Below are 220,000 nucleotides of genomic sequence, written 5' to 3' on the forward strand. Positions count from 1 at the left end.
TTAAAATAAAACTTGGATTTCTGAAGTAAATATGAACTTGTAATTTTGAAAAATAATAGCTAAATTGTAATTTTGTGATTATTTTTAAATCCATATCAGAAACAGACTTCTGTATTTTGTCATTCAATCACATTTAAAACTGTTCTTTACCTCTACATCTCGATTGAGCTTCTCCAAGATCTTCTCTTTCTGTTCCTCTGTCACATAAACCTTCTGCATGTTATTTCTGAAATCCATGTCTTTAAAAGTGGGCAGCTCTTTTACCTGCATTAGAAAAAATAAATAAGTAAAAATTATAATAATAATAAAAATAATAATAATAAATAAATAAATAAACAAACACACACACACACACACACACACACACTTGAAAAATGACATTTTACCTTCTCTTTGTCACTGGCTTCACGATCTACCAGAGAACCCTGGAGAAGAAAAAAAAAAACAGAACACAAAATGACACTTTTAAAGACAGTCCTGATTGCCCAGGATTGAACCATATGGGGCTTTTTGAAAATAATGAGTGCAATATCACCCCCTTGTGGCACATAACCAAAATAGCATTAAATAAATAAAAATTTGCATACTTGCTAACAGATAGAAGTATTATTTTTATAATTGCTAGTAGTACTATTAATATATTACGATATACAGTAAAGTTAAAACTTTTTTTTTTACAACAACATTAAATTAAACATTTTATTCAACAAAGATGCATTCAAAAGTGATTGTAAAGACTTTAATGCTATTTTTTTAATTCAACAAATGCTGTTCCTTTGACATTTATAAACATGATAAAGTACCCTTCTATATACCTGTATATGCGTTCCTAACATGCAAGAGTGCGCGTATAGGGCATAGAATGTATTTCACAGCAATTTTTGTTTGTTTTTTTTGCTCAATAAAATCAAAGTAATGTCTGTATTTCCACTTGAAGAAGCAACCACTCTCGACAGCAGCTATTTCAGCTCCAGCTATTTAATAGCGAATGATTATTAACTGACGCTGCAGTGGAAAACGTGATTTAAAAGAAGCATTTTTTCTTCTAAATATTATATTTGTAATGCAAGTAACGCAATGACATTGACTTTGGTAACTGTAATCAAATTACACAAATGTAAAATGTATAGGTGGGCATAGATTTTTTTTATCTAGATTAATCTCACTGTAATCTTGGAATTAATCTAGATTAATCTAGATTAAAATGGCTCATTTGAATTCTGCCGAAGGCATTCAGAATGTGTGTGCTACCCAAATAATGACTAAAAGTAAGTCTTTGAGAATGGGTTTCTCAAGCCAGGTGGCGCATTAGACCAGGGTCTCATCTCCTGTTTCCAAAATGCATCACAAACTGCTTGAGAAACTGTTCTACTATGAAAATTGGTGATGAAAATAAATGATGTTCAATAAGACACGCGGGTGTCAGTAAAGGACCACGCACGCACACGCACACACAACGAAATGCAGAAGTTTTTATTCTAATAAATTTTAGTCTAATACCCCGGTTTGTCACGGGGGCATGAATGAAATTTTTATGAGTGAAGGTGAAACTGCCGAACTGCAGTTGAAGTCACCCAAAATTACATGAAAGCACTTCACCTAAACACCTTAATTATACTACTGTCTATTAAGGCAAATAACTACATTACAGATGTCCATGTAAGCGTAGTCAGTAGCGTCTTCGAAGTAAGTGAAAGATCCAGAAGGGCATCCTGCTGATTTGATTCAGAAGGGCACTTTTTGTCAGACGCTCACCAGTTTGACTTTCATTCACCGCCATTCATTTTAAAAAGCACCCGGTCCATTTTATTTGTATGTTTTACTTGAATGCATAAACTCTACATGTGTCCGATAGTTAGATGTATAGCTAACATTAATCAGATTCTCTAGTGAACTGCATGCTTGTTAGCATGTCACGTTTGATCTGGTAATTTCACAGTAGGAATACACACAGGTTCGAAGACTCGTTCTCACCACCTACAGTGCAATTCGGCCAGGTATACATCCGCGCTAAAATATCAAGGTGAAAGTCATCATACTGTAGCTTGCGTAGAATAGACCCAACTCCCAACCCAACTTTGAGAATAGATAAACGGCTATATATATATATTTATATATATTTTTTTTTTAATCGCCCGATAAGAGTCTCACGTTAATTCAGCATTATAACGTCCCACCACTAGTAAAATGTAATTCATAACATTACAGAGTTGCTCAAAATGTAATTAGAATACAGTAACACATTACTGTGGAATGCGTTACACCCAACTCTGTCAGAGATTAAGCTGAAGAACATGAATGAATGAATAATTAAACGAATGAATGAATGAACTAGGCTGAAATTTCATCAATAATTTTCAACCTCAATAACAGCTATATCTGAGCTACTTTCCATGATCTACTAACAATCATTTCAACCTAAATCTCTTAACCGCATGTGAAACTTTATATAGCTGCTGTTCGCTTATTGCTTGAGAAGTTAATGATGTGTGCAAAGACATCCTAAGGAATCTCTTATTTCTGCAGTCAGGAATTGTTCTTTGTTTGTTTTTACCTTCAGATCGTATTTTCTGTGAACGAGGAGTCTGTGGCTGAACATGTTCCTCATGACGATCAGGTACGTGTCTTCGCTCTCCACGGTAATGCGGTACATGCCCAGAAACTGAGGGAGGAGCGTGCTGCCATGACACTTCACTATATGCTGAGGAGAACACAAGACACAACTAATTATATACAAAGACTATAGAATACACAAGACATGTCACCCGCATCTTTTTGAATGGGGAAAAGTGTAACTATCAAAATGGAGAATAAAGCCCCGCCTACTAGTACAGGAGCCAATCATCAATTACTATATGGGGAAAAATTCCGACTTCTAGTACTGGAGCCAATCATCGATCACTATAGATTGACAATACTCTGGGGTAGGGGCTTGGACCAGATGTGATTTTGTGTGATTTGGAAATTTTATAATAATAATAAAAAAATATAAATAATAATAATAATAATAAATTTGATTTTTAATGCGCTTTTCTCAAGCTCAAAGCGCCTACAAGTCAAAAAACAATATAACAATAAATAGGAATATATAACAATAAGTAAGATAACAAGAATTTAGATATGAAACTAAAGAGGCAGTTGTTGTTCAATTTTATTGGTGAGTAGTAATATGAAATTTAATCGTAAGCTTGGCAAGCAATTTTGGAGAATTTGGTGTTTCCCCATTCAAACAGAATGCCCGAGCATACTGCCCGAGAGGTGTTTCAAAGATAGTTGCCAAGTGAAATTACTTACCTTAAAGGGACTTTGTTATATACAGTATACGCAACAGGTCATATGCTAACGCTAGTGGTACACCATTTAGAAACAACAAATTAAACTATGGGTGATTGTAGACACATTTGGTGTCCAAAGTACGGTGACTAAGAGAGCTCAAATGCATGGCAAGTTAAGAAACTAAAAACAAATTGAGAGAACTTAAATCTCCAATGGGGAGCCCAAAGAAGTGACGAACCTGACTGCTTTGTGTTATTTGGGATGTGATTTTTTTTGGTTTATTATAACTATGACCAAACGTTTACTTGTTGTTCATATATATATATATATATATATATATATATATATATATATATATATATATATATATATATATATATATATATATATATATATATATATATATATATATATATATATATATATATATATATATACACACCACACACACAACCCTCACTCCTGCTTGGTATAAATACTCGAAAATGATTTAGTTGAAAATATCCATTAAAAACTTTAAAGTAATCAAAAAGTAATCAGATGTAATCAGTTACTTTACTTTTATAAAGTAACTGAAAAGGTTTACAACTTATTACATTTTAAATAATTTTCCATTACATTCAAATTATTATTTACATTAAAATATTTGTTTACAGAAGATGCAATAAATGCGCCATTTAAAATATTATTTACAGGATATACAAGTATTATTTTATTTAGAAGAGTTACTGCTTAATTTCTACTTGTAATATGAAAAACACTGAAAATAATAAATTTTGTATCCAAAAGTGCAAGTTAATTATTTTCACTTTTTTTATAAGACAAAGGTGACTTGGTTTTAGGCAATGTGTGTTTTAATTTCGGTTGTTCAACTATGATGCTCAATAAATAATCACAGATAGTAGATGTGTATCCTTCAATTATTTTAAAATCAAGTAATGCAGCCTTCATTCAAAAATCTCTCACTTGTAATGTGTGAGCATACTGTATTTACTGTACAAACCGCTTTAGTGAAGTATGAAGCCGAAAAAAAAAAATAATAATAAAAAAAAAAAAAATAATATATATATATATAATATAATATAATTATATTTATATTATTTATAATATATTTATATATATTCATTAATCATAATCGAGTTAAAATGTTCAATTAATCGAGATTTAGATTTTAGGCCAAATCGCCCAGCCCTAGACAAGTATATGTTTATTAAATTTAATTTTTTCAATAAAATACTGGATTTCTTTTAGAGAATAGCCTTTTATTTCCTGAACCTTTTGAAATGCAAAATGCATCTCTAATTATAGTATCACCCATATGGTATCCGGGCAGCAAAACAAGCCCAGAGGGTTAATAAATGACAATGTTGTTTTTCCATGTCCGCATCAGCGCACACCTGCACCAGTTAAACATGAGCGCACTGTGTTTGAATATGAGGGAAGAATCACGCAGGAAGTATTTTGTTGTTGTTATAGATATCAAGAAAAGTGTTAGACGGACCCTCAGGGCAGCACAAATGCAGAAGCACAGCATCGATTAAAATCTGCTCATTCAGCTGCAATGGAAACTGACCCCAAAAAAAAAATGCTCACCCATACTATTGTCACAGCATTTGTGCCACTCTGACTTGTTTACAGTGAAAACACTCACCAAAGAGTTTGACTGTCACTTATTTTTTGCCAGTTTGTTCATTTGTTTTTCTGTTATACATGTTGTTTATCGTTTCCCAGAACTGGGTTGCAGCTGGAAGGGCATCCGCTGCGTAAAAACATATGCTGGAGTAGTAGGTGGTTCATTCCGCTGTGGCAACCTCTGATAAATCAGACACTAACCGAAGGAAATTGAATTAATGAATCAATGTTGTTTATCCTCTATTGTCAGGAGTTGTGTACTTTTTATATGTAGATACATTAATTTAAGTTGTCAAACGAGTTACTTATGTGGAGTAAGGAGACTTTAAGTGTTTAAGTGGGGCTTAAGTCTTTATTTACGTTTATAAAAATGTTGAAAAAAAAAAAACTAAAATGGCACTTTTGTATACGCTGAATATTATTGACTTGTGTTTCATAAATAAAGTAGACCTTTTTTTTAAAGTTTGGGGTTGGTATGTTTTTAAAGCCAAGATTTGCACAAATTTAATCAAAAAAAAAAATAAATTTTAATTAAATAAAAAATCAATCAATCAATCTGATCATTTTCCTTCGGCTTAGTCCCTTTATTCATCAGGGGTTGCCACAGCAAAACGAACCGCCAACTTATCCAGCATATGTTTTACACAGCGGATGCTCTCCAGGTGCAACCCAGTACTGGGAAACTTCCATACACACTCATACACTACAGCCAATTTAGTTTATTCAATTCACCTATGATTAATGTGAATGGAGTGTATGTGTGTGAATTCACCTATAGCGCCTGTCTTTGGACTGTCTATCTAGTCTAGTCTTCATCCGTCTGTCTGTCTATCTATCCGTCTGCTATCTATCTGATTAGAATTTAAAACAAATTTTTATATATTTATTTTTAATTTTTATTTAATTCATTGCTGGGTTTCAAAACTGATTTTTCAACATCATTACCCGAGTGTCACATGATCTTTCAGAAGTCACTTAAATAGTTATGCTTATTTGCTGCAAATAAATATGTTTGTGAAACCTTTTTACAGGATTAATTTAACAATTAAAACAATTTAAGCATTAATTTAAAATTGAAATCCTTTAAAAATATTTAAATGTCACTATAGATCAATTAATTATTCCCTAACTGAAAATATTTAATCCTTTACTAAATATGACAAATTCTATTTTACCCTAAACTATTGAATGGATGTGTTACTGTTATTATTTTATTAATTGCATTTTATATTTACATTATTTTCCCCCCAATTTGTATTCTTTTGTATTTACTCCATTTTAACAGTTACCATTTTTCGTAATCGCAAGAAACCTATTAAAGTAAGTAATTTATTACAATACTTTTTCAAAAAAGTAAATGTTTAGCAATCATACTAATGATAAAATACTAAAACTGGTTTAATATTTACAGACACTAGTCCACATCTTAATTTAAATAGGTGTAAAGCACAATTATTTATTTATTCAACTTAAATAAAAAAAAATTTGTTTTATTTATAGAACATTTATTTTTATATTGATTTTGTTTTTTATACCTGGATTTTCCATTCACATTGCAAAATTCATATGGACCTAAAGCATCACTGTTATAGTGACGATCAAATGACCAGTAAAATATAACTCTTATTAGGGGTGGGCGATATGACCTAAAATTAATATCACGGTATTTTTCATCTTTTGAACGGTGACGGTATAATATCATGGTATTACTTTCAATAGCAAAATAATATACATCTCAAGGAAGAACGGACAAAAGAAAGTCTCACTTCTATCACTCTTTAAAAGTTTTGGTTTGGGTCATTGTAAATGCTCAGTCTCGTTATGAGCTGATCTTCATTTCTCTGTGTTGGTGGAATAAAGCAGGCGAGTCAGCCGCACCAATTTATGAGCAGACAGAGCAGGATTCTCGCGATGACCACCAGCGCAATTCCGCTGTTTGTTATGAGCCGTAGTTTCAGTGTAAACTTAGTAAAGGTGAGTTTCTTTGGCGATGATGTGTACAGTGTTAGATTTTATATTTAGCGGACATTTGCGCTGAACACGCGGTAAATGCAACGCATCGAGATTCGGGCACCTTCTCAGAAAATACTCGATTGATCTCAGCTGGCGGATAAACATTTACCTCATGTCATGATCGCTGTCATCTGCGCCATTATTATTATTCTAACTTTAGGTGAGGTTTGCAAACCTGTGCACTTTTCACTCTTCAGCCGTTTGCATTTCCTGCAGTAACAGAAGCTCCCTGTTATCTGAACGCGGGAAGCGTTGAGTGATTGACAGCTAATATGAACCAATACAGCAGCAGGGTAGAGCGATTCAGCAAGTTTTTAGATAGCTTACCCAAAAATGAAAATTCACTTACTATTTAGTCACCTTCAAGTGGTTATAAACCTCTAAAGAAGATATTTTGAAGAAAGCTGAAAACCTGTAACCATATTTACGCTTCCTTGAGTGGTTATAAACCTTTGAGTTTCTTTCTTCTGTTGAACACAAAAGAAGACATTTTGAAGAATGCAGAAAACCGGTAACCATTGACTTCCATAGTAGAAAAAAAACTAATCCTATGAAAGTCAATCGTTACCGGTTTCCCAGCATTCTTCAAAATATCTTCTTTTGTGTTCAACAGAAGAAAGTCAAACAGGTTTGAAACAAGTAAAGGGTTAGTAAACGACTGATTATTCAGATTTGGGTGAACTATCCCTTTAAATAAGCATCAACAAAGCTCATTGTGGAACAAGAGAAGAGGAATTTACCTATTTTAAGGAAGTGCGGTGGAACATGAAAATGATGGAGCATGAAAATGTGTACAAAGGAAATAAACAACAGGGCGTGCAGGATCCCAGCTGGGTAATAAAACATTGAAAATAGCTGGAGCCTGAATTCTTTAGTCTGATCATATCGCCAACAAAGGCGCACTTGTGTAATGTGTGAACTATAATGATTCGCAGTTCAATTCTAGTTGAAGTAGTTTGGCATACGACGTGCCAGTACTGTTTTGCAACCCAGCTTTTTAGTTACTGAAGCTAAAGTTTAATAAAGAGGTCAGTGGCTCCTCACGGATTTGTTGACATGCTAGTTTCTGGTGGAGAAGTTATGCATTAATATGAACGGATGGACAGCAGTACATACTGACTAGAACACTTAAATGGATAGTGCGCCAAAAAAAAGGACTTCACACTCAAGTGAAGGAGGTTTTATACTTTCATGAATTTCTTTTAGTTATTTCAGTTGCTTTATTTTTTGGTATTTATATTCAGGAAATCACTGAAGGCAGCGATATCATGTTACCATATAAGGATATAATGTGGCAGTAAGATCATAACTGTACTGTGCATTGACACTGTGGCCATATTCATCTATGCAAACACACGAAAACAACATTAACATTATAGCAGACACTGTAAAAAGCCCATTCCCAGCCACTAGACTTTTCTGACAGGGTTTTCCAGTGTCATCGAGTGACAGTATGCTGTGGTACTACTTTACAGGAGTTATTATTGGGGATTACAGACTACAGTTTTTATTCTAGCATTTTTTTTTTCAAAGCATGACGGTAAAACACAAACACAGTTATGAACGTATAAAAACATGTGCTTTTTTTGTTGTAAAAATTTGTGATAATGACAAAAAAAAAAATACTAATTTGTGCATCTCCTGACTTCCGTGTGCAGCCATGCTGCTGTTGTAGCTGGTGTATTCTAGGAAATTGTCGTTCCCCTTGGTTTCTAGTGTGGTCCTGAAAAATCTCCAAATCTTCCGAGGGCTATCTAGCCCTTCCCCTTAGCCCTATGCCTTCAAGCTTAAGAGAATTGGGACACCCCTACCCCTACATGTGAACTTCCGGGTAAGGGGAAGGGCTAAGGGGTAGAATTGGGATTGGGCCTAAAAACCCGTTTCCACTAAGAGGTACAGTACGATACGGTACGGGTCACGTTTCCACTGCCAAAAGAATACCCTTTTGGTGGGCGTGGTGTACAACAGAAAGTTTCAGACGATGTCATTTTTACTCAAGGAGATGTCAAAGTAAAGCTGTACGGGTCGTTCAGATATCTTACGAGAAGCACTTCTCACGAAACAGATGCTTTCTACACCTAAATACTTGTGAATAAGTGTTCATTATTAACCTTTCTATTACCAGGATTTGATTATAACTGCAGATCAATGACCTGAACAATGAAATAGCCTACTGTAACGTCTGCGATTATATAAATTAATAAATAAATGCAACATATATGAACACACATTGACCCTTACAGTCTCCGATATGTTACCAATTACAGATAAAGTTCACACAGCATACATTTAGTCCTTATTTGGGTTAAAAAAAACAACATGAAATATAGCCTACAGTCAATGCAAACCTCTCATCTGTGTCTTTAATCTACAGCACCACATGTAACCTCTTGTTAGAGTAATTCCGTTCATATTAGTCCAAAAGGCGATGATAATAGTTAAACATGACAGTTTGTTCATGTTTTATATTGCAGAAGCATCATTTGCGGCTGTTTTTTCTGGCTTCTCCTTTGTTTTTCCTGTGCTTTACTCTTGAGTTTGTCTCTTTCTGAAAGGATCGGATATCAGAGCAGTTCAATAATCATACGCAGGTTATTAATATGAACTCAAAGCATTCGTTATTTCAAATAACGACGCACAGCAAGCTCTTTCGAGAAAGTGAAACCGCTTGCACTTTTAGACTAGCTTGTAAAACAGCAACAGGACACGGCAGATTTTGTTTTGGGCTTTATGGCTGTTCATCAAGACAACGACAAGGTTTGTTTGAGCTCGGGTCGACCATGGCTTGTTATTATATGTTTATATTATCACGGTGTAATGTCTCGGCCATGTTTTTAAAAATGGCGGTTCCTTTGTTTTCATTCTCCTGCTTCTGCGAGTGATGTATCTCTGTAAACCAATAGCATGCAGTTGTGCATCTAGCTCCGCCATTATGGTACCCTTTGCAAAGGGTGATCAAAAAGTGGTACATTTCGCTTTTAGGTACCCTTTGACAGTGGAAACGGCCATAAAAGTGTACGAAACCGAACCATACCACTTAGTGGAAACGGCCATAAAAGTGTACGAAACCGAACCATACCACTTAGTGGAAACGGCCATAAAAGTGTACGGAACGGAACCGTACCACTCAGTGGAAACGGCCATAAAAGTGTACGAAACCGAACCGTACCACTCAGTGGAAACGGGCCATAAGTGTCTTCCAGGCCTTGAATCTGTATTTGCGAAATTCAAGTACATTAAAAAAACCTGCCTTTAAATGCTCATGAATGTTTAATGAGCACAAGACAGTAGACTATTTTTGTCAAAATACTGGAATTCGGTACTAATCGATACTGAAATTTTAAAAACAGCCATTAAAAACATTGGAGCGCTGGTGAGCACGTTCTTAAACAGCGCTGATTTTCCATTGTGTCTCAACAGAAATGACTGAAGGTCATAAGTTCACCAAACTCAGCAGAGTAAACACAGATACAGGGACACTGGAGTGTTTTAAAGCCATGAAGATCAGCTGGTTTGTCTATAAGCTAACATACGAGCAATCCGCTGATGAATTGCAGCTTTAAAACGCTCCAGTGTCCTTGTATCTATGGTTAGAGAGATGAGTTCTGTAAACTGATGACCTTCATGGCCAATCACAGTCATTTCTGTTGAGCTTGTGAACACAATGGCAAACCAGCGCTGTTTAAGAACGTGCTCAACAGAGCTCAAATGTTAGCGGAAAATGGACGTTTTTAAAATTTCAGTATTGATTGGTACCCTATTCTAGTATCATGACAACCCTACATTCAGCTATAACACTTTCTGGATACAGCAGATAGTTATTGTCAGTGTATGTTGGAATAATTATTCATTAGGAACAACACCAGACTCGGTTTGGACTCTCCCTTTAAGAATGAATGAGAATGAGCAGTGTGAATGAGCAGTGTGTAGCGAGTTACCTGGTGATACTCGGACAGAATGTTATGCATATCGGCTACTTCTTCACTGGAGATCTGCTTGACGATCAGCGTGCGGTCATAGGACGTGAAGAGAAGACCTTCCCCCTGTCCGTCGCCTTTCATGGGAGCACTGCGGGCCAAAGACGCCTGATGGAACACATATAGCTGATTTATTTTACTGTATGCAAGAACAAAAGAAACTATTACATAGAAACTATAACTAGTATACATTCTCATGCATATTTAGATTAAGTTCGAATATAAGCTGGTTAACCAATGGAAGCATTAGATATGGTGGCATCACAAAACGTTTTGCATTTTAAAGGGAACCTATCATGCAAAAATCACTTTTATAAGCGGTTTAGGCACAGTTGTGTGGCATCAGTGTGTGGCTATAGCCGGCTTCTAACAGAAAAAAAATTAATTAAATCTGTTTTTTATAATCAGACTTGATAAAAACAGTCTGCAGAAACACTTTGATTGACATTCTCCCTCTGTACTTGTCATCCGAGGGGGAAAGCCCAACCCATTAGTGACGATCTCTCCCTCATTAGTATAAACAGCCCTGAGTGGGAAGCAGCCGTCCACCATTAGAGTTTTTGTGCCTTACCTGCTGAAGATAATGTTACGACTTAGAGGCATAATAAACATAGAGCTTTATGTGGCACATATGAACACTATAATCTATATTGATCTTATTTTTTAATGCGAAAGTGCTTCTCATTTTCAGAATTTCCGATTCAGCTCCCTATGGGAGAAATGACTAGGAATAATAAACCGCAGAAAATGATCAAACTACTTGCTCTACAAACAAGTGTTTGCATGATTATACAGACAAAGCAGAATCATTTAATAAGAATTTATCAGTTTGCAACATCAAGCAGCAGAACGAGCTGTTTTGAACGTCTAAAAATGCATGGAAGTGAATGAGACCGGAAGTCTCGAGCCAAAAAGACCTAAATGGCTGCACCAGCTCGTACGTGAAGAATAAGGTGAACAGACTGACATTTTATGAGCCACTTCTTTTGACATTTTCAGTTGACTGCCACTATGCTGATGCATAGGCATTTATAGCTCCACCCTCTTTTCAAAAGAGCACAATCTCATTTGAATTTAAAGCGACAGTCACCAAAATGGCACAATTTGGATCAAAGCCTAAAAGCGTCAGTTCCAAAGAGTTATAAAACATTATTTGTGGGGTATTTAGAGCTGAAACTTCACATTCTCGGGACATCAGAGACTTATTTTATATCTTGTAAAAAGGGGCATAATAGGTCCCCTTTAAATAATAAAACAATTCACCTGGTAGTCAAGATCTTCAATTCCAAATCGCTCCCTGAGGTTTCTGAAGACTTGCGGACAATACTCCTTGAACTTAAAATGGCTTGGAAGATTCTCCCTGTAAGGCACAGAGGGGTTGTTTAAAATGTCATACAATTTCCTTTAGGATCTTGCATGTCACACACTGCATTTCATATCATCTAAAGGCAAAATGCTGCTTTAATGTGGTTGCCAATTACTACGTTTCTCACTGTCATACAATAATTTATCTAAACAAATTTAAGCATATTCAGGGTTTCTACAGGTTTCATCAAGTCAAATTTAAGACTTTTTTTAAGACCATTATGAATGAAATTTAAGACTTAAACAAGGCTAAACGCTAAAGATTTTTTTATAATAGCCAAGTTAAAACCTTTAAAAAGGCATTTAAAAACAAATGTTATTGTTAGGATGATGATTAAATCATATTAATAATTAAATAGAGTTAATAAATAAACTTTTAAAAAAACTTTTATTGAAACATTGTTTGATTGGATTGGATTGGATGTGTGTTGGCCCAATTGGGAATAGATTTACATGGACATAGGAACATTAAGAGCTGTTTAAAATGATTTAAGACCTACAACACAATATTACAGTGGATTTAAGACTTTTTAAGGTCTACAATTTGGTTTTTGAAATTTAATACGTGTTAAGACCCTGCAGATACCCTGTACTTATAAGATCACTTCTGTGGAACATGTGTGGAAAAAATTGAGCTTTTGATATACTTGTTGAAGAGGTGGTTGTTCACTTTAATTTTGGTGTTGGCTTTGAAGTCGTCAGGGAGCAGCATGACAGGCACTGGAACTTGATTTAAATCATTTATCTGCAAAAACAGAGAGGGGACAAAAAAAGCAAGTTTTTAATGTAGAAAATGACCTTTGTACCAGCAGGTTTCCCATATCTTAACACTGAATGACTTGATGGTTCATGACCTTTTCTGACACACTTCATTTGGCGAAGATATCCCAGTCTTCTCATTATGCAATGGCAAATGCTCCATATAACAAACTGCTACCTAAAGGCAATTTATTCCCTCAGGATCTCTAAAAGGCATGAATCTGTGCCGTATTTGGTTCTGAACTGTAGTAATCTAAATCGACTGCATGAATTACATGTGTTTTTTACTAAATTGGTACATTTGGATTTTAAAAAATGTGTATAGAAAAGAAAAATGTACTATTTAACATGTTGGTCAAAGTCGAAAAGAGGTTTTCAAGCATTAAGAACATATGTATGTTATTTACACAGCAAACATTAAAATTACACTGTTTCCAAGCAAAAAATGCTGACTATAATTCGAAATGATTTACAGAAAACATCAACAAAAAATGTCTGGGAATGAATTTCTGTTAAGAATAATAATTTATTTTTATAATACATTTTAATACACAAGGGTCAGTATGGTTTTAAAATGCATTTTTGAGATACATCTATACAACCATTGACATACATAAATGTGTCGTTTTAATGAATGATGGCGAAACATTATTTTATCCATATATTAATGTCATTTAAAACATTCAAGGTGACACTGTACTTGAATTTAAAATACTTTTTATTTTTATTGACTGGGCCGGTAAACAATATTATATTGAATCGCAATAAAATTTGTCAATAACAACGATCAGCTCTGGACTTTTTTTACTCTATATTGATCTACGAGCCAATAACACAGCAGAAATGTGCAGCAATGGGAATCTAAAAGTGTGTTGATATTAGAGATGCATCGAATTTTCAGCCACCAACAATTATCGGCCACCGAAAATAGGTTATACTATTTAATGGATCCTCTAATTTTTGTGGCTTCAGTCATTGTTGAGGTACTCTTTTAAATCTGGAAGCATTAACAACTGATATTGAAGTATACATTGTTATTGTTCAATATGGAAAAGAATTAATCAAGATAGCATTTTTGCCATAATCGCCGAGCCCTACTTTCTATATTTTTTTTTAATCACTATACTCATTTTTAGCAGATGTGGACAATAAAATGGCATGTTACTTATGTTTTGTACCATCAATTAATCAAAAAACACTTAAAAAATTTTAATCATGACATTACTATTACATTGTTAGCATGTGGCATAGATATTTACTTTATATTCGCCTTTGCTACTGTATTGGAAGGAATGTGCCAATAGAGCTGCCATTTTAGTACAGGGTAAAAAATTAACGTGGGACCAAGACGCAGTGGAGGACTGTCCATCCGGAGCCATAGATATACACATACATCTATGAACGGGAGTTTTCCCGGTGGTCAGTATGCAAAATTTTTTTTTTTTTCATTTACAAAAATAATAATTTTGCATCACTTTTCTACATAGATGGATAAGTGACGGCACGGGCATTGCCGACTAAGAGCACGTGTTTGTGTGGATTGAAATGTATTATCCTCTCTCCCTGTTAAATTTTATCTAATCCGTGTCCTGAAACACACCCCCTCTCCTGCTTTCACTTCTAATTGTAATGGAGGGAGCGATTCGTTTGTGAATGAATCTCCATTATGATCTATTCATTTGAACCATCGATATCCCAGTGTCCCAATGTCCATATTCACCTTTCTGATCTAAGTAGTATATAACATTTGTAATATTCAATATTTTAGGGTGGACAGTATGCACATTAAGGCGCAGGCACTGTTATGTTATCAGGCACCCTTAAATTACTTCACTTAGCCGACAATAATACAAGTTTCTGGCACCGCAGAGTCTAGTTATCATATTTAATTTACATTGTTTGCTGATTTTATTCAACAAAACTAGCATAAGCCTAGTATTTAGAGCGAGTTGGTGCTACTTCGCCTTATGGTCAGTGCAGTAAGTGCATAATCATCAATAACATGATTTGTTTAGCACAAAAGTTCACAATATACAAAAACGTAGAAAAACTAAATCTTACCAATGAAATGTTTTGCCTTTATGCTTTGTTTTCTTAGTTTGCTCGTTACTACACCCGTACACAGCGCAAAAGTCTAGCATCTTCAGATTGGCTTTAGTCTTGACTGGTGCAGTTGAATGACATTTTGTCGAGAGCCCTGTACAAATATGGCGGCGATATTGACGCTCGCTCAGGGTCCGTATGTAATATCTAGTGTGTATATCTATGAACATGTGGTTCCAATCACTTAGAAATGAATGGCATATCATATGCACTAAAACATTTATTTACACATGTATAGCCTATATATACACACATGACTATTATAGATATACATTGATTGTATATAATAATAAAAAACTGTACATATATTTGTCAAAAGAGTATATTGTTATTTTTATACCTTCATTATCTGGGTCTTTATCTGTTTTCCTGTCACTGTCATTTTATTGCACTGTGGTAACTTCTGTCACGAAAACAAATTCCTAGTGTGTCAACATACCTCAATAATACCATGTACGTCAGTAAAGCTCTTTCTGAGTCTGATATACACATACATACATGAAGCTCGTTGAAACCGTAATATAGGCTAATTAGCATCAGATTAAACAATACTAACATCAACATGATTCAACAGATTCAGTCTGATTCGTTCACGAATCGGTGAGAACGTTGGAGCGAACCAAATCTTTTTCGAAGATCCGATTCAAAACAATGATTCGTTCACAAATCGGACATCGCTAGCAACAGTTGCAAATCCGCCGCATGCAAAGAAACAATGTCCGGTTTGCGCGTGACCTCATGTGCCAATTCCCAATTCAATAACACAACGCACAATTCTTGTGATTTATTAATATTACCACACATCTTGCTTTTACGGTTCTCTAAAGCCACATATGCGTGCTTGCAGCTAACAGTTAGCTCAAAAATGGCAGTTGTGTTGATGTAGGAAGTTCTGTGAATCGTATGCCAGCTTACCGAATGATTTACGCCCCACATGAACACGCTGAGCATCGGGTCGCTCGCCCGGAACACCTTCACCTTTTGCTGCATGAAATGTCTCTTTTTGGTCTTGGTTTTGGGTGCGAGCATGACCATCGGGCTGGAGGCGCTGCCGGTGTTACCGAGAGACGCCATCATCACGGGTCACTCCCCTGTAGCGCAGCGGTCTGTTTTCCTCGCGGATCCGCCTCCCTCTGTTCCTGCTCCGGGTCCTCTAACTGACAATCAAAGGTCGAGAGAAAACACGAGCCACGAGGGCCTGTTTTCCGCTGTGCTCGCACTCACAGGCCCAGATGAAGCGATTCTTCATGGAAGTGAACAACACTGGGTCGCTGAAGTGTGTGGCAGTGATCCAGACGCTCCTCCCACAACTTTAGAGGAACAGATCATCATATATTGTGACAGCACGAATATGTGTCAGGCTGTCTCACCTGAATGTACGTCATGTGCTTTCTGAACGTACAGGTGAGACCAGACGATCAAAAAAAAAAGAAGAAGCATATATACATAACTTAAAGGGATAGTTCACCCAAAAGAACAAGATTGAAGCTTAAATGCGTAACTTAAAGGGACAGTTCACCCAAAAGAACAAGATTGAAGCTTAAATGCGTAACTTAAAGGGATAGTTCACCCAAAAGAACAAGAATGAAGCTTAAATGCATAACTTAAAGGGATAGTTCACCCAAAAGAACAAAAATGAAGCTTAAATGCGTAACTTAAAGGGATAGTTCACCCAAAAGAACAAGAATGAAGCTTAAATGCGTAATTTAAAGGGATAGTTCACCCAAAAGAACAAGATTGAAGCTTAAATGCGTAACTTAAAGGGACAGTTCACCCAAAAGAACAAGAATGAAGCTTAAATGCGTAACTTAAAGGGACAGTTCACCCAAAAGAACAAGAATGAAGCTTAAATGCGTAACTTAAAGGGACAGTTCACCCAAAAGAACAAGAATGAAGCTTAAATGCGTAACTTAAAGGGATAGTTCACCCAAAAGAACAAGAATGAAGCTTAAATGCATAACTTAAAGGGATAGTTCACCCAAAAGAACAAAAATGAAGCTTAAATGCGTAACTTAAAGGGATAGTTCACCCAAAAGAACAAAAATGAAGCTTAAATACGTAACTTAAAGGGACAGTTCACCCAAAAGAACAAGAATGAAGCTTAAATGCGTAATTTAAAGGGACAGTTCACCCAAAAGAACAAGAATGAAGCTTAAATGCATAACTTAAAGGGATAGTTCACCCAAAAGAACAAAAATGAAGCTTAAATGCGTATTTTAAAGGGATAGTTCACCCAAAAGAACAAGAATGAAGCTTAAATGCGTAATTTAAAGGGATAGTTCACCCAAAAGAACAAGATTGAAGCTTAAATGCGTAACTTAAAGGGACAGTTCACCCAAAAGAACAAGGATGAAGCTTAAATGCGTAACTTAAAGGGACAGTTCACCCAAAAGAACAAGAATGAAGCTTAAATGCGTAACTTAAAGGGACAGTTCACCCAAAAGAACTAGAATGAAGCTTAAAGGCGTAACTTAAAGGGATAGTTTACCCAAAAGAACAAAAATGAAGCTTAAGCACGTAACTTAAAGGGGTAGTTTACCCAAAAGAACAAGAATGAAGCTTAAATACGTAACTTAAAGGGATAGTTTACCCTAAAGAACAAGAATGAAGCTTAAGCACATAAGTTAAAGGAGTAGTTTACCCATAAGAACAAGAATGAAGCTTAAATACGTAACTTAAAGGGATAGTTTACCCTAAAGAACAAGAATGAAGCTTAAATTTATATCTTAAAGGGATAGTTCACCCTAAAGAACAAGAATGAAGCTTAAATTTATATCTTAAAGGGATAGTTCACCCAAAAGAACAAGAATGTAGCTTAAATTCATATCTTAAAGGGTCGGTTCACCCAAAAGAACAAGAATGATGCTTATATACATAACTTAAAGAGATAGTTCACCCAAAAGAACAAGAATGAAGCTTAAATTTATATCATAAAGGGATAGTGCACCCAAAAGAACAAGAATGAAGCTTAAATTCATATTTTAAAGGGATAGTTCACCCAAAGGAACAAAAAGGATGCTTATATACATCACTTAAAGGGATAGTTCACCCAAAAATGACAATTCGGCCATTATTAGATAGGGATGTAAACAATCTCTATTGGTTTTTTGTTAAATCAGTGTTGAGTTTAAGGGGGAAAGGCATTTAAAACTACTTTAATTAGTTAATAAAATGTTTTTAACAAAATATTTTTCATATTTAGATATAATTAGATCATTAGAATTTTGTGCAGTAGACAGATATGTTTGTATTACTTATTTGTTATTATTTTAACACATTTATTTGTCTTGATAGTCTAGGCTATTTGTTTCATTTGTGACAATGTTTTTAGAGTAAAAAGAATTTAACATCTTGTTCATCTCATGCACAAACATGCAGACAACACACACACATACACATGCACACCCACACACACTTGAACTAATTTAGGTTCCCATTTACACTGATGTGTTTTAGTTTTAAAACAGTGAAAAACATAATCATAAAACTGATATTCTGCAAAGAGGTATTTCATATTTCAACATGCATTTCTTATCATAATGTGTAGGCTATAGATAGGCCCACACAGAATCTGTGTGCGCAGATTTCCACAGATTTCCGCAGACTTTTACCCCATCATCGATTCTGTTTATTTACTTGTGTAAATGTGTGTAAAAATTTTGATTTTTTCAGTTTATAAATGAATTACAGTAATATTATTGACTAATATCAAAATATTCATATGATTTATTTACAATACAGTTTGTAAAGTAATATTTTCTGTCTTTTAGTAGATATATTATATGAGAGACTTGCTTAGTTTACCAAATAAAGTGGATCTAATTGGATTTGCATTGTAAACATTAAACAAAAGTTAAAAAGGTATTACTTTTTATTTCATATATTAAGGTTTTAGTTATGATAGTCCCAAAATCATTCAGCATAAATCCACAGATTTTTAACACAATTCTGTGCAGAAATAGCAAAAAAATGTCTACAGATTCCGTCTGGACTTAGCTGTAGACCAATATTAAGCACATATCACGAAAACCACACATTAAGCCTAACGTTTCATATTTTTCAATGAAAAAAAAATGGAGGCAGTTATGTTAACTATTAGACTCCATTTTGTAATAAATATGTAGGCTATACAGTGAAGATGACAGTAATATAAAAATGTAGATGATGCCTTAACATTTTTTCTGTTTCCATCCACCTATATTTATGCACATTTTGAAATATCACATACAAAATGTTTTTAAAATTAGTTTTTCCTACTATGCAAGTCAATGGTTACAGGTTTTTAACATTTTTCAAAATATCTTATTTTTTGTTCAACAAGATATATTTTTGTTTTTGTTCAACTCATAAATGCATGGAACCTCTAGAGGGTGTTTAACATTAATCTTATCCTATATTCAGGATTATTTCAGAACATTTTGTGCACCATTCACTGTTTGACTGGTTATATCACTCTGCAGTCTCTGGAAGTAAGCTAATAAAATAAATATTATCCTTTAAAACACATTTTTGAAATCATATTGATTTATTTTACTAGTTTAAAGGTGTAGTTCACCCAAAAATAAAAATGTACTCGCTTTTTACTCTCAGTATTCACTCAAATGGTTCTAAACCTTTATAAGATTCTATCTTTTGTTGAACACTAAAGAAGAAAATGAAGAAAGCTTAAAAGTACCATTAACTATTGTAACCATTGATTTTCCATAGTATTTCTTTAAAATATCTTCTCTTGTGTAGGTTTGAAACAAGTGAAAGGTGGGTAAATGATGACACAATTTCAGATTTGGGTGAACTATGCCTCCTAATTTAAACAATATTCAAATTATAAGATTTTCAGGAATGGCAAATTCTTTCAAATAGATGAGTAAATTCCCAAAATTGATTTTCAGTGCATGTGTAGAACACAACTCTCTCCTAGAATTGAATGGTTACAATTGTGGTAACCAACTGGCAGGCCATTGCATGTTTGTGTGCTATTTTTGAAAATTGTAGTATTATTGTAAAATTACATATAACTTCATTCTGTCATGCAGTTTAAACTAAAGCACAGGCAGAAGATGCCTCCTGTTTTGTGCACGCTTGTTGTGTTGTGTTGTCATGACCACTTATTATGTGTATGTGGGCTTGTTTAGGCTTGGCTCATAAATCAATCAAGTTATTAAGGTAGTACTATTTTCTTTATAAAGTATTTTGATTTATTACGATTTAAAGGCACAAAATGTAGAATTTTTTTCATTAAAATATGCAAAAAACATTATATAGTGGTATATATAACCATTATAGTACTACAAACTATAAATCAGACGTTGTCAAACTTTTCAGATCGCGACACCTAAAATAACAACACCAGTGACTCGCGACCCCCTCTATGCTCGGAGGTCGTTATAAGTATACAAATATTTATTTGTATACTTATAGGTGCACACACACCCATAGGAACTATATAAACAAGTTTATCCAACACAAAAAAAGTGCAACAGTCTATTTTTATAATCATTATTTCTTTGTTTAATTTAATATTAATCTCACTTAATGAGAATGGTGAGCACAATGTTTAGCACAAGACTATTCTTGGTTTAATTTTGGAGACTTTGAGCCACTTGGAGATTTTCCTCCTTGTTTAGTCGGGGCCTTGATTTTTAAAGTATGTCAGTGTCATAAAGGTGTCAAAGTTTAACATTGTACCGTAAAATCAATCTGCTGCAACTAACGCTACTGCTGTGATGTTAATCTAGAACAATAACCCCAGGGGTCGCAATTCAATGGAAAAAAAATTGAAAGGCTGATGACTTTTTACTTGCATGCTTTTTTTATGTAACTATTAAATATTAAGTATATAATAACTATATTAAAAGTTAAAAACTATTGTTATATTCTGCAGGTTATGGATAAAATATTAATTTAATAAAATAGATGAGATTTTTGGAAATCTCCAAGCGACTCCCCCTCGTTGTCTCGTGACCCCCACTTTGAGAACCACTGCTATAAATAGTAGCCCTAATAATTATAATTATTGTGACCTAACCAATTGTTATTTAATGTAAAGTTTACCCAATATTGTACTCCAGATAAGACAATATCTCAATGTCTTTTTTTTTGTAAAACTACATGTAAATAGGCTATGAACATTTACTTCAACATGTTCATTTTAACCAGCTTGACATTAAAGCTTTACTTATGTACATAATTTTTTATACAAAACTTAATACACAAATGAGGAAAATCTATTAAGAAGGACAATTTGTTTCGAATATTAACAAAATTGTCATATTTGTTACACCACCAGCATAGCATGTAACTGTACAAAGTACAGTTGTGTAAAACCGATAATAATTAAATGACCTATGAATATTTACAAAAATAGGAAAAAATGAGCACTTACGGACATTGCCATTTCTGATTAAACTTGACATTTTGTTTGTTTTATTGTTAAGCTACAAAAAGCTAGCTGAAATTAAATGTTTCAAGTAAATGTTGTAAATGAATGAGCTTTTTAGTTTTTTAAGTAAATAAATACTGTCACTTGACAGATAGCACAAGCCATCCACAACTTTACTAGTGTTTACAGCATTAAACTCCATTGTGTTATAACACGAATTTGCTGTTTTTATTGTAATAAATTTATTATAAGATGATAATGCATTAGGTAATTCGATTAAAATCTTTTTTTTTCTATTTATTTTGAAATATTGTGAAATAAATAAGGAAAAACCCATGGCAACTTTAATGCAATACAGATAGCTATATATTTACCTTCGGCCCACAACCCTCAGTCAAGTTTCAGTCAACCCTTCATAAGAAAATGTTTGGGCACCTCTGCTTAAGACTATATTCACAGAAAAACCGAAAGCCATGTACACAGTGCAGTACCGTAAATGTACAGTAGTTTGCGGGTCAAATCCATAGATTGTAAATAAAAGATCAAATCCACAAGTGGCTATGTGCGACTGCACAACAATGATAGTAATTAAAAAAACGTTTGGGCGGCCAATAATAACAATAATAATAATAATAATAATAATAATAATAATAATAATAATAATAATAATAATAATAATAATAATAATGTTGTATACCACCAGGAGCTACTCAATGAATATATTCATATATTCTCAATGAAAGAATTGTTCAAAAGAATCGATTCGCGGAACTTAATATAAAAGTTTCGAATAACGAATAAAAGTTTCTTTTAACGAATTTGCCACGACCGAAGGAGGAGCTTATGCAGTATTTTGAGATAACACTTTATTAATATACACTTGGAGATGGACTCTTTTGATTCCGGCCACTAACCAATGATCCAAAACCGGTATATCAACGCGCTAAAGGTGAAACGACCGTTAGAATAGCATAGCAATGCCTTGTATCTGCTAGCTTAGCATCGTCAATGAGACTTTTGAACAGGTAACACACGCACACACACACGATTTCATAGAAGCGGTTAATATCAAAGATCAAGTTATAAATACTCTATGGGCTATGCCTTATTAACACTTAAAAAGTCTTGGATTTGTAGTGTCTTTGATGCCACTGTCACACCACAAATCAAAGACAAACTACTAAATGTAAGTATTAATGTATTATTAATTTAAATTACGATATCAAATGTAAGCTGTAAATGTTATACTGCACATATTTGCTTATTTACCTAAAAGATAGGCCTACAAGCTCACAAGAATGTTCCTCACATTAAAGAATGAATATATTCTCAAACTAGGGCATGATGAAAGCACAGACATATGCTATATTCTGCTATATGGTGTTACCTTGGAAACAAGCATATGGATTATTGTGGGACTATACATGTGCATGAATCCTGGCACAAAACCCCCAGCACTCTAAATATTTAATCATATGAGAATTAGACTGTTTAAACAGAACTATATGCAGCTGATAATATAGCAAGATGTGATCAAGCATAAAGTTATTCTTAGTAAGCAAAATCTCAGGGCCCACAGAAATGCACAGTCACCATAGCTCAGTGTGCACAAGGCAATATTTGTAGGAGGACATTTGTATGACCATATGGTTGCCTTTTTGCAGCCAACACCAGCATCTGCTCTTTCTGGTTGCCTTTGCTAATTCATTGCTTCCTTTTTTTGTAAATATGTCATTTGTGCATGTGCAATTTTAGCTTTAAAAGAGATTCTGCAATGAGACGGTCTTTATATTAACATATGCATTTATTTTTCTTTGTATCTGTTTATTTTTTTGTCTCATAGTTCTTGCACACATACTTTTTGCGATGGGCTCCTTTTTAAGGAGCCACAAATACTGGCACATATATTGATACAACAAAATCAGTGTGAGGGACATTGATCAGACATTATTTTTTGCACTTTTTTTTCCTCAATGCATTGTGGGAATGAGAAAACAAAGATCTGAACAAAATACCCAGAAAACAATCTGAAATATTGAAAATGAAGCGATATAGTAACACTTTCCAATACTGAAGGATCAGCATAACAACATAAATAACGAAACAACCATGACATGAAATAAAAATAATAATAATCATATAAAAACACATGTACAGCAGTAAACGCTCTCTAAAGGGGGTTTACATTGTGTGTGTTTTAATCCCTTTGTTATGGTGCCACCAACCACGGTGCTCTCATTCTCTTAGCAAATAAAATAAGCTCTGTTTTGACAATGAAAAACTGCTGACAATATAAAAATACATGGCATTGTAGTTCATTAAATAAATCGACAATTTATATATATTTTTATATATATAAAATAGCATATTGAAATATATAAAAATATGCCTAACCACTTCTCAAAAAAGGTAACAGCCATCAGCATTCAAGAATATTCCACCTCATGACACAACCAACCACAAAAAACTCACTTATGTACAAACAATCCACGATGCGTGTTTGCAGTCAGAGTGTCGTATGAACGAAAAAGAAAAATGGAGTATTTCCCAGACGTGCACATTTATGATAGCATTTGGATTACATGACAATGTGAACGATTCAAAAGGATATGCAAGTCCTCGATGGGAAGTATTTGAGGAAATGTATTAATAATACTCCAGAATAAATTAGATGAAGAAGGTAAATGTATAGTTTAGTCAGTGTATCACTGGAGAAGGGGAGAGGGGACGGTTCAAAAACAAAATCACCCCATCTGCTTAAACTGTATAACAGCACATTGAGAAACAAACATAGGCACGGATTACTATCACACACACATACACACACACACTTTGGTTTTGGTGGTTTATGAGGATTTTCCATAGGCGTGATATATTTTATATGGTAAAAACGCTTATTATATCGCCGTATTACACGACTGTCTGAAATACTTGATTCTGATTGGTCTGTTTCGAAATTCCAAAGTTACGTATGTTACTCCGAGATTTCATCCACTGAAATTGATGACAGTCTCATCTTGGTGCTACAATAAATGCTTGTCTGTCTCCACAGCTATTTGGCGCCATCTTGTGATTCAATAATACATAGGTTAGTGTATGCTCCAATCACCGGTTTTCATTTGTCAGCTTTGCCTTTAATTTAATAATTAATAAACTATTATCACTCGAAACCATTTTTTATGACAAATTTTTGCATTTTGTGGCAAGTATCCATATAATAATCAGGATAAAGTACATCCAAGTGGTTGTTTTCAGAAAATAAAGCCCTTCAGTCTCATAATTCAGCCCTCTTCAGTAGGCGCCATCTTGTGGCTGAATAATATGTAGATTAGTGTATTCTCCGTTCAGCCATTTTAATTTCTGTCAGCTTTGCTTGTAATTAAAGAATTAATAAGCTATTATAGCTCTGAACAATGTACGGTGTCTAATTTTTATGTTTTGTGGCAGGTAGCCATGTAATAACTGGGATAAAATACATCCAGACGGTTGTTTTCACAGAATGAAACCCTTCAGTCTCATAAAACAGCCTTCCATTGTTTGGCGCCATCTTGTGGCTGAATAATATGTAGATCAGTGTATTCTCCATTCAGCCGTTTTCATTTCTGTCAGCTTTGCTTTTAATTAAAGAATTAATAAACTATTATACCTCAAAACAATGTTTAGTGCCTAATTTTTTACATTTTGTGGCAAGTATCCATATAATAAGTGGGATAAAGTACATCTAGGCGGTTGTTTTCACAGAATAAAGTGAAAAGACCTTCAGTCTCAAAAAACAGCCCTCCACATTTGGCGCCATCTTATGGCTGAGTAATATGTAGATTGGTGTATTCTCCATTCAGCCATTTATGTTTCTGTCAGCTTTGCCTTTAATTAAGGAATTAATAAACTATTATAGTTCAGAACAATGTTTTGTGTCTAATTTTTACATTTTTGGGCAGGTAGCCAAGCGGGATGAAATACATCCAGCTGGTTGTTTTCAGTTTATCAAGCTTTATTCTGCATTTAAAAACTACCTGGATGTACTTTATTTTTTATTTACCCTACCCCATACCCTAAACCCAATCCTCACTGTAAATTAGGTATGAAGTTTAACATTATTGAATTACAAGGACACAAGGCATGTCCTCATAAACCACCTCAACATTGTAATACCTAGGTCATACCCATACAAATCTTTGTCCCCATTAACCACCAAAACCAGTACTTGCACTGTAGGACCAGAAATGAAATATCTCTGTAACAACCGACTTAAGCTCATGTGGTGTAGTGGTCATTATTTCTGTATTCTGACGCTGTCTTATTCATAATGTTCGAGTTTATGGCAGTGAACGTGGTCTGGACGTTCGGAGTGAGGGCCCGTTCCCATGTTGAAGTGGTTTATCCCTGGTGTGTCCTGGTCAGGCAGTGTCTTGCACCAAGCTGAAGTCATCCCCTCTCCCCGTTGTACCCCTCCTCTTCCTCTTCCTCCAGGCTCAGAGCTGCGGGACCCTCGCTCCCCTCACTCTCCGTCACATGGTAAAATGCCATCCTCCCCAGCACGTGATGGCACGGTGTTGCCCAGTTCATCCACACACCAGCAGTGGCCGCGCTGCATGCCCTTTGAGGACCGACACTGCAAGACAACAAGAGATTGTTCTCAAATTGGTACGTCATTCTAACTTCTGTTTTACACACTGTTAAAGGTAATACAATAGGACAAAATGACTTTTAATGATGACGTTTTTATTTCTGTCATCTTTAATGAAAGAACTAATAAACTATTATAGCTCAGAACAATGTTTTGTGTCTAATTATTATGTTTTGTAGCAGGTAGGCATATAATAAGTGGGATAAAATACATCCAGCTGGTTGTTTTCAGTTTAACTAGCTTTATTCAGTGATAAAAACGACCTGGATGTACATTATTTTTACTTACCCAACCCCTAAACCCAATCCTCAATGTAAACCAGTAGCAAATTAAGTATGATTTTTAACATTTTTGAATTACGAGGACACAAGGCATGTCCTCATAAACCACCGCAACATTGTAATACCTAGGTCATACCCATACAAATCCTACAATAAGACAAAATCACTTATAATGATGATCAAAATGGTTTTAGAAGTACAGTAAGAGAATTAAGAACAGGAGAATAACTAACAATGGTTAAAATGAATGTAAAATGCACACTAAATAGTTAATTTCATGAGAAATGGCAAAGAAACACTGAATTTTAAGTGAAATTGTGAAGTAGAAAAGCTACTACATTGTATGCATCTTTTAAAATCAACATGCAATTATTAATTCAGCCAAACAATACCTGCTTTTTCCTGTAGAAGCCACGAGTGTCACAGTTTGGGATGTAGATGTCACGATCAGACTGGAAAATGGTGAGTTCGAGACCCCGCAAGACACTGTTGAGCAGCTTACGACATGGAGCCTGGTGAGGAAATGCAAAGAAAATGCCATCCATCATACATATAACACCATGTGATATTTCAAGGAGACACTTGAACATTCAGTTCTATTTTGTCGTTGATTTTTTGTTTGGTGTTTCACTTTAATTATACATATATTCATTTATTTAATATATTTATTCATATATTCTTTTATTTAAAGCAACTGAGGATAAAAGAAGCACTTCAAATCACTAGGGAGAAGCAAATATATACAGTGCTCAGCATAATTGAGTACACCCTATTTTGAAAATGAATATTTATATCCATTTCTCAGTGAATATAGGCCATTTTTAGTGCATTTAAACAAAACAGATTTATTAAACTGATATATTTATTAAAATAATATTTTAGTCACCAAACATATTTACAAATTGAAAGATAATACAATTTAACTCATGCAAAATATTGCAAAAACTTTAACCTAAATTTTTCTTTCTTTTTTTTTACTTCTCTTGATTTTTCTTCTTTTTTTGTTTTAAATTTGTATTCAATATTTTTCTATAACATATAAATTTGGGTGTACTAGTTTTTGGACTGTTATTGTAAGTTATTTTGTTAGATAAGCTCCAGATTTGGCTTCAGTACTGACTAAACTCTCTCTCTCTCTCTCTCTCTCTCTCTCTCTCTCTCTCTCTCTCTCTCTCTCTCTCTCTCTATATATATATATATATATATATATATATATATATATATATATATATATATATATATATATATATATATATATATATATATATATATATATATATATATATTTGCACAATATAATATTGTACAGCTTCCTATTAAATATATGAATTTAGAAGATAGATTTGTGAGGGGTGAACTCATATACTGTATGCTGAGCAGTGTAGATGCCATGATAAGTCTGTTAACTAGTTTAGCAGTTATTATTTTAATACATACATACATACATACATACTCTGACTTGGCTTTAATATACATCAAGCTAATTGAATACAGCAAATTAAGGCTTTGATTAAATTATGAAATGTTTCTGTAGAATGATTTGATCATTATTCATTTATAAACCTTTAGCTTTAAGTATTTATCATGCTGTATTGAAATGAAAAATTCTGTAAGGAATCCAAGAGAAACTCACCTTTTCCATTTCATTACTGTGTGAAGGATGTGGCCCTGCGGGAAAAAAGCAGACATTAAAACTAAATAATGACTCTGCATTTTTTTAGAAAAAGAAAAAAGGCACTACAGAGTGTTATTTGACTGAAATAATGTGTTTGGCTTTACTTAAAAGAGTACATGCTGCTTCATTTTGTATTTATTTTAAAACGATAGTTCCTCAAATCATTCTCTTTAGTTATCAAATGATGCTGTCTTTGAGTTGTAGTGACCTAAATCAAACAGTAGATGGAGACACCTGATACATGAAAGGACACTGTCAGAATGTGGGTGAATCTAATAGTCACTCAAGATCACACACACACACACACACACACACACAACTCTTGCATCTCCTCTTGTTTCTCCTCTGAATTGTTCTGACTCCCATATGCATGACAAGCCAGCACTCATCCACATAGTGTCACATACTGTCACATTCCTGCACATACTCTCTCACACACACCTGCACTCAGACACACACACACACACACACACACACACACACACACACACACACACACACACCCCTGGCATATTCACATTACATATACCCCCCCACCACCATTATTGCAAGTAATCTTCATCATGCGTATTTACGACGTGCGAAAGCCTCAAATCACAGAAATGCCTTTACACCCTGCAGGAATTTACAGCCATCACATGCAAAACCATCAGCTATTCCCGGCACTTTATGCACATGTCCTTGCTTCGGTTACAGTTTTGTCATCCTCTGATATGGACACTGCAGCAGCACAAGCGGCTTGCCAGCATATATATCCGTCGAACCTGAAATGCATCCTCCAGCTATTTCGCCGTGGCACTTAAAGCAGATTAGCCCTCACCGCATGCGGAAGGAAGGGACCGCAAAGGCATCTGCTGGCTGGAACTCTTACCTGTGGGGCGGGGCCTCTCGGTGGGACTCGTTCTGCTGTGTTTGGCGCAGAAGCCTCTGCCCTGCAGCAGAGCCTGAAGGGGGCTGTGTTCCCGCGGAGGGGGTATGCAGCGGAGCCCCCTGGCACAGCTTAGGGTGTACACCCCGCAGGGCTCCCCCAACGCCAGCACGGTGGTGCTGGCCGCCCCGGCCGGGTCCCTGGAGGCCCGACCTGCACCCGAAAAGTGCCCATCTTTGCACGTCGGGCAGTTTTTGTGGGGGCCCAAGCGACCCGCCAGACACCAGGATCCACAGTGGACGACCAGCAACAGGACAACGGCCGTCAAGTTGGAAAGGAAAGACATCTTGCGTCCAGGTCTCAGGTTCTCCATGCTCAGTCCTGTCGTACGTGGCTGATGCTATTTCTGGAAGTCTCTTTCCCCTCTCTCTGTTTCTGCGCTGGCTTTTTTCAGCTTTGCTTGGTGAGTCCCCCTGCAGTGCCAGAGGATACAAAACCGAGAACGAGTGAGAAACGGCAAAGCAGCGGCTTTTAAAGATCTGAAAGGCGGTGATAGAGAGCGAGAGGGAGAGAGCACAGTTATGACACCTTCAGGGGCTGGGACTGAGAGACAGAGAGAGAGAGAGAAATAGAGAGAGAGAGAGAGAGAGAATGTGTAAGGGGGGTGGAAAGAAAGAGAGAGAGAGGAAGAGAGAGAGATTATTTTTCCTTTTAGAAATCATCAAGCTCTGCTCCAGCTTTCCCTCACCCATTATTGTATCTGGAAACATTCCTTCGCCCAGGATACTTACTCTGGCTATGATGGTTACTTTTTTTCATGCATCTTCTGTGAAAATGTTAGAGCATTCTAGTAATCTTTGCCATGGTAACAATGAAGAGCGAGGGACTCCATTTCACTGGTGATTACACGCAGACTACGGTAATTTGCTTGTGGGGAGTCGCTCTATTAACCCTGTTGCTTCTAAGAACACTGGCCACTTTGTTGAAGTCAAGCTTTCCAATGTGGCGTTGTGGTGTTTGTAACTTTTTGAGATCTTGCAGATGCTGAAAAGCCACTTACTGAAGTTGTGATGAATTTCAAAGTTACGACGAGTCATTAATTCTCTGATTTGGTGTCATTCTGAGTGTAGTGGATTAGAGAAAAAGTTTAAGGGATAGTTCACCCAGAAGTGGTAATTCTGTCATTATCAAAGCAGATTTCTGTTGAAAACGAAAGAAGATATTTTGAAGAATGTTGGAAACCTGTAATCATTGACTCGTTGTAAAAAATGCTGGGCTCCACACAATTCCTTCATGTTGTCCCAACACAAATCAGTTACGTTAACTTAATAATTTGTACAAATTTAAGTGGACTGAACATTAAACAATTAAGTTGTCCCCCAAAAAGTGTAAGAATTGTGTTGGTTCAGCTTATAGTAAATAAGTAGTTTGAACAAACAGCAAAGGTAATTTTTTTTAGGGCATCCATAGTCGGAAAAACAAATATTATGAAAGTCAATGGTTACAGGTTTCCAGCTGTCTTCAGTATATCTTTCTTTGTGTTCAACAGTCAAAACAAGTCTAGGGTGAGTAAATGTGTGAACTATCCCTTAAATATTTAAGGCGAAGTCTTGATTTTTGAGATGTGGGTGTTTTATGCACAAGCATCCAGGCAGGTAAACACAAGCTTTAGGTGGATTAAATGATTGAGAGAAGACTAAAAAGGAATGTATTTTATTGTTTATTAAACATCATGAGTTCAAAAAGTTTGTAAAAATGAAACACAGGAATGGATCAAGTAATCACAATCTGTTAGGTGTGAGGACCCATGTCTGTGTTTCTGTCTCAAAATTATTAGTTGCCAAAAGCAGACAACTAATGGAGCTGACATACTTATCTCTGCCAGAAAAAAAAGAAATTATGAATCTGTTAATTTACCTACCCTTGGGCCATCCAAGTTGTAGTTGATCACAACAACAGAACATTAAAGACGTTTTTAGCTGATACTGTGGTTCTTGGTGATTCATAAAATGTCAACAGCTAATGAATTGCGGCTCCTGACTAGTGTTGTCACTACTACCCGTTTCAAGGTAAACCATGGTGAATTACTCAACTGAAGCTCGACACACAAAAATAAATTGCAAATCAAATATAATAATATTAGTCAAAAAAATGCCAATTAGATATTTTCATTAAATCACACAACTCCTTTTTGCATTTATAAATCAGCTTTATGCAGTTTTGTGAAACACAAGGTAAACGTGGATCTCTGTGAGGCAGCTTTCTAAGTGCAGGTTTAGCAAACATTACCTTCATTAAGAAAATCAAACGTTCCTATTACAACACATACACACACAAAGAATCTATATAAATTAAATAATACAAACATTAGCAAACAAATCCAAGCAATGGTGGCTCAATGTTTAGCACTGTCGCCTCACAGCAAGAAAGTCGCTGATTCGAGTCCCGGTTGGGTCAGTTGGCGTTTCTGTGTGGAGTTTGCATGTTCTCCCCATGTTTGCTTGGGTGCTCTGGTTCCCCCCCAGTGTCCAAACACATGCGCTATAGGTGAACTGAATAAACTAAATTGACCCTAGTGTATGAGTGTGTGTGAATAAGTGTATGGGTGTTTCCCAGTAATGGGTTGTGGCTGGAAGGGCATCCACTGTGTAAAAAATATGCTGGAATAGTTTGTGGTTCATTCCGCTGTGGCAACTCCTGATAAATAAGGGACTAAGCTGAAGGAAAATGAATTAATGAATTATTTTTGGAGTTTTTATCTTTAATTTTTATAGTACAATGGAGATTATAGACAGGAATGTGAGGAACTAACAACAAAGAATAGGAAAAGATCGGCAAAGGACCTCGAGCCAGGATTCAAATTGGGGTCACCGTGATGACCATATTGCAATGTGTTTGCACACTAACCACTAGGCTATTGGTGTCATTTTTTTTATTACAATTTTAGATCATTTTAATATCGATAACCGTGATCAATTTAGTCATCATGATGTGAAATTTTCATACCTTCTCTACACTGTAAAATGTCTTTTAATTAACAGTTTCTGTGTTTTGTGATTCAAGTGTCCATTTATTTACTTTTGTGAATTGGATTATGGGACCTTAATCTTTGCTCTGTTGACTTTTGATGTTGAAAATTCAACTCCAAGGTTTTAACAAGTGACTTTAATTGACATTTTAGTAGTTTGAAATAATATAAAGTATAAGAAATAGTATAGAGAGAAATTAGTCTGTAAAATAACACAGAATGTACTGGCAGTTTTCACAACATTTTATACAGTAATAAAACAGCAACCCAGACAATATATCACTTTAAACTAATAAAAATGTTAATAAAAGTTGTTGTAAGAAAGATCAACGTTCCATAATGCAATTCAAAAAGCATAAATAAAAGGGGAAAAACAAAAACATAAATCACAAAATACAGAAAACTTCTAAATTACAAAACAATTCTACAGTGTATTCTGCTCCAAACATTGAGGATTTATAAAGCAACATGACTGATATGTGCAAGAAACAGAAAATTATTTTTCAAACTTACACATGAGCTCATACTTTTTATTTACAACTTTTCTAATACAGAACACAGCGTTCAGAATAAGCACAAGAACCTTCTGAAAAAAATGCATCTTTACAGCCCTTTACAGTCATCGATTGATCTTTTATTAACTGAAATAAACACTACCTAACAAAAGTCTTGTTGCCTATCCAAATTTTAGGAACAGCAAATAATAACTTGACTTCTAGTTGATCATTTGGTCTCAGAAGTGGCTTATATGAAAGGCAAAGGCCTCTAGATTACGCTTATTTTATCCAAATAAAATATGATCATGCCTTGATTTTTTAATGATTTATTTAGGACAGTAAGGTCTGACTTTGCTTAGACAAAAGTCTTGTCACTTTACAGAAATAATGTCCAGTATAGAATATAAAGTCATGGTGTAGTGGAAAAAGAGCTAATATTGTTGGAGCTTGGACGACTGCATCCATACATCTCTGCAATGACTCAAATAACTTATTAATAAAGTCATCTGGAATGGCAAAGAAAGCATTCCTGCAGGACTCCCAGAGTTCATCAAGAATCATTAGATTCATCTTCAATGCCTCCTCCTTCATCTTACCCTAGGCATTCTCAATAATGTTCATATCTGGTGACTGGGCTGGCCAATCTTTTAGCACTTTGATCTTGTTTGCTTTCAGCAACTTTGAAGTGGAGGCAAAAGTATGAGAAGGAGCGCTATCCTGCTGAAGAATTTGCCCTCTCCTGTGATTTGTAATGTAAAGGGCAGCACAAATGTCTTGACATCTCAAGCTGTTGATGTTGCCATCCACTCTGCAGATCTCTTGCACACCCCAGTACTGAATGTAACCCCAAACCATGATGTTTCCTTCACCAAACTTGACTAAATCTGTGAGTATCTTTTTTCTATGCTGGTTCCAATAGGTCTCCTGCAGTATTTGTGATGATATGGATGAAGTTTAACATGATTCATGGGAAAAATCTACCTTCTGACACTTTTCCAAATGACCAACTAGAAGTCAAGTTATTATTTGCTGCTCTTACAACTGGGATCGACGACAAGACTTTTGTCAGGTAGTGTACACATTTACAAAAAATTGAATTTACAGAAATATACTATTGACAGAAAATACAGCATTTCTATATTATGCTAGCTTTAAATGAACGGCACATGAACTCAAAAAGGTAGCTGCATTGACTAGATTGAACGCACACCTGCATTGCATTGAGAATGTTGCGTTATGATAAAGCGGTTCAACCAAAGGAGATTCTGCCACTTAATAGTTTATTTTGGAGAATGGACCGTCTGGATAATTGGGGCAGTGTTTTGGCTGGAATGTACACAAGACGTTAAATGCCAGCAGCTTAATAACGCAATCCATCAGCCCAGTCAAGCAGATAAATCTGATCTCTTTGGAAGACTTCATAAAGTTCGAGTTGTACTTTGGCCCAGATACCATTAATCGAGGGTTTATGACTTGTCTTTTATGTGCTTTTTGTAGAAGACGATAAAAATTCCATATAGTGGCCAAAAAAAGGGCTTATGCCATCAGTGTCTGAAGGGGTCTCTCTCATGGGCAAAAGTCTGCTTTCAGGACACACCCAGCCGGAGGGGTCCCATAAGGACAGAGCTGTGTTTATTTGTTGTTGTCATGAAGCGGGATGGAAGTTAAGATGTCAAAGACGGGCTGGTATCTGGAGTGCAGAAGGCAAACAGGATTTAGATGCTTATCGTACTGTATTGACATGTGCGGTCATAGCTCTCTATAAAACAAACATGCCTCTGTTTGTGCCGTGGAATATTTCTCTTTATTGGTTATGAATAGCATTGGACGATACACCCATGATGGAAATTACAGGGGAGTTTGACCCCCAAATGAATACTTGAATCCCCCTGAAAGATGTCAAAAGTAGATGTGGGGTTTGTCTGATCTATCTAATAGTTTACATGTATCTGAAAGAATAAAAATAATACGTTTATATAATGGTTCATACTTATTTATCAGGGGTGTCCACAGCAGAATGAACCACCAACTATTCCAGTATATGTTCTATCTATCTAATCTGGTTTTCATCTATCTTATCTATCTATCTATCTATCTATCTATCTATCTATCTATCTATCCATCTATCCATCCATCCATCCATCCATCCATCCATCCATCCATCCATCCATCCATCCATCCATCCATCTATCCATCTATCCATCTATCTATCTATCTATCTATCTATCTATCTATCTATCTATCTATCTATCTATCTGTCTGTCTGTCTGTCTGTCAGTCCGTCTGTCTAACTGTCTGTCTGTCTGTCTGTCTGTCTATCTAGTCTGTTTTTCATCTGTCCATCCATCCTTCCGTCCATCCGTCCACCCGTCTGTCTGTTCGTCTATCTATCTATCTATCTATCTATCTATCTATCTATCTATCTATCTATCTATCTATCTATCTATCTATCTATCTATCTATCTATCTATCTATCTATCTATCTATCTATCTATCTATCTATCTATCTATCTATCTATCTATCTATCTAAAAACCAGAGCACCTGGAGAATACCCACGCCAACATGGGGAAAGCATGCAAACCTCACACAGAAATGCCAGCTGGGACTCGAACCAGCGACCTTCTTGCTGTGAGACGACAGTGCTAGCCACTGAGCCACCATGTCACCCTGGCAACACTTTGCATCAATATATTCAAGTTACGACAACATCTGACAAAATGAAGTTCAGACAACAAACTTTATTATGTTAGCCAAATGACCTTCTCCTCTTTAATGAGAGGGATTTTTACATAGCATAAACTCCATTTGTTAAGTTGAGTGCTCAAAAAATTAAGTTGTTTCAACTATTTTTTTTAAATTAAAATTTAAAAAAAATCCAGTGCTATGTACTTAATTACATGCAAGTTTTCAGGTTTAGATCCTCAAATAAATTAAGCTGAAATTGTTAAATTTTTTGTTTGTTTTCAGATTTACTGTTCATTTAGTTGCTTGTAAGAAATGCATTTACCACAACAACATTTTTGTTTACCAGTATTTTTTGTTTTTCTTTTAAACTACAGATTTTTATCGTTTTACAAAACAAAAACATGTACAGTCCCATTTAAACAGTGTGAGAAAAAACCCAAAAAACATCCGTGTGTAGACTTAAAAATACAAAACAACTCCATAAGTGTGGAAAAATTGAGTTATCAACCCAATTTCTTTGGGTTGCTACAAGTTAAATAATGTTTTAAACTAATTGACACATGAATTTACTTTTAAATTAGCCACATTTTTAAGTTGATGTAATTATCAATATTTTCCTGTTTTGAAACATTAATAAAATTATTCTGACAAGAAGCAATTTTGAATTTTTCAGTTACAACATTGTATTAAACTATATAGTGGTAGCAGAGTGTAGATAGATACAACAATTACATGTGTTACATTAAAAACAAACTGTATTAATCACCAGCTATTTTATATATTTAAATCAAATTTATAAATAAAGAGACACAAAGCACTAATCTGAGTCTAAATGAATTTCAATATTTCACTTCTAAAGACCACTGAAAGCCATCCATCTTGGAATAAGTGCTCAGTAATACAAAGTTTTCTGCACGACAACCATTATTCTGAAACATCTAAACAAAGTGACTGACCAATCGTGACCAAGTATCCTGGAGAGCCGAGCTGTGTGATGAAGTGACATAAATACTAGCATTATGAACGAACGCGTTGACACCACTATTTCCATTTTCCATTGACTCTGAGGATGTGTTTCCAGTCCACTAAACCGGGTCTGGCATTCATCACCTCACATAGGCTGAAAAGTGGGTTACAGAACATTTGGCACAATCTAAAGCCCCCTTATAATCATGACTCAGGACGACTGCAGGAGTTAAATGCACTGTACTGTACGCATATATGGAGAGTAATACCTGCAAGACAGGATGATGCATGCATCTTATTTTTGGTATAAGCCGCACTGACAAGATGCTGACAAATGGAAGCAGCGAGGTTTAGAAAGGATCACGGGTGTTGGAAGCAAATCGGACTCGCAGACAGAGATGAAGAGGAAAACCGTGTAATCTGGTGAATTTGGAAACAGAGAGACCCCATCGGTTTGGCACGCGTCTTGGAACATTTTCCAGCCAAAACATGTGGAAACAGAACAGGGCCGTGCTGTGGCGTGGATATGGAATGTCAGACAGCAGGTGATTTTTGTATTCATTGCCAAAGTTAATCAACTCTAATAAGAAAACATCAGCCAGTCGACATCTAAAAGCCAGGACCGCTCCAAACTTTTTCTGGGTTACAAAAGCTGAATAATTGAGGTGGGCTTCTATCTATCTATCTATCTATCTATCTATCTATCTATCTATCTATCTATCTATCTATCTATCTATCTATCTATCTATCTGTCTGTCTGTCTGTCTGTCTGTCTGTCTGTCTGTCTGTCTGTCTGTCTGTCTGTCTGTCTGTCTGTCTGTCTGTCTGTCTGTCTGTCTGTCTGTCTGTCTGTCTGTCTGTCTGGCTAGCTATCTATCTAGCTGTCTAGCTATCTATCTAGCTGTTGGTCGGTCTGTCTGTCTGTCTCTTTCTGTCCGCCCGTCAGCCCGTCTATCCATCCATCCATCCATCCATCCATCCATCCATCCATCCATCCATCCATCCATCCATCTATCTATCTATCTATCTATCTATCTATCTATCTATCTATCTATCTATCTATCTATCTATCTATCTATCTATCTATCTATCTATCTATCTATCTATCCATCTATCTATCTCTGTCTGGCTGGCTGGCTGGCTGGCTGGCTAGCTATCTATCTAGCTGTCTAGCTATCTATCTAGCTGTTGGTCGGTCTGTCTTTCTGTCTCTTTCTGTCCGCCCGTCAGCCCGTCTATTCATTCATCCATCCATCCATCCATCCATCCATCCATCCATCCATCCATCCATCCATCCATCCATCTATCTATCTATCTATCTATCTATCTATCTATCTATCTATCTATCTATCTATCTATCTATCTATCTATCTATCTATCTATCTATCTATCTTGTCTGGTTTCCATTTGTCCATCCATCCATCCTTTATTGAATCTATCATCTAAACGTTTTAAGGCGGTTTCAGGTACCAAAACAAGACAATACAGAAGACACATTGAGTATATTTCAGTTTAATAGATTACACTCTAAAAAAATCTTACCAAGCAGTTTTACAGTTGTTCTCAGTGGCTTTGGTGCATTTCTCACAACACTATTTAAATTTTCACAACAGCTTATGCATTTCTCAACACAATAAGTACAAACTGCAAAACCTAGTTGATAACGTCCAAAAGTGTGTCACTTGCTCAAAATGGACATCTCGTTCCTCAAAAGCAAGTATTGATGTCAATGAAAGTGTCAGTGTCATCAAGATGAAAAGTCCTGACACCATTGTTTATAAACAAGATAGTCAAATGGCTTCGTCATGTTTTTATTAAGTTTACTCTGTAATTTTTTCCAATGTAAAAAAAGTCAGATTTTGGTGACACGACCCGAAAATGCTCAAGACAGCACTATATACTGTTTGCATAGCCGTTTGAAATCTACAGTAAAGTTAGACACCACTGCATTTAGTGAGGTATCTGAGTACAAGACACTGAATATGTACAGTATGTTTCACATTTTTACTGCATATGCTCTCTCCAATTGTAATTTATTCACAGCATTGTGCAAAAGAATACAGTTTTTCTCCGTTGCAGTGGTGCAATTCTCAGAACACTTTTTACATTTACACAACAGTTAATGCATTTCTTAAAACAATTAGTACAAACTGCAAAACCCTGTTAGATAACCTGGAAAAGTGTGTCACTTGCTCAAAATGGATAGCTCATTCCTCTAAAGCAAGTATTGATGTCAATGAAAGTGTCAATGTCATCAAGATGAAAAGTCCTGACACCATTGTTTATGAAAAAGATAATCAAATGGCTTTGTCCTGTTTTCATTAGGACAGTTTACTCTGTAAATTTTTTCCAATGCAAAAAAGTCAGATTTTGGTGGTAAATGCTCAAGACAGCGCTTTATACTGTTTGCACAGCCATTTGAAAACTACAGTAAAGTTAGACATCACTGCATTTAAAGAGGTGTCTCAGTACAAGACACTGAATATGTATGTTTCACAGTTTTACTGCTCTCTCCAATTGTAATTTATTCATAGCATTGTGCAAAAGAATAAATACACCCTTATTCACAACAAACATAAACCTCCTTTTTGTAGAGCTGTGCACAACTGTAAACAATATTGCAGTACATATTAGAACTGAACCTACAACATACATAGTTCTGTAAATCATTAAGGAAATTGTTCAATTTAGAAGACATTTTCAGGAAAAAAAGATTACATTTTTTTAATAAAATTAGCTTGACAGATTTTGACTTGTTCAACATTTTCTATGTAATGACTCAAGTAATGAAATGAGGACTCTTAGTTTTATATGGAAAGACTATTTAGCATTTACAAGTTTAGTTCATTTTGACTGACATGACATAAGCAAATGATAAATTTATAAAACAGCAGAGAGTTGTATGAAAGCAATTGATGCCTGTCCAAAAGCATTTGCAATTTGTTGGAAGGAATGAGAAACTGCTACTATGATGTGCAAATGTATATGATTGTGCAAATGTAAATAGCGTTGAGAGAAATGCACTAAAGCGACTGAGAAAGTACTTTAAGTACTTTAATATTTTAATAGGTACGTTAATTCACCTTTTTATCTTCATGTACGTTGTTTGAAACACATAAAGTGATACTTTTTTCTCCCCGAAATGTGTCTATAGGTCTTTGAACTCGTGTGTGTGATGTAAAATTGAGAAAAACCTCCCGTGGCTACTTCTTATGCGCATTTCTTGAAGTCCAACTTAAAAAACACTGCTGATCGCTGCGAAGTTTCTCATTGGTTGAGCGCCTGTCAATCAAACTCTGCGACGCCGTTCATTGGTGCGCTCAATTCATTCCTCAACTGACGCCATCCAGGAAGAGCCGCTCAGTTGTGCGAAGTTTGTCAGGTAGCTTAGCTAATGGAGTCGATAGCTAGAAGTAAACACAAGTGGCCTTAGAATGTTTTACCGTCTTATCCACTGATGTACATAAGGTACGTACATGGCGGCAACATATTTAGATACGTTACAATATAGCGACTGCAGATGTTTAGCTGTTCTGTGCTGTTTGTGTTTTGTTTCGAGGAGGCCTCAATGAAGCTAATAATTTGTTAGCCATGCAAGGTGATTAGCAGTGATTGAAACTAACCTGCTGTTATGCGCTTCTGCATCTGATACCCGATATTATGTAGTTTCTGTATTAAGCATGTTGCAACATTTTCCTTAAGCATGCAAAACGTTACAACTGATAATTTAATAGTATGCGGATCTAGAGAAGTTTTGTCATAGTTTATAGTTGACAGCACCATTTATGTGGCTAGTATAATATTTACATACTTTGTATCATGTAGTTTTCCTGTCATTTTTTGCCTCTGTATCCAACCTGTGTATGAGAAACAGTTATATCTGATTTGTTGGTGTATACTGTGTAAGAGATATGACAATTATGACAATCAATAATTTCTCCCTTCACATCCTGGATGACTGAATGACAGGTGACACGTTACTGTGTATCGAGCTCTTACATCACAATGAGACCCTTTAAGAATCAAAATAAAGTGCTTACTTTAACAAGACTTTCAAATGAACTTGAACTCTAACCTCTTCTTAGTCGTGGGAGTCTAATAGTCCACTCAGTACATTAACATTGGCTTTTAATTACATGCAAATGTAAAATAACAGGTTTGATGATGGAAATGTTTTTTTTTTTCTTCTATTTTTTTTTTTTTTTTACAAATATAAACAATAGCTGTACTGTTTTAAAGAGCAATTACAATGTATGAAAGGGAAATAAAGATGAAGGGGGTACTCATTATTGTACACTATGTATTTAAAAACCATTGAATGTCTCAAATCCTTCACTTTAAAAACATTATAACTCCTGGATGTTTCAAATCCTCAAGCTTTTAATTTGTTGCAATTCTGCTGAATTGCTGTAAAAGCATATCCAGAAAATTGTGGGAATTGATGTTAATTTCTTAAACCAGGGGCTCATTGGTTTATTAAATGAATATTAGCTGTGTTCACACTTGTCGTTTGGTTCTTAAGGCTCATTTTGACAAAAATAAAAAAGTTAGTTTAGTTCTGGTATGCTTAAGAATGACTTTTAAAAGTGGGCTTTTTAATGCCATATGTTTTTTGACAAAACCTATTAAACTTAAAAAAAAAAAAAACAATACTGTGTGCTGGATGAAATGTGTCCATTTTATGTATATACACTGTACATGCAATGCTGTATATATCAGTTATGCTTTAAATCAGCCGAGAACTCCTGAAAAGCTTGCAAATGTGTAAAGCGCTTGTGAATTCTGGCTTAAAACTTTGTTTCTGGCAGGGAGATGCATTTCCAGTCACTGAATCTAAATGTAATGGACCACTATCCACATATTTTTTTTGCGCATTTCGGAAATGTGCATATAAAATGGTTGATGGAAACTTTAAAAATGTATGCGTGAAACTTAGTTGGATGAACTATTTTTTCGAAAAGAAAAATGCTGATAAATTACAATGGAGACACTTTTAGTGAACAAATTCCAGTATGCCCATTAAAAAAGTCATGTGATGATAACAAACCAGCAGGCTGAGCACGCTGTAAAACATCTGAAATGTTGTTTTGGTCATTCTAAAACACGTTAACCATTTCAGTATTAGTGTTATTATATTATTAATTGCCTCCTGAACTGTCAAGAGTGTCTGGCTTTGTGTCTCATGCCATGAAACACCACCACGCGTTCACTGCTTGTCAGCATTGTCTTCTGAGGCGCAAGCCATTTATTAATTAAGAAAAAGATTCATGCAGCTTCTTCTACTTAAATAAATAACTTTTTTTGCTTTTGCTATTTGGCGTCAGTTAGTCAGGAAGAGACAATTTTGTTCTCTTTGATTCATTGGATGGAAACTCTGCTTTATTTGCACGTCTTTTATGCGATATTCCAGTTTTGCTAATAAATTTAATTTGCATATTTGTATGGAAAATAATGTAGTTGCAACTGTCCAGCATCGTCATTCTGTCCTTTTTATAGTTGCATGTCCTGTTTTTTGTTTGTTTAGTTTAGTTTTTTGGTCTATGTTGTGCTCATATTATAGTTAAACCACACCAGACATTCACACATTCATCTTCAAGAAATACCATCTTTTCCATTTGCCTGAACACATCAAGGTTCAGATGACAGTGTTCACATTTTACTCAAACAAACCACACTTGATTGCACTAGAGTTCATTTTAATCAAACCAGATCTTCCACATGTGAACACATCCTAAACTTTACAGGCACAGACAGTGGTTTAGTTTAATCTGAAAGTAATTTTTTCAGTAAATAACGCTGCCCCATGTTTTATATGTTAGTTTTGGATTCAATTCAATAAAAAAAGCTCCCAGGGGTTTGTTAACCCCATTTATGAAATCTTGCTAAAAAAATTGATTTGTGTGTGCTTTTTTATTTTCACATAATTTCCTATTATATTTTTCTTCTAATCTTCTAAAGAAAGTCTTATTTCTTTTAGTTTGCTTGAAATAAACAAATTATAATAGAAAATATTCCAAGGACAATATTATCAGCTCCCTAAAGAAATTAATATTTTCTTTTCATTGCCTACAGAACAAACCACTCTTGTCCAGTGACTTGAATATTAACCTAACTTGCCTAGTTAAGCCTTTAAATAGCACTGGAATCAATACCAGCATCTTGCAAAATAATTAGTTAATTATTATGTACATTCAACTTTCAAGATTCAACAATTCAAAGTGTTTATTGTCATATGCACAGTAAGGAACAGGTTCCTTTCATAATGAAATTCTTACTTTGCTGTCCACACTGAATGCCAAAAAAAGTATATTGTATATAAAAAATATTATTTATTTAACAAAAATAGGCAAGCGAAAAAGTTAACCGAAGTATAAACTATGAAATAAATAATATATGTAGAAGGTTTTTATACACATAATGTGTAAATGTTAAAAACTGTTACACAAAATCCGTCAAGAATGAATCAATAATGTGCAAAACATTTCTACTACACAAAACAATTTGAGTTATTAAAATTGAGTTATTAAAACCGTTATTTAAAAAAAATGTGTTGAAATGTAAATAATAATAATAATTATAAAATATGTCTCTAGCACTTTTATCTCTATTAAATAGCTGTTGAATATAACAAAAGAAATAAAATGTATTAATAGTTTTTTTTCTCTGACTGTATCTCAGCTTCTCAATTTGAAACCCTAAAAACCAACAGCATCTGTTTTCTGCTCCACAGTCCTCTGAGATGGATGACGTCAATTTACACTACAGATTCCTGAACTGGCGGCGCAGGATCAGAGAAATCAGGGAAGTTCGTGCCGTACGATATCAAGAGCGATACAAGCGAATGTTGAAGAACGGAGACACGCTAAGGTAGGCTTTGCCCAGCGACTGACCCTTACTCTGTTCTTTTTCCATTGTGTTTGGAAATTAGCTTCTGGCTTGGAATTCATGTGTTGACCCCCCTCGTTTGTATGGAAAAATTCTGGACTGCTTTTCATTTATCCTTATTTATTTGTACATTTTTGAATTGCACAACCGCCCCAGCTCCATCAAATATCAGTGGACTAGGCTAGTGCAAAGAAATGCGAGTGTGCGTGTATTTGAACTAAGAAACGTAATCAGCCTCGACTCAGTTGACCTCGCTGATTGAAGCAATTATAATTTCAGAGAAAGTCCGCGGCTACTTGTTTTTATTTGGTTCTGAAAAAAGATGAAAAGCAAATTCGATCCATTGGAAAAATAAATAGGCCTTGCACATGTGATGTTGTAAGTCCTTTTTTTAAAAGATGGAAGTATCTAGCATTTTCATAATTAATCCAATATAACATTGTTTGTCCAGTTTGAGGAGCAAACCCTGTTCAGTGATTTAAAGAAATGGTTATAAATGGTTGGTTATATATGGCTATATAGGAATATTTAAAGATAAGTCAGTGCATGAAATTATTTATTTATTTATTTATTAAATGTTTTGGATGACTGCATTTATTCAATGTATATGAACTTAAAACAACACTATTTAAAATATATATTATATTATGGATATTTATACACATACAATATACAGTCAAGATCAAAATGATTCATTCATAAATTATGACTTAGTTACTTATATTTAACCTACAAGTTTATTTTTTTTTTTACCTGAAATGACACAGTCTTCTCCCAAAAGATAATCAGATGGTGTACACTACCTGACAAAAATCTTGTCATTGATCCTTGTTGTAAGAGCAGCAACTAATAACTTCTAGTTGATAATTTGGTAAAGTGGCAGAAGGTAGATTTTTTTAGATAAATCATCTGTTGAACTGCATCCCAATCATCACAAATACTGCAGAAGACCTATTGGAACCTGCATGGACCCAATATTCTCATAGAAATCAGTCAGGTTTGGTGAAGGAAAAGTCATGGTTTGGGGTTACATTCAGTATGGGGGCGTGTGAGAGATCTGCAGAGTGGATGGCAACATCAACAGCCTGAGGTATCAAGACATTTGTGCTGCCCATTACATTACAAACCACAGGAGAGGGCAAACTCTGCAGCAGGATAGCGCTCCTCTTCATACATCAGCCTCCACTTCAAAGTTCCTGAAAGCATAGAAGGTCAAGGTGCTAAAGGGTTGTCCAGACTAGTCACCAGACATGAACATTATTGAGCATGTCTGGGGTAAGATGAAGGAGGAGGCATTAAAGATGAATCCAAAGAATCTTGAAGAACTCTGGGAGTCCTGCGAGAACGCTTTCTTTGCCATTCCAGATGACTTTATTAATAAGTTAATTTAATCATTGCAGAGATGTGTGGGTGCAGTCTTCCAAGCTCATAGGAGTCATACACAATATTAACTCTTTTTCCACTGCAGCATGACTTTATATTCTGTACTGTACATTATTTCTGTTAAGTGTCATGACTTTTGTCTAAGCAAAGTCAGACCTTACTGTCCTAATTAAATAATTAAAAATAAAGGCATGATCATATTTTATTTTGGTAAATAAAGCATAATCTAGAGGCCTTTGTTTTTCATATAAACCACTTCTGATACCAAATGATCAACTAGAAGTCAAGTTGTTATTTGCTGTTCCTAAAACGTGGATAGGCGACTTTTGTCAGGTAGTGTACAAGAGCACTATTTTATTTATAACTGAACAAAATATTTATGTAAATGTATATGTGTGTGTGTGTGTGCGCGTGCGTGCGTGCGTGTGTGTGTGTGTGCATCAACTGAAGTTTACAAAAGGGATTTTTATGTCCATTGAAACATATTAAGTTCAATTTGATGTGTGTAATATTTTAAGTAACTTAAAAGTAAATGTCAATATACGGCAATAATAATCTTCCATCATCATTCAGTGTAACACATACTGTATATTTATATCAATATGAAACCACATCATTTGGATTCCACTGTAAATAATTGAAAACTTCTTGCTGGTCTTTTTTATTTTGGGGCTGCACTATGCTCAATAATAGTATTTTAATATGTCATCAAGTGATTTAAATATTTGATTTATTGAAATATTAAATATTTGAAATATTGTCCTAAATATGCTTGAAGAATATTTTTGGTTATATTGTTACACCGAATGACAAAGGGTTTCATTGAAAGCTCTGTGACAACGTGATCTCTCAAAAATAGTTTTGGTTTGAATCCTTTGGAAAATTAGCTCCAATTTGGTCTTCTAAATGGCTCTAAACGAAGCTCTCACTTAAATCAGTGTGAAGCATGTAGAAACACAACTGAGGCTGATTTCAGCAGCTCGTCCACACATCACTGGACATTTAAATCATGTGCCTATAGCAACAGTGCTCTGGTTATTAGAGATTAAGCTTTTTATTACTTCCCTTCTATAGTTACCAAGGGAACTCTGATGAAGTTGGCTGCTACGTGGCTCCACGCCCCTTATCAAAGGGAAACTGTTACTTTGAGGTAAGCAGCACACCTATTTTGTCAGGTTGCTAAAAACATTCAAATCATTTCAACACCCATTCTAATGCCATTAAGAAACCTCAGTGCTAATAACTTCATGTTACTTTAATGCTTATGGATTATTAAGGTGTTTTTATTTCAATTGTTAACTACTTAAAAGGATAGTTCACCCCAAAATGGAAATGTACTCACTATTTACTCTCCCTCAAGTGCTTCTAAACCTTATGATTTCTTTAGATTTGTGTTGTACACTGAAGAAGATATTTTGAAGAAAGCTGAAAACCTGTAACTATTGATTTCCATGGTATTTGTTTTTCCTACTATGGATGTCAATGGTTACAGGTTTTAACTTTCTTCAAAATATCTTCTTTGAAAGAAAGAAAGAAAAGACTCAGGTTTTTGGGTGAACTATCCCTTTAATGTGATGTTTAAGTTCAGTATAGTTTTGTTGATTGCTTATTTGCTGCTTCCAAAGTGTTTTGTGCTTGTGTTTTTGATTTACTAAATGTTTGTTTTGCATCTTGTCTTCAATCAAATGCTATTTTCACAGCATTTTTTATTTTTTTACTTTTGTTTTTTATTCGTTTTAACATAACGGAACAAACAGATCACCAGAGGCATCACATACAACTATTACATTCTTCTTATACAGTCGTTTTTATAGTACAGGTTACTCTCCCATTAGCCCCCAACCCGCCCGTAAAAGGTACTGTATTATAAGCATAAACACCAACATAGTTTCCTTCAAGTCCATATGATTCAGTCTTTTACTTTCACAGCATTTTAAGCAATTTTTTTTGTTAATAGAGCGTTCAAATTTTAGTGATAAATATTTCAAAGGGTTCTTAAATCTTTTTGACTGTATTTTTGTTACTCTCTGTCATTATTCAGACAGAGATTAATAAATGATTCTTCAGTTATTAGCATAGGACAGTTTCATGATCTTATTTGGAAGTATTTGTGAAGTCTTAAAATGTCTACAATTTCAAAAACAAAATTTTAGGCCTTAAAAAGTCTTAAATTCACAAAAAATTTTGTCTCGTAAGTCAATTTTCAATTTTGTCTTGTAAGTTAATTTTCTTATATCTATAATATCTGTAAGTCCTAAATAATTGTAAACAGGTCTTAATTTTCTCATATCTATGTAAAGCTACCCAATCGGGCCAACGTTCATCCAATCACCAACAATCCATCTCAACAGAACATTAAACACAACTCTATTTATAACTTTATTTATGAATTATAACTCTACTATCGTCCTTACAGTAATATTTGTTTAAGTTATGTTGAAAAATGTGTATGGATACAACTAGGGTTTGCTTGTTTTGACAATTTATTTGAAATATGTGCCCTTGAAATAACTAAATATAATATAAAATACAAAAAAAGTCCTGTATAAGTCTGAAATTTCATTCATAATGGTCTTAAAAAGGTCTTAAGTTTTAACTTTGTGAAGCCTGCAGAGACCCTGGAAGTGGAAGTTTGTCACCAACAAATTTCAGATGCTGCTAGTAATGTTTCCTGTGTCTCTTCATGTCAGAATAGACAACGACCTTTGAGTTGGTACGCTCAAATAGCATCGCTACCTCACTAGCAACTTTGGCATAAAATAGAGTTTTGGAAAGGAAGCTCCCAGGTGATTTAGTACCGGAAAACTTGCAGGGATTGGGCTATAAATTAGTCTTTGGGAGAGGGCAAGCGTTCTTTAATTTATGGAGCTCCGCAGAAGCTGCCTGGATGTGTATCTGAGGCAGGAGACAGCTCTGATGGGTTTTCTGCTGCTGGCAGATTGAGCTGGTGTGATGAACTTCCTCTCTAGGGGACTGGAGCAGGAAAGTAACACCCTGTACGCTATCCTGATGATTCCTAGCACAGCTAGTGTTTGTTTTTGTTCTGAAAATGTATCAGGGGACCCCAGAAGGTTTATAGATTTTATGGAGATGTGTTCCCACTGCAGAATCATCCCAATTGATCTAACATTATAAATTCTATCCAAATAGAGATATTGGGCTCTATTTTAACAATCTAGATGCAAGGTCTAAGGCGCAGGGTGCAAAAGCATTAAGGGCATGTCCGAATCCACTTTTGCTATTTTAAGGATGGATAAATGTGCTCTGCGCCAATCAGACCCTCATCTCACATTCCCTTTAAGAGTCCATTGCGTCATGCCATGGCGCATTTACTATTTACATGGCAGACTTTGTAAGTGGAAAAACTGAACACTTCACTAGCGAGAAAACAGTTAAACAGACCATCTACAGCGCAAGGATAAAGAATGAGCCTCCTCCAATCTCCCTTTACTTTCACTTTCTCTTTCTCTCTTTCGTGGAGTAAGGAAACGATGTTGTACACTCCACTGAAGGCATCCATTAGCCTACATAATTAATTTAGTTTAAGCGCAAAGATTTGTTTTAAAACTATTTCTAAATTCAGTTTTAATTTTCAGCAAACGAATAAATGAACAATAATAATGAAGAGTGGTCAAAAAACTGTTATATCAAAGCATTCGTCCTATTCTTATGCCCCATATAGTCCAAAACCTGACAGGTGGACAAATCTAAGCTTGTTTTTAATGAAACAAACATAAAAATGCATAAAATAAATAATACTGCTAATCAAATAATATTATACAAAAGCAAATTGCCATGAATAAACTAAAAAAGCCCCCAGAGATGGAGGCAGTGGTTTTTATATTTATGTAGAAAGTAATAATTTTTAAAATATTTTATTCCTTTAATTATTTTTCATTTGTAAAGATATTCCCGTATTGTACATCCTGTGTGTTTTAAGCAATGTGTAAGTGAGGCTCATAACTAACGCGCTTTGTGCTGGACTTTAGACCTGCTTTCCGCTGGTCTATTGCACAGTCTATTTTAGTTCCTCAAAATAGCAGCGCGCCAACAATGCGCCTTAACACACCTCTTTTCTAGACCAGAACACCCATGAGTCCACAAAGTGGTGCAAATGGATTTGCTATTTACACAACGTTGTGGAAAACAGAAAAATTAAGGTTGCATTGGTCTGAAAAAAGCAATATGTCATGGAAACACGTCTTGCGTTTTATTGCGCCGGGTGTATGACAGGGCCTACTAAGTTATCTAGTGAAATTGTATTCTTATCACAATTTATATTGCAAAATAAAAAAATATCACAGTGCTAGATTTTTACAATATTGTGCAGCCCTATTTGATAATACAGTAAAGGGTAATGTACAGCAGTACTCGCATTTTATTACGATGTGAAATAACAGATTTATGCTTCAATAAGTCATTTGTTTTTATGATGGCTAATTTTTCAACAGCCATTACTCCTGTCTTCATAGCCATATGATCTTTTAGAAATGTTTCGGCTCTCAAACATTTCTTAATATTTGTGGAAACTGCATTATATTGCAAGCAGCATTTATTATAATTATTGTTTTAATGTTACATTATGCTTATTTTCAGTTTTTTATTTAAATCTAATAAATACATTCACTCTGGTATTTTTGTTTTCTTTCAACATCTTAATAAGCTACAAACCTATTTAAGAGAAACTAATTACTTAATTGAATTATTAATTCAAATATTTGATCTTTGGCAACGCAGTGGCGCAGTAGGTAGTGCTGTCGCCTCACAGCAAGAAGGTCGCTGGTTCTAGCCTCGACTGGGTCAGTTGGTATTTCTGTGTGGAGTTTGCATGTTCTCCCTGCGTTTGCGTGGGTTTCTTCCAGGTGCTCCGGTTTCCCCCACAGTCCAAAGACATGCGGTGTAGATGAATTGGGTAGGCTAAATTGTCCTTAGTGTATGAGTGTGAGTGAGTGTGTTGATGTTTCCTGGAGATGGGTTGCAGCTGAAACGGCATCCGCTGTGTAAGACAAATGCTGGATAAGTTGGCGGTTCATTCCGCTGTGGCGAGCCCAGATTAATAAAGAGACTAAGCCGACAAGAAAATGAATGAATGAATGAATGAATATTTGATCTTTGCCTCAGATTCATTATCATAGAAAATCAGAAATCAAAGTCAACCCTACGAACACCTAACTGATTAGAAAAATAAAGTATTTTTGCAAATCCCCCTCTCCTTTTCCCTTGACTATTCTGTAAAATAAGAGTTATTGTCTGGTTCTGTCTGTCTTTGAAAGAATTACTGGAATGGTAACATTTAATCTAATTAAATAAACATTTGTAGCCTGTACAAAAAGAGATTTCTCAAACCAAGCTAAATCGCAATCTTATTGACCAATAGCATCACTGCATGCGAGAGCGTGTGCCCTGGGAAATTCTGCAGCCTGTGGGAATGAATGTGACATCTACAGCAATGAGCTATGAGCAATCAATAAAAACCTCGCTCTTGCTTTATACGCTCTGCATCACCTGATGGTGACGCAGAATCTTTCAGATTGGCAAAGTCTGGGAACTTTGTTTTCTTCTTCTCTGTAAAGGTCAACTGCCAGTTGGGATATGCGTCAGAGTCGTCCTCATGTTTCCTCATTACACGTTCACAGGGGTTTCATTTCAGGCCCTGTGGGTTGGGAAGCCAATGCTTCATCACAATTGGACTGTGTTGCTGCACCTCCACTGCCTGTTTCAACATTAAAGTGCCATACAGTGATTAACCCCTGCTCTGTTTTCTCAGGGTGCTCACGTGTGTGTGCGCAAATCAATTTTGTCCTTAGTCAAGTGGAAATATCTCTATTAGTGTAATTGATTATTTTGCCTGGAGCACCAGCGTGGAATTTTGAAGCCGCAGGGTTCATGGCACGGTTCTTTGTTGAAATTGCGGTGAAATAATTGAGTGCCCTTAAATTAATCATTGTGCATTGAGTTCACAGCAGGGAGGGCTTGGAACCGGCAGCAAGCATTCGTGTATATAGGATTTACAGGGGCTTTTTAAAGATCGAAAATCAAATCCTCGAAAGAGATGACAACAAAGTCAAGGGAATTCGGACTTAAAGCTATGTGAAACAGTGGGGTTCCATTCAAAGCATGTGTGTGCTTTTGGATGAGGGTGCTGAGTTAAGTTTAGTTTGTGGAGCAATAATTGGATAAATTTGTCTATGCTTGCTTAGGGCAGGCCAAGATTGCCTATTGTGGATGTCTCTACAAAAGTCTGAAAAGTTTGCTACGTGTATAAAGCCTTCTTTAAATCTATAGAATATTTTAGAAATAATAAGAGTACAAACACATTTGTTCACCTTATATTTGTATTTAGGCATACAAGAAAAGTGAAATAAATATAAACAATTAAATAAACATAAAACTCTCAGACCTTATTAATATCTGTTTAATATCTTATTAATACGAGAACATAGAAAAAGAAGAGAAATGCATTGGTATTTGATTGTTTACATGGACATCTTGGTCATGTTGCTTCTGAGAAATATTTCCTCTGTTCTCAGAACTTTTATACCCTCCATGCTTCTTTTCTTTGCTCCATATTGGGTAAGAAGGCTTTTTTGTATGAAGCTCTGTCTAATTGTAATATTTTTCTCTCTAAATTGAAATGATTGATGATATCTTTGGATTATTTTAAGTAAATCCCCAAACAATAGAGGGCGTATTTATGATTTGTAATTCTTTTAAGTGTTCTTAATGTGTAGTTTGTTCTGTAATGTCTTGCTGCTCATTTTGGCCAGAACACTCCTGTGAAAGAGATTGTTCATCTTGGAGTCTTTTTCTGGATAAATGAAGCTTAAAAAATAATAAAAAAAACACTTATTATTATTATTATTATTATAGACTGAAATAACAATCAGCAAAGATAAACAATTGGCAAACATGTGATGTTTCAGGGACAGTTTGGCTTAAACTTTTATGGTGCCCCATCTTCTGTCAAAAAGTACTGACTTCAGTTCCAATCTTTACTGAAATGTTAGTAAAAAAATATGAGAGCAGCATTTCCTGCTTGCTTTCAAAAATGTCTGTGATCCACCATGATCGTTGCGTCAATAGCTATGTTTCCATCCAAAAATGCGAATCAACTTTATGTACAAAACTGGATTATTGCATAAAAGACGTGCCAATAAAGCTGCATTTCCATCCAATGAGTCAAAATTGTAAAACAAAATCATCACTTCCTGATTAACTGGCACTGAAAATCAACAGTAAAAATGGAGTTTGCTGCGATAAGAGAAGCTGCGTGAATCTGAGGCGCAAGTCATTTATTAAATGAAGAAAACAAGGCAATCCTGACACGTAGTGAACGTGCGATGGCATTTGAAGACGTAAGACGCGGAGCACAGACGCTATTGATTCTGGGGGTCATTAATAATATAATAACACTAATAATGAAATGGTTAAGGCATTTTTAGATTGACCAAAAGAACATTTCAGATGTGTTACAAAGGGTTCAACCTACTGGTTTGTCCATTTACACACATTTTTATCATCACATGATCTCTTACAACAAAATCACATGTCATTTTTTATGCGCATACTGGAGTTTGTTCGGTAAAAGTGTTTCCATCGTAGTTTATGCTCATCTCATCGAATAAAAAGTTTATCCTACTCAGTTATGCACATATGTTTTTTTATGCGCATTTTCAAAATCTATGCGCATCTTGGCGTTTCCATCCGATTTTTATTTTTTATGTGCATATCCAATATGCCATGAAAAATAGGTGGATGAAAACGTAGCTACTGATCGCTTGCATGGCAGTGTTTCAACGCTGCATCTATCAGTGGAACTGTCAGATAAATCAAAGATCAGCTCCTTGACACATGCTTTCAAAGCTATTGTAATAACCAGTCCCGCTTTATAAGGTTTAAGGTTGGGTTAAGGAAAGGGATATGTCAACAGTGTGATTTTTAAATGTACAGTATTTTACAGAAGTTAGTAAGATGCAATTACAAGCTTACAAGCAGATCATTAATAGTAATAGTAGTTATGGCCACTTAATGTAAAGTGGGACTTATTAACCAACTACACTATGACACTGCTATTGCTGACGACATTGTAACTAATATTGAAATATCAAAAATGTCTTTAAAAATTAAATTACTGTTATTGAAAAACAATTCTGTCGAGATATAAATTGATATTCATCTCTGTTTGCTCCTTCCAGTGGTGTGACTACAGCCTTTGAGTCACATGGCTCTAGATTAATCTGTTTTTTTTTGGATGATGAGCAAATCTTCTTCCATGTTAAAGTGTCAATGAAACTAATGATTTGATCTGTCTGAGATCTTGATTTACGAACACAAGCACAATAAGCTTATTGGAGTGCTTCCCAAATTCTGTGGCTGTATGTCGGAAATTTACTAGCATTGAGGTGGCTGCCATACATAGGGTGTGGATGTTGTTCTGATATGCTTTGCATATAAAGCGGGAGAAAAGTAGTAGCTTAGACGTTAAAATTCTTAATAGCAGGTTACCTGACATTTCCATCCTGTGACTCAGCCGAACGCTCTTTGTTAACTGTTGATTTCTACAGCGTCTGTTATTTTGGAATCAGCACCGATTGTGACGCACATTACCGTTGGCATTTGCTTGGAACTCTCTGAAAGCCATCTTTTGCCCTTTAGTCATTTCAAAACAAACTGTCATAAAAATGGCTCAGCTTGTGCTGCTCTTATACTAATGCCCATGTGTTTTGTTTTGGGGTTTTTTTCCTAATGGTTTTTATGGTGCTTCAAGGTGACCATAATGGATACCGGAGTGAGAGGGACGATTGCTGTTGGTCTGGTTCCTCAGTATTACAAACTTGACTATCAGCCCGGCTGGCTTCCACAATCAATTGCTTATCACGCTGATGATGGGAAGTAAGTTCACATAGAGAAGTATTTTTATGTCTCTTAAAGAGGTAGTTCACTTAAATGAAACGACTATTATCATATATTTATCCTCCACTTGTTCCAAACATCTTTCAGAGATGGGAAGTAATGAAGTACAAATACTTTGTTACTGTACTTAAGTAATTTTTTCTGGTATCAGTACTTTACTCCACTATTTATTTTTCGGGTAATTGGCGTAAACATGTTTATACCAGGTAATAACATGCATTTTGGTCAATCTGGTCACAGGTAAACAAGCAGACCTCCTTGTTTTTCACGATTCTGTGATCGCTGAATCCAACACAAAATCAACAAAGAGTCGCAAAATTTTGTGATCCTACAAAATTCTAAATTAAACACAAAATAATCGCAAAAATTTTTTTAATAATCTCATAAAAATCCAATTCAAAACCATATAATCAAAATATATTTATTTCTGTTTGCAATTAAATGTTTTACATGACTTATAGATGTTGCATAAGCAGGGCAGGTGATGTATTTGAGTGTCTTTTGAAAAATGACGTCTCACCTGCGCCCTCACAATCATTACATTACATTACATGGGGGGCAGGTGTTTTGCAGCCTGTGCAATAAGCAGACGCTGGTGAAGCGCGAGTGATTCACATGTGAAGTCAATGCAAAGATGCGATTTGACATCCTGTGGCGCAAATTGGGCATTTTGTGTGTTTGATGCGTTTCAGACTGCAAAAAATTGTGAGCAAACATCTAACAAACGGAGCAATAAAACAGCGAGAAAAGCAATTAAAGACTTTATGAATATGTAATGCATTGAGATTTATTTTCTTTTGTTTCCAACGAGTTCATATTTCCTAGTACAGAATTTATACTGTTTTATAGTTTTAACATGTATATTATATACACTGTAGTCTTATGTAAATATATTAGATAGAATGTTGTTAGATTAATATTTTAGAACATCAAAAGTGTTCATAAGGGGTGATTTATGAATTAAAATATAATAAAAGGATCAGGAATTTATCATGTGAAAAAAGCTATTCAAAAATGTATTAACGGCATTAAAAACTATCCGTTAAATAAAATATGCATGATACTCTGAAAACAAATAAACAAAACAAAAAACATTGAAATCATGTGAGCTGTATTTCTGTTTGAAGAAAATGAAGCAGCTTTAGCATAATTAATAAACAATAACAATGGTCCTAATGTATTTCCTGTTTTACATGTTTAATTCCTATAGCTTCCAAGAATCCAAAAAGGTCCACATATTGATAAATAATGTTATGATTGCTGTTTTAACGTGAAGATATGATTGAATTGCCTCTTGTTATAGTTATGAAATATTATGATAACAAGCAAGAAATGTTCCAGGGCCAATGACATGACCACATTAAAATGGTCTATAGATGTATACATGATGTGTGCTGTAGTTGCCACCGTGAAACTAAAACAGTCTGTGGTAGTGAATACTTTTTACTTAAGTACATATTTTAGGCCGTACTTCTTTACTTTTACTTACAAAAGTGTTATCAGTACTTACATTTTTTACTAGTGTCGTTTTAAACATGAGTATCTGTACTTCTCAGTGTTGGGCAGAAGCGTCGCTACAAGTATTGACGCTACTAGCTTAACTACATATTTCAGTAGTGTGGCGGTAGCATCGCTATTTTCTAAATCAAATAGCTTTTCAGTAGTGAAGCTATTTTATTAGTCAATTAGCGCAGTAGCGTCCACACAAGCTACATTTACAGATCGCGGATCTATAAATGACGGCACCGACATTCACGGAGCTGTGAGGCCGGTGTCTAGCCGATGAAAGTAAATTCATATGATGATGAGAATAACGCTTTCTTCTTTTTCCTGTTTTACGGTGTTCGACAACAAAGTTTTTGGTGCGTTACTGCCACCTCTGGTTGGCGAAGTCGCCAACTGAAACTTGCTTGATGGAAAGATGACTGAGGAAGAGAAGTTATTTCTAAAATTTCGGATGCTGTGCTCAAAAAATATTTTAGTATATATGTATACTTATTCCAGTATATATATATACTTATTCCAAAATATTTCCCTTTACTATAAATTACTATTGTATTTTTAAATGTGTAACACCTGGTTTTATTGTTTTTTGTTTTAGCTGTTATATACTATTATTAGTTTCTGTTTAGTACAGCATATTATTTACAGTAAATAATTTAACTGAATTATTATGCCTCCTATGTTTCATTGACAGTTTTATTGATCACGAAGATATGATTGACTTGGATTTAAGTTGCTTCAATTTAAAAATGAAAATTGTAAAAATAGCTTAGATGTAGCTGACCTACTTTTGCCATGTAGCTTTTAGCTTAGCTTGCTATATTTTCCAACTTTTAGTGTAGTTAAGCTACATTTAAGTAGAGTAGCTAATAGCTTAGCTCACTACATTTTTTCAAGTAGCTTGCCCAACACTGCTACTTCTACTTTAGAAAAAGATGTGTACTTTTCCCATCTCTGAAAGTAATATACACTGAAGAATGCTGAATATTCAGTTCAGTAATCTTTTTTGGTCTTACTATGGATGCCAATAGCCGAGTTTGTCAAGAATTCTTTAGAATATCATCATTTTTGTTCAATAGAAGAAAGAAATTCATAAAAGTTTTGAATCACTTGAGTGTAAATGGTGAGAATTATATTGTTCGGTGAACTGTCCCTATACATGGCCTAAACAACAACTCTTAAATGTTTACTATTTTAGTTAATCAGGGTTCTCGGGCTTTTTGAAAGTACTTTCATTTTAGACATGAATTAAGGCCTGGAAAGTACTTGAAAACAAACAGGGGTCATTGAAAGTGCTTGAATTTAAAGTTATTTCAACAGTTGTACTATGCTGCTTTCAAAAACGGAATGAAAAAACGAAGAAATTCTTAATTTAAAAATCTTACATTTAAATCTTATACATGAACTATGACGAACAATGCATTTTATCAATATTTCAGAAACCGCATTTGAATATTACCAGTATTGAATTCAACTAATTGTATTAAAGTTATTTCAACATGACATGTCTACATTTGTGAAAATTCAAAACATCATCGTTATTACGACATTTTAAAGTAAATATTAAGTGTAAGTAAAATGTTAAGTACAGAAAGGACTTTAATGGTGCTATACACTCACCGGCCACTTTATTAGGTACACCTGTCCAACTGCTCGTTAATGCAAATTTTTAATCAGCCAATCACATGGCTGCAACTCAATGCATTTAGGCATGTTGACATGGTCAAGACGATTTGCCGCAGCTGAAACCGAGCATCAGAATGGGGAAGAAAGTTGATTTAAGGACTTTGAACGTGGCATGATTGTTGGTCCCAGATGGGCTGGTCTGAGTATTTCAGAAACTGCAGATATACTAGGATTTTCACGCACAACCATCTCTAGGGTTTACAGAGAATGGTCAGAAAAAGAGAAAAATCCAGTGAGCGGCATCATTTCAGACTGGTTTCTTGAACATGATAATGAGTTCCCTGTAGTCAAATGTTCTCCACAGTCACCAGATTTCAGTCCAATAGAGCACCTTTGCGATGTGGTGGAACGGGAGATTAGCATCATGGATGTGCAGCCGACAAATCTGCAGCAACTGAGTGATGCTATCATGTCAATATGGACCAAAATCTCTGAGGAATATTTCCAGTACCTTGTTGAATCTATGCCGTGAAAGGGGACCCAACCCAGTACTATTAAGTTGTACCTAATAAAGTAGCCGGTGATTGTACATGTTTGGGAGTTTGAATTAAGGTGCTCGATATAAAATAATTAATGATTTAAAAAGTCTTTGAAAGTCATTGAATTTGGTGTCCATGAACGAGTTGGAATCCTAAATAATAGAAAATTGCTTTTTTTAGAGAAACCAAAAATAAGGGTTTTGTTTTCTTGGCTACCTTGTGAAAATGTTGATATCAGGAATAAGGGTCCCTTCTTCCTTTCAAGAACTTTTCCAGGTATTAGTCACAGATGGCTGTAATCTCTCCTTTTCACAGGCTGTACAATGGCAACCCTGTCGGTCAGCAGTTCGGCCCTAAATGTAACCGTGGTGACCGAATCGGCTGCGGTATCTATGCAGACAGTTTTGATGCTGGACTCGTCACTGTGTTTTTTACAAAGAATGGAAAGGAGGTGAGTCTCAACATCTTTGGCACATCACCATTTTTTGTAAATACCATCACATATTCTTACGCAGAGTCTACACTGGATGTGACTCGAGCAATTCAGATTGTTCACTTGATGCGTTTATTTAAGTGCATTTATTCTGTGTTTCAGTACAGCATAAATGCAATGAGGCAGGGGTGACCTGCATATTTTAGCTCCAACATGCCTTAACACACTTGCATGGATGTTTCTAGAAAGCCTAGTAAGAGCTTGATTATCTAGGTGTTTCTGATTGAGACTGGAACTAAACTTTGCAGGACACTGGCCCTCCAGGACCGAGTTTGGCCACCCCTGAAATAAGGCATCAATTTACTGTCAAAGATAATACAGATGGGATCAAATCAGGAAATGAAGTGGCAGCAGCCTTTGCGATGAATCTATTGCATCATAGTATATATCGCAGACCAAAGTTATTTATTTCTTTTTTACTGCAGAGACAAATGCTCTACTAATGTCATTTAAAGGTCATTGAATCCTCATAACTAAAGAGTTTTTAAGAATATAATAACTAACTCAAAATCATGAGTCATAATCATAACCGTTTTCAAGGTATAAACTCAAGGTTTTAAAACTGTCAAAATTTTCTGCAATATCGTTCCTAAGGTATGTGTACGATTTTTTTATTGACGTTTTTTAGGACCGCTGTATCTTCAGTAGAAAAGATATCTAAAGATGCCGTTTTAAATTGTAAAAAAATCTGTTTTTGAAACAAATGAAGACAGCAGAACTCAAATTCATTTAGTCTGACATCTTTACTCTTCCAAAATATTTTAAATGTTTCTCAAAATATAATTTATTGTGTTCAAAAGGGAAAAAAGTTTTAGTTTTTTACCCAGACATTTAAAAATAGAATACATTTTAGAGCAGTTCATAATACCTTGACACAGTGAAACCGTGATATTTTTATCCAAGGTTATCATATCATCAGAATCTTATACCGGCCCATGCCAAGTGGTGATATATAAAACCGATTATCAAACAATCGTACATTCTGATGGAATGATCTTTTTAGAATCCAAGGTTTTTAATATAATTTTCTGTGTGGTATCTCAACATTTAGAAATATATGGTACAGAGCAAGCAGACAGCACTGCCAAATACAAAAAAGCAGTTATTCTCTATACATGAGTTTATTCCTAATGCGAACTAATGTTTGAAAGTTTTAGGTCTATAAGATATTTGTTTTTGTAAGAAGTTTGTGCTTTTTATTTTTCTTCAGCTGAATTAATTAAATTGATCAGTGGTGACAGTTAAAGATCCCATGAAATTAAAATAAAGTTTTTAAATGATGGTATCAGTATTATTCGTTTTTAGGATATCTATAAGCTAATGTGCCCCAAAACAGTCACAAGATTCGCATTTAGAAGGTATAAAACCGAGTAATAACTGCCAGACTGCTCTTACCATCAAACATATTTTGTTGGAATGTAGAAGTTTAAATTCCACTAGACAAAATTTTTCTAAGGAGAATACTTTGATTACATGGACATTTTTAAAAAGGTATCACCAGGAAGAGTTTTACTTTTTTTTTTTAATCAAAAATAGAACTGAAAAATCATATTAAACTTTTTTTGTGAATTTTATCTATTTATGTTTTATATATTTGTCTAAGTAACTTTTTTAGTATAATACGAATTTGTTTTTATCATGTAGTATTTTAATGTATATCCATTTGGCCACGAAATAGCCATAAATTGCTGATGTGGCAATAAATATGTAATAAATAAATAAAGATATAAAACCGATATCAACATGTAAAGCTTGCAGTTCAGGGCTATTCAATTAGTTTGTCATGGGGGCCAGTTCATGAAAAGTAGCTCAAATATGAGAGATATGACTTGCAATATAAGTGATGACACAACAGCAATATAAGAGCCCATATGCTGTATTTTTGCTCCTTAAGACACCCACGTTGGCTTTTTCTACATTAAAACATTAATATGGTGTATTTTTAAACTACATAACATCACTGCATTGTTTAATGTGGCCTTTTTTACAAACATATTCAAATGTTGTATTTTTCAAGCACAACAAAATCAATGTATTGCTCAAGTTGGCTTCTACATTCAGACATATTCATATGTTATGTTTTAAACTGCGTTACAATTAGGGATGCAACGATTATAGACTTGCGTTGAATGATTATTGTCTAAAGAATAATCATAATAATTCATGATTATTATGCATTTATTAAATTCAGAACACCACTAGTTTAGAAAATCACAAGAAAACTGCTTGTATTAAAGTGCTGTTTATTGCAGCACGGTAACCAAATACAGCACAAAATATTAATAAAAAACAAGCAATAGTCCATTTCTCTCTTTAGACTTAAAAATAAATGAAAAAGTTTTAGATTTAAACATGAGTGATAATTTTACAATGAAAATAAATGACAGAACAATAAATAAAAAAAATATCTAATAATAAAAAAATAGTATTTGGCTAATGTTAATTTAGGCTATATATTAGCTAGGAATTTAAATGGCCTGTTGTTATAAATTTAAATGGCCTGCTGCATTCATACATGCATAATCATTTTAATAATTTGTAATAATTCGTCTAACGTATCTTTTGTTTACATTGCACTGAAAGCCACACACAACTCTCACCACTACAGCGTGAGAGAATTTCTATTGTGTGCGCCTGGAGAGTGTGAGTGTGTCGGTCCGCTTGCGAGCCGTGTGCGCACCGCTCCAATATATGAATGTCTCCATTGGAAATAACTTGCGTGCAGAAAAGATGCAACATGAGAATATAGTTTATCCAATGTGTGTACGTATAAGCTTGGAACTTTAAACTAGCACACAGTTGCAGCAGTTTTGTTCCATGCAACAGAAACGCGGTGTTGAGAGGCCTTTACGATTAAAGTTTGTTACCAAGTTTGTAAAGTTTGTTACATTCGTCCAAATGGATCAATGGTTTTATTCATGTCACCTCACACTAGTTTCTCATCACATCATAACCAATCAAATACTCTCTAGTATCTGACATGTCCCGCCCCCTTCAAGATGTTTTTCATTTGTTTTCCATTTGATGCACTTGAGCTCAAGCACTCTCAGTGGCAGAGCTGTGATAAAACGCTATTGGCTGTTTTTTTTTTTTTTTTAAAAGGGGAGAAGCTTCATCATGTCCCACCCTGTCTTTCTGTTTCATTATAGATTACGTCAAACATTAAATAAAAATGCATATTTCAAAGCACTTTACAGGACCTTTAAGACTTTTACATGTGTCAGTTTAAAATACATACAGTCAATCAATCCATTTATAACATCAAACTGAGTAAATGTACTAACAATGTTAAAACTATTGAAGTAATTGCTGTGTTTTAACTTTGACGACGCTTTGTTACAATAATTGCATGCTATAGATTTAAGCGTTCTTTAACCGATCACGCAACATCTGCATCAGACTATGATTTCTATGCTCCTTTGATATGTAATGGTTTTGTTTATTGCTCTATTACCGTGCTTACAAGAATCTGTAGCTGTGAAGTCTTTGAACACACACACAATAGTCTAGTCTTCAAATTGAGGGTTGTTTTCTGATGACTGGTTTTCCTGCAGGCCAGATAGTAGGGTCAGAAGTGATGCAGACACCATTTCAAAGAGCAGTCTTTATTTTCAGTTATAATGTGCTGTAAAATAGTGGTTAGCTTTATGGAATGCTTTAACAGAGCTCTCTTTATGTGTGTGTGTGTGTGTGTGTGTGTGTGTGTGTGTGTGTGTGTGTGTGTGTGTGTGAATGGAAGGTGGGGTCAGTGGTTGTGCCGGTGGCTCCAGATGGGCTTTTCCCTGCCATTGGCATGCACTCCCTCGGCGAGGAGGTACGGTTGGACCTGCAGGCAGAATGGGGTTCAGAGGAGGAGGACAGTGTCATGATGGTGGACAGTCATGAGGATGAATGGGCACGCCTGTATGACGTCAGAGTCAGCGGCACGGTGAGTCGGGGGGGCAAGCTTCAAAGACCAGATCAAATGTGAAGCCAATGCGTTTCATAATCATTTTTCACTCTGCTGTTTCTTGGAAAATCTGACGAGTTGAATGCAGAAGGGTGATGGGCTGTAACGTAAGCCATATTTAATAATGGGTTAATGGGAAGTCTTTTGTTATTAGGAATGACAGGGTGTCCACGGATCCTTAAAATGTCTTAAATGCCATAGCATCAAACAAGGCCTTAATTATCTTAAAGGGGTGGTCCCCTACGGTATTAGATTTGAAACTTTAGTTGATGTGTAATGTAGCTGTGTGAACATAAACAACATCTCTAAATGTTAGACGCTCAAAGTTCAATGCAAAGGGAGATACTGGCTTTTACAGAGTTAGCTTAGCAAAGCCTACATCAAATGAACTTTGGGGACTACAAAAATACATCCGGGCTCATGAGATCACAAACGCTTCAGGTTACGTGCATTTACCATGTGTTTTTCCACAGAGCTTGTTCTGTTTCTATATTTGGGCTTCCAAAGGACACGAAACAAACAGTTTAAATTTAATTATGTTATAAGAATTATGAAAAATATATAGCTAGCATTTGACAAAGGACAGCTTCCGGAATCTCTCTCAGTTCAGTGCTGGATTCGGCTAAAGCTGTAGCAGAAGCTGAGGATTGTGAGCCACAACCTGTAAGTATTTTTATTTGTTAAAATTGATCTATTACATGCACAGTTTCTAGCGTTAACGGTATGTTGTAGTGAGCACGTAAACAAGGATGTAAACAACGGGAAATGTTGTTTGGCACCGCTAACAATTCAGCCTTTAGATCGTTAACAGCTACTCTGAATGACGGTGTTTACACAGCGCGAATCATAGCACATTATGTTAGCTGACCTATTAGAACCCCTTTGTTTTCATGTTAGCTGAGTTGCTGTATATAATCAAAGTAAATTATATGAAAAAATAGATTGATTTTTTTTTTTACAAGTGAAGCATGAGCACACGTTGCTTTGCATCTTATAAACACAACCAAGCCTTTAAAATACACTCTGGACCACCTCTTTAAATTAGCATTTCAAAAGTCTTAAAATACAATCGAACCAACCCCTTAAAGAAAATTTTGTTTCCGTTTTGAAATCTGCCTAAATCTCTTCGTTTATCATCACGCAGAACAACATAGGTGGAAGCAAAGTCCATTTATAGTCTTTAAAATACATTATTGTGTTTATGTAATTAACATTCATTGGGATTTCGCTTACGAGTTTGTGGTGGGGATTTTGCTCCATAGTAGCTTATAACAGCTGCGTCAACCCATACATTAACAAATGAATAACTAGACATGCCCCGATTGACCAGCCAAGGTCAGAATCTGATGATTTTTTTTTTCCATGGTGAGCTTGATCGGTGTTCTGTGTCCATTTTGGTCGCATATGCACCCGAAATTTAATCTATGCGACCTCAAAATATATTTGGGAGCATTTGTGCGAGTGCATAAAACTTGCTGCAGTAAACAAAGCCAGCAATGCCTGCCCCGCCTTCAAGCTCCTCTTATTGGCCCTGAACGCAAATGGGTTAGTTAATATCAGCTGTCAATCACTCAGTTCTGATCACTCCAGTTGCCGTGCGACTGACACCGCGTTCACCATCGCTAAAAAGCATGTATTCACTTAGATGAAACTAATATTGCAGCTCATGAAAAGACCGTTATTGCTATTAAGATGACGTATGCAAATAATAAGTTATATGTCAATATCATCTGTGCAATATCACACACCACCCATGAGAACAGCACAATTATTATTGTTAATTCAGTTAATCTCATTCACGTCAAGCAGTGCGTGCAAGACCGGTGAGCACATGCAGTTTTTTGTTTATTTGTTAGTTGTGATTAGAGTGTTAATATATAATAGAATCTGTTAGTATAAAACGGTGCTCATAATTTTTGCTGGGTGTGACTAAATTTTGTCTGGTGCGCCTTTTTAAAGTTAGGAGCACTGGTGCTACCAAGAATAATGGTTAATTTCGAGCTCTGGTGCAGTTTTGTCATAGCGACGCCCGCAGATACTCATAGCTGCAAATTAGTGTCATAGACTGATTTCATGTGGCTGCCATTTTAAAAGCGAAATCGAGGCTGCGGTGGGAAGAAACTCGGAAGTATTGCCTAAGTCACACAGGAAAATTGTGTACCTGGCTCTATATCTTATCAGCGAAGAGAAAGTGACAAATTAGTCATTTCTCCACCGAGTGACCCGAAGGTCCGTTCTGAATGAATAGTGAAAATAAAAAGGGATATTAGACCTCATTTTCAGCTAAGTTAAGGGAAATGGCACTAGTTAGCTAACATTTTCTTTCCCAACACATTTTAGATGCCATTTATCAAACTCAAGTTAATCAACTGACTCTTTCTCTATATTAGACTTAGGCACTGATTTAAAAGTATTCTTATTTTATAATTTATAATATTATTATTAATAATAATGTTTTGAGTTTTTTTCCACACTTTATAGACCATTTTGAGGTATGTAAATAATAACAATGGTCCTAATGTATTTTCTGTATGACATTTTGAATTTCCATAGCTTCCAAGAATCCATAAAGCTCCACATATTGATAAATAGTGTTATGGCAGCCTTTTTAACTTTAAGATATGATTAAATTCCCTCTTGCTCTTCTGAAATATTTTGGCATCAAGCAGGAAATGTTCATGAGCCAGCGACATCGCCACATTGAAAGGGTCTATATGTATGTTGCATGCCTTTTTTTGTTGCAAATTCTTTACTGTAAAATTTGTCTTATTTTATTCTTCGTTGTGTTAAAAAGACTTAAATATAGCTGGAAAGAGTGGTGCTTGCTCGAGAAAGAATCACAGTAGCTGTTGCCATATTAGGGGTTAAGGATTGTAACAGACCTGGAATTTTAGATATAAACTATTGGGGTGTAGCTAACTAATCTTGTAACATTCTATATATTTGGATATACCGGATCATGAAACATGAGTCAAATCTAGAGACTTTGGTACTTTTCTGTGAAAAACTCGACATTTACAGTTATTGTGGCGAATACCATATACAGCGTTCCTATTAATTGTCCCAAAATAGCTTATATCTTGCTGCCAATTACACAGTATTGCACGCAACCACATATTTACATGGCAATGCATTCAACCAGAACACCATGACCTGTTTTCCTAGTATGAGAGAAACATCGTTTTTATCATAGAATTCTGATTACCACCCACATTTGTTTTTACTTGTAAACCATTTCCTGGTATTTTTGGTCAGATTCTCATAATAAGTTTAAAGGGGGGTATGATCTTTATGAAGTGTCTCAAGTCTGCCTCTATCTGGTTCAATATAAAGTAAAATAGTAGTATTCTTGCGATTATTGTATTAATAAAAAAGTAATAATAAATATTATTATTAGCCCTCCTGTGAAATTTCAATTCTGTATTTCCCAAGTGCTGTTTAACAGAGCAGGGAAATTTACACAGTATTTTAAATTATATTTGTGTAATATATATATATATATACATACATTAAATTTTTAAGTGTAGAACCGTCCATACTCTACCTGCTGATATTGCCCACAGTACGTTGCACGCTGGATGTGAATTCGGTAAGAACTACAAACGCGAGTGAAAAGTGTAAATAAAGTACAAACATGATGGATGCACGAGACCAACCATCAAGTATAGAGGCTTCGGTAAAGATATTTGTATGACTTAATATCTAGCCAAATGGAAAAGATTTAAATTGCGTCGTCTGTGTTGTACTCTGTTTGTTAACAGAGTTGTTGAATATTAAAATAAGGTGAATTAAATAAAAAATAAGGAACATCCTGGATTTGTTTCTTCACTCTCACTTCTTTTTTTATGTGTTATAGAGCTATTGGATCGGGTTTCGGTATTGGTAGATACTCAAAATCAAATGGCTCGGATTTGTGGGCAAAAAAAACTGTTCGGGACATCCCTAGTCATCATGGCAAATATAAAATAAATGAGTTGACTAAAATTTTAAAACTAATACGTTTAAATATTATTCTGGTAGTTTTTAAAAAAAATAAAATTTAAAAGGAATAATCATTTGTCTTCAACTGCATATTAATCTTTTCATACATATATATTGGGGGTGTCAAAATTGATTGTTTCTTCGATGCACTGCGACGTAGACGTGGACAATTCGGTATCAGTTTATTAATAGATCATCATTGGTTATTATGTACTGACGTCATTTATTTCATATGCGCTGTCGTGGTAGAATACTATTTGAATAAGGTGAGGGCGAGTAATTAAAACACTCCAGCTACTTAAAATGCAGACATGTGCACAATTTACCGACACATGGGTTTGCTGGACAGTCTTTCACTGACACTGAATTACAGCAGTTATTCTAATTTGCTGATTTGGTTATCAAGACACATTTCTTCATAATATTGCTGTTAACAAATATTTGGGATTCTCAATATTTTTATGCAAACTGTGATTAATATGAAGTTCAACAGAACAGCATTTATTTGAAATACAAATTATTACAAAAAATAGGGTCTGTGTTCTCAGCACAGCATAAAGTGTTACTTTGATACTCTTCCTGCTTGAAATATTTTTGAATCATCATAATACACAGGTTAGCACCAACAAATTATGACTTATGATATTATGAGACTCTAAAAACCACACATTACATTACTTCCTATCAGCCATTGAGCAAGTTGACATCAACTTCAATCAAAGAAATAACAAAACACCTGGAGGAACGCAGTGATAAAGGAGTCTGCCGAGGCTGAGCGTGTGTGCCGTTGTGACTGAGTGGAGGGAATTGCTTGCTGGAGGCAACATTTTTTCGCCCATAATTCCTCAAAGTAGTGTTTAGATAAAGTTGAAAGGAACAAGCGCTCTTGTGTTTGGCTCGGTTGTGGTGCAGAGACCTCCCAATAGAATGAGACTCCGGTACAAAAAGTGCAGGGTGCAGATGTTCTTCTGGGAAAAGAATGTGCGGCCATAATGCTCACCTTCCCATCTGATATCATGGACCTTCTTTGGCCTATTAATGCTATTCTGAGGTCATGAAGGCATACGGCATAAAGTGCTGTACTGTCGTTATGCTTCACTGGGCTGATGGCACGAAGCGGGCAGCACAGGCTATAACTGGCACTAGGCCAGCTTGTAAAAACTCAATAAGAGGACTTACTGGCTGCCAGAAAATCTTTTTGCCTTCGAAAATGTGGTTCGAAGGTTTTCTCAGCTGCGTGCCTTCTCTGTGAGTCCTGTTGGTTTGGCGAGAGGGTGTCCCAAGACTTACAGACTCTGCTGATAAGGGCATGTTTTGACATGAACCCAAAAGGTTGGGCAGATGGATCCAAGTGCAGATGCCCTGTGGTTGATTTTTCCATGTTAGTCACCATTGAGTACGTTTCTTTCAGAGTTGGGGATCTTGCGACTTTATGGATTTTGTGGAAGTCACTCATAGGGCTGGGTTATAAAATTGATATCGATATTTATTGACCACACACTATTGTCAATAGCGATTTAAAAAAAATAATAAAATAAAAAATTCAGTGTCAAGTTTCGATGTGAAGGCTATAGTTTTATTAAAATGTAGCTGCTGAGCGTGCGCTTTAAAAGGAATGCCAGTAAGCTTAGGGTGTAAGTTTGTCACACATTTCCCAGCCTAGTTGAAAAACATCCGAACTTTTCCGAATGCAGCGAGCGCGTCGTGATTCATGCAAGTAAAACTAACTTATATGCTTCACGCTTTGTATGGAATATACACATTTCAGTAATAACGGCAGACTAATTATCTCAGACAAACACAGGACACCCAAACACTGCAGTGCTTTTTACTGTTCTCCATAAACTTGCATCCCAGCTGAAGCAATGATTTGTCCGTTTGTCATCCTCTGAGAAAAGTTACGAATCCGATTAGTTACGAGTTACAAGAAACGCCATAGAAAATTGTGAAAGAAATCACATGCTCATGCTTGTCACTTCAGGTCAAAATAACAAAACATGTTAAAAATGAGTGCCGTAGCTAGCATCAGTGAGGAGATTGTAAATAAAAAGGATGCAAGGATGTCGCCTTTTTGTTTTGTTTTTTCTTGTGCATCCCAGCCACTAGGATCTGAAAGATTTTTTTAGCATAGGGGGTAACATAGTCATCCCACTTCACGATTTGTAATAACTGTATAATTACTGAAACCTTACAGATGTTGATCTACCTTTACATTGCACACACTTAGTAACATTTTATTTATCAAGTTTAAGAGTCTCTTTATCAGTTCTGTTTATTTTGTTATAAAGAGATCAGATATTTTGTTTAAATATTTTGGTTTTTGACTATTAAAACTATTTGCTTTAGTAATGTTGGTAAATTAAAATAAAGTGGTTAAATAACAAAAAATCCTAATACTTCTAAATGTATTGTTAAAAAATATTCAATAATTAACAATATGGAATGATATGAAACACGATATCGTGATTTATTATTATTATTTTTTTGCAGTATTGCCCAGCCCTAAGCACTCATCATGTTCAGTAATTAAATAATAATTTGATGGGTTTAATTGCTAAGGCTATGTTTACAACATGAAATGGCAGCTAAAATTGGCAAATGTTTCACATTTACATGACAATGTTTTCAAGAAGTTTTCCACGTTTGCTCTTTTGTGAAAATGCCAAAAATAATATTACGTATGTCATGCCAGTATTTGGTATTGTCACCTTGTTTGTCAACAGTACTTGTAAGTAATTGATGACCTCATGTCATTGCTCGGCACTGGTGTGACTGTAGAATTTGCAGTGTGTGTAAAGGCCCGTTCACACAGGATACTTTTTTGCTTGATCTTTTCATCGTGACTGAAAGGGCTTCAATGCAATCATGCACACCAACGCGAAAAATGAGAGTCACAAAAGCGTGATTTTTAAAGAAACACCTCATGCTCATTTTTTGTTTTGATGCAAATTCACCACCAATTAGATTGGCACTTTTTTTTCACGTGACTGGAATTGCTGAAGTTACAATAAACATCTCTTGAAGGCATGTCGAGATGATCCTTGTTTCACTTTCATTCATTGAAGAAGACGATACACCGAGGCAAGATAAACATGGAGCTGCTTTTTCATTGGGGTCTGAACACAGAGCTGTGTGATAAACACAACAGCAACTACAATCACGTCAGTAGGAGTGGAGAGTAGCTAATAGGATGTGATGGTGTCACTTTTCTTTCATGACTTGCAAGTTCATTATTATCATCTAATGTCAGGGGGTAATGTTGCGCATTCACTTTGCTCAACGACAATAAAAATTGCCTGGGTTTGAATGCGGAAAAATGTCTCTTAAAACGCTGATGATAAACATAAGCAAAAAGCGTCCCGGTGTGTACGAATTGAAGATGCATCTCCACTGTTGTAATATGAAATAAATTCACACTTTGCTGATGAAGCCTTAATAGCCACTTTAGAAACGCTAGCCTTTTAATCTACACGCCTCGGAACACGTATAATGTACTCCCATGACATCATCAGTTTTAAAGACTCTCATTTTTGGGAGTTTACGCAGACATGACAATTTCTGCTTAGGGGTGGGAGGATTAGTCCTAAAGTATGGATTTTTCAATACTGCCAGTGCATCAAAAGTATTGATCCTTAAATAGAAGTATCCATACTTATAATTTTTTTTCTCATTGAGTGATCACTGATTTTAGAATATATTATAATAGTTATAATGATAGAGCCACATATAGGCTCAAAAGTGTTAGTCAACTGTCATTTTCATTAATAAAACATTAAAGGGGAGAATTTTTGTATATATATATATATATATATATATATATATATATATATATATATATATATATATATATATATATATATATATATATATATATATATATATATATATATATATATACAAACCCTTTCATATATATATACATACCCTTTCTGTATGTATGTATATATATATATATATATATATATATATATAAACATACAAACCCTTTCATATATATATATATACATACCCTTTCAGTATATATATATATATATATATATATATATATATATATATATATATATATATATATATATATATATATATATATATATATATATATATCAAACAAACAAGCTTTCTGCAATGTGTTATTTTTTTGTATATGTGGTGTTATATAGCCATTTTTGTTTAATTAACAATGTTCTGCAATTTTAATAAATTTAAAAAGGAATTATGTTTATTGAAATACTTGGTATTGGATCGGAAAGAATTGGTATCGCGCATCCGTACTGCTGCAATTTCAAAAACGTCAACTTTGAAGCCTGTTATCAGATTTAAGTTCCAAAAACACTGCTTTCGTGTAAACAAACAGACAAAATGCATACGTTTTTCGTTTTTGCCTGAAAACTACCTCATTTATACGGCCCCCTATGGTTCATCAGGCAGCTTTTGAAGATGCTTATCTCCTAGTGTTCACAGGCATGATCTTATGTAAACCAAGTCTTAAAGTGTTCTTTTGCAATCTCTCCCAAGAGAGCATTTTGTGGCCTGTCTCCGGCAGATCCAGCATACTGTCTGCGGCTTTCACAACTCTAGCAGTCACTCTTGGTTCATCTGCAATAGTTTCTAGTAGGAAAAAAGATTTACATTTTGTGGTAAAATGAATTAGAAACCCCTATCTTCCAGAAACGAGTGAACTAGAAACATCTAGTTGCTTTTGGAAAAACAACTGTATTACAGTATCAATATAGATATCAACATCATTATCTTACAGAAATCTTTGTCTGTTTATCAAACAAGGCCAGAGGAGGTTTACGCAACTTTTATATGATGTCACTCAGTAACAATGCAATGAATTTATTAGATGGATGAACCTTAAATGGGGTAAAGGAATAATCCTCCACCCCCCCAACAATGAAATCTCTGAGATCATTTAATTACTTTAGAATACAAAAGAAGACATGAACGTATTTGCTTATTTAAACCTGGCATGCCATCTTGGGATTGACGTCATTGGCACCACACCCTATTGGTCCTTGCGTGCCTCAAGTAACTGTCCTGACGGGTTAACTTGAATGTTCAAAACTGGAAATAAGATATATCGACATTTTAGGTCATCTTTTATAGAAAGATACTCATACAGGTTTGGATTAACACCAATGTGAGGAACCGAGTTTTTATTTATGAGCTCTTGCAGAAGTGGCCATAGATCTGATTACAATGGCATTGATTTGACAAGCAAGGTAGTTCTACTTCTGTACATGTGTTTACGTTCATTGCAATCAGAGAGCCACTCCTGTTTAGATAAGAAAGTATCATATTGTGTAGCTAACCATCATTGAACTAACACAATCTTAAACACTCCCAGATTGATTTGCAGTTGTTCTTTATAGTCTACATACTCATCTTGCATGAAGTAACAAAGAAATATTGTCATTTATGTAGTTGCATGATTCTCCGTTTTAATCAGTTGAATGACATGAGTGTTTATTAAGCTCGTTCCCAAGAAAATGTTTGAATTTTTCCATTTAAATAAAAATAAAAATAGCTAAAACTTGAGTAAAAGAGAAAATCTACTAATTATAAATGCATTCAAATGACTTAAATACAACTACAATATTTGCTCACTGATGCTAAATTAATTCAATTCAAAATAAGTTTTTTTGTATAGTGCAGTTTTACAGTAATTATTGTTTCAAAGCAGCTTTACAAAAAGTGTACATTATTGTATTACAATCAAATTAAATTAAAGTTACAGTTATTATACTCAGACATCATTAACCTTAATTTTATAGCATATAGGTGATGTCTATGTGTACATGTTTAATGAAGTGTATTTGTGTATTAAGTATATGTGTTGTCCTCGAAGTAATAGATGATTGGCATCATCTCTTTACAGGTCTTGAATCCCATAATTGCCGCTGCACAATCTCTTGGCCTCGGTATGGGGTATGCCCAGATGAAAATAGAGAATAAAGAAAAGAATTGGTGTATCTGCTGTTCATAATGCATGGAAGTAGTTTATTTAGTTTGAAAAAGTATCAAGTTGGCTAAAATAATGTTTAAGATCCCTGCAGTCAACAATGTAACCACTTCAAAGAGTGAAACTAGCCAGTAAAAAGCTTTAAAATCCCTGTCTGTGATTGGTAATAGCATGACATTAGCATAAATTAACATGTTAGCATGTTTCTAGCATGAATTAGCATGGTGTTAGCATGATTCTAGCTTGAATTAGCATGTTGTTAGCATAAATTTAGCATGAATTAGCATATTGTTAGCATGATTCTAGCATGAATTGGCATGTTGTTAGCATGATGCATCATACCATTATGTGGTGCATTGTGTGTATGCTTTATTAAAAAGATAGGTCTTTAATCTAGATTTCTTTAACTGAAAGAGTGTGTCAGAGCGTCGAACATTATCAGGAAGGCTATTCCAGAGTTTTGAAGCCATAAATGAAAAGGCTTGATCTTCTTTAGTTGACTTTGCTATTCTGGGTGCTACCAGAAGCCCTGAGTTTTAAGATCTTAAAGTGCGTGTTGGATTGTAGCGAGACAATACATAAATAGGAGCTAGTTTATTTGAAGCAATATTTTATAATCAATACGGAACTTAACAGGCAGCCAGTGTAAGGAGGAAAAAATTGGGTTGATGTGGTCTTTTTTTTTATCTAGTAAGGACCCTGGCAGCTGCATTTTGCACTAACTGAAGTTTATTAATAGAGGATGCAGGGCAACCAGCGAACAGAGCATTACAGTTATCCAGCCTAGAAGTCATAAAAGCATGAACTAGCTTTTCTGCATCTGAGATAGATAGCATGCTTTGTAGCTTATCGATATTTTTCAGATGAAAGAAGACATTAAAGTTTAGGAAAATTTTTGCTTCTGTTTAAAAAAAAAAGATGCATTAAATTGTCAGATATGACATTCTATAGCTTTAATAAGATGTATAATTTGAGGGAATGCTGTTTTTCTAACTTTTTGTTAAGCTGTTTTCAACATTGGTAAAAATAAGGAATTCTCAGCTTAGCATTGATCAAGTGAGCAGATAAAGTGGTTATTTTTAATCATAATAAGCTTACAATACTACTGTTTTTATCTTGTTTCAAAAAAGATTACGGCTCTACAGCTGAGAATGTTGCTTTTTTAGTGGAAGATCCCTTTCACAGATGAATTTGCTGACTCTTTCGCTTCTCTTTCCAGTTAGCCTGTGTGTAAAGCCACTAATTAGCCCATTCCCATCTCATTTAAGTGGTCTTTCTGGGTTATTCTGGAAATTCTGTGTTAAATTTAGCCATACTCTTACTGGATCTGGCAACAGCACAATGCAGTCACATCATCAGCAAGAGATAATTACAATCAAATGATATGGAGAATGGTGGATTAGTGTGATTTACTCAGACCCATAAATCTTTAGATTAGCCCTGATATATACAAAGCCAACATCTACAGCATGCATTCTCGCCCGGAGCAAAAGGAAGAAATAAATTGTCACACATAGGTCACCTGTCTATGTATGTATGTGTGTGTTTGTGTTATGAGGCGTTTGGCTGGCGCCGATGTGTACGTGCGGTTCTATGCGAATGCATGACAGAGATCAGTTTAGCTGTTACTACAGCAGAGCTGCCGCTCGACGACTAATCTCCCTACGGCTCTGCGACTGCCAGACAGCAACCAGGACTACTGCTCGCTTTACCCAGCATGCACACATACACATCCACACCAATGCTTGCATGCACATTCTCACATCCAGCCTCATGCAGGCACTCAGACTGACTCACACACGCACATGCTTATGAGCTGGTTGGAAGTGATAACGTCTGAGAATGCTGGCTTCACAGCGGAAATTTATGGCCTCAGCCTCTTTGGCCTCCTTTGTCTTTGAGAAACTTTTTTTTTTTTAAAAAACACTTGAGCTCAGAGTGTTTGTGGTTTCATCAGGCCTGGCAATGTTGCTGAGTGTCTGAAACTGACAGGGTGACTCAAATGGTTCAACCCATTACTGTACAGTCCCTCGTCCCCCGTCGGAGAAATGATTTAGACTTTACTGTTGTACACATGACAGTCCTCAAGCCTCCTGGCGCTGTATTTGTGACTGCGGCATGGTTAATTCTGGTTTGGCTTTTGGAGCCGCACTTGCACAATTAAGTCTGGACGGGAATTCATTATTCATTATCATTATGGCCTCTTTTACTGTATTACTGTAACAGTAACCGCTGTCAGACGTGTTTCATAGTTGCATCTTGAATAAGCTACCAGGGACATCTGTTCCTGCTCTGCTCTTCTTTTTTTTTCGAGTAACATCCCTACAGCGCAGTTGGATGCAGTTTCATTTCCATTTGGACTGGAGTTCATCTGATCAGCCATTTGTGTCCGTATCAATGCACCAGCTTTTTGGTCAGCCCGAGTTCAACTGTTTCCCACAACTGAATGGTTTGGTTTGAAACTCATTGTGTGAGAGCAATGGAACATCACTTTACCCTTCAAAAGGAACTTAAGACTGTGAGAAAAAAGGAAACGATGACTTATCTGTGACAGGGAGAGGCACTTAACCTGGATTAACATGTCATTTCCATTGGGTTTGCATCCTTTTTTGATAAAAAAACAAGATGTGGTTGTCAATTGAAATTAAAGGAAGAGGTCTGATGCAGTTTTTAGCTGTCATTGCTCTCAATTTATTGCTCATTTAACCCCTTCAATGTAGGTTTTAAATATTCCCTCTGACCTACCTGTATTTTTAATGGGACGGTTTATTTTGAAATCATCGCCATGGTCACATTAAAAAATGACATTGTGTCAAGTTTAATAGTATGGTTTGCATCAATAACCAGAAATGAGCTCTAAACTGCTGCGCATGTATTTGTAAACATTTGACAACATTACAAACTCTGTGGATAGATAAGTATTGTGAACAACTGAAATGAAAACATGTAGAGAAACACTTTCGCATGTCGAGATGTACATGATATGGGTGTGTGCTGGCGCTCACCGGCTGCTTCACGTGCACACGTGTCAAGCAACTGAAGGAAGCAGAACTTGAAGGTAAACAAACAACAGCTTAGCATAAGCATTTTATCTATAATTATTTACACAGTTGGCATTAGGAAGAAACAGAAGCGTCATCTGACTAACATATAGCAGCTAAATGTGTCTGGAAAAAAATATTCAAAGGCTTTTATTTTCATAAACGGCGCGGAAGTAAATGTGTCTGAATGTTCTGATTGGCTGGAGTAGACGTCTCACGTCAGCGCGTTCTAAGCGTAAACGCGCTCTTTCCGGCAATTTTCTTTCTGTGTTCACACAAAGCAGAACTCTGGAAAATTACCGGTAATGTTACAACTTCTTTTTCCGGAAAATTGCCAGAATGAAATTACCGGTATTTTCAAAAAGGGCTTGTTCACACATACTGACCTTTCTGGAAAATTGTAATTTTCTGGAAAGGTCTATATGTGTGAAAAGGGCTATAATCATATTACTTCCATATACATATTTGACCATCTTCATCATAAGAAATATCACATCCACCGACAAAAACATCACCTTCACTATAAAAAAGAAAAGATATTTTCCCCTTTCTGTAAATATTGACACATGTCCCAATTATTTTATGAAATGTCTGATATTCTAGTCTTGAAATATGTGTCAGAATGTGTATAAGGCATCCTTTGACAACAGCTTTATAATTATCATATTATTTGATCTATGGTGGGTATGGGTACCGCCATGTTAGTGGAGAGTGGAGAGATTAGAGCTGCTGGATTTACAACATATTAATTCATCAACTTCTCCCAAAATAAATAGTAAAATTGTAATTGGCTGTTTAACTGGGGGAAGAATAGAGTAAATGTAGATTGTAGGGTTGTAACCGTATATGTATTTGTCCTAAACAGTCACAGTTTGGGGTTATGGTTGGGTTCGTGCTCTCCCACAAGGAAACAGTCAGTCCGGTTGTTCAGCCACTGTTATATGAAAAAGACTGTGCCTTTGCGTCTGAAAATGTGAGATGCAGAGATCAGAAATGATTCTGCCATGTCGTAGTTGTCATGCCAACTTGTTACACAGAATCTCGCAACGCTTGCCCCACCTCCAAATTCTTCTGATTGGTCCACTGCTGTGGAACTGACAGTAATGAACACCACTGTGTAAAAGTGAAACTGTTTCATCTTAACATACCGTCTAAAAAACACAGTGCTAATGTGTGAGGAGCACATTTGTTACTTTTTGCTGTTGTACCAAACCGACCCCTATCATACCGTGACCCCAAAATTGAGGTATGTACCAAACTGTGACTTATGTGTACTGTTACACCCCTAATAGATAATGCAATTGCTAATATGTATACAACCAATGAGCAATGTAGTTTTTACAGTGTAATCTAAGTTCATTCTGTGTTTAAATCACAATAAGAGGCAAGTAAACACCTTAATTGCAATATTATTCCTCTGACCCATGTAAGCATGTGCTTGGACATGCATAAACACTGTGCATTTAAATACATACTTCTTTGACATTATTTAGATGCTTTTTTCACTCCATTCGAATCATTAAACTCTGTCAGTACAACTCATAGTGCAGCTTCTGTTCCATATCTTTATCCAGAGATGGTGCACAGAAGCAGATGCAGCAAAGTCAAACCCAGTTACAGCAGCATTGCAGTGTTCTGTGCTGAATAACCTTCAAATACATCCCTAGAAATGCAATTTGCATTTGATGCTGGTAGTTTTAAATGATGACCTATTACGCGAAAAGTACAGCAATTTTTCTTTAGGGGTATGCAAATAATTAGAATAGTTGAAAATGCATGTAAATATGAGTGAAGCAGTTTGTGTGTCATGTAAACATCTTAGTGCAATTAAGTTATTACTATGATTATTGCAATTACATATACACACAGTCACCAATGACCCTGTTTGGAACTGTTTTTATAATCTGGTTAACAGTGAATAAAATCCTCTGGAGAATAGTTTTTGTTAATTTATTTATTTTTTCTGTTTTCAGAGAACCATTGCCATAATTGTCAGAAAGGTCAAGTATGTATCGGTTTATTTTTAACTCCTGCGTCATTTCATCATGAACTAATCAAAAAGGAAACTGAAAGAATTCTAGTGGTCGATCTTCTATAATGCGACAGCCACTTTTTTTGTGGGGGGGTGGGGTTAGGGTGTTGAAATGTGCAGAGCCATCTACGTATGTAACAATCTTTTAGCACATAATGTCTAACAGCATCAGTCACAGTCCTTTTGGCAGGAGTGAATGATTATGGTTGGGCAACATCTTCCCTGCAGCATTAACTGGTAGTGATCATTGAATCTATTAAATGGTGATGAAAGAAGCCATAGACCAAGCCACCATTAAGATCAGAAAATAATAATAATAATAAATCCACGTGGGCTCAGTGTTGATTACAAGCCAACGATTTCAGTGGATACATATTTCTCCATTACATATTGTCAAGTATTTACATATCATTGTTTTGAAATAGAGGTCAAGAAAACATTTTAATTTACAACAAAGTCTCTTTTTTTTTTAAACAGAGATACATGAATGATTAAAAAAACATATTTTATTGCATACACTAAAATTAAATCTTTTCTTTTTTGCTTTGAAACATTAATATTGTTATGTTTTCCATCATGTCTATACATTTTAATTTAAACCCGTGACTTTGGTGCACCTAAAACACCCACTGTTATGGTTGGCTAATGCCTAGTCATTGGAAATAAGTATGAATGGTGAAAGTAATCCAGACAAACCATAAAGGCTTTATAAATCTTTATCCAGCTGTTTATTCTAGCCCAGGTAGCTTATACTGCACCCATAGCCATAAATATTACATGACGTTCCATTACTTATGGCTTGGCTGACAGGTATGTGTTTTAATTGCTCGTTCTTCTTGGAAATGCCTACAGTATATAATGTATTTTGAGTGATTCACTAATAATCCAGGGTGAAATGTCAAACAAATTTATAAGCTTACATTGATGTGATCAGGTAATTTGTTAAATAAAAGCCACAATTTCTGTTATAGATATCCATATTCCATTATAATTACTCATTTTGTTCCAAAACAGTTTTACTTAAGTTTTTCTGCAGACGTTAAAACAATATTTGATGGACATCCATACAACATTATGCTTTCATTATATGGGCAAAAAATAACTTGTAACAAATATATACAACCCAGGCTCATTCTGATTACGTACCCCTATATATATTTCTGGAAAGCACCAAATATGTCCTAGGAGGTATGTTTTTTTGCAGTTTTTGTTTTCGCAAATCCACCATAAGCTGCTGTGTATGTTTTTTGAGATCTCAAATTTCTCTCATGAGTGCCATTCGCACCTGTTGTTCTCACGTAAATCCACCAGAGACTGACTGGACTGACTGACTGACTGACCCACACTCCTTTTTCTCTCAACACAACCAATAGTTTTTTAAAAAGCACCAATTTACCAGAGCCCACCCACTTCCCTTAACCCAACCGACAGTGTTTTCAAAAGCAATTCAGAAAAAGAAAGCCCTCGTGGCAGCCTGATTTTTATCACATTTTCAGATTTTACCACATTCTCACCCTGCTATGTAATTGTTTATTATACCCGCATACTACTGGAACCGTTCTTCGCCGGACTTGAATCCCTGTTATCACGGTCAGCTCCGCTCTGCATCTCAAATTCTCCGATGTACGCGGCGAGCCACAGGACAAACTAGTAACAGCGAAAAAATGTCCAAAATACTTCCCCGTTGCGTTTGTTTTGAAGACGAAATGCAGCCATAATTATGTATACCTCTGGCTACATAATTCGTGCTCTCCAGAAATGTATATAGGGGTATATTTTCAATATGAGCCTATCTTGAATATATAGTAGACAAAGATATACTGCACAGTATATCGTTTCAGTATCGATTTTGCAGTGTGCAAATATGCAGTAGAGAATCTGTATGAGTTCAGAACACAAACAAAGTTATACCCTACTGCAGTGAACAAATGTATATTTTAAGACATGCGACTTTAAAATTCTAAGCTAATATAAGCATAATTTAAACCATTTGTTCATAATTATCAAATTATCAAATTGCTTTAACACAGATTAATTGCATTTTTTTATTACAGTGACTACACATTTTACATGTGATTACACTACAGTTATTTTACATTTATATATTTTTTTGCTTCTGATTTAGTTTTGCTTTATTATAAACAAAAATGATCACAATGTGAAATTAATTCTTTTCTAATAGTCATTTAAATCATCTTATGAAATGACATTGATACCGCAATATACAGTTGAAGTCATAATAGTTTTAATAACTCACTTCTGATAACTGATACTAGTATTCAGCTTAAAATGATGTTTAAAGGCTTCATTAGGTTAATTAGGCAGGTTAGGGTTATTAGGCAAATCATTGTATAATAGTGGTTTGTTCTGTAAACAATCAAAAAAAGTATTGCTTCATAATAATATTGACCTTAAAATGTTTTTTGAACCTATTTTTATTCTAGCCAAAATAAAACAAATAAGACTTTCTCCAGAAGAAAAAAAAATATCAGAAATACTGTGTTAAACTCCTTACTCTCTCAAAGACTACTTGGGAAATATTTGAAGAAAATAAATCCACAGGAGGGCGGATAATTATTACTTTAACTGTATATCGCAAAAAAAACTAAATATTGTAATGTCATTTCTTTATAATATCATACAACACTAGTAACAAACTGTATTCTTATATCTTCAATAGCAAGCTTTTTTCTACTTCTTCGTAATCTAGGCTCCTTTAGAAACTCTTGTTGGTGTCCACAGCCAGGAGCAGCGCAATTATCTTAATCTTTTTAGCTTGTCTCGGCGTCTTAAAAACGTGTTAGTGAGACGCGTCGAAATGTTCAAAGACATCCATCAAGGGTGTATTAGCATAGAAAAACAATTAAAAACAGTCCAGACTGACGTGTTTTCTTGCTGCTAGATGTAGTAGAGTGGACGTGACATGATTAACTTGAGAACAAGTCGCCCAGACAGATGAATGTACGTGTTGTACGTGATCGTCTTTTAAGAGTATCTTTACAGTACATGCTTGAACAGTGGCTGATCTGATATTTTAGCTTCTGGGCACCAGTGATCGGTTCATGGAGATGATATGAAAGTAGACTGTGTGTGGCCAAAAATTTGTGGTCAAACAAGGTTTTTCCTTATATTATAGTGATGTGTAAAGCATGGCTCGCACAGAACTCACTATCTAGCCAAGCTACTTGCACGTTGTTGTTTTTTAAAGCAGATTTCATTAAAATATGGATAAACTCAATTGTTGGGTTACAGTTTGAGACAGGGCTAGACTTAACCAATAAGTGAGATAAGTAGCCGCTTAGGGCTCTGGGGAATTAGGGGGCTCTGACCAATGCCAAGAAATCTACACTACCTTGAAAAAAAGTCTTGTTGTCGATCCCAGTTGTAAGAGCAACAAATAATAACTTGTCTTCTAGTTGATCATTTAAAAAAGTGGCAGAAAGCCATTTGAGTACAGTGAACTCATTAGCCCCTTTCACACAGTGATACCTGAATACATCCAGAAAATTTCAGAAACTACTTTATCGGTAAATTCATTAAATAGCTGTTCACACAGGCACGGACGTTCTGAAATTTTTATAGAAAAGACCATTCACACATCTATTCTAAAATACTGGTAAATTCTGACATTAACCAGAAATGACCTGTAAACGGCAGCACTTGTATTCGTAAACATGGAAGGGGTCTGCCTTTACTTGATGGTTTTACTTTTATTTAAAGCTTTAGCCTTCATGCAGCTGCTTTGTGAGACATCCAAAGACAGAAATGCGAACCGCAGCTAAATGTTTACACACTTGACTACATTACAAATGATGTGGATGGATAAGTATTGTGAACAACTTGTATGAAAGCACATGGAGGAACACTTTCACATGTCGAGATGTACATAATATGTGTGTGTGCCAGCGCTCACCGGCTCCTTAACGTGCACACACGTCAAGCAATTGAATTTTTTACACAGTTGGTGTTAGGAAGGAACATAGAAATGTTATCTGAATAACATCTAGAAGCTAAATGTGTCTGGAAAAACATCCAAAGGCTTTTATTTTCATAAACCGTGCGGACGTGAATGCGTCTGAGTGTTCTGATTGGCTAAAGTAGACATCTCACGTCAGCACGTTCTAAGCGTGAACGCGCTCTTTCCAGGGGCTATTGTCATGTTCAAGAAACCAGTTTGGGATGATTCACAATTTATGACATGGTGCATTATTCTGCTGGAAGTAGCCATCAGAAGATGGGTACACTGTGGTCTTAAAGAGATGGACATGCTCAGCAACAATACTCAGGTAGGCTGTGGTGTTGACACGATGCTCAATTGGTACTAATGGGCCCAAAGTGTGCCAAGAAAATATCTCCAACACCATTACACTACCACCACCAGCCTGAACCGTTGTTACGAGACAGGATAGATCCATGCTTTCTTGTTGTTGATGCCAAATTCTGACTGTCGCAGCAGAAATCGAGACTCATCAGACCAGGCAATGTTTTTCCAATCTTCTGTTTTTCCAATTTTGGTGAGCATGTGTGAATTGTAGCCTCAGTTTCCTGTTATTAGATTAGATTAGATTAGATTCAATTTATTGTCATCACACATGTACAAGTACAAGGCAACGAAATGCAGGGGCAACGAAATGCAGGACAGGAGTGGCACCCGGTGTGGTCTCAAGGTTGGATGTGTTGTGTTGTGTATTCAGAGATGCTCTTCTACATACCTTGGTTGTAACAAGTGGTTATTTGAGTTACTTTCTATCAGCTCGAACTGGTCTGGCCATTCTCCTCTGGCATCAACAAGGCATTTGTGCCCACAGAACTGCCGCTCACTGGATATTTTCTCTTTATCTGACAATTCTCTGTAAACCCTAGAGATGGTTGAGCGTGATAATCCCAGTAGATCAGCAGTTATATGAAATACATAGACTGGCCCATAATATTTTACTTATCTATATAAATATTGTGTCGAACTGTTGTATAAACACAATATCACACTCGTAGCAGTGCGATATGGCTGTATATCAGCACTGGTGGGACACTTACGCATGCCTCGCACTGCTACTCGTGTGATATTGCTCTCATATATATATATATATATATAATTTATTTTTGATCCTTAAGTTCATTTTTTTTTTGTTATATATATTTTTTTTGCCTTTATCTCGAAATAAACCAATTTCACTTTTTTGATTGAACAATATTATGATTATTTTATTTATTTATATATATATATATATATGTATATGTATATATATATATATATATATATGTATTGTATTTTATATATGTATATATATATATAATGTATTGTATTTTATATATTATAAATATTATTCAAACCCATATAAAAATGTACTTCAAGTATCTCATTACCTCTTTACTCAGGTAAAAAAAGGGATGGGGATATACTTGCCACATCTTGTCCAAGAATAAGAATTTTACTGGGATGACATGATGTAAACATATAAACATACAAAAGTACTTTTCTGTCATAGATCATTTGAAATAATTTTGTTTTGCTTTTTAAGACCGTCTTGGAAAGTGACAGGAATTCCCAGCGCTCCGCAGAACGTAGTCTGCATGTTGAGGCTTTTATTATAATGTTGTGTCAATTAGACAAGCAGCTGAATGGCAAGTTTGACTTAACACATTCTGAAGAACTAGTTGAATTAAGGTTAAATTACATTTCGACAGCCCGTAACTGCTATCCGACAGCCAACTTTTAACAACATTATTTGAGGCTGTCAAATCATAGACTGTTTTAAAGGGCTGAAGACGTGTGATGAACGAGACAAACATCTCAGCTACTTCACTTGTGGGCGTCTCCGTTTTTGTGTCCAACGCTAATAGGAAGTTTTGCCCGCAATATTGGACGTGTTGCCGGGGCAGCGGGTCAACAAAACAAGCTGCCGCCTCCACGTAGATCTGGGGATGGTGACGTTCGAGAGCATGTTGGATCTGTCAGCGCTGTCATCCGTGCATGCTGGGAGCTGTTAAAAGCCTTAGGAGTGGTATAAAAGTAGACAGCCTTCCCATTACTCAGCATCAAGGAGGCAGGAAGGTGTGACTAGGTGCAATTTTGCCTCCATCCTCAAATGAGCAGGCAACTGTCCTGGCATGAAAGAGGTTTATGTTGAACCACTTTGCATTGCACACACCATTTTTGGGGAGGAAAGGCTCAATTAAGGCTCCTAGAGTTACATAGTTGAGTTTTATTGTTATTGAATTCATTCAGCCCATCTTCAGGTCTGGCGTCTGCACGTTTAGCTTAGCTTAGCATAATTCATTGTATTGGATTAGACCGTTAGCATCTCAAAGAATTCACAAAAGTTTAGTTTGTAGCCATATTGGTCTAGAATATAGAAACTTTTCCTTTTCTGTCTGCCTTAACGCATGATGTAATAGCCAAACTTTAAATAGGACAGTTATCAAAGCTTTTTTATACTAATGGTCTAATCAGATGCTAATGGTCCAATCTAATTCAATGAATTGTGCTAAATTAAACTAAAAGTCTTCTCATTTGACCCTGAGATGAGTTGAATGGATTCAAAATGGATAAAACTCTAGGAGAGTTGTAAAATTAGCTTTTAACCCCCCAAAATGAAGTGTTCCTTTAATAGCAATGAATGAATGAATATCAGACCCTTGGTGGGTACAGCCTCAGGAAATAAAAAGAGAAGGTCTTCTGTTTAAGAAATGGACATTTTTGCATATTGAATACTGATCAGTTTAGTTGGATTGATCAAAGCGATGGCTGATTGTTTGCAGGGTCAAGCATCTTTCTTTCTGTAGTTGTTTTGATGTCAGTGGGGGATATTCTTGGACAACTGACAGCAATCTGTACATGTCCATTTAGCTGCATTTGATTTTGCACGCACAGTTTTGACATTTTTTGAAGAAGAAGTGTGGTCATGATCAGCATGTGGTTGCATGAGGCCCCCTGCCAGTCTCCGTCTGACCTGCAGTCATGTACCGTTAAACTGTAAACAAGGATACCAGAGGTTATTGTGGATGGCATTGGAGAAATTTTTCCATTGCACTAATAAATGATTCTGCCCTTGCACATGGAAATTTCTGAGTAATTAATGGCAACCAGTAGAAATCTGAAAGTAATCACGATGATGTGTCGTGAATTTAGAAGCTTTGCTCACAAAGCCATGGAGCCGGAAGCGGTGTTAGAGCAGTAGCATTTTTTTAGGCGTTATAGATATGTGCTGTCAAGAGAAGCACAACGTTAGTTTTTAAAGTGTTCATTCACTCAGAAATGGAAATCATGTTATTAATTAATCACCATCATGTTCTTCCAAACCGAGTAACGAGTAACCCGTCGTGGGCTGCAGGGTGATATGGCTATAATATATAAAAATATGTAAATATAAAAATAGTGCAAGCATTGTGATCACAATGAAAATGTCTAAAATGGAAAAATTGCTCTTTAAGTTGAACAATTTTATCTTCAGTCCACTTACATTTGTTAAGTTTTACATTTGTGTTGGGACAACATGAATAAATTTACATTGTAGAAGATTTTGACCTTTTGAATTGAATGCTTGAGAGATCACTAGTTTTAGAGTCCATGGAAAACAGTAGTTTCTCCTTAAATCCTAATTAAATCTCTTAATCTGCATCTAAACAGACTTTCAAACTGAGGAAATCTTTTTTATTTGTTTTTCCTAATATCAGATTTCTGCTACTGTTGAATGAAATGTTTGACAGAAACTTGACCTCTTGCCATTTCAAAATGGTTCCATTGGTGAATTCTTCTTTTCATTTGTAAGGCTGGGTGGGGCTGTCAATATCACCCACATGTCTGTAACTGAAAGACCAAGCCCAACCCTTGCTACTCCATGAACTTACTGTAGACAGGTCAACCTTCACTGATGATCATATAACATGTCTCCTTAAACACCAGATGGAAAAAGTCAATCAAAAGATGTGTCATCATTTTTCTGTATTCGGGTTTGCCCATACTTGATCTGATTTCATGTCAATTGTTATTGTAAATATACTTCTCCTTACTGCCTAGAGCTCGAAGCCATCATTCAGTGTTTTTCCTGATAAATTCATACATTTGCTGTTCAAAAGTTGTACATTTATTTGATTGCAAATACTAATTAATTTTTATTCCTGTGATGGAAAAGCTGAATTTTTAGCATCATTTTTTCAGTTTTCAGTGTCAAATGATACTTCAAAAATCATGATTATAAGCACGATTTTCTGTTAAAAGCCCTGCTCATGCTGCGATTTCAGTCATGATTTGGTCATCTGAGGCAATTTTGGCAAATCCTAAAAGATTTCTTAAATCCTATGCTGAAATGTGTGGTTTTTGATCGTTGGTTTGATGTTTTCTGACAGCCGCTTAGAGGTTGTTGTAATCAAATTTTCCAAAGATTTCAGACTCTTTCCTGCTGTGTGACTTGATCTTTCAAGTCTTGATCTTGTCAAACCAAGAACCAATAGAAGCTCCAAGACTGATCATGCAATCAGAGCAACAATTTCAAACCAATACAAAAATTCCATTATTAATTTAATTAATTAAAGATTATTAAATTTATTATCGAGGCATGCTTTGTCAAAATTAGCATGGAAGTCATGTTCATGACATGTCTGACAAGCTACAAGCATTAAGGATTGTAAAAATCCCGCACCCAACTGTGAGCTTATCTTTAAAAACATGTAATATGATCAATGTTGATAATATTTTTGCATCTTAAGGATTTTTTTTTAGGATTCTTTATTGACAATCATAGACAGCCTGGGAGGTTGCTGAAAGTGCTATCTTGTTATTTGTTTTTATTTCAAGCTGTTTGCATATTGGCAAATCACAAAAAAAGATCTGTACATGACAAATCTTACATGCAGCCTCTTTAGTGTCATTGCTAAATCATTTTTGTTAAAAAGCCTTTTCAAAGGTATTTAAACTTACATATAAACATGAAACTTGATAGCTTGGCATAAATTCTTATCTTCCTCTGCTTGAAAAGCTGAATTTTAGCCAGGTGTGTTTGCGGCGCAACAGATCCAATATCCCAAACCTTCTCACTGCCAGGAAGACTGGTTTGTAGATATGTCTGATTTATGACGGTTACCCTCTAGGTGCTGTTACACTAAGTTTGATGGGGTGGTCTAGGACTACACAAGATTGGAAAAATCTAACATTGCAATATTTTGTTAGTCTGTGAGATATATGATATCAATACAATTTCACCAGATGACTTGGAATATCTCTTTTTGAAAAGAATTTATAATTTTAGAGTTATTTGGTATGATTCTGTAGGAATGTGCATCTGCATAAAATGTAATAAACAAATTACATAGAGTAGATAGATAGATACAGCAGTGTTTCCTTTAGGATTTTTTCCAACTGTGTTAGCAGGCCTTTTACACAGATCTACCAACTACCTATGGCGTTATTTTAATAATAAATGTCGTAAGTGCAGTATTACAAGTCGAGATGGCGTTTATGTAAATTCGAATCTCTTTGCTTGCATCACAATTTAATCTGTTCATGCACAAAACTTCTCGCGCATTCTCAAATATCTACTGCTCAAGCGCAGATTTTCTTGTGCGCTCTCTAATAAACGCTGCTGAAGTGGGATTTAGTGCGTTTATGTAATGAGTATGTCTCCAACATGTATTAGATTTGCTAGAATTATTTATGAGCGTCTCCAATAGACCTACAGAACGGCATTAATGCGTCCTAAAGTGAAATGGCTGTAAACTCCAACAAGATAAAGTCATTGTATGCAGAACCATAGATATTCATCTATAAATAAAGTATAATTATGGAAACCGTGTTCATCTCAACTGAAAGCTACGTGGTGTTTGCTGGCTTCACGTATCAGTCAGTCAGTCAGTCAGTCAGCATGTCACCTTAAAAGGTTAAACAAATAATACACAGCACTACTACGATTACAGCAAAGTTTGCTCTGTTATAATTCACTACCCTTTTAATACATTTTGGTGCAATTATAATCCGCTATTAAAAAAACAACAACAATGACTGAATGTTTTGAATGAGAAGCTGTAATGTAGCCATGGCAGGATGAATTTTGGTTTTATAAACTAATTTTGAGAGGAGCACATGAGATGATTGATTGATCGCGTCTGGTCTCTCATCTGTAATCATCAATAAACCCATCAGATTAATCCAAGCCTACAATAAAAAGCCCATTTTCACCTTACGTCCCCTTCATTTCAGACCATCTTCATTTCGGAAGAATCCACTCGTCCATCTCCTCATTTTCCTCCTTTACCAGGGGGAGCTCTTGAGACCTACGCGATCTTGTACCTCCTTTATGCTAAATGACTAGGCGGGAGCCCTGGGCTCAGTTATCTTCGAGCTTAGGGTTCTCTTTCAGGGCAACATGCCAAACCTGCAATAAGGCCCAATCCCAATTCTACCCCTTAGCCCTTCCCCTTACCTCTACCCCTTGTTTTGCACGTGCACGCCAAGGGGTAAGGGTTTCCCAATTCTCTTTAGCTTGAAGGCGTAGGGCCCTTCAAACGAAGATTTTTAATGACCACACTTGAAACCAAGGGGCAAGAAAATGTACCAGAATACACCAGCCACAACGGCAGTTAGTTACACCCAGAAGTAAGGAGATCCACAAATTTGTTTTTTTTTTTTGTCATTATTATGAATTTTTATGACAAACAAATACGTTTTAATATATTCATAACCGCGTTCATGTTTTACAGTCATGCTTTTTGAAAATCTTTGAAAATCTATAATCCCTAATAATTCTGTTCAGCAGTCGCACAACATTCTGACACTTGATGACACTCAAATACCCTGTCAGTAATGTCTAGTAACTGAAAATGAGCCGTTTACAGTGTCTGCCATAATGTTATTGTTGTTTTCATGTGTTTACATAGATGAATATGGCCACTGTGTAAATACACACTACAGTTACGATCTTATTGCCACATTAGATCGTTATGATAACATAATATATGCCTTCAGTGATTTCCTGAAGATAAATACCAAAAATAGCACACCTGTAATAACTACAGCAGTCGCCATCGTCTGATCTCACATGAAGCATGAGATCGCGATGACATATGATGATGTGTGCAGGTGCTGTAGTGCTGTCCCAATTCTTAGTGGTCAATTTTGAAGCCCTTCCCCTTAACCCTTGGTTGTAAGGGCCAAGGGGAAGGGGTAGGGGTACAAAAATAGAATTGTGAACTCTTTAAACAGTGTTGTACCATTGTCTAACAGTATTTTGGTATTATAATTTAATAATGATTATTAAAATAATTCAATAAAATTAATTTTTACTAAAGTTACTAACTATTTCTTATGCTTAAATGCTTTAAAAATCCTCATACAGTCACAGCCCTTATAAACACATGCAAACAATACATTATTATACAGTCTCAACATTGCATATCTTGCAATGTGACTATTGTGAATGATCGCATTGCGGTATTGATACTGAAACGATATATTGTGAAGCCCTAGTGTGGCCCATACTTGAGTTCGAGAACTTTCAGCATGTCACAGGCTTTCTACAAAGTATGAAATTTTATTGGAGTAAAGTATGGAAAAAATGTTGCAGAGTATAGACATCTATTCATGTTTCCAGACTCTTGTTCCAAGTTTACTAAAAAAATTATAACAAATGTCTAAATAATAACAAATGTATAAATAATAACAAATGTATAAATAATAACAAATGTCTAAATAATAACAAATGTCTTAATTTTATATGTTGTTTGGAGGAGCAGGCTAACAGCTCTGCCAAACAATTGCATTGGATCTCAGTCTAGTCTTTAAATCATGGTAGTTATGTTTAGCTTATAGTCTAGAAAGCAGATGAACTTTCACAGAGGGCTATCTGCAGGAATAAAATGGATGAGCTAGAGCTACAATTATTATTAGGCAACTTAATTACATGCATAGAGATTCTGACTCCATATGGTTACATACTAGTACTTGATAGCAGTTGAATTTAAATCCATTCATTGACATTTAATAATGATCTGAATAATCTGTAGAGAAGTCTGGAAATTGTAATCTGGAAATGCAAGGAATTATCAAATGGAAATCATGTAGAAACTTTGTCATCAGAAACAAACTAAATGCATTAATACTCAATCTGAATTATTCATATGTCATGAGCTGCAAATTACTTCAGTGTTTTTTGTATGATGTTCATTTCACTCAAGACCACCCTTTGAAACAGTGAATAGTGTTCACATTAGTGTTCATCTGATCATTTTTCTGAATGAGTTCTGATCAAGTCTATGATGTTTTTGCCGCAGCTTCTGGAATATGTTGGGAAAGGGAAGAGCCTGATGGACGTGGGTCTTGCTCAGGCCCGGCAGCCCCTCACCACCAGAAGTCACTATTTTGAAGTAGAGATTGTGGATCCCGGAGAGAAGTGCTATATCGCCCTGGGTCTGGCAAGAAGAGTAAGTCATCTGCTGTATTGTTGCTTATTTAAACCACCAATATGCTTCAAACTAAATCGAAAAAGTACTGATATTGGGTTATTTTGAACAAAATCTGGCCAAAACTAAGAACTTTTTGAGTGTTTCGGCAGTTTGAAACAGCTCACCAAAGCAAACTTTTTGGGGAGTTTGTTTTGGTCTTAAACATTTTTGAGCTGCTATTGGTCAGTGATGATTACGCAATGGGGTATATTAATTATTATGGGGACTATTAATTTTCAGTCTGTCAGCCAGCCCAAGTGCCCCTGGTGAACTGTCTTGCCTACAAAATCGCCATGTTTAGGATCTGATTTTTAAAAAAAATTAATAATCTTCACTCCCCGATTGATATACGATATAAAGTGGGTCTCAGACCGGACAAGAAGCACCGCAAATTACATTTTTCCCCACCACATTTATTTTATCCTGGTATTTTCATTGGAGATTCAGCACTATCCTGCTGCTATTTATGATGATGCTAGCGTTAACACGATCTTTCATCCCGTTTTACACTTGAACATCTAAATGAACGCTTAAGTCTATTTATCTGATTGTATTTTAATTACATTACAACATTGACGCTGTATAAGGCAAGGCAAGTTTATGTATATAGCACGTTTCCTACACAGTGGCAATTCAAAGTGCTTTTTTGCCCTCATATAAATAACAGAAAAGATCCTTTAGAAAGGCCTTTAGAAGTTTCTTGTAATAATTGCATTGGCTTAAATCAATGAAAGTACAATCAGTATTTAGTAAACATACTGTAAGTTAAAATGTCGCCAATGTTAACGGGGAAACCTAAAGGGGAGATGAGCTTTAAAATGTATGAATAAAGTCTTAAAAAGGTCTTGAAAATGTATTAAATTTTTCTCTCTAATTTGTGTATATACCCTGGTATGGATAAAAACAAATGGATAAAAATGAGTGTACAGTAAGCTCTGAATATAAACCAAGATATTGCTAATGCGTCTCTACAACACTGTGACCTCATAACAGGCATGGTTTGACATTATAACATGCCCTGAGGTGCTGTGTGTGCAAATAGAAGCAGCAGTTTGAGAAGTGTCATACTCGGATGAAAAGTTCACTCATCTGTCATCATGTACTCATATACAAGTTGAGCCAAATCACTTTAGTTTCTTCTGTCAAATGGTGACCAGTGACTTTCAAGGTCCAAAACTGCACTGTAAAAGGTTTGCAGAAAATGAGTCATGCGCTATCAGTCTTTTTTAAGCCCTGTAGAATCACTGTATGAGCAACAGCCCAGAATTTGAAGTCATTATTGGCTAAAAATCCTTCCCTCTGGCATAGTTCTCAATCATGTTTAGTTTGAAATGTGAGTCATTGAACTACTTTTTAAGGTGTTGTTATAGTGCTGTTTGTCATTTTTGGACTCTATTCGCTTTCATTGTATGAATAAATTTTTTTAAAAACATATATTCATTCATTTTACTTCGACTCAGTCCCGTATTTATCAGGGGTCACCACAGCGGACTGAACCACCAACTATTCCAGCAAATGTTTTACACAGCAGATGACCTTCCAGCCGTAACCCAATACTGGAAAACACCCATACACTAATTAACACACATACTAAGACCAATTTATCTTAGCCAATTCACCTATAGTGCATGTCTTTGGACTGTGGGGGAAACCAGAGCACCCGGAGGGAACCCACTTGAACACAGTGGAGAACATGTAAACTCCACATAGAAATGCCAACTGGTCTAACTGGGACTCGAACCAGCAACCTTTTTGCTTGACAGTGCTAACCACTGAGCCACTGTGCCACCCTCATTTTGGAATACTAATGTACATTTTAACTTGGAAAGAGAAAAGTAAACAACAATCCAAAATGATTGTAACAATTATTGACCGCCTCGCATATATTTACATATTTTAAAGTAAAAAAGCAATTAAATAAACAAAACAAAATAAAAATAAAACACAAAAAACTTGTACTGACCAGAACAATTGTTTACTCCCCAAACTTAAAACCTGGTCAAATGACGTCACACAGCAGTGAGGAATGTAAAATTGAACTATCATCCGGTATGCAGAGTATACATTTCTATATTTAGGAGAGAAGCCTAAATTTTATAAAAGTTTTTCTAAACTTTTCATTTTCATATGTTTGTTTGAATCTGTATCTCTTATGCTCTTTAGCCCCGATTTTTATTTTTTTTTTTTACTCGCTGACAGGTTTTGAGAAATTGCAGAAAAATGCCTGAAATCACAGGCAAATCTTTGCTCATTCACGTGAGTGACAATCACACAGTGTGAATTATCAAAGACGCAATCTAAAAGAATTGACGAGTCGCTGACACCCATGAGATATTTGGAATGCTAAATATCTGGACCTGTTGGTGATCCAAAATCATGCCCTGTGAAATGTGTTCTGATTGAAAATACTGTTGGCAACTACCTACAGCCAATGAGAGAGCAAAATCAACTAGTATGGGTATCTGCAGGCCAGTGGGAGATTGAAGAAGTTAAAAAGACTTCTTTTCGGTCCATTTGGACCCAAGAAATGGAGGAAAAACTAGTGGAAATTTGGCAGGAGCACCCGTGTCTGGTTGACGTGTCATCTGAGCAATGCCACCACCGGGTCAAAAAAGAAAAAAGTTTGAGAGAAATTGCTAATTCACTTCAAAGTCAGGTGAGCAAAATAAGTAAATTTTTATTCAGTTCAATTCATGTTTATTTCTCTAGCGCTTTTCACAATATAGATTGTGTCAAAGCAGCTTAACATAGTTCTAGTGAAGTCCAGATTTCAGAGTTTAAATCCACCAAAGCGCAGCTCCACAAGTCCCTATCCGAGCAAGCCAGTGGCAACAGTGGAGAGAGAAAAAAAAAACCTTCACCAATTGATGAAGTGAAGGGAAAAAAAAACCTTAAGAAAGACTAGGCTCTGTTGGGCATGACCATTATTCTTCTGGCCAAACTTCCTGTGTGGAGCTGCAGTTTAGGCGCCGGAGGCTGGAGAAGATAGAGAAGCTGCAGGTGTAAGTAGGGCACCGGCTGGCCCACAGGATCAATGCGGGGACTCTTTTGTCTCATGCACTCCACTCCTTCATGACGACCACAGCATCAGCTCGGGATACCGCCAGTTCCAGGATTGAGACAAAATTGCCATGGATTCTTTGTATTGTAAAGTCATGCAGTGTGAAACCCCCTTTCACCGATCCATCTTTTAAAACACAACACCTACAAAATGCTACCCCAGATAGTCATGCAGTGTGAAAACATTTGTGACGTGACTACTTTGAAAATCAAGCAGTCTGAACTTGGCATTATTCATACTTAAAATTTCAATTAAAGGGATAGTTGACCCCCAAAAAAATTGTATTTCTTCATCATTTCCTCACACTTAAACTGTTCTAAAGTTTGATGAATTTCTTTCTTCTGTTTAACAGAAAAAAAGATATTCTGAAGCTTGTTGGGGAAAAAGCAGCAGAAGACACCCAAAACTATCAATCACTTACTGTTTTTTTCCCCCGAAAATTCTCCAGTATTTCTTCTTTTGAGTTCAACGGAAGAAAGAAACTCAAATAGGTTTGGAACAAGTGAAGGATGAGTAAATAATTACAGAATTTTCTTTTTCGGCTAACTATCCCTTAAAAAAAATGTTTTTTCTATAGTTAACGATAATAACCTTGCTCATTGAGGGTGAGTGAACAACTGGAGATCTTGGGAACAGGAACGTGACCACCGTGTTCTTCCCTCTTCCTGTTCTTCTGTACGAGGTCATAAGGAAAGCGGAGGGTAATTACTCTCACGTTGGGAACTACAGACAGCAAACAAAGAGTTGAGTCGTGCAAGGCCATCGGTTGCTCAGAGAAACAGAGAGCAATCTATTGTTGTTTTTTTACTCATTTAGACTCTTTCTGGAACTTTGCATCTGTGTTTCCTTACATATCAAATATCAGGTAAAGCATAGCAGACTAATTACTGTTTACTCTTATTGGACGTGTACCCTGTACTTTGCATCCTGTGTCTGGAGAGATGTTCTTTTCACAAACAATGAGGTTGTTAATTGTTACAACATCAAATGCGCGTGTTAGCATTAGAGGAAAAACAATAGAATGACAACAAGCCTGAGTAATGGAAGGATCTCGGCTGAACATCAGATGGACTGAATTACAAGCGAGTCTGTTCTCCGATAGTTTCAGCTATCAGAGATCAGTGAACTCCGTGAACACCACTTGGTCTGACTAAACGAGCTTGTATGCATGCATCCGGAATATACAGAGTTGCTAGGATGCAAGACAAAGATTTTGTGGGTTGTAACGAGGGGCGGAAGTGCAAACCGGAGCCTCTGTGACCATGTCTGCGCGAATAGTTTCGACCCTGATCACCTCCTGACCTTCCCGTTCTCACACCAACCCTTTCCTTTCAATTGAGGCTTTGGTTCCTGGTCACGCTTTCCATGGAGCCTTCGAGGGAGTGTGTTCCTGAAACCCTAGTGTCCTCATTTATTTTGGAAACATTCATGGTTTAAAGTGGAGATCAGCTTTTGAAGTGTTTAGGCAAGAAGCACAACAGTTCATCTGTCACCAGTCTATCTGACCTCTTTCGGCACTCCATTGTGCTGTTTGCTTGGGTGTTTCATCAGCTTATTTGCCAAGTTTTAGGCAGATTAGCTTCTAGGCTTTTATCAGTGCTGGTACAGACAAAAAAAAGCCCTTTATTTTACTCTTTTTAAATCCTGTTTTATATATTAGTTAATGTAAATAACGGATCTGCAGTACAGAGTCATTCGCAATCTAATGAGTTGATCAATAAGTAACGAGGTGGAGTCATCAAAATGACATTTGCAAATTTCGTTTAATGAGTTATTGGTAAATATCCACATACTTTCATAGGGCTGTACAATAAATGGGAATCACGATTTAGCATAAGCTGTGATTTGATATGAAGTTGAAGTCAGAATTATTAACCCCCCCTTTGAATTTTTTTTCCTTTTTTAAATATTTCCCAAATGATGTTTAACAGAGCAAGGACATTTTCACAGTATGTCTGATAATATTTTTTCTTCTGGAGAAAGTCTTATTTGTTTTATTTCGGCAAGAATAAAAGAAGTTTTGAATTTTTTTATTAACCATTTTAAGGTCAATATTATTAGCCCCTTTAAGCTATTTTTCCTTCGTCTGTCCACAGAACAAACCATCGTTATACAATAACTTGCCTAATTACCCTAATCTGCCTAATTAACCTTATTAACCTAGTTAAGCCTTTAAATATCACTTTAAGCTGTATAGAAGTGTCTTGAAAATATCTAGTCAAATATTATTTACTGTCATTATGGTAAAGATAAAATAAATCAGTTATTAGAAATGAGTTATTAAAACTATTATGTTTAGAAATGTGTTGAAAAAAATCTCTTCGCTAAAAAGAAATTGGGGGAAAAATAAACAAGGGCAAATAATTCAGGGGGGCTAATAAGTTTGACTTCAACTGTATAGGTGATTTTATATATAAATGTTTTAAGACATTTGTGCTGCCCATTACATTACAAACCACAAGAGAGGGCAAAATCTTCAGCAGGATAGCGCTCCTCATACTTCAGCCTCCACTTCAAAATTCCTGAAAGCAAAGAAGGTCAAAATGCTCGAGGATTGGCCAGCCCAGTCACCAGAACATGAACATTATTGAGCATGTCTGGGGCAAGATGAAGGAAGAGGCATTGAAGATGAATCCAAAGAATCTTGATAAACTCTTGAAGTCCTGCAAGAACACAGTCCTCCAAGCTCATGGGAGTCGTACACAATAATAATTCTATTTCCACTGCACTATGACTTTATATTCTATACTGTACATTATTTCTGTCAAGTGACAAGACTTTTGTCTAAGCAAAGTCAGACCTTACTGTCCTAATTAAATAATTAAAAATCAAGGCATGATCATATTTTATTTTGGTAAATAAAGCATAATCTAGAGGCCTTTGCCTTTCATATAAGGCGCTTCTGATACCAAATGATCATCTAGAAGTCAAGTTATTGTTTGTTGTTCCTAAAACTTGGATAGGCGACCAGACTTTTGTCAGTTAGCGTATAATTGGTTTTTAATGGTGTAAGGCACTTTGGTCAACCTTGGTTGTAGTAAGGTGCTATATAAATAAAGGTTGATTAATTGATTGATTGATACACACTTCAAAGAGTTTACATTCTAAAAGTGCTCATAGTTTATTGTTGGACGATGACAGGAGCTTGCACAAATGCCATTCCCAACGCCCGTATTGTGGTTGTTGGAGGCAGGTACCCTCTTGGGCTAATCTCTGCTCTATATGTCAGATGTGTAGATGTGCATCTGCCTCCACCGGCAGCCTCTCCGCTACTTGTTGTCTTTGCCACAGTGTGGAAATGCAGGCAGCTCGAGTATCGCACATAAAAGCCCCTGGGTGGATCTGATAGGGCTCTGCCACGGACACATACGCTACTGTTTGTGTTTCTTGGAAGCTCCACGCGTCTCTCTAATGGCTTTTGCAGTCTCCTCAGGGGGCCAAAAACGCTATATGCATGAACAGCTTTTCTTCTCAAATAGTATATAATTTCGTTTGCTGAATTCAGAAAAAAATGTTATGTGGGTCGCGCTGGGTGATTGATAGCTTGTGTGCTTTGCGAGGCATGCTGAAGTGTCTGCTTGTGTGTTTACGCACGCTACATGATATGGAACGCAGATGTAATCGTACGAATGCACGGAATGCGCTATCATTTATCACCGTGTCAGGGCGCAGATGTAAACTCACTCGAAATTAAGTAATGTTTGCAAACAGTTTACTTCTGTCATGTGTCTTTCCAGAGAGCGCCGCTCCATTGTCTCTACATGTTTCGAGCTGTTTGTCGGATTGGCCTTGGGTGTTCTCATCATTATCATGGGATTCATCATAACTGCTTTCTCGGGTTGCACAACTTCATCATCCAGCGCTGGAGCTGAAATCCGAAACAAACAATGTTAAAGAGATAGTTGATGATTTACTCATGGTTTACTAACCATTAAGGGGTTTCAAAGCTTTCGAAATTTCTTTTTTTTCGTTGAACACAGAAGAAGATATTTTAAGAAATGTTGAAATCAGTTGACATCCATAGCAGGAAAAAGTAAGTGTCTAGTACAGATACAGTTTAGGGTCGCAGTTTTGGTATAGTTCGGTATATACACTCACTGGTCACTTTATTAGGTACACCTGTCCAACTGCTTGTTAATGCAAATTTCTAAGCCAATCACATGGCAGCAACTCAATGCATTTAGGCATGTAGACATGTTCAAGGCAAACTGCTGCAGTTTAAACCATCAGAATAGGGAAGAAAGGTGATTTAAGTGGCTTTGAACGTAGCATTGTTGTTGGTGCTAGACAGGCTGGTCTGGATATTTCAGAAACTGCTGATCTGTGATTTTCACGCACAACCATATCTAGAGTCCGAAAAAGAGAAAATGTCCAGTGAGCAGCAGTTCTGTGAGCGTAAATGCCTTGTTGATGCCAGAAGTCAGAGGAGAATGGCCAGACTGGTTGAAGCTGATAGAGCAAGGTAACAGTAACTCTAATAATCACTCGTTACAACAGAGGTATGCAGAAGAGCATCTCTGAACAGACAACACATCCAACCTTGAGGCGGATGGGCTACAGCAGCAGAAGACAACACAGGGTGCCACTCCTGTCTGCTAAGAACAGGAAACTGAGGCTACAATTGGCACAGGCTCACCAAAATTAGACAATAGAAGATTGAAAAAACAGTGCCGGTCTGATGAGTCTCTATTTCTGCTCCGACGTTCGGATGGTAGGGTCAGAATATGGCATCAGCAACATGAAAGCATGGATCCATCCCACCTTGTATCAGCGGTTCAGGCTGGTGGTGGTGGTGGTGTAATGGTGTGGGGGATATTGTCTTGGCACACTTTGGGTCCATTAGTACCAGTTGAGTATTGTGTTAACGTCACAGCCTACCTGAGTATTGTTGCTGACCATGTGAATCCCTTTATGAGCACAGTGTAACCATTTTTTGATGGCTACTTCCAGCAGGATAATGCGCCAATATGGACCAAAATCTTTGAGGAATATTTCCAGTTCCTTGTTGAATCTATGCCACGAAGGATTAAGGCAGTTCTGAAAAAAAAGGGGGTCCAACCCAGTACTAGTAAGCTGTATCTAATAAAGTGGCCGGTGAGTGTACTGTAGGTTCGATTAAAAAATCAAAAGTCTAAAAGTCTAATAAAATACAATATGGCAAATATACTACTGAATAAACAGTGTTTTAAGGCTTTTCAGATATCGAAAACTAGTTTTTAGTTACATAAACTAAATAATATAATCAAATATAACACTGCATACTGTATGTAATCTTCACTGTATACATTAAACAAAAGTTTACCATTATTAAGCTATAGAGCTATCCAATATGGCTTCATTATAAGCTTTTGTTTGAATTATTATGAAAAACACTGAGAGCAGGAATAAGATGTTTAATTTAACACTTTTACTTGCGAGGAGTTTCAGCACATGGATTTCATACATTCTAACATGCACCGAGCCACTTTAGAGAGTAAAAATGTAATATGAACATGCAAAATACACTTTTTTATATAACAACAAAACCAAAAATGTCCATATAGATATTGAACCATGGAGGTCATACTGAACAGTTCAATATTATATTGAGCAATGTACACTATTTTTTGGAGAAAAAAAAAACAACAGAACAAGTTTTTCAGCAGAAACAAGAAACTCAAAACAGTTTTGAAACAAGTAGAGCGAAAGTAAATGATCACTGGGTTTCACTTTAAATATGTCATTTTTCTTAGAGTAAGCTTTTGTGGTTCTGGTTTGAATCTGGCTGCTTTAGGGTAGGGTTTTGTGGTTTGAGGTTTGTGAGTAAATCAGTTTTAAGCCACCCGCTCCATGTTTGCAGCTTTTCCTTATTGGATAAACAGATTACAAGATCTCGACTTGAACCATAACACAACCCTCTATCAGCATTAACCAAAACAGCTCCCTGTGTAATCCGCTAGACGAGATTACAGAGACTGCAACTGGTGCTAAAGCATGCCTCTCTTCCAACATGTTTGACTGACTCCCTTTTTGTTTTCGTGAAAACGGAAATGCCAAAATTAAGTGGTTACAGGTGTGTCATTTTTATAAAAGAAATTTAATTCTTTTATTTAGTAACACACTTTTAAAACAACGGTTATTGTTTTAAACGCAACAAAAGCCAACAACAAAAAAAGACTTCTCCCTCTTATTTACTTGCTCTCATTTCTGTAAGAAATAGCAGTATTTTAAGGCCTAATCCCAATTCTATTTTTGTACCCCTTCCCCTTGCCATTCCCTTTGGGCCTTACGACTGAGGGTTAAGGAGAAGCGCTTCAGAATTTACCCCTAAGAATTGGGACACCACTACAACACCTGCACATGTCATCATATGTCATCGCGATCTCATGCTTCATGTGAGATCACATGATAGCGACTGCTGTAGTTATTCCAGTTGTGCTATTTTTTGGTATTTATGTATTATGTATGAATGTATTATGTTATCATAACGATCTAATGTGGCAATAAGATCGTAACTGTACTGTGTATTTACACAGTGGCCATGTTCATCTATGTAAACGCAAAAACAGCATTATCATTATAGCAGACACTGTAAACAGCTTATTCTCAGCCACTACACATTACTGACAGGGAATTCAAGTGTCATCAAGTGTCAAAATGTTGTGGGACTGCTGTACAGGAGTTATTATAAGGGATTATAGATCGCGAAATTTAGCAGGGTTTTTTGCTTTTTTTAAAAGCATGATGGTAAAACATGAACACGGTTACGAATATATTAAAACATGTGTTTGTTGTCATAAAAATTCGTAATAATGACAAAAAAATACTAATTTGTGGATCTCCTTACTTCCGTGTTCAGCAATGCTGCCGCTGTGGCTGGTGTATTTTGGGAAATTTTCTTACCCCTTGGTTTCGAGTGTGGAGTGTCCTGAAAAATCTTCTTTTGAAGCGATATCTACCCCTTCCCCTTAGCCGTGCCTTCAAGCTAAACAGGCTAGCGCAGAAATCCAATTGAAAATACTGGGGTAAACTAAACTCTAATTTTTTAAAGACATGGCAGGGGGAAATGGAATTTAATGCAGTGCTTCTTGTCCGATCTGAGACCCACTTCATATCATATATCTAAGAGGCAGTTAAGATTACTGGTTTTAAAAGAAATCAGATCTTAAACGTGATTTTGTAATGGCAAGACAGTTCACCGGAAGCCCTTGGGCTGCCTGGCTGAAAATTAAAAGTCTGTGTGCATATAGCCCATCAGCTTCCAGAAATGATCAGATGTGCTCCAGCATTAGGCACATTCAAATCAAGACAACTGTTAAACTGTGGATTTACTGAATGAACACTGTGCTGCATCCCATAGATCACACTGTCATGTCTTTCTTTACTTTTTCTTTACCTGTTTTAACACATTTTAATCTATTTTGATCTGTTTTTAATAATTTGTATAATTTAATAGTATTTTATTCTTGTTTATGTAAAGCACTTTGATTAGCCATTGTGTATGAAATGTGCTATATGGATAAACTTGCCTTGCCTTACCCAAGCATGCACCAAACCTTAATTTTGGTCCCCACAGTGTGCATTAGTAGTATGTGTGCATTAAGGTTTAAGTCCCCACTGGGATATAAAAACAAGCCCACAAACACATGTTAGAGATGTAACATGCATTGTATTGTATATACTACTCTGTGACCTGTGATAAAGCTTTCAACCTCTGTAGCACAAATCCTGTGTGCATTAATGTACAGTCCTGTCATAGAGCATTAATAATGCTATTTGGAGGGAATTAGATATGCAAGCTTTCAGCGAATTATTACATTTTTTGATGTAAATAGGCTTTAATGGGCTCTTCTGATGACATCCGAGAAATACAAAAATATCTTTGCAGGCTAATTAACTCAGAGTCAGATGGTATCAAAATATTGGCCGCTCTTCATGTTTGCGCTGGCATGCTGTATCTGTATATAATAAAACATAACCTTTGCAGCTATGTAACAGCAACACTTAGACCTAAAACAATGAGCTGTGATGCTGTAATAGTTTTTTGGCTGCGGGACTCAATCTTCACATTAATACCAACGTGTTGTGAGATTGTTGGAAGGGAAAGCAAGTTGGTGTTTGCAGTAAATCCATCACTTTCACTTGTGCATATATAATTATTAAAATATGTATCTTATTTTTCCTTTTTTTTTGTTTAGGATTACCCAAAGAACAGGCATCCGGGCTGGAGTCGAGGTTCTGTCGCATACCATGCAGGTGAGAGATGTTGATAGATTTAGTACAGCCATTATTACAGTAAATATGTTTACATGCTACAGTAGTTTTGGAGTAGTCAAGCTAGTGCTCATATGGGTCATATACAAAACATCATGCCAAATCAAACAGATGGTTTAAGCAAATTAAATTTATAAACTAGATATTTTTATGAATATTATAAATGCGTTTGGGTATATTATTTTGACATACACATTAGACTATCAATTAATTTATCTATTTCTTTATTATATTATATTATATATTTTTATATTATATTATTTTATGTATTATATTAAGTTAAATTATCTAATTTTATATTATATTATATTATATTATATTATATTATATTATATTATATTATATTATATTATATTATCTATTATTATATTATATTATATTAAATTATCTATTTTTATATTATATTATATTATATATTTTTATATTATATATTTTTATATTATATTATATTATATATTTTTATATTATATTATATTATATTAAATTATATTAAATTATCTATTTTTATATTATATTATATTATATTATCTATTTTTATATTATATTATATTATATTATCTATTTTTATATTATATTATATTAAATTATCTATTATTATATTATATTATATTAAATTATATATTTTTATATTATATTATATTATATATTTTTATATTATATATTTTTATATTATATTATATTATATTAAATTATATTAAATTATCTATTTTTATATTATATTATATTATCTATTTTTATATTATATTATATTATCTATTTTTATATTATATTATCTATTTTTATATTATATTATATTATATTATATTATATTATATTATATTATATTATATTATATTATATTATATTAAATTATATTATATTATGTGCAACAATTCTGTCTGGTTCCCAAATCTGATTGGCTGATAGCCATGCGATATTATGCAATAACAGCACTAATACAGTCTCTGTATTACTTCGCCCACATAGAGAGACAAGCAGAAGACTGAACAACTCGCTACAGTTTGACAAATATTGCAGCTGTTGGACAACATAATGTACTTTTGAGGCTTTTAGATGAGTATGTTGTTGTTTCGAATGCAACTATGCAGTTTATTTATAATGCTGCGTTCACACCAGATGTTGATGAAGCGCCAAGTGTGAATGATTTACATGTTAAGTTAATACAAAGACTTGAATAGACATCCTGCGGTGCGAATGTAGCGGCGCGATTGACGCGCTTAAAGTGCTTATTGGGCGTTTCACATGAGTTGAAAAATGGATTGGACAGCAAAAATGGACAGCGCCGCATGATTATGATGTAGCGTCTGTTGTTGGTGTCCCAAAGGGAAATCCTCTTGCCGACGCCTCACAACAGTTCAAACTGGGCTTGACTCATTCGGAAGCACCGCTGAAAGCTTCCATTATCCAGGTATAGTTTCTGGAGGAGTTGATGAACTCACAGAGCTGGGTGCACATCTGAATAGATCTAGTCTAGGGCTCCAAATGACGCTGGTTATCAGCCTTCCTAAAGCACATAAACACAGCTATTCTCTCAATAAAATCCATGTTAGCCATTTAGCAACAAAGCTAGAGTCAGCGGGCAGACAGAAGCTCTGCCCATGACACGATTCTGCATCTATTGTCAAGTTATTTGACGTGCGAATGAAGTCAACTCAGATTCTTAGGAATAGGGTGATTCATTTGCATGTTTCGCATCTGGTGTAACCACAGCATAAGAACAGTGCCTATTTTAAATATTTATAAATTCAGAACGTCTGCGGCCATTAGCATGCAGAGCAAAGAAATTAATGGTTGACCTGCACAAGATGGCACCAGAGTCCGCATAAGCCCTTATGGGAGAAAAATCTTTTTTTTGTATTTCAAACTAGAGCTGATCAAATAATTATAAAACAGGTAAGTGCTGAACTTTGTAGTGCTGTGTTTACCATAGTAATCTGCTAGTGTTTGCTTTGCTTTGGCCTTTTTCAGGGTTAATTATTGTGATCTCTCAATGGACCCTTCTCACAAGCCTGTTATGACACGTTTATCGGTCATCATTATCTTAAATCCTTGAAAGTTTTTAATAATTTTAATTTTTTATAAAACGTATGAAAGTTTTTATGTATTTATGTATGTATTATGTCATCTTTGCTTTAAATTACAAAAAACGAATTACCGCTTGCGCGAGGGGTTTCTAATGCAGCGTCTATGGGACAGGACAGCAAATTTTTCTTTTATTATTTGAGCAAATAAGCTCACTGAATACCGACCTAACAGGTTTTAATAATAATAAAATTATTTGTTGTATTCTCCCATTCACTGCGCTCTAAGCTTTTCCAACTATGATGACTTCCACTACTTAGAAATGAGGAAATGTGAAAAAAGTCTATTGCAACAGAGAAATACTGGGAAATCTCTGTAGACTGATGACATTTCATGATTGTCATCACTTTAAACATTATGCAAGAGAATCATTTAAAAACTAGCTCCAAAGTGACGTTTGTGAAGTAGCAACGGTTCTGCTGGCTATTATATTATATTATATTATATTGTATTATATTATATTATATTGTATTGTATTGTATTGTATTGTATTATATTATATTATATGGACATAGACATTAACATAATGTTAATTAAATTATTTATTTTGTATATTTTGTGTTATTATATTATAGTATAATATTGTATATTAAATTTCTGTATTACATTTATATGTTATATTATAATGTATTGAAATACACATTGGAATATTAATTAAATTAAATAAATTTAAATTATCTAAAATTGTTATATTATGTTACATTATATTATATTTTGTTATATTATATGACATTACGTTACATTGCATTACATTACATGGACAAACACATTTACATTATCAATTAAATTATATTTTTCTTGTATATTTTATGTGGTTATCGATATGATGTCTTATTAAAATAATACTACATATAAATGTAGTATTATTTGTATTAATGTTTCTCATTCAGACATATTTGTCAGTGAATATTATTTTTAGTTGGTTTTCCACACACATATTGAATGCTGAATTGCTGAAAATGTTTCCCCTGCGTTGGTTATATTTATAGACAACAACAAAAAAGTCCACACATCCAGATCCTGTTTACATAAAGTTTGTTTTGTTTTCTGTGTTTTTGTCATCTGGATGTATTCCCATCACAGTTCATGCATGGATTATCCAGAATTCCTGCAGGTGGTGATAATTGTTTTTTTTTTTAGCTTTATTATTTGGGTCCTCTGTTCAAGCCTATAGATCTATGGGCACCATCTCTAGAGTGTGTGGAGGTCCTGGATGGTGATAAGAGGATTGTAGAGATGAGATGAGTGTGTTGATTACAAGCAAATCCTCTTGAAAAAATGGCAGGAGGATAAATAGCCCTATCTCACTCCACAGGTCCCATCTTTCAAAGCAGCTCAAAGGAAGTTGATATCGGATAAGATTGCAGCTCAGTGTAAAGATGGCAATCTGTATACTCAACCCCTTCATGCCTTCATGACACTCCACATAACAGATTAGTCACTGAGTATCATCCCGAATGAAACAATGTGCTTCTTTGGTGACTCAGATCCTGTTGTTTAACGGTGAGGGATTTTGCCTGCAAGCCAAGATAAACAGTGACTGTTCAGATTTTTTTTTGTATGCATATATTCATATATTAGAGTTGCGGATTTAATGCATTCAATTTACTTAAGTAGCTATAAAAAAATTATGAGATCAAAGTTTTAATGCAGTCAACATTCCTGCCGTCTAGTGGATCCCAAAGTTGGAGTTGGGACCCACCGGGAGTCACGAGACAATGAGGGTAATAAACAATATATATCAATTTTTTTAAATAAAAGATTCAACTCAGAGTTGTTTAAATGATTCGTCGTTCATCCTGATCTTTTGCCTGTTCGAATCGACATGAAACAATACCAAATATAAAGTGCCGGATCAGGTAAAACGTGAACGCACCTTTCCCTTAAACACTACCAGAGTGTGGGTGTGTGTGGGACTGATCATAACTGAAGATGAGTGAATATTAATAAGTGAACATTCTGTAGATTAATGCAATAATCTACCCTGCAACTGGGTATTCATCTGCCGTTTGGTAAAGGAAGGATCAGAAATTACTATTGATGTGTGGGACTTTGTCAGAGTTTGACAGAAACTTCATCCGCACACAGTTCATGGATCAGTTTCTTGCTCCATTTCACAAGTTAAGTAAGTGTGATTAAAATGGTTGCCTCTTTGTTTTCTCTAGCTTCCAAATTACGTATTTAATTGTGTTTTGTTACTTGTAATCGATCTAAACGACTTGTATAGCATCCTGTTAACTCTCTATGTCCACATATCGCATCTAAAGCCACGTTGAAAATGCGACGCGTGCTGCTTTGTTTACGGATTTAAATGCGTTTGAGAGCTCTCAATCCTCTGCCGTTTGTCGTGGTGGACATTTCTCTCTGTCTTGTGCTGAACGCAGTCGACCAATCGCAACAGAATTGGTTATCGAGCCAATCAGCGCAGATTAGCATCGCGTTAAGGAGAGGTTTGGGAACAAAAGAATCGCTGAACAAATCATATGGGAGTCGTTGGTATAATTTGGTAAAAATAAATGCATTTTATAAGATAATGAAAGTGTTTTTTGACCTAGCATGCATATCAGCCTGTTATGCATAATAGGGTCTCTTTAAGCTATTAGAATTGCCATATTTTATGCATAACCTACAGAAAAAATAGCAGTAAATACTTACATGTAAAAGAACTATTGATTGCAACCCCTGGGGTGATTGTTATATTAAAGACATAGTCAGATGCAGCAGATTGATTGTTTTGGCACCAGGTTAAACTTTCTGACACCTTTACGGCACTCACATACATTAAAAATAAAGGCCATGACTGAATATGGAGGAAGGTCTCAAAGTGACGTTCTCCAAAATTAAACGAAGAATAGACCACAGATACAGGGACTCTGGAGCATTTCAAAGCTGCGATCCATCAGTGGATCATCGCTCGTATATCAGCTTATTTACAAACCAGCTGATCAATATGAGTTTGAAACGCTCCAGTATCTGTGGTTATACTCAGTAAACAGCAGTGAGTTCAGTGAACTGATAACCTTCACAGCCAATCACATTTCTGCTGTGCAAGTGAACACAATAGCAAATCAGCAGTGTTAAAGAAAGTGCCCAGATGTTAGCGGGAAAAGGACGTTTTTAGAATTTGGTACCAAATTCCAGTATCTTGACAACCCTACCCAATACCGTGCAGATATTACCTGAAATACAGTCAGCTCTGGCATATTTTTCAGCCTTTTAGAAGGCTTATTTATCAATAATTCTAAATGTGCCTCACACAGGTGAGTGGGCTTGACAAACCATCTGTAGACACACTCTTTCTCTCTCTCCCCCTCCTAACTTTAGCACAAAATTCTCTGAACACAAACAGTTCCTTTGTATAGTTGGCACTTTTTCGTCTGTATTGCCTCTTCATGTTGAATCGCTGAACTCCTCCACATTTGTAAGTTGCTTTGGACAAAAGCATCGGCTAAATGACTAAATGTAAATGTATTGCAGACAGCTGTGTAATAAAATATTATAATATTAATTAATATTAAGGATCACATATACTTTTTAAAAGGTAATACATTTTTAAATGAATCTTCTGACCAACACAATATGGCAAAAACTGTTGTTTCCTTCGAAAAGTTAATATCTATTCACATCTACAAGTGACGGAAGTTTGTTTATTTCCCTGTGAATTTGCTCAGTTCTTGTGTTGTTGTTGACTGAAGAATTCTTATCATCGCTTACATCAGGGCAATGCAGTTTGTCTTTGGCACCTTGAGGAGTGTCGGGCTCTCTTGTCAGCTGCATTTATGGGGCATGTCTTTTCTGCGCCTCATTGCGGCACCCGCTGATGGAGGTCTGGCAGTGCCACAGAAGCGGGTCAGATTAGGGGGGCATGACTCATTGTCCTGCCCTGATCTATAAGAGGCCCACATCTATGACTCATAATCCTGTTAGTCATCACGTAGAGACACGTTACGGGCACTGATATGTCGCTCTGGGGGTCAGCGCATCATTGCCAAGGACAGCAAGGGGCTATTTGTATCTCGTTTTGATGGAGATATTGGAAATCGCTGTAATAAATGAGATTTAGGGTTATATTTTTAGGTTTGGAGTTAGTTTTTGGCAAAAAGCAAACCCAAAGTACTGTATAAGCACTACACAAGCACTTCCTTAAGTGCTTCAGGCCAAGCAGGATTTCTGCATTCATAAAAGTTGTTGAGTGAAAGTAATATTTTTGGTTTTTAAAAAAAAAGTTAGAAAGTTTTGTGTTAAATTATTTTAGGGATACATAATGTATGAAAAGAATATTCATATGAATGAATCTCACTTACTGAATCTTTAAAAATATGTTCAGAGTGAAGTTATTCAGCTATGAGCACATGACAAAAATTGAAGAGATGAAACTAAGCAAAAAAGAAAGTCAAGGAAGACAAAGAAGCTGGCTGTCATTTAGTCTGTTTTATTAAATACAGGGTTCCCACCAGGGACGTGCGGTCAGGGGAAGGCATCCTAACCTCTCATAATGAGATGTATGATGAAATCCATATTTGTCAACTGATCTGTGCCATTAATGCAATTTCTGTATAATTTAAATAATTTCAATCATTTTTATGATCAAAATCACTGTATTGGGCTGCTTGGTGGCGCAGTGGGTAGCACAATCGCCTCACAGCAAAAAGGTCGCTGGTTTGAGCCCCGGCTGGGTCAGTTGGCATTTCTTTTTTTTTTTTTTTTTTTTTTTTTTTTTTTTTAAAGATTTATTTATTAGATTTTTTTTGACAGTTAACAAAGTAAAAAGAGACAATAACAGTACAAACAGAAAAAAAATATATATAACAGTACAACATTGATTAAAAAAAAATAATAATAAACCACACTATAACCCTCATATTGTGCGACACACAGTATATGACATGCATAAACACTATATGATGTGCATAAATCAATTTTCAAATTGAGCATTTAAACAGGTCTGTACCAGACGTTGAGGTTGACAGCATGGTGTATTGAGTAAAATAAACAATAATAATAAAATAAACAAATAGAAAAAATAGAAAAGAAATTTTAAAATAAACAAAAAAAAACAAGGAAAAAAAAAAAAAAAAGCGAGAGAAAAGGGAAAGTGTATTAAACTAAATAGGCTGGAGGGTGGCACATTCTTAAAACTTGTGGTTCTATGTCAAGAAAAAGTTGTATGTTTGTGCTATATCAACAGCACTAATACTCAACTGGAAACACAGATCAAAACAAAAATGCAAGAATGGCAACCCTTCACTCCACAGTAATTGCCTCAAGTCTCAGAGATTTAACATGTTCCAAAAAAGGCAACCAAATATTAGAAAATTTGACCACTGAACCTCGAAGACTATGTTTAATTTTTTCTAATTTGTGCACAAGAATAACGGTGCCTCTTGCCTTATTTGAAAATGAAGAATGAAAAAGCTGGCCCACCCATCCTTTACGAAGTTTAAGATGGTCCGCTGGTATTAAGTGCGTTTCTTGCAAAAAGGCGATTTTAGTGTTTAAAGATTTCAGGTGGTCAAACACTTTGCTGCGTTTTACTGGCGAATTTAACCCTTTCACATTCCAGCTAATGAGTCTCAGTGTACCACTTGGCACTGTTCTTACATTACTTGACATAAAATCATTTTAGAGATCATGAATCTGTACATATTTGCTCTACACTTCAATTGTGCCCCCGGTAGCACACAAAAATAAGATGATGAATAAAAAATCAAAACAAACAAAAACAAAAGAAAAAAGAAGAGAAAAAGAAAAGAAAAAGGAAGAGAAATAACAACATTAAACAAATCAACATTTAAACCAGTTGCCGTAACGAACATAAACAGCAACAAACATTCTCTGATACAATGATCAGCAAACTTCACAACTTCCTTATATTTAACTCGCAGCTTCCACAGCATAATGAAATACAAATAGAACTTTCAGACATCTCAAAAGCTATAGTCAAATAAACAGAGATGAGGGCTAGAAAAAAAAACAAAGAAAAAGAAAGCCCCAAACTTATTTCTATAGATAATCATTATTATATTGCAAATAACAAGTATTATGTACTTTTATAAATTATCCCAGAATTCACAGTTCAAAAACAAACAAAAAATGGGGTCAAAATTATTTACAATAATGTCAACATCACCTTTTTAGAGACAGCCTACTAGGCATATGTAGGTATATGTATGTAAACGAGAAGGGTGTCAGTTTAATTGCTTACAAGTTCGTACTTAAGTCCTGTACGAATTTCACAGCCGACGAGGCGGACTGGATCCATGACTTTTCCCCGTTAGGCAGAGTGATGCGCAGTCTCGCTGGGTACAGGAGCGCTGGTTTGTACCCCCGCTTGTATAGCTCGGCCATCGGACCTCTGTATTCAGCACGCTGTTTCAAAACGTCAGGGCTGTAATCATCAAAAAGGCGTATCGGGTGGCTTTTGTAGTTCAAGGTTCCCCGTTTACGAGCTTCGCGGATAACCAGGTCTTTAACTTGGAACCGGTGAAAGCGTAAGATTACTGGCCGTGGTTTTCCTCCTGGAGCTGGTTTCGGAGCAAGGCTTCGATGTGCTCTATCAAGTTCGGGGGGTGAAGCAAGGACATCCGTGCCAAAAACATCCGCAAGTAGTTTGGAAAAAAACTCGGTTGGACGGGGACCCTCGATTGATTCCGGTAAGCCAATGATCCGTACGTTTTGGCGCCTGCTGCGGCCTTCCAGGTCAGATACTTTAAGTTTGAGCTGCTCGTTATCCTTCTGTAAATCGGAACAAGTTTTTTCCAGCTGCTGCAGCCGCTGGTCAACGAGCGTGGCATTTGTTTCCAGAGAGCCAATGCGTTGCCCGTGATCGGCAACAGTGGAATTAATGCTGTCCAACGTTGAAGCGAGGGACTCAAAGGAGGACTTAAAATCGCTTGACAGGCCCTCTCTGTGTTCCTCCAGGAGCGCGCTAATGTCGGCCATAGTTATGCTGGATGCTGACGAAAGTTCCTTGTCTTTTTCTGATTGCTTTCCTTTAGCCTTTGACATGGTAACGCGATCAAATTGACTGCAGTAAGTTATGAAAACTGTCGTTAGCCCAATAACTGAAAAAAAACGATGTCTATTAAGATAATTATAAGTAAAACTGTGGGAGCAAGCGGAGCACGCGACTACCCTGCACGCCTCATAACCGGAAGTCCAGTTGGCATTTCTGTGTGGAGTTTGCATGTTCTTCCCGCGTTCGCGTAGGTTTCCTCCGGGGCTCCGGTCTCCCCCACAAGTCCAAACACATGTGGTATAGGTGAAATTAATAAAGGCATTAAGCCGAAAAGAAAATGAATGAATGAATGAATGAAAATCAATGTATTTAGCGTATTTCCTGTTCAATTACAGCGATGTGAGGCAGCACCCAGCTGTGCCTCATGTCAGATTGTGCAATTTCTTGCAAACTGGCTTGAGCACGCGCCTTTTGTTTTTATTATATGTCCTCACTTTACATATGACAGGTATTGTATTTCACGAATGTCTATCACTTATTTAGTGTTAGGATCTGACATAACATAACTCGATCATTTCAGAGTAATTCAAGTCATTTCAAAGTATTTCAAGTCCTTTCAAGACTTCGTTTACAAGTAAAGGTAAGATCAGTCTGCGAATTCTGTGTGTGTGCGCATGAGAGAGAGAGAGAGAGAGAGCATTCGCCGTGGTGCTATTTCGCTTGTTATAGCTGTCTGTAGCATCCACCTTGTTGTTTTTTGGGAGGCATACTGAACTGCTATACATTTTACATTCTTCCTTGGCCCAGTAGGCCTATGTAGCTGCTATATGTGTAGAAAGAATACTGATATGAAACACAATCGGTAGTTGGCAAATATATTGGGTGCATATATTTGTAAGTCAGTGCCTCACCAGCCACAAACCTAACTGCAAGTCACTGGCGCCCACGCTTCTTGAAAAGTACTTAAAAGTTCTTGAATTTCAGACATATGTATTCAAGGCCTGGTAAGTTCTTAAAAACAAACACTTGAAAGTTCTTGAATTCAATTTGTTCATGGTTTTGTCAAAAACAAAAACTGAGAAATTATTAAATGAAAAATCTTAAATGGAAATCTTGCACAATAACACTGATGAATAAAGCACATTTTATCAGTATTTCAGAAACCACATTTAAATTTCACCAGTATATAATTAAACTTTTTTTTTCAAAGTTATCTACTATTACTATTATTGATGTTTTAATGTAAATATTATGTGTAAGTGAAATGTTAACTAAAGTAAGGACTTTCTTAGCGATACATAAAATTAAAGATGCTTTCGAAAGTCCTTGAATCTGCTGTTCATGAAAGCCTGGGAAAACCTGTAAATATTTGCAAACTATTTGGATTATCAGACTTATTTGTATAAGCAAATCCCACTGTGGTATGTGTTAAGAGCTGTGAAGATGCATGTAAACGCAGCTTTAGTTTGCAGATTGTACGTGTGCAGCACTAGTTCCAGTTTCCCTCTGTGTCTTGACAATGCAGTCTACTGCTACTCGATTTAGAAAATAATCCTCCCATGCAGCCGCAGAAATTACATTCTCTTTCAGTCCGTTTGGTGTTGGTGTTTGTTTGTTCACAAGCAGCTTTTTGATCCAGAACAGGACCAGATGCAGCTGATGCAGGACGACAGCACAGTCCGTTTTCACTGCCCTGCAAAGATTTTTTAAGGCTCACCCTACAGTGTATTTGTCTTCCAAAAATAGTTATTCAATGATCTGCTTAAAATATCTATTCCTAATTCAGTCTATACACTAGTCAACATTTGAAGTAGATCAGAATCTTTCAAAGTTGTGCTATAACTAAGGAACAACATCCCCTTTTTATCTTAGAGGTGTTTTGAAAACCTTTTTGATCCACTGCAGATGTTGACTGTGTATGGCAGACAAATAATCATTTTTTTCTATCATCACGTAGCTCTAATTTATTAGGAAACTGATCATCTGCCATATACAACCCTCATCCCTGTTTGAATCCATCCGCTGACCATGCCAAGTGGGTCGAGATGTTTGGCAACCTTTGCTCACCCCAAGCCTCTATTTTCAGCCTTGTGTGATTAATGTTTGGTAATGCAGTGGTTTAGATTACTCCAAAATGTTGACGACACAAATAGTTTCTTCCTTGTTTGCGGAAGTGAGTCTCCGTTCCCGGGTCTTTTCCAGAGAACAGCTCTTGACATTCGAGGAAAGCTCTCTCTGCACTCCGGTGTACCGTTTCCTCTCGGCTCGGATGCCAGAAAGCGCTCCAGCAGGATTGGGGAAAGCGTTCGCCCGAACCCCTCTTCTATTTTTAGCCGGTGTTTGCAGAGTGTGGCGTTGGGACGGAGGCCCACACGGGAATCATAATGAGACAGTGTCTTCATCTCCCTCCGCATGTTCAGATAGGGATTGTTTAAACAGTTGGGAACGGGTCCCATGACAACTCCACAAATATTTACCAGCCACACACTGCAGTAGGGTTTTTTGTCTGCAGGCTACCTTTCCGTGTTTTTCTTTCGCTTGCTCTTGAAAGTTGTTGTCTCTTATCTTCTTATGTAAGGAGAACTTGGACTTGGGAGAAAGAAACGTACAGAGGCATGAAAGCACATCTCCTTTCATCCTGTCAGTTGCTGGATGAAGAGTATAAGACTTTTTTGGATCATTAAGAGCGAATGTGTGAGGAATGCAGCATTTGGGTTCACCTCAGGTCTCGATGGTGCTCTGATGCTTCGTTTGGCCTTATTATTCCACAAAATGTGTTTATAACCTTCATCTTTGACTATTCAATGGTCAGGAAAATTATACTTCAATAAATATTTTAAAATATGAGATCAGACATTGTGTGAAGGGCTTGTTTTACAAACAGTGATGCTGTCCAACAGCGACACCAGCAGATAACGTTGCAGGGTAGTGGAAACTCTTCATTTAGCAGAGCACCTCCATCTGTGAGCATCATGATGATTTCATGAGTTAATGGTACAAAAGGTAGAATGCAAGATAAAACTTTTTACAAAAATGCTTTTGGCTCCCAGTTGGTTCCAAATTTTTATAAGTTTTTTTTTCTGCTGAAATTAAAGAATATATTTTGAAGAAAGCTGTAAACCATTGACTTGCGTAAAAGGAAAAACAAATACTATGGAAGTCAGGAGTTTCTGCCTTTCTTCCGAATTTCTCCTTTTGTGTTCAGCAGAAGAAAGTAAGTCAAATTGTTTGGAACAAGGGGGAGTAAATAATGGCAGAATTTTTAGTTTTGGGAGAACTAAATAAAAGTATTTCTTAAGTCATTTTAAAAGTTAGATTCCAGACATTGAATGTGAGGGAAGTCATATAATATTTTGTGTTTTTGGTTTGTCATTTAAAATTTTACTTCCCATTTATCAAAAAAAAAAACAATTACGTTTTCATGTTTTCCTATTGTTATAGATCGTTTGTTTTTGTTCTGTGCCATTATATCCTTTTGCGTTTGTCATCCGACCATTAAATATATTAACTTTATGATTTTGCACATCAAGCAGCATAAGTTGTTTTGTTTTTCTGAAAATGAATGGAATTGAATAAGATGAGAATTTTTGACACCTTTTAATTTACAATGGCCATGCCTGTGATGTAAATCATCTTTTGTAAGCTGTTTGGACAGAACTGTGTGTAGGTATTGTGTGTTCACAATTTTTTAAACTTCCTAACGTTAAAATAGGATCCAAATCCCTCCCATTTTGAGGCCCACCTCAAAGTGACGTAGGAGTGCAGTTTCCCCACCCACTGAATTGATTGATTATTGACAATTGATTGATGCATATTAACAACTACATAGTGTTCAGAGCAGAAAATTTCATTATTCTGAAAGGTCGAATAAATAATCTAACAGGTGTTTTGAGCTGAAACTTTACAGACACATTCTGGAGACACAAAAGATTTATCCTAAATCTTGAAAAAGGGGTTTAATAGGTGCCCTTGAAGCAAAAAATAAATAAAATAAGGTGGATAGTTACTGTGTCCATGTTCATTGCCTTTTTTTTAAATATCACAAACCCAGTTTTTTCTTAAATACTAAAGAATTCAAAGCTTTAATTTTGACAGCTAAACTAAATATCATTTGTTTTTTGTTCCATATTTGTTGTACACCTGATTGGAATAATCATGTCGGCTGTTTAAAGATCACACAAGATGAATGCCTCCCACTGGCAATTTAAAGGGGTTGTGATTACTATAATTATCATTGTTGATTTTTTTTCTTGCGTCATAGTTTTGTGGAAGCTGTGATAGAAAACCATTCAAATGCATCTAGTTTTTTTTTTTTTTTAAATGGACACATTAAAATATTGTTTAAATGTTAAAAAAATAAATTATATCAGTATCAGTTATATTAGGTCATGGAAATTAATCTTTTTAATCAAGAAAAATCAGGGAATTTAACATTTTGCATAGAGTGGAAAGTGGAAACTCTAAATTTAATCAATGTTGAAAATAACCTGATTTTTCTTTAAAATTCTTTTGTAATTACTATAAAATGCTTCACTGTCAATTGATCACTCAATGTATTCTTGCAGAAAGTATTCACTTGTGAAAGTGGTTCTTTTCTGATGTCAGTTTGAAGGCTTCACCCACAATATTTTTAGCCATGCCCCATTGTACCGTTAGTTTACTATTAGGGAATGATGCGCAAAAATAAAGCCCAATATTCCATTTCAGTTGATTCATTCACACAGTCTTTCATACTGCCAGTACACACAGTCTTTAAATTGCCAATACCCAATGACTTTGAGTCGTCAAGAACCACAATTTCAACTAAAAATAATCTTTAACGATCGACTGAAGTCGGCTACATCTACATTCATTAAATTAAGTTTTTCCTCCATTTTTGAGCAAAATATTCTTTTAATATATGTTTAGAGTTGATTTGCATATCAATATTCATATAAACTCTTAGTTTACTAATGATAACCTTCTTATCTGTTCTATAGATGATGGGAAGATCTTCAATGGAAGCGGAGTAGGAGATCAGTTCGGCCCTCGCTGTTTCGAAGGGGACATTATGGGCTGTGGAATCATGTTTCCTCGGGACTATGCACTTGACTATGAAGGTGAGAATGCATATAAAGTTGAAGTCAGAATTATTAGCCCCCCTGTATAATTTTTCCCCCAATTACTTTTTAAGGGAAAAAAGTTTTTTTTTTTTTACATATTTCTAATCATAATAGTTTTAATAACTCATTTCTAATAACTGATTTCTTTTGACTGACTAGGTTAACTAGGCAAGTCATTATATAACAGTTGTTTGTTCAATAGACAATCAAAAAAAAATATTGCTTGAGGGGGCTAATAATATTGACCCTAAAATGATTTTAAAGAAAATTAAAAACTACTTTTATTCTAGCCAAATTAAAACAAATAGGAATTTTTCCAGAAGAAAAATTATTATAATTAATACTGTGAAGAATTCCTTTCTCTGTTAAACATCATTTGGGAAATATTTAAAAAAGAAAAAAGAGGAGGGCTAATAATCTTGACTTCAACTGTATATGAGATGAGATTTCCCATTTTGCACATCAGCCAGTGCATGCTTGGAAAACAAATACACACTTGGATCAGCTTAGCCTTCTTGTCAGGACTGTAATCCAGGTTTTTAAGATTTTAGATTGGTCAATTGGTTTCTCTGTCAGATGAAATAGACGACTGGGATGCTGCTGATGTACGACCAAAGCAAGGCAGAGTCGAAAACCTGCTGTATTTGAATGATGAAGATGAGGAAGAGGGAGAAGATCCAGAACAAGAACACGAGGGCCGGAAGGTTATGGTGAGGTTTTTTATTTTAGCATCACATGATCCAGCAGAAATCATTTCACTGTTAATTTGGTATTCAGTTAAGGACATGATTGAGTTTTTCAGGATTGTTTGATGAATAGAAAATTTATTTGAAAGAACGAACGAACGAAAGAAAATAGCATTAATTAAAATGTATAATTGTTAGAAAACTATTGAAAAGTACCATTAAAATGCATTCTTTTTTGTTTTAAAAAAAGGACACATTAAAATAATATTTATATACTACAAAATAAAAAAGCAAGAAAAAAGTCACCATTGATAATTATGGGAATCATAATTACTGATTATAATAGAACAGCAAATCAGATTATTACATTTGTGAAGAAGCATATGATGCTAAAGACTGTAGCAATGATGCTGAAAATTCAGCAATACATTTCAATTTAAACTACGTTCAATAAGAACTTCTTTGTACAGGTTTTACTGTATATTTGATCAAATAAATGCAGGCTTGATGACCTGTGTTGGCATTTGCTGTAAAATATTAAACAAATCTTCCCAATTACAAACTTTGATTAGTAGTCTATATCACGCAGTACCTAGAAAGACTTGTGGGTAGGGCCAGACAGAATCTTCTAGCAATTTTTTGCTATTTCTGCCCAGAGTTTTGTACAAAATCTGCAGATTTATCCAGGATGATTTTGAGAGTATTGTAACTAAAAATTTATTACTTTTATTCGTCGCTCTTTATTCACCTTATTCTCTGTGTACGAATGGGCGCAGTCATTTGAATCATTTTGGCTCGAGATTTCTGGTCTTATTCACTTCCATTAATTTTTAGACATTAAAAACAGCTCGTTTTGCTGCTTGGTGTTACAAACTGATATTTTTTTATTATATTAGTCTACTTTGTCTGTATAGACCAATAACCAACCTACGTCACACATGCAACAAAAAAAAAAGACAGGCTGCAATAGGAAACATGTCGTGTTGTGCGCTAGGATGCCAAATTCAAAAAAAAAAAATGGAAAACTTCTCTTTTACCGTACACCACACTGCTTTAATGCCAACTGCAGACGTCTTTGGCTAAAAGCGAGCTGAATGAAGTAACGACCTAATTAGAAATGCTGGACTTTGCAGTTCTCATGTTATATCAGGTAAGTTCACGCTATGCTGAATCATTCACATTACTCGTTTTTGGTTACAGCAATGATTTCAGCAAAAACAGTTGGTTAATTAATCTGCGGACACTGAATGCTCAGAATGAATCGTGAAAGTGTAAGTTATTAAGGTAAACTTGGTTTTATATTCACACATTCATTCAAACTTGTGACACACTCCCTAACGTTATATTGTTTACCACGGCACTTTGAATATTCGGTCTGAAATGACCTGTAAGTGTGACTTGAAAACAACATTAACACGGTTTATTTGACTGTGAACAATGTTGTACTTTAATAGCCATTAGCTGCTTATATGATTTCGCGTTTTAGAGTTTGCAAATAATACTTTTATGAAATTATATTATTAAGGGGAAAGTCAGAATGTGCGAATATAAAACCAACTTTACCTTTATGTGTAAGTTCACATACCCTGCCGTACAGGTGTAGTTCACTATCAGAATGCAGTCGTTTTGCTTGTTGTTGATTAATTACCCAGGCCTTGTACAGTTCCGTCTTCTTTTCTTGTCTTTGGGCAGACAGAACCTTGGTTTTTAGCACTACATAGTGTTGAATCTGGTTTCATCGAACATTATTTCTTGCACATGACCACACAGAAAAACATTGTTGGCATCCCAAGACTTGTAGGCCTTTAACTTCTCTCTTGTAAAACCACTTGGAACTTCAATGAGATAGTATATTTGGGGCTGGATGCTTGGTCATTTCGTCTTATCCAATATTCATTGGGAGGGTGCTATCGCAAATGGACCTGTCAGACGAACACCGCTCACTTTAACGTTAATTTTGCCAAATCACTGTGCTTATCACAGGGGCGACAAGCTGTTATAATACGCTGAAAGCATTATGTAAATAATATATATAATATGTAATCACTATATCTTATTTCTAAGACAACAACAAACTCTGTACCGCATCGGATGTCATTCCCTCGCTGTAAATGCTAGCGCTCCCGGTTTCTTTCTGCCACCTCCCTACGCGCACATCCTGAATGTTTACAAACATGGTAATTGGTCTATTGTCATGCAAACACTTGTTTGTAGAGTAAGTAGTTTGATCGTTTTCTGCGGTTTATTATTCCTAGTCATTTCTCCCATAGGCAGCTGAATCAGAAGTTCTAAAACAATCGGAAAAACTAGCGCACTTCCGCATTAAAGAATAAGGTCAATATTAGGTGGCCTTAACAAATATGTACTAACAATGTTTTTGCATTGTACTTGTGCTTGATTAAATGCCTGCATCTAATTACATCTGTAATTACACTGTTGATCCATGCCAGAGGTTCTCAACTTCGGTGGCCTTGAGGGCCAAATATCAACCACATGAGAAACAGGGCCCACTTATACACTAGAGTCACCAAGCCAGTATGTGCTTCCATTTTGGGTTACGGTTCTACAGTACTTGCCATTTCGATTTATTTTGAGCAGACAGAAGTGTTTTGTCACATTCATCTACAGAGCCAAAGAGCTTCTTGTGGTGCAAAAATACTAATTAAACCCAGTAATTAAAAATAAAACTTTATAATCAGGAAAATAATTAGGAAGTTATGGTTCAAAAATTCATCTCAGCCCTCTCTTAAAACAATGGAAAAACAATAATGTAATAAATTTAAGATTCAGTAAGCTTCAAAACTGAAATCTCTTTCATTGAAAATGCAATAAGTGTCCATACATGCAGCTGGAAAATAGTGGAACCACTGGTGAGCGCTGCTGTGTCAAGTTTTCCTACAGAAAAATGCATTCTTTGTGAATTTATTCGTTGTGAGGGCACGTAAACCAAACCATGACCATGGTACAGTGACTGTTTAGGACGGATACATGAATCGTTATAGCCCTAGAGCTTCAATATATACTGCACTATATGCAACAACATGAGAGCTGATCAGTCTGCGCAGCTGCCGGCCACAGCTTAAAGAGCAACAGGCCCAATGCGGCCCACAGGCTGCTTGTTGAGAACCTTGGCCTTACACCTTAACCCACCCAATCTACTTATACCACCAGACCTGTCACAAACTCTAACTCATATCCCACCTTAAAAGCACAAGAAGTGTTCTACAATACATTATGAAGACAGTAAGTACATTGTAGGGTTGGGTGATGTTGACCAATTTGGCATTGTACAATGTCTAATGTGAAACATCGCGATGGACGATGGCATCGTTGTCATAGGCTGAAGTAAATTAATTATTTATGAATAATTAATTAATTCATAATGAATTAATTATTTTTTTTGTAGCCTACCGTTTCAACTACCTGACCCGCATGGTCTTTGTTTCACCCAAAAACAAATCATAAATAGATAGAGATAAGTTACACACACATTACCACCTGTCAATCTTTTTTTCCAAGGGACTCTGGCATCTGTGTCATAATCGCATCGACAAACTTGGTCAGTAAAAAGGTGCCCAACCAACAGTATCTGAGGTTTTCGTTAAAATTACTAAGTACAAGTGTGAAAATGAAAGATTGAAGCAGTGTATTGATGCTGTGACACGTTACTTGATGCTTTCAAAAGACAGAAGAGTCGATTAAGATTAATTAAATAACACATTTATCAACTATAGTGAGACGCCATCCATCGTTGATGACCTGTCCGACATGCACTGCATGCTCTCTGGAGCTCAGACGAGTGCATGACAGCGTGTGTGTCTGTGTGTGGTCACGTGATGTGCGTTTTCAGCGGACAGGGGGCTGTTCAGAAATGCTAGGTAAAACACAGTGTGGATGTTTTAAAACTGAGACCAATTAGTGTAAACGGGGCCTAAGTGTGTGTTTTTCGCAAGCGGGTTTGCGACGGGGGCGGGGCGGAGGATCGGTGATGGACGATGGTATCGTATATCGGCCCAATCCTAGTATATTGTATTTATTTTTTGATGCAGGTACATAGTAATTATAATAACAATAATTACTAACATTTATATAGCTCTTTTCTGGACACTCAAAGGGCTTTACACATTGGGGGGAATCTTCTCAACCACTACCAGTAGATAACGCGATGGCAGCCATATTGCGCCAGACTGCACACCACACACCAGCTGATTAGTGGAGAGGAGTGATGAAGCCAATTATCAAATGGGGATGGTTAGGAGGCCATGATAGACAGAGACCAGTGAGCAAATTTGGTCAGGATGCCAGGGTTAAACCCCTACTCTTTTTCGAAGGACATACTGGGATTTTTAACAACCACAGAGAGTCAGGACCTCGGTTTAATGTCTCGTCCGAAAGACGGTGCTCACTGAGCAATATAGAGTCCCCTTCATTATACTGGGGCGTTAGGACCCGCACAGACCGCAGGTTGAGCGCTCCCTGCTGGCCTCACTAACATCACTTTTGGCAGAAACTTAGCTTTCCCATGTGGTCTCCCATCTAAGTACTGACCGGGCGCAGCCCTGCTTAGCTTCAGTGGGCGACTATGTGAGAGTAGCAGAGAGCTAGCTGCCGGATTAAGGCCACTTGATATAAAGTGGGACCATATATCTACTAAAAGACAGAAAATATTACTTTATAAACTGTATTTATACATAAACCATAATTAAATTAGTCAATCATTCAATAATATTACTGAAATTAATATAAAAAACATATATTTACATACATTCACGTAAGTAAATAAACAGATTGGCCTCACGATGGCCTCAAAAAATTGTCTAAATCTGCAGAATTCTGCGTGAGAAGATTGCGTGTGGGCCTACTAATGTGAAATAAAAACACATGGAATACACCCTCTGTGATCAAAAAGCAGATGTTTGCAAACTATTTTCTTGTGCTCATCATGTATTCACATTTTTGGGATTTGAGTGAATGCCCCGGCCCTGTAGCTGTGGAAATGCTGACTCACACTCTCTCTCTTTCTCTCTCTCTCTCTCTCTCGCTCTCTGTATTCTCCAGCTGTTAAAAATGCCAACTCACTGTCGCCCCTCTGTGCCCATCTAGGTGTTCTTCACCCGAAACGGCAAGATCATCGGCAGGAGGGAGGTGGTGGTTCCTGTCGGAGGCTTCTACCCCTCCATCGGGATGCTCAGCAGTGGAGAAAAGGTGAAGGTGGACCTGCATCCACTTAGCGGATAACAAAGCAACAATTGCACATCTCCAATCCCGCTGTGAGCCACAAACGCTCGAAAAAAGACCATGAAGATTATGCTGAGATTTCTCTTTCCTTTCTTTCCTTCTTACATCTGAAAGCACTTCCAAATGCAAGCTTAACACGTCTAACACGTTCACTCCAGTGCATGATTCACGGTTGAACATATCGACAGCGTTCGCCTCAGCTTCAAACGGTTTACTGTGAAAACCACATGCAGGGAAAATGTTCCATAATGGGCATCACAATATATTGAGCTGTTGAATAATACTGTACGAAGAAAACGTTATGTTTATTAAAAATGCATAGAAAATATTGAATTATATATATATTTTTAACGTACATGTACATATGTAAATTTGATATATTGGCTGCTATACGAACGTTTATTTAGCAGAACTCAATCATGATTATAATTAGACGGCTGGGGAAAGTTCTAGATATGGTATGAGGGTATTAATGAGTATTATCAATATCATTATATTAATGTTTAAAACTGTTTTTCGTAAGCATTTCCTCACAAATGATGTGAAAGTGGGGAAAGCATGTTCTGGTTTTTCAGTAACACTTTACAATAAGGTTTCATTGGTTAATGATAGAGAATGCCTTAACTAATTATGAGAAATACACTTGTTACGGTATTTATTGATCTTTAAGTTAACAACGAAAGAATACTGTAGCAAATTTATTCATTTAATGTTCCTTAAAAATAATGTTAAGTCCATTATAATAATTTTAATCCTTTATAGTGGAATCGTTAGCTGTGTTTATATCTAAAGATTGGAAAATCATGTCAAACATTTGGTAATAAAGCACAGATTTCATCCAATGACTCAAAGAGAACAAAATCATCACTTCCTGAGAAACCAGCTCCATATATCAAAAAGAAAAATGCTATTTTCTCTAGTAGGAGAAGCCAATGATGGCCTTTTTTAAAAATATATAATAAATTACTTGTGCCTCAGACGATGAAATGCAATGAATGGTAGATAACATGGTGCATTCACACCAGACTTGGATGAAGCTTTAAGTGTGAGTGATTTACAGTTGAAGTCAGAATTATTAGCCCTCCTGAATTATTAGCCCCACTGTATATTTTTTACCTCAATTTCTGTTTAATGGAAAGAAGATTTCTAAACATAATACTTTTAATAATGAGGACTAAGAGGGCTAATAATATTGACCTTAAAATTTATTTTTCTTTTAAAATAAAAACAGCTTTTATTCTAGCCAAAATAATACAAATCAGACTTTCTCCAGAGGAAAAAATATTTTAGGAAATACTGTGGAAAATTCCTTGCTCGGTTAAACATCATTTGGGAAATACTTGAAAATGAAAAAAAAAAAATCACTAAAGGACTTCAACTGTACATGTTAAGTCTATGCAAAGACCTGAGACATCCTGGGATGTAGTTTACGTGACTGAGGCGGTACATATTCGAGCAAATGATTTGAGCATTTTTGACATTTGATGTAAACTGCTCTAATTTTAAAATCTGAATTTTGGTGCCATGTTAACCAATCAGAAGCTTGCTGTAGTAGTGGCTGTTATCCAGGCACTCTGAAGGATTTGATGGACCCCGAATCGGTCCATGCCATTTTTCAGTCATCCATAGCACATAAAGCACAACTACCTTCTCAACAAAATCCATGTCAGCCATTTTGCAACAAAACTTGTGTGATCTTACATTTGTTGTGATGCGAAATTCACACGCAAATAAAGCGATGATCAAGGGTCTAATTCTATGCGGATAGCACAGTTTAATTGTGTAAGGCGCATCCGGTGTGAATGCCACATAACAGATCTGCATGATGGAATTTATTCGGTGAATGTGTTTCCATCATAGTTTACATGCACTTTTTCTTTTCAGATAAAAAGTTTGTCTTATTCAGTTTTGTGCATGTTTTTACATGTGCGCTTTAGAAATTTATGTGCATCTTTTCATTTCCATTAAGCATTTTATTAGCAATTTTTCAAAATGCATAAAAATAGGTCAATGGAAACAGCTAATGAAATAGTCATTGGAAAGTGTGACTTTTATAGCTTAAAAATTATATTGTAATCAATGTCAATGAAGTTAGCTAGATATATGGTTTCTTATCTGATAAATGGTTGGTAATGTATAAGGTTAAGTTTAATTTAGGTTATTTTTTATTGTAAGCTTAAGTTAATGTATAAGTCAAGTTGTCCCATTTTTGGCGTCCACATCATAATGAATTTACAAAAGGGGTTTTTACAAATGGGTCAAACTCCTTGTGGTTATTAATTATTATTTTGGGGCTGCACTTTTTCAAAAATATGCCTGACAAGATTCGATTTTTTGTATATATATAATCTGAATGACATTGTAAATGTACGATTTTGTTCACAAAAAAGTAATTTAATTTAATAAAATAAAATGATAGACATAAAACTACATCCAATATTTGAGAAAGAACTTTAACTGAGCTTATTAAATGCTTTATAAGCATTTTTATTTATTATGATCACCAGTCAAGTCAACTTATTTGAACAAATGAAACCTTACTGCAAAGTGTTCTGAATGAGAATGTCATATCCTGTCAAGTGCCATTTTTTTGTTATTATTTCTGTCTGAAAATCAGTGGTTGAGGGCAATATGCTCGGCAGTAATTAGCATGAAGTAATTGCGAAGTGCAACATCATATGAGGTGAGTTTGATCGTCTCTGGTTGGATATATCAAATGGTCATCAAGTAAATGAAATTTCCACTCCACATCAGAGAGAGAAAGACAAACTTGAAAAGCACACACTGATCATATGACTTCATGTGGGTCTATCAATGCGCATCCTTTTAGTTCTTCTGGTAGAAATGTCATATTTTACTTCAGGTCATGGGTGTTTTATCAGATATTTCAGTGCAGATGCCACATTGGAGTCTGTTTCTTCAGGCATCGTCCACTGTAGTGTAAACTCATGCATTTCACAAACGCCACAAGCACTTTAGCCAAGCCTGAACTTAAGCTGATATCGTGGGACGATCAAGCTGCCATAAATGCAGGCCTCTAGACTTCATTTTGCACACCATATGCTGTTCTGTTACATATCAAACCAAACCAAACGTTTCATATTACAAACTTGGCCAAATGTGATGTCTCTTTCAGTATGGTATCTCCTCCAGCATGTCTATAATCCAAGTTAAACTGTTTTATATCTCATTTAGGGGTAACACTTTACAATAAGGTTCATTAGTTGATGCATTTACTAACATGAACTAATCATGAACAACACTTGTACAGCATTCATTAATCATAACTGGACATTTACTAATGCATTATTAACATCCAAGTCCATGCATAGTTAACATTAGTTAATGCACCGTGAGTTAACATGATCTAACAATGAACAACTGTATTTTCATTAACTAACATTACCTAACATGAACAAATACTGTGGTAAATGTATTGTTTGTTGTTTGCTCATCTTAGTAAATGCATTAATTAACATTAACTAATGAACCTTATAGTAAAGTGTGACCCATTTAAGTTGTCAGGAAGCTGGTTATGTTCAGAATGGCAGACTAGCTTGTATGCTGCATACTCTTTGTTGTGGAAACTCAGTCAAAATTGTAAGATTAAAATCTCATATTTACTTGAAATAAAGACAAATTTTCCAGATTGTATACAGTTGAAGAAAATTGTTAGCCATTCTCTAAAAGTTCAATTCTTCTTTAGTTATTCCACAACTGCTTTTCATTTTTTTCAACACCTTTTTAATAGTTTACTAAACTGATTTCTAATAACTGATTTATTTTGTCCTTGAGATAAAGTACATACTATTTTACAAGACACTAGATTTAGCTAATAGTGCAATTAATAGTGTTATGCCTCATTCACAATAGCCGCAACTTTGTAGCTGCCTGTCGCTCTGGTAAGTCTACAGCACAGAAAATACAACTGGCCTCTGCAGGAGCTGAGAGAGGATCATGTGAGCTCTACTAGTGCTGCTATTGGCTGTCGCTCAAGAAAGTCGCTCTTCATTTGCATATAGTTGAAGGATTCTCAACTTAGTCGCGTAGCTCAACACACCCACCTGATCGCCAACGGTCACTATCGCTCGCGTAGATGGAGGTTGCTGGTGTTGTGCCAAGAAATGCACCCCCTCATAGACTTTCATTAGCATTCTCAGTCTACATTTAAAAAAATAAAAGGCCATAATTGATTAAAATGTAAACATTATTATTATTTTGTTGGCTAAAGCAAGGACAAGTAGTGAAATGCATTTTAAACAGCACTAGGTTTACAAATAAATGTGAAATAATAATGTTGACTGTAGTGTAGGCTAAAATTAGGCTTTTTGGTGGGTTTTAAACAGACATTTGGGCTACATGGAACACATAAAATTGTTGTTGCTGTTTTAAACTAAACCACACATTAAACAATTTACTTAATCTCATCGTTATTTTATTTAAAGTCAACCTATTTATTTATTTATTTATTGATATATCTTCTGTAAGGGAAAAGTTCCATTCATGAAACTTACCTCAGTCACATTCATTAGTGTCATAACTTCATTTAATAGATGCACATTTTAGAGGGGGTACATTTACGGCAGGGGTGCGTCTCCTGGCACAACACCGAAAGTCGCTCATTCCATTAAAACGAATGGTCGCTTGTCACTTTGTCGCTCGAGTTGCTCATAGTGTGAATGAGGCTTTAATTGGGTTAACCAGGTTAGATTAATTAGGTCAGATTAATTCGATTACATTAGATTAATTAGGCAAGTCATTGGACAACAGTGGTTTGTTTTGCAGCCAATCAGGGGAACAAAGTTACAAAGTGGGCCAATAATATTGACTTCAGCAGTTTCCACCTTTTAAAAAATGTTTTGTTTTTTTTCCAGCCAAACTTAAAGAAATAATACATTATCCAGATGACAAATGTAATAGAAAACAAATTATTTCGTTCTCTATTAAACATCACTTGAGAAATATTTGATTAAGAATACAAAGTTCACAGGAGGGTGAATCATTTTGTCTTCAACTGTAAAATATTGCCTTTATAAAAAATTGAAGTGGCAATTCTGAGAAGAGGAAAATCAAAGGTGTGTGATATTAATTCAAAATACTCATATAACAGATATTAATTCTTACATAAAGCTTTTTTTTTTAATCCAAGGGTATCAATCTTCCATAGTAAGTCCTGCTTTATTGCTAAATTTAAAGACTACGTTTATTATTGTCTTCTAGCCCCACCACATCATCTTTAATATAGTGAGTGGGATTCCTTTGCTGCTTTTCTAACATAAAATTGGAGTCAAATGTGTTAAGTGGTATTAAAAACTGGTATTTAAAAAAAAAAGCATGATCGTATAAGACGATTCAGCGGTCATTGGCCACAAATGGAATCATGATATATAATGCAACGTGCACTTTTTGGTATTTTCATGTGTACTCTGCAGCTCAGTATGTGATATACCAGCCTGATCTCATAAGGAAACGTAACTATTTTACGTTTTGTCAGTTTAGTGGCTAATTCCTATGAATTCGCATGTGATCAGTTGTACGATAGCTCCAAACCCCACTTCTAAACCCAACCGTCACTGGGGAATAAGTGAGTCAGTCATGTGTATTTATAAAGAGCATTTATTGTGAATGGCCATAATCATGAGGAGGGGGGGTCTCTGCACACCACCACCAGTGTGCAGCATCCACTTAGATGATGCGATGGCAGCCAAAGGGCAACGGTGCCAGTGTGCTCACCTCACACCAGCTATAGATGGAGTGGAGAGACAGAGATAGAGCCAATTTGGCGGATGGAGATGATTGGGAGGCTATGATCGCAAAGGGCTGATGGAGGAAATTTGGCCAGGGTTACACCCCTACTCTTTACGGGAAGTGCCATGGGATTTTTAATGACCATAGAGAGTCAGGACCTCGGTTTAACATCTCATTCGAAAAATGGCGCTCACTGACAGCATAGTGTCCCGTTCACTTTACTGGGGCATTAGGACTCACATAGACCGCAAATTGAGCGCCCCTTGGCCTCATTAACACCACTTCCAACAGCAACCTAGTATTCCCATGTGGTCTCCCATCTAGGTACTGACCAAGCTGAGCTCTGCTTGGCTTCAGTAAGTAACCGGTCTTGGGCTGCAGGATAATATGGCTGAGGCATAAGTAATCATATTAAATTGTACAAATAAGATCGAATGGTTTCATACGAATTGCTGTGAAATATCATTGGATGTACTGCAGAACTATAAAAGTAGTGTGCCATTCTGAACATACAGTATTTGACCCAAGATTTTCAAAGGATGTGCTTCATTAAATAATGTTCTTTGATTTAATATTTTAAAAATCCCCAGTGGTTTTAAACACCCTGCATGCTTATCACAAATTATTTTCTGCTGACGTTTTAAAGTAAAAACACGTTAAATAAGAATCACAATAAATGATTGTCACTTGAAGGAGAGGAGAATGGACGTCGCCGTCTACTAAAGCTCTTCCATTTGGGGTTGGAAATGAATTTTCCAGATCAGATCATTTAACATAAAGAATTGCTTGTGTTCCAGACATAAATTGACAGCGCAGGGAAGCCAAAACCAAATACCTCTATCAGTTAAGCTTATGCAAAAAGCCAAGCGGTTTATCCTCTCCAAGATCATCTGAATTCCTCTGCTGGAATGTTGGTCGCTTGGCGCATAAATGGGGCGATGATCGTTTTTGGGTTCACACAGTCTTACGAAATGGAGACTCGCGTTGAAGATGTTGCTCTAATTGTAGCATGCACTCTTTTGCTAATGTGTAAATAATAAACAAACGGTTATTTCCACACAAACTACTGTCAAATTCTTTGCTTATGCACAACATTGCCCTATTTAATCCTATTGGCGTTGGGTTTTAGTATGGGCAAATATGGGTTTTGAAACATCAAATGATTCTTGTTGTAATCGTGCTTGACAAGATTTTTGTATACAAGCTGTTGTTACTCTGAATAACATCTTATAGGATCAATAGGATCTGCGAGGTCTTAAAGTGTCTTATAATGTCTTAAATATCAAAACAAAATTTTAGGCCTTAAAAAGTCTTAAATTCACTGAAAGGGTTGTAGGTTTAAATCAGTTTAAACAGGTCTTAATTTCCCTATATCCAGGTAAAACTACCATATCGAGCCAACACCCAATCACCAATAATCCATCTCAAAACTTTTTATATATATATATATATATATATATATATATATATATATATATATATATATATATATATATATATATATATATATTTAAGTTTTTTATTGCAAAGAGAGACAATTCACAACAGCTCTTAGACATTTTTACTGCAAATTCTGTTCCCTAAACAGGGAAAGAAAACTAAAGCAACACATCCCTTTACATGATCTTCCGTTAATACAAAAACTATTTACAGAAGTATCTGTTCCATTAGAAATAAATCCTTAATATTTACCCCTGTATGAGTCTAAAATTTCATCCATAATTGTCTTAAAGGGTCTTTAAAGGGTACTAAATTTGACTTGAAGAAACCTGCAGAAACCCTGATTTTTTATGTTTTATAAATGTAGTAATTTACTAACAGTGCCTCAGACTCCTAATTTGTTAATGGTAACCAATATTAATGGTTATTAAGAGAAGTTAATACACTAAAATGATTTTTGGTACTTCTTTAAACTACTTATTTAAATTGTAACACAATCCTTGAGACTTTATTGGGACAGCTTAATCTTTTTATGTTCAATTTACTTAAATATGTTAAGACAACTTTTGTGTTGGGACAACATGAGTTAAGTGTGGTACCCCGTGTAGGTTTTGAGATTAGAGTTGTAAAATAACATCATGCTGAATGTGTTCTTTAAGTACAAATAAACAGTCAATATGTTAATAATAGGCAGGCAATATAAGCCACTAATGAGAATTGGAACAAACTTATTTTTATTTTTTTTTTGTCCCAGTAAAAGTTGTTTTAATTATTCAAGATAATTGTTGTCTTTGACATGCTTATGTTGTTTTGCAACTTTTGAGTAACTTTGACTGATTAGTTTTACAGTCCCTCAAGGATTTTGTGAATCCAACTGTTTTTGAGACTTAAAGGAGATTTTTTTGTGTATTTTCACAGCAATAAGACAATTGAAGACAACACAATTTTATAAAAACAGTCACAAAGTCAGTCATTTTAATCCACAGATGGATAGATCAATAGTTGGATGGATGGATAGACAGATAGATAGACATATGGATGGATGGATGGATGGACGGACGGATAGATAGCTAGAACGTTAGATAGATAGATAGACAGACAGATAGATTGATGTATAGAACATTAGACCGACAAATAGATAGATAGATAGATAGATAGATAGATAGATAGATAGATAGATAGATAGATCCTGGAGACTGATTTTAATAGTAAATTCAATTAAATAGTGACCACACAATCTCATAAATGTCACACTTCTCTTTGAAATGAAGTGGTTTACACTGTGATATCCTGTGGGTAAAATCTAGAAAATTGCTTATCTAGAAAATGGTTAATGTAGGATCATGCTAGTAAAACAAAGCTCTCTTGCTCAAGATTTTGTAGAAGTAAATTTATTTGAAACAAAAGTTTTCCCAAGGTATTTGGTCCCATAATAAAAAAAGACATTTAAAAATGCAGTTAAATAATACAATTGGAAAATTCTAAAACATTCATTGGTTGCCAATTCAATGTGGTACAGCTGGGGGAGTGTTTTAACATTTAAAGTACATTGAAGTGCATTATAATAGTGTCAATCGAACAAAACATGGGTGTTTGAACTTAACAATAAAATTGGCCTCATGATATTTTCTTTTTTAATCATTCCGAAATGCAAATGTTCAGAAAACGAACAGCAGCAGAATAAGATATCCTATTCTATTAATATATAAAATATAGAAAACAAAAAAAAACACCAAAAGGAAATACAATTTCATAAAACTAGACATGAAGAAATCGAGAGCTCTAGCATATCATCTAGACTAGAGAAACCTTCCGAATAACCGGACAACTACTTGTTTTTTTTTTTTTTCAGTTCAGTAACATTTATAGGCACATGTAAAAGCCGAAAACATTAAGAATTGCACAAAAATGACAGACCCACAATGGAGAGACTACATGAAAGTATGCTGGTGCTTCTGAGAAAATTAAAGTCCATCTAATCTATGACTCAGACCACATCATCCTCATCCTCATCATCATAATGACGGTTCCTCTTAATCAAGTCCTCCACAGTGACATCAGCGGCGTCTTCCTCAGCTTCTTCTCCATCCCAGAATCCAACATCTTGCGAAGCCTGGTTCTCTTCGGGATCCAATCCAGACTCGCTCCCAGGTGACAACGGTGGGCTGTTATCCGGCGTGCTGCATTTCAGAGAGGAAAGTTCCTCTTTCTGCGCATCAACTTTCTCCTCCTCCTCCATCTGTTCCTCCTTGGTCTTATCGTGGTCCTCCTCCTCAGACAGGTTGTGCTCAGTCATGTCTTCAGAAGAAATGGTGGTGTCAGTGGTGGAAGAAACGGGTGACATTTCCTCCTCGGAGTCTGGTTTCTCATTTGACTGAGATCTTTGGCATCTCTTGTTGGGTTGAGCGACAGGTGCGGAGTTGAAGATGCAAAATGGTTTGCTTCTCTCCTTAAGGGAGACGCTCCTGCGAAGCTTTGGAAGATCAGATTCCAGGTCCAAATTGCTTGATACAGTGTCGCCCTCTGGAGGCCATTTGGGGCGAATGGGTTTGATTCCACTGCCATCAGTAACTGTGTGGGTTGCGCTCTCATCCCCTTCAGACTGCGGAGGCCAGGAGATCTTGAGTCGTCCTGTTTCCAATGGTTTCTCCACTCTCTCTGACGTGGCCTGGGTCCTGGTCTCTAAAGTGGCCGCAAGCACGTTAACCTTAACCATTGGAGACTCCTCTACTGTTGGGCTTGTTTCTTGAGGCGAAAGCTTTACTTGGTCATCAGCTCCTTCGGGGCGTCCTTCCCAAAGCTCCTTGTGGGGTCGGTGGCCGAAACCCTCGTCGTAGTTGCCCTTGGCTTTAAACAGCTGGCAGTAGTGTGGCTTGCAGTAGACGTTGTTGTGCAAAGAGGCGTAGTTCACCAGACTGTCCAAAAGAGGGAGGCAAAATAAAGAAAGAGAGATAAGAAACAAACCAAGATGAGCATTTTGAAGTATTCACACTTGACTTGTCGTGAATGGCACCCATTGTACTGACCAAAATATTATTATTTTGCCAAAAAATAATGCAGAGAAGATGAAAACATTTTGAAAAGGTATTTTAACCATGTGATGCAAGTATGCTGTGTTTTTGTGCGCCAAACCCCCAAAACTTAGCACTTTTCATCATCCCCATTGGGCTTTTGAATGTTTGTGTCTGTGGTTATAACTAATTTTTTGTTAAATCCTGAAATACATCTGTAATACCTTTTTTGAATTAAGATTCAACCTGTATTATTGGGACTAAAAGCTTTCAGAGACATTTAAAATCACCACTTCATACAGTTAAACTAGTTCATTCACTAGATTATACAGACTGGGTTATAATTGCTCTCAAACTCAAAAGGTATGGTGAAAATCTTAATGAATTAAGACTGACGAGTTTGTAGACAATTCAGAGGGTCTAATAATTCTGACTACAACTGTTTACCTCCGGCCCACCAGCCTCAATCAAGTTTAGTTATTTGGCCCTTCATAAGAAAAAGTTTGGGCACCCTTCGTCTATAGTGAAAAATAAAATACAAAAAATAATAATTCGCTGTAATATTTCATTTACAAACCATTAAGATTGTTTGTAATGCAGTTTTATGTAGTTAGTGTACTGATGCAAAGGTTTTAATTGGCGACGTTCACGGTGAGTGTTTGGGTTTAAAACTCAAGCTCCGACCGTCAAGTCTGTTTGACTCTCGCACTATTAGTTAAAATACTGGTAAACATCGTCTGTAACCAAAGTCAACCCGTGAATAAAGTAAATATATCGATTATTTTAATGCAGGTCTTGCCATTATGGTACATCTGACGCGACACCATCGGGGCGCGCGAACACGATAAAAATCGGCGGGAATACAGTAACGGTAAGGTGAAGCACTTTGCTAGCTGGGTAATTCCGCCTTTACTTGCATAAGTTACATTACAAACCGTCAGGAGCAGCTTCAGCGGACCACGACTGGACATGGAAACTTCAGATGATAAACAGCTCAGATCGCCATATCCGTAAGTAATCACATAAACACAACACGTCCGTAAAGATAAGTTACTGTGTAGGCATAGCACGAATCAGTTAACTCAGGGAAGTTCTCGACAGAATGGCGGTTTTGGGTCCTAAAATGTTTTGCAGTTAACTTTACAACATCCTTTTTTCATGTCTGCTTTCAACCATATTTGAGTTTCCTCCCTCCACTACAAAAAATTCATTAATAGTAAACTAAAACAGCGAATGAACACAACGTTACTTTTCTAAATTAAATCTCAAGTAAAAATGTATATTGTTTTTACATTGAAATTGCTTTGAAATAAAATATTGCCATTTTAATGGACACTTTTGACTAAGCTCGTTGATGGGAGACAATTTTGGTTATAAATAACATTAATTATAATGAAATATTGAGGCTTTAATAATAAAATAATGCACATTTTTGGCATGTGCTTAAAGGACAAACATACATAATGTATGTGTAAAATTTGAAGTATTAGTGTTATTTCAGAAGATTGTGTTTTTATGTTAAATGTATATTGATAAACAAAAATATTTTACCAGTAAAATTAGACAACAAAAAAAATTTGCAATAGTGACATAATTTAATTGAATTTATATTTTAATAAATCTCTAAAAGATTTAAAGTGCGTTTTTTTCATGACCTAGTAAGATTAGAAACCATTTGAAATATATATTAAAAAGAATGTAAAGACTAATATGAATTAATGCAACATGACAGGTGAAGAGACAAAATTGTTAAAACTGTTGTTAATCATAAACCAACAAATGGGACACCCTCATTAGCCTTGTCTACTTCTGCCAGTCCAGCTGGATGGTGGCCATGCTTTAATCTCTTGCCCTCACCTGAGTTTAGTGTTGCAGTAGGCACAGCGGAAGCAGGTGTTGTGGTAAATCTGCTGATTCGCTACAAGTTTCTCTAGTGGGTACACAGTCTTAAGGCACGTCACGCAGGTTTCACGGACAGGCAAAGGGAACATCTACGAATATAAATAAACAAAACAACAACACATAGATAAATACAATATTTTGTGACCAGCAATGATTACTCTTCTCACTGACACTTCACCAATTACAAATTGTGGGGTTCCCACGGGAATTTCTGGAATATTATGAAATGTTAATAAAGGTCTTTTCTAGTCATTGAAAGTCATGGAATATCAGTCATTTATTGTTTACAATATTGATTTGTCACTTAAAATTTGATAGATAGATAGATAGATAGATAGATAGATAGATAGATAGATAGATAGATAGATAGATAGATAGATAGATAGATAGATAGATAGAGTTCTTTTTTTCCCTGTATACTGTGCTGTTTATTATGGATAGTTAGGCAACTTTTAAGCTCCATTTTATTCTTTTCATGCGCATAAACTGGCAATCACCTAAGTTAAATGCAGTAGATAGTTAAAAGGTAGAACATGCCAGGATAATATACATTTTAAGAGCTCTTGTCTTCAAAATGATCACTTCAGAGATTTATTTTCAAAATATGAAGTAAATTACCCATTTTTGTTCTCATATTGGCTTATTAAAGTCATGAAAAATCATGTTCAAGCCAAAACCATTTTAACATGAAGCAATAAAAAGGCCTTTTTTTTGTAAATTAGTTTGCATTTTGGTCACAGCAAGTCAGGAAAAGTCAGAGAATTTTAGGTATTTGGCTTAAAGTGGAAACCCTGATTTAAAATAAACCTATTAAAAAGAATACTCAAAAGAATACTCACCTTAACCAATTTAGGCTGGTTTTGTTCAGGACTTAAAACAGAACCTGGAAATGGAAAACAGACTTTTGGTGTTTTTGCAAAATAACCTCTAGAGGGCGCTGCCATACAAACTCACTAACAGACAGTTCAGTCATAAAATGAAGCAAAACCATTTCTCACTGTGTATTACAGTGCTTAGAATATAGCTGATCCTAGTTTAACCTTAACACCAATCTAATTTTGAGTAGCTGTTTTTTTTCTTCTTTTATTTCAATATTAATCTATTCACAAACTGTATACCAGGAAGTTGCAATGCTAGTTAAAGGCTTAATAACAAGTCTTGAATTGTAAATAGGCAAGGCAAGTTTATTTATATAGAACATTTCACCGTGGCAATTCAAAGTGCTTTACATAAACAGGAATAAAAGAGACAAGTGTATAAGATAATAAAAACAAATAATAACAGTTATTAAAATAAATAAAAACAGATTAAAATGTTAAAACGGGTTATAAAAAAAAATGAAAAAAGCAGAAACTCACCATTCCTGTCTGGAGCAGGACTTTTCATGTTGGATTCAGGACACTGCAGATATAAAGAGAACAGTGAAACATTGACTTAAAGAAATCTGTTGAACCTGTGTTAAACATGAAACTGCATTTGCAAGACTTTTGATTTCATAATTTGAAACTGGATATATAAGAATTGCATTTTATCCTTGGGAATTGATTGCTTCATGAAGAGTGGGCGGAAAAATTAGAGTAAGGTTGAAAGTAAAAGAGTTGTTTGATGAAAAATTATGTAGAAATGGTTTATGGACTCAATAGGAGCAAATGTCATGTCTTTTAGTTATTTATTTTTGTTTTAATACCATATCAACAGCAATGGCTATATTCATGGCAACATATATAATTTACAAACATAACTGTTTCTTAATCATTCATTGTAAAATAAAAAAAATATACAAACTACACTGTAAAACCCAACAGTCAACTTTTCAAATGAAGAGTGTAGTTAACTCAATTGACTGAAAAGTTAATTTTACTTATTTGAAAAGGGTTTTGAACTCAGTGTTGAAGGTAGCGAGTTAAATACCTCATTACTTAGAGTAAGCTCACAGTACATATCGATTAGTTTAACTCAAATGGTTTGTAGCAATAGGTTTCCTCAAACGGTTTGAGTTGGGTTTTACAGTTGAGTTGGGTTTTACCTTAACTTATTGGGTTTTACAGTACTCAGTTGGTTTGAGTGGTTTTCATTTATTGGGTTTTACTGTGCTCAAATTGCTTCGTTTACTCAAATGGATTAAGTTTACAGTACTCATTAGGATTAGTTTTTGAACTGAAATGATTTGTTGCAATCGGTTTCCTCAAATGGTTTGAGTTATCTTAATTTTGTTTCACAGTGTACTAAAAACTACTTCCACAAAAAGTCATACAAGTTGTTTTATTTTGATAGTCTAAAATCCCTCAGAAGACACAGTTTTAAATAATTCCCTTCAAATATTTCCTGTAGAAAAATGTTCTCCAATATCATTTTAAAAACATGTATGTATATTCTATTAAAATGTTTTATCATCAAATCCTCTCACATAAGTCACGAATAGGTTTCAGTAAATATGCCTGTGTAAAAACTAGGGCTGCATAATATATCATTTTAGCATAGATATTGCAATGTATGCAACGGTCACGTCGCTGGACATGCAATGTGGAGTCAGGATTCTAGTTGACCAGGTCCAACAGTTCCAAACACACTAGTCATTTCAGTTTAACCGCAATAAAATAAAAATTTATTAATTGCGTGTGTGTGTTTTAGGCCTGTGTAAACTTTTAAAACGAGTTTAAAGCATTAAGGCCTTGTAGACAAATATTAATTGTATTTTATACAATGAACAGCTTTATTATACATTTGATTTTTTTATTCCTGTGATGCACTTCTCTTTATTAATTATATATATTTTTGCCAATAGTGCCATTCATGTCATCTTGTGAAATATTGCAATGTACATTTTTTCGAATATCGTGCAGCATTAGTAAAAATCACGTCTTTGAAAAGCAAATTGGGTCAAGATATCACGTTGTCGACAGCACTGATGGTTCTTACCACATCGGCAGACACTGGTGGCACATTTTCCTTTTGTTTCCCATTGTGAGCTCGAGCTTCATTGTCTGCTGATTCACTCTATCAGGAACACAAAAAGGAGAAAAGGTTATCAGTGAGTGATCTCCCTTAAAGGAACAGTTCCCTTAGAAATCAACATTTGTCATAATTTACTCATCCTGAAGTCATTCCTTACCTCCCATTCTATGGCATGAAGACTATGGAAACAGTGCTTTTGATATTTTTCCATGTAATTACAATAAGAACTTAAAGCTTTAGGCCTTTGAAACTTAAAAAAAAAAAAAAAAAAAACTTGCAAAAGTGTAATTAAAATATTATAAAAATTGTAAAAGGCAATAAGTGATAGCTGTAAATGCAAAACGGGAAATAATTCTGAATTCTATGATGATCCACAAAAAAATAATATTTAAATGCCTGAGCTGCTAAATAAATCAATACGTGACATTTTAAATCAGTAATCCATTATATTATATAGCTTGTATTTGTAGACACACTCAAAATATTTTTACTGCTTGTTCAAACTGCTCATTTAAAATGAGCTGAATCAACTTAATTACTTCATCGTTTTATGTTCAATCCACTTCAATTTGTAAAAAGTTAATCAATTTGTGTCGGGACAACATGAAGGAATTGTCTGGAACCCAGCATTTTTTACAGTGTATGCCAGCTATTGTTACACTGAATAACATCTTGTATAAATGTAGTGTAGTCATCTACTAATGGTGCCTTAGACTTCTAATTTGTTGCATATTAATAGTTAAGAGAAATACACTGATTTGTTGATTGTTTGTTTTTACAGTCCATCAGGCTTATGACCCGTCTGTTAAAATGTAATATTTATGGTGAAATGCATTGTGTGCCCACTGTCATTTTAATCAATCTCATGATTGGTCAGGGCATTTGTAGCAAAGGTGGCAAATATGGTCATAATTTATGCAAGAATTGCTAAAATCTGATGCTAGTTTGTAGCTTCAAGGATACAAGCTATTTGTTTTGGTTATTAAACATCATCTTTTGTGTAGTTCTATTGTGTAGTTTGGTTAGCCGGCTTAGGTTTTATTGTGAATTTGTATTTATATTCATGTATACTTTAAAATTTGAATATAAATATATAAAAGCTATTCAAATCCTGCTTTTTTAGCTTCGACTCTTAACAAGTCAAGCCTATTCGATCTAGAAAAAAAAAGTTGGAAAAAAAAATTCATGCTTTTATTACCTCTAGGTTGGACTACTGTAACTCACGATATTTTGGGATTAGTCAGACAACTTCATCCTATTTACAGTTCAAAATTCTGCTGCAAGGCTTTTAACCGGTACCACTAGTTAAAACCACTGGTTGCCTGTGCACTATCGTGTCCCTTTTAAAATTCTTCTCTTGGTTTTTAAAAATCACTAAATGGCTTGGCTCCTTCTCATCTGTTGACTGAACATCGGCCTATTATGCATCCCTAAGTCGAGGCTGAAATGCAGGGGTGACCGTGCTTTCGCAGTAGCTGGTCCAAGATTGTGGAATGCTCTACCCCTCTGTATTAGATCAATATCATCTCTGTCTGTTTTTACATCTAGGTTGAAAACTTACATCTTTGATTTGGCATTTTATCAGTGCGAATTGTTTGTTTTAGCTATAATTTTATATCCGTCTCTTTGTGATTTGTATTGTTCAGCACATTTGGTTGTGTTTAATAGTGCTATATAAATTAAATTGATATTGACATTCTTTAAAATGTTAACCTCCTAGGGCTTGAGTGTCCACATAAGTGGACAGCACATTTTAGCTCTTAAGTGGCTATTTAAAATACTTTGTATGTCTGTAACAAAATATAAAACGTTCAGTGACATTCTGCAACTGTTTTGCAGCATATGAAAAGTCCCAAACCCTTTTTTTTAACAGTTCAAAATGACAAAATTTTTAATTTTCTGATATTAAAAGCAAGTTCAAATGAATTTCTGTTATATATGCATTAAAAAAATAATAATTCAGGAAAAGGCGATTTATGTAAATTCGAACCATGAGTCCACATATATGGACATTGTTTTTCTCTAAAAGTACTTCATATCAAAAGATGATACTTAGATTTTTATTCTAATTAGGTTCCAATCAGCTTAAATAACAAAGAGAAATAAAAAAACATGTAAACAAACACCTTCGGCCTTGAGAGGATAACCAGCACACCAAAAATGACATTTGCTGTTTGTTTAAACTACTTATTTAAAACACAATTCTTGAAGGTTTTTTAGGCTAATTTAATTGTTTTAGGTTTAATAAATGTGTAAAAACTAATGAGTTAATTCCTTTAACTTGTTGTGTCATCTATTGTGTGGATCCCAGCATTTTTTTTGTGAACATTGTTTTCTGTGAGGGCCTTTTTTTTGTAAAAGTACCAATATCATAAAAAATCTTAACGATTCTTTTGACAAACCTTCATATTGAAACAAGTCTCAAATAGTGTCCAGTAAGCAGATATATTGCTTCTGATGAAATCATAAAAGGCGTGACCGTAAATGCAGGAGGGTTTTGTGAAGTGGAAGTGGTGCGGTGTCACTTACAGTGGGGGAGGATGGGAAATCAAGCTTAGTCACAGCTGCCTGGTACATGGCCATCCTGTCCCTGAGAGGGGTCGAATCCAGCATTTTCACCCCACACTCCAGACTTTCTGTGAATTACGGAAGGAAAGTCAAATCAGTCAATGTGGTCTCGTATAATGAATAGTGATATGAATACAATGAAAGAGTACACGCGCCACAGAAAATAAGAGCCACAAGGTCAAATAGGAAAAGAGAAACAGATTTCCACAGATCTGTCATCAGCATTTTTTCCAGTAAGCAGATTTGTACAGTGTTGCGAAAAGGATTCAGGAAGTTGAAGAGGTAAATACTTAACTAATATATATATATATATATATATATATATATAGTGTGTTTGTTTTCGGGGTTGTGTTTGTTAGGGACTGGTGTGTTTATGTTTAATGTTGCATTTGATTCTCTACCTTTAGTTCCTGGCTCCATATTGTCAGATCCACCGTCTCCTGTCGTCCCAGGCTCTCTGGACACCTAAAGAAAAAATAACATGTCTAAATAAAAAGGCTAAAGACCTTAAAAGTTCATAAAGTCAATGCTCAATGTGATCAGTTTCAGATTATTCGATAAGAAACATGCCATTTTTCCCCATACATTCACCATAACAAAATGATTTGATTCGATTCTCTCGCTGTTCTCTCCATAAAGTTTTTACATCGTTATTTAAATCACTTATTCATAGCAAACAGACAAACTATATATACACACACACTTGAATGTTTATCAGGGTTTCTGCAGGTTTCACAAAGTAAAACTTTTTATTTTTTCAAGACATTATGAATGAAATTTTAGACTGAATATCCCAGTTCCAGTTCCCAGGTTCATATGCCCCATCAAAAATTATTATGATTCAATACATTGAATAATACAATAATATGAAAGTAATAATAAAAAAATATATAGGTCAGGTCAGTATCCTCAGCAGTAAATAAATGGAGAACGTTTAAACAAATGTTACTGTAAGGAAAGTAATTAAAACATCATGGTACAGAGAGATAAAAAAGCTATTTTTCAATAAAAAGTTATTGAGATTGGGATTGTTGGTGATTGTATGAGTGTTAATGGCCAGATTGGGCAGCTATACATGAACAAAGGAAAATAAAGACCTGTTAAAAAAAAGATTTAAGACCTGCAACACATTATATTTCAGTAGATTTGAGACTTAAGGCCTATAATTTAGCTTTTGACATTTAAGACATTTTAAGACCCTGTGGATACCCTGGTTTATAAATAAATATCAAATGTTATTAGCAAAATAGTTCATGTAAATTTCCAAACACAATGCAACATGGTTTTGAGGTGTTCCAAGTAGCTGCTAAGGCATTGCTAGACTGTTACCACTGTGTTGCTATGCAGTTGCTTTAGTTAAGTTTTCTAAATGGATTTTAGTATGTTGATAATATGGATGCCACAACTTGCTAGGGTCACCTACATGGCAGCTAGGGTGTTGCTTAAGTTGGACTCTCTATTCTCAGAGGCTGCGAGTACATTGCTAAACAGTGTTTGACTATCGCTATATGCTTCCATCACCCTTTATTATTGTGCATTTACAATTTACATGAGAATTGGGTGATGGAAATGCCAAATAAAAAAAAATAAAAAAACATTTTTCATGGTACCTTGATAGTTTTGGACTTGTGTGGGTATACGGAAACACATTTGGTGAATTAACTCTGATGTTTCCAACATTTCTCCAACACAACTAGTCAGCTGCCTTCATTATGCTTGCCTTGTTTACTGTTGGTTACTAGGCAGGGGCGGATTTAGTGATTTGGGGGCCCTAATCAATTCCAGCCATGGGGCCCAAGTCCTGAAATTCACCATTTCTACTTTTATTTATATTGCCATTTTATATAAATCACTCAATCACCTTTTCGGCATTTTTAATGCAATCTCTAGATTTTAAATAAGTTGTTTCCTTAAATTATTTACTAAAAATAATAATAAATAATAAATAATCAACTAAAAATAAATATATTTTTTACAAATTTGACTGCTGGACTGTTCCATGATGGATATTTCATTTTATATTATTATTATTATTTTTATTATTATTATTATTGCATAACATTACATTATAATTATATTATTAATATATTTGTGTATACTAAATATTTATATTAAAATTGTATTTGTTTAACTCTCACTATACAAAATATGGTAGAAAATAATGTTATATATATAATTTATAGGTGTAATTTATATTTTAAGATCTTTATTGGGCCACCCCAATTTAAAAAATGTAATAGAATTGAAGTTAAATATGTTACTATTAGTGGAAAATATATACTAAAGCATTACTATTTGTAGAGTAAAATGCACTTCTCAAACAAATAAATACATAAAAGAAAAATACTGCACGTTTTAATTAGATCAAAATATGTTCGATAATTTTATAAGTTTGCTAAAAATGTAGCTTTTATTAAAGTCTTAATAACGTGTTAAGTTGTTATTAAGTGTTATTAAAGTACATTTCGTGATTTCAAACCTGACATGAGTTTAAATATGAACATTTATTTTCACCACTCAAATGCAGCCCAAAAAAGTAAAGTAAATTAGATAGGGCCCTGTTGCTATGATCTGCCTGTTTTTAAAAACATCTCAGCATCACGCATTTTCATATCCTTTTACAGTGCAGGATAAGTTGCACTTACACTCCGAGTAAGGGGTTTGTTCAAATCCCCTACCCCAAGTATGAGCTGAAGTAATAACGATACTTACTTTAGCAAACAGCACTAATTACTAAAGGTGACATGAGACATTTAAAGCCATGACAGCAGCGTTTAAACGTGTCTCCTGCTCTGGATGACCAGCTCCTCCACTGGCATCAATAATCCTCTAATGAGCTCTAAGAGAGCCGTGGACAGACACCAGCGTCTGGTTTTACTGCCACAACACACACACACACGCTCTCATGCAATTCTACACCAACAGACTGAGACACATGGAGACCAGAGCAGTCCAGTGGACAAAACCACTGTAAACCAATTCTAAATGGGATAGTTCACCACAATTTTATTTTTTTTAATCAGTTTTTTTTTAACTCAAAAGGAGATATTTTGAAGAATGTTGCGAACTGTTTTGCATTGACACATATTGCATGCTATAGAATTGACTTCCAGGCTACCAGTTTCCAACATTCTTCAAAATGTCTTCTTTTGGGTTTAACAGAAGAAACAAACTGAATGAAGTAATGACAGTATTTGCATTTTTTTTTTTGGTGAAGCTTCTCTTCAAACCAACAGTTCAGTGCCATTTCAACTATTAGAAATGGTTTAGGATAAAATAATTATTGCAATTTAGTTTTGTTAATTGCAGTAGCAATAATGCCTTCCCTTTTGCTTCAGATAATGACAAAGGTTTCCATAAAAGCATCGTAAGCATTTACTTTTCCAAAAGTGCCCAGCACACATTGTCCTACAACACAAGCACAAACACATCCTCCAAAAAAGTCTGCTGTATCCATTGTTCTCAGGAAAGCAGCACGGCAGGAACTAAAACTGGCATCATCATCCCACCGAGTTTCCACATGTAACAACATCAGTATGGATCGGAAAGCCGCATGTCTTACCTATTTTAAAATCAGTCAGGCAACGGTGAGCGTTGTGTGCAGTGATTCCTGGAGATTTAGCGAGCCCAGACTGTCTGCCTAAAGCCCGGCAGTGCAGATTATAGACGCTGAGCATGCCAGTGTTTTGCTGGCAGCAGCGGGAGAGATGGAGAGGGGGAGGGCGGAGAGGCTGGGGTGGGGTAGGCAGCTGGTTGAACCTCTCCAAATCCAACAAGGGGGCTGAAACCGGCCCACCCCCCAATCATGGATTAGCCATCAGCGGGGCTGTTTTGGGGAGGGGGGGAAACCAGTCAGCCAGGCATCAGTACAGCATCTCCAGGCTGGTGTGCTGGCTGACACCCGGGGAGCGGGAAATAAACATAGTACAAAAGGCAAAGGCAGCGCAGCTATAGGGGGGTTCGACTCAGACAAAAGACCCTCTATTAATCCAAAAAGCACAAAAGAGGGGAACATCTGAGCCACGAGCTGGCTAAAAAAAAAATGAGTGTCCTTATGTTATCACAGAATCAAATCTGTGACAAAAGATGAAATATATCCATTACGCTATATGATACACAGTGGAGTCAAAATGATGAGCACTCCTTTAAATTTAAAAGTCTGTTTCCAAATATTTCCCAAATGCTGTTTAACCAAGAGATTCACATTTTAAACATCTTTTTGTAGGTCATTAAAAAAAATCATTTCTTTTGTCTGCCATGCAGTGGTGATGAAATATTTGAGTGGTTATTTTGCAAGGTACTACACTGTAAGAAATATCAAGCAGTTGTCCATATGTTGTGATTCATGCTTTATTTTTTTCTGGTTTATTTATGTTTTTGAATTGCATTTTGGGACCTTAATTTTTTTTTCAATAACTTTTAATCTTGAAAAAGTGACTTTTATTAACATTAATAGTTTAAAGTGATCTATTGTCTGGGTTGGTGTTGTAAATTACAGTAATATACTGCCAGTACATTTTATATTATTTTACAGATTAATTTCTCTCTATACTATTTCTTATACATTATATTATTTCAAACTACTAAATAATATTTCACTTTGTTAAACTGTAGAGTTGAATTTACAACATTAAAAGTCGACAGAGCAGGGATCAGGCTCCCATAATGCCATTCACAACCATAAATAAACAAAAAAAAGACATGCAATCACAGAATACAGAAACTGTTAAGAGATATTTTTTAAGTATAGTGTTTAGTATGCAATTTAAAGGCTTAACTAGGTTAATTAGGTTAACTAGGCAGTTTGGATAATTAGGAAAGTCATTGGACAACAGTGATTTGTTCTGCAGCCGATCAAAAAAAATTATAATAATTTAAGGGGTGGGGGGTGGGGGTAAAATTGACCTTAAATTATTATGATTTATTTTAAATTAAATGTTTTCATCCAACCAAGACTTTCTTTCTCCAGACAAAAAAAAAAGGAAATTCAGTGAAAAATGTTTTTGCTCTGTTAAACAGCACTTAGGAAAGATTTGTAAATAATTAGTCTCACAAGAGGGCTAATTGTTTTGTCATTAACTATACTTATTTTGACTTCTACTAAAAGTACATGAAATACTAAGGGATTATGTGAAGTTTGATTATATTTTAAACAATTGAATGCTTCTTATTAACAAATGGATAAACCAATTAGTGTGAATGAACGTACACTACCTGACAAAAGTCTTGTCTATCCAAGTTTTAGGAATACCAAATAACTTGACTTCTAGTTGATCATTTGGTATCAGAAGCGGCTTATATGAAAGGCAAAGGCCTCTAGATTATGCTTATTTTACCAAAGTAAAAGATGATCATGCCTTTATTTTTAATTATTTAACTAGAACAGCAAGATCTGACTTTACTTAACCAAAAGTCTTGTCACTTAACAGAAATAATGTACAGTACAGAATATAAAGTCATGGTGCAGTGGAAAAATAGCTAATATTGTGTATGACTCCTATGAGCTTGGAGGACTGCATCCATACATCTCTGCAATGACTAACTTATTAATGAAGTCATCTGGAATGGCAAAGAAAGCGTTCTTGCTGGACCCCCCAGAGTTCATCAAGATTAATTTTCAATGCTTCCTCCATCTTACCTCAGACATGCTCAATAATGTTCATGTCTGATGACTAGGCTGCCCAATTCTGGAGCACCTTGACCTTCTTTGCTTTTAGAAACTTTCATGTAGAGGCTGAAGTATGAGCAGCACTATCCTACTGAGGAATTTGCCCTCTCCTGTGGTTTGAAATATAATGGGCAGCACAAATGTCTTGATACCTCAGGCTGTTAATGTTGGCATCCACTCTGCAGATCTCTCACACGCCCCCATAATGAATGTAACCCCAAACCATGGTTTCTCCACCAAACTTGACTGATTTCTGTGAGAATTTTGGGTCCATGCTGGTTCCAATAGGTCTTCTGCAGTATTTGATTATTGGGATGGAGTTCAACAGATGATTTATCTGAAAAATCTACCTTCTGCCACTTTTCCAAATGATCAACTAGAAGTCAAGTGATTATTTGTTGCTCTTACAACTGAGATCGACAACAAGACTTTGGTTAGGTAGTGTATAAAGTTTTAAATTTAAATGTGTATTGCATAAAACAAAGTACTAGCCAATCTTCCCCTGATGACAAAACATTTACGAAAGTCTTTCTTACAAAACATATCCACCCTACACATCATCTACATCTAGTCATATCTAGTACTTCTCTATATTAACTGCCTTTTCCAGCACTCCATTTCTCAGTACAGAGCAAAGTCAAGTCAATATCCAGAGACATTCATAAAGCAAATCTCTGAAGCAGATTTTAAAAACAGACATGCTGTAGGAGGTGGATGATGAATTCAGTTAATTTCAGCCAGTGTTTCTCCCTCATGACCATCCCTCAGGTTAAAGGAGAGACGTTTGGCTTTGATGAGAGCTGAGAGTTTGACCCTTCAGCGATCATGTGGATGTTTATCTCATGACATCAACAGCAAAGACTTTCAACCAGAGCGACCTCATTCCTGTCCGCTGATGGAAATGCCTTTTGAGAGGTGAGGAGTATAGAAATAACCCCCCAAAAAAACCAACATGATTGAGATATTAGTAGGACCACATGGAATCTGCGCCCACAGAAATTCATCAGTTTTTAGTCCATAATCGAGTGTCTTTAATTTATTACTGACAAATAAAATTATTAGCCATGTGAAATTTCTCCCCTCCCCAAAGTCTTTTAGTAGATGTATAAAAAAAACTTGCTTTGTTTACCAAACAAGTGGATGTAATTGGATTTATTGCAAATAATGAAGTTAAAGTTATTCGGTAACACTTTATAATAACTACACACTATGAATCATTTGTTATGCATTAGCAAATAGTGAATTCATCATTTGTAGTATTAATTATTGTAGTATAGTATACAAGTATTAACTCCACATTAACAAATGTTAGTAAGAAGTTTATAACTGCAGATACAAATGCTCTCTAGACTTATAAGCACCTAATGTGTTTAATAATTGTACTTTCATACTTTGTTAATTATTATTTTTTTCATTACTAAATTAAGTATTGTATAATTTACAAACCAGTTATTTGAGAGTATTATGGGGTTTTTAAAAGATGATTAATAAACTATTTAAATTAACATTTGTATATTTTATTATCCAGGCATATTGTTATTTATTTTTCAGTTGATACAGAGCCTTTAAATTGCCATTTATTAGGGATTTATAAAGCATAAATTGTCCTCACTTTAGTTTAGGTCATAAAACTGGATGAAGTTGAATTAATAAAGCATTTGTTAACATTTAAATTAACTAATAATGAATAATGCAATATATAAATGTTCATAAAGTCATTCTGAATGATCCTAAATAAAAAAAATAAAAAATAAAAACTACTTTTGAATACAAAGTGTTTGTAAATAATGCAACACTTAGTTACTGATAAATTTTTCATGACTAAATTAAGTATGCATGCATTATTAATCAGTAATAAAGCTATAAACTGCTTACTAGCCTCTATAAATAGTGTTAATCCTTAACCGATAACAATTTCAATATTTGCTAATGCTTAATAGATGATTAATAGTGTGAGGTAGGGTTGTCGTGATACCATTAATTCATGTCACAATACTATACCAGCTGAAGTATCGTGATACCAAGTAGTAAAAATGTCAGAAATGCAATATTTTATTTGTTATAATAGGTCTACTTGAATTGAATTAATAATTCCCCTATTGTTGAAAAAAGTATTTGCACCAACAAAAAAATACATAAAAATAAAGATTTTAAATTTTACCAAACGAAATTCATTACAAAAGAGCATTTTTCCAACAAACTTAGGCAGTATGAAGTGGTCAAAAATTGTTTCAAATATTTCCATTTATGTTTTGATCTAATGTTTTTTTCTTTCAGTCTTATATGGTAAGTATCCAAAGTCATCCAAAGTGTTGTAGCTATTAAATCAGATTGACAGAAGCAGAAATGAATGAATTCATATTCAAACTGAAGCTTCAGAAAATATGCAATAGGCCCCCATAAAAGGCGTGAATTCTACACAGTTTTGCAATCTTAGAAGGCTCCATAGACTATTCAAATAAAATGGTCTATTGTTGCACAAACGTGTGAGCATTTAGTGACTTTTCCACATGCAACATTATGTATTGTAGACAGGCCATTAATAACAATACTACCGTTTACAAACTACAGTGGCAGCGCCAGTATTTTGGAGCCATAGTATCATGATACTACCATAGTACCGGTAAACCATGTAACCCTAGTGTGTAGTTATTATAGAGTGTTATTGGTTATTCTTTTTTTATATCCAGTCTTAAGTTAAGTTTTCTTCTATATTATTATCAAAGTCATTCCACATAAATCTGCAGTGTTTTACTAAATTCTGTGCAGGAATAGCAAAAAATAAATAAATGTTAGTAGATTGTGTCTAGCCCCCGTTATTAGCTATATTTTGTTTCACATCTGATCCAGATTGTTGAGTCATTGAGCTGAACTCAAGAACTAAATCAATGTTTTGTTCTTTTGAGTCGCTTAAAATGATTCAAATCACTCATTCAGTCTCAACTCACTAAAGCTGGATGTTTAATGTTTTGGGTTAGGGATGTGAAAAACCTCCCAAGTATAAGCAATTGTTATGTTTGCCTTTGAAAAATAAAACTACATATGTGGGTCAACCTATCGTCAAATGCATGCTGAGATGTTTTGAAGCGCTGGTGTTGTGGTGGTGACTGTACAATGAGGAAAAGGAGGAATTCGCTTTCAGTCTTTCCCTTTTTTCCCCTCCCACACTCCTTCAAAACAGAGCAGTCTTTTCCAGAAAAATGCTGGGTACGATTCTCACTGCAGTCAAACAAGAGACACCATTGTGTACAGTGAAGTCCCAGTTTATTCTCAACACATAACCTTTGAGTGTTCCTAAAAAATTTGATTAAAGAATAAACAAAATGTCAGATGAAGATGAGGCGTGACTAAAAGACACCACGGGAATGTGAACCACAAAGACTCGCAGAGAACAGTAGATCAGAGATTCTAATCAGTGATTTACAATGGAGCTCTTTTCAAAGGAAGCTTTAGAAGAAACGCGAGAAGGTCTTATCAGTGCAGACTCACAACAACAATGCAAAGGTGTAGATGTGTGACCGTGTTCTGATGGGTGTTGGTAGGATGTTGCTTACAGTACATCTTCAAGTAAAATGAAGCCATCATAGATTTTTCTTTTCTATGATGCTGTAGTAACTGAAATGGAAATGTTGGCTGATACCAAGAACCACTAATGTTAGATTTTGTTCTAATTATTATTATTATTATTATTATTATTATTATTATTATTATTACTCATATAGGCCAATAGAGTTTTTTTTCTGAGCCAGATAACAAAATCTAAATCTTTTCCAACTTTCTTGCAGTGAGAAACTTTTACACTAGTAACTCTGTTTTCATTCTAGCAAAACATTCCTTCACTTCATATTGTGAAGACCCAATCAAAACCCTCACGGACAACAGAATCTGAACTGAAGTACTCTCAGAAAAATGATTTTTGCTGCTTGTTCAAACGACTTGTTTAAAATGAGCTGAATCAACACAATTCTTGAGTTTTTAGGGGACAATTTAATTGTTTTATGTTCAATCCACTTAAATTTGTAAAAACAATTAAATAAAGGTAACTAAGTTAAGTTGAGGAACACACCCACCCATTGCATAGTCGTCACTGGCCATTAGCAGCTCAAAGGTGTTTAGGAACAAAACAAACTCCCCCAAAGGTCCCTTTGGTAAGCAGTTTTGAACTGCCAAAATGAACACAAGGAACTGTTGTGGCCGGATTTGGTTTGAAATTGTCATTTCAGTGATTTTTTTTGTTCCAACTTCATTTGAAGTTTATCTTGGAGGCTTAATGCTGTTAAACCACTGGTTAATTAGAACAGTGGTCCCCAACCTTTTAAAATCACTGCGGACCAGTCAACGCTCGACAATTTTACCGCAGACCGGGGGTTGGTTTGTAGGTTGCTAGGCGACTATTAACCTTTTTTCAGAGGATGACATGCCAACAAAACATTGCTGGCAACCTGATACAAGTATTATTTATGAAGAAAATTACAAAGCATTGCAGTGTTTGGGTGTTCCGTGTTTGTCTGAGATAATTAGTCTACCGAATTGTGTAAATTCCACACAAGCTGAAGCTGATCGGTCAATTCTTGTCACATGACTTGTGGTGCGCTCCTGGCATTCATTCAACTGTGAGTGTCTAGAAGGCGCAAGCGTGTCAAGCTGCTAGCACACGGAAGCCGTGCACCTCCATTGGAAATAACGAACGTCCGCAAACTCTAGAAAAGACGTGATATGCAAACCTGTTTGTCGGAGTTGTCATTTGCAATCTCAAGCAGTTGATCTTTTTGAACAGACATGGTGGATTCACCCGTTTTGTTGACAAATGGGTTGCGGATCCATTCCTTGGCAGTTCATGGGTCCTTTACTGGGCCTTTTCCCCTTAGCAAAGAAACTTTCCAAAGACGTCGGTTTCTTACATTGCTGCTAGGCAGTTAAATTTGGGTGCTCAGACAATATGGTAATCTTTCAGAATAAATATTTCTCAAAATAAAAGATCATTCAGACTCTAATAATAAATAAAACAGAAATAATTAAGGATTTCTTGTGCAGCCTGGTATTAATTGATCCACAGATTGGTAACAGTCCGCGGCCTGGTGGTTGAGGACCACTGAATTTGAAAGCCTATAACTAATTTAGTCAACAGTGAGAAATATGTTTTTTAGTCACTTAGAGTGAATCGCTAAAGACACTATTAGTCACCTTTTTAATAGTTATAGTGCCACCTATGGGCAGATTACACTGAAATTAAGCAAGCTTTTCTGCAATCACATGGCGCATATGCATGGAATCAATCTAGGGCCATATATACTTGCAAAATAAAAGGGTTTTGCAAACAAAAAATAAAGTATGTAGCAAAAATAAAGAAATGCAAATCTCCAAAAATCACGAAGCGAAAATTAATGAGAAAAAAAAAAAAAAAAAAATCCATTAAAGAGACATCACATGGAGACACAGGATCACATAGGAGGCCTTACAGCCCAGTATGTCCGGGATTGCCATAAACACCCAAGTTCCCTTGACTAAGCTCCCTTGTCAAATCAGGGCCACAAAGTCAAATGTTAAGTGCAGAAACGTGAAGTGCAAAGTGAAAACAGCGTTGCAAACTTACAGTAGACTAAAAAGCTAATCAAATTGAGCATTGCAATTGACTGGACGGGTTTTGTAAAGGCAATGCTAAAAAATGTTTTGGAAATATATATGGTTTTGTTTTTAAATGCAAACATTTTAGTTTTTTTTTTTTTTGGCTGATTTTTATTTGCAGTTCTTCAATTTCTCAAATAAATTTTTGCTTTGCAATTTTTGGAAATTTGCATTTATTTATTTTTTTTGCTCAATACTTTTTTCGTTTGCAAAACTTTCTTTTATTTTGTAAAGTAGATATGGCCCTAGATTGACTCCATACATATGCATGTCAAATTTCTTAAACATCATTCACATCATTTATGAATTACAGTCTTTTTTTTTTTTTTTATAATATATATCTGGCAACGCCCATTTTGTAAATGACCCAATTGTAGTCGTCCAAATGCAAAAGATCAACTTTTTCTTGATAGTTATTGATCTAGGCAGTCAAGAGTTTAGGAGTTGTGTGCAATTTCGTGTTCTGGACCACCTTCAGGCAGATCGTTCAGTGCTAGACTTGATCCCCTAAAGCAGCATTTTACAGCTGATATCAGTATGGTTGCAGATAGTAACAAGACACAACTTGCAGTCAGGTAAACATGCAAGGCATTTAGAAAAGTACAAGTTACATGCCAGAGTTAACACGGAGTTAAAACGATCAAACAACGTTAAAAGTGAAGCTACAATTTGAAAGCACAACTAATACGACATTTTATACAAAGCAAACCAATGATAGCTGACCTGCAGAGTGTTTAGCGGATCAATGAATCCTCAGAAACAAGAGAGAGGAGATGGACTGAAACGCACTGGAGTCTTCATGATCAGATCATGTGACTCACAGCATGACCAGTCTCTCTTGAATGTTTTGAATACAAGCAGATATCCAGCAAGCAGAAAAGACAACCCAGAATCCAAAAAGTCCACTCGGAGCATTTATGCATGTAAAATAAGCTTCAGAAATAGGCCATCCAGACAATCCATTATGGTTCAAACATTTGGGAATTGCCCAAAAAAGATAAAAAAATAAAATACAGTAAAATGTAGGGATGCACCAATATTATTTTTTGATATTTCGTTATTGGTACTTGCTGATACCAATAACTGTACTTTTTTGGGGATTTGACAGTTTTCCAGGAATGACAAGATGACAAAATAATTTTAGGACTTAATTCCCAAGTAAAATGTTATTACAATATTAAAATAACTGCTTTTATTTTCTAATGAGTGAGATTAAGCAAAATATAAAAGGATGTGGATGGTAACTACTTTATATACGTTTTCTGAACAAAGACACTTTGATGAATGCACTGGGAGCCATTGACTTCCATAGTATTTTTTTCCTAAAACTGACATCAATATCATCAACAATTGACATCAATTTAATTTCTGTTCAACAGAAATTGAATTATTTTAGAGGAGTACATTTTGCCTGAATTATCCCTTTATAGCAGGAGGTCTGCGGGATCTTAAAATGTCTTAAATTTCAGAAACAAAATTTCAGGCCTTCAAAAAAAATTATCTAAAATTTACTGAACTCTTATGTTGGATGACTTAATTTTCCTATATTCTGGTAAATCTGGAAAACAGTTTATGGGGTGCAAAGCAATGCGTGCTCATCCTTCATTTGTAGAAAACCACATTATTTTTTCATATATCTTACTTTGATTATAGCTACTCAGCTAACATGAAAACAACAGTCATATTTCCTAGTTCCTCTGAAAGGCCCGCCCTCATGAGGCTCTGATTGGTCAGTTAACATGAGTTGTAATTCACAGATCAGTTCCACATCACCAGGAAGCATCTCTGTTATAACATTAAAGTGCCTCTGGCCATGCCCCTTCACTGTGAGGGGTGTATGTGCGTAACCTAAAGGGTTTATGACATCATTAACCTGGATGTGTTTTTTTGTAGTCCCCAAAGTTCTTTTGATGCAGGCTTTGCTATGCTAACTCTATAAAAGCCAATGTCTCTCTTTGCATGGAGCGTCTTGCATTCAGAGATGTTGTTCATGTTCACACAGCTTCATTACACATCAACTAAAGTTTAAAGTAAGATATCGAAGTGGACCACCCCTTTAACAAAAGTTAATTTAATAACTGGATTCACTAAAAGATTTCTTCCATACAGAATTTGCTTACAGTAGCCTGGTGAGGCCAAAAACAGGTCTATTTTTTGAAAAGAGAAAAAAAAGAAAAAAGGTATATTAAAAAAAAATGTACACAACTAGAGTTGTATGTGGCTAAGAGAGAACTCAATTTGATTTGATTTTTTTTAATGGGGCAAGTAAAATTCTTTTCCACTGGCCCAAGCCATTTAACCCTGTTTAAGTCTTAAGTTTCATTTATAATTGTCTTTAAACGTTCTTAAATTTGACTTGTTGAAGCCTGCAGAAACCCTGTACAGTCATACCAGAGTGATGTTTAACACACTAAACCAAAATTCTTGCACTTACATTACTATGAAAGGGCTCTCCTTTCTCGAACATCATCTTCAGGCTGTTGAGGGGAACGGTGGGCTTTTCGATGACGGTCTCCGCATCTCGTTGCGTCCGCTTCTCCATTGGCTGATCACTGTTGCTCAAACTCTGCAGATCGGTGCCGTCGATAAGCTGTACGTCAGTGGTCTCCAATGGGATTTTAACACCAGACTGTTGATGATGGTTCTCCTGCTGTCCGGTGTGCGCTTTGGGTTCTAGAGATGTAGGTGTTTCGGCTGTATGTTCCCAGAGCTGCTTTAGGACACTCAGATTGCCGTTGCGCAGGCCTGGAGTCGATTTCTCTGGAGACTGCAAAAAAGATATTAAAAAAAACTTAAAAAGTGCCACTTCTGAGATTTCACAACTTCAACTCGAATTTAGAGACTAGATGATGTAAACTTTGGCCTGTGACTGCATTGATCTATTGCTATAACGAAGATAAAAGGTTAGCATTTTGTAAACAACATACAATTTTAAAGATTTACAAATCCTCTGAGAGGTCTTTGTAGATTTTTCTTTGATTTTAAAAATGATCATTGAGAAGCATTTTAAAAACAAACACCAAGCATACAGATTAGGGTTTTAAATATGACAGATTTACCTAATAATAGAGTAAAAGTCTAATTAAAAATGTGTTACTGATTCATAAATCGAGGCTTTTATGGCAATTTTATTGTAGAGAACCATTTTAAAACAAAAAAACAACATGCATGTTTTAGTGTAAAATGACAGATTCACATTAAAATGGAGTAAAAGCCTAATAAAGGATGTTAGTGACTGGCTAATATTACGATTTCATCATAGAAGTGTTTTAAAACAACACAGATTTAGAGTTTTAAATATGACAGATTTACAGTAAGATAGAGTAAAAGCCTAATTAAAGATGTTATTGACTGGTAAATATTACGATTTTATCATAGAAATATTTTAAATAGACACAAATTTAGAGTTTTAAATACAACACACTGACTGATAAATACCCTGAGGCCTTCATTTCAATTTTAGAATAGAGAACCATTAGGAAAAGCAAGCATTTTAAAACAATGTAAAAAATGTTTTAAATACAATAGATTTACATTAAAATAGAGTAAAATTTTAATTAAAATTGTCACTGACTAATAAACCCTCTGAGGACTTTATGACCATTTTAATCAAGGAAAACCAACAAAGGAAGCAAGCAATTTAAACAAATACAGATTTAGATTTACCTGAAAATAGAGGATTTATCAGTCAGTAACACATTTTTAATGATACTTTGAGGAAATTTATGACAATTTTATCATAGAGAACCATTAAAAAAACATTTTAACAGCGGGTTTAGTGTAAAATATGACAGATTTATGATAAAAGCCCAATTAAAATGTCACTGACTGATCAACCTGTGAGGACTTTGACAGTTTTAAATAAAAGACCAACAGAAAAGTATAAAAAAAATAAAAAAAAAGCAAGCATTTTAAGGCAAAAATCAAGATTTGAAGTTTTTTTTTTTTTATTAAATGACAGATTTACCATAAAATAGAGTAAAAGTCTAATTAAAGATGTTATTGACTGGTAAAACTTTCGATTTTATCATAAAAGTAAGTATTTTAAAGCAACAGCGATTTAGAGTTTTCAAAACAACAGATTTACTTTAAAATGGAGTTAAAGTGCAATTAAAAATACATGACAACTACAATCAAACCAAACAAAAGCAGTTATAAGAATTAAAAGTCTAACAAAATATCTTTAAGTGATTAGTAGCGATTAGATAAAGCAAATCAGTGTTAGTTTGTTAGAAAAGTTTGATTACAAAAGCTTCAGAAACCTGGTAAAAATGGAAGGAGTGGCTCCCTCAGAGTGTGCTGCTGGAAATGAGGAAAAAAATGCAGCACCAGATGCTAGTCTTTAGAAAGTATCTGCATGAGGGAACTAGACCAGCCCCCCTACAACAGGACAGACACACCAGGAAGAACAGAAAAAGGGGAAGCGCTGACAGGAAATGGGGGGAAAGAAGGAAAGTTGCTGAAATACAATGAGATTACATGCTTGAATACATGTACACTGTAAAAAAAAAAATCCTGGTTGCCTTAAATTTAAGCTGAATCAAATTAACCTTATGAGTCCATTGAATTTATACGATGTTAAACTGACTTAAAACAGCTTGTGTAACTTATAAAACTAAGTTAATCACATTTTAACTTAATTTGATAAGTTACAATGACCTAAAAACACAGGCTATGCTGTCAGGACTAATTGATCATGTACATTTTCACTCAACCTGTAGACTGTAAAAATAATATTTCTAAAGTATTTTAATTATAAACCAAGACAAATATAGATTATAAAATTTGTTACGTTTGTCTAATTGTTGATTAAATAATAAAAAAAAAGATAAAAATCTGCAATAAAAGGGATAGTTCACTTAAAAATTAGTTTAAGGTTTGTTTTGTTATTTTTGATCTGTTGAATACAACAAAATTTTGAAGAATGTGACATCCACAGTAGAAAACCATAATACTGTAGATGTCAATGGTTACTGGTTTCCGGCATTCAAAATATTTTATTTTGTGTTCAACAACAGAAAAAACAAACTAGTGGAGGATGAGTAAAATGGCTGAATTTTATGGGAGATTTTGGAAAATTTGATATGAACTATCCCTTTAGGATTTTTTTTTTTAAATAATAAAGACTGTTAAAATGTATTTAACAAATTATTTTTCTAATTATTTATTAAATATAATCAGAAGAATGTGTTGACATTGTCTAATTGCTAATTTAAAAAAAATTATATAATTTATAAAATAAGTTTTTAATTTAGCTACAGGGGTGTCATGGTGGCGCAGTGGTTAGCGCGGTCACCTCACAGCAAGAAGGTCGCTGGTTTGAGTCCCAGCTGGGGACTTCATGTACATGTTCTTCCCCTGTTAGTGTGGGTTTCCTCCAAGTGCTCCGGTTTCTCCCACATCCCAAAGACATGCGCTACAGGTAAACTGAATAAACTAAATTGGCCGTAGTGTACGTGTGTGAATGCGAGAGTGTATGGATGTTTCCCAGTACTGGGTTGCAGCTGGAAGGGCATCCGCTGTGTAAAACATATACTGGATAAGTAGTGCGGTTCATTCTGCTGTGGCGACCCCTGATGAATAAATGGACTAAGTCGAAGGAATACGAACGAACAATAGTTTGAAGAATGACATCCACATTAGAAATACTGTGGGTGTTAATGGTTATGGGTTTCCAGCATTCATTAAAAGATCTTCTTTTGTGTTCAACAACAGAAAAACAACTAGTGTTGGATGAGTAAATTGCAAAATTGTATGGGTGATTATGAAAAAATTTCTTTGAGATGTTTTTTTTTAATTAGAGACAAAATAATAATTCAACTTTAAATAAAATTATTTTTCTAATTATTTACAAAATATAATCAGATTAACGTATTGACATTTTATGCTCATCTAATTGCTAATAAAAGACAAAATTTTTTTTTTATAAAATAAATATTTATAATTTAGCTACATTTTTGTTTGTCCGATTGTTAATTAACTTAAACTTCAACTAAATATAAATAAATTGTATAGTCTATTTGTGTCCAAGTTGTCTAACTGTTGAACATAAATCTAAAATCATTGCAAAAATACTCGGAATTCTGAACAGATTATTACACTGTAAAACCTAAAAAAGTTAACGTAACTCAAACCATTTGAGGAAACCGATTGCAACAAACCCATTTAAGTTCTAAAACTAATCCTAATGAGTTCTGTGAACTTAATCTACTTGAGTAAACAAAGTAATTTGAGCACAGTAAAAACCCAATAAATGGAGAACTCAAACCAACTGAGTACTGTAAAACCCAGTAAGTTAAGACAACTTAAACCATTTAAGGAAACCATTTGAGTTAAACTAAACTATGAGTACTGTGAATTTACTCCATTTAAGTTGAAGTAATGAGGTATTTAACTCGTTACCTTCAACACGGAGTTCAAAACTCTTTTCAAATGAGTAGAATTAACTTTCAGTATATTTTGAGTTAACTACACTCATTTCATTTAAAATAAGTTGACTGTTGGGTTCTACACTGTACTTTTTAAACAAGGTAACACAAACTAATTCCCAGTCATTAGTATTCAGAAATTAACCCCTCAATTACATAACTATTTCTGTTTTTAAAAACACACTATAAAAATGCTGGGTTCCACACAATCGGTTTGTGTTGGTAAAACAAACTTATTTATTTTTTTCGAATTTAAGTGTATTAAACTTAAAACAGTCAAGATGTTGCAAAACAAACCCCAGAATTGTGCCGTTTCAGCTAATTTTAGTTTGAAAAAAAAAAAAAAAAAAACAGCAAATTGAGTGTACAGTGTGACTACAAGTAGTAGTAATAAGAAACTACAATAATATTAATAAACAAATGTAAAATATAAGTAAAATATTATTTCAAACATTTTCCTTCAACTTAGTCCCTTATACAGTTGAAGTCAGAATTATTAGCCCCCCTTTGAATTTTTTTTCCTTTGTTAAACATCATTTGAGAATTATTTTATAGAGCAAGGGAACTCACAGTATGTCTGCATTTTTTCTTTTTCTGGAGAAATTCTTATTTGTTTTATTTTGGCTAGAATAAAAGGAGTATTTAGCTTAAGAAACATTTTAAAGGTCAAAATTATCAGCCCCTTTAAGCTATATATTCTTCGATGGGCAAGTTATTGTATAATGATGGTTTGTTCTGTAGACTAATTACCCTAACCTGCCTAGTTAACCTAATTAACCTAGTAAAGCCTTTAAATGTCACTTTAAGCTGTATAGAAGCGGTCTTGAAAAATATCTAGTCAAATATTATTTACTGTCATCATGGCAAAGATAAAATAAATCAGTTATTAAAACTATTATGTTCAGAAATGTGATGGGGAAAAAAAAAAAAAAAAAAAAAAAAAACTTCTCCAACTGTATATCAGGGGTCGCCACAGTGGAATAAACCACCAACTATTCCGTCATTTGGTATTACACATCGGGTGCCCTTCCAACCGCAACCCAGTACTGGGAAACACTGAGCAAAATACTGTAGAAACGAGCTAAATAATTTAAAAAATTGCATGACAATTAGATTAGAACGTTTAGATCCTTTTTAGATGAACAATTAGATCACCTCTCATGCATAACCACCGACTATAATACAAAGCCAAATCAGATTGGTGTGTGAATATAAATTTACTTCACCTTTTGTTAATAATATATAAAGTACAACCTCACTTTAATGCATATTTAAACTACTAAGCACTCTTCAGGATTTAATAAAGTACAGAAAGTGACTGCTCCCCCCCCCCCCCCTTCTTCTAGGAGTCATTTCTGTGCTGTGCTCACATCCAAAAGCAACTAAAGCATGCTAATCTGACCTCATACTTTCTACTCTTGAATGCAAGCTACAACAGCTCAAATACTTCTGGCTGATGTTAAAATGCCTCCTGGGGCCGACAACTCAAATTCCAAGCATAAAAGTTATGAGGCCTGCCACAAACACTCTGAACTCACTGCCAAAACACAATGCAAAGCCATGACAAAACCTTTCATTTAATACATATACGCGGAGCAAAACTTGAATGAATAAGCTACATAATGAGAAGCAGCTGCAGTCTAGCATAGTTGCATACATACATGTACATCCACATCGTGCACACCGTCATTCCTGTTTACTCCTTTATCCTACCAAACTCAACTGGACCAGTTATGTAAAGCACATGGGAATTACCTGCAGATTAAGACGTCTAAATAGGGATTAAGATGACTGGACAGTGAATGCACGTGCGTTTGAAGAGCAGTAGAATATAGATAGACAGATAAATAGTGGTGTAATGGATCGCAAGGTTTATGGTTCGGATCACATTATGGTTTTTAGTCACGAACTGGACCATTTTTCAGATTAGCCAAAAAGGGGAGGAGACTAATGTAGTTTGCTTTCCATTTACTACAAAAACCAGCACTGCAAAAAAATTGCTTTTAACAAACAAAACTTAGAAGCTGTAATTTTATTAAGAATAAAAAGGAAGAAATAATCAGCTGAATAAAAATAGATTGTAAAATATTCAATACTGTGAAAAATTCACCGTTAATACTACTGTTGCTGATAACACTAAACGTACAAATCTGACATTATAATTTGTACAACCCATGTTTATTTTTAGGCTCATTTTCAATAAATGATTCAGTTATTCACTCATAAAACTTTACATTTCATTGCTAGATGATCATTTCTGAAGAGTTATTCAGTAGCATATTTTTTATGGCTGGTTGGTCGCCACCTATTGGTTAAACAAGGTAATTGCTGCCTACAACTTTCATTTTGAGCGTCAAGTTAAATGCATATGATGTTGATATTAATCTTCACCATAAACATCAGTGGTTTTACCTAAACTATAAACTGTTATCCTAGAACGTCGGTGTTATTTGACCGTTTGTAAACTAGAGACTGAATCTCTTTCTTGATTTTTGCATTTATCAAACACAGATCTGAATGCAGCGATTCAAATGATTAATTAAAATATGCAAATCACCATCATTTATAATTTGTTGCGTGGGTGTTGATTTTTTAAAAATGATTAATCGTGCAGCTTACACTGAATGCATGAATGCAGACACTGTAAAACCCCAAAGGTTAAGGTAACTCAAATGGTTTGTTGCAATTGATTCTCTCAAATGGTTTAAGTTCAAAAACCAATCCTAATGAGTAGTGTGCTAAAAATTGCTTTGTCTACTTAAATGGATTAAGTTCACAGAAAAACCCAATAAATGAAGAAAACTCAAACTAAATGAGTACTGTAAAACCCAAAAAGTTAAGACAACTCAAACCGTTTGAGAAAACCAATTGCTACAAACCATTTGAGTTAAAAAAACAATCTATTTGGAGTATTGTGAACTTAAGCTGCGGTCATACTGGACTTTTCTCCCAATAGACTTCCTTTCATACACACGCATTTACTTGAACTGGACATACCCACTGCACATGAACATTTGTAATTATGTTTATCTATCTGCACACTTCTGCTATTAATAGTATCCTGTACATATATTCATTTATTGTAAATCTGTTCATAGCTAATACAACCTGTATATAATGTTGATAGTACATCCATCTGTAAATATCACTATAGTTTCTCTATAACTGCACTTTATAACTTATACCTGTATCCTGCACTTGCTGCTATTGCACTGCTGGTTAGACCTAAACTGCATTTCGTTGCCTTGTACATGTACATGTGTAATGACAATAAAGTTGAATCTAATCTAAAAAAAAATGCGTCAGACCAGAAACGCAAGCTTGTGCGACAAGTTTCGCTGCATTGCAAAGTTCAAGCTTGGTGAACTCTGACCTGTGAAATCACATCACGTGCCTGTTTAAGACCAATCAAAGATCAAAACATGACCTCTTGGACCAAATATTAAAATATGGACCAATCGCTCACTTAGTAAAAGGTTAAACCATCTTGTTTAATCCCGCCCCTTTTCACAGCGCCATACGACAGAATTTTGCATGCTCAAACACTAGTGTGACCACAGAATTAACTTTTAGTAAATTGAGTTAACTACACTCATCATTTCATTTGATAAATTGGGTTGGGTCTTACAGTGAAGTAGTGACAGAAAACACCTTTAATAACCTAAAAAACTCACCACACGCCGAATAACCTACCACAACTCTTCATCATTATATTTTACAGGAAAGCCTAAATGCTTTCATGCATGCGATTTGACGCAAGAGGCAATCTCTCTGCAACGTTGCAAATTTAGTAAAGTTAAAAAAAAATTAAAAAATAAAAAAATCCGTTAATCCGCAGGTCAGGTGTGTTTCCAAAACGGTTGTGATCCGTACGAATCATGGACCAACCGTGATCCATTACACCCCTGATTGATTGGTAGGTAGATAGATAAATACACTGTAAAAAATGCTGGGCTCCATACAATTCCTTCATGTTGTCCCAACACAAATTGATAAAGTTAACTGGTGGATTGTACATAAAACAATTAAGTTGTACCGAAGAAACTTAAGAAATGCGTTTTTTTCCAACTCATTTTAAATAAGTAGTTGGAACAAAGCAGGAAAAGTTATTTATTTGAGTGCAGGTATGAATAAAGAGGGTCAAAACTCACTTTTTTCTTGTCCAAACTTGTTTCTTCTGCTGCCTTCTGGTACCTGAGAAGAAATGAAGTGGAAAATCTGTTCACTCAACTGCTTCCTAGTCCTTAAACTCATGAGGAGTAACTAAAACTGACAAATAATAATAATAATAATTCATTAATCATTTACTTCATTTTTTTTTCCTGAGCTACTGTAACAGCAGTTAATATACCATCCAATATCATTTGGACTTTTGTTGAAACTTTAAAAGACTAATTAATTGTGAAAAGAGAGAGTTGTGAGTTTAATCACAGCTTCTCTGGCTATTGTATGGTAAAAACAGATAAAGCATAAAAGGTTTTTATAAATAACACTTTTATATAATATATAGGTTTATTACAATAAAATAACATTCACAACAATAAATAATACAAGACAAAATTCCATTCACATTTATAAATGATTCCCTCAAATTCTGTAAATATATATATATAAAAAAATTTCATAACATTAAAAATATGGCATTGCTAAAGTATGCTTTTAAATTTTTTCCAAAAAAAATAAAAGGTTGTATAAATATAATGGTGTATATGATCACTTACTCCTTAACATAAGTGTTCCTTATTATGTATAAATCTATCCATTACAATAAATGGGAATAGGACACTGTGCTTCCATTATGTGTGAAACTTGTAAATTAGATTTGATACAGACACCTGAATGGGATGTCTGTGTGTCTCTCTCTCAGTGTGTGTGTGTGTGTGTGTGTGTGTGTGTGTGTGTGTGTGTGTGTGTGTGTGTGTGTGTGTGTGTGTCTGTCTGCCTGCATGTGTGTCTATGTGCGTGTCTGTCTGTCTTTTCATCTATCAGAGAAGCTAGTGGTGTATTTTAGCACTATAACTCAACTCTGGCCAATCAGCAGATGGTGTTTGTTTTTGTTTGCCTAATACTAGTCTGATCCCAGTTTAAATCCTGCATCTTTCATCTGCCTAAAATCTTAAATATCCCTTTCAACCTTTAGTGGCCTCTAGTGGTCAAACGGAGCAGCGCAGACAACCAAACTGGACTGTCTTGATTTTGCATCCTGTTTTATTTGATGACACGTCAGAAAGTGAGCCTGAAGGTGTTTTGGAAAATCTGTTAATCTCTTGGAGGGACTTTTAGAAATTCCCAAATGCTGAAAGCAGGAAGTTCGGTCTGATTTTCATAGGAAATCTATTATCTACAGCACAATTACTGCTGCCTCTGAATGCAGGTAAGTTGGAAAGAAAAACAAGGTGATAAACACAGGGAAATATCACAAACACAACCGTTTAAAATGACTACCTAACACATGTGATTTATATTTGACCACACCTATTACAGGTCAGTGATCAGATCGCAGTCTATTTAATCCTTCACTCTGGTTTCTTTGATGCTCGCTAATTCGGCAGGCAGATCAGCGCTGTCTGGGATGTTGGAGTCATTGATGTACTGTATGTGTGGAGAGGAAGCCAGAGGCAAAATGCTGGAAAAGACATCAGAAAATCTGACAGGAGATGCACTGGAAAAACTCCAGATGCTCTCTGAAATTCCTCCGCACAGGAAACACAGCGACTGCAAGCCAACCGATGTGCCTATAATGAGTTGGCCAGCAGAAATTCAGCTGTAAATCAAACGTATAGAGTCCAACGTCTGAGAGCGGACTAAAAACGAGGAATGCAATATGGAGCTTAAGTAAAAAGCTAAAGATTTGTCTATCAAATGACTACTGATGACATTTCTTCCAAAATTTTAAATAATCCTCATTATATTGCCAATTAAATTCAAATAAGGTGGGTTTTCAACATGCTCCATTCAAATTGTTGCATGAATTATAACAACAAAAAATACAAGAGAGAGAATTGAGTTTATTGCCATATCAGCTTCTCTGGCTAAATATCAAGTTTACCACATTTTATAAATAACACTTATCTATAATTATATATAAATTTAAAATTTTTTTAATAAAAAAAAAAAAACAGAAAAAGTTATCAACAGTAATAAAAAAAAGATACAAAAATAATAATAATGCTAAAATAGAAGATGAAAATTTAAAATAGTTTGAGGTTTACTTTTGTTAAAAATAATATATATATATATATTTTTTTTTTTAAAGTACAATTTTAGAAGGATTCACATTTAAAAATTCTCTAAAAACTCTGCGTATCCGGTACGGAGTCCGTGACATCATTTACTTCCGCATTTTTTACATTTTAAAAGGTCCGTACTGGCCCAATACCCCATAAGTGGTTCTGTTCCATCATCAGTTGGAATAGAATAACTTTTGCATAAATTATTATAGAGACATTTTTCTTTTTTTCCTTATTACGGACACGTGCAGGAACCAACAAAATTATTTACAGCCACCTAGACCACACAGAACCTAAAAAGGTCTTTCAATTTTGAGTTTAATAAAAATCCACCTCTGCATGTGGAATTGGGAAGCTTTTGAATTTGGGTCTGCAAAATCCAGGCAGAAATCAATGGAAAATCAATTCTCAATGATTTTAAGAGGTTAAAGTCTCTCCATATAAAAATTGTTGTCCGATAACATTTAAAATAAGGCATTCCACAATAAAAGGTTTAACGGTTTAGTTGTTGCAATAGACATTTTGGAGTGTCGTGTGTCCTATAGAGCATCCACTATAAACAATCTCATCATGTCTTGAGTTAAAAAAAAAATACTATTTTTTTTTTTTTTTTTTTTTTTCCCTTCCTATTTCAGGCTGGATTTCAAAGAGTTTATTTTTTTGGAGCACTGATCCCATTCTGCTTGCCATTTACTAAGAATGTAGCCATTTATTAGTGGCTTTAAATTTGAAGGTGGGCTTTTGCACTCCTTTATCTTTTCTGTTAGGGCTGTTTTAGCAGCTATGTCAGCTTGTTTTATTTCCAAACAGTCCAACCTGTCCTGGGATCCAGCAGAAAACTATATTATAAAATTTTCTCTGTAGTGGGATGCTCCTGTTTAAAAGAATTCAATGTTTGTAGACAAGATTGAGTCAGCATGCACATTCAGCATTTTGAATGTGTTCTAGAGCTAAAAATAGAGCCTTTGCTTCAGCTGTAAAAATTGAGCTTTGATCTGAAATACGAATGCCATAGCGTAAATCACTCGTTACTACTGCTGCTGAAACATGACTGTCCTTTTTTTGATCCATCTGTGTATATACTGTAGGTTTATGAGTAGGATACAAATTCCTTATGTCAGCAACTTCTTGTTGATATGTAGAAATGTATCAGTCTTCTTATGCTTGCTCAGATCCAGATTTACATGCAACTTATTTAACCTCCATGGTGGGAGCGGGCAAATTAGAGTCTAGTGGATGGCATCAAGATTTAGGTTTATGTGATCTGATCCGTACACCAAATAGTCAATATAACTGGGTCTTGCCTCAAACAAATCCAGATATTAAGGTTGAAAGATTGGTTTAAAAGCTGGGTTGTGTTGATTTGTCTTTATTTTCAATGCATACTGGAGAGACTATTTTACGCAACTAATACGAAGAGTTGGTTTATTAGCTTCAGTGTATAAGCCAGGGGTCACCAAACTTGTTCCTCGAGGGCCAGTGTCCTGTAGATTTTAGCTCCAACCCCAATCAAACACACCTGAACAAGCTGATCAAATTTTTACTAGGTATTCTTGAAACTCCCAAGCAGGTGTGTTGAGGTAAGTTGGAGCTAAACCCTGGAGGGACACCGGCCCTCCAGGACTGAGATTGGTGACCCCTGGTATAAGCTTTGAGAAGGTTAAGAACCAGCGACCTTCTTGCTATGAGGCGATTGTGCTACCCACTGCGCTTTCACCACTGCGTCTTCAGTGGAGTGAGTTTCCACCGTTTCCTTATCCACGAAAGTAAAAGAGTAAAGTAAAGGGTATAAGTAAAATAAAGAGAAAGTAAAGAGGCCGAATGGAGGAGGCTCATTCCTTATTCTTTCGCTGCAGATGGTCTGTTTAACTGTTTTCTCGCTAGTTAATCATTCAGTTTTTCCACTTACAAAGTCCACCATGTAAATAGCAAATGTGCCATGGCGTGATGCAACTGACTCTTAAAGGGAATGGGAGATGAGACTCTGATTGGTTTAATGCACGTTATGCTCAAAACACACCCAGAACTTATTAAGAGAATAAAGCACAACCCTTTAAAAAGCCAAACAGTGCAGTGCAACAGTGCCTGGCCATATATTTAAGGAATTTGACATCATTATCAGTTAAACAGAAGAATGAAAACATGGGGTAAACCTAATAATGTTAAAACCTCTCCTCCAACATCGTAAACCAATTTAGAACGAAACAGCAGCTTTAAAACAGAGGCACCTTGTAAAAAAATACAAGGCACTATAATGGGTGCTGAAGTAAAACCAAACAAGACAGGTTAAAGGACAAGTGAGATCACTCTTAGATATGCAAATCTTGGTATTTGCTTACTTGGAAAAGCGCTCGGCAATGGCCGTGTTTTTGCCTCGCACACTGACTATAGAGAGCTCCTTTGCCGTCACTCGCAATGACTGGGAGGCCCATTGACCACGCCGAAATGAACTCACTGCCATCTCACTTTCCTCACGTCTTCAGAGGGATATCTGTTAGGACAGAGGAGTTTCAAATATTCAAATAGGAAGGCAAAGCTCTTTTAGTCCATTTGTTTATTGTAGAACTAAATTCAAGCTTCATCTAAGACTCTCAGCACAAACAGAGACTCACTGTATGTGTGGATTTTGTACAGTGCCACTTTAAAAATGACTTCAAGTAGCTATTACCACAACGCTTATAAAAGACAATCATTTTATTTATACAGTTGAAGGCAAAATTATCAGCCCTCCAGTGCAAATGTTGAATTATTTTTCCTGATATTTTCCAACAATGTTCAATGGAGAGATTTTTTAAACATTTGTTTTAAAAACTAATTCCTAATAGCTCATTTCTTATGCATTTGCCATGATGGCAGTACATAATATTTTAAAGAGACTAGAATTCAGGCTAAAGTGACATTTAAAGGCTTAAACTAAATTAAGCTAAACTAAAAGGCAAGTTGTTTATTAAGCAATCATTTGATAACAGTGAATTGTTCTGTAGCCAATTGAAAACAAATTCAATTTAATTCATTAAAGGGGGGTAATATTGACCTAAAAAGCCTAATATTAACCTAAGTAACATTTTTATTTTTTATTAAAACAAAAAGAAAGAAGACTTCCTCTAGAAAAAAAATAGGAAACACTGCAAAACATTCTTGCTTATTTGGGAAATATTTGAAACAGAACATTTCATAAGAGCATTAATTATTTTGCCTTCAACTGTGTCATTGAGCTGTAACTTTTACCCATGTAACTTTTTCAGTCTTTATTGTAGAAAAAAAGGGTATTTTGGTTATAAAAATAGTCTTTACACTATGAACAAATGGTCCTTTAAGACTAATACATATTTAATACTCTTGCCTGTTGAATTGGTTTGAATGTTGTTGATGGGATGTTTCCTGTGAGTTTGGTAAGGTCTTTAACAGGCATGACGATATGTGAGATAAGGGAATTGCTCCACAATTTCCTGTTATATCAGACATAAGTCACAGCTTGTCTGGATGATCAGGTGAGCCACAGGTGTTGTGCACTGACAGCATATGATGACTCAAGAGTAACGCAATTTTAAATAAAACAAAAAGTCATTTCAGTCACTTCCTGATGTTCTGCAGGTAACAGTGAAAACTGGGGGATTTCACGACAGATGTAATCTGTACAATATAAGGATCTTGGATGATTTTGGTTAATGCACTGTGTACACTCTTGAAAATAAAGGTGACAGCAAGAACCAAAAAGGTTTTTTTTTTTAGGGGTAAAAAGTTTTTTAAGTTGCAAAGTTATATTTAAGATAGATAGTACGTACATTATAAGACTTAAAATGATAGATTTTTCTTTTATGGCTAAATTCATTAGAATATCAAGTAAAGATCATTCTCCATGAAGACATTTTGTAAATTTGCCATCTTTGCATCTTTTTTTAATGTTAATACACTGTGAAAAAATCCTGGTTGTCTTAAATTTAAGCTGAATCAAATTAACCTTATATCATGTTAAACTGACATAAAACTTGCGTGACTTATAAAATTACATTAGAACATGATTAACTTAGTTTAATAAGTTTCAATGAACTAAAAACATATTCTGTCAGGACTAATTGATCGTATCATTATTTACAGTGTAATATGCATTGCTAAAAACTTAGTTTGGACAACATTAAAGTCAGTATTTTGGATTTATAGTTGCAGCTTTGACAAATATTCATTTAGTTATTTATTAGGTAATTTACTCAGCTTTAAGATGATGGATAAAGCTGTTAAAAACAAAATAATATATATATATATATATATATATATATATATATATATATATATATATATATATTTTTTTTTTTTTTTTTTTTTTTTTTTTTTTATTTTTTTTTTTTTTTAAAGGCCCGCAAGACTGGTTTTGTACATTTTTATTAGTAATATGCATTGTTACAAACTTAATTTGGACAACTTTAAAAGTCAGTATTTGGAATTATAGCTGCATCTCTGACAATTTTTTTTTTATTAACTAATTTATTCAGCTTTAGATGACCGATAAATCTCAGCGTTTTGTTTTGGTTAATAAACTGCCCCTTATGATCCTGGGCCACATATATTACTGTTCTGTTAAGGTTTTAGTAATTTAAGTGTTTCAAAATCACCAGCGTCTTACTATAAATGTATATCTCTAGACATATCTTATGTCTTCAGGAGGGCTTTATTTTGCATCATGCATTCAAGACTCACAGCTGAAACCTGCTGATACAGCAACTGACTCATTACTTCAGATTACTCATGCTTTACAGTTACATAAATCTAGAAACAGACTCACAACGGCAAAACTAGCCTAGCAAGACATGATCCCCAAAAAATAAACAAATAAATAAATAAATAAATAAATTACATTTTCAAAAATATCAAAAATCAAAGACCTTAAAAATAAAGTAAAATAAATAAATATTTACTTTACTAAGCTTTACTACTTTGGGAGATTTTTTTTTTTTTTCACATTTACTCCAAAGTATTGAGACATTAGGATGTGACTCAGAGGATGATACACTCTCTCTCTCATTCTGAGACATAAATCAGCACTTCCTAAAAGCCAACAAATTAAAACTGAGGGCTTTCCAACATTACTGATCCACTCAAAGATTATACTCATGGACTCAGCATATGCTACATGCAAGTGTTTAAATGACAGGAGAACATTGAAATGAATTAAGTGAAGCAGAAACATCACAGTCGGGTCATATCAACACTTCAACAAGCTTAGACAAGCCTCCCAGGCTTTATTCCCAGCAATTTGATTTATCCTTTCAATGTGTGTTTATTAGCATCATCAGAAAGGTTCCCACATAACCTTTTAACACTTCAACAATCATTGCTGTAGTCTTTTAAAAACATATATAAAAATTCACAAAAAGCAACTTATAGCTAGTCAAAATACTTAAACTGACGCCTTTTCACAAAACACAATAACCTAATAAAGCAGATTTTATATATATATATATATATATATATATATATATATATATATATATATATATATATATATATCTTAACTGTATATGTTTATATGTTATATGATCGCTAATCATCATTTTTAGCTTTATGCTACATATAACAACTTTCTCAAAATGTATACCACTCTAAAATAATCCACAGTATTACATCTTTAGATGCAACACAAACTCAAAAAAATGGACTTGAAACAACACAATTCTTAAGGTTTTTTTGAGGACAACTTAATTGTTTTATGTTCAATCCACTTCTGTTTGTTAAAAAATTGTTAAGTTAACTTAATTAATTTGTGTGATTGTGTAGAACCCAACATTTTTTCATCATTGCATGGTTAAATTTAGCTGTATCCCATTGCATTTGTTAAAAAAAAGAAAGCAAACTCCTTCAACAAACAAAAATACTAACTCTTTTTAAACTTGTAAAGACGCATATGGCTGGTAAATCCATTAAAAAGCAAGTAAGAAGTGAGGAGCAGCTCAAATCAAACAAAACCTTGTAGCATGCCCTCAAACCTGACAAGCTTGTGTTCATGCTAACAATATAAACCCATACAAGATACAAAACCCAAATTCCAACATACCTACTCTTAAGTTTGCAGTCAATCAAGCCTCCTCTTGCAGTCTTTCAAGTGGATGTTCTTGTGTGCTTCTCTGTCCTGTTAATGCTCTGAACACTCCGCTCACTCTCAAATTGTTTGTGAGTGAGGAAATATAGTGACAGCTCTCAGCCAATGGGAGGAGAGCTGCTTTGCACCTAGCAGGTGTGGCTCCTCCCACTCCCTCAGCAGTTCATCATTAGAACAGACACACTAAAAATGAGTCAACAAGGCCAGGATACTCAGTCTGGGAATCCCACATGATTCCTGGAAGTGAGCAGAAGTCTCCTCCTTCATGTCTGGCTCATATTTCAGCACAAAAATGAAAGAGAAAAAAGAAATTAAGTATATAAACGCAATTATATATTAGGTAAACAATATAAACAGCGGGTTGCTTTTTTTGTTGTTGACATTTTTACTTGAGATTCTCATTAAGTTCTCACGTCTCAACAAAAATATAGCAAAAGCTGTGGGATCCAGTGGTGTGTCTCTCAGAGGAGGGTCTTCAGGAGTTATCAGGCTCTGGATCAGTTTCACTAATCCCAGTCACATGAAACCCAGCTTGAGAATGTAAAAGACATTCCACAGTGTTAGACTTTCAGTACATATTATCTGGATATTTGTTTTAGATACTATTTGACATCCTGTTGTGGTGTTTGGATCAAATTAAATTACATTTATCCAGTTAAATTAGATTTCTGCGTACATAGAAGGCATATTAAATGCATGTAAAGTGTCGGCTTTAATGTTTTGAACTTTTTTAACTTAGAAAAATTGAATGAAACTAAAAAAGTTGACAAAATGTTTTAATATGAAACGAAAATGGGGAAAATTATATCGTCATTCAGTGTAAATTTATGTAAAAATGAAACATTAATCTGTGTTTTTTAAATGTTTAAGGGAAAGGTTACAATATTATTTTTAATTTTTGGCATATATACATACGCCCACCGGCCACTTTATTAGGTACACGTTACTAGCACCGGTTCCCCCCCTTTTGCTTTCAGAACTGCCTCAATCCGTGGTGTCATAGATTCAACAAGGCACGGGAAGTATTCCCTAGAGATTTTGGTCCATATTGACATGATTGCATCACGCAGGCGCTGCAGATTTGTCGGCTGCACATCCATGATGCGAATCTCCCATTCCACCGCATCCAAAAGGTGCTTTATCGGATTGAATTCTGGTGACTGTGGAGGCCATTTGAGTACAGTGAACTCATTGTCATGTTCAAGAAACCAGTCTGAGATGATTCACACTTTATGACATGGCGCGTTATCCATCTGGAAGTAGCCATCAGAAGATGAGTACACTGTGGTCATAAAGGGATGAACATCGTCAGCAACAATACTCAGGTAGGCTGTGGTGTTGACACGATGCTCAATTGGTACTAATGGGCCCTAAGTGTGCTAAGAAAATGTCCCCTACACCATTACACCACCACCACCACCAACCTGAATCATTGATACAAGGCAGGATGGATCCATGCTTTCATAATGTTGATGCCAAATTCTGACCCTACTATCCGAATGTTGCAGCAGAAATGGAGACTCATCAGACCGGCACTGTTTTTCCCATCTTCTATTGTCCAATTTTGGTAAGCCTGTGCGAATTGTAGTCTCACTTTCCTGTTCTTAACTGACAGGAGTGACACCCGGTGTGGTCTTCTGCTACTGTAGCCCATCCGCCTCAAGGTTGGACGTGTTGTGTGTTCAGAGATGCTCCTCTTTATACCCCGATTAACGAGTGGTAATTTGAGTTACTGTTGTCTTTCTATCAGCTCAAATCTGTCTGGCCATTCTCCTCTGATCTCTGGCATCAACAAGACATTTGCGCCCACAGAACTGCCGCTCACTGGATATTTTCTCTTTTTCAGACCATTCTCTGTAAATCTAGAGATGGTTGTGCGTGAAAATCCCAGTAGATCAGCAGTTTCTGAAATACTCAGACCAGCCCGTCTGGCACGAACAACCATGCCATGTTCAAATTCAGTTAAATCACCTTTCTTCTCCATTCTGATGCTCGGTTTGAACTGCAGCAGATCGTCTTGATCATGTCTACATGCCTAAAGGCATCGAGTTGCTGCCATGTGATTGGCTGATTAGAAATTACATTAATGAGCAGTTGGTACATAATAAAGTAGCCAGTGAGTGTATTTACATATACATATTGAAAGTCAAAGTTTTTATTGGCTCTAAATGTCAAATCCTAATTATAAAGTGCTTTCATATAATTAATTACTGCACACAGTGATGACCTGAAATAGAAGCAATAATACACACTCTCCGTCTTTTAAGGAAGCAGGATATTAAATCTTTTTCTACTAATGATAGATCAGGTTCATTCATTCATTTTCTTTTCAGCTTAGTCTATTTATTAATCAGGGGTCACCGCAGCGGAATGGACCGCTAGCTTATACAGCATATGTTTAATGCAGCGGATGCCCTTCCAGCTGCAACCCATCACTGGGAAACACCCATACAATCTCATTCACACACATACACTACGGGCAATTTAGCTTACCCAATTCACCTGTACCGCATGTCTTTGTACTTGTGGGGGAAACCAGAGCACCTGGAGGAGACATACATGACACAGGGAGAACATGCAAACTCCACACAGAAATGCCAACTCTGACCCAGCTGAGGCTCGAACCAGTGACCTTATTGCTGTGAGGCGATTGTGCTACCCACTGCGCCTACAATATATTATATATTTTTACATTTTTATTTTATTTTATAAGCAATGTAAAAAATGTATGCCATAAGCATTCACCAAATAAATATTACTAAGAAAGAGATGTCTACAGTCCACAGCTAATTTCTCCACAATCTCTGTCTAAGCAGTTTATAAAGATCACTTCCCTCAGGCCACATTCACTGCACTACAGTGCTTTCGTCATCACACTCCCATTCATGACTCTTATAGAAGATGAATCACAAATCAAGGGGAAATTTATGTTCAGCGTGTCAAATCATGAATTGAGTAGTGTAGGATAAGACAGGGGCCGTTTGAAAGAGAATTCTCGAAAGCGAAAGTAAGAAGTAAAAGATGTAGAAGTAGAAAAGTAGATGATAGTAGCGCCCCATGGCCAGAAGGGGGCGGTCATCGGCAGAAGTTATTTTGTATCTATCATATTACATGCGGATGAAGTGTGGATGAGGCATCGAACGCTTCTCTCCGAGGTAAACAAGATTAGCTTTTTCGTACTTTTTAAAATGGGATTCGATTCACTTGTTTAGAGTACCGGCATTTGGCATCTTTGTTCAGGTGAAAACATGCTTCATTTTAAACTTTTAGTTTCTAGCCCATATTTTTAACCCAAAAATAACGTGAGCGCGCGCAATCTTGCTATCATTTACTGTACCAACAATATCTTTAACGCTATGCTGTTGTTTAGTTTAAAAACGAAAGTGGGTCAGCACCGCAGTGAACGCGCGCATTGCATTTACATTGTTGTGCATCACTCGATGAAACGACCATGTCTTTGTTCTCTTGTACTTCCCGCTTCTTCTTCATTTAATGGCGTAAGTGTTTTATATGTTTCTTATCGGTTCGTGCTAGCAAATAAGACATATTGTGTGATATTAATGATGATGAAACAAAAACTAAGTACGAATATAGTAACAATGTGCGCAATAGCCGTTTATTGACTGTAAACAAAGATGACTCATGATAGTAGTGGGGCTTCAAACTGGAAAGTCCCTTACAGATAATACAAAGTGAGATGCGCAATTCACAAACTAGCTACAATAGAGGAATTGAAGCACCAGTCGAATATTAACCTAATAAATATGAGCTGTTTGCACTTAACTAGCCTATTTTAAATTCAAAACACAACGCATGTGCTGTTAATAACAACTCGTTAATGGGAGGGACTCATTTGAACTCATCACACTTTCTTCAGCTCAGCTCCACCCATGATGCCTCAGAAACCACAGGCTATTCCACAACTATTGTATTGAATTATTAGTTTTATTATACATATTGGTTTGTGAATGTGTTATTGCAATGCCTCAAATTGTAAACTATTATCTGCTGTATAGATTAGTTGACGTTTTTTCAGTAATGTTTAATGTTTTATATGGGGAAAAAGTGGTACATAAACCTGTCTTCAAATAATTGTGTCATGCTAAAGGGGAAAGAACAATTAACTTTAGGGGCAATACTTACCTCATGGGATTGATTTCCATGGGCATTTTTACCTCCAAAAGGGCAGTTTTTATTATTATTTCTTGTTAATAAATGAGATAATTGGTAAAGTCTAGATCGGATATGGTTGCGGCCGGAAGTGCGAGATGCACATCAATATAGCAGCATTTTTTGACACATTATAACAATTATTAATATTTTAACAGTACTGTGAAGTTGGGTTTAGGGTTGGGGTGGGGGTAGGCGTAAAAAAATTTTATTATTTGCTCAAAATACTATTCAGTGTATTTGCTTATTGTTACATGTTTATTGGGTAATTTAATAGATAGAATAAATAATACTCGGTACAACTACTGATTTTACATTACTGTGATGGTTGGGTTTAGGGTTGGGGTGGGGGTAGACGTTAATAAAATTCAATAAATGGGAAATTTAATAAATAATACAAACAATTCTTGTTAACTTCCGGTTTCAACCATATCCTTTACTTACCCTCAGGGCATTCAAGATGTTGGTCTTTTTTTTTTTTTTATTCAGTTGAATATTAGCTGAAACCTGGTCCTTTATTTTTTAAAGAATGTAACTCAATGCCTTTTTGAGTACAAAAAAAATTGGATACTCTTGGCTCATGATGATATATTGATGTCCTATTAGATGAAATCATTAGTATGTGTACCTTTGTTAATCTATATAAAAATAATCTAAACTAACAGTGTCAGCTCATAAGGGGTTTTGCACCCATTTCTTACATATATCAAATGTTTTACTTTATAAAAACTCCCATGTATCACTAAAAGCCATAGATATTAATTTTGTTTTGTTTATATGTCTTTTGTTTTGCTTATTTAGATGTTCAAAGTGCTGGTAGCCATTGACTTGCATTTTATGAATGACCAAAGATCAATTTTCAGCAATATGTTATGTTCTACTGATGAAAACAGTTATCTTGGTTGTCATTTTAAAGAAATAGATCACCCAAAAAGGATAATTCTATTATTAGTTTCTCACCCTCATGTCATTCATTCTTGTTTAGAGTACAAATTAAGATATTTATTATGAAATTTGAGAGCTTCCTGATTCTCTGTAGACAGCAACAGTTCTGACTCTTTCAAAGTCATCTTCTTCAAAAACGTCTTCAAATCAGACCATATGCCTTTAGTGGTTTAATAGGAATATTATAAAGCTACGAGAAGAAACTGTTGAATAAATGCATTGTTTTGGTTTTATATGCAAACAAAAGTATTCTTGTAGCTTTATAATAATCACAGTGAACCACTAAAGACACATTAACTCTTTTAAAGATTTTATTGTAAGTTTCTGGAAAGATTCAAGATCATTGCTGTTTATTCAGGATGAGGGAGCTCTCTGCTTTCATCTAAAGTATCTTAATTTGTGTTCTGAAGACGAGCGAAGGTCTCAGGGGAGGGTGACAACATGAAGGTGAGTAATTAATAACATATTTGTCATTTTTGGTTGAACTAACCCTTTAAAATGTTTAATGCTTGATTGCAAACACTGTAATACTGAAGCAGCTTCATTTTTGTTCTTGTTTAAAATGATTTTTAATTTTGTTACAGCCTTAATGTTCTGATTTAAAATCAGTATCAAATCAATCACACAAAAGGCAATGGATGGAGCAGTAGACGGCACCAGGCTCATTCAGAGACACAAGCTAGAGCTATTAGAAGCTCTGACTGAAGATCCTGACTTTCTTCTTCAGCATTGTCATGCTCGTGGCATACTATCAAACAACGAGTACAACAACATCAAAGACATTAACACACGATCAAAGCAGGTACGGGACATCTTGGATTATGTCATTCTCAAAGAAAACAAGCATGCTCTGACTTTCCTGAAGTTGCTGAAAACATCAGAAATCCAAGAGACATTTCCGAAACTAAATTTCCTTCAAAATCTGCCAAACAACAAACGCAAAACGACAAAAAACACAGGTATGATCCTAAATTGTCAGTTATGTTCTATAAAAATATATATACTTGCTCATTTGTGTAATGTAGAAGCTTTAGATTTCTTTAGAAATTAATATCTGAATCCACAGTTATTCATATTTGACTTTTTCTTGCTCATAATTCGCATTATTGTAACATAATTTATTTTTCATTCTTAATGCTCATTTTCTGATGTGTATTTTTTTTTTACTGTATTAAAGGAATAGTTTACCCAAAAATGAAAATGTATTCGTTATTTACTCACCCTGAAGTGGTTTTAAAGTTTGTTTTCTCTGTTGAACACTAGAAGATGTTTTGAAGAAAGCTGAAAACTTGTAACCATTGACTTCAATAGTAAAATAAAAATAAACACTATGGAAGTCAATGAATACAGGTTTGCCGCTTTTTTAAAAAAATCTTTTGTTTTCAATGACAGACGACAGAAACTCAAACAGGTTTGGAATAAGGGGGAGTAAATGATCACAGAATTTTCAGTTTTGGGTGAATTATCCCTTAAGGCTTGCTCACAATTAGAACAATAGCTATAGAAGTATTTCAAACTGATGCAAGATGTTTTGTTTATTATAAGCACATTGCAGTTTCGTCGTCTCACGATTATATTGTTAAAGAGGGATGGATTTTTATTCTGGCAAAATATAAATTTGAATGAACATTCCACCATCTTGCGGGATCACTTTTAACTTAGCTTAGCATAATAAATTGAATCGGATTAGACCATTAGCATTTCATTCAAAATAAAAAGTTTTGATCACTTTCCTATTTAAAGCTCTTCTGTGGTTATATTGTGAAATAAAACCAATGGAAAATGAAAAATCGCTATTATCTAGGTCAGTATTGTTTCTTTTTTTTAATAAATATTTTTTCGGGGTTTTCACCTGTAATGGATAGGACAGTAGAGAGTATTGACAGGAAAGCGTGGGGAGCAGAGAGAGGAGAAGGATCAGCATACAATCTCGAAGTGGGAATCAAACTCGGGACGCCGTGACCACCGGAGTGCATGAGTTGACGCACTAACCACTACATCATTGCCATCGACCCATATTGTTTCTTGACTGTTCACCAGAATGAGAGTATAGTAACTAGCATTTTTTTTTCCCGTTGATCTTACTACACGATGTAACTACAGAAGACATGAGCTTTGAATAGGACAATTATCGAAACAATTAAAATAAAATTTTTTTTGAATGAAATGCTAATGGTCTAATACGATCAATTCATTATGCTAAGCTAAGCTACAAGTAACCCTGCCAGAACAGGAAATTGGCTGAAGGGATTCAAAAATGGTTCTAGTCAACTGTTTAACTCTAGGAGGCTTGCGAAACGAGCCTTTTTAAAAAAAGGTGGAGTGTTTCTTTAAAGTCCATCTCCAACCATATTATTCCTATGGTTGCAATATTTAAACCATATTCATATCATGCAATATTTATCCAACCATATCATTTATATTATGTTATATTTATAACTATTTATTATTTGTTAATATATTTGTATATTTTATATCCTTTAAAACTACAAGGCTGTTGAATGCTTGATTCTGATAAGCTGATGAACATTCTAGGGCTATTTTCAGATAAACACACAGCTTATGTAGTTCCATATCACTATGCTGAATAATTTCAACTATTTCACACCCTACAGCAGTCAAAAAAACATCAAAACAAAATAGAAGGATTTGTATGAGATGCACAAACAAACTAGTCCTGCACACGGGAGCAGTTTAAGTACAAAAACCAGACAAATGTCTTAAAATACAACTTCCGAACAATGTCTTAATGTGCTATGTGACTCCAATCCATTGAATTATGCAAAAGTTATGCACACCACCTCAAGTGTGCCTTATTTACTGATAGTTCAATGGCCAATCCTCAGTTATTCCACACATATGTTGTATTTTGGTTGTGAACAGGACTTTACAGTAACAAACACTGTTTTTTTTCTGAATTTATTGTGGAACAATTTTAGTTATTTATTGGATAAAGCGTGATCTATGTGTAATTTAACAATTCTGTTGATTTATCAGAGACGACAGCAAAGCGGAGATCGCACATGGAAAACGATGCACTGAAGGAGCAGCGCTGTGTAATCAGTAAGTCGCATGCAAAACACCTGCTTTGCATCTTGTGTAATGCTTTGGTGACTGAATGAATTTCTGCATTACATCACCTCATAGATTCCAGGATGGTGAGGGAGAGTGAGATGATGAAGGTGGCCGGCTGCATTGGGAACAACTGGAGACAGGTTGGCATAATGGCACTCGATATGAACACAACGACTCTTGAGCAGATAGAGGAGGACAACAAACTACACAAAGAGCGGGTTTTCGCCATGCTGCGGAGATGGAGCATGCGCGAGAGGGAAAAAGCCACACCGGCTCGTCTCTATTTTCTTCTAACACAAGAAGAAGAGAACGGCATCAACTCAGAAAATCTCAACTTCCTGATGGAAAACAACTGACTTGATTTATGTAGCACTTTGAAAAACAAACCACTAGAGGGAGACATAACTGCTAGTCAGTTATTTTTGTGTGTGTTTTGTTTTGTTAGTCCGCTTCAGGCTTGAATTGATTGGGAAACGTCCAAGCGCACTAAGCTATTATGCGGGTATTTGACTTCTTGTTTTTTTCTAAAATCCGACCCCATTGTTTGTAGATTTGTGAAAATATGCTTAGATATTTAGCTTTTTTTTTCTTTTTAAAAGGAGCAGGACTGAGTAAACAGTGGGAAGTTTTATTTCAATATATTTTTTATGGCATTATTACATGTTAAGCTTATTTCCATGCAAAACATAGCACTTCAGTGTATACGTGCAGCTTTAAATATAATAATCCTAATAATTTCAGGTTATACCGTAGCATTCCATCATGATACATTCTTTAAAAAAATAATAATGCATTTGCTTTAAGTAAATGAATGTGAAAGCTTTTATCTTAAGTCTTAAAAACTTGAACCGATTCCATGAACAGATAAGGACGACTGGTGTTTATGACAGAAGTTTTAGGTCCCAATAGAGACCGCTATCTGGCAACATAACGACAACCTTCGCTCTCTCGGCAAGTATCACGTTGTTTCACCCTGATGCATTTTCACCCTGGGTTTTCACCCTTGTTCACCCTTGTTCACCCTTGTTTTGCATGCCAAGCAGGTGATAGGATGGGAGGCGGAGCTTTGTACTATTCCACTGCGAGTTCTTAAACAGCATCTAGTCTTGTCTGACTTCATGGAATCTTTTACTGTTGGAAGCATAATTTTTTTTATTATTTAATTGATTGCAATTTAATGCGAGAGCAGAGATTTCAAATGTATGGTCATGATTATATTAATTGGACTCTTTTGTTAAATTCTCCTTGTACTTTATTTGTTTTTGTACTTTATTTTTGTCATTAATCATGCTTCTGGTGATGGTTTTTTCTTTTTTTGTACGAAACTAAAGAGAATTAAATGATTGTCATTGAGATGTGAAAGGTTATGAGGTTGTTTTTTTATTGTTTTATAGCTTATTTGATTGTATACTTTAGATGTTTGTCTGATTTACAGTATCTTGTTTATTGTTTTATAGGCTTGAGGTATAAAATGTGGCTTCTGGAGAGTGGAGTTTTGATGCTAAAGAATTTGAAGTCTCTTCGGATGTTTTAAAAATATGTTTGTTACCTCTTTAATTTCATTTGTTTGGGGTTTACTTTGATTTTTATTGTATAGGTTTTGGTTTAAATGCTAGCCAATGCTACTCATAACCAAAAAACATGCAACTTCTCTTGCAAACACAGAAAAAGCTAACTAGTACATGGAAAAACATCACTGTGAGGCTGATATCAAACTGGAAAACTTTCAGTGCTGTTTGGTTTTTTTAATATCAAACAGCATTACAGTCACATACCACATGCTCACAAGTGCCTTTTTCCATAGGAAAACTCCTTTTAAACAGATCCATAGACTTTATTTGAACCCTGTGACATTCCATTCCCATCTTGTGAGCGAGTGTGTGGGATGATTGTGCAATCTGACAAACATACGTGGAAGGATATATCTTTCTTTCATCAGCAAACGCAGTCTAATGTGAACTTAGAACAACACTGCAGAGTTTAGAAGATGTTGAACGTTGTACCTCTGTTTTGCAGCATGCATTACCTTAATGAATGTGTGTGTGTGTCATTATATAACATGTAAAAATGTTATATTGATCTTTCTTATTGGTTGCTTGTATGCAAGCCAGTGTTAGCTCAGTAAATATGCTCGCCTTATCAACCAAGATGCAGGATAAAACCAAACCATCAAATGGCTTTGCTAAAGGTAATACTGGAGATTTTGTCAATATGCTTCATTGTGTTAATCTTGTAAACATTTAAAGGTATAGTTCACCCCTAAAAAATGAACATTTACTCATATACAAGTGGTTGTAAACTCTTTTACTGTGAAATGATGAAGAATCCTGGAAATCAGCTTTTATTGTCATCCACAGTAAGAACATTGGCTGTTATTTTGCAACTCTTACTCAGAATATACGTATTTTATTTGTTTGTGTGTGTACGTTTAACAGAAGAATAGAAACTCATAGGTTTAAAACAAGTGGAGGATGAGCAAATGATGGCGGAATTGTCATATTTGGGTGAGCTGTCCCTTTAATTGCATGTAACATAGCCTTAATCATATCACCTGGGTATTTAGAAAGCAGTGTATTTTGAAGTTAACGATTGATTTTTATGTTGACACACCCATATCATTCTAATCCAATTATAGGATGTCACTTAAATGACGATTCGGGCGTGGGCATCCACGTATATGAAGGCTGGACCCTGCATTAAAGCCCTGAGGGTCCCGAGGCATTCTTTACGTATAGTTGAGGTTCATGTGCTGAGTATAGAAACGACGTTAAACATCACAATGAGTTCATCTGGAGGTAAGAAGCTAGTACTTCTGTGAGTGCACGCGTGATTTAGGCTATTTGTATAATGAAGCTAATGTTTGTTTGTTTTTGCTGAATTGTTCATTTAAAGTGTGGTGACGTAATAACTTACTCTAGCCGTACGCGTGGACAGGTTTTATCATGCAAGAAGTAGGATTTTTTTATGCATGAAACTGCTGTTCTCGAGTATCCTTCAGTGTATGGGTGATGTATGGAACTTTTGCATACGTTGCAGGAATTTTTTTAGAGAGTAAACTCCGTAACAGACCATACTTGTATAGCAAAACATGCCAAACAAGAGAAAAAACGTAGTGTTCATATTTTATTCAGCTTTCTGATTAATAACAAAGTCAAAAATTGCATTTAACCGCTAAATCTGTCTGTTTTTGACTTTTCTGACAGCCATTTTGCTCTTTGGTGTCATGTTACTGTAAAGAAAAAGAATTGGAGCGAAGCGACGTTTTTCTTAATAAACTATCGCGATTGTTGCTGTGGAATTTATGACGCCAATTATAAAACCTTTTTTTGCGTTCTGATTGGATGTGGAATTAGTTCTGAGTTATGCGCGGAGTTGCTTGGCAACCTTAAACTAGTTAAATAGTTCATCAAATGTGGGGCATCAGATAGCCTAAATCAGCAGAGATGTTTCACCGTCAATTGCTTTTAAACATAATGTCTAATTACATAAAGCATATAATATATAATGCAACTACATGTATAGCCTACAAATTGTTCATGTCTTAATGCTATTAAACAGAAATAAATTTTATAGATATATTTAATACACACACATACTTTTACAACTGGTCTACATGATTGATTGATCCGCTGATATAGGGGCGGGATCATCAACCTGGTTGATATTGAACAGCTGGTTAGTTCTGGTAGACCTTAATCACACTAGTTAGATCAGCAAAAGACCAGCTGCAATGATCTTTGGAGATAAAATAAGACCTTACATTTAGTTTGGATTTTGTTATTATTTATGAAGAAAACTGCCTTTAAAATACATTTAAGCAAATTATTTTTATAACTAATTTTGTTGTTAAGCATTTTGTCACTTTTAATTGCTCATAATAAAAATCAAATCTGTAAAGCAGAGCTCTTTTTTTAAAAAAAAAAAAGCCTTTTAGATTCAAAAGACTTTATCACATGCATATTGCATTAAATATTATTTATATAAAATATTCTTCATTACTTTATCAATACTGCATCATAAATCAACTAATTTGCATAGTTTTATCCAATATTATTTGGTGTGTTGATAGTTTATGGCTATTATGTAACACATGCTATTACTTGTACGTTAATTTATTTCAACATAACTTTTGATGCTGTTTTCTTGAAGTACTTCATCCAAGACTTGTTTTATGCTAAATATTCCTTACATCTCAGAGTATATGAATGGCCATGTCCACCTGGAAGAATCAGATGTGGAAGATTCCGATGGGAAGCTGTTTCTTACAGAGGCTTTCAACATAATCATGGAAGAAATTCTTAACAAAGGAACTGATTTAAAGGAGAAGGTCACGTCTTTTAGGAATTTACCATCTCGTTTAACAACTCTTTGCACTTTCTATCTTATCTAGTATCTGCTAATAGTCTTAACAACCGTGTGTCTATGCATCAACAGGTATGTGAGTGGAAAGATCCAGATCAGCTGAGATCTCTCCTGGACCTCGAACTCCGGGATCATGGAGAATCTCATGAGAAGCTGCTGCAGAGGGTTCGAGATGTGGCCAAATACAGCGTAAAAACTTGTAGGTGGCTTATTGGTCGTCTTCCTGTATTGATTGTTTTAAAGGGGTCATGAACTGAGAAATCTAAATTCCCTTGATCTTTTGAGATATAAAAGGTCATTGTGCTATAAAAGCTTCCTGTAAGTTTCAGAATTTAAAATGTTTGTGTTCGTCTAAAAACAACCTTTATTGAATCGCATCAGTCATAATGACAGGTTTTTGAATGAGCCGTTTATTCTGTAATGGTATTGATTAAACTCTGCCTTCACAGAAGAATCTCAGTGCCTGTTTCTACATCACTGACTCTTTTTAACTCTGGCCACTTATTAACATTGCAGTAGGTAAATAACTAGGGTCTATGCAGAAACCAAACAATAAAGATGCTTTAAAGTCAACAAGACACTGTGTTGCCTTCTAATCTCAACAAGAGAGGATGAACATTTTAATTTAAGGAAATTTCAGACCATGTCAGTAAGAACTTGTCCTTTTGTTCACTTAATCTTACTTGAGTATCGATTACAAATAACCAGTGTTGGCCACGTTCCTTTTTAAAAGAGTAATTCGTTATAGTTACTAGTTGACAGTAGTTGTGAAACAAGCATCACTACTTTATATACACTTATTTATTTAACAACAGGCTTGACATGCCAATTTGCACATAACAGCTGCGCATATAACACTGTATATAGTAATATATCTGTACATACACTTGTCAATATGTATATATTTTTTAATTCATTTATTATCAGGTTTTTTTTTGTCTTTTTCTCTGGCATTGTTGCACTGAAGAAGCTCTGTCTTGAAAACAAATTTCTCGTATGTGTGAACATTAGGGATGCTCCAAACAGGATTTTTGCAGCCGATATCGAGTGCCGATTCTTTGTCATGGTGGTCTGCCGATGGCGAGAACCGATTCTGATCTCGCCTTACCCAAGAGAATAAATTAAGGATGCTGCAAATAATAGTTATATACAGTTGAAGTCAAAATTATTAGCCCCCCCCCCTTTGAATTTTTTTCTTTTTTAAATCTTTCCCAAACGATGTTTAACGGAGCAAAGAAATTTTCACAGTATGTCTGAATTTTTTTTTCTTTAAGTCTTTGTTTTATTTTGGCAAGAATAAAAGCAGTTTTTAATTAAAAAAAATAAAATAAGGTGAATTTATAGCCCCTTTAAGCGTTTTTTTTTTTCATTATACAATAACTTGACTAACCTACCTAGTTAAACTAATTAACCTAGTAAACCCTTTAAATGTCACTTTTACCTGTATAGAAGTGTCTTTAAAATATCTAGTCATATTATTTACTGTCATCATGACAAAGATAAAATAAGTTGGGGGGAATAAACGGGGGCTAATAATTCTGACTTCTACTGTATATAACATTTAGTGTGGACATGTAATTGCCAGAAGCAGCTTTACAGAAAATAATATAACAGTAAAAAATTGTAACCATATAAAAACAGATATAATAAATAAAATAATAATAAATAAATAATAATAATAAAAATTGGTAATAAAAATGACAATTTGAAAACACTGCAACAGATGAAAGAACTATTCGTCTCAATCAAGAAAACGTTTGGAGTGCATATTTGATGCATAAGAAGTTGAAATGCACACCAATGAATCCATTATTTTTGTACTAAAAAGAAATAGGCATATAAACTGCTGTTTATATTAAGTTGTATTAATAACTGTTAATGAAAGTTTTATTTATCTAATAATTTCAGCCAGCTTTTAGTGAACTTGCAATATTGTCAAAAACGCAGAACTTTCAGTTGTTATATGTAAAAAGGCCTCAATACTTGCAAGACCATTTAAATACAATGGTTGCACTTGCAACAAAGAGCATCACTCATGCGAGTCATGATAATAGACTGTATAAACCGGTTTCACCACATCTGTATATATTTTAGCCGTTGTGATGCAGGCACATCGATCCCTCATGCCCCATGCATCATTTACCTCCTCACGTGTTGTTAGCGAGCGGACATGCGTCTTCCTCTGCTTGTAAAAGCATAAACAAACCCCTGTGATCAGTTCATGAGATCGGCCAGATTGTCAAGTACCGATTAAGTCATTAAATGTGATTATCGGCTGATACTAATTATCGGCCAATTGATCAGAGTATCCCTAGTGAACATACCTGGCAATAAAGCTCTTTCTGATTCTAGTTTATTCTCACAAATAGTAACTGAGTTAGTAACTGTGGTACATCATTATAAAAATTACTAATTACTTAAAAAAAAAAAAAAACATAACTGAGGAAACCGTAACTCGTTTGATTACTTGTTACTGAATAAAGCATCACAGTTAGTGGCGCCGTTTATTTATAGCACCGTTATTCCCATCACTGCAAATAAGGCGCAATTTTGACACACTGTAGAAACACACTGTAGATATACAACTGTCCTTTTCAAACTTTGGAAAATGTTTGTCAAACATGGCAGTGGCTGTTTTATTTTTGAGTCAATAATCGGTCACATTCGCTGAAAGTCAAGCCATCTTTGTTTCTGTAGCATGTATACAATGTAGATTGTGTGAAAGCTTAACATAGAGGACGTGAAGAGAATACAAAACCATAATGATATTTCAGATTGTGGAAACATTCCAACAAATCCAAGATTGTGTGAACCTCAGAACGAGAAACAGACAGACTTTTCAGATGCGGGGGTCAAACCAGGACAGATAGTAGCCTAATTCTACTTGTTATGAGGTTTCTAATGTAAAACTATGTATATCCGTTATAAGCAGACCTCAGAGAATGGTACAACATAAACAAAAAAAAAAAAGCAGTTCATGAACCCTTTAAGTGTTTCAACCTGAATTTAATTACATTTAGCCTCGTTCATAAATCTGTGGCTACACCTTAGTTTAAAGGTTTTCCTGTCGGCAGGTCATCCTCGGTTCTTCAATCAGCTGTTTGCTGGCGTGGACTATCATGCACTGACGGGACGGCTCATCACTGAAACCCTCAATACCAGCCAGTACGTCTTCATGTTCATGTGTTATAGTGAAAGTGCCATTGTAGGTTGTCTGGAGAGAGTTTATATAGAGTCTATGAGAGTTTATGAAGGGCCTATTTAGGGATTTGCTAACAAGAGTGAAACTTTAAGTAGGATGTAAACGGTCACTGAAGTGTTCTATTAAACCCTGTTGTCATAGTAATAAGTAACTTATCAGAACGCTTGAAGTTATCATATGAGACGATTTGACAACAGCATTGAGCCAGTAGTGTAGCTTACAGTATAGACTGTCTAACAACAGCATTGATTGGAGATTGATTAAATTAAGCTCTAGATTCATTCATTTACGATGTGTTTGCATTTTTGGAAATGTTCTTTTGGCTGTCATGCTTCTGAATTTAACTAAAGCTAAGATCTTGCTGGATGTTGAATGATGTTTTATTCCTTTTGAGCAATATCAATTGGGAAATGAGGTCCTTGGTGTTCTATTAAAGTTGCTGCAGCAATAACTTGACGGACTTCGCACAGCACCTTTTGAATATGCTTTAATTACAGCTTTTCCATTCAAAGAGGTTTACTTCAAACATAGAAATACAACATAGGATGGGTTCAGACAATCATGTCTAAAGTCTTTCTATTCTCTGGGACAAAGGAACTGTAAATCTGTATTTATTAATTGCTTCAACCGAAGCCATAGGGTTATATATTTAAACAGTCAAAAGTTAGCCTGTGCAATAGCTAAGAGTAAGCAAGTTTAGATGGATATATATGTAACATTCAGTCCAACATCTGGTTTGCTGATTAATGTAAAACTGCAAGAAAAAGAAGGGTTTGTTATGTTTAATTTATTTCACAACGGGCTATTTTCATATTATATTCTGCTAAATACAACAACACATGAAATAAGCAAGATATTATCATAAACCATAACATTACGTTTCTAAAAATGCTTTAAAACATGTATATTTTTTTATTTAGTGTTTGTATATCCGAGTAAATCAGCTTTTCCTGCAATGAAATGAATGTAGGGTGGGACTTAGGATTAGATCACTGGGTGGTTTGCTATTGGTTGATCTCCTGTGATAGACAGATTGTCCCAGAAAACACATAGTTGAATATGTGCACTTACTGGCCACTTTATTAGGTACACCTTACTAGTACCGGACCCCCTTTCGCTTTCAGAGCTGCCTTAATCCTTCATGGCATAGATTCAACAAGGTACTGGAAATATTCCTCAGAGATTTTGATCCATATTGACATGATAGCATCATGCAGTCGCTGCAGATTTGTCGGTTGCACATCCATGATGTGAATCTCCCGTTCCACCGCATCTCAAAAGTGCTCTATTGGATTGAGGTTTGGTGACTATGGAGGCCATTTGAGTGTAATGAACTCATTGTCGTGTTCAAGAAACCAGTTTGAGATGATTTGCGCTTTATGACATGGTGCATTATCCTGCTGGAAGTAGCAATCAGAAGATGGGTACACTGGGGTCATAAAGGGACAGACATGGTCAGCAACAATACTCAGGTAGGCTGTGGTGTTGAGACAATGCTCAACTGGTAATGGGCCCAAAGTGTGCCAAGAAAATGTCCCCCGCACCATTAAACCGAACCGTTGATACAAGGCAGGATGGATCCATGCTTTCATGTTGTTAACGCTAAATTCTGACCCTACCATCCAAATGTACCATCCAGAAATCAAGATTCATCAGACCAGGCAATGTTTCCAGTCTTCTATTGTCCAATTTTGGTGAGCCTGTGCGAATTGTAGTCTGTTTCCTGATCTTCGCTGACAGGAGTGGCACCCAGTTTGGTCTTTTGCTGCTGTAACCCATTCGTCTCAAGGCTCGACGTGTTGTACTTTTCAGAGATTCTCTTCTGCACACCCTTAGTTGTAACGAGTGGTTATTTGAGTTACTGTTGCCTTTCTATCAGCTCGATCCTATCTGGCCATTCTTCTCTGACCTCTGGCATCAACAAGGCATTTACACCCACAGAACTGCCGCTCACTGGATATTTTCTCTTTTTCTGACCATTCTCTGTAAACCCTAGAGATGGTTGTGCATGAAAATCCCAGTAGATCAGCAGTTTCTGAAATACTTAGACCAGCCCGTCTGGCATAAATAACCATGCCACGTTCAAAGTCACTTAAATTAACTTTCTTTCCCATTCTGATGCTCTGTTTGAACTGCAGCAGGTCGTCTAGACCATGTCTACATGCCTAAAAGTGTTTGGTTGCTGCCATGTGATTGGCTGATCAGAAATTTGTGTTAAGCAGTTAAACAGGTGTACCTAATAAAGTGAGTGTATATGTATATGATGACTGATCAATGCGCAGCGTACTCAGTGTGAAGTTGTTACAGATACACCTATGAAGTGGCTCCGGTGTTTGTCCTGATGGAGGAGGAGGTGATCAGTAAGCTTCGCTCTCTGGTTGGCTGGTCAGAAGGAGATGGGATCTTTTGTCCTGGAGGATCCATGTCCAACATGTATGCCCTGAACGTCGCTCGGTACTGGGCTTTTCCTCAAGTAAAGACAAAAGGCTTGTGGGCTGCACCACGAATGGCTATATTTACATCACAACAGGTAAAAAAAATTATGATCTTCAATTTAAGAAGTGATCTTATACCCTTTTAATGAGATGCAATAAGTCCCCACATTTGTATAGATTCAACTCAAAATATGATTTACTATACCATATTGTAAATACAATTTTATTTTTTTTTATTTTTTAATACAGAATCTAAAATGAAATTTCGTGTGTCTTTAAATGTAAATTAGTTGCTGCTCCCCATTCCCTTTCCATAAAAGGGTTGAGTCTTTACAGCTAATGCCTCAGTTACTAAAGCAAAAACATACAAAACGTTTGCTTTTATTTTAAAGCCTTGTCAGTTTTATCTCCTACAATTTTTCGAGCAGCTGTCAGACAGTGTGTTTTAGGAATATCTCTACTGTCAGTGTAATAGGTGCTGTTTACACTAATGCATTTTTGTAATGATTACGTCTAGCGTCCACACTACTCCAGCATCGACCTGCGAAAACAGAGCATTTCGAAAACACCACAGACCCTGTATTAGTTTGTGTTCTGTTTCAATATAGACAGACTGAAATGCAGACTTTTGAAGACTGAGGCATAGCTACAATCCATACTTGCTCTCTGATTGGTCTACTGGAGTATTGGGAATCATTCCAATTCGTCAAGCCACTTCCATATGACTATTACACAAGCATTAGACTGCAAGTATGGATGCTGGCAAAATATGTGCATATACAGTGAGTGTGAGTGGTCATGTGTCATGCATTTTAGGTTGTATAGCATTGTGCAAATTCAGTTAAAAACTATTACAACTCAATCAGACCTCTCTCCCCCTCAGATGGAAATACTGCTGATTTGTGACAATAAAATCCAAATAGGGCCCTTTTAAAAAGCTGTGTAACATCTAATCTTATGCCATCTTTCTTATAGAGTCATTACTCAATGAAAAAAGGAGCTGCGTTTCTTGGTATTGGAACAGAAAATGTTTTCATTGTGCAAGTGGATGAGAGGTATGGCTTTTCTCTAGCAGGCTTTTTCGAAATGTATTTATTTTAAAAATATTTCTTTGTTTCGCCACAGCGGCAGCATGATACCTGAAGACCTGGAGGCAAAAATTGTGCAGGCAAAATCCCAAGTAAATATTTTAATTATATGCTTAATTCATGTGATGTTTGGGATGAGATTGAAAGAAGTACTTTATGCTCACCAAAGCTGTTTTTATTTGTGACCCTGGACCACAAAACCAGTCATAAGTGTCGGTTTTTAATTTGATGTTTGAAAGCTCAATAAACAAGCTTTCCATTTAGTTTGAGATTATTTCAAGAGTTCACACTTGGATATTGCTTGATAGTAATAGCAGGTTTGGCATGCTGTCCCGAGAGAGACCCCTGAGCTCAGCGATAATTGAGCCCAGGGCTCCCACCTGGTCAATGATCATTTGAGGGGGTATGAGATCAGGTAGTTTTCAAGAGCTCCCCCTGGTAAGTGAAGATAAGGTGGATTGGGGTGGGGGGGAAGCACGATCAATCATATCATGTGCTCCTATTGAAACTACTTTGAAACTTTATTTGTTTGTTAGAAAACCTGAAATCTGAGGCTTCAAAATACTGAGAAAATCACCTTTAAACTTGTCTAAATGAAGTACTCCGCAATGCACAATACTCATCAAAAATTGAGTTGTGTGTGTGTATATATTTACAAAAGGACATTTATAAAATATATTCATGGAACATCTTTACTTGGTAATCCAGTAACTTTTGGCATAAAAGAAAATTAAATAATATTGACCCAAACAATGCATTTCTGCCTATTACTGTATACACTAGTGCAACATATGATAATCTACAGTCAAGGCAATTAAATATTAAGTATTATTGTAATTTAAAATGTTTATTTTCAACTATGTATACATAAATACATGCATACAGTTGAAATCAGAATTAGCCCCCCTGTTTATTCCCCCCCCCCCATTTCTGTTTAACAGAGCAGATTTTTTTTCAACACATTTCTAAACATAATAGTTTTAATAACTGATTTATTTATCTTTGCCATGATGACAGTAAATATTTGACTAGATTTTTCAAGACACTTCTATACAGCTTAAAGTGACATTTAAAGGCTTAACTAGGTTAATTAGGTTAACTAGGCAGTTTAGGTTAATTAGACAAGTTATTGTATATAGATGGTTTGTTCTGTAGACTATCGAAAAAAAAATAGCTTAAAGGGGCTAATAATTTTTGACCTTTTAAAATGGTTCATTAAAAAAATGCTTTTTATTCTAGCCCAAATAAAACAAATAATACTTTCTCCAGAAGAAAAATATTATCAGACATACTGTGAAAATTTCCTTGCTCTGTTAAACATAATTTGGGAATATTTAAAAAAAAAAAAAAAAAAGAGAGCACTCCAAAGGGGGGGGGGGGGGAGGGGGGGGTGTTAGTCGTGGCTAATAATTTTGACTTTAACTGTATGTCAAAGCTGCATTTTCAACATTTATTACTGAATGCTTGTCACATGATTTTTCAGCAAAAATCTGATTATCAATTTTTGATAAGAATATTGGACAGCAAAGCTTTGAAATAGGAATCAATTATAACATTACTTCTGTCTTTACTAACACTTTATGCCAAATAACTAATATTTAAATCTCTTCTGAAAGAATATGACATGAATATGGCACAATATATCGTTTCAGCATTGCAATGTGCGAATCTGCAATAGTCATATCGGAGGATCGCAAGAGATTTCAGGTTAATTTAAACTCTTTGGACAAGACGTTATAAAGTTTTCTGCTTTAACAATTAGATTTGATTAATTGTGTTTAGTGGCGCAGTGGGTAGCAGGATCCCCTCACAGCAAATAGGTTGCTGGTTTGAGCCCCGGCTAGGTCAGTTGGCATTTCTGTGTAGAGTTTGCATATTCTCGTTGTGTTGATGTGGGTTTTCTTCAGGTGCTCCGTTTCCCCCCACTGTCCTAAGACATGCGCTATAGGTGAATTGGGTAAGCTAAATTGTCTGGAGTGAATGGGTGTTTCCCAGTCATGGGTTGCAGCTGGAAGGGCATCTGCTGCGTAAAACATATGCTGGATAGTATGGCAGTTCATTCCACTGTGGGGACCCCTGATTAATAAAGGGACTAAGCTGAAAAAAAAAAAGGAATGATTAATTGGGTTTATATATTTATACAATGAAGACACTGTTATTTTACATTTGATTGCTGAATTTCTGTATTTCAATATTGTTAGACTCCACCGAAAGCAATATTTAGTTTACTTCATTTTTTTTTTTTTTTTTTATCTTTGTTATATTTTCATTTGTGCTTTTTAAATGATATTATTATTTTTTTTTGGCAAATAATTCTGTATATTTGTAATAATTTTGTATATTGCAATGTAATTTTTTTTTATTTTTATTTTTTTTATTCCAATATCATGCAGCCCTAATTGAAATCTCCCAGAGTAATGGTGTTTGTTCTTTCAGGACGCTGTTCCGTTTTTCGTGAACGCCACAGCGGGAAGCACAGTGCAGGGCGCCTTTGATCCTCTAAAGCGCATAGCTGACATAAGTGAAAGAAACGGCATGTGGATGCATGTTGACGTAAGTACAGCACGCTTATCTTGCGTTTTAAAAAACATTGAGCAACATGTCTATATGCTTGCGACCCTCACTTTAAAAGTAACCAGTTGTTTGCACTTAAAACATTCACATGAGCTTCTCCCCATTTTCCTAACTGTTCCAATCTGTATGTATGTCCTTTACAGGCCGCATGGGGAGGAAGCGTGCTGTTTTCCAAAAAACACAGACATCTGGTTGCAGGAATAGAAAGGTTTGAACTCCGTGCACTTTATGAATCAAATGTGTTTCAGAGATGCGTCATTGACTGTCCTTTAATGTTGCTCTTTTGTTTAACACTCAGAGCAAACTCCGTGACTTGGAATCCTCACAAAATGCTTCTGACGGGACTGCAGTGCTCTGCTGTTTTGTTCAGAGATACTACGGTATGAAAAGTCTATTGTTTCTTCCACACATCACAGTGTTCCCGTGGCTCATGGAATTTTGAAAGCTTTAAAGCAGGGATGTCCAAACTCAGTCCTGGAGGGCCAGGATTGGCTGGTTCAGGTATGTTTGATTAGGGTTGGAGCTAAACTCTCCAGGACACCAGCCCTCCAGGACCGTTTGGACACCCCTGCTTTAAAGCATTGAGAGTCAGGGAACTTGTACATATTTTGGGCTTAGTCATGGAACATAAGGGATTTTTGTTTGTCGCTTTTAATTGTTTACTTTTATCAAAATGTAGTTTTTCGGTACATTTTAATTTTTTTGTGGTGGCACGGTCGCCTCACAGCAAGAAGGTCACTGGTTCGAGCCCCGGCTGGGTCAGTTGGCATTTCTGTGTGGAGTTTGTATGTTCTCCCCGTAGTTTGTTTGTGAATGTGATGCAACTTATCCAGCATGTATTTTACACAGCAGATGCCCTTTCAGGTGCAACCCAGTACTGGGAAACATCCATACACTCATTGACACACATGCACTAAGGCCAATTTAGTTTATTCAATTCACTTACAGTGCATGTGTTTGGACTTCGGGGGAAACCGGAGCACCCGGAGGAAACCCACGACAACATGGAGAGAACATGCAAACGTCACACAGAAGTGCCAACTGACCCAGCTGGAACTTGAACCAGCAACCTTCTTGCTGTGTCGCCCAGTCTATAAAAATCTGGCTAAAAAAAATCTATTCTCAAATTTTAAATGTTCAAGTAAAAAAATAAAAAATAATAATAGAACCCTTTTTAAATGGCATAGTAATCAGTTTTTATTAAATAACACTTGTCAATCATTCAAATAGTTTTGTAATATTATTAGCTCCGTACCTTTATTTACATGAAATCAAATAACCCATTTAAAAGGATAGTTTACCGCAAAAATAAAAATTGTCATTTATTTGTCCCTAACCTATTGAGTTTCTTTCTTCAGTTGTACACAAAAGAATATACAGTAGTTACAGCAGTAGTTATGGAAGTCAATGTCTACTGTATTTTGATGAATGTTGGAAATCGGGAGTCAACATTTGAAGTGGATCAAAGTTTTTAAAAATTATCCTAAGACAAGATTGAATCCTGCTTTAATAATTTTAGGACAACTTCAATGCAAGGCTTTGATCCACTTCAAATGTTGACTACCGATTTCCAATGTTAATCAAAATACAGTAGACATTGGCTTCCATAGTATTTTTGTTTTACTACTATGGGAAGTCTGTTTTTTTTTTTTTTTTTTTTTTTTTTTTTTTTTTTTTTTTTTTTTTTTTTTTTGTTTTGTTAAAAGAATTTAACTTGAAGAATGTTGGAAACCTTTTGTGTTCAACCAGAAAAAAAAGAGAATCATAAAGGTTTGGAGCTACTTGAGTGTGAATGTATTATTATTTTTGAGTTATTATTATTATTATTATTATTATTATTATTATTATTATTATTATTATTTTAAATACAGTACATATTTATTTTTAAATTCATAAGTCTTGATTTTTAAACTCCAAGTCTTAAAGCAGACAGAGCTGTTGGGGATGTGTGTTGATTTTACCCACAAATGCATGTGCTATTTTATGCTGAATTTGCAGAATTTGCTCATGCACTGTCACAGTGCCAAAGCCACATACCTGTTCCAGCAAGACAAGTTCTACGACACAAGTCTCGACACGGGGGACAAATCCATCCAGTGTGGCCGGAAGGTGGATTGTCTGAAGCTCTGGCTGATGTGGAAGGCAATAGGAGCTCGTGGGCTTTCACAGCGTGTTGATAAGGCCTTAGCCCTCGCTAGGTATTTGATGCATCTATTAGAGGAGTTGTTCATTAAAGTCCCCAAGAAATCAAAACTAACCGTATGATTTTGTCAGCTCACATTGCCAGTTTTGTGGTGAACAATTCATCTGTGCATGTCATTAAAATAGTTTGCCCATCTAATGTTTAATAGAAATGTAAAAATGCTCTTCATGTTGTTTTCAGATAATGGGTGTGGCTAAAGCCTGGTTTATACTTCTGCGTCAAGTAATCCGCGTGACCCACAGCGCATGCAACACGCGTCGCTGTGCATTTATACAAATGAGCTTTGAACGACCAAGAGGCGACGCTCAATAGAATTTTCCATTGCAACAGCAGCGCCCAGCAACAGCCCCAGATTCCGCCATTTTGGAGTGAAAGCGGTCGGCTGTCCATTGGATCTTATTGCTGTCGCGATGGCAAGCAGCTGCTCAGTTTATTTATCTAAAAAGCGCATTAAAGCTGAGATACAACCGGAAAGACGACAATACAACACTTACTCTGAAAATTCCAAGAGCAACAGCATATAATAAGTCTGTAAAATAAACTATTAAAAGTGCTGCTGATTGTCATTCCAAAATGGCTGCCGTGCCATCTAGTGGCTGTTTCCCAAATCGCACTTGAGTGTCGCCTCTTTATACGTGCGGTTTCTGTTCTGTAATAACGCTTCCAAAACGCTAGTTGGCAGTGAGGTGTTTGTTCCTCTGTGTCGAGTTTCTTTGCTGGCGTTTTTTTTTTTTTTTTTTTTTGAACGCTTCCTTAATGTACAAGTGGGTCGAACTCGCTCATTTTAAGGCAGGAACCTGCGGACATGCAACAACTTTAATCATAAGGTAAACACAAAACAAAACTTTCCATCTGGAGCTCCTTCACAGCACTCCACACTTGTAAACAATCGTTTCATCAGGCTTGGGCGGCTCTCTGTCTCGCCCACACTCGTCAGCGCTACCAAGCCGACCAATCATAGAGCTTGCGCTACGTGTCGTTGCGACGTGTAGTTGCATTTTTTTGAGAGGTGCGCATGAGCAACGGCGAGGGTTATACGTAGCATACACGTGCGCTTGCAGCAGCGTTAAGGCTGATTTATACTTCTGCATCAATTGTTTTGACAAGCAGAAATGGTGAGGAGGAGGTGTCTGTTAGGTTGTAATAACTCTTCTAAAACCCATTTCCCAATCTTTCTGTATTAAATAACTACTTTACTATGTCCATTCAGCCGACAGTAGAAAAAACAAGCCACACCCACTGTTTTCTCATTTAATATTCAGTTTCTCTAGGAACTGCGTCACATTATGAAAAGAATAACGAACGCAGGTTCTGGTTCACGGGAACTTTAATGTGCCATTTAGTCTTTTAAATGTGCACAACTGTTGACTTGAATTGCAATATATTAACATTACTATTAAATTTTATTTATTTTTTTTTTAGTCATTGGCTGATGTTATTTGACAATACACATAGTAAAAATTAAACTTTTTTTTTTTTTTTTTTTTTTTTTTTTTTTTTTTTTTTTTTTTCTCAAAATGACCATTTTCATCGGTGCAAATAGCATAGTGGTTAGCGCATCAACACATAGCACGGTGGTGCTTACCGCGTCCCAAGTTCGATTCCTGAAACGAGATCCTTTGCTGATCCTTCTCCTATCCATGTTCCCCACACTTTCCTATCTGTAAAATCTCTACTGTCCTATACCAACAAGGGTAAAACCTCCTAAAAAAAAAGACTTTTCTATTTTATTATGATTTAAAATAAAATAAATTTATTAAGATAAAATTTATTTTTTAGCATCAGCCTTCAGTGTCCGATAATACTTTAGTAGTCATTCAAATATGATTCGTTGCTCAAACATTTATTATTTTATTTAAGTTTAAGAACACAATTTTATTTTTAATATATAAATTTTTAATTCAGTATTACAAATGTTTTTGTTTTAATGCTTGTTTAAAAGCAAAAAAAACCAAAACCAAGAAAAAAAAACCCGACATTGACCACAGATTTTTGAATAATCGTGTGTGTGCATGTGCAATTTCATATTTATTTGCTTACATAGGCTGATTTTATTTGATCATAAATATTGTACAAATTTGAAATACGACTATTTAAAAATAAGTAGTTTTATATATTAATTTATTTCTGTAATATATTTTTTTATAAATAATTATTACCACAGTTCTTTGGTAATAATTCAAATATAAAGCTATGTGAAATTTTATGTTTGTTTATTTTCTAAGATTTTTAGGGAAGTTTTATAAGAACATTTATTTATTTTAAATAAATGTTGCAATATTTTTAATTAAATTTTTGATTGTTAGTAAGCAATGTTAATTATTTAAATGTTTAAACTTTTTTTTTTTTTTTTTTTTTTTTTTTTTTTTTTTTTTTTTTTTTTTTTTGTGTGTGTCGTTTCATATTTATATTTTTAAATATATACTTGATGTGTTTTCCACCAGGTATTTAGTTGAAGAAATGGAGAAACGGGAGAATTTCCAGCTGGTCTGTAAGGTACTGTGTTGCACTGATTTTACCAAATCAAAATAGCACACTTTATGTTTATGTAAATGTTTATCTATGTTGTGTGATTTATTTCCAATAGGGGCCATTTGTGAACGTTTGCTTCTGGTTTATTCCACCAAGTTTGAAAGGAAAGGAGAGCAGCCCAGATTACCAGGAAAGATTATCCAAGGTCAGCTTTTCTATAAATGACAAATTGAAGTATATCAGAGCAGAGGATTTAATTATTGATCTATTGTTCATAATGTGATGCCCATGTGCGCCATCAGGTGGCGCCAGTCATTAAAGAGAGAATGATGAAGCGAGGAACGATGATGGTGGGATATCAGCCAATGGATGAACACGTCAACTTCTTCCGCATGGTGGTTGTTTCTCCACAGCTCACAACCAAAGACATGGATTTCTTCCTCGATGAGATGGAGAAACTCGGGAAGGATCTGTGATTTGCTCTGAATATCAATCGTGGATCTATAGACACTGTCACATTTTGCCCTCATTGTCCATCATTTTGAAAAAAAGCATGATCGCTAAAACTCATTTTGACGTAAACAATACACAAAACTGACTTCATAGAACAAGCCTGCAAAATTAATTCTTGTTCACACACACACTACTGGTTGAAAGTTTGGGATCATTGCAATTTAGTATCTGAATAATTACTCAATTTTTACTTCATAGTTTTTTAGTGCCATTTATAAGAACAATTGCTGCTCAAGAAACATTTAGTTTATCACTAAGTTATCTGCCATTTGCTTTTAGGAAACTGAAATGGATAACAAAATAACACTGCTTTTTAGCAAGGATGCAATAAATTCATAATTTCAGCAAAGCCATTTATTATCTTATGAATGATTAAGAATTTTAAAAAATCCACACCACAATTTTATGAGAATAGATAAATCAGCACAACTCTTCCAAATTTACTTTTGGATAATAATGATCATTATTAATATCTGAAAATTCATAAACCTAACCAATGATTTCTGAAAGATCACATGACACTGATGACTAGAATAATGATGCAGAAAATTCAGTGTTTCATCAGATGAATAAATTACATTTTAAAACATATTACGATAGAAAACAGCGTTTTTAAAATAGTAAAAATATATTAAACATATTACTGTATTTTGGCAACATGGTGGCTCAGTGGTTACCACTGTCACCTCACAGCAAGAAGGTCGCTGGTTCAAATCCCGGCTGGGCCAGTTGGCATTTCTGTGTGGAGTTTGCATGTTCTCCCTGTGTTGGTGTGGGTTTCCTCCAGGTGCTATAGGTGTATTGGGTGACCTATATTGGCATTAGTGTATGCATTGTGGCTGGAAGGGAATCTGCTGCATAAAACATATGCTGGAATAGTTGGCGGTTCATTCTGCTGTGGAACCCCTGATAAATAAGGGCCAAAGGAAAATGAATTACTGTATTTTAAATGCAGCCTTAATTATTTCATGCATATATACATATACAGTTAAAGTCAGAATTATTAGCCCCCCTTTGATTATTTATTTATATATATATATATATATATATATATATATATATATATATATATATATATATATATAATTTTTTTTTATTATCAGGGTTGAGAGTTACTGCTGACTCAATGGCTGCATCTGAAATTGCATACGTTCCTGCTGTATAGTAGTATAATTCACAGTACTCATATCAGTGTCATGTCAGCAAACCTGAATGAGCAACATGATTGACAGGCAGAGAGTGATTCTGATTGGTTAAAAAATGGGCTGTTCCACTTTGTCAGAGCCTTGGGTCACAGTGACAGGTGTGCTTTGTTTGCACTCATATTTCAGTGAAATCTGTTAGGACTTGTGAACCATGGTTAATTACAGTGCAGTTACCATAGTTTATTGTATTGATTAACAAAAGTGATATCAGTTTAACTAAAAACCATTGTTAAACTGGTTAGTGTACCAAAATCTTGGTTAGATTGTGGTTGCCTGCCATGGTTTAACATTTTCATTGTAGTATAAGATAAATGACTGTATGTGCAGTCTTCCAACAAATAACTTTACATCTGAGTATGAAAAGATTTTGTATTTTAGTAAATTAGTTTTATTAGTCTCCATAATTAACTAGGTGATGACTGTGTTGAATTGTGACTGTCCTTTTTTAACACATTGTCTGCACAATGTTATTTTGCTTAAGTCTCCTTTTGTAATGGAGTCTTACCCAAACTATAGGTCAATAAACGAGACTGAACAGTATCCGTGAAGTTTGTATGAGGAAAAATTATGAAGCCACTCGAAAATTTAGTTTTTCTATGCTGGATTCGCTAGGTAGGTTGTTAGTAAGTTGTTAATATTTGTTATATTGTAATCAATATAAATTAAAAGAATATATATATATTAGGGGTGCACAATATTGGAAAAAAACTGACATTGCAATATTTTATTTTTCTGCGATACACATTGCGATATTGAGAATGATTTTAACAGATAAATAGCTCTATTTGAAGATAATAAATAATTTTAGGACATTGATATTAGGATAATTTGTAGTAGAGCGCATCTGCATAAACTTTAATAAATTACAAACAATGATAAATAAAGTAAAGCAAAGTTACAAATAAAATAAATGCTTTATGGTTTTTCTGAGAGTCTAAAAGTATTCAGGCACACAATTTGTATAATTGAATGTAAACAAAATAATCCTGTATAATCTTCATTGCATATACTGCACATAAATACAATTAATGTTTCCTGACATTACTAAAATGTCCTGTGCCTGAATGCTTTAAACTGGCTTGAAATGCGTACACAGTCATAGGCTTTAAAACCCATGCAAATGATACAATTTTTGGAAACTTTATGGTTAAACTTTCACTGGCTTGCATGGTTCGGGATCTATAGAGCTGCGCATCGTTGGATTTGCTCTTCAGTATTTGGACTCTCAGTAGTGATTATTAAACCACACTGAACTGAGCTCAACTGAACTGAACTTAAACACTACAAACTTAACTACACTGTTCCTATTTACTGTGACCCTTTATGTGAAGCTGCTTTGACACAATCTACATTGTGTAAGCGCTATACAAATAAAGGTGAATTTAATTGAATTGAATATATATACACACACACACACACACACACACACACACATACATACATATATATATATATATATATATATATATATATATATATATATATATATATATATATATATATATATATATACACATACATACATACATACATACATACTCACTCACTCACTCACTCACACACACACACACACACACATAATGTATTTTTGACAGAAAATGGCAATTGGTCCAAATAACGTAAAAATATTTTGTGAGGTCTTTGGCTCCAAATATTGATTTCTTAATTTCTGAAGAACCATAGATATTTACATTAGATGTCGCCTATGCTATTGTTGTCTATTGGAAGGAGTGCATCAATAGAGTTGCCATTTTAGTACAGGATAGTGCTCCTTTGAAATGAATGTGGAACCAAGATGCAGTGGAGGACTGGCCATCCAGAGCCAGAGATATAGACACATATGAACATATCTTTGATCGGGAGTGTTCCCAGTGGTCAGTATGCACATTTTTTTAATTATGAAAATTATAATTTCTTTTCATTATAATTTCTAATCCCTTTTCTACATAGATGGATAAGTGATGGCACGGGCATTGCCGACAAAGAGCATGTGTTTGTGTGCATGGAAATGTATTATCCTCTCTCCCTGATAAATTTGATCTAATCCGTGTCCTGAAGCATACCCCCTCTCTTGCTTTCACTTCTAATTCTCATACCTGCCAACACTCCCGTTTTCCCCAAGAGTCTCCCGTATTTCAGACCCATCAACATCTTGTCATATTTCATTTACATTGTTTGCTGATTTTATTCAACAAAATTAGCATAAGCCTAGTATTTAGTGCGAGTTGGTGCTACTTTGCCTTATGGTCAGTGCAGTAAGTTACTGTATAATCATCAATAATGTTACTTGTTTAGCACAAAAGTTCGTAGCATACAAAAAAATGAAATCTTACCTATGAAATGTTTTGCCGTTGTGCTTTGTTTTCTTTGTTTGCTCGTTACTACACCCGTACACAGCGCAAAAGTCTTTAGTCTTGACTAGTGCAGTTGAATGACATTTGGTTTGGGAGCACTGTACAAATATGGCGGCGTTATTGACGCATGTTCAGGGCCCGTATGCGATATCTAGAGTATATAGCTATGCTGAAGAACAAAAATGATAGTGTTGCCTAAAATGATTATTATGTGGCATTAAACATGACATCTTTTTGTTATTTTGACCAACTGAAATTATTTCATGTTCGAGTAAAACAATCTTTGATTTAATCTGCTAAAAACTATTGACATTTCCTTAAAATTGTTAAAATTGTGTTGTTTTTTCCCCATGAAATAACAAAAAGAAACCATAAATTCATGTTTATACTCATTTTAGATAATACAATATTTTTTATGTTTTATTGTTTTGTTTTGAACCCATACTTAATAAATCCAAGTGGTTTCTTATTTTTCCCCCATAGGTGCGTGTCTTTTATTCTACTTTGTTTTAGTTTCAAAACACCACACGCTTTATATTGAAGGACGTTGTATATATCCTATACCCTCCTCCCAAATATGAAATAAACGTCAAATGTCGCAAGCAGGTCGACATTTTACACAATAATGAAATAAAAACCAATTTCCTTTAAACACTCGCGGAGTTTATTCAGACCGGAAGTAGCCTGCTCGGTGATCACGTGACACGCGCTCTCCCCAGAGAACACTTCCGGTAACGTTTCCTGTGTTTGTAAACTGAAGAAAAAAAATTGTCCGACAAGAAAATATTGGGCTACAATAAAAGACGAAGAGTAAGGTAAAACAATTACTCTCTCCCCCCAGCAATGCTTTTATTAAACCTATGAGCTCATTTAAAAACACACTCACCGGTTTATTAGCTCTGAAATGTGAAGTTTAATAGACGACGAACTCACGCCCTGTTGTGATGTGGATGAATGGAGGAGTTTACATTAGTAACGTGTTTACACTTCAGACTCAAGAACTACGAATTAATCTCATATTCCACGATAATCAATATCTAAATTCACGTAATTTATCGCTTTAAACACGTTTAGGCTTGCTTCAAGTTCCTCAGACGCCAAAAACGCCACCATGTTTCATTTCTTAGTAAAATGTGTCCATATATGGTTATGATATGCGATTTAGCGCGCTAATATATCATTAATATATGCGATTCAGTCATACATTTGTAGTTTTGATAACTATTTTTAGAGTCCATTACTGTTCACACACAAATTAAAACAAATACATATTTGTAATGGCGACAGTGGCTCAGTGGTTAGCACTGTCGCCTCATAGCAAGAAGGTCGCTGGTTCGAGTCTCAGTAGTTGACATTTCTGTGTGAAGTTTGCATGTTTTTCCCGTGTTCGCGTGGGTTTCCTCCGGGTGCTCCGGTTTCCCCCACAGTCCCAAGAGATGCAGTGTAGGTGAATTGAATGAACTAAAGTGGCCGTAGTGTATGTGTGTGAATGATTGTGTATGGATGTTTCCCAGTACTGGGTTGCAGCTACAAGGGCGTTCACTGTGTAAAACATAAGTTGGCGGTTCATTCCGCTGTGGCAACCCCTGATGAATAAAGGAACTAAGCCGAGGGAATCTTTGTAATGCTGAAGTATTATACTTTTAAGTTACTTGAAAGCAAATTGTTTTCTGAAAGTACATTTGAAGAGTTCAGATGCAAAATTCTCTTAGTGCTATCTGAAATTTCCTTCTAAAATGAGCATTTTTCTCAGCCTCCAATATTTTTGTGCAGTTATTTCACTTTAAAGGCAATGCAAAGAACCTATTTTTGCCATAAAAGGGAGTTTACTCACCATACACACAGGAGATTGGGAAAAATGCTCATTTTAGAATAAAATTTCAGATGGCATTCAGAGGTTTTTGCTTCTGATCTCTTTATTTTTATATAAATATTACATTTAAATAACAATAGTATTTACATTTAATTTATTAGTTATGGTTTTCACCTCTAAGAGGGGATAAAGGTAAAACTTTAATTTTATTAACAATGCTTGATCAATAACAGAAAGACATTAATACTTTAGACAACACAAAAGACTGAGATAACAATCAATTTCTATTCACTATCTTTCCATTCTTATTAATAATAATACAACATACATAAATTAAATAACAAAAATTAATGAATAAAATAAATGATAAAGAAAAATATGTAGCAGGGGAGTTGAACTTCTCAAAATATGAAACCAAAGTCCTCTAATGATGAAAATAATTATCTTGCTTTTTGGCTTTTCATCTCTCCTAACGTCTTCAAATATATCACAAATTCTTCTTTAAACACCACTAGACTTGGGGGAATTTTGAAAAATGTACATTTATAAATATAAAACTTTAATAATAACAACAAATACTATGATATATTTTTATCCGTAGGTATTTAGCCAAACTTAATAATTTCCCATGAAAAGATAAGTCTTACAGATATTTAACTATAAACTTAAATAAACTAATACTTCACCCCAAAACGTTTGCACTAAATTACATTGGAAAAACATTTGTTCAATTGTTTTAATATCTAAATTGCAAAACTGGCATACATTTATATCACCAATATTGAATTTTAAAGGTAATACTCACATACAAGAACATTAAACACTGGTTCAAACCTGCTAAGTATCCAAATACTTTTTCCAAAGGAAACAAATGCAAATGTTATATTGACTGTAGCTATATGATGGTATCAAAATATCTTGATTTCGATAATTGCTTAAGGGGGACAGTCAACCAAAAAATTACAATTCTGTCTCCATTTCCTCATACTTCACTTGTTTCTAACCTTTCTAAGTGTTTTCTTCTGTTGAACACAAAGGAAGATATTTTGAAGAAAGCTGGAAACCTGTAGCTATTGACTTCCATAGTATTCATATCGTAGTATCTCAATAGCAGAGATGCCCAAAGTAGGGCCTGCTGGCCAAAGTTGGCCCATTGTAACCTTTGATTGGGCACATCATCCCATCTTAGAAGAGAGTGAGAATGATGGAGAGGTTTAGCGTGCTTTATTGCTGAGCTAAATAAAATAAAATCTTTCAATTAAATGTTAGTGAATCAGATTTTTTAAAAATGTAAATACTGTCACTCAACGGACAGAGGACTATGCCATACCTACATTTGTCTCTGAAAATCCCAGAGACCGGGGTGGTGGGGGGTGTTTGGGGGTGAGGTGTTTGAATAACACTGTTGAGAAATGGTTTAATATCTATACTGTGGTCAGTGTTGGGCAAGCTACTTGAAAAATGTAGTGAGCTAAGCTATTAGCTACTCTACTTAAAATGTAACTTAACTACACTGAAAACTACCCTCTGGGAAATGTAGCAAGCTAAGCTAAAAGCTCCTTGGCAACAGTAGGTTAGCTACATCTAAATTATTTTTGCAGTTTTCATTTTTAAATTGAAGCAAATTAAATCCAAGTCAATCATATCTTAGTGATCAATAAAACTGTCAATGAAACATGAGGCAGAATAGTTCAGTTCAATTATTTACTGTAAATAATATGCTGTACTAAACAGAAACTAATTATAGTATACAACAGCTAAAACAAAAAACAATAAAACCAGGTGTTACACAATTAAAATACTACAGTAATTTATAGTAAAGGGAAATATTTAGGAATGAGCATTATATTGTATATATATTTACAACTCTTCATTAACGAATTACACTACATAAGTATCATAAGTAAATATCATAAACTTATAGTAATTACCATAGTAAACTTTAGCCTTTACTACAGTAAACTATATATAACTCCTCTCCCTCAGTCATCTTTCCATTAAGCAAATTTCTCGTGCTCACCTAATTGTTTTTACTGTAGTAAGTTTGCTACTTAAAAGCTATTTGATTTAGAGAGTAACAACGCTACTAAGAAATGTAGTAAAGCTAGTAGTATCTCTATTTGTAGCAACGCTACTGCCCAATACTGACTGTGGTGTTAGTAACTGCAGTATGGAACGGGTTTCGGGAAGCCGCTGCGATTGGATACTATACCAAAGTTGGCGACCCGGGGGTATTAGGGTCTTGCAGACTGTAGCATAAAGTTGAGGACCGGGTGGGGGATGGGGTGAAATAACGGGAGTTTTCTGAAAGAAATAACAAAACTGGAGGGTGGCGGGAGATGGGTATGAAATACGGGAGACTCCCCAGAAAAACGTGAGGGTTGGCAGGTAAGGACTATGCAGAAGACATCAGTGAGCAAATCAAGGCAAAAACTAGTGTAACTCCATTCTGTTATAAATGAGATGTTTTTGTTTTTACTGTAGTAAGCCTGTTATAAAATGTAAAAAAAAATGAAACATAATGTATTAGTTAAAGCAATGTTTTCTCATTATCTTAATTTTATTAAATCAATTTGGAAATTACTTTGGAAATTATATTTACAGCCGGCCCACTAGCCTTAATCTAGTTTGGTTTTTGGCCCTTCATAAGGAAAAGTTTGGACACCCCTGATCTATAGTTTTCCTACTATGTCAGTCAATGCTTACAGGTTTTCGACTTTCTTCAAAATATCTTCTAGGGTTTTCAGCAGAAGAAAGAAACTCATAAAGGTTTGGAAACTCTTGAGGAACAGTAAATAGTGAGTAAGTTTTCATTTTTGGGTGAACCATCGCTTGAAGCTTAATCACAAAATACAGTATTATCATTATATTTACATAAGTTACAATAAAGTGGGTTGTTTAAAATCTTGCTTTATTATAAATCAGAGTAAACAGGTGTTTTAAACAAATTGAAATAGCAAAGTATTATAAAGTACAGTAGATTGTACTTTAGTATTCGTTTGTCAGAAAAAAAGCTATGCTTGTTACAGAAATTATGTTAATGTTAGTTTTAAAAAACTGAACCTTATTAGTTATCAGCTCGATTAAATAAAATAGTTTTGACTTTTGATTTTAAAAGGAGGTGAAAATGTATTTTGTGCCATACATTGTGCAACAGCTTTAAAATATTGATTAATTAGCTATATTGTCATTACACATGTCTACACTGTAAAAAATCTTATGTGCTATTTACAAAAAAAAATTGTGGTAACACTATTGCACGTATTATTATTAAGTAAATTTCAAGACTTGATTTTTTTAGCAAAAACCACTTGAATGAATCATGTGAAAATTGCTAAATATTTTGAGTGATAAATGAAGATTTTAATATTATTAGCGGAATGTACTTTTATAATTTAGGCTAATCCACCACCATTTACTCATATTTATTTTTTTTAACAAAAACCACTTGAATGAATCATGTGAAAATTACTAGTTTTTTTAAGTGATAGATGATGATTTTAATATTATTAGTGGAATGTGCTTTTATAATATAAGCAAATAAATCACCATTTACTCAAATTTATTACTGAAAATTACTCATTCATAAAATGTAAAATATTTAATGTATAATGAAATACATACACAATACATTTAGGCCAAATATCATTTTATTACATGTTACACTGATAACAAAATGGTACAATATGTTAAACAAATCTATATAAAATTTACAGCAATGTTAATCTCTGATAAAAATTCCTTTATCCATGTCATGGAAAAAACTGACCTGTCAACTTTCCTTTGTAGGAATAGTCACATTTTAGACAATATTTGACAGAATTTGTGTATTGCAAACTTAATATTCATTTCTTTGTAAGTGATTTTAATTTGTGGAATATTTGTATAAATCCAGTTCAGCGATTCTAGATTTTCCAAGCCAGCCTTGACTCACTTATCCTCCAAGACAATGCAGAAGTCCTCATGGTTGGTCATCCCTCTGACAGACAGCAATTCTCTGTGCATTACCACACTGTAAAATAAACATTTACGTTTATTATATTGAAATTATGCAGTTGTACATTTCAAATGTTTACTAAAACACATTAAGGAAATATATTAATGAAATAAACCATTTCTTTTTATATCTGTGAACAGTAATTCTTCATAATGTTTGAGTAGATGTTGCTGACTGACACAAATACACAAGTATTTTGACTTATAATGGACAGGGTGTTTAAATGTATACTAGTGTACACAAATTTATAAAAACAAACCATGTTTATACAAGGAATAGTGCATTCAACAGTGTAATGCTTGAGCTATATATTTTTTTGTAAGCATGCAAAAATATAAAATGCAGTTTTCTGAAGATCATAAATATCTGAAACAGTTTGAGACACTTACATTGCACTCCTGGATGAGCTCTTCCTCTTATTCATACAGATAGACCAGCAACAGAGGACAACATCTCTCGATTCATCCCTGATTTAATGTGAGGTCTGATGCAAAAAAGTGTAGAAATTAGTAATAATAATAATAATAATAATAATAATACACAAATAACATTATTAAAAATACCTGATGTATGGCACCCATTCTCTTTATCAAAATCTGCCTCAATAAACTGCTCCTCTTTAGTGGGAAAACTCTGCAAACGTTTTCTTTATTAAACTGAAAAATGAAGCAAACAAATATTAGTATTTATGTACAGTATTATATATAAACAGTTCATTACATTACATCAGCAATGCTGTAAAAGGAACCTTATGAAATGGAAAAGCACTAGCTGTACATAAACCCCATTGAATAGCTAGCTAACTTAGCTTAGCTTAGATTTACCACTTAACAAGCTCACTGTTGTTCGTCTGCTTAACTGTTGCCTGATCGTTGCTGTTAAATATTACGATGCAAATAATTTGTTCAACTTCATTATATAATTCAGAATGAACATTGAAGCAAATCAATTTCAAATAGGAATGGGTGGTTAAAGATACCTGTGTATCCCTATATACATCATATGGCAAAAACTAAGCTCCTGAACAAGTTTGAACAGCATGTGTCTTTCCTGAAAGAGCTTAGGCTACTTAAGACAATAAAATGATAAACTGTTAATGCTTACCTCTTAACATGCTCGCTGTTGATCTGCTCCTTCAAAATGTCGTCTGATCACTGCCGTTGTTGAGATTCAAATGCAAACATCTCAATCAAATCCACATAATTGAGTGAATTTTCTTAAAATAAACATGAAGCCATCTTTCCTCAATTTTATTAGCTTAACTGGTTTCTCAAATTAAGCTTAATAATTGCACTAGTTTGCTTAAAAAAATAAGTAAAATTAAAATCTTAGTTATATTAGCGAAATCTTCTTAATATTTTATAATAAAACCAGAATATCAATTTTTTAAAGAAAATATGCTCATTATTTTTAATGACCACATTAATTTTTTTAATGAAAATTACAAGCCTCAAGATTCATTTTTTACAGTGTAGGTCTAACCAGGAGTGCAATAGCAGCAAGTGCAGGATATAGGTATAAGTTATAAAGTGCAGTTATCTATGGTAATATTTACAGATGGATATGCACTATGAACATTATATACAGGTTGTATTAGCTATGAACAGAGATTTACAATAGATGAATATATGTACAGGTTGCTATTAACAAACAGAGGTGTTCAGAGATAGATATGAACATAATTATCTTTTGTATATGTACAGTGGGTATGTACAATTCAAAAATGAATCGGTGATGTTGTACAAAATATGATATTCCTTGTAATAATGTCTGGGTCTGGTTAATGCTATGGCTTTAACATGTACACTTATAATGTGGTTTATAATAAGCACTCAAATTTAAAGGCAGTTTGGTTTATTGCCCACAATTACAGCCCACATGCTTAGATACAGTTGAGTTGGTCTTATAAAGTTTGCTGTCTGTGTTTGCGTTAGATTGCTTTCTGTTTGCCGTGCGATAAGACTGATGCAATTTTATTTTCTTTCTCCTGGAATTAATTTCACCTTCAGGACCCTGTTAGTTGCCAGATCCCCCAACAAGCCAAACAGTCATGCTGTGTTAATGTCAAATTCATCATTTATGCATTTATCCATCTTCCGTGCCTCATTTGTGAATTATAATCATCTTCATCTTAGTGAGTTAGTCGGGCAAATGCACAGGAATAAGTGGAAAAAGGGGTGGTTAAAATAAATCAGGTTTTTTAAAGATATATTCCAGTAAATCCCAGAATCTGATCATCCAAATCCAAAATCAACAGGGCGTAAATGCTCGGATGTATTTCTACACTTTAAGTTTTGACAGAACCAATAAGAATCCTGGTTGGATTTTGACCAGGTTTGTTTCCAGATGTCATTTAGGGACTCTTGACGCCTGGAAATGAAGCCCGAACTCTTATGGCTTAAAAACACGGGCCTATACGCCTACATAAACAAAGGCTTGGCGATTCCGGCATGGAAAATGTCTGATTGTAGTGAATAAAAGCAGTGATTTGTCCACAGTTGACAGGTTCTGTTAGTGGTGGGCTGGATGTGTGGCAGCGTCAGACAGAGATGGATGTTACCCTGGCTTTCTGTTTCTAGGCTCGGGCCCCTGATGATTGGGGCTTGTGTGGTCTCTAAACATTGTCCCTGCCCAGAGCCCCAACACACACACACACACTCTCAGCACTAAGATGTCACACCTTTCCAACAGCACAGTGCGAGATCACATGAAATGGGTCAGTGTGTTTTGATTTTTTATTTTGTTCTCTTCTTCATTTGCATTTTCTTCACCTATGTTTGAGAAAGAAGGTGTATGTTTTGGTTTTGCTTGATTTTTTTTCTGTGTGTGTTAACTGTTTGAAATTCACTTTTACAGTCTGGAGTCTCTCTGTGACGCATAATGGACATAATGTTTGCCAATCATGAGATGGACCACGCAAAAATAATGTCTAGAACAGGGGTGTCCAAACTCGGTCCTGGAGGGCCTGTGTCCTGGAGAGTTTAGCTCCAACCCTAATCAAACACACCTGAACCAGCTAATCAAGCTCTTACTAGATATACTAGAACATAGGTCTCAAACTGGATTCCTGGATGGCCGCAGCTCTGCACAGTTTTGCTCCAACCCTAAACAAATACAGCTGATGCAACTTATCAAGGTGTTCAAGACTACTAGAGACTACTAAGCAGGTGTGAGTTGGAGTTGCTTGGAACTAAACTATGCAGAGCTGTGGCCCTCAAGGAATTGAGTTTGAGACCATAGTACTAGAAACTTCCTGGCAGGTGTATTGAAGGAAGTTGGAGCTAAACTCAGCAGGACATTGGCCCTCCAGGACCGAGTTTGGACAACCCTGGTCCAGAACATGTTTATTTATATTTCAGAGAAAGACAATTAAAACTCTTTTGGGACCGTATTCTTATTTTTATGGTGATTATGAAATAGGTGTAATATAGATTTTTTAAATACTGTAATAAACAGAAATATTACTATACAATAGTATTGAGAATCACCTCAACATTATTTAGAAAAATGTGAATTTAGGGGAAAATCTGGAAAATATAATTTCAGAAGGAGTCTATATCTGAAAAAAAAGTCTATAAATAAATATTAATATTTATAAAAATATGAATATACTGCTAATATAAATATATGAGCAATTCCATACAAATATCAACCTTGCCATGAAAAAAAATAAGTTTTTGCCAAAATATCAAAACCATTTCTGCGTTTTTGTAAGAAAGTATTTTACAGTGCTTTAAAAATACTAAAAAATGTTTCTGTTTCTGTTTTCAAACTATTATATTTGATCTACCCAAATCACATCTGTCAAATTTAAAACAGAGAAATCTCACATCCAAAACAGAGCTTTTTCCTCATAAATGCAAAAAATGTCAGATAAAATAAAATCAGTCATGTTTGTTCTATAGTGAGCTGACTCTTATCCTTTTGATTAGCATTATTTCTTTTGGGTTGTGGCGTTTAAGTCACAGAATTTCTACAAAGTATGTTGTATACTGTAAACTGTTTTCGTCACATCCATAACCCATGTTTGTTTTCCTCATTTAAAATGTAAAAAATGTTTACAGATTGATATTTTTCTGATCACATAACTCTGTGGTTGGTAGTTTTGGAAATGTAAACGGACATTTCAATATAGGCAGCACGGTGGTGCAGTGGGTAGCACAATCGCCTCACAGCAAGAAGGTCGCTGGTTTGAGCTCGTTCACATCCATAACGTTGGATTTGCTCATATATAAATATGGTATTTCTGCAAAATCCTTTACTGTACAATAGTAATACATCACTTCGGTAAATAATTGAAATTAATAAACAGCAATGAGGCGAAATGTATTTAATGACCCCCAAGTATATGACCCATTTTTTATAGTAATAATTATCGTTATACTTTTAAGTTTTAGGATCATTAAGAACACATTATTTAGGGTGTGCGCGGGGTCTTAAAACATCTTAAAATGTCTTACATTTTCAAAACAACATTTTAGGCCTTAAAAGTGTTAAATTCACTGAAATATTGTGTTGTAGTTCTTAAATCATTTTAAACAAGTCTTAAATTTCCTCTGTCCCAGTAAAGCTACCCAATCAGGCCAAGATCCATCAAATCACCAATTAGGTTGAATAGGAGTTATACTCAATCCATTTGGACCAAAAGCCAACAAATACTGTATATATTTTAAATTATTTATGTAATTTTCTCTGTAATATACTTTTAACAATGTTAAACTTGTCATTAAAGAAACGAAACATTTATGTTGAGTTTTTCTAGTTTTGACACATTCAAATACGTGGCTAGGAAGTAACTACATGTTTTTTGTAGCCTAACTGGGCCATTATCAAAAATCATTAGTGTTTAGACATGTATAAGTCTTAAAAGAGTATTAAAAAGTCTTAAATTTGACTTGATGAAACAAGCAGAAACCCTGATTAATATTAATGCCAATAATAATAAAATGCTAATATGATGATAATAAAATCATATAAACACCATATATACAGTGCTCAGCATATAGGAGGACACCTCTCTCAAATCTCTCATTTAAGTTAATATTTTCTATATGAAGCTCTACAATATTATATTTGTGCATATACATTAGTTTAGTCAGTACTAGGCATGGGCCGGGATAAGATTGTGATGGTATGATAACCTTGGAGAAAAATATCACGGTTTCATGGTATCATGGTATTGTAAAATATATTCTTTTGAAATGTCTGGGTAAAAAAACAACAACTTTTTTCCCCTTTGAAAACAATATGTTTTATTTTTTGAAAGATTTATAATATTTTTGGCACAATAAACATGTCAGGCTGAATAATTCTAATGACTCATTGACTTCGGCTGTCTTCATTTGTTTCAAAAACACTGATTTATTTACATTTTAAAATGGCATCTTTGGGTATCTTTTCTGCTGGAGATACTGTAGTCTCCCCCAAAGCCCCCCCTTAAATAAAAAACCTTACACATACCTTAGGAACGGTATTACAGAAAATGTTGACGGTTTTAAAACCTTGACTTTTCCAGACCGCGGTATACCCTGAAAACGGTTATCATCCCATGCCTAATCAATACTGAAGCCAGATCTGAAGCTTATCTAACAAAATATCTTATGATAACGGTCCAAAATTTGTGCACTCACTTTTATATGTTGCGGAAAAAATATAAAATAAATTAATAAAAAAAATAGGATAAAAATATTCATTTTGAAAATGGGGTGTACTCATTTTTGCTGAGCAGTGTGTATATGTATGCATGTATGAAGTAATGTTATTGGTTGTATCATGACAATAACAATAATGAAATATAATAATAAAAATCCCATTTGATTTGTTTCTGATTTTAAGCTAAGTAAACTGTAGCAGCCCACCAGTTAGGTGACAGGAGCACTGTTACTGTATTCCTCATGGATTTGCATGTTTGTGTTTGTGCTCAGGCTGGGTTGCTGGGCTGTGAAGCAGTGCTGTCCAGCATGGCACTCATGCAGGCCGGCTCAATGCCCAGCCATAGGAAGATGAGAGAAAACAACCACAATCAGGACACACACAGCCAACAAACACACATGGTCCTGCCCTCTGGAGTCAGCTGTCCACCACTGGTAAGAGAAAAACACACGCATTGTGAAAGCAAGTCATAATGGTTTGGAATGACGTTTTGGGTGAACTCTTCATTTAAATCGTCCTTACAATCCTGTGGCTGATGTTAAGGTCATGGGTTCAGTTCATGGAGATGCTGGTCCAAAAAATATATAAGAGCAATGTCAAACTGCTAGACTTGAGTTATTATTGGTTATGTGGATACTGGATATGCTATTAATGTGTACAAATGAGGACAACATTTTTCAGGGTATATACAGGAATCAGAGAGTGAAATTTAATACATTTAAAGACCTTTTTAAAGACTATTCATACATTTTAAAACTCAATGCCCCTTTAGGTTTCAACTGTTAACATTTTAACTTGCAGTATATTTACTAAATACTGATTTTAAGACACTAATCCTAAACTAAAACATCATTCATATACTGAATAAAAATGCAAATCTAGCAGGTGGTGCCCTTAGAACAGCAGAAAATAACGGTGTTTACTGCAGTAAACAAAGCAGCGTGATGTCAAATCTAGATTTCATAAACTACGTAGCATCCCACTATTCGCAGATTAAATGCTAGCATACAACTATACATTGTATAATCAAAAATGATACAATATTTATTACGTTGCAGCTCAGCATTTAAGACTTTTTAATACGTAAAGTCTTAATTTTCTTTAAATTGATTTATCAACCTTTAAGACCCTGCGGACACCTTGTTATTAGCCCTTTTGTGTGAATTTTAATTGTTTTTCAAATGTTTCCCAAGTAATGTTTAACAGCAATTAACACACATTCACATTATTAACACACTATTAAATTAGTTAACTATTAACTAATAGTGTGAATTGGTAATAGACAATTCACACTATTAACACTATTAACCTGGCTTATTACCTGCCTATTATTAAGATATTAACTGTTTATTATAGGGCTGCACAATATAATGTGTCAGCATTGATATCGCTATGTGTGCGTCCCCAATAGTCATATCGCAGGATATGCAGTGTTGCATTTGGATGAAAATTGATCAGCAACACAGTCCAGAATGCATGAGATTTAACCAGAATGCAAAGTTTAATCAAAACAAAGTGAAAGTTTGTCATCTGCATGTGTTTAAAATGCATTCAAGAGAGTTTAAAGCATTCAGGCACAAAAAAGTACGACATTTGTAACTTTAAGATGCAATAATTTGACTGAACTATTAATAAAATGAAGTTCATTGTCGTGGCAATTTCAAATAAAGACACTTTTACTGATCAAGAGACAAAGTCTTACAAGATTTACTTCCAAAAAGATTTTATTCTTTGCAAAGAACAGGTCTGATAGTCATACAGGAACCGGTTGCTGCAGAGTGCGACCCACAGGCTAGCCCAGGCATGGGCAAACTTGATCCTCGAGGGCCGGTGTCCCTGCAGAGTTTTGCTCCAACACTAATCAAACACACCTGAACACCCTAATTAGTGTCTTTAAGATCACTAGAAAGCTACAAGCAGGTGTGTTTGATTAGAGTTGGAGCAAAACTATGCAGGGACACCGACACTCCACGATCGAGTTTGCCCATCCCTGGGCTAGCCGGATACTAGGTTTGATCTTCTTTCCCCTGCTTCAAGGCCCACTTCGTCAGAGCTGACACCCAGTCCTCTTTAGAGCATTTTAGAGCCAGGGTTTACACTTATTGAATGCATATGTTTAAAAGCAGATGACCACCTTCTGAATGACCCTTCTTGTAATATTTGTTTTTGTATCATCTTTAGGAAGGCATATGTTTCTTAATATATGATGTTTCTAGTAAGAAAGGGTTTTATATAAATTATTGTTTTATTAATAATTAAAATAAAAATTTCCACCACAATTATACTGTTCTTTTACATTCATTCAATTTCTGTTCCTGAAAACTGTTTGACTTTCCAGAAAAACAGAAATCTGTTTGTTTTTACTTTTTTATTTGCTCTATTATGTTTATTTTGCTTGTAATTTGTTTATTAATTGTCATCCATGATTTACCCCCCTACAAAATCACCAACATCAGTCTAAATTCAAGATTTCTTTCCAAAATCGTGCTAATAAACAACCTGGTGAACTTGTGTTCATATCACAATATATATCACAGCAAAACTAAATATCGCAATGTCTAATTTTTTCAATATAGTGCAGCCCTAGTTTATCAGCATTTATAATGTATGATGCGGGCATCACGGTGGTGCAGTGGGTAGCACGGGGTAGCCCCGGCTGGGTCAGTTGGCATTTCTGTGTGGAGTTTGCATGTTCTCCCTGTGTTTGCGTGGGATTCCTCCGGGTGCTTCGGTTTCCCCCACAGTCCAAAGACATGCGGTAGGTGAATTGAATAAGCTAAATTGCTCGTAGTGTGTGTGAATGCAAGAGTGTATGGGTGTTTCCCAGTGTTTGGTTGCGGCTGGAAGGGCATCCGCTGCGTAAAACATATGCTGGATAAGTTGGTGGTTCATTCCGCTGTGGTGACTGCTGATTAATAAAGGGACTAAGCTGAAAAGAAAATTAATGAATGTATTTTCTTAATTCTAAATCCAGAATTCCTACCCAATACCTAAACCCAACTACTATATTGCTAACTATTAATTATAAGCCGCTAATTAGTAGTTTGATAAAAGTCTTTGTTAATGGTTTGTTAATAGCATAAATTGTGACCAAACCTAGATTTAAGGTAAACATTTACATTAGTATCTTTAAAATCTTTCACAATGATCTGCATTCAATGGTAAATGACCTAAAGGTTGTGTTTTCTCAACAGCTCATCCGCAAAGACCGAGAGTTTCACTCGTCCAGGCTTTTGGATGAAAAGGATCTGCAAACCAGCCAGAACGTGCAGCCAAAGAAAAAGAACAGGAAGTCTGGACTTCCCACCAGAATGAGAGAGAAACCCCAGGCATCCATTGAAGTATGTACTGCATCTCTGCCTGTTTATCCCATTTACGCACATCTGCTTGTATTCCTACGCTAACACAATGCTCTTTTCATGAAGGTGGAGGTTCCTGATGATCACGATGATCACTCACTCGGCTCTCAAGTGCAGAAGAATTTCATATGCGAGCACTGCTATAGTGCTTTCCGCAGTAGTTACCATCTCAAACGACACATTCTCACTCATACGGGTACGACATTAGACTTAATGCTCACATCAGCTTACCATTTATATATTATGTTAATATATATATATATATGTGTGTGTATATATGTATATATATGTGTGTGTGTGTTTTAGGGGAAAAGCCATTTGGTTGTGATATGTGTGAAATGAGGTTTATCCAGCGCTACCATCTGGAGAGACACAAGCGTGTTCACAGCGGTGAGAAGCCTTATCAGTGTGACCGCTGCCAACAGGTGAGACGCAACACACACATGCGCTTTTATACACAGAGAGCTTGTGATTTGCTTAACACATTCATGAACATATGTCTTTAGGGCTGTATGACTGTTTATTAGCATATTGCATCAAAATGGGGGGCTTAAAAAGATAGTTTACCCAACAATTTTAATTCTGTCATAATTTACTCACTTCTTGCAAATCAGTTTGAGTTTTTTTTTTTTTTGCTTGTTTGTTTTGTTGAACACAAAAGTAGATGTTTCGAAGAATGTTGTACTTTTATAGTAGGAAAAACTAATACTATGGAAGTCAATGTTTACAACATTCCAAAATATATACTTTTGTGTTCAACAAAACAAAAAAAAAACTCAAACTAGTTTGAAAACAGTCAAGGGTGAGTAAATAATGAGAGAATTTATCCGCTTGTTAAGTCGTATGGTGTGAAATATTGTTTCCGGGTCCATGCCGCTACTCATTTGAATTGAGAAAATATTTGTTTATGACCTCATTTAGTCATATCACACATTAAAGTGAATTATATAAAATTATGGTGTACACTACAGTCTCTGGACTTGCTGCATCACAGACACCAATATTTGAACAATTTATTAAAAATTCATCACTTTCTGGCTATCAGATATAAGGCATGGATATTGCGATCGTAAATTTCGAATACATTGCTTTGTAAACATTTATTATTACGATTTGTTGATTCTCCTCTCTCTTATATGTGTTTTTTGTGCCTTGAATGTGTTTATACCAATGTAAATCCTGTTGTAGATTCATTATATAATTAGGCAGGATGCTTTGCGTGACGTCACTCTTAACTAGTTTGGGTGAACTATTACTTTAATGTTATTGAGGCTGCACCAAATGATTTTATCTATTTTATATTGTGATATATTTTAAAGTAAACCAGGAGAAAATGCATACTTTTGTTCATGAGGAACTGATTTGATTGAGAAAAGGAGTTGTTTAGCATGAATGGAGTAAGATGGTCTAAGGGGAGGAGTTGCAATAATAAGAAAATAATTCAAAAGTTGAAGAAATTTTTTTCATTTGGAGTTGACATGTATTAATCGTTGTTTGCAATATGACCTCAAAAGTTTATTGATAAAATAAGTAAACAAGGTAAGTTTTAATTTCACATTATTAGTGTGTTCAACTTATGTGATTGCTGTCATTGAGAAAGGCCTATTATTAACAAATCTGTCTTAATGCATCGTCTTTTATCAATGATTATTTCTGAATTATGCCTGATTATGAGAAATTGAAAAAAATGTTTTACTGATATACAGACAGTCTTTAAAAACTCTGTTTAGAATTAAAACTGTAAAGTGAGTGACTTATATAGACCTGTCACAATAATCAATATATGGACTTATCGTGCAATACACTGACATGACCTCAGTAATTGTTGGACACTCAATATATAAAAATTTGAGCAGATTACGCAGCTTCTGTCATCTCAGGTCAAGAAAAGAATTTTCACATTTTTCCAGAAAACTACTACCATTTTTAACGTAAACTCTGTTTCAAATCTGCAGTCCACTTTCAGAAAAGTTATGATTCACGAAAAACATTAAAGCCAAAAGGACATTTATATGTGTTTTTTATGCCTTGAATGTGTTTATGCCAATGTAAATCCTGTTGTAGAATCATAATATAAATAGGTATAAATTGTTCTTAAAATGACAATAATATCACTTATCACAATCATTTCTATAATAGTATATCGCACAACACAAATGACTTGTCGTGACAGGCCTAGACATATTGCATTAAATTCACATTTGATATTATGTTTTTTAAGCTGGTATGACAAATTATCTGACAACAAGACATGATCTGGATCAAACATCAAACGAAACGCATCCACCACTTGAAATGCATATATTTTTATTCAGGGTTCAAACGGTAATGAAAAACCTGGAAAAGTCATGGACTTTTGACATGCCATTTTCCAGACCTGGAAAAGTTTTGGAAAAACAGAAAAACCCACAAAGTTTTGGAAAAGTCATGGAAAACAGATATCTGTAAACTTGAATATAGGTTATTTACATTTTTCTGTCCTTGGCCAATCACATACTCTTACATTATTAGTGCAGTGTAAGCCTTATCTAAATCAATTTGACATAGATATAAATATAAATTGAAACTAAATAGATTGGTGCGTGTTTTACAATATGCTGTAATAAATTTGAACACGCATTGTTTTTCTTTTACCACGCATATGTAGACATTGCATGAAACATTAGGTCATGAAAATTTGCTTGAAAGTCTTGAAAAAATCATGGAAAAGTCAAGTCAGTCGTAAAAATGTGAATGAACCCTGTTTATTGAATATTAATGCATAAAATTGACCCAAACTAAAGGGTCAAGACATTTCAAATGGTACTTTATAACTTGAAAGATGAAAATATGCTGAAAAACATATCACAGTTTCAACAAAATATATTTAAAAAATCAGTTTACATTAATACAAGTCACAAAAAAAATCACATAATTGACTCTTAAAGAAGCATTTAAAATGCATACACGGGCTTTTGCAAAACTCTAGACACGGCATTCTAAAAAAGTAATTGAAAGCATGTCTGAAAGTCCCATTTCATTCAAACGTGAGTCTTCCCTCGTCAAAAATGAGACTAACTCCGAACCCCCTTCTGTCACACAGAACTTTTCCAGAACCGACCGGTTACTGCGGCATCGACGTTTGTGTGCTGTGGGCGTCCCTAAAGAGGAGAACCAGCCGTGCTGTGAGGGACGGTCGTATTCTCAGGACCCGTCCCAGCACGCGGCATCCTGGAGCCCACTGCAGACAAACAACAGCAGGCTGGCGGTGTGATAGCCTGTTCAATCGCTCATAGCAAACACAATGGACTCCAACGTGACTCGACTGGGGGTCTGAGCCTATAAACTGTTTAAAGACTCCAACACCCCAGTGGACTCTTTTATACCGGCTAGATTCTGGAAAATAGCGTATTTTGTATTTTAGATGGTACTGTGATGAGCGAACGGGTTAGTTGTGCATTCAGTCCAGACAAATAATGGCATCTGGTAGAGTAGAGTTAGTTCATTCTGTAGCTCCTGTGCAGAACTGTAGATTGTCGTGATTATCTCGATGCTCAGTGAACTTTTGCATATGAAACCCGAAAAGTCCAAAAGTGACAATTCATTACTTCATTGATCATTATTTACTCCCCCGATCTTGTTTGAGTTTCTTGCTATTGTTGAATGTTGGAAACCAAATGCCATTGATTATGTAAATCAATGTCAACAACAATGCTGGGTTGTTAAAACCCATTTCTGGGTCAAATATGGACAAACATAACGGTTGGGTTAATAAGTGCATTTTAAATATAACTGGAAAAATTGGGTTACAACAATCATTGACATTTTTCTAAAAATCCTATTTTGTGTGTTACAAACACAAAGTGCAACTCGTAAAGGGTTGAACCACTTGAGAGTGAGTAAATAGGGAGTAAATTTTGATTCTTGGTCGAACTATTGCTTTAAGGGCACGCTTGGAGTTTCCACATGAGACTGAAAAAAGTTGGTCATCCAAACAAAACAAAACAATAGTGAATTATGCCTGCGTAATACCTTACACATCTCTGGATTTTGATAATAGATAACAAACTTTTGTAGCCCCCCTAAATATCACTGGATTTACACTGTCACAGCATCCTTTCGATTTGAATCTGTTTACAACTGGAGCTGTTGCACGTGGCCTTTTCAAACTGAGAAATTAGCTTAGTGACAGTAGACACATTGTGATTTTAGACCAGGGGTGTCGAACTCAGGTCCTGGAGTGTCGCAATCCTGCACAGTTCAGTTCCATCCCTGCTTTAACACACTTACCTGAAGGTTTAAAACAAGCCTAGTTTGAACAGGTGTGTTTAATTAGGGTTAAAGCTAAACTGTGCAGAGCTGTGGCCCTCCAAGAATTGAGTTTGACACCTGCTTTAGACGTTTTCTCAACGTGCACATCAATTAATCAATTCTTGTTTTTCGAGGAGTAAATTCTCAATCAAGAAATATTTCATCCTAAAATGAAAGTTTAGCTCATCTTTATGGTGAATATGTGCCGTCAAAGTACAAACAGCTGATAAAAATAATCCGCACTGCTCCTGTCCATTAATCAATGTCTTGTGAACTGAAAAGCTGCATATTTGTAGTAAAGATGATAGGATGTTTTTGACTTCAAATCGTTGCTTCCAGGTTAAAATATAGTTGCTTTTCCACTATCGGTTCTGTTTGCTTAACCCCGTACCATTCCGTGCAGATCTGGTTCAGTTAGCACTGAAACCCTTTCAATTTCCACTGTCGTGATGATGAAATGGAGCCAGCTGAAATTTAATGCTTGTGCATCAGTGCCTTAGGTAACGCAAGTGTAATGTAAACATCGATATGGAGGAAGATCAGATATTTCTGTTTTAGGACAAATTTTTTTCTGAAATTTACTTTCTTAAATAGGAATAAATAAATAAATAGTGTTCTTCTACCTAGCCAGGTATGGAGAAACCGCCTGCTAGGCAATAGAGTGGCAACTTTATGCACTCTACACTTCCAGTGCAGTTCAGCATGATTATCTAACCATGCCTAGATTTCCAGCCCAAGATTTATAGTCGGCACCAATAATCGAAAAATAGCACTGAGGTGTTCACGGCGACCCGAGTTTGATTCCCGGATCGAAGTCCAGTAATCTCTACTGTTTTGTCCAAAAAAAGGTGAAAAACCATATAAATTTCTTAAATAAAAAACATTGTTTGTAATGGTGTCTACATTAGTTGGCTTATGTGGAAGCACAACTGAAACCAGACCTGATGGTTCATAAGACAGTTCGATAAGCAGCTTATGTGAGTGCTTTGTCACATTGCTTTCTTTAGTGAAAAAGTTACCATCTGTATCAAATTCAAAATATATGGAAATCCATTTCTGAATGGCAAATTTTACATTTTATTTAAAGAAATAGTGAGATACATCTCGCATTTCTCTATATTTTTCTCAGAGTTTCCTGTTTACATCTTGTAACTTTGACTTCATTTCAGTTGTGACTATTTCAATTGCTTATTTAAAGGCTTTCTTGCAATTCTGAGGTTATATCTTGGAGGTCATGATTCATGACTTTGTTTTGATAGAAATATGTCTTTAAACAAGTCAAATTGCAAGATGGTAAACTTGGAATTGTTTGGATAAAGAGCAGGATTCTGAGTTAAGTTTGCATGTCACATTTCTTGAATTTAATAGAAATATTAAAGAAAATAAACCCTGACTTGTGAGGTATTAAACTCAGTATTGACAGAAAGCATACACGCAGACAATAGCAAGATAAACTGTAAGTTTGAAACTTAGAATTGTGGGATATAAACTCGATTTTGAGAAGAAATGTTCTGAATTGAATGTATATAAATAAACATAAAAATATGTATAAATCGATATACAAATTTTGGCCCTGCAAGGCAAACATTTCTAAACACTCATTGATGGTAGATTTTAATGTAAGAGCTCAACAGGCCATAGACTTTTTCACTGGAGTAAAGCATTATTGTGGGTTATTGATTTTTCATATTTTGCGCTTAAATGACAGCTTAAAATAACCACCAAAATGCACAATTTTCACTTGCCTGATTTATTTCATGGACTGGAGTCATGTGTATTGTAGATTATAGTGATGTTTTTATCAGCTATTTATACTCTCATTCTGACGTCAGATGTAACACGTTTCTCCATCTCTGACGGACTCAGGGTGAACACATTTTCAGCAAATAAAACATTTGGGGTGAACTATTCCTTTAAACACTGTGAGAATGGCTCGTGTCCATTGACAGTTTTACACAGGCTTTTTACGGTTTTAGCGGAAACATCTGGAGCGTCATCCATCCTCCATCCACAGGAGAGCTCATTTTTTTTGTGAGCTACATTATGGTGTCAAGCTTTTGAAGTTGGCCTTTCGGTCAACATGAACTCTGACTTCTCATCGCTATTAGAGTATGACTGACAAATCTGGTCACAGTATGATGTGACTCGTACGGTAAGTCTCCGTTTCTCTTCTGAAGTCACTGGATCGATCAAGCCAAGCCAAGAATAACAAGGAAAACCTTTTAACAGGTTGTACAGTACAAAGAGAGACAGATGTTTATATATAAAAGGCTAGGTTTTTTTTGCAGAAGGTCTTGTTACGTTTCGTACCTCGTAAACCTCGGCCCTTGAACATGGACTTCTGGCACAGTTCGAGCTTGAGTTAAT

General features: G+C 35.2%; 7 protein-coding genes across 13 annotated transcripts in view; 4 read left to right on the forward strand and 3 right to left on the reverse strand.

Annotated features, from left to right (window-relative positions):
* The window catches only part of pip4k2ca (phosphatidylinositol-5-phosphate 4-kinase, type II, gamma a), a 21,253-nt gene extending 4,813 nt beyond the window's left edge, over positions 1-16,440 (reverse strand). Inside the window, exons 1-7 of the mRNA XM_056449541.1 lie at positions 16,041-16,440; positions 12,911-13,008; positions 12,162-12,258; positions 10,860-11,006; positions 2,555-2,701; positions 387-425; positions 151-264 (exon numbers count right to left, since the gene is read on the reverse strand). Of these exons, the coding sequence (XP_056305516.1) occupies positions 151-264; positions 387-425; positions 2,555-2,701; positions 10,860-11,006; positions 12,162-12,258; positions 12,911-13,008; positions 16,041-16,202 (804 nt within the window). The 5' untranslated portion in view covers positions 16,203-16,440. The remainder of the gene's footprint in view (positions 1-150; positions 265-386; positions 426-2,554; positions 2,702-10,859; positions 11,007-12,161; positions 12,259-12,910; positions 13,009-16,040) is intronic.
* A 6,867-nt stretch (positions 16,441-23,307) lies between these two features.
* igfbp6b (insulin-like growth factor binding protein 6b) lies at positions 23,308-29,553 on the reverse strand. The gene is made up of 4 exons (XM_056449417.1): positions 28,959-29,553; positions 28,046-28,080; positions 26,805-26,924; positions 23,308-26,116 (listed from the first exon to the last, which is right to left on the reverse strand). Exons 1-4 carry the CDS (start codon positions 29,326-29,328, stop codon positions 26,003-26,005), a joined length of 639 nt encoding a protein of 212 aa, XP_056305392.1. The 5' UTR covers positions 29,329-29,553; the 3' UTR covers positions 23,308-26,002.
* A 9,933-nt stretch (positions 29,554-39,486) lies between these two features.
* On the forward strand, positions 39,487-127,066 carry spryd3 (SPRY domain containing 3). The gene is made up of 11 exons (XM_056448840.1): positions 39,487-39,601; positions 42,864-43,000; positions 45,476-45,551; positions 53,169-53,293; positions 57,298-57,433; positions 61,215-61,403; positions 88,705-88,854; positions 100,114-100,171; positions 114,209-114,328; positions 114,908-115,041; positions 120,121-127,066. Exons 2-11 carry the CDS (start codon positions 42,873-42,875, stop codon positions 120,253-120,255), a joined length of 1,251 nt encoding a protein of 416 aa, XP_056304815.1. The 5' UTR covers positions 39,487-39,601; positions 42,864-42,872; the 3' UTR covers positions 120,256-127,066.
* Positions 127,067-128,818: 1,752 nt separating this feature from the next.
* On the reverse strand, positions 128,819-167,991 carry lima1a (LIM domain and actin binding 1a). Of its 2 annotated transcripts, none has more exons than XM_056449544.1 (11): positions 167,884-167,991; positions 164,170-164,321; positions 159,752-159,794; positions 151,607-151,939; positions 138,281-138,344; positions 137,841-137,947; positions 135,276-135,353; positions 133,715-133,757; positions 133,196-133,239; positions 132,312-132,445; positions 128,819-130,358 (listed from the first exon to the last, which is right to left on the reverse strand). In XM_056449544.1, exons 2-11 carry the CDS (start codon positions 164,289-164,291, stop codon positions 129,431-129,433), a joined length of 1,896 nt encoding a protein of 631 aa, XP_056305519.1. In that variant the 5' UTR covers positions 164,292-164,321; positions 167,884-167,991; the 3' UTR covers positions 128,819-129,430. The 2 variants fall into 2 exon arrangements, with proteins under 2 accessions (XP_056305519.1, XP_056305518.1); XM_056449543.1 differs by having other exon boundaries at positions 167,880-167,989.
* Positions 167,992-173,753: 5,762 nt separating this feature from the next.
* zgc:174906 (uncharacterized protein LOC571548 homolog) lies at positions 173,754-177,476 on the forward strand. Its single transcript, XM_056449132.1, has 3 exons — positions 173,754-173,841; positions 176,037-176,102; positions 176,187-177,476. The coding sequence occupies exons 2-3, from the start codon at positions 176,063-176,065 to the stop codon at positions 176,468-176,470; spliced, it is 324 nt and encodes a 107-aa protein (XP_056305107.1). The 5' UTR covers positions 173,754-173,841; positions 176,037-176,062; the 3' UTR covers positions 176,471-177,476.
* Positions 177,477-178,074: 598 nt separating this feature from the next.
* csad (cysteine sulfinic acid decarboxylase) lies at positions 178,075-195,341 on the forward strand. Of its 2 annotated transcripts, none has more exons than XM_056449131.1 (15): positions 178,075-178,302; positions 178,750-178,909; positions 180,311-180,441; positions 180,549-180,675; positions 183,551-183,641; positions 185,986-186,208; positions 187,089-187,168; positions 187,239-187,293; positions 189,638-189,754; positions 189,919-189,983; positions 190,074-190,155; positions 191,774-191,973; positions 194,423-194,474; positions 194,566-194,655; positions 194,753-195,341. In XM_056449131.1, the coding sequence occupies exons 2-15, from the start codon at positions 178,762-178,764 to the stop codon at positions 194,924-194,926; spliced, it is 1,635 nt and encodes a 544-aa protein (XP_056305106.1). In that variant the 5' UTR covers positions 178,075-178,302; positions 178,750-178,761; the 3' UTR covers positions 194,927-195,341. The 2 variants fall into 2 exon arrangements, with proteins under 2 accessions (XP_056305106.1, XP_056305105.1); XM_056449130.1 differs by lacking the exon at positions 178,075-178,302 and adding an exon at positions 178,535-178,618.
* Positions 195,342-199,255: 3,914 nt separating this feature from the next.
* znf740b (zinc finger protein 740b) lies at positions 199,256-218,438 on the forward strand. 5 transcript variants are annotated; one of them, XM_056449473.1, is made up of 8 exons: positions 199,279-199,337; positions 203,074-203,133; positions 206,912-207,048; positions 210,257-210,418; positions 213,179-213,325; positions 213,410-213,539; positions 213,650-213,768; positions 216,426-218,438. In XM_056449473.1, exons 3-8 carry the CDS (start codon positions 207,004-207,006, stop codon positions 216,594-216,596), a joined length of 774 nt encoding a protein of 257 aa, XP_056305448.1. In that variant the 5' UTR covers positions 199,279-199,337; positions 203,074-203,133; positions 206,912-207,003; the 3' UTR covers positions 216,597-218,438. The 5 variants fall into 5 exon arrangements, with proteins under 5 accessions (XP_056305449.1, XP_056305451.1, XP_056305453.1 ...); XM_056449474.1 differs by lacking the exon at positions 203,074-203,133 and having other exon boundaries at positions 199,256-199,337; XM_056449475.1 differs by lacking the exon at positions 203,074-203,133 and having other exon boundaries at positions 199,266-199,332.
* Positions 218,439-220,000: the final 1,562 nt, after the last annotated feature.

The sequence above is a fragment of the Danio aesculapii genome, chromosome 23, assembly GCF_903798145.1.
Source record: "Danio aesculapii chromosome 23, fDanAes4.1, whole genome shotgun sequence".
NCBI classification, from domain to species: Eukaryota; Metazoa; Chordata; class Actinopteri; order Cypriniformes; family Danionidae; genus Danio; species Danio aesculapii.

Coding starts and splice junctions, on each gene's coding strand:
- igfbp6b (XM_056449417.1), bottom strand. CDS start 29,328: ATGGAGAACCTGAGACCTGGACGCAAGATGTCTTTCCTTTCCAACTTG. Junction 28,081..28,958: donor CGAGAGGCCCCGCCCCACAG/GTAAGAGTTCCA, acceptor TTTTTCCCGCAG/GGCCACATCCTTCACACAGT. Junction 26,925..28,045: donor ACAGTAATGAAATGGAAAAG/GTGAGTTTCTCT, acceptor TTTCCTCACCAG/GCTCCATGTCGTAAGCTGCT.
- spryd3 (XM_056448840.1), top strand. CDS start 42,873: ATGGATGACGTCAATTTACACTACAGATTCCTGAACTGGCGGCGCAGG. Junction 43,001..45,475: donor AAGAACGGAGACACGCTAAG/GTAGGCTTTGCC, acceptor TCCCTTCTATAG/TTACCAAGGGAACTCTGATG. Junction 88,855..100,113: donor CCCTGGGTCTGGCAAGAAGA/GTAAGTCATCTG, acceptor TTTTTTGTTTAG/GATTACCCAAAGAACAGGCA.
- lima1a (XM_056449544.1), bottom strand. CDS start 164,291: ATGGCAGTGAGTTCATTTCGGCGTGGTCAATGGGCCTCCCAGTCATTG. Junction 159,795..164,169: donor ATTGCCGAGCGCTTTTCCAA/GTAAGCAAATAC, acceptor ATTTCTTCTCAG/GTACCAGAAGGCAGCAGAAG. Junction 130,359..132,311: donor TACTGCAACACTAAACTCAG/GTGAGGGCAAGA, acceptor TCTTTTGGACAG/TCTGGTGAACTACGCCTCTT.
- zgc:174906 (XM_056449132.1), top strand. CDS start 176,063: ATGGAAAACGATGCACTGAAGGAGCAGCGCTGTGTAATCA. Junction 176,103..176,186: donor GGAGCAGCGCTGTGTAATCA/GTAAGTCGCATG, acceptor ATCACCTCATAG/ATTCCAGGATGGTGAGGGAG.
- csad (XM_056449131.1), top strand. CDS start 178,762: ATGACGATTCGGGCGTGGGCATCCACGTATATGAAGGCTGGACCCTGC. Junction 180,442..180,548: donor GAACTGATTTAAAGGAGAAG/GTCACGTCTTTT, acceptor ATGCATCAACAG/GTATGTGAGTGGAAAGATCC. Junction 189,984..190,073: donor CTGGTTGCAGGAATAGAAAG/GTTTGAACTCCG, acceptor TTTAACACTCAG/AGCAAACTCCGTGACTTGGA.
- znf740b (XM_056449474.1), top strand. CDS start 207,004: ATGTCACACCTTTCCAACAGCACAGTGCGAGATCACATGAAATGG. Junction 213,326..213,409: donor AACCCCAGGCATCCATTGAA/GTATGTACTGCA, acceptor CTTTTCATGAAG/GTGGAGGTTCCTGATGATCA. Junction 213,769..216,425: donor AGTGTGACCGCTGCCAACAG/GTGAGACGCAAC, acceptor TCTGTCACACAG/AACTTTTCCAGAACCGACCG.